The sequence below is a fragment of the Mesocricetus auratus genome, unplaced genomic scaffold (assembly GCF_017639785.1).
Source record: "Mesocricetus auratus isolate SY011 unplaced genomic scaffold, BCM_Maur_2.0 Super-Scaffold_100004, whole genome shotgun sequence".
NCBI lineage: Eukaryota > Metazoa > Chordata > Mammalia > Rodentia > Cricetidae > Mesocricetus > Mesocricetus auratus.
This window is the reverse complement of record NW_024429189.1, coordinates 4,787,469-5,069,189: the sequence shown is the minus strand read 5'-3', so window position 1 is coordinate 5,069,189 and position 281,721 is coordinate 4,787,469. Positions and strand designations below refer to the sequence as shown.

General features: G+C 47.4%; 13 protein-coding genes, 3 long non-coding RNA genes and 3 other non-coding genes across 31 annotated transcripts; 8 read left to right on the top strand and 11 right to left on the bottom strand.

Annotated features, from left to right (window-relative positions):
- Positions 1-15,082: 15,082 nt before the first annotated feature.
- LOC121140146 (lipocalin-1-like) lies at positions 15,083-18,902 on the bottom strand. The gene is made up of 6 exons (XM_040744852.1): positions 18,801-18,902; positions 18,367-18,500; positions 17,569-17,642; positions 17,376-17,483; positions 15,222-15,326; positions 15,083-15,111 (listed from the first exon to the last, which is right to left on the bottom strand). The coding sequence occupies exons 1-6, from the start codon at positions 18,900-18,902 to the stop codon at positions 15,083-15,085; spliced, it is 552 nt and encodes a 183-aa protein (XP_040600786.1).
- A 44,765-nt stretch (positions 18,903-63,667) lies between these two features.
- LOC121140160 lies at positions 63,668-65,815 on the bottom strand. Its single transcript, XR_005876969.1, has 2 exons — positions 63,965-65,815; positions 63,668-63,852 (listed from the first exon to the last, which is right to left on the bottom strand). It is a non-coding gene; the product is annotated as an uncharacterized LOC121140160 (long non-coding RNA).
- Positions 65,816-87,171: 21,356 nt separating this feature from the next.
- On the bottom strand, positions 87,172-89,036 carry LOC121140320. The gene is made up of 2 exons (XR_005877101.1): positions 88,957-89,036; positions 87,172-88,457 (listed from the first exon to the last, which is right to left on the bottom strand). It is a non-coding gene; the product is annotated as an uncharacterized LOC121140320 (long non-coding RNA).
- Positions 89,037-96,201: 7,165 nt separating this feature from the next.
- Positions 96,202-112,807, bottom strand: LOC110343791 (histo-blood group ABO system transferase 2). Of its 3 annotated transcripts, XM_040745177.1 has the most exons (6): positions 112,623-112,806; positions 102,965-103,034; positions 102,291-102,347; positions 99,984-100,019; positions 99,347-99,481; positions 96,202-97,301 (listed from the first exon to the last, which is right to left on the bottom strand). In XM_040745177.1, exons 1-6 carry the CDS (start codon positions 112,669-112,671, stop codon positions 96,614-96,616), a joined length of 1,035 nt encoding a protein of 344 aa, XP_040601111.1. In that variant the 5' UTR covers positions 112,672-112,806; the 3' UTR covers positions 96,202-96,613. The 3 variants fall into 3 exon arrangements, with proteins under 3 accessions (XP_040601111.1, XP_040601112.1, XP_040601113.1); XM_040745178.1 differs by lacking the exon at positions 99,984-100,019 and having other exon boundaries at positions 112,623-112,807; XM_040745179.1 differs by lacking the exon at positions 102,965-103,034 and having other exon boundaries at positions 112,623-112,805.
- A 37,958-nt stretch (positions 112,808-150,765) lies between these two features.
- Surf6 (surfeit 6) lies at positions 150,766-157,348 on the bottom strand. Its single transcript, XM_005085388.4, has 5 exons — positions 157,157-157,348; positions 153,367-153,570; positions 152,895-152,983; positions 151,563-151,763; positions 150,766-151,421 (listed from the first exon to the last, which is right to left on the bottom strand). The coding sequence occupies exons 1-5, from the start codon at positions 157,248-157,250 to the stop codon at positions 150,942-150,944; spliced, it is 1,068 nt and encodes a 355-aa protein (XP_005085445.1). The 5' UTR covers positions 157,251-157,348; the 3' UTR covers positions 150,766-150,941.
- Positions 157,349-158,840: 1,492 nt separating this feature from the next.
- Med22 (mediator complex subunit 22) lies at positions 158,841-164,229 on the bottom strand. Its single transcript, XM_005085392.4, has 4 exons — positions 163,925-164,229; positions 162,486-162,566; positions 161,615-161,823; positions 158,841-159,569 (listed from the first exon to the last, which is right to left on the bottom strand). Exons 1-4 carry the CDS (start codon positions 164,045-164,047, stop codon positions 159,380-159,382), a joined length of 603 nt encoding a protein of 200 aa, XP_005085449.1. The 5' UTR covers positions 164,048-164,229; the 3' UTR covers positions 158,841-159,379.
- Positions 164,230-164,321: 92 nt separating this feature from the next.
- On the top strand, positions 164,322-166,776 carry Rpl7a (ribosomal protein L7a). Its single transcript, XM_040745176.1, has 8 exons — positions 164,322-164,443; positions 164,632-164,752; positions 165,045-165,194; positions 165,461-165,601; positions 165,786-165,865; positions 166,087-166,217; positions 166,416-166,485; positions 166,624-166,776. The coding sequence occupies exons 1-8, from the start codon at positions 164,441-164,443 to the stop codon at positions 166,726-166,728; spliced, it is 801 nt and encodes a 266-aa protein (XP_040601110.1). The 5' UTR covers positions 164,322-164,440; the 3' UTR covers positions 166,729-166,776.
- On the top strand, positions 164,891-164,964 carry LOC121140586. The gene has a single exon (XR_005877510.1). It is a non-coding gene; the product is annotated as a small nucleolar RNA SNORD24 (small nucleolar RNA).
- LOC121140583 lies at positions 165,640-165,712 on the top strand. Its single transcript, XR_005877507.1, has one exon. It is a non-coding gene; the product is annotated as a small nucleolar RNA SNORD36 (small nucleolar RNA).
- LOC121140584 lies at positions 165,936-166,008 on the top strand. The gene has a single exon (XR_005877508.1). It is a non-coding gene; the product is annotated as a small nucleolar RNA SNORD36 (small nucleolar RNA).
- Positions 166,777-166,838: 62 nt separating the features above from the next.
- LOC101826223 (surfeit locus protein 1) lies at positions 166,839-169,455 on the bottom strand. Of its 2 annotated transcripts, none has more exons than XM_005085390.3 (9): positions 169,346-169,455; positions 169,054-169,105; positions 168,712-168,842; positions 168,550-168,632; positions 167,841-168,032; positions 167,547-167,619; positions 167,296-167,458; positions 167,038-167,119; positions 166,839-166,965 (listed from the first exon to the last, which is right to left on the bottom strand). In XM_005085390.3, the coding sequence occupies exons 1-9, from the start codon at positions 169,418-169,420 to the stop codon at positions 166,896-166,898; spliced, it is 921 nt and encodes a 306-aa protein (XP_005085447.1). In that variant the 5' UTR covers positions 169,421-169,455; the 3' UTR covers positions 166,839-166,895. The 2 variants fall into 2 exon arrangements, with proteins under 2 accessions (XP_005085447.1, XP_012980179.1); XM_013124725.3 differs by having other exon boundaries at positions 168,712-168,863; positions 169,346-169,435.
- Positions 169,456-169,468: 13 nt separating this feature from the next.
- Surf2 (surfeit 2) lies at positions 169,469-173,669 on the top strand. Of its 2 annotated transcripts, none has more exons than XM_013124726.3 (6): positions 169,469-169,588; positions 169,783-169,937; positions 170,496-170,599; positions 172,200-172,379; positions 172,681-172,844; positions 173,235-173,669. In XM_013124726.3, the coding sequence occupies exons 1-6, from the start codon at positions 169,511-169,513 to the stop codon at positions 173,319-173,321; spliced, it is 768 nt and encodes a 255-aa protein (XP_012980180.1). In that variant the 5' UTR covers positions 169,469-169,510; the 3' UTR covers positions 173,322-173,669. The 2 variants fall into 2 exon arrangements, with proteins under 2 accessions (XP_012980180.1, XP_005085446.1); XM_005085389.4 differs by having other exon boundaries at positions 173,232-173,669.
- On the bottom strand, positions 173,534-187,085 carry Surf4 (surfeit 4). Of its 2 annotated transcripts, none has more exons than XM_040745175.1 (6): positions 186,901-187,085; positions 180,366-180,552; positions 179,401-179,477; positions 178,414-178,457; positions 177,815-178,001; positions 173,534-175,648 (listed from the first exon to the last, which is right to left on the bottom strand). In XM_040745175.1, the coding sequence occupies exons 1-6, from the start codon at positions 186,946-186,948 to the stop codon at positions 175,382-175,384; spliced, it is 810 nt and encodes a 269-aa protein (XP_040601109.1). In that variant the 5' UTR covers positions 186,949-187,085; the 3' UTR covers positions 173,534-175,381. The 2 variants fall into 2 exon arrangements, with proteins under 2 accessions (XP_040601109.1, XP_040601108.1); XM_040745174.1 differs by lacking the exon at positions 186,901-187,085 and adding an exon at positions 184,252-184,351.
- A 405-nt stretch (positions 187,086-187,490) lies between these two features.
- Positions 187,491-207,509, top strand: Stkld1 (serine/threonine kinase like domain containing 1). Of its 2 annotated transcripts, XM_040745171.1 has the most exons (19): positions 187,491-187,710; positions 189,093-189,179; positions 190,994-191,038; positions 193,368-193,442; positions 194,464-194,568; positions 196,424-196,494; positions 198,050-198,165; positions 199,284-199,402; positions 199,592-199,755; positions 200,657-200,787; positions 201,226-201,309; positions 203,032-203,148; positions 203,948-204,088; positions 204,457-204,585; positions 205,398-205,526; positions 205,601-205,729; positions 206,661-206,801; positions 206,975-207,054; positions 207,270-207,509. In XM_040745171.1, the coding sequence occupies exons 1-19, from the start codon at positions 187,696-187,698 to the stop codon at positions 207,417-207,419; spliced, it is 2,028 nt and encodes a 675-aa protein (XP_040601105.1). In that variant the 5' UTR covers positions 187,491-187,695; the 3' UTR covers positions 207,420-207,509. The 2 variants fall into 2 exon arrangements, with proteins under 2 accessions (XP_040601105.1, XP_040601106.1); XM_040745172.1 differs by lacking the exons at positions 199,284-199,402; positions 199,592-199,755; positions 200,657-200,787.
- A 90-nt stretch (positions 207,510-207,599) lies between these two features.
- On the bottom strand, positions 207,600-218,997 carry Rexo4 (REX4 homolog, 3'-5' exonuclease). Its single transcript, XM_040745173.1, has 9 exons — positions 218,932-218,997; positions 217,898-218,119; positions 216,042-216,385; positions 214,161-214,301; positions 213,769-213,962; positions 212,195-212,283; positions 210,132-210,206; positions 209,447-209,521; positions 207,600-208,540 (listed from the first exon to the last, which is right to left on the bottom strand). Exons 2-9 carry the CDS (start codon positions 218,093-218,095, stop codon positions 208,418-208,420), a joined length of 1,239 nt encoding a protein of 412 aa, XP_040601107.1. The 5' UTR covers positions 218,096-218,119; positions 218,932-218,997; the 3' UTR covers positions 207,600-208,417.
- A 5,750-nt stretch (positions 218,998-224,747) lies between these two features.
- On the top strand, positions 224,748-256,584 carry Adamts13 (ADAM metallopeptidase with thrombospondin type 1 motif 13). 3 transcript variants are annotated; one of them, XM_040745169.1, is made up of 29 exons: positions 224,755-225,375; positions 225,656-225,725; positions 227,354-227,502; positions 229,569-229,652; positions 229,881-230,005; positions 230,129-230,275; positions 232,202-232,348; positions 233,195-233,357; positions 234,658-234,762; positions 235,472-235,623; positions 235,728-235,791; positions 238,343-238,469; positions 239,441-239,589; positions 239,957-240,077; positions 240,630-240,710; positions 241,497-241,678; positions 242,558-242,693; positions 242,774-242,903; positions 243,545-243,730; positions 245,264-245,450; positions 246,305-246,425; positions 247,411-247,540; positions 248,756-248,938; positions 250,337-250,541; positions 251,279-251,585; positions 252,318-252,464; positions 252,765-252,944; positions 255,436-255,620; positions 255,913-256,169. In XM_040745169.1, the coding sequence occupies exons 1-29, from the start codon at positions 225,259-225,261 to the stop codon at positions 256,039-256,041; spliced, it is 4,209 nt and encodes a 1,402-aa protein (XP_040601103.1). In that variant the 5' UTR covers positions 224,755-225,258; the 3' UTR covers positions 256,042-256,169. The 3 variants fall into 3 exon arrangements, with proteins under 3 accessions (XP_005085452.2, XP_040601103.1, XP_012980154.1); XM_013124700.3 differs by lacking the exon at positions 255,913-256,169 and adding an exon at positions 256,177-256,584 and having other exon boundaries at positions 224,758-225,375; XM_005085395.4 differs by lacking the exons at positions 248,756-248,938; positions 250,337-250,541; positions 251,279-251,585; ... (2 more) ...; positions 255,436-255,620; positions 255,913-256,169 and adding an exon at positions 247,620-247,803 and having other exon boundaries at positions 224,748-225,375.
- Positions 238,600-240,051, bottom strand: LOC121140318. The gene is made up of 2 exons (XR_005877098.1): positions 239,945-240,051; positions 238,600-238,700 (listed from the first exon to the last, which is right to left on the bottom strand). It is a non-coding gene; the product is annotated as an uncharacterized LOC121140318 (long non-coding RNA).
- Positions 256,585-256,883: 299 nt separating the features above from the next.
- On the top strand, positions 256,884-266,635 carry Cacfd1 (calcium channel flower domain containing 1). Of its 4 annotated transcripts, XM_021236126.2 has the most exons (6): positions 256,922-257,057; positions 257,686-257,848; positions 259,591-259,663; positions 261,003-261,128; positions 264,220-264,398; positions 264,756-266,635. In XM_021236126.2, exons 3-6 carry the CDS (start codon positions 259,659-259,661, stop codon positions 264,917-264,919), a joined length of 474 nt encoding a protein of 157 aa, XP_021091785.1. In that variant the 5' UTR covers positions 256,922-257,057; positions 257,686-257,848; positions 259,591-259,658; the 3' UTR covers positions 264,920-266,635. The 4 variants fall into 4 exon arrangements, with proteins under 4 accessions (XP_021091784.1, XP_005085453.1, XP_021091785.1 ...); XM_021236125.1 differs by lacking the exon at positions 257,686-257,848 and having other exon boundaries at positions 256,884-257,057; XM_005085396.4 differs by lacking the exon at positions 257,686-257,848 and having other exon boundaries at positions 256,889-257,057; positions 264,220-264,327.
- A 288-nt stretch (positions 266,636-266,923) lies between these two features.
- On the bottom strand, positions 266,924-273,567 carry Slc2a6 (solute carrier family 2 member 6). Of its 2 annotated transcripts, XM_005085397.4 has the most exons (10): positions 273,399-273,567; positions 272,730-272,892; positions 271,558-271,764; positions 270,864-270,963; positions 270,212-270,420; positions 269,788-269,940; positions 269,140-269,248; positions 268,638-268,823; positions 268,331-268,476; positions 266,924-267,648 (listed from the first exon to the last, which is right to left on the bottom strand). In XM_005085397.4, exons 1-10 carry the CDS (start codon positions 273,485-273,487, stop codon positions 267,493-267,495), a joined length of 1,518 nt encoding a protein of 505 aa, XP_005085454.1. In that variant the 5' UTR covers positions 273,488-273,567; the 3' UTR covers positions 266,924-267,492. The 2 variants fall into 2 exon arrangements, with proteins under 2 accessions (XP_005085454.1, XP_012980182.1); XM_013124728.3 differs by lacking the exon at positions 272,730-272,892 and having other exon boundaries at positions 273,399-273,549.
- Between the last annotated feature and the right edge of the window lie 8,154 nt (positions 273,568-281,721).

Here is a 281,721-nt window from a genome sequence, read left to right as displayed (position 1 = left end):
TCGAAGCAAAAGGTTCATTACCAAACTCTTTTTTATGAGGCTATAATTACCATGGTACCCAAACCACACAAAGACACAACTAAGAAAGAGAACCATAGACCAATAACCCTCAGAAACATTGATGAAAAATACTCAATAAAACACAGGCAAATTGAAACCAAGAACACATCAGAAAAAATCGTCCACCACAATCAAGTAGGCTTCATCCCAGAGATACAGGGATGGTTCAACATATGAAAACCCATCAATGTAACTCATCATGTAAGGAATCTGAAAAATAAAAAACACATGATCATCTCACTAGATGCTGAAAAAGCCTTTGACAAAATCCAACATCCCTTCATGACAAAGGTCTTGGAGAAATCAGGGATAACAGGAATGTACCTGAACATAATAAAGGCAGTATATAGCAAGCCAAAAGCCAACATCATACTAAAAGGAGAGAAACCCAATGTGATTCCTCTAAAATAAGGACCAAGACAAGGTTGTCCACTCCATATCTCTTCAATATTGTACTTGAAGTTCTAGCTAGAGCAGTGAGACAACAAAAGGAGATCAAGGGATACAATTTAGAAAGGAAGAAGTCAAATTTTCACTATATGTAGACAATGGGATACTCTACATAAGAGACACAAAGAATTCTACCAAGGAACTCCTACAGCTGATAAACACCTTCAGCAAAGTAACAGGATGCAAGATTAACTCAGAAAAATAGTATCTCTCCTAAATAAGAAGATAAATGGGCTTAGAGAGAAATCAGAGACCCCCCACCCCCTACCCCAACCCCGCCCCCGCCAAGGACTTCCAAGCAACCAGGAGCCTGCAATGAGTGCAGCTCCACTTTCACACAAACTCAGGGACACAGGGCAGAGGGCAAAGAGCAGAGGCCAGAGACAATTGGATTTGCTTGCACCCACCGAAAGGGAACCCTGGTCACCTATCTACCAGAAGATAAAGAGACTCTTTCTACACCCACTGGAAGAAGTGAAGGGGAAAAGGCTTTATGAGAACACACCCAGCAACAGAAAAACAATTATGACACCACCAGAGACTCGAGATTCTGCACGAGTAAGACCTGAACACAACAATGCAGATGAAGCAGAAGGGAATGACCTTCTTCATGAAAATGACAGAGGCCCTCGAAGAGGATGTGAGAAAATCCCTTAAAGAAATGGAAGAAAAAGCTTACCAAAACCTCCAAAAAATCGAAGAAAAGGAGGAAAACACGAAGCAAAAATTACAAGAAACAATTCAAACAATGAAAGGATTGAAAGTTGGCATGGAGACAATAAAACAACACAGTCTGAAGGAATGCTGGAAAAAGAAAAAACTGGAGAAATGGACAGGTACTACACATGCAAGCATAACCAACAGAATACAAGAGATGGAAGAGAGAATCTCATGTGTTGAAGACACACTAAGAGAAATAGATTCATCAATCAAAGAAAATCTGAAGTCCAACAAATCCCTAACAAAAATTATCCAAGAAATATGGGACACCCTGAAAAGACCAAACTTAAGAATAATAGGTATAGAAGAAGGTGAAGAAACCCAACTCAAAGGGACAGAAAACATATACAACAAAATCATAGAAGAAAACTTTCCCAACCTAAAGAAAGACATGATAATGAAGGTACAGGAAGTTTACAGAATATAGAGGGGATCACAAAAATAGTCCCCTCGACATATAATAATCAAGACCACAAGCATATAAAATAAAGAAAGAATACTTACAGCAGCTAAGGAAAAAGTCAAATAACATATAGAAAACCCTATAAGAATTACACCTTCTCCATGGAAACTCTGAAAGCCAGAAGGTCCTGGATAGATATTCTATCAACACTAAGAGACCATCGATGCCAGCCCAGAATACTATAACCAGCAAAGCTTTCAATCACTATAGATGGAGAAAAGAACATATTCCATGACGAAAGCAGATTTAAACAATATGTATCCACTAACCCAGCCCTACAGAAATTCTGGAAGGAAAACGCCAGTCCAAAGATGGTAACTTCAACCAGAAAAACATAGGAAATAGATAAGCCCACTTTACCAATGCCGAAAAGATAAAAGGGCTGGAAATCCACATACAATTCAACCAAGAACAACCATTCCAAAACAAACAAGAACCAGCAATCAAAGGTCACAAATATCCCTCAATATTAATGGTCTTAATTCGCCGATAAAAAGGCACAGGCTGACAGAATGGATTTGAAAACAGATCCCATCCTTCTGCTGCATACAAGAAATATACCTCAGCCTCAAAGACAGACATTACCTCAAAGCTAAGGGTTGGGAAAAGATTTTCCAATCAAATGGACCCAAGAAACAAGCAGGGGTAGCAATGCGAATATCTAACAAACTAGACTTTAAACTGAAATCAATCAAAAGAGATGAAGGAGGTCATTTCATATTCATCACAGGAACAATCCACCAAGATGAAGTCTCGATTCTGAGCATCTATGCCCCAAATACAAAGGCAGCCACATTCGTAAAAGAAACATTACTAAAACTCAAACCACACATAAAACCTCACACACTAATAGTGGGAGATTTCAACGCCCCACTGTCACCACTAGACAGGACTACAAGACAGAAACTTAACAATGAAACAAAGGAACTAAAAGAGGGTATGACCCAATTGGGTTTGACAGACATCTATAGAACATTCCATCCAAACACAAAAGAGTATACCTTCTTCTCAGCGCCAAATGGAACCTTCTCAAAAATTGACCACATAGTTGGCAACATAGCAAACCTCAGCAGGTACAAAAAAGTTGGAATAACTCCATGTATCATATCAGACCACCATGCCTTAAAGTTAGAGTACAACAACAACGCAAACTGCAGTAAACCTACAAACTCATGGAAATTGAGTAACGTGCTATTGCACCATGCCTGGGTCAAAGAAGAAATAAAAAAGAAATTAAAGACTTCCTAGAATTCAATGAGAATGGAGACACAACATACCCAAACTTATGGAACACTTTGAAAGCAGTGCTAAGAGGAAAGTTCCTAGCACTAAGTGCCCACAGGAAGAAACTGGAGAATAGTTATACTAGAGAACTAAAAGCACAGCTGGAAGCTCTAGAACACAAAGAAGCCAACTCACCCAGGAGGAGTAGAAGCCAGGAAATAATCAAATTGAGGGCTGAAATCAATAAAGCAGAAACTAGGAAAACAATACAAATAATCAATGTGACAAAGAGTTGGTTCTCTGAGAAAATCAACAAGATAGACAAACCTTTATCCAAACTCACTAAATGGCAGAATGTGAACATGCAAATTAACAAAATCAGAAATGAAAAGGTGGAGATAGCAACAGACACTGAGGAGATCAAGAGCATCATCAGGTCATACTTTGAAAACATGTACTCCACAAAATTTGAAAATCTAAAGGAAATGGAAGACTTCCTGGATAAATATCACCTGCCAAAATTAAAACAAGAGAAGATAAGCAATTTAAATAGACCTATAACACCTAAGGAAATAAGAGCAGACATCAAATTCTCCCACCCCAAAAAAAAAAAAAAAAAGCCTAGGGCCAGATGGCTTCAGTGAAGAATTCTACCAGAAATTCAAAGAACAGTTTATACCAATTCTCCTCAAAGTATTCCATGCAATAGAAGCAGAAGGGTCTTTGCCAAACTGTTTTTACGAGGCTTCAATAACATTGATACCCAAGCCACACAAAGACACAATTAAGAAAGAGAACTTCAGACCAAATTCCCTCATGATGCAAAAACACTCAATAAAATACCGGCAAATCGGGTCCAAGAACACATCAGAAACCTCACCCATGATCAAGTAGGCTTCATTCCAAGGATGCAGGGTTGGTTCAACATATGAAAATCCATCAATGTTATCCACCATATAAACAAGCTGAGGAACAAAAAGCACATGACCATCTCACTAGATGTAGAAAAAATCTTTGACAAAATCCAACACGCCTTCATGGTAAAATTCTTGGAGAGATCTGGGATAACAGGAACATACCTAAAAATGATAAAAGCTATATACAGTAAACCAACAGCCAACATTAAACTAAATATACACAAACTCAAGGAGATTTCACTGAAATCAGGAACAAGGCAAGGCTGTCCCCACTCTCCCCAAACCTCTTCAATATTGTACTCGAAGTTCTAGCTAGAGACATAAGATAACAAAAGGAGATCAAGGGGATACAAATTGGAAAGGAAGAGGTAAAACTTTCACTATTGGCAGATGATATGATAGTTTACATAAGTGACACAAAGAACTCTACCAGGGAACTCTTACAGTTGATTAACACCTTCAGCAAAGAGGCAGGATACAAGATCAAATCAAGAAAATCAGTAGCCCTATTATACAGAAGATAAGAGGTCTGAGAAAGAAATCAGAGAAACATCACCCTTAACAATTGCCACACACAAGATAAAATACCTTGGGGTAACACGAACTAAACAAGTGAAAGACCTGTATCATAAGAACTTTGAGTCTTTAAAGGAAGAAATTAAAGAAGACACCAGAAAATGGAAAGGTCTCCGATGCTCTTGGATAGGTAGGATCAACATAGCAAAAATGGCAATTCTGCCAAAAGCAATCTGCAGACTCAATGCAATCCCCATCAAAATCCCAGCACAATTCTTCACAGACCTTCAAAGAACAATTCTCAACTTTATATGGCAAAACAAATGACCCAGGTTAGCCAAGACAACCCTGCTCAATAAAGCAACATCTGGATGCATCATCAATCCTGACTTCAAGCTCTATTATATAGATCTGTAGTCCTGAAAACAGCTTGGTATTGGCACAAAAATAGACAGGTAGACCAATGGAATCGAATTGAACACTCTGAGATTAATCCACAAACCTATGAACAGCTGATTTTCGATTTAAAAACTCTAAACTTATACAATGGAAAAAAGATAGCATATTCAACAAATGGTGCTAGCATAACTGGATACTGGCATGTAGAAGACTGCAGATAGATCCATGTCTATTGCAACGCACAGAACTTAAGTCCAAATGGATCAAAGACCTCAACACAAATACAGTCACACTGAACCTGTTAGAAGAGAAAGTGAAAAGTACCCTTGAAAGAATTCGTACAGGAGACAACTTCCTGAACATAACACCAGTAGCACTAACACTGATATCAACAATTAATAAATGGGACCTCCTGAAACTGAGTAGCTTCTGTAAGGCAAAGGACACAGTCAGCAAGACAAAAAGGCAACCCACAGATTGGGAAAAGATATTTACTAACCACACATCAGACAGAGGGCTGATCTCCAAAATTTACAAAGAACTCAAGAAGCAAGTCTCCAAAACACTGAAGGGTCCAATCAAAAAGTGCGCTACAGAACTAAGTAGAGAATTCTCAACAGGGGAGTATAAAATGGCTGAGAGACAAATAAGAAAGTGCTCAACATCCTTAGCCATCAGAGAAATGAAAATCAAAACAACTTTGAGATACCATCTTACTCCGGTCAGAATGGCTAAAATCAAAAACACCTAAGACAATTTATGCTGGAGAGGATATGGAGAGAGGGGAACACTCCTCCACTGCTGGTTGGAGTGCCAACTCATACAGCCACTTTGGAAATCAGTATGGAGATTCCTCAGGAAAATGGGACTCAGTCTACCACATGACCCAGCAATTCCACTCTTAGGCATATGCCCAAAAGATGCCCATTCATACAACAAGGATGTCTGTTCCACTATGTTCATAGCAGCATTATTTGTGATAGCTAGACCCTGCAAGCAATCTAGATGCCCCACAACTGTAGAGTGGATAGAGAAAACGTGGTACATTTACACAATGGAGTACTACTCAGTGGAAAAACACAACGGATTGACAGCTGGGGAACCTCTATGAAACTGAACTTGGCCCCCTGAATGTGTCAGGTGGGGTCATAGGCAATCAGTGGGGCTGCTGGTAGTGGAACAGTTATTCATCCCTAGTGTATTAACTGACTTTTTGGTGTCTATTCCTTTTGGAGGAATACCTTGCTCAGTTTAGATATGGAGGACAGCCTCGGTCCTGGCCCAAATGATGTGACAGACTTTTATGATTCCACACAGAAGGCCTAAACATGCCTGAAGAGTACATGCAGGAGGAATGGGGAGATACTGGGGGAGCAATGGGGGGACAGGAGGGAGAGGCAACTGGGATTGGTATGTAAAATGAGGTGGTTTTTAATTGTAATTAAAAATTTAAAACTCTTGGCATCCAGGATGCAATGGACATACTTAAACATAATAAAAGCAATATACCCAAGGCCAACAGCCAACATCAAATTAAAAGAAGAGAGAAATTCAAAGCAATTTACTAAAATCAGGAGCAAGAAAAATTTTTGACTCTCACCGTACCTATGCAATATAGTATTTGAAATTCAAGCTAGAGCAATCAGACAACTAAAGGAAATAGAGGGAATACAAATCAAAAAGGAGGTAGCCAAGTACCATTACTTATAGGTGATATGATATTATGCATGAGCAACCAAAAAACTCTACCAGAGAACTGTGGTAGTTAAATACTGTTAGTCAAGTATCTGAATACATGATTAACTCAAAAAAATTAGTAGCCCTCCTATATACAAATAATAAACAGACTGAAAAGAAATCAAGGAGAAAGTATTATAGTTGGACATTCTTTTGGTACCTCCAGTCCTCAAATGATGATGCTGAAACTTATTGTTAATTATGAAGGCCTCTCATACAGCAAGGATGTCTGTTCCACCATGTTCATAGCAGCATTATTTGTAATGGCCAGAACCTGGAAGCAACCTAGATGACCCTCAACTGAAGAGTGGATAGAGAAAATGTGGTACATTTACACAATGGAGTACTAATCAGCGGGAAAAAAACAATGGAATCTTGAAATTTGCAGGCAAATGGAAGGCACTAGAATAAGCCATCCTGAGTGAGGTAACCCAGTCACAAAAAGAGAAACATTTATGAATTTTAGACATGAATCAGGGGAGTGCCAGCATACAATCGCACTGCCAGAGAGTCTAGGAAACAGAACCTTCATCCAGCGACTGATGAAAGCAAAGGCAGATACCCACAGACAAACACTGAACTGAACTCCTGGAATCCAGTGTCAGAAAGAGAGAACTGATGGGCAAAGCAGTTAAGACTGAGCTGGTTTAAACCACAGAAACAGTTGACCTGATCAAGGGGGAGCTCTTGGACTCCAGATTGATGGCTGTATGGAAAGCATGGGACTGACCCAGACCCCCTGAATGTGGGTGTCAGTGAAGAGGCCTAGGTAATCTATGGGATCTTGGGTAGTATTTAACCCTGGTGTACAAATAGAATTGAGTGCCCATGCCACAATATGGGAGGCTCTCTCAGCCAGGACTCTTGGGGGGAAGGCCTAGGCCCTGCCCTGGATGAAATGACAGTTACTGGAGATCCACCATGGAGTGCCTCACCCTCCTTGGGGATGGGACTGGAGATTGGGTTGGAGACTGGGACCTGATAGGGAGGGCGGGGGAGGAGGGAAGAGAAAGGGACCTGGGATTGACAGGTGAAACAAGATTGTTTCTAACCTAAATAAAAAAAAAGAAATTAAAGTTGATAATGAATTTTGGAATGAACAAACCATATCTAGGCCATCACACACCAATTGCTTATTATTTTATTGTTTTCCTTTTTGGTTTGGTTTGAAAGACAGACTTTCTCTGTGTAGCTTTGCAGACCAGCCTGGCCTCAAACTCACAGAGATCCACCTGCCTCTGTCTCCCGAGTGCTGGGATTAAAGGCGTGTGCCACCACCGCCCAGTTTACTTTACTGTTTTGTTCCTTCATTTGGTTTGTCCTTTCAACAGCTTACATTGAATCTTCCAATCGAACACTACGCTGCTTGCTCCCTCTTTCATTTATGTCCCCTCTCTTTGCCAGGCTAATCCGGACAGTCCATAATCCCAGGTCCCTGCCCTAAGCGTGGAGGGTCCTTTTCAAACACTCTTGCATATAGGGCCATCGCTAAGACAGGCAAAAGGGCTCCTCCTTGACTCCTGAGACATCCATCTCTTGAAACGTGATGAGACACAGCAAAGAGTTCACTCCAATGGAAAGCTCAGTTTCCAGCATTATCCTTCCAAAAGCAGCATCCGGTAGTATAAATAAAACACACAAGAATCGATGGCAAAACACTCAAAAAAATTACGAAGGCCTGGTGTTAGTTTGAACTTCTCTCACTAGCAGCTATAATTAAATCACCCTGATATTATTCATCTAAATTCTGACATGGTGCTTTTTATCTCTTCTTCATTCTGTATGTCTGTCTCCATCTATATCTCACTGGCATCTCCTCCATGCACCTTGATTCATCCCAAATTACTCTCTCTCTCCTGGTTGTCCTGCCTAGTCTCTTCTTGTTTAACTGTAGTCCAAATATCACTTTATTAAACCAATCAGAAGACACCTTAGCAAAGAAGCATCTTCACTCTGTACAAAAAAAAATTGCCCCATAATATGTCCTCCCTTTTCTCGAAATAGAAAGGAGATATCCTAACTCTAACACAGTAAAACTATATAAAATAAAGCAATTACCAGGTAATAATTACATCAACAATCTCACTAGATGCTGAATAAGCCATTGACAAAATCCAACACTCCTTCATGATAAAGGTCTTGGAGAGATCAGGAATAACAGGAACATACCTAAACAGACTTTGGGGATCCCCGTGGAGGGCCTCACCCTCCCTGGGGAGCAGAGGCGTAAAGGGGTGGGAGGTTGGGGCTTTGGGGTGACAAGGAGGGGAGGTAGATGGAGCTGGGATCGACATTTGAAGCAGGCTTGTATCTAATTTAAATAAAAATAAATTTTAAAAAAGAACGTAAACAATGTGGTTCTGATTTGTACCTTATTTAGGATTCTACTGACCTGGTAAAACACTGTGTACAAAAGCAACTTGAGGATTAAATGCTTTATTTCAGTTCATGCCAGAGAAGTCAGGGCAGAAACTCAAGGCAGGAACCTTGGAGTAGAAACTGATGCTAAGGCCACATAGAAGTACTTCTTATTGGCTTGCTCCTTATGGTTAGCTCAGCCTGAATCTTATAGCAGCAAGGAACATCGTCCCAGAGGTGGCATTACAAACAGTGAACATATATAAGCCACTAATTAAGAAAATACATCATTGCAGGCTTGTATACAGGACAGTCTTGTTGGGGGATTTTATCAGTTGAGGTTCCCTCTTTGCAAATGACCCCAGCTTGTGTTAAGTTGACATCAAATTAGCTAGAATAAGAAGCATCTTAAAACCGAGGGTAGTAGTCTGATTTTAATATCAATAATACCTAGAAGATCACCTGCGTTATGTTACTAGCGATTGTTTCTCTAAGCACAAGTATTTTAGTCTTTTTAGAGTCAAATATTTTATGTGCATAAGTGTTGGGAGATGTCTTTCTGTAAATATGTGTCTGATTGGTTTCAATAAAGCACTGTTGACTAGTAGGGAAGCAAGATAGGTGGGACTAGGAGTCAAGGAGGATTCTGGAAAAGAGAGGCAGAATCAGACACCATGTAGGCCGCCAGAGGAGTAAGAGGTCCGGACCCTTTTCTCTGGTAAGAGAAATACTTAGATTAACAATTATGGGTTAAATACTTAAGCCAGAGCTAGTCAGTAAGAAACCAAGCAAATGGCCAACAGCTTTATAATTAATATAGTTTCCTGTGTGTTATTTGGGAGTTCAGACAACACGGCAGGGCCCAGGCAACTGGCGGGGAAAACTATACTCTACATATAAGATCTTTCCTACATATATATATTAGCCTTGCATGATTGTAGGGTAGAGGAGTAAGTCAGAAAAAGGCATCAGATCACCCTGGAACTGGTGTTATAGTCAGTTCTGAGTTACCCTCTATGTACTAAGAATGGAGCCCAGGCCTTCTCCAATAGTTGGATGTGCTTTAAACGAATGAGTTGTCTCTCCAATCCCTCATTTATTATTTGAGAAGCTGTGTGTCTCTGAATGCTATATAACAAACTCAGTTTGAAGCATAGGTTGGTCAGTACCTCTTGATCCTCTTGCAGTTGGTGGAGACAGTACGTGGCACAGAGACCACAGCTTAAAATTCTGGTGCCTGGATTCCTCTATTTTGTTTCCAGCAACACTCTGATGGAGCCTAGATGTGCTGAGAATTATTACAGCTAATGAGGGCAGCTCTTTATTTTATAAAAAGGAGCCTAGTATGGTAGTACATAATCCCAACACTTGAAAGGCAAAGGCAGGAGGATCCGGAATTCAGTGCCTGTCTCAGATGAATACTGAGTTCTAGGCTAGCCTCAGCTATATTAGATTCTGTCTTTAAAATAAACAGGCCCCCTGAACATGGGTATCAGCTAGGAGCATTGGGAAGTCTGTGTGGCCTCTGGCATTGGAACCAGGATGTGTTCCTAGTACATGAATGGACTTCAGGAGCCCATTTCCCATGGAGGGATGCTCTCTTAGCCTAGATACTCAGGGGAGGGTCAAGGCCCTGTCCCAAATGACTTCACAGATTTTGATGATTCCCTCATAGAAGGTCTCACCCTCCCTGGAGAGTTGATTGGGGATGGGATACGGGGTTGGTGAGGGGAATGGGAGGATGGGAGGGAGATGGAACTTGGATTGATATGTAAAATAAGATTGTTTCTAATTTAAATAAAATTTATTTTAGAAAACAACCAATTTTACAATTGAAGTAGAAAAATTCTGAGTCAATGTCAATCAATCTGAGATGAAAAATTATTTGGCAAGATTCTGGGTAAGAATCTGTTGAAGAGTCTCTCCCTTATTTTGATGAAGAACTTCTATAAAATATCTGTAGCCTGTGTCATTCCTATTGTGCTATACAGCACCCTCTGGAGCCTGTGGGACAAGTCTACTCTCTCTGTGTACATGTAACACAACTCAGAATGTTCCAACTACACATTTAGGGTTAAAAAGGGAATAAAAAATATATAGATGTACAGGAAGAAATAAGGCCCTATAGGTAGATGTTGTGATTGTGTCTGTGGCAGGATCCAATGATTCTAAAACATAATCTGAGTGTCAAGTGTCTCAGTCAAGGTCCCTAGCTGTAACACCCTCCCCATCATGGTGCAACCAGCCACTTGGAAGGGATCCAAGCACAAGATGGTTTCCTCCACTGATATGCAACCCTCAGTTAGTGTCTCTAGATCTCCTTACACTTATGTTGTTAAGTGTTCATTGTATTCACCATCCATGCTCCATCCACTGTGTATTTCTGTCTCCTGATTACTTAATTATATATTATTACAAGTGTGGTACATGCCAGAAGGAAGACCCAAATAGAATGAGACTGACACCAACTATAGAGACAAGGGCTTTATAGGTTAAATGGAATTGACTGTGTCAGCTTCACAAAAGGACACTGAAATACATAACTGAAGGTAGAGAGTGGGATGAGCCATGAATGAGGAAGTGGATGAGGCCTCTGGGAGGAAGGGACATTCAGTGGGGCCTGGAACAGACTGAAGGGCGGGTAAGATGGAGCAAATGGCAGGGAAGGAGAGGAAGTTGGCCAGAGACCAGGTTAGAGGCTAACAGTGGGCCACTGTTGCATTTTTGCTTTTACTGTGAGTAAAATGGAGACATGGGAAGGTTGCTGTAGTGTAGACATAACTCATTGTCTTAAACAAAAAGTACAAACAAGTCAAAAATGCAACTGATGAAAAGGCAACCAGAGATAGAGAATATTCAAAAGACTGGAACTTCTACCTTATGGGTGTATCCAGCTTCCCCTTCAATTTTCAGCTTCTTCCGCTCCCTCTCTCGATATCTGGTATCTCCCCTTGTTAGGTAGGTGCTCTCTCTTTGTTAAACCCCTGTGGGTGGTATTTTCAACCCCTCGGATTTTCCATAGCTCTGTCATCTCTATGGCCATTCAAACTGCTATCCCAGTTGATGGGGAAGTCCTGTGTACGTCTCAATAAAGCATTGTTGGCCAATAGGGAAGCAAGATAGGTGGGACTAGGAGTCCAGGAGGACTCTGGGTAGGAGAAACTCAGGAAGTCAAGATGTAACTGCCATAGGGGTAAGCAGCCCTGAAACTTTTCTCTGGTAAGAAAAATACTTAGATTGGCAGTTTTGGGGTAAATACTTAAGCCAGAGAGAGCCAGTAAGAAACAAGCAAGGCTGCTGGGTGGTGGTGATGCACGCCTTTAATCCCAGCACTCGGGAGGCAGAGGCAGGTGGGTCTCTGTGAGTTCGAGGCCGGGCTGGACTGACAGACCCCAAAACAATACAGAGAAACTCTGTCTCGTAAAACCAAAAAAAAAAAAAAGAAAGAAAAGAAAAGAAACAAGCAAGGCCAACAGCTTCATAATTAATACAGCATCTTGTGTGTTATTTGGAGACTACAACACAGCAGAGCCCAGGCGACTGGTAGGGAAAAACCAAGCAGCTGGCAAAGAAAAGGCATCTCTCTACACCCGAAGTGGTCTCTAGCACTGCCCTGCATGTACTACAGACTTCCCCCTTGGACTTCAAAGTGTTTTAGCACCTTCCCAGTAAGGTTGCCTACCTGGGTTCTCAGCTATGGTTGGTAGCACCTAGAAACAGGCAAATAGAACTGAATAGACCCTCTGAACAGACTATTACACTATATGTTGTTACAGTCTCCCAAAGGAGGAGACTCTGGTGTCTCACATTGGTCAAGGTGCATTCTTTTTTATTGCTTTCAACACTTTCCAAAAAATACTTTTGATCCAGTTATTTACATATGAATCATACAGCATTAGCCAAAAGTTTCTGCTTCAAGAAAAGTTCTGTTCTTGAGGTATGAATGAATGGTGGAGTCAATGAAATAGAATTGTGTAAACATGACTGTTTGACACAGCTTTGAGGGGACAGTTGGAGGAGACCAATCACCCGCTTTGTACCTGAGAAGTTCTGAGTCCAACCCCAACCACAGCCACTGTTTGCTCTCACACTCTGGGGACAGACACACAGCTCTGATTGCGCCAGAATAAGAGACACTGTGACATGGAGCCCCATTATTTAGTCAATACACATGGAGCCTAATAAACCAACTACATACGCAGTGTCCCTTGGATCCAGCTCACCTCCACCCTGTCCCACAGACAAGCCACCCTGTGGCCCAGCCTTCTAACCTGTTGTATCATGTTTCCCTGAGGTCTCTGTGGCTACAAAAGTGCACTCTTCTTTATAACACATGCCTATCCAAGTAAGACCTGTAGTGAATTTGCACAGCAGAGATCTCAGCCTCTTAACCTGTCTGCTGGCTCCCAAGGGAAACTCTCTTCGACACACATGAATCCTGTGTCTGCACCCAGGCTGGATGAAACCCTTCTGAGGACAAAGCCTGCTTCCCTCTGTCAAGGGCTGTTTTGAACAGGGTGTACCCTGTCAATGTCACCATCCCATGGTCTATGTTCTCAATGGAGCAAAGCCAGCCTATCTTCACATTGTGCGCCATTATGCAGGGGTATCCAGGGTACCAATCAAAGTCCACATCCATGCTCCCAATGCCCAAGACCAAACCCAATTATTCTCACCCCAGACGTATGATGCAAGGGGCATTTGACTCTATGTAGCACAGGTCCCAATTGGATGAGCCTCTGGGAGACTCACAGTCCCTTGGTAGTTCGGTTATGACAAGAATCCAAGAAATGAGCTAAGCACCTGCTTCCTACATAGTAAAGGAGAGTGCAGAGCTCCTGGATGGGCCTGTGGTGGTGCACTATTCCCCAAGTATAACACCTACCACCAATTGTGAGTGGCAACTGTGATTCTCAAGAAACCATCAAGATCAAATATGTCCAGGGATCCTCACAAAAAAGGTAGTGGCATCATGACCACCTCACCTGAGTTTCCATTCACTCCCCAGGCTACACAAAGGCTACCCATTGTCTCTTCCTATCAACGGGTGCTTTAGAATATACAGAGTATTACAGGTTAACTGAAGGAGAAAATATCAATGCACCTGTGGAGAACTTTCTATCAAGCTATGGTGAGACATTTCAGAGATACAACTGGTTTGGGGTCACCCATATGCCTATAAGCAAGCACAGTATTCACAGGATCACCTGGTTGGACTTTGGTAGAATTCTACACCGGTCTGTCACTGAGACTGTAGGGACTGGACACCCAAGACCAAGTTCTTGGCACAAAGGATACTTATTTTCCTCAAAGGTGGAAAGATCAGGGAAAAAGAGACAAAGACAGGAGATAGAGGGCAAGGGAGAAGGGGAGAAAACAAGGAAGAAAAGGAAGAGGGATTCGTCCCTGGGGTGGTTGAGGCAGGGGGTAAAAGGACTGCCTCTGGATAGAGAGAGCTAGACATGGCCAATAGCTGAATGGCAGTTTATAAAATAAAGGGAGAAACCCCATGTTAGGGTTCAGCATTTAATTTTAATTTGGCATGTTCATTTAATGAGCCAAAGCATGCTTTTGATTGCTAGACATCAATGCATTGATAAAAGGACCTTGGCAATCAGCCTTAGGAAGAGGAAGTGGAAAATGAGGGATAGAAATTGGCAGATAGTTTTAAGAATGTACTATAACATTTTTAGCCAGCAGAGAGAACTGGGGAGGAGGGTAAAGCCTGCCAGAGCCCTGTTTGCCATGTCCCAGCTAGGTAGAGTCCCTTCAGTACTCAGGACAGTGCTAAGAACTTGGGTGCTTGCAGTGACCCATATTAGCCACATACACGTGCATCCCTGCAAAGCTACTCAGCCTCTTCTACTCTCACTGGTTAACATCCAGGCTCCTGCCCTTACCCTCATGCAAGTGTCCACTGCTGAGCTCAGTGATCCTGGTTGCCATGCCATGCCACTTGTACGAAGATGTGTAAATATGAAGTCCTTTCTTCCTGACAGACAAGGTCAGTTCTATGCATCAGACTGTACCTGATTACCAGTGTGCTGGAGTGCCCAAAGAATCATTCTTGACACAAAGAACCAGGAGCTATTTATCACATTTATTGAAAGCAGATGCCTGAAGAGGTATGGGTGTGTGGGAGAAGCACTATGTCTCTTGGAGTTCTGCCTGCTGCTGCATAGAGAAGAAGGTTCCAGCACCAGGTGCCCGTGTAGTCTCTACAGGGTTCCTCTGTGCACTAGGATTCTTTTCCCAGTTCACAGGAATCTATTTGTAAACACAAAAAGATATGAACTGGAACATGTTGACAGGGACACTGTCACACAAGGAAATCATAAATAGAAGGGAAGGAGAATCAGCAAAAGCTTTATCATTACCATCGAAAGGGGGGTTGATGATGCTTGTTTTGTTCAGTGAGAGTTGGCTCACAAGGGTTTCGAAATCCATCAGCATTGTTGGGTGTGCAGTATGATTACGGCGACCTGCAGGCCAGGTGAGGATGATGAGAAGTGTTGGGAAGGACACTCACTATAGACAAATTACACACAAGTCCTTTGGGAGATCTTCTGTGACACAGACAGATTCAAGCAACAGACAGGGTGTTTTCACACCAAACTCTCTGAAAAGGATGCCAACCACATGGGAGCAATTAGGAGGAAATCAAGAAGTTCACACCTTATTTGAGGCAAGTACCACCTGAGCACATAGTTCTGCTGAGATACTGGAGCACGCAGTGGGTACCTCTTCAATATCTTCTTTTGAAAGCCTCCATTCACCCAGCCATGGAGGGCAGAGGACAGATGCAGAACTACTCGCACAGGGACATCCTGAACTCAAGAACACCCAGACCCACTTCCCTCCATCCTCCTAGAGGCAAATGTTGATTTTGACACCTTGGGTAGCATGGAGTGAAAGGGAAGGAGTCCATCAGTGATGGACTACCCGTCTTACATTTTCTGTTCCCAGGTTCTATTAGTAGGACTCCACCACACAATAAGGCCCTCAGGAGTCCATCATCTTCATCCAAAATACATATTGAAGGAGAGCCAGCTGTGCACTTGGCTCCTCCTTTGCCCAGGGTGATATTTTATATGGCAAGGTAGGTGAGACGCTCACAGCACCAGCAGGGTCTGGACAGCAGCACCACCCTGGAGTCCTTGGTTGCAATGTGTAAGTGGGGACAGGGCCATCAGGGCTTCTTTCTGTTGTGGCCTCCATGTCTAGGCTGAGATACCTCACAGAACTCTGTTAGGATCTCGTGGGCATAAATCTTGGGATGTTGGGGGCAGCAGAAACAAAGGAGCATGCACAGGGATGCTGGAGAAGAACAGGAGGCCAACCAAGTGGGAGCACGTGAGGGGAAGGCTCCTGAGAACAGAGTGTCAGCAGATGCTGGCAGTGTTTGAAATGTGGTGAAATCTTCAGAGATCAGGAAGAAGACAAGATCTAAGATTTGTTGGTGGTGGTAAGTACAGTTCACAAGTCAAGCTGGCACTGGATACTTTGGAACAATGTACACTCCTGGGTACTGCAGTGTCTACAGTGTCTTCTCTGTGAGAACAGAGACAGCCTGGGACATTGGACCAGGAGAGCTGCCTTCACCAGGAAGTGACTGATATGTCCCTCAGATAAATCTATACATGTTTGATTTCTAGCTCCTCTTGGGAGGGGTGTGTGTGTGTGTGTGTGTGTGTGTGTGTGTGTGTGTGTACCAGGACATGCTCTTGAACTCTTCAGAGGATAATGGTAGGTCTCTCCACATTTCTGTCTTGAGAGAGAGTGTATAAATGAATGTGAAACTCCTGTTGTGGCTCTGTTGTCTGGGGTTAAGGGATATGTTTGGGTAACCGGGATGCTCAGTTGTGGCCACCATTGCGTGATGATGCTGGAATTTTCACAAAACCTACTTCTAGACCTAAAGTCAACACCCCATCCTTTCTAGTCCTTTCTATAAGCTGTAAACTTTCTGAATGAAAGACAGAGAAGTCACAAGTTTTGTTTTCCCCAGAAGTGAACAAAGCTATAAACTGAGTCTCTCTTATCTGTCCCTTCCTTTCATTTTAAATTGGTGGTGAGCTATGGGCCTTAGGACCTCAGAATATCCAGTCAAAGAGGAGCATCTTATGAACAACAGGGTCTTGAGCAGGGCTCTGACCACATGCCCCTGGATGCTGGGACACCAGTCCTACTGCCCTAATGAGATCACAGGGCTACAGGTGACAAGAAATGTGCCTAGTGACAAAGTATCCCATCTGCATCCCTGCTCACAGTAGGACTGCACCAAGGGCTGACTGAGAGGAAAGGATGTGAGGAATGGGTGAATGGGACTTGGATGTGGATCTGGGATATCACAAATTCTCCTCTGAAGGTGGAGAGAGATGACAAATCCCAATGTCAAAGTGCCACAAATCACAGCAATGACCCCTGGGCCAGGTCTAGACCTAGTGGAGAAGGAAGTGGAAAGCAACTCTGTACCCAGTGATCTTGGGAGCCACCGCAACACCCACAAACTCAGGCAGGGCAGTACATACCCATGAACATTGCCATCCTCTGATGTACTTTGTTGGTTTTGCCATTTAAATAGGCGAAACCAAAGTTCTTCCCTCCAATGAACACAATCCGAACATAGTGCCACATCCCTGCAGACAGACAACAAACTGTGTGGCTATCAACATTTTCCACAAAGAGTCTGTGAAATGGAACGGTGTAAATACAAGCACTTACAAAGGGTGAATAAGCAAGGCATGTCTTTGACTTCATTCATGGCCATCTTGAACTCAACACATCCAATGGGACTCCTGGAAACAGGGAAGAAGCATGGTTCTCTCCTTCACACCTGCCTGTTGGTTTTCTGCTCCCATGTTCAGTGCCCAACAGTGAGGAGAGCTCATCCTTTCCCCTCATCGCATGCAGCAACAGCCCCAGGCTTCCAATTCTCTGATCCATTCTGTGTGTTCCACATCACATGACTGTGGAAAACACAGATACAGATAGTGGCAGAGCCGATGGCCAGTCCATACTTGGAGTTCAGGACAATGTTACAAGCAACCTACCCTAGATCAGTTTTCATTAGGAGACCAGGCTATGCCTTTGGTCTCCAAATGTTTCTCTTAGGGCCTCTCCCAGATGACACAATCACGAATATGTCCATGATCACTCAGTCTCTTCATTGACCTCAGAACTCACTGAAACCCTGAACATCCAGATGCCCTCCCTCCACAGAAATGAGTGGTGACCACACTGCTTTCTCAGAGAACCAGCAGCACTGTGCTTGGAAGTTCCTGTCTTCCCCAGTGTGCAGCAGTACAAAATGCATCAGTTGGGACACTGAGTCTCCTGTGCTAAACTCTGTTCCTGGGAACACCTTTCCTGCAGTTACAGAAGTAACCTGACAGATTGCCCAGACAAGACAAGAGGATTCCATGTTTACAGCCTCTACTCAGCTGATGTTGAGAGCATGTGTGGAGTGAGGGTTAAAAGCAAATGAAGACAAGAGCTGACAGACATTTTGAGGGCACTCACGAGATGTTCATCCTGAGCTCCAAGTAGCCAATTCTGTTTTTGGACAATGTGAAGGGCGGCAAGGGGCTTCTCAGGTTTTCTTCTGGGAATGGAAGGTTTCCTGCCCAGCGAATTATGTACCAGTTTCCTAAAAGCTAGATGGGGGAAGTCACCACAGAGGAGGACAGAAGGGAGAGAGAGATCCAGGAAAAGGGGCTTCAGGCTATAGCCGAAGTGGTACTGACTGACAGAAGGAGGTATTGGTTCTCTGAGGGGCAGAATGGACCATGTTTCTGTCAGTACCACCCATGTGGCAGAAAATATGAAAACTCCATGTTGGAAGGCAAATCCTAGCTCATAATATAAGCTACCCACCAGAATCTATCAATAAACCCAGACTAGCATCATGATTCTGAAAATCTGGTTACCAACTTCAGACCTCCCAGAGACCTCACCTTATCTGTTGTGGCACATTCACCTCTATTGATGTAGCCAGCCTGCACCACAGAGAGCAGGGTCAGGCCTGTGGTCAGCAGGAACAGCTGCATCGCTGCCATGGCGCCTCTGTCTACCTGAACTCTGAAAAGCACATTTATCCTATACCAGGCGCCAGACACTCCCACCCTCATCTGACCTGCACAAAGGCTCCACCTGTGATGTGTGCTGATTGCACTGTTTTCTTTGGACCTGTTTGTGGCATAGAAGTGAGGATAGTGAGAGATGGGGACTCCTGGGGACTTAAGTCAGGTGCCTGAGTCCAAACCTCTCCCAAAGTCTGGGAAGAGGTAATAGCTCTGAGAGAGGTGATAATCTCTGAAGGAGACATATGGCTGTCTTCAATCATTCCTAGGAAGCCTGTCAGGGGAGGAGGGTGTTATCAAAGTCAAGTTCTGCCAGAGAATTCAGAGACAGAAAGAGAACCACTCTTTCTGTGTTCCCATCCTGCCATGGACAGGCCCCATTCCCAACAGAATGGAAGCATTCATACCTCCTCATCTAACTCAGAACTCCCAGATGCAAGCACAAACACCATTCCTTCTTCACGCAGCAATGCTGGACACATACCTGTGTCATACAGCCACAGCCCCTGAGAACTGAGCTGTGCCCAATCCCCCCAGGACCTTGGCTTCTGTGCCCTGTCTTCCTCTCTGAATTAGACTTAGGAGGAACCTATAAACTCTGTTGTGATTAAGAACATCACTGTTGATCCCCAGCCACCCAGCAGTTTGGCCCCAACAATGTCTCCAAATCCAATTCAGCTTTTGTTAGATCAGCTGCCTTTCCTGTCTCTCCACACTCCAAAAGAGAACGGTGGTCAGGTCATATGCTGAAGCCCCTCATGCATCCCCAATCTTCACTTCTCCCTTCTCTTTGTCCCCACAGAGAAAGCTCATTACCTGCTTTGTGGATATGTGTGCCAGTCTGTTAGTGTGTGATACCTATTCTTGGTTGTTGTCTAGAAAGTATCTGGAATGAACTACAATCCAGAAATACAGGGTATGCTTGTGATCCAGATCTTGAGTCTGGAAGACATGGGCTTTTGATCTGGATTGTGAGGCAGGATGACACATGCCTTTATCCAGAACTTGAGGCAGGAAATCATAATTTTAATCTGGGTCACATTTTTTGGTGAAAAATCTATGACAATGGAAGAAGGAAGGGTTGTTGGACTGCTTGCCCTTGCCTTGTCAGGACATCCTTTCCTTCACTGGCATTGGAGACCACTTCTTTGGGATTCCAGCATAAACAGAAGTCCAGCTGAGACACTCCACCTCATGGGACTAAGAAACTACTAGATTCATGAACTTTCCACCCATAGGTAGCCATTGTTGGTTGTACTGCAGCTTGTAAGTCATCATAATGAATTCACATGTATATAGTATGTATATAGATATATTAGATAGAGAGAATTCATAATTACTGTGACTCTAGAGAACCCTGAATAATGCAATATGTATGTTTGCATTTGCTATAGGTGGACAAGTGAGTAAGTATCTCTCCATGTCAGTGTCTGTATCAATGAGTGTATACAATGTGCCTAGTTGTGTCTGTTTCTATGTGTCAACAGATCACTTTGTGTGTGTGTTCATATCTGTACCAGCATCATGTCTGTGTGTGCCTGTGTATATGGGCTGTGTTACTGTGCATTCTGGGACATGTCTATGTACATGTGATTATGTGTGTACCTCTGTTTCTGTATATGCATATGTGTTTCGTTTTATTTGTTTGAGACAGTCTATGTGCAAATCTATGTGTATCTGTGCATAAGTTTCTATGTTTATGTCTGTGTATGTTTTCTCGATTTCTCCCAGAATTTATTTTATCTGAATACCTCAGCACTAGATGGCAGCACTTTTCTGGGAAACAAGTAAACCTTTTGAAGTGAAGCCTCAGGAGAAGATATGGCATTTTGATGGAATCCCCATCTGTGTCTTAAACGATACTTGATCCCTCGGGATGCAAACACCCCTGAGCCTATGTCGCCATGGTTCTGGTGTTTGAGGCATTATGCTTTCTGCCGCCATGATGGATGGTAGCTCCTGAACCCTGAGCCAGAGTAAATACTTCCTCCATTGTGTTGCTTCGGTTGTACATTTTGCCAAGTGGCAGAAAGAGGAAATAACACTAGAAATTGGTACCAAAAAAATTGAGGGTGTTGCTTGAGAACCCTGAGTAGGAGAGTCTAAGTTTTTAAAAATTACTAAGGATTTAGAGCTCTGGGCTAGAAGAGCAAAGGAATTTTGTCAGGGGATGGATGTGGAGTTAGTCAGTCTTCTTCAGAGGAGTTTGTGTAGCGTGATAAATTAATGACCCAGAGACGGATATTGGGCTCAAATTTCAAGCTGAAGATCAGAAAAGCAGAGCAGCCTGGCACTAGATGCCACTCTACCTCTGACTGAAATGGCTGATCCAAGAGCCCTCCCAAACCTCAGACTGTAGCTTCTCCTCAATGTGACTGCAGAATGAATCCCTGACACTGACTACTGAAGACCCTGCTCCTATCGTTTATACCCCTCTAGTGCTAGGATTAAAGGTGTGTGATCCCAGTGCTGAGATCATCTTTGTGTGCGCTGTTTCTCTTTAGGACTGGATCAATCTTGTGTAGATCTGGGTGGCCTTGGACTCACAGAGAACAGTCTAACTCTTAATCCTGAGTCCTAGAAATAAAAGTGTGTACCACCACCTCCTAGCTTCTGGCTGTTGGGATTAAAAATGTATGTCACCACTGCCTGATAGCTATAGCTTTAGGCTGGCTATGCTTTCTGAATCCTCAGGCAAGCTTTAATAAAGCATGAATAATATATCACTACAAATGCCCTTTTTGTCTAATAAAAATAGAAGGCTACAACTAACATAAGAAAAACTATATACAATAAATATGGGCAATATATACAGGCAACAGGTTCATCAACAATGTCTAGTCCATGTTTTGACAAATTCAGATAAAATATCTAGTTCATTTGTATTTGACAATTTCAGAGAAAATATGTAGTTCATTTTCATTTGACAAATTCATAAAAAATACTTCATTATTCTATCCTATCTTAGTGTGTACAAAGTCTTGTACATAATTTACTTTCTATTGTAATTTACTTTATCAAATTACATGTCTTTAATGAGTTTATTTTCTAAGTCTGATAAACAATAAAAACTGTAACTATACTATCTAATATTCAACTCCCTCAGAGATCACAATAGGAAATAGTATTAACTGAGTAAACAGAAAGTATGAGCAAGTGACTTCCAAAAATGTGAGAAATGATTTTAAAAAAAAGCAGCTGGCTGTCTGGACAGTCACCCAAGTTTTCTCTGCATCATTGGTGGCCTATAGACCTAGCATCTCGGACAGACTTTTCTGTGAGGCAGGATTTTCTGCAGGACTGTCCTGTCTTGTCTTAGCAAGGTTTTGCAGTCACTCTCTTTTGCGTCCTGTTTGTCTGTTATGTACAGCACACTGTCAGCAGTTGAGGCAAATGTACTTCTTTGCCCAGTGGCTTACTTTTTCACTAAGAAAGTAAACTCCATGTGGAGTATCCTTAATGCCCATCATCTCCTCTGAACCAGATTGGTGCTGCTAGGAGCAGATATGTCTTGTTGTCTTAAAAAAAAATACCTATGTTGAGTGAGGTAACCCAGTCACAGAAAGACAAACATGGTATGTACTCACTCATATATGGATTTTTGGCAATGATCAGAGGAGTACCAGCCTGCAATCCCACTGACAGAGAGTCTGAAAAACAGGAAGGACCCTAAGAAAGACATGCATGGTACCCCAGAGAAGGGGAATGAGCCAACATCTCCAGAGCAGATTGGGAGCATGAGGGAGGGGAGAGGGAAGGGAAGAAGAGGAGGGGAGAAGAGGACATGGGGGAGCAGGAAGATTAAGTCAGGGGAAGAACAGAGGAGGGCAGGATGAGAGATACCATAGTAGAGGGAACCATTACAGGTTTGAGGGGAGATCTGGCACTAGAGAAATGTCCAGAGATCTACAAGGATGACACCAACTGGCAAACTAAGCAATAGTAGAGAGACTACCTTAAATGCCCATCCCTGATAATGAGTTTGATGATTACCTTATATGCCATCCTAGAACCTTCATCCAGTGATCCAGTGACTGCTGGAAGCAGAGGCAGACACCCAAAGCTAAACATTGAACTTAATTCCTGGAACCCAGTAACAGAGAGGAAGGAATGATGAGCAAAGAGGTCAAGACCAGGCTGGTGAAACCCACAGAAACTGCTGACCTGAACAGGGGGGAGCTCTTGAATCCCCAACTGATGACTGAGAGGCCAGCATGGGACTGATCCAGACCCCCTGAACAGGTTGTCAGTGAGGAGGCCTGGACAATCTATGGTGCCTTGGGGAGTAGTTCAGTATTTATCCCTGGCGTACAAATGGACTTTGGATGCTCCTCCCACAAAGAGGGATGCTCTCTCAGCCTGGACTCTTAGGGGAGTGCCTGGACCCTACCAGGAGTGAAATGACAGACTCTAGATATCCCCTATGTGGAAGGAATTGGCAATAGGGTGGGAGGCTGTGGGGGAAGGGGAGTGTGGGAGGAGGGGAGGGAGAGGGTACTGGGATTGACATGTAAAACAAGCTATTTAAAATTAAAATAAAAAATGATAAAAGAAAAAAAAGTCTTCCAACCAAAAAAAGTCCAGGGCCAAATGGCTTCAGTGCAGAATTCTACCAAAAATTCAAGGAAGAGCTAACACCAATACTCTTCAAATCATTCCACACAATAGAAGCAGAAGGATCACTGTCAAACCACAAAAATACACAACCAAGATAGGGAATTACAGACCAATCTCCCTCATGAACATTGATGAAAAAATACTAAATAAAATCCTGGTAAATCGGGTCCAAAAACACATCAGAAAAATCATACACCATGATCAAGTAGGCTTCATCCCAGGGATGCAGGGATGGTTCAACATATGAAAATCCTTCAATGTAAATTCATATAAAGCACTTAGTGTACTGCCTGAGAAGAAATGCCTTAAATGAGTGATCATTTGTTGTAAAAACTTATGGATGAATTTGTTTTATTAAATTACTCTTAGCATAAAAAAAAAGAAAATCCTTCAATGTAAATTGCCTTATAAACAAACTTAAAAAGAAAAACAACAAGATCATCTCACTGGATGCTGAAAAAGTTTTGATGAAATCCAAAATCCCCTCATGAGAAAGGTCTTGGAGAGATCAGTGATAACAGGAACATACCTAAACATAATAAAAGCAATGGGCAGTAAACCGACAGCCAACATCAAACTAAATGGAGAGAATTCAAGGCAATTCCTCTAAAATCAGGAACAAGACAAGGCTGTCCACTCTCTCCTTATGTTTTCAATATTTTACTTAAAGTTCTTGCTAGAGGAAAAAAAAACAACAAAAGGAGATCAAGGGGACACAAATTGGAAAGGAAGAAGTCAAACTTTCACTACTTGCAAATGATATGATAGTCTATGTAAGCAACCCAAAAAACTCTACCAGGAAACTCCTAGATAACACCTTAAACAAAGTGGCAGGATACAAGATTAACTCAAAAAATCAGTAGCCCTACTATATACAGACAATAAATGTGCTCAGAAAGAACTCAGAGAAACATCACCCTTTACAATAGCCACAAACAACAAAAAATAACTTTGGGTAACTCTAACTAAACAGGTGAAAGACCTGTATCACAAGAACTTTGAGTCTTTAAAGAAAGAAATTAAGAAGACACCAGAAAATGGAAAGATCTCCCATGCTCTTGGATAGGTAGGATCAACATAGCAAAAATGGCAATCTTACCAAAAGCACTCTACAAGTTCAATGCAATCACTATCAAAATACCAGCACAATTTTTCACAGACCTCCAAAGGACAATCCTCAACTTTATGTAGAAAAACAATAGACCCAGGATAGACAAAACAACACTGTACAATAAAGGAACTTCAGGAGGCATCACCATCCCTGACTTCAAGCTCTATTATAGAGCTGTAGTCCTGAAAACAGCTTGGTATTGGCACAAAAACAGACAATGTAGACCAATGGAATTGAATCGAAGGCCCTGATATCAACTCACACACCTTTGAACACCTGATCTTTGACAAAGAAGCTAAAACTATACAATGGAAAAAAGAAAACATCTTCAACAAATGGTGCTGGAGTAACTGGATGCTGACATGCAAAACACAGCAGATGGATCCATATCTATTGCCATGCACAAAACTTAAGTTCAAATGGATCAAAGACATCAACATCAATCCAGTCACACCGAACCTCTTAGAAGAGAAAGTGGTAAGTACCCTTGAACGAATTGGTACATGAGACCACTTCCTGAACATAACACAGACACTGAGACCCACAATTAATAAATGGGACCTCCTGAAATTGAGAAGCTTCTGTAAGGCAAAGGATACAGTCAACAAAACAAAAGGGTGGTACATAGAATGGGAAAAGATATTCACTAACCCCACATCTGACAGAGGACTGATCTCCAAAATTTACAAAGAACTCAAGAAACAAGTCTCCAGAACAACAAAGGATCCAATTAAAAAATGGGGTACAGAACTAAATAGAGAATTCTCAATATAGGAGTCTAAAATGGCCAAGAGATACTTGAGAAAGTGCTCACCATCCTTAGCCAACAAGGAAATGCAAATCAAAACAACTCTGAGATACCATCTCATTCCAGTCAGAATGGCTAAAATCAAAAACACTAATGACAGTTTATGCTGGAGAAGATGTGAAGAAAGGGGAACACTCCTCCATTGCTGGTGGGCTTGCCAACTTGTGCAGTCACTGTGGAGATTGGTATGGAGATTCCTGAGGAAAATGGAAATCAGTCTACCACTCTTACACATATACCCAAAAGATGTACACTCATACAACAAGGACATCTGCTCAACTATGTTCAGAGGAGCTTTATTTGTAATAACCATAACCTGGAAGCAACCTAGATGCCCCTCAACTGAAGAGTGGATAGAGAAAATGCGGCACATTAACACAATGGAGTACTACTCAGCAGAAAATACATGGAATCTTGAAATTTGTAGGCAAATGGATGGCACTAGAAGAAACCATCCTGAGAAAGGTAATCCAGTCACAAAAAGACAAGCATGGTATGTACTCTCTCATATTTGAATTTTAGACATGGAGCAGGGGATTGCCAGCCTACAATCCCATAGCCAGAGAGTCTGGGAAGCAGGGAGGACCCTAAGACAGATATGCATGGTAACCAGGAAGGGTTATAGAACTAGATCTTCTAATTGGATTGGGAGGGGGGAGGGAGGAGGAGGGAGGCAGTGAGAGGAGAAGGAGATGGGAGAAAAAGAAGGGGGAAAGAGGAGGGGAGAGGAGGACACAGGGGAGCAGGAAGGTTGAGCCAGGGTAAGAATAGAGGAGAGAAGGATGAGAGATACCATGATAGAAGGAGCCATTATAAGTTGGAGGAGAGATCTGGCACTACTGAGATCTACACAGATCTACAAGAATGACACCAGCTGGCATTAAGGCGACCTTAAATCCCCTCCCCTGATAATGAGATGGATGACTACCTTGTATGTCATCCTAGAACCCTCATCCAGTGGCTGACAGAAGCAGAGGCAGATACCCACAGCTAAAAACTGAACTGAACTCCTGGAGCCCAGTTGCAAAGAGGAGTGATGAGCAAAGGAATCAAGACCAGCCAGGCGTTGGTGGCACACGCCTTTAATCCCAGCACTCGGGAGGCAGAGGCAGGCAGATCTCTGTGAGTTCGAGGCCAGCCTGGTCTACAAAGTGAGTTCCAGGACAGCCTCCAAAGCCACAGAGAAACCCTGTCTCGAAAAACCAAAAAAAAAAAAAAAAAAAAAAAAAAGAATCAAGACCAGGCTGGTGAAACCCACAGAGGCAGCTGGCCTAAACAAGGGGGAATGCATGAACCCCAGACTGATAACTAAGAGGCCAGCATAGGACTGATCCAGACAACCTCCCCACCCCTAACCACGGTGTCAGAGAAGAAGCCTTAGCAATCTATGGGACCTTGTAGAGTAGATCAGTATTTCTTCCTGGCATACAAATAAACTCTGGAAGCCCATTCCACATAGAAGGATTCTCTCTCAGCCTGGACACATAGGGGATGGCCTAGGCCCTGCCAGGAATGATATGACAGACTGAAAATCCCTCATGGAAGCCCTTACCCTCCCTGGGGTGCGGAGGGGGGATGGAATGGAGTAGGGGATTGGGAGGATTGGAGAGCCAGGGCAAGAAGGGAGGGAGAAGTAAATGAGAGTAACATGTGTAAAAAGTTAATTTTTTAAAATGAGATGAAGAAGGGCATTTTATATTCATCACAGTAAAAACCCATCAGGATGAAGCCTCAGTTCTGAACATCTGTGCCCCAAGTACGAAGATACCCACATTCGTAAAAAAAAATTATTAAAGCTCAAATCACACATAAAAACTTACAGTGAGAGACTTCAACACCCTGCTGTCACTACTAGACAGGACCACAGACAGAAAATTAACAAAGAAACCAAGGAACTAACAGAAGTTATGACTCAGTTGGGTTTGACAGTCAAACATATAGAAGAGTTGGTTCTTTGAGAAAATCAACAAGATAGACAAACCTTTATACAAACTAACCAAAAGGCAGAGACATATTAATTAACATGAAATGAAATGGAAGACATAACAACGAACACTGGGGAAATACAGAGAATCATCAGGTCATACTTTGAAATCCTGTACTTCACAAAATTCAAAAACCTAAAGGAAATGGACAATTTTCTGGATAGATAACACTTACCAAAATTAAATCAAGAACAGATAAGCAATTTAAGTAGATCTATAACCCCTAATGAAATAGAATCAGTCTTCAAATGTCTCCCAACCAAAGAAAGCTCAGGACCAGATGACTTCAGTACAGAATTCTCCCAGTAATTCAAAGAAGAGCTAATACCAGTACTCCTCAAAATGCTCCACACAATAGAAGCAAAAGGGACATGGCCAAACTCTTTTTACAAGGCTACAATTACCTTGGTAACCAAGCCACAAAAAGACACAACTAAGAAAGAGAACTACAGACCACTATACAAATACACAATAAAATACTGACAAATTGAATCCAAGAACACATCATAAAACTCATCCACCATGATCAAGTAGTCTTCATCCTAGGGATGCAGGGATGGTTTGACATAACAACATCCATCAATGCAATCCACCATATAAATGAGCTGAAAAAAAACACATAATCATCTCACTAGATGCTGAAAAAGCCTTTGACAATATCCAACAACCCTTCATGGTAAAGGTCTTGGATAGATCAGTAATAATAGGAACACAGCTAAAAATAATAAAAGCAATATGCAGCAAACCAACAGCCAACATCAAACTAAATGGAGAGAAATTCAACATGTTCCTCTAAAATCAGGATCAAGACAAGGCTGTCCACACTCTCCATATCTCTTCAATATTTTACCTGAAGTTCTAGCAAGAGCAATAAGACAACAAAAGGAGATTAAGGTGACACAAATTGGAAAGGAAGAAGTCAAACTTTCACTATTTGTAGATGATATGATAGTTTACCTAAGTGACTCCAAAACCTCTACCAGGGAACTCCTACAGCTGATAAACACCTTCAGCAAAGTGGCAGGATACAAGATTAACTCAAAAAAACCAGTAGCCCTACAATATACAGACAATAAATGTGCTCAGAAAGAAATCAGAGAAACATCACCCTTTACAAAAGCCACAAACAACATAAAATATCTTGGAATAACACAACCAAACAAGTGAATGAACTGTAAAAAAAGAACTTTGTGTCTTTAAAGAAAGAAATTAAAGAAGATACCAGAAAATGGAAAGATCTCCCATGCTCTTGGATAGGTAAGATCAACATAGTAAAAACAGCAGTCTTGTCAAAAGCAATCTACAGATATCAATAAAATCCCCATCAAAATCCCAGAGCAATTCTTCACAGACCTTGAAAGAACAATACTCACCTTTATATGGAAAAGCAAAAAACCCAGGATAGCCAAAACAACACTGTACAATAAAGGAATGTCTGGAGGCATTTCCGTCCTTGACTTCAATATCTACTCTAGAGCTATAGTAATGAAAATAGCTTGGTATTGGAACAAAAATAGACAGGTTGATCAATAGAATTGAATTGAAGACCCTGGTATTAATCTACACACCTATGAACAATTAATTATTTTACAAAGAAGCTAAAGTTATACAATGGAAGAAAGAAAGCATCTTCAACAAATGATGCTCGCATAACTGGATGCAGATATGTAGAAGATTTCAAATAGAAGCATATCTGTTGCCATGCACATAACTTAAGTTCAAATGGATCAAAGACCACAACATAAATCCAGCCACACTGAAACTCTTAGATTTGGGAGATACCCTTGAATGATTTGCTACAAGAGACCTCCTCTTGAACATAACTCCAGTAGCATTGACACTGAGAACCACAATTAATAAATGGGACCTCCTGAAACTGAGAAGCTTCTGTGAGGCAAAGGACACAGTCAACAACACAAAATGGCAGCCCACAGAATGGGAAAAGATTTTCACCATTTCCACATCTGACAGAGGGATGATTTCCAAAATATAAAATGAACTCAAGAAGCTAGCCACCAAAACACCAAGCAATCCAATTAAAAATTGGGGTACAAAACTAAATAGAGAATTCTCAATACAAGAATCTAAAATGGCTGAAAGACACTTAAGAAAGTGCTCAACATCCTTAACTATCAGGGAAATGCAAATCAAAACAACTTTGAGATGTTTTTTTGTCTGTTTGTTTGTTTTTCGAGACAGGGTTTCTCTGTATTGTTTTGGAGCCTGTCCTCAGTAGACCAGGCTTGTCTCAAACTCATAGAGATACACCTGCCTCTGCCTCCTGAGTGCTGGGATTAAGGGTGTGTGCCACCAACGCCCATCAAGATGCCATCTAATACTGACTAGAATTGATAAAATTAAAAACACCAATGACAGTCTATGCTGGAAAGGATGTGGAGAAAGAGGAACACTCCTCCATTGCTGGTAGGAGTGCAAACTTGTATGCCTACTTTGGAAATCAGTATGACGGTTTCTTTCTCAATCTACCTCAAGTGCAGCAATTCCACTCTTGGCATATACCCAAAGAATGCACATTCACACAACAAGGACATATGTTCAGCTATGTTCATAGTAGAGTTGTTTGTAATAGCCAGAACCTGGAAGCAACCTATATGCCCCTCAACTGAAGAGGGGATAGAGAAAATGTGGCACATGTACACAATGGAGTACTACTCAGCAGAAAATACATGGAATCTTGAAATTTGCAGACAAATGGATGGAACTATAAGAAACCATCCTGAGAGAGGTAACCCAGTCACAAAAAGACAAGCAGGGTATATACTCACTCATATATGGACATTAGACATAGAGTTTAAGACTACCAGCCTGCAATCCACACTGCCAGAGAAACTAGGAAAACAAGGAGGACTCCAAGAGAAGAGCACATGGTCCCCTGAAGAAAGGGATGGGGCCAAGAACCCCTGAGGAAATTTAGAGCTGGGGGGAGAGAGGAGGCAGTTGTGAAGGAGAGAGGATGAAAAGGGGAGGAGGGAGGAGAACAGGAGGGATCAGGAGGACTGAGTGAGACAAGGGAAGAATAGAGAGGGGCAAGAAAGGAGATGCCTTGATAGATGGAGCCAGTAGACATTTGGAGAGAGGTCTGCCACTGGAGAAATGTTTGTGGATCTACAGGGATGACCCCAACTAAGAATCTAGGCAGTAGTGGAGAGGCTGCCTTTGATGACCTTCCCTATGAGATTGATGACTACCTTGGTTGCCATTCTTAGAGCCTACATCCAGTAGCTGATCAAAGAAGAAACAGGCACCCACAGCTAAACACTGAGCCATACTCCTGGAATCCAGCTGTTGAGAGGGAGGAGGGAGAAGCAAAGGAGCCAAAACTATGCTAGAGAAACCTGCAGAAACAGTTGATCTGACCTAGTGAATGCACAGAGACCCTAGTCGTAAAACTGGGAAACCAGCATTAGACTGAACCAAGCCTTCTGAATGTGGGTGCCAGCTAGGAGACCTGGGCAGTCTATGGGACCTCTAATTGTGGAGCCAGTGTTTATCCCTAGTGCACAAATGAACTTTGGGGGCCCATTCCCTATGGGGGATACTATTGCAACCCAGATACAAGAAGGATGGCCTAGACCCTCCCCCAAATGATGTAACAGACTTTGATGGCCCCCAGTGAAGGAAAAAAACTACCCTTGGAGAGTGTGTAGGGGTTGGGTTGGGGGGGGTCACTGGGGGACATGGTAGGATTGGAGGGGGAGGAAATTGGGAGTATTGATATGTAAAACAAGATTGTTTCTAAAATCAAAAAATATAAATACAAAGTAAAAAAAAATTCTCCCAACCAAACAAACCCAGAGCCAGATGGTTTCAGTGCAGAATTCTACCAGAAATTGAAAGAAGAGCTAATACCAATACCCCTAGAAGTGTTCCACACAATAGAATCAGAAGGGACATTGTGAAAATCTTTTTACGAGGCTTTTTCATAGTGATTGAACTAATTTACATTCCTACCAGCAGCATCTGAGGGTTCCCTTTTCTCACATCCTTACTATCTATCATTACTTGTTTTCTTAAGGATTGACATTGTGGCTAGGCTAAGGTGGGATCTCAGTGTGCAGTTCATTGATTTTGAACAATGATGGATACTTTTATACATTATTACCAGTTTATGTTTCAGCTTTGATAATCCTTTTCATTTTGGTCCTCTATTTGTATATATTATTGCATGAATTGAAGGTTTGTATTTAGGTTTTTTTTTAGCTCTTTATGCATTGTCTTTATTAATCCTCTGACACAGGTAGTCCTATTCTGTTTTTTAAGCAAGTTTTTACTGATTTTGTTGCTTACTTTGGAAAAGATTTTCATCTCCATCCAATCTCATTCATCAATCCTTGGCTTTATGTACTGGGCTACTATGTTCCTTTTCAGACTTTCCAAACCATGTCCATCTGTTCAAGCATCTGTGCTTTAATTTCTCTAACTCTTTCAGAGTTTCAGGTCCTACATTAAAATCTTTGACCCCTTTTGCATTGATTTTTGGCAGGGTGAGGTTGAGACCCAGCTGCATTCTTGGACCTGACTGGGTCTCCATCAGTATCTGTTGAAGAAGCTTTCTTCATTCCAGTGTAGTTTTTTGAGATAATTGTTAAGAATTAGGTGGTCGCCGGGCGGTGGTGGCGCACACCTTTAATCCCAGCACTCAGGAGGCAGAGGCAGGTGGATCTCTGTGCGTTCGAGGCCAGGCTGGACCGATAGCCCCCGAAACAATACAGAGAAACCCTGTCTCGTAAAAACCAAAAAAAAAAAAAAAGAAAAGAATTAGGTGGTCCACTATGCACACCCCCATGGAGGGCCTCACCCTCCCTGGAGAAATAAGGGGATAACGGGGGGGGGGAGGGCACGGGAGGAAGGGAGGGAATGGGAGAGGGACCTGGAACTGACTTGTGAAGCAACCTTGTTTCTTATCTAAATTTAAACTGGAAAATAAAATTAAAAAAAAAAAGAATTAGGTGGTCATAAGGCATATGGCCATTCCTTGCCTTCTACTCTTTCTCTTTGGTCTATGTTTCTATTTGCTGTCAAAATCACAATGCTTTGGTTCTTGTACTGTAATTTGGAATCTAGAGTGATGTTACCTCTGATATCATTCCTTTAATTGGGTTTGCTTTGGATATTCGGTGTCTTCTGTGCTTCCATATAAATTTTAGGATTATTTTGTCTTTCTGTGAGGAAAGGTATTGGCATTTTGAGTGGATTGTGTTGAATTTGTGTAATGTGTTCAATAATATATAAAATTTCACAGTATTAATTCTGCTCATCTGTGAATATGGGAGGTGTTTCTGTCTTCCAGTGTCTCATTCAATTTAATTTTTGGGTAGGTTAATTATAAGACATTATATTCATTATTTTTTAACAGTTGAGAATGGGATTAATTTTCTGATGTTATTCATCTGTTTACTACTGTAAATACTGACCCAGGACATAGAAAATTAATTGTTTTTTAATAAATTTTATTTAAATTAGAAACAATCTTATTTTATATATCAATCCCAGTTCCTTCTCCCTCCCATCCTCCCATGTCTCCCATTGACCCACCCATCCACTCCCCAGGTAGGGTGAGGCCTTCCAGGGGGAATCATCAAAGTCTGCCACATCATTTGAGACGGGGCCTAGGCCCTCCACCAAGTATCTAGGCTGAAAGAGTATCCCTCCATTGGGAATGGGCCCCCAAAGTACATTCATGCACTAGGAATAAATGATGGTTCTACTGCTAGAGGCCTCATAGACTGCCCAGGCCTCCTAACTGTCACCCACATTCAGGGGGGCTGCTTCAGTCCTATGCTGGTTTCCCAGATATCCATCTGGGGTCCCTGAGCTCCCACTTGCTCAGGCCAGCATGGTCTTAACCCCTTTGCTCATCACTCCCCCTTTCTACAACTGGATTCCAGGAGTTCGACTCAGTGCTTAGATGTGGATTTCTGCTTCTGCTTCCATCAACTACAGGATAATGGCTCTAGGATTGCATTTAAGATAGTTATCAATCTCATTATAGGGGAAGGGCAATTAAGCCTCTCCACTATTGCTTGGATTCTTAGTTGTGGTTATCCCTGTGGATCTCTGGACATTTCTCTAGTGCCAGATTTCTCTTCAAACCTTTAATGGCTCCCTCTATTATAGTATCTCTTTCCTTGCTCTCCTCTATTCTTTCACCAAACTCAATCTTCCAATCCCTCATGTTCTCCTCTCCCCTCCTCTTCCCCCCTCCTCTTTCTCCTAATCACTCCACCCTCCCCTGTGCTCCCAATTTACTCAGGAGATCTTATTCCTTTCCTCTTCTTGGGGCAGGGTCCATGTATGTCTCTCTTAGGATCTTCCTTGTTTAACAGCTTCTCTGGAGTTGTGGATTGTAGGCTGGTAATCGTTTGCTCTATGTCAGTATTGACAGAAATTTAAGGTCAATTTTGTTACTACTTTTGTTTGCTACTCTTGGTTAAAGTATTTTGTTTATGTAGGCCATTTAAAATGTAATATAGAGTTAAGAAATACAAATTAACACACATCTAAAATAGTCAAACTTATACACATGCTAGTTAGGTTTTCCTGATATACAGAGATATATTTTAGATGGACAGGTACTCTTCAAACACTTCAAAGACCTATAGAATATGTCATTTTAAAAGTATTTAGACTTTTATTGACAGTGAGACATGTCTGCATCTGGCAGCACCAATTACTTCAAGAGGATGATGGACATCAAAAAAAAACTCATTACGGAGTTTGCTTTCAATGTGCAAGGCTAGCTATTTGGCAAGAAACTGTTCTTGCCTGGACTGCTTGACAGCATGCTATATAAACTTGGCATGCAGGACCCACAGGAAAAATAACTGCTGAACTTGCCAAAACAAATAGGACAGTCCTTTAGGGTTGCTGCTTCATAGAAGAGTCTGCCAGACATTCTACAGTACACATAGGAAAATAACTATCAAACTGCTAATATAGGCAAGACAGTTTCAAATTTCATGCTTCCATGAAAATTCTGCCAGATACTCTAGGACTGTAGGTTGAAGATGGATACCCCAACTTTATAAAAGAATTTTGGGTTACTGTCTAGGCACCTAGATATCCCTGTCATTTCTAGACTCTTGGAAGTTGCTTCAAATGCACTTACTGTTTACTCAAGTAATATTACATCATTTTAGGGTCTTTGATGGAGTTGAAGACAAGAGAGTTATAATTATAGTTTTCCTTTGTTATGCTAAAAGATAGATTAGATAAGAAACTTTGGACTCACAAAGATAGGCTAGATGATAGAATATTTTCTTTAATTTTCCCAAAATCTAATAGACTATTATAACTGTAATTCTTGCTTTATACCAGTTTTGTTATATGTAATTTTACAATGTTGAAGTTAAAACCTTCCTTTGTAACTAGACAGAAAAGGGGAAATTATGTGACCTGTCCTTCTGTATGCTGTGAATAGGGGATGTTTTTATTGGTTGATGAATAAAGCTGCTTTAGTCTATGGAAGGGCAAAATATAGTTAGGCAGGAAAGCAAACCAGAATACAGAAGAGAAAAAGGCAGGGTTGAGAGAGATGCCAGCAGTCCCCAGAGGAGTAAGATGCTAGAGCATTACTAGTAACCAAAGGCCATGTGGTGGTAAACAGATTAATAGAACTGGGCTAATTTAATAGCTGGCTAGTAACAAGTCTGAACCTTTGGTCAAACAATTATACTTAATATTAAGCCTCTGAGTGACAATTTTATAAGCAGGAGTGGGACCTGGCAGAACACAGTTACAGGGTCAGTGTTTAGGAGAGACAGTTTTTGAATGATTGTGTTCCAAGTGAAGGCTTGGCCATGAAAGTGTGCGTATCAGAGAAAAAATGGCTTGGATTTAGTTATGTCTTGAAATTGGGAGTGTAAGATTTGTTCAGTGTGTTTGATGCCTGAGGATGTCTAGACAGTTAATGAATTTAGGGAGTTGGCTGCAGTGGGTAATTCAGCAATCATTTGGCCAGAGCAAAACTGGAAGTGTGAGAACAGAGATGAGATTTATTTTGATTGGCAATGGTGGGCAGTGGGGAACAGGTGATCTTGAGGGAACAGAAACTGGAGGGTGGGTGAATATGCAAACGGGTCGTTAGTAGAGTATCCCGCATATAAGGAAAGTTAGGTACATTGTTAGGCAAGGGTTATGTTGTAGGGTAGGCTTGAGGAAAGCAGGATGAAAGGACAGCTTGGCAGGGAATACCCTTTGTTGAAGGAAGATTAGATATGTTGCTACCTGGGTCATGTAGTAAGGGAAAGGTGATAAATGTGGAGGGGTTGAGGGGAGACAGGTAAGAAATAAGAGTGATATGTTTCTGATAAAAAGAAGTTTGGAGGAATAGAATCTGAAATGGTAAAAGGTATTGGAGTCCTTTGTAAGTTAGGAGTTGAGGGAGACATTTGGAGCAAGATCCATTGTGAGGGGTAATTCCAAATTTTCCTTTAGATTTAGAGGTGAGCAGGGAGGCTGTGGTTACAAAGAAAGTTTACATAGACAAGAAGATCAGCCATGGATTGTATCATATAGAATTTTAGAGAGGTAAATTAGGGACAAAAGTAAGTTCTAGTCGTAAGTACTAGGAAGCGTTTATGTATTTTGAAGTGTAAAGATGGGAACATTTAAACAGATCTTGGAAGTGGAGGTCTGGAATAGAAAGGAGAAGATTGTAAGTTTAAGAAATTGTTTGTGGATTGGATGAAGGAGGCGGTTTAGAAGTGGCTTGGTATAGGGAACATAGCAAAAGTGAGTATTTAGGAACCCATGAAATTAACCATAAGGGCACAGAGAAGGAGCAGATGTAGACAAGGTGAGCTAAAGTGAGATGTCTATGGGTTGGTGACAAAGAAAGTTTAAGATAGGTGAATAGGGGAAAGGAGAGTTGAGTTGAAGGTGAGATCTGGTAGCTTCTGGGGCTGAGGGAATAGAGAAATGAGGCAGGGTTGAGAGAGTGCCATATTGGCTATCAGAGAGGGAAGGTCTACAAAGGAAAAGGTGATCTACATAGTGAAGCTGATGGGAGGAAGAAGGGGAAGGCAGGTCAAGTCAGGAGGAGTGCCTAGCCAAAAAGTTGGGGACTGTCTCTGAATGCCTGGGGAAGGACAGTACAGTTCAGTTGTTGAGATTACTGAGTATCAGGGTGAAGGTTAAAAGGTCTTCAGAAAGGATACCCAAGGGTACTGAGATGAAAATGTCTTTAATACATAGGAGAGAATCATGAGTAGTGTTGGCAGGGAAAATGGGTAGGATGATGTAAAGGTTAGAGACTACATGGTGTAGAGGAACAACAGCTGCATTGGAGTAAAATTCCTGGACTAGGTGGAACATTCCTTTGGTTTTGTGTCTGTTAATATGCGAGTTTTGTATGGTTAGGAGGTAAGACATAGAAACAAGGAGTTTGAGACCTGGGCAGAAGGGTCGTAAGTACTGGTGTCTAGAAATGTAGGAAAAGGGTCTTTGGGTATGATAGAGAGGGATTTATGACATGTAACAATGGAAGGAGAGGTGAAACCACACAAAATGGGGTTGACTAAAGAAGTGGGCAGAGGACAAGAGAGTCTGGGGGTTTTGGAGAGTGGAAGTGTACAAAAGGTGGAATATCCTGGGAACTGTTATCTGAGAGTAAAACCTATTTTAATTTGAAGAGGACATCCTTTCCTATTAAGGGAATAGGGAAAGAGAGAATGAGGGCATCAAAAGTACTGAGAGAAATTTTTAAACTTGTCTTGAATTATTTCTTGGATTTATATACCTTAAATTACTTTCTTGAACTCATAAATGACATCCTCTGCAAGTCCTGCCTTCCACATTCACAGAGTACCTACCCTCCCCATCCATGGCTTTCACACCAGTACACACATCCAACAGTGGGCATCAGAACATTAGGGGAGAGCTTAAACTCCAGGACCTTGTACTGACCTACACCTGCTCAACTACACCTGCTTCCCTGTGACCCTGCTCCACTTCCCCTTCCCTCATTAGCTGTCATGCATGCTCTTACCTTGTCCTTCTCTACAGCTGCCCCAGCTGCCAAAACTGAGCCTTGGACCCTGTGCCCCATGGTGTGTCAGTTATGAAGGGACTCATGAGTGCTGATGACCAAGGTCGGGCCTGTGACCGTGCTCAAACCTGACTAAAACAAAGTCAGGTGTCATTTGATCACACTTGACACATAGAGGACAGAAGGTCTGTCACCTTTACTGAAATCCGAGGCATTGGGGGATGTGGACATGGGGCATGTCTTCTCGTTGCAGCTGATGTTCTGTCCACAGAAGCATATGGTACATGTAATGGTCCTAGATCCCGCCCTGTGCAGATGCCGTTGTTCCTCGTCATAAACTAAACTTCTCTGAACTACTCACAGGATTCTGTTCATAAACAGAGAGAGAAGACTGTCTGTGGAGTGTGTTTGTATGGTCATTGTCTTACAGGGAATTGTGGGTGGCATGTAATTGAAAATAATCAAAGTCTCAGTCCTACCGTCACATCTGGGGTTGATGATATCTGTTTTGTTCAGCCCTAGGTCTTCTACAGTATCTTCAAAATCCAACAGCTGTGTTCGTTTTGGAGCCATGTTTCGACCTGCAGGTCACATGAGTAAGGAACAGGTGGTAGAAAAGACTTAATATAGACAGTTCACCCACAGATAATTCAGGGATTTTTCTGGAATCTGTGAGATTTGGGGCCATAGAAATAACAACTCCAGCTAAATATTCCTGAACAGGACGGGAGAAGGTGGAAGCCGTCCAGAGAGAATCATATTTGAGTCTTGTTTGGAACAAGAGTCTCCTGAGCACAAGGGTCTCCCATGAGGCTGGAGCCTCCATTACACTCAACAAAGGAGCTCAAAAAGGACTCTCACAGTCATCCATAGAGGGCAGAGTCATAGGCACACAATCCCACATTCACCCCCTGTATTCCCATTCAAATCACATCCTTGACCCATGGGCACCCAGCTTCTCAAAAACGCATCAAGAAACAGCACTACTTCGTTTTGGAGGTGGCCTCTCCAGGTCCTGGAGCCATATTTAAAGTAGGAGAATAATCTCCAGGAAGCCTGGAGATTTGGGGCAGCAACTTGACCACTATAGCCGATGTTCAAGAAGTGATGGTGTGGAAAGCGGATAGAAGTCAGTGCTTCCATTTCTAGTCTCCATGTCTAGGCTGAGAGACTGTTGAGAACTCATGAGAGCAAACACTGCTTGCTGAAGACTGTAGGTGGTCAAGCTGACCTAGAGGGGAACCGCAGCACAGTGCAACCCAAGGTTCGATCATCATCAGATCATGAGAGCAGATCAGCTGGAGAATACAAGCAGAGGCTGTAAATGTACTGTCAACATTGATGCTCTCAGTCCGTGGTGATGGTAGGACATAGAGGTTATGTCTCTAACCAGCACTGGTGATTTTGGACCAGTTACTCTCTAGGAGTGCCTCAATGTCCAGAATGCCCCTGTGAGAACAGACACAGCATGAAGCACTTGATAATAATACCTGTTTTCCCCAGGATGTGACTGAAAACCTGTCTCTCAGGAAATTCACATATGTTTAAGTCCTAATTTTACTCTACCCTGACTACATAGCATAAGTGTGTGTGTGTGTGTGTGTGTGTGTCTCACTCACTCACTCTGTGTGTGTGTGTGTGTGTGTGTGTGTGTGTGTGTGTGTGTGTGTTGAATGGTTGAGTCTGTTTGTACCTATGGTGACTACAGCAGAATGTCAATCATCTTTCTCTACAGATCTAAAGCTTTCTCTAAATTGTTCTCTACATGGTTGCCTTAAGAAATAGTCTATCATTGAACTAGAACTTCATCATTGTGTCTAGGTTGTCTTGGCAGCCAGCTCTAAGAATCCAGTGTGTCTTCCACAGTGATGATGTTACAGGCCCATGAGCCATGTCCAGTTATTTATGTGAGCTCCTGTTACATGAATTAAGGTTTACATGCTTCAAGATCAATAACTCTGAACTGAGTTTTCCCAAGCCTCATTCAATCTCGACACATTCTAAATTATCTGAAAGGAGAAAGAGCATTGACAAAATTTTCTCCACTGAGCACTGGCTAAAATTGTACATGAAACCTTCCTACACTGATTTGTCTCTCTTTTGATATGATGATGAATATGGCTTTCAGTACCACAGACAAAGGAAGGCAATTTATGTCCAACAGTTGTTGAGCAGGACTCTGTCCTCCACAGTACGGCAGACCAGGCCCTGCTACCATGACAATACCACATTTTCTACTATTGTTGCCCAGTGTCCCAAGTGGGAAAGAATTCCAAGGAGAATCCATCTTAGAACAGGACTAGGAGAAAGGCTGACTGAGAAGGAAAGGGAGGAGCAAAGGCTCAGTCGGTGGGGGGTGGTTCTGATCCTTGTGCTTCAGGAATGATCTGGAAAGGGCTGAGGGCAGACACACACAGAGTTTACAAACTCTCCCTTAAAGACCCAAGCATCTCAGGAAAGGCCCTGAGGAGGTGACTAGATCATGGGAGCAAGAGATAGTAACCCACTCTATACTCTCTTCCAGAAAAGCCCATGCCCAGCTCTCACAACCTAAGGCAGGAAGAGACATACCCATAAGCATCGTCATCATGTAGGTTAGGTTGCTAATGCTGCTGACATGGGAGGCGATAGCAAAGTCCTTCCCACTCAGGAACTCAATGATGATCCTATGCTTTGGCCCTGGGGAACAAAATGATGCATGTGGTCTCCAAATCTCTTGATCAAGGCTCCAGGAAAAGAACATGAGCCAGGGCACTCACAGATATAGAAATTACTAGGTTCATTTTTATCTTCATCCAGACATATCTTGAACTCAACACACCCAGTGAATTTTCTGTAAGACAGGACAAAAGCATGGCTCACTCCCTGATACCAGCCCTGCTGACATCCATAAGGCTGCACAGAGATTTGACCCAAGACCCTCCTTCTAATGCATGTAGAAACTAGCCAAGCATCAGCATGTGACTGCCACACCCCTGTGCCACCTCCTTGTGAGTTCTATTCCCGGCGGGTGAGAAGACCAGAAAGAGATGGTACATATCTGAAGATTGCCCATCTTCCCAGTTCTGGACAGGCTTTCTGACACCCAAGACATATTCCCGACAAGTCCAGGTCCAGCACTGAGTCTGTTACTGTGTCTCCCAAAGGACAGAGACCTAGACCTCTCCTCCTTACTCCTGAGTCCATCCATACAACTCAGAGAAATGCTGAGGGTGCTGAGGTTCTGGGCCTGTACACAAATAAGCTAAGATTCTTCACTGGCTCTTAGAAGCAAGCAGCAGAGGGAAAGAGTTTCATTCCTCTAGGGACTGTGGTAGGACAGCCTGTGGTGCACTGGGCTTGATGTTTGCAGCCAGTGTCCTGTGAACTTAAAGAAGTCACCTTTCACATTAACGCAGACAATATAAGAAGGATCCACGTTAGCATGGAGAGCATAGAATGCACCAGGAGCATTTTCAGAGTGAGGGTGGGGGGTCCACAGAGCCAAGAACAAAGAAGGTTGCCTGAGGCAGGGTACTCACGAGACATTCATCCTAAACTCCAACTTGCTGAGAATGTTTTTGACAAATGTGAAGGGTGGCAGTGGGCTGAGCTTCTTCTTTGCAGATATAGGCAGGTTTCCTGCCCAGCGAGTTATGTACCACTTTCCTAGAAGCTAGAGAGCAAATCCACCATTGAGGGGGAACGTATGGAAAGGGGAAGACAAACAAACGGGTTTCAGGCAACAGCTGAGATGGGAGCAGATGCAAAGGGGAACTGGGTAGAGTCCCTGTTCACCAGAGGAACATGATACTTTGAAGGATAACGACCATGGCTAGACTCTCTCTGTCATGAGCAAACAGATCCAGGCAGGCTAGGACAGGAACCTTGAGTGGGAGCTACCATTCCTGGGACAAGTTGATTCCAGGGTTCCTGCACAAGTCACACATAAACAGCAGAGAAAAGTCACCAAGAGTACCAGGCTAAGAGCATTATCAGCATCTGGCCAAGTCCTTTACTCTATAAGACTAAGAGGGAAAAAAAGGACTTGTGATCACTGTTGGAAGGCTGCTAGACAAGAATGAACTGGAGTTGTTATTAGAGGGAGACAGGGTACCCAGATACCAGCTTAATCCATGGGGCCTGATTGCTGCCACATCAACTGAGTTACCAGGAGGATGCCATGAAAGACCAGGAAGCCATAATGGGCATCTTTATCCATCAGTGCCTGGAAAGAAGGTTGACCATCTCCAGAGTCTCTCATCTTCTCAAAACACAACACCAATTTAAACATCAGAACATTGGGAAACAGAAACCCTGAACAGAGTCATTTCTGTGGAATTAATCAAACGTTATTGGATACTGATAGAAAAGGCACTGGAGTCTCTGTGGCAGATGAGACAGACACTTCCATAAACCATCCCTGGAGCTCTGGGTACCCCCAATGTGAGATACAAAAAAAATACCATGTTATAAAACAGACACTGAGTCATAATGTAGAGAATCTCATTGATGTTCATCTGCAGCTCTTACCAGCAGCCCTGAGACTCACATCCAAAACATGGAAATCCATTTCCACACTCAGTCTGCCCAGCACACTCACCTTGTCAGCAGTGGCAACATATCTAGGATTCCTATAGGATGACTGCTCCACAGAAGGCAGGGTCAGAACCACAGTCAGCAGAAGCAGGTGCATGGTCACCATCATGCCACCATGCTCCTGCCTCCCCAACCCCCAGCATGTATATCCTGCACTGGGTGACTCCCATCTTGCCTATCCAAATTATAGGTTCATTATACTGTTTGGCTTGGACCTCCTGAATACATGGTGGTAATTTGTATAATTAGCCACCTGCCTGTGGTTTCACTCATGCTCAGAAAGCCTTGTCAAGAGAGAAAATGTTATCAGAGAGGGAAGTGACACCTGAGAACCCAGAGAATGGAGGATAACAAGGGTTTCTGAGGTACCACACTACCCATGCATGGCTGTGTTCCCACCAAAAAAAAGTCACAACACTTTCTCTTCTCTGTCAGAACCTCCAGTTCTACAAGCAGCCACCAACACATCTCCATACAGCACAGCTGGGCACAAGAGTGTTTTCTGCAGCCACAACCCCTTTACAAGTGTGCTATGGTGCCACATTTCAAACCCTGACCCCTGTGTCCAGTCTTCCCTTTTCCTTCCCATCCTCATGAGAGTTCCATACACTTCCCTGACTGCCCACACCCTCACATCTGATCTTTACAGAGATAGCAGCTTAGCCCTACAGAGCACCTAAATCCCAGCCATCTTTTCATAGAGTAGCTGCCTTCACCCTTTCCAGGCTCCAAGAGTGGTTGGGAGTGAGGCTCCAGACCTAATTCCCTTGGGGTCCCTACTTCTCACATCTCTTCCATTCCGTGTCACACCATAGTGCAAATTAAATGACCTGCTTCTGTGTATTATGTAGCTGTGTATGCCTGTGTGTATTGAATGTGCATGTGTGTCTGGGTAGCTATGAGAGAATCCATGTGTTCATGTGTGCAAATGTGTGTGTGTGCTGATAGTCTCTGCCTATTTGTGTGAACTTGTACCTATTCATTTCTCTGTGTACATTTGTGTCATTGTGCTTTTCTGTGTGACTAGTGTCATTGTGATTATGGGCATGTCCGTGTGTATGGGACACTGTGTGTGCGCCTCTGTCTGCTTGTGCATTGTGTCCATGGCAGCATTCCTGTCAACGTGTGTGTGTGTGTGTGTGTGTGTGTGTGTGTGTGTGTGTGTGTGTGTGCTCTGTTTGCATTTATTTATGTGTTAGGTTTTTTTTTTTTGGATGTTATGGTGGGAATCTCAAATATTCCATTCAGGATCAGGGTTTTGAATGCTTGGTAATTTCTGGAAGCACTTGTCTTGAGGATTGTGGAACGTTTGACATTGTGGCCTCACTAGAATACATGAATATCAGTGGAATCCCCCTCTTTGTCTGCCCTGAGCACTCAGTTTCCTGATCCATCAATATGCAAATAAGTTCTGGGTCAAGTTCCCACAGCTACCAGTGTTAAGAAGAAATAGAATAAAAATTGGCGATTCCCCTCCGGCCCCTACCCTGTGCTTGAGTTGACAGGGGGCTCTGTTTAAGTCTTCCTGGGCCTACTCTGTGCCTAGAGTGGACCTGCCCCACCAGAAAGGACCACACTGACTCTGGCCACACCTCAGTCTTCAGTCCCTTCTGGTCCCTGCCCTGTGCTTGAGGTGAGTGGGGGCTGTGTTCTGGGCCTGCCTGCTCCCACCCCCCACTCAGGGCAGAGGGCAGAGGGCAAAGGGCAGAGGTGAGCTCCAGGCCCCCTTCCTGGTTCCCACTTCCTTCTGCTCTCCCTCTATGGGATCTCCTGGACTGGGAACTGCATCAAGCTTGACTCCCCCCAAAGGACCTAGGGACCAGAAGCCTGCTGAGAGAGCCTGCCTGTTCCAGCCCTCACTCAAGGGAGGGCAGAGCTCCCACCCACCGGGAGAGGGAGTGCCTGAGACCCATCTGCACCCACCGAGAGACCCCTCAGTGAATTGGACCTGCTTGCACCCACCGGAAGAGAACCTTGGACCTGCACTCACTAAAAGGAAGAGACCCCACCTGTACCCACTAAAAGAAGGGATGGAAAGACAACAATACAAGAACAAATTGAACTACAGAAAAAACAATATGATGCCACCAGAATCTAGGTACTCTATACCATCAACACCTGAACATCAGAACACAGATGAAATAGAAGAGAATGACCTTGAAAACAACTTCATGAAGATGATACAGACCCTAAAAGAAGAAAAGAGAAAATCTTTTAAAGAAATGGAAGAAAAGACAAACCAAAACTTACAAGAAACATTTATGGATTTTCTACATGAATCAGCATACAACCCCACTGCCAGAGAGTCTGGGAAACAGAACCTTCATCCAGAGACTGATGGAAGCAGAGGCAGACAACTACAGCTAAACACTGAACTGAACTCCTGGAATCCAGTGACAGAAAGGGAGCTGATGAGCAAAGGAGTTAAGACTAGGCTGGTTTAACCCACAGAAACAGTTGACCTGGACAAGAGGAAGCTATTGGACCCCAGATTGATGGCTGTGTGGAAAGCATGGGACTGACACAGATCCCCTGAATGTGGGTGCCAGTGAGGAGGCCTAGGTAATCTATGGGGACTTGGGTAGTATTTATCCCTGGCGTACAAATAGACTTTGAGTACCCATCCCACAATGAGGGCTGCTCTCTCAGACTGGACTCTTGAGGGAGGGCCTAGATCCTGCCCTGGATGAAATGACAGACTCTGGAGATCTACAATGGAGAGCCTCACGCTCCCTGGTGATCAGAATAGAGATTGGGTGGGGGCCTGGGGAACTGGTGGGGAGGGATGGGGAGGAGGAGAGGGAGATGGAATTGACATGTGAAACAAGCTTGTTTCTAACTTAAATTAAAAAAGAAAAAAATTTCCCAATCTGAAGAAGGAAGCTTACTGAACACAAAATAGACTGGACCAAAATACAAAAGTCCTCTCGCCACATAATAATCAAAACTCCAAACATACAGAATAAAGAAAGAATATTAAGAGCAGTGAAGGAAAAGGGTCAAGTAACATATAAAGGCAAACCTATCAGAATCACACCTGACTCCTCCATGGAAGCTCTGAAAGCCAGAAGGTCCTGGATGTTCTACAAACACTAAGAGACCACAGACTCCAGCCCAGACTACTACACCCAGCAAAACTCTCAATCACTATAGATGGAGAAAACAAGATATTCCATGACAAAACCAGATTTATACAATGCATATCCACAAATTCAGCCCTACAGAAAGTTCTGGAAGGAAAACTCCAACCTAAGGAAATTAGCTACACTCACAAAAACATAGGCAATAGATAATCTCACTTTATCAAAAGCCAGAAATAGGGGAAAAACTCACACACAAACAATAACACCACCAAAAACCAATCCAAAACAAACAAGAATCAACAATCAATGATCATTAATATCCCTCAATATCAATGGTCTCAACTTACCTATAAAAAGACACATGATGGGGGAAGTCCTGTGTATATGTCAATAAAGCACTGTTGGTCAATAGGGAAGCAAAATAGTGGGACTAGGAGTCCAGGAGGACTCTGGGTAAGAAAAATACAGGAAGTCAAGATGTAACCGCAATGGGGTAGGAAGCCCGGAAACTTCTCCGGTAAGAGAAATACTTAGATTAACAATTATGGGATAAATACTTAAGAAACAAGCAAGGCCAACAGCTTCATAATTAATATAGCCTCCTGTGTGTTTATTTGGAACTGATGCGGCTCTGAAACCAGGCTGGTGGGAAGGCTTCTCTTTACACTAACAGAATGGATATGAAGAAAAAAATTCATCCTTCTGTTGCATATAAGAAACACATCTCACCTTCAAAGTCAGGTATTAACTCAGAGTTAAGGACTTGGAAAACATTTTCCAATCAAATGGACCTAAGTAGCAAGCAGGTGTAGCTATCCTAGTATTTAACAAATTAGATTTCAAACCAAAGTTAATCAAAAGAGATGAAGAAGGACATTTCATATTCATCACAGGAAAAATCCATCAGGATGAAGTCTCGATTCTAAGCATCTATGCCCCAAATACAAAGACACCCACATTCATAAAAGAAACATTACTAAACTTCAAATCACACATTAAATACCACACACTTATAGTGGGAGATTTCAGCACTCCACTCTCACCACTGGATGGACAACCAGACAGAAACTTTACAAAGAAACAAAGGAGCCGGGCGGTGGTGGCGCACGCCTTTAATCCCAGCACTCAGGAGGCAGAGGCAGGTGGATCTCAGTGAGTTCGAGGCTGGGCTGGACCGACAGCCTCCAAAACAATACAGAAAAACCCTGTCTCATAAAACAAAAATAAAGAAAGAAACAAAGGAGCTAACAGAAGTTATGACCCAATTGGGTTTAACAGACATCTAAAGAACATTCCATCCAAACACAAAAGAATATATCTTCTTCTCAGTGTCACATGGAAGCTTCTCTAAAATCTACCACATACTTGGCAATAAAGCACACCTCAACAGATATTTAAAAAAATAGGAATAACCCCCCTGTGTCTTATCAGACCACCATGGCTTAAAATTAGAATTCAACATCAACACAAATTGCAGAATCCCCACAAACTCATGGAAATTGAACAATGCTCAATTGCATCACCCCTGTGTAAAGGATAAAATAAAGAAAGAAATCAAAGACTTCCTAGAATTCAATGAAAATGAAGTCTGACAGTTGGAGAACCAACTTAGGGCCAAACCAGGCCCCTGAATGTGGGTGTCAGTTGGGAGGCCTGAGAGGCAGTCCATGAGGCCTCTGACAATGGAACTAGTATTTATCCCTAGAGCACGAATGGGCTTTGAGAGCCCATTCCCTAACGAGAGATACTCTCTCAGCCTAGATACACAGGGAAGGGCCTAGGTCCTTCCCCAAATGATGTGTCATACTTTTATGATCCTTCATTGGAGGTTTCACCATCACTGGGAGTGGGATGGGTTTTTGTGGGGGGACAGAAGGAAGAAGGTACTGGGATTGGTATGTAAAATAAGATTTTTTTGTAGAGATTTTTTATTTTAATTTTAAATAGCTTGTTTTACATGTCAATCCCAGTTCCCTCTCCCTCCCCTCCTCCCGCACCCCCCCCACCATCCCCCCCATCCTCCCACCTTATTGCCAATTCCTTCCGCATAGGGGATATCTAGAGTCTATCATTTCACAAGATTGTTTTTAATTTTGATAAAAATTTATTTAAAGAGCAGAACACTTACTTCAAACTAGGCCTTAGACAGAAGTAATTAAAAAAAAAAAACTCTAGACAAAGCATAAGGATGGCAAAGTGACTCAGAAGGCTGAAAATGCAGCCTTAATGCCCCCTCTTAACAAAGTAGTTGACTCAGACAGATTAACGTAGGGAACTTACATTACAAAGGATGAAAAGAAGAAAGAATGAACACTGGACCTGCCCTAAGTCTTAGGGCAGGAAAGAATATACACAAGTCATTGCCCTACAGCAGGGACACAATGCCTGACCCAGACCCCATATGTTATCAAATAATAAGTGCAGGGCAGGTATTGGTTACCTCTTTTGAGTTACTGCTCAGTGGAGTCCCATAGAGCCCTGCAATACATTACAGGCAAACGTCATTGCTCTTATTCAGCCTCCAGATCTTGATAGTAAGACCCTCATTCTGAAGACACCACATGCTTGAGTCATAGGACACAGAAAATTCAAGTTTGTAACAATCTGGAAGCTCCATCAAAACACAGTTGCATATATCAAATTCTCAAACAAGAAAAAAATTATGAAAAAAGTACTTGGAATGTTCTAAAGGGAGACATATTAAGAGTCAGGAAGTAAGCAACTCAAAAGTCTCAAGAAATCCCCAAATTTTCCTGATTCACAAAGTCCCTCTCATTGGGTAATGGGGAATTGAGTCAGTCTGCATGGGTCAATATACCCTAGCCACATAAAAGGCTCCACCCAAGACTGACTGTGTTGTTCCACCTGCAGAAACGATATGCCTGGGTATCGAAAACAACCCACCCTGCTTTCAGTCAAAGCACAAAAGGCAGCTGTAACTTCCTGGCAGATAGCCAAGTCTGTGTGTATGCATATATATAACTGTACCCTTTTGAATGCACTCAATTCTTCCCTCTGATACTGTAAAGCCTCTGAACAAAAGTTCCTGAACAGAAGCTGTGTCTGGTTGTGAACAAAAACTTCCTGGAAGGAGTCTGTTTGCCAAGAATGATGGACCAATTGAATTCCATTACTGTAGAGAGACTAGAGTGTTGTTGGCTCACATGCTACTTGCTTTCTCTTGGGCTAGTTTTAGCCTCCTGGAACAGCCATTTCTTGCCCCACTCTATCTGAACTACCACCCCTTGATAATAAAGAAAAACAATGTAGAAGTATTACCTAAGCAGAACACTACTAGTTCCTCTCAATCCAAGAGTTAAAAATGTTATCAGATAGCAACATGGGCACGAATAAAAGCTTCCCCCATCTAACTGTATCTGCCTGTCTGGTGTGTACAGCAATGTGTTTTAAACTTGTCTGGATTCATGATTTTCTTTGCTCTGCAACACTGTAATATCCTCGTGAAACTGCTTTCACATTGGAACGCGGAATTTGGGGCAACATAAATCTGTGTTCCAGGGTAACATAAATGGTCATTCATAACAGCTCCTGAATAAAAGTATCTCTTCTTCACTTAAAGAGGAGAGCTGTGAATAGTAGTCTGGACAGGAATCTATGGTGTACAGGAAGTAATAAGACCCTATGTGGGGATGGTGCAATTGTCTCTAGGAAAGGATACAAGGAGTCTAAAACAAAACCAGAACTGACATGTTATTTGACCAAGGACCCCAGATATAACACCTTTCCCACCATGGTGAAAGCAGTCACAAGGAAGGCACGCACCACATAGAACATTCATCCCCTTATGTCCTGCAACCCTCAGGTAGTGTCTCCAGGTCTCCTTGCACTTGTGTGGTTAAGTGCTCATGGTGTTCACTATCCATGCTCAGTCTACTGTGTACTTCTGTCTCCTGATCACTTAATTATACACTGTTACTAAAGTGGCACGTGCCGTGGGGATGCCCAGATGGAACAAGGTGGACAGCAACTGTAGGGGAGGAGTTTGTGGATTGAATGGAATTGTCTGAGTCAGCTGCACAGAAGGGACATTTGAACACTGAAGCTAGTGAAGGGAACGAGCCATGAATGAGTGAAGTGGAATGGGACTCCAGGTGGGAGGAGCATTCAGAGGGGCCTGCATGTGACAGGAAGTGACTGGAAGGTGGAAAAGATGAACAGATGGCAGGGGACTGAGAGGAACAAGGCCAGAGACCAGGTTAGAGAGAGGACAGAGCACACAATGGTGATGTGTGGGCCACTGCAGGACTTTCACTTGAACTGTGAGTAAAATGCAAGGAAGAGGGGTATCATGGTGGAGAAAGACCTCAGTGTCTTACAAAAAAAAAAAAGTCCAATTGAATCCAAACTGCAGTAAATGAAAAGATATGAGAGATAGATACGATTGAGGGAGATCAGTCCTTCCAGACCCGAACATCTGGCGTCCCCGGCTTCAGGTGAGCTTGGGTCCCCCTGGGACAACCCTGCCACCGCCCATCACTCACTCCATCAATCTTCCTGGGCCACTCCTGGAATCCAGAGGACCCGCCCACACAGGAAAGGCATCTCTCCTTCCAGATCCCAACCTCCAGTGTCTCCAGCTTCAGAACCTACCCTCTAGCATCCCCAGCTTCAGATTCAGGAAAGAAGGAGACCAGTGGAGACAGAAAGACCCCACCTGCACCCACTGGAAGAAGAGATGGGAAGAAGACAGAATTAGAGCTCACTCAGCAATAGAAAGACCAACATGACTCCACCAGAATCTAGAGACCTAACACCAGCAAGTCCTGAAAAGGACCTACATAGACGAAGCAGAAGAGACAGACCTTAAAATTATTTTATGAAGATGATAGAGACCCTCAAAGAGGAAACAAGGAAGAAAAAACAAACAAAAAAATACATGAAATGGAGGAAAAGGCAAATCAAAAAATTCAAGAAATAAACAAATCTCTCAAAGAATCTAAAGAGTACCAAGAAAAAACAACTAAACAAATGAAGGAAACAACTCAAACAGTTGAAGGATTGAAAGCTGAAATAGAAACAATAAAGAAAACACAGAACGAGGGGATGCTGGAAATAGAAAAGTTGGGTAAATGATCAAGAACTACAGATGCAAGTATCACCAATAGAATACAAGAGATAGAAGAGAGAATCTAAGGTGCTAAAGACTCATTAGAGGATATACAGTCATCAACCAAAGAAAATCTCAAAACCAACAAATCCCCAATACAAAAATATCCAGGAAATATGGGACACCGTGAAGAAGCCAAACCTGAGAATAATAGGTATAGAAGGATGCGAAGAAAAATAGCTCAAAGGTACAGAAAACATATTCAACATATTCATAGAAGAAAACTTCCCTAACCTAAAGAAGTATATGCCTATGAAAATACCAGAATCTTACAGAACACCAAATAGGCTGGACCAGAAAAAGAAGACCCCTTGCCACATAATAATCAAAACATCAAACCTACAGAATAAAGAGAAAATATTAAGAGCAGCTAAAGAAAAAGGCCAAGTAACATACAAAGGCAGACCTATCCGAATTACACCTGACTTCTCAATGGAAACGATGAAAGCCAGAAGATCCTGGAAAGATGTCCTACAAACGCTAAGGGAACAAGGATGCCAGCCCAGACTGCTATATCCAGCAAAGCTCTCAATTACCATAGGTGGAGAAAACAAAATATTCCATGACAAAGCCAGATTTAAACAACACATATCCATGAATCCAGCTCTACAGAAAGTTCTGGAAGGAAAACCTAGAGACCCAACGAAGATAACTACACTCACAAAGACACAGGCAAGATATAATCCCACTCTACAAAACACCAAAAGAAAAAGGGAGGAGAACCTACATACAATAACTCTACTACCAATAAATCAAGCACAAACAAGAATCATCAATCAGTGGTCATTAATATTTCTCAATGTTAATGGTCTCAACTTGCCTATAAAAAGACACAGACTAGCAGAATAGATACAAAGACAGAACCCATTCTTCTGCTGCATACAAGAAACACATTTCAACGTCAAAGACAGATATTACCTCAAAGTAAAGGGTTGGGAAAAGATTTTCCTATCAAACCGACCCAAGAAACAAGCAGGTGTAGCAATACTAATATCTAACAAACTAGACTTCAAATTAAAATCAATCAAAAGAGATGAAGAAGGACATTTCATATTCATCAAAGGAAAAGTCCAACAAGATGAAGTCTCAATTTTGAACATCTATGCCCAAAATACAAAGGCAACCACATTCGTGAAAGAAACATTACTAAAGCTCAAATCCCATATAAAATCTCACACAGTAGTAGTAAGAGACTTCAACACTCCACTCTCACTGCTACACAGAACCTCCAGACAGAAACTTAACAAAAAAAAAAAAAAACAAAAGAACTAATAGAAGTTATGACCCAACTGGGTTTAACAGATATCTATAGAACATTCGACCCAAACACAAAGGGATATACCTTCTTCTCATCACAAAATGGAACCTTCTCTAAAATCAACCACATAATAGGAAACATAGCAAATCTCCACAGATACAAAAAAAATTGCAGTAACACCCTGTATCTTATCAGACCACCATGCATTAAAATTTTAATTCAACAATAACACAAATCACAGAAACCCTTCAAACTCATAGAAATTGAACAATGCACAATTGCACCATCCCTGGGTAAAGGAAGAAATAAAAAAAGAAATTAAAGTCTTCCTGGAATTCAACGAGAATGAAGACACAGCATACCCAAACATATGGGACACTCGGAAAGCAGTGCTGAGAGGAAAGTTCATAGCACTAAGTGCCCACATGAAAAAACTGGAGAACAGTCACACTAGAGAATTAATAGCACAGCTGAATGTTCTAGAACAAAAAGAAGCAAACTCACCCAGGAGGAGTAGACGCCAGGAAATAATCAAATTGAGGGCTGAAATCAATCAAGTGGAAATCAGGAAAAAAATTGCAAAGAATCAATGAAACAAAGAGTTGATTCTCTGAGAAAATCAACAGAATAGACAAACCTCTGTCTAAACTAACCAAAAGACAGAGAGAGAGCATGGTAATTAACAAAATCAGAAATGATAAGGAGCACATAACAACGGACACTGAGGAAATCTAGAGAATCATCAGGGCATACTTTGAAAATCTGTACTCCACAAAATTCAAAAATTTAAAAGAAATGGATACTTTCCTGGATAGATATCACTTACCAAAACTAAATCGAGAGCAGATAAACAATCTAAATAAACCTACAACCCCTATGGAAATAGAAGCAGTCATCAAAAGTCTCCCAAACAAAAAAAGCCCAGGCCCAGATGGCTTCAGTACAAAATTCTACCAGAAATTCAAAGAAGGGCTAATTCCAATACTCCTCAAAGTATTCCACACAATAGAAGCAGGAGGCTCACTGCCCAACTCTTTTAACGAGGCTACAATTACCTTGGTACACAAGCCACACAAAGACACAACTAAGAAGGAGAAAAATAGACCAATTTTCCTCATGAACATCAATGCAAAAATACTCAATAAAATACTAGCAAATTGGATTCAAGAACACATCAGAAAAATCATCCACCAATCAAGTAGGCTTCATCCCAGGAATGCAGGGATGATTCAACATAAGAAAATCTATCACTGGGTTCCTTGGGTTCAGTTCAGTGCTTAATTGTGGGTGTTTACCTCTGCTTCCATCAGTCACTGGATGAAGGCTCCCAGATGGTTATAGACATCAAGTTCATTGTAACCAATATAAACAAACTGAAAAAGAAAAAACACATGATCATCTCACTAGATGCTGAAAAAGCCTTTGACAAAATCCAGCACCCCTTCATGATAAAGGTCCTAGAGAGATCATGGATAACAGGAACATACCTGAACATAATAAAAGCAACATACAGTAAACCAACATAACATCAAACTAAATGGAGAGAAACTCAATGCAATTCTTCTGAAATCAGGAACGAGACAAGGCTGTCCACTCTTTACATATCTCATCAATATTGTACTTGAAGTTCTAGGTAGAGCAATAAGACAACAAAAGGAGATCAAGGGAATACAAACAGGAAAAGAAAAAAATCAAGCTTTCACTATTTGCAGATGATATGATAGTTTACATAAGTGACCTGAAAAACTCCGCAAGGGAACTCTTAGAGCTGATAAACACCTTCAGCAAAGTGGCAGGATACAAGGTTAACTCAAAAAAAAAAATCAGTGGCCCTATTATATACAGATGTTGAAGTGGCTGAGAAAGAAATCAGAGAAACATCACCCTTTACAATAGCCATAAAGAGCATCAAATATCTGGGGATAACGTTAACCAAAGAAGTAAAAGACCTGTATATCAAGAACTTTGAGTCTCTAAAGAAAGAAATCAAAGAAGATACCAGAAAATGGAAACATCTCCCATACTCTTGGACTGGTAGGATCAACAAAATAAAAATGGCAATCTTGCCAAAAGCAGTCTACAGATTCAATGCAATTCCTATAAAAATTCTGGCACAATTCTTCACAGACCTTGAAACAACAATAATCAACTTTATATGGAAAAACAAAAGACCCGGGATAGCCAAAACAACCCTATACAATAAAGGAACTTCAGGAGGCATCACCATACCTGATTTCAAGCTCTTTTACAGAGCTATAGTCCTGAAAACAGCTTGGTATTGGCACAAAAATAGACAGGTAGACCAATGGAACAGAATTGAAAACCCTGATTTTAACCCACACACCTATGAACACTTGATTTTAGGCAAAGAAGCTAAAATTATACAATGGAAAAAAGAAAGCATCTTCAACAAATGGTGCTGTCATAACTGTATATTGGCATGCAGAAGGCTGCAGATAGATCCATGTCTATTGCCTTGCACAAAAGAAATCCAAATGGATCAAAAATCTCAACATAAATCCAGCCACACTGAAACTTTTAGAAGAGAAAGTGGGAGATACTCTTCAACAAGTTGGTACAGAAGACTGCTTTCTAAACATAACACCAGTAGCACAGACACTGAGATCCACAATTAACAAATGGGACCTCCTGAAACTAAGACGCTTCTGTAAGGCAAAGGACACAGTCAAAAAGACAAAAAGGCAGTCCACAGAATGGGAAAAGATATTCACTAACCCCACATCTGACAGAGGGCTGATCTCCAAAATTTACAAAAAGAAGCAAGTCTCCAAAACACCAAAGGGTCCAATTAAAAAGTGGGGTACAGAACTAAATAAAGAATTCTCAACAGGGGAGTCTAAAATGGCTGAGATACACATAAGTGCTCAACATCCTTAGCCATCAGAGAAATGCATATCAAAGCAACCCTGAGATATCATCTTACTCCTGTCAGAATGGCTAGAATCAAAAACACCAAAGACAATTTATGCTGGAGAGGATATGGAGAGAGGGGAACACTCCTCCACTACTGGTTGGAGTGCCAACTCCTACACCCACTTTGGAAATCAGTATGGAGATTCTTCAGGAAAATGGTTATCAATCTACCACAAGACCCAGCAATTCCACTCTTAGGCATATATCCAAAAGAGGCAAATTCATACAAGGGCTTCTGCTCCACTATGTTCATAGCAGCATTATTTGTAATAGCCAGAACCTGGAAGCAACCTAGATGTCCCTCAACTGAAGAGTGGATAGAGAAAATGTGGTACATTTACACAATGGAGTATTACTCAGCAGAGAAAAACAATGGAATCTTGAAATTCGCAGGTAAATGGATGGCACTAGAAGAAACCATCCTGAGTGAGGTAACCCAGTCACAAAAAGACAAACATGGTATGTACTCTCTCATATATGGATTTTAGACATGGATCAGGATAGTGCCAGTCTGCACTTCCACTAACAAAGAGTCTGGGAAACAGGAAAGAACCTAAGAGATATGCATGATACCCCAGAGAAGAGGAATGAGGCAAGATCTCCTGAGCAGATTGGGAACATGGCAAGAGGTGGGGGAGAGTGGGAGCTGGGAAGAAGAGAGGGAGAGAAGAGGAAGAGAGAGTAGGTCATGGGGGAACAGGAAGGTTGAGTGAGGGGCAGAATAGGGGAAAAAACAGGATGAGAAATACCATAATAGAGGGAGTCATAGGTTAGAAGAGAGATCTGGCACCAGTGAAACCTCTAGTGATCTAACGGGATGACACCAACTGGCAAGCTAAGCAATAGTGGAGAGACCACCTTAAATGCCCATTCTTGATAATGAACTTGAGGTCTACCCTATATGCCATCCTAGAACCTTCATCCAGTGACTGACTGAAGCAGAGGCAAACACCCACAGTTAAACACGGAACTGAACCCATGGAACCCAGTAACAGAGAGAGAAGAGCGTTGAGCAAATTGGCAAAGAATGGGCTGGCGAAACCAGCAGAGACAGCTGATCTGAACTAGGGGAGAGCTCTTGGACCTGAGACTCACAGCTGGAAGGCCAGCATGGGACTGAGCCAGACCCACTGAGTGAGAGAGACAGTGAGGAGGCCTGGGCAACCTATGGGGCCCTGGGCAGTAGATCAGTGTTTATCCCTGGCATACAAACAGACTTCGTGTGTCCATAACACAAAGAGGGATGCTCTCTCAGCCTGGACTCTTAGGGGAGTGCCTGGACCCTGCCCTAAGTGAAATGACAGACTCTGGATATCCCCTATGTGGAAGGAAGTGGGGATAGGGTGGGAGGCTGGGGGGGAGGGTGGAGGGGTGCAAGAGGAGGGGAGGGAGAGGGAACTGGGATTGACATGTGAAACAAGCTATTTAAAATTAAAATAATAAAATAAAGTAAAAGAATTCACGTTACAAAAAATAAAATTAAAGTAATAAAAAAGTTTAAAAAGAAATGATTGAGGGCTGGAACGGTATGGGTGGCTTTATCCAGTTTGCTCTGCTGTTTTCAGGTTCTTCTTCCATTGTCCTCAAGATCTCAGTATTTCCCCATGTGAGGTGGACGCTGTCTCTGGGGTGAGCCACTGTGGGTGCTACCTTCTCCCATCCAGATAATTGCTCAGCTCACATGGCCACTCTCCAGTCTCTGAGGGAATCTTGGTGCTCTGTGGACAGAGTGTTTACACTAGATATTATAGTCTCCCACGGGAAGAGACTCAGGTATTCCATATCGGTCAAGATGCATTCTTTCTAGCCGGGCGTTGGTGGCACAGGCCTTTAAACCCAGCACTCGGGAGGCAGAGGCAGACGGATCTCTGTGAGTTCAAGGCCGGGCTGGACCGACAGCCTCCGAAACAATACAGAGAAACCCTGTCTTATAAAACCAAAAAAAAAAAAAGATGCATTCTTTCTTATTGCTTTCTACACTTCCAAGAAATTCCTTACTGATCTAGTTATATGCATGTAAATCACACATTTGCCAAAAGTTTCTACTTTGAGAGTTCTGTTCTCGAGGTATGAAGAGTGGAGCCAATGGAATAGAATTGTGTAAATATGACATGCTGGCCCAGTTTTGAGGCCACAGCCAGAGGAGGCAAGTCACTCCCCTGTGTCCCTATCTATTGAGTCCAACAACTCAACCACAGCCATTGTTAGCTCTCTCACTCTGAGGACACTACCTTCAATTAAGTGTTTAAATGTCCCTCTTATTGCACCAGAATAAGAGATACTGAGTTCTGGAACCCCACAACTTAGTCAACAAAAATAAAACCTAATAAACCAACTACATACCCAGAGACCCTTACATCCAGTTCACCTCCACCCTGTCCCACAGACAAGCCACCCTCTGACCAAGCCTCCCCAGTGCTCTACACTGGGATTGCAATTCACAAGAAGCCTCACAATCGAGATACCTTTCACACCTTGACATATGTTCAGTCTAGTACAGACAGCTGAGAGTCAGGACAATGTTTGCACAATCCCATCAGATTTCTCAGACTAAAGATCCCCCCCTCACTAAAGTTTACACTCTCAGTTTCCTGAACACAGACAGACTACAAAGGTGATCCCAGGGTAAGAATGGAAAGAAGGGCACATGTTGGCTAGGACATCTTACATCCAGAGTCAATGGCTGACCTGCCCTTTCTAATGACTCAGCCCAGTTCCCTCCCCTGCAGGAGCCTTGCCTCCTTCCTACCCCATATGCGATTCTTGGCCCTCATTCTCCTGTTTGGACACCCAACTGGCCCTGTATCTGGAAACACAACACTGTATTTGTGCTTCTGTGGACCCTGGTTGGACAGCTCCACCTATTTTCAAACAATAAGTACCCTGGTTAGACAGCTCAACATAGTTATAAACAATGTAGACACAAGTTGAACACCAATACATTATCTATAAAGCACATTAATGAGCACTGTCTACAATCCTTGGCTCTTGCTGAGATGCTCATATGACCTAGGCCTTGCCCCCACCTACAAGGAGCTGCTGAGCAGAAAGTCTGTCATCTCAAGGGCAGGAAAGGGTGGGGCCTGTGCTCTTTAGAAGTAAAGCATAAAGAGAAGGTTAGAGTCTGTGTTGCCAAAGATTTTTTATTGACTGTTGTCCTAAGTGAAATCAAATAGCTTATACTTTAGCATGTGATCATGGATGAAAGCATTTGTGACAATGAAAGCATTTGTGACAATGGTGGATATGACTCCATCCTTTAAAGAAAGCAATGGGAAACAATAGGCATGGGTGATTGACAAACCATGAATCTCAAGTGTAGTCAGATGTGAAGCCTCTTGCACTCCCGTCACCCACCTGTCATTCCCTGTGACCCCGTGAGCTGAGTTCTGCTCAGATACCCAAAAGTTAAAGCAATGAGGAAATCAATCCAGAGTAGGTAAGGTAGGGATGGCAGGCACTCCCTGGTGACTGAGACAGGACATCATGTGGAGTCCTCAGACAGTCAATGTCCTCAGGAGTCAAAAGGCAGGTGGCTGGTGTCAACCCAAGGGAGAGAGTGTGGAAAGATGGTAAGGTAAGAGACAGAGGGTTCCCTGTCCACAGTGTGCCATGGCACAGACATTTCTCTGAGCGACCCCATTTCATTCTGCTAGTGGTTCCTACAGGGTTCCACAACTCCACAGCCCCCAGTGTCACCACTTCTGGTCCACGTCCTTCACTGCCCTGAAAGGGAACCTCAGTGTGGGCACCTTTTAGATGCTGCTTAGTCCTAAGTGCCTCACTGCAGGGCCCAGTGTCTTGGTGTTGCACGGCATTCATACATAGGGAGGTCCTGATAGCTAACTGAAAACACCAGGTCATAATGGGGTGATGGGGACATTGAGGTGCATTGAAAAGAAAAGGGGAGCACTCCTGAGATGGATACCAGTAACTCTGTCTCTTTTTTAAGGAATAAAGAAAAAGTCTGTATTTTTGTGTACCTCCTTCACACCTCTCTCCTCTTTCTTTCTGTCTCTGTCTCTCTGAGTCTCTGACTCTCTCTCTCTCTGTGTATGTGTGTGTGTGTGTGTGTGTGTGTGTGTGTGTGTGTGTGTGACTCCTCCATTCTCCCTCTCTCTCTCAGATATTTTGAATACTAGGCCCCCAGGTTGTGGCTCTGTTTGGACAGTTGTAAGAGGCCTTACTGATGGAACTTTGTCACTTGTGGGGCAGGCTTTGTGATTTCAAATGCCTCAGGGCATTTTGAATTTGCTGTCTGTGCTTTCTAGTTGTGGTTTCAAATGTGAGCCCTCAGCTGTTCCTACCAACAGGGCAGCCACACCTCCCACCATGATGGTGATGGGCTCTTATCCCTCTGAAACTAAAAGCCCCAAAAAACGCCCTTTCTTTCATAAGTCCCTGTGGTATTGGTGGTTTATCACCAAAGGAGAAAGGAACTAAGACAAAACCGGGTGCCAGGAGCGGGAAATTGCTGTGACAGACCTGACCATGTGTCTTGCAGAGGAGTGTGGTGGCATTGGAACTTTGGGGTGGAAAAGCTGCTGAGTGGTAAGAGCTCAGTGGTTCCTCTGTGAGAGGAAGGAAAGAAAAGTGGGAGCAAGGCAGATGGTGGAGGACTTCCTTGGGAAGGCTCAGAGGGAAGCAAAGACTCCACCTGAGTCACTTTGGGATGTTTTGAATTAATAATCTATGGTGTCTGATCGGCAGGAGCAGAAGAATGGCTGTGATCAGCCAGAGATCTCCCACACACAAGTGAAACCACTGCTTCCCTCAATCTGTGCTGGTTAACGGGAGCTGAGGAATTAGCAGTGATTGAAAGGAGACCAGAATCACCGAGGTATAGACTTCCGTGAATGCTCCCTCAGGCTCAGCACACAGACGCTGAAGTCCAGAGGGAACTGAGGCTGCATCCCATGCGTTTATCTCAACTTAGTAATGTGTAAGAGCCACCCAATTGGTGCTAGATTTTATGTAAGTTTTATTAGATTTATTCCTGTTAAGGTGAGGGATTTGGCTGTGTGTATGTCTATGCACTGTGTGCTTGGTGCCCACAGAGATCAGAAGATGTCATCAGATCCCCTGGAAATGAAATTAGAGATAATATAGTTTTGAACTTCCATGGTACTGGGAGTCAATCCCTGATCCTTTGCAGGAGCACCAACTTCTCTTAACCACTGGACCATCTCTCTAGTCCCTAAGGCAGTGCTGGTTTTGAAGGTATGAAGAGATCTTGAATGACACCAACTGGCATTAAGGCTACCCTAAATGTCCTCCCATGATAATGAGAATGATGACTTCCTTATATGCCATCCTAGAACTCTCATCCAGTGGCTGATGGAGGCAGAGGCAGACGCCCACAGCTGTGAACTGAATTGAACTCCTGGAACCCAGATGTAAAGAGGAGTGATGACCAAAGGAATCAAGATCAGGCTGGCGAAATCCACAGAGGCAGCTGACCTAAACAAGGGGGAACGCATGGACCACAAACTGATCCAGACATCCCTCCTACCAAACCTGGGTGACAGAGAGGAGGCCTTGGCAATCTCTGGGACCTTAGAGAGTAGAGCAGTATTTATTAAACCTGGCATATAGATGGACTCTGGGAGCCCACTCCACATGGAGGGATATTCTCTCAGCCTAGGCACATGAGGAAGGACCTAGGACCTGCCCTGGATGAAACGACAGACTCTGGAATTCCCCCAAAGGAGGGCTTCACTCTCCCTGGGAAATGATGTGGGGATTGGGTGGGGGGCTGGAGGGGGCTGGTGGAGAGACATGGGAGGAGGAGTGGGAGAGGGAGCTGAGATTGACATGTGAAGCATGCATATTTCTAATTTAAATAAAAATTATATTGACAAAAAAAAGAGCATCAACTGCTCTTAACCACTGGACCATCTCTCTAGTCCCCAAGGCAGTGCTGGTTTTTGAAGGTATGAAGAGATCATGGAGAGAAGCTAAGGCTGGAGCAGGACTGGAGCCCTGAAGAAAGACCATGGATGTGGGTGTAGCCTCAATTGCAAAGGAGACCCCAGAACATTGGAGACACCAGTACCATGTGCAATCACTGCCAAAGACAGCTGCATATGTGAGTTGGGGCCTGATCTGAGACTATGACGTGAGCTATTTGTTCTGTAGAATGCAGAGGCCAGGAAGTGGAGCTCCCTGTACAGGTCCCTAAGTTCAAAGAATTATACATGGGTCCCAGACAGCAAGCACTATTTACACTGTTGAAGTTCATTTGTGGCTTGAGTTTGTTGTAATTGTGCCCTGGTTCCTCCTATGTGGAGAAGGAAGTGTTTTACAGGGTTTTTCTATTTCACAAGAGCCCACATTTGAGCATCTATGAACTTTGAAGGAGACATTGGGTTTTAAAAGCGACCATGATTTTTTAGTGTTGGAATTTTTTAAAACTGTGAGAACTTTAAAGTTCTTTGGGTTTTATGTTGTCATACTAATGTCAGCCTGGCAGCTGGGGAACAAATAGAAAGGAAAGGCTATGGTTTAATACTGGTGTGTCTGGGCATGGAGTTGATGAGTGGTTCTTTGTGCTGGATGGTTTTATGTCAGCTTAATAAAAACCTAGGCCTCTCTGGGAAGGAATCTCAGTTGAGGGATTTGCTCCATCAGACTGGCCTATAAGCAAGTCTGCGGGTCATGGTCCTGATTAGCTGGTGTGGGAGGACATGACGCATTGTGGGCAGTACCACCCGTGTGCAGTTGATCCTGGGAGGTATGAGAAGGTTGGCTGGGCACATAGGAGGAGCAAGCCAGGGAGCAGGTCTCCTCCCTCAGGGCTTCTGATTCTCTCTCTCCTTCCGTGCGCATGTCTGGAGATTGCTACTTGGCTTTCTCCTATGTAGGATGAAATAAGCCCTTTTCTCCCCCAACTTTAATTGGGTCAGTTTTTTTATCAAAGCAGCAGAAACCAAACAAAACCCAATTCTCATGATGAGCAAGGAACAGTGAAGTTATTTCAAATAGGATCAGTGAGGCTGTAAAAGAAAATCTAAGACACAAATTTATGAGAAACAAGAAGACCCTATGTGGGAATGGTGTGACTGTTTCTGTAGAAGGAGTCTAAAAACAAAACCAGAACTGAGAAATGACGTTGCCAAGACGCCACACTATAACACAATCTCCATCATGATGTGGCCAACCAAGTAGAAGGGACCCTAAAGCAAAATGGTTTCCTCCCCCTGATTTCCTGTAACCCCCTGTTAGTGTCTCCAGCTCTCCTGACGCTTGTGTTAAGTGTTCACTGTACCAGCTATCCCTGTTCAGTCTACTGTGTGCCCCACCTCCTGATCTCTTACTTACATATTATTACAAGAGTGACGCATGCCATGAGGAAGCCCAAATGGAACAAGGTGGAGAGCAACTAGGAGGACAAGGGGCTGGCAATTTCCATGGAATTGCCCAAGGCAGCTGCCCAAAGAGGACATTCAATCACACAATTGAAGGAAGGGAAGGGAATGAGACATGAGTGAGGAAGTAGAAGAGGACTCCAGGTGGGAGGTCCATTCAGTAGAGGCTGGAAGAGGTGACTGAGACACCAACAGACTGGGGGGGGGGGGGGGGGGGGGGGATGGCCAGAGGCCAGGGCAAAAGGAGGATAGAAGAGACAGTGATGAACAGTAGACCATGCAAGCGACTTTATGCTTACTGTGAGTAAAATGGGGAGAAGGGGAGTGTGTTGACACAGTGAGAGCATGACAATAACCTCTTTTTTTACATTTTTCACAAATTTAGACGTTTGCATACAGAATAATGAGTTTATCTATGGTATATTCATGTGCGTGTGGGTTGTTTTGTTCTAATGTGTAGTCTATTGACAAGATCCTTCTCTGTGATCACCCAGGAAGAAGTGAGGAAGTACATAAACCTGGAGCTGAGACTGCAGGCAGGCCCTTCCATGACTACTGACTGCTATGTGTACTTCTGCCCAGAAACCTATGGTCTCCTGGCTCCATGACATGATATAGAAAAAGGAGAATGGTTCTCCATGCTAGGGTGAGACTGCTCAGTGGTGGGTCAAATTTGGGATCACTCATAACCATTCAGAAACCTTTCCCCATGTCTCACAAGTAACCAAGACACAGGCATTTGTTGGCAAAGATAGTCAAGGATCTAAATGTACTTAAGGCTGTAACTGCATGTCTGTATAGAATGAGTAGAGAATGCTCATGTCTCCCAAGAAAACCTTACACAAGTCCCATTAAATGACATGAATATGTCAACCTGTCATACCAAAGAGACTCTGTGCAGGACAGATGGAGGGCACAACTACATATAAAAGGTCATATGTCATGTCAATGCACACCATGAGCAGGATGTTATCCTAGAGACCAACCCATGGACATTTCACCCTGGTCATGGGGGGTCCTCCATTCCTCATTCAGAGAGCACATCCACTGTGGCTGTCAAGCTATAGCTGGCCATGTATGGGGCCAGGGGAAGATGGACTGACCCTTCACAGCACACCTCTCAAGTCATGGTGGGCTGGCCTTCAAGAACCCTCTCTATAGTCCAACTCCAAGATGTCCTGAGTCAAGTCTTCAAAGCTTCCTCTTCCCTAGGAATTTGGGAAGGTGGTACAGGCAGGAGCTGGCTGTATTTTGTTTGTGAATAATGTACCCAGGTAAAGATACCTGGTGTGAAAAGCAGGACACTGTCTCTGGCAACATGAGTGGAGACAGGAGGAGGTCTTCGCATCCTTCTATCTGGTTTTGGTGTCACACTGTGTTTGTTCTTCTCATTCCTGCACATTGGGTTCTAGGCTTGGATCTCTCTGCCCCTACAGGGCTTCAAAACTGGGACAACTATTTCATAGATACACTGAATACTTCTCCAGATATTCTGCTCTCCTCACGTTAAGAGACAAAAATTATGACCTCAAACTGAACAACCATCACTCATCACCAGGATCAGAACACTAGACACAACTACTAGTAGAGATCCACATAGGCAACCTATGCCTGCCTCCCTGTGACACACTCAACCCTTTCTCTTGCTCTAGTTACCACAGAGGCAGAAGCCCTGTCCACACTGCACATGTCTGGGTGGCCTGCTGCTGTGCCTTGTGACCCTGCGTGTCCTGGGTTGCCCCCTGTGGGGAACTATGAGCATGAAAGCACATCTTTCCTTCTCTAAGATCATGCTCAGCTCTGATATTCTACCCTCACCCGATTAGCCCACAGCTGGGGCTCATTAGACTTGTACACATTTTCCCAGAGATAGGACCAGATTTATTAAAAGAAGACAAATGGTGCAGTCTGATCAATGGACTCTGTCCTCCAGTGACAACAGGAGTCCTGAATCCAGGTGAAGGGAGCAGGTGATCAGTTCCTGATAGTTGAGTCATCTCTACAGAGCTTGTTCCATGCACTAAGATTCTCAGATCACTCACAGGAATCTGTTTGTAGAAACAGAAAGACACAGAGGGCTCTAAAAAGTGCTTCTGCCATGATGTCTTACAGGAAAATACGGACACAAAGAAGGGAAATGAGGAAAAACCCAATGTCTACCGTCACAAGCAGGGCTGAAGATGTGTGTTCTGTTCAGGCCTGTATTCACCACAAACGATTCATACAACCTCACAGATTGTGGGTTTGCAACTAGAGAACGACCTGTAGGACAGAAAGGGTGATGGTCTGTTAGAATGAAAGGCCCCAATCCATACAGGATAGGAAACTGTGTTTGAGGAAATGAGATCACCATGCTTCCTGTTGGATCATACAGATCCTGAGAAGACTCAGGACAGGAATCGTGAGGCCCCAGTTCAAACCTCCTGTAAAAGAGGCCATCCAGGTGGGAGGCGTCAGGAGGGAATCGCATGAGGTTTGGGACAAGTGTCACCTGAGCAGACGGGTCTGATGCAGGGCTGGGTCACTCACACAGGCTTCTGAGCAGAGGTCTCCCACACCCACAGCTCTGGGGAGCAGAGGACAGGTGCTGAATTCAATGCACAAGCACAAGCTGGATACAGCCTATGCCCTCTCCTAAAGGAAAGTGCGGAGTTTCACAGCTGGGGCAGCATGAGGGGGTCAATGGAGGGTTCCACCAATGACTGTAGGCATCCATATATTCATTGTGCTCTAAACCTCTGGAGGCAAGCCAACATCTGCCAACATACCCTTGAGTAGCCCATCCCCTGCCACAAAGCCATATATGAAAGAGAGCACCTTTTGTTCTCGCATACTTCAGGCCAACAGTGATATTTGATGTAGAAGAGGAAGTCATAAAAAAACCTAGCAACACACAGATGATCTTGGCAGCACTGGGACTTGGAGTGTTGGTCATGATGTGTGGGTAGGGCAGGAAGTCATTTGGCCTAGGTCTGTACAGTCTGTGCTGTGACACGTCATGGACATTGTTAAAGTGACTTGGCTACAGAACCTGCATTGAGGGCAGGGGAGAGACAGGGGTGGTTGGGAAGGTTGCTGTGGGGTACAGGAAGGAAGCAGCACTGTGACACACAGTTGGGAGGAATCCTGGGAGCAGAGTGGCTGTAGAGAACCAAGAGAGGTGTGAAGTATAGTCAGAACTGCAGAGCCGATGACACACATGAGGCTCACAGTGCTTGGGGACTGTGGCAGGTGAAAGTCATGTCTCTTCCCATCACTGGTGAGCTCGGACTCAAGTACTCTCCATGTGTCCCTTAGTGTCCAGATAAATCCTGTGAGAATGAGGACAGAGACACTAGACCCTGACAAATGCTGTCCCCTGACATGTGACTGACAGCTCTCTCTTGAGAAATACACACTTGGCATGGGAGGATAGGAGAGCAAGAGAATGGGGGGAGGTGATATGTAAAAATAAAATTGTTTATAAAATAAACAAAAAAAGAAATACGCTCTTGAATATTTTTCAACCTGTTTGATAGTTTCAGTAAGTTTTAAGTTTTCTGAAGGGAAGGCAAAGAAAAACTGAGTTTTTCTCTCTCCCCCAGCACTGCCTAAATCTATAGATTGACTCTCCCTTCAGCTGTTGTCTCTCCTCTTTCTTTTAATCAGGCACTGGGCCCTGACTGCAGGGCATCTCAGCTGTCTGATCAGACAGGAGCAGGGTATGTGCCATAGGATGCTCAGGAGAACTTGGGATCCTCGTGCTTGGACCCCACAGCTGGCATAAGGACAACACCACAGTCTCAGAATGGAACCAGTGCTCCCAGTATCAAGGGATCCCACTAGAAGTCTCTTAAGAGAAAGATAACAGTAACAGGCTGAAAAGAGAAAGAAGGCATCAGAGCTGGGAGTGTAGAGACTAAAATTGGAGCGTGGGCCTCAGGACTGGTCATCTGATGATGAATGAGAAAAAGAAGGGACAAGAGCTTGTAAATAATTCTCCCACAGATCCCCAAAATTGCAGGAATTGTCCCAGTTGGAAACTAGAAAAATAGGGTAGGAAGAACCCACTCTGGACCCGTCAGCTCACAAGTTCATGGACAATGCTCACAAACTCACACACCCATGAGCATCGTCATTACGTAGGTGGGATGTTTAAAGTTATCCTTGTAGTAGGCCAGGGCGAAATCCTCTGTGATCAGGAAAAAGATGCCAATGTAGTGCTTTGACCCTGTGGACAAGAATGAGTCATATGCTCATGGGGTATCTTTAGAGGTACCTATGAAAAAAACAGAAATATGGTTGTGAGCACTTACAGGCTTGAAAGAAACCAGGGTATTCGGGGAAATCATCCATGTACTGCTTGAACAACACACATCCGATGGGTTTCCTGAAATACAAGATAAAATAATAACTCTAATTGGGGTATTTTCCTGCCATTCCCAGCACACATCATGGGCCCAGACAATTAGATCAGCATTCCATCTAAATACATGAGATTCAGACAGCAGCCTCAGAAATCAACTGGTGACAATCCTATACCCTCTCTGTGTGCTTCAAGTGGCTCTAGGAGAAGGCAGGTAACAGACACTGGTGCAAAAATGACGAGCAGCCCAGCATCCGTTCAGGACATTCTGGAACCTCAAGCACACCTGAACATTCCAAACACGGGCTGCACACACAACCTGAAGCACAAAATGGGTCTCCAAAAACATATCCTACATGACAGGGTCCTGGGCCAACATATGACCCACCTTGGTTTTTCAATAGCACAGAAACCAGGAGAGTCTTAAGGACTGATCCTTGAGCGAAAATGAACACAGCCCTTATGCAAATATGCTTAGCTCAGTGTCCCTGTGAGCATCATTCTTGTCATTACTGAAGATACCTGGTACATTGCACATACAAAACAAAAGAAATCCATGATGACATGGAGAGGTAACTAAGATCAGGAAGCATCTGTGATGGATAAGGGGAAGATGATTCAGTCAAGAGCAGAGACAGGAAGGACCCTAAGAGAGATATGCATGGTAACCCAGGGAAGGTGAAATGATCTCCTGAGCAGATTGGGAGCACAGCGAGGAGAGGAGAAGGAGCCAGGAAAAAGAGACGGGGAGAAGAGGAGGAGAGAGGAGGACATGGGGGAGCAGGAAGGTTGAGTTGGGGGAAGAATAGAGGAGAGCAGGATGAGAAATAACCATAATAGAGGGAGTCATTCTAGGTTTGAGGGGAGATCTGGCACTAGTAAGAACTCCAGAGATATACAAGGATGACACCAACTGGCAAACTAAGCAGTAGTGTAGAGACTACCTTAAATGCCCCTCCCTGATAATGATTTTGACGACTATCTTATATACCATCCTAGAACCTCCATCCAGTGACAGAGGGAAGCAGAGGCAGACACCCACAGCTAAACACTAAACTAAACTCCTGGAACCCAGTGACAGAGAGGGAAGAGCGATGGGCAAAGGGGTCAAGACCGGGCTGGTGAAACCCAGAGAAACACCTGACCTGAACAAGGGGGAAATCTTGAACCCCAGACTGATGGCTGAGAGGCCAGCAAGGGACTGATCCAGACCCCCTGAATGTGGGTGTCAGTGAGGAGACCTAGGTAATCTATGGGGCTTTGGGTAGTATTTATCCCTGGCATACAAATGGACTTTGGGTGCCCATCCCACAATGAGGGATGCTATCTCAATCTGGACATTTGGGGAGGGCTTGGGCATTCCCCCAGAACGAAATGACAGGCTATAGAGATTCCCCATGGAGGGCCTTACCCTCCCCAGGGAGCAGAGTGGGGATTGGGTGGGGGGCTGAGGGGACTGGTGGGTAGAAGCAGGCATGGAGAGGAGGGACAGGAAGCTGGGACTGACATGGAAAGCCAGCCTGTTTCTAGTTCAAATATATAATAAAAAAAAGTGTTTCAATAAACAAAAAGAGCAGAGACATCAGCCTGGATGCACACACTTACATGATCTTCATCCTGAACTCCAACTTCCCAATAGCATTAATGACAAAGGTGAAGGGTGGCAGTGGGCTGGACTTCTTCTTTGCAGGAATAGGCAGGTTTCCAGCCCAGTGAGTTATATACCACTTCCCTAGAAGCTAGAGGGGAAGGCATACCTGAGTCAGGCTTTGAGGTCAAGAGAAGCCAGGAAAAAAGGTTCCGATGTTGGAGATGAAGTGGGATCAGAGGCTAGGAGTGTCTTGGGGAGCATCGTAATGCAGACTGGAAGGATAGGAGGAAACCTAGACATTATTGGGTCTTCTCCACCATTTTCAGGCAGAGTCAGGCAAGCAGCAGTACGGGGTCTTCCGAGAGATAAATACCTGGAAGGGACTCTATCTTGTGTCCTTCACAAGGTCCTGCAAAAGGAGCTAAGAAAAGTCACCCAGAGGATGAGACATGCTATAGAGCAAACAGAGGTCAGAGTGAGTCAGTCATGGATGGAAGATTCCACCAAGCATGCAAAGACTATGGAATCAATTTTGGCCACAGTCTCCCCACTCACCTGTCAACTGAACATGGGTTCAGTACCTGTTACCCCCATGTACACAGTCAGGGAGAATCCTCCAAAGACCTGAGTCACCAATGTTTTCATACAACCAATTAGTACTACTGTCTCTGTCCCTACCTTGACACAATGGCCTCAAAGACCTTCCTTAGCATATGACTGTCACCTCAGCACCTGCCACCCCTTAGTCCTGACCCCTAGGACCCACACACCCTTGCCCTCCTTGTCTCCAATGCACAGGACCCAGGTGAGACTTGCGGTGGGAGGTTTTCCTGCATGTGAGCAGGACAGGCAGGATGAAAACCAGACACTTGGTGTGGAAAGGACAGACAGTGGAGCTAGGTCTCCAGACCTGGGTGGCAAAGAGCATGAGCTGCCGCCGGCCAGCTCCCTGATTGGAGAAAACACCTGGGGTCTCTGTGAGTAAGCTGTGTGACCATGGTGGATGACTCAATTAACTGGAGTTGTACCTAGAGGGAGACAAGGTGCCTAGACACCAGCCTTGGTCCTGGGACCCATTTGGCACAGATGTTCCTTGGCTTCCAGGACAAATATGTCAACGAACAGGAAAGGCACAACCAGGCGCCTCTGTTCATCAGTGACAGTGCAAAGGAGAATGGCTGACAACCTTAGGACCTTCACATCTTCTCATGAGGAGATCCCATAAGTTAATAAGCACACCTCTCGGGAAATCCATCCCTCCTGATCTTCCCTCCCAGCAGTGCTCAGCCCTAGCAAACAGCTGGGCTGCATCCGTGCACACCCTCCTGCGTGGACTTTCACTGAGAACAGAAATTCCGAAAAGACTCAATTCTTTGATCTGAAAAAAGGTTCTCCAGAGTCACAGGCTGACAGAAGAGGTGCTGCACACAGTGACAGAGTGGGGAGCCAGATAACTCTACAAGCCACACCTCTGCCTGTGGATGCCATTCCCTGTGGGGAGCTGAATGATGATACTGGAGGTCATAGCCCAGAATTAAGCCCAGGGACTGACACAGAAGTCCCCGTGGGCCCATCAATGACCTCAGACACTCACCCAGTTGAAGTTCATGACCCAGGAACCCCAGATTCCACCCTCAGGGTTCCCAGGGCTCCCACCTTCTCAACGGTGGCAGGAAATGTGTTAGCCCTGTAGGCAGCAGGAATCACTAAATCTTCTTTGTCTATTGCTGCCACTACAGAAAGCAGAGTCAGGCGCATAGACAGCAGGAACAGCTTCACAGTCGCCATAGTGCCTCTGTGCTCCTGGCCTCCCTGGGCCACGTATATCCTGCAAGGGTGACACCCGGCCTCATCTGCACAAAGGCCAATCCATGTGTGGACTGATTGCACTGTTTTGTTTGGATCTCGTGAACACATGGTGCAGGTTTCTGTAATTAACCACCTGCCCATGCTTTCACTCACTCTGAGGCAGACTTGTCAGGAGAGAAAATGTTATCAAAGCGGGAAGCACTGCCTCAGAATCCAGAGCAGGAGGTATACAAGAGCTCCTCAGTTCCCAAACTCTCTATGTCCGGGTTCTAGTCCCACCAAAACCAGTCGCAACACTTCCTCCTCTTCTCTCCCAGAACTACCAGCTCCAGACACAGTCACCAGCTCCTGGCCACATAAGCAGTGATGGATGCAAAGCCCTTCCCCCACCACCACAGCCCCCAGAGTGCTCAACTGTGGTCTCCCCACCACCACACCCTGGTGTCTGTCTTCTGTCTTCACCACGCACTCATGAGGACCCTGCACACACCCCTGACTCTGCGTGTCCTCTCATCCGACTCAGCATCAGGGTTTCTGGACAGCCTCCAAATTCTACCTCACCTCATGTGCTCTTCTCTCTCAGTTCAGACTCCAAGAGTTGGGACTCGCACCTGGCTGGACTCCCATTGGTCCTCTGTTCTATGCCACAGGACAGTGCCAATCCACCACCTTGCTTCTGTGCACATGTGGAGTGTGTGTGTGTGTGTGTGTGTGTGTGTGTGTGTGTTTGTGGGTACGTGCACGCAAGCACAAGTGCACACCTGTGTACAAGTGTAACTGTGCATATGTGTCTGTGTATGTATGTGAGAGAGCACATGTGTCTCAGAGTTTGTGTGCCTGTCTTTGAATCTTGACGTCTCTTCCTGTATATATGAATGTGTGTGTGTGTCTTCGTACCTGTGTGTGTGTGTCTGTCTTAGCATATACAAGGATACGTATATCACTGTGTTTGTGTATTTGTGTCTGTACTTATATGTGTCTGTGGGTGAACCTGTGCCACTGGGACACATATTTTGAATGACTGCTTGTGTACTTCTATTTCTATGTGTGCACCTGTATCTCTGTGTGTTCATGTGGCAGGGTCTGTGAGGATCCAGATCTGTGTCTGTATATGCCAGTCAGTGTGGATTTGTCAGTGCGTGGGATAGGTTCTTGGATTGTATTATAAGGATCTGAAACGACCCTCACAGTCAATATGCTTCAACTCTTGACCACTAGTTGGAGGCAGTTTGTTGCGAACCTATGGTACTGTGGCCTCACTCGAAAATGATGGATGCCAGTGGAATCCCCTGAGTCTGCCCCAAGCACTCTGCCTACTCATCCACTAGACTGTGTCGAGCTCCCATACCAGAGACAGAGCTAATTCACCTGCCTTGCCTTCCCACAGGATGGACAGTATCTCCTGAAGCATGAGTTGGATTCAGTCCTTACTCTACTGTGTTGTTTCTGTTGTGTATTTTGTCCAAGTAGAGAAACTAACAGAAGGAATAGGTACTGATAAGTGGTATCACTGCTGTAAGAAGCCTGAGAGTGTGGGTCTCCGGCCATGGAATGGTTATGTGAGAAATTAGGAAGGGATTGCTGCTAAAGGCTAAGAAGCCCTTCACACCCTACCTGATTGACACCACAGACTGAGTGAGTCATGACAGCCTGCCTTTGAAGAAGCAGAGAGGAAGGTGAAGGTACAGGAGAGGGCAATGGGATAATCTGGCTTGCCAGAAGGGGAATGTTTCATGTTCTACAGGACAAAGGCTCTAGTGCTGCCCTGGGCTGCTGTGGAGATGGAATTCACCTTGACATAAAAAGGAGTTTGTTTAGGTAAAGAATGACATGGAGCCCATTCCTATGGAAGGATACTCTCTCAGCCTAGATGCATGGGGTAGAGCTAAGGACCTGCCCCATACGGTGTGACAGATTTTGATGATCCCTCATGGGAGGCCTCACCCTCTCTGAGGAGTGAATGAAGGGTGGGATGGGTAGATGGTGGGGGGAATGGGAGAATGGGAGAATGGGAGGGAGAAGGAACTGGGATTGATATGTAAAATAAGATTATTTGTAATTTAAATAAAAATTAATAATAAAATGAAAAAAAAGGAGTTTGTTAACAGGAAGGAACCTATGGTGATTTGAAAGAATATGGCCCCCAAAGGAAATGGCACTATTAGGAGTTGTGAATTTGTTAGTGTAGGTGTAACCTTTTAGGAGACCACTTTCTGTTGCTTGCAGGATGTTGGGCTCTCAGCCACTTACTTCTCTAGCACTATATCTTCCTGCACACCACCATGTTGTACCATGATGATAATGGACTGAACCTCAGAAATGTAAATGGGCCACCACAGTTAAATGTTTTCCTTTATAAGAGTTGCCATGGTTGGAGAGATGGCTCAGATGTTAAGAACATTGGCTGTTCTTCCAGAGGTCCTGAGTTCAATTTCCCAGCAACCACATGGTGGCTCACACCCATCTATAATGAGATCTGATGCCCTCTTCTGGCATGCAGGCATGCATGAAAACAGAACACTGCATACATAATAAATAAATCTTTAAAGAGTTACCATGGTCATAGTATGACTTCACAGCGTAGAAACTAAGGCAAAAATTGGTACCAGGGCCTGCAGTATTGCTGTGATAAACCTGACCATGTTTGTTTGGAGAAATTTGTGCTTGATACTTTGGGTTAAAAAAGCAGTTGAATGCTTTAAGTGATACCTAATGGGCCATTCTAGTAGGAGCATGGAAGACAATAGTGTTGAGTGTGATCTGACAAACTGTATGGGGCTGGCCCAAGAGGTTTAGAGAAGAATTTTAGTGTGTTGCCTAGATATCATTCTTGGACTATTTTGGTGAAGAAAGGGGATGCTTTTTGCCTTGTTCAAAGAGTCTGCCTAAGGCTAAAGTACAGAGTTTTGAATTAATTACATTGGCAGAAGAAATCTCCAAACAGACTAGTATTGACTCTCTTGTGTAGTTATTAGTGTTAACTCTGAAGAAGATTTATAATGAAAAGGAGCATACTGAGCAAATAAAAATGCAAAATGTACAGACTGAGAAAAGGAAAACCAGGACGTGGAATAGACCTAAACCCTGTGTTCAAGGAGATAAATTGATTAAAAAATGAATTAAAGGAGTGGTGAACTAAGGGCAAGATCCCACACAGCTAAGTTTCCAGGTTGTAAAAAGGAAATAAAAACGCTTAGAGCCTGTAGTGGTGGTGCAAACCTTTAATGTCAGCACTGGGAAGGCAGAGGCTGGCGGATTTCCAAGTTTGAGGTAAGTCTGGTCTACAGAGCAAGTTCCAGGTCATGAAAACTATGGAAAACAGAAAGCTGGTGAAGATGAAATTCAATAAGGATGTTATGTTCCAGCCCCAGTAAGCAGCAGAAATTGGAAGCTTAAGACATCTGGTACTGGAGCTAAGGATAGAAGAAAGAAACTATGGAATTTGCCTCATACAACTAAAAAAAGCCACTGAGGCCAGGCATGTACCAGGGGTATTCCTGAACGGAGGCCCAGAGAGGTCATTGCATGAAGCTGTGAAGTTGAAACCTCTATTTCCTTGGAGACCCAAGACTATAGAGAAAACAGAGTTGCACGATACCTGCCAAGGGAAGCTTCTATCGTGGAGTGGAACCAGACCAACAGAAAGAAGTGTGCTGCATCAACAAAGCTGAGATCAGTTGGAGATCTGAAGAGCTTTTTGACATCAGACAAGGAGAGGCAGAGCTTGGAGTTTGCCCAGCTGGTTTTCAGTCTGTCTTTGGTTCAGTATTTCCTCACTGTGCTCCCTTCCCTGTGCATTTGAATGGTGATGTATGTCCTGTACCATTGTTTGATGGAAGCATGAGATCAGTTTTTTATTTTGATTATTATAGGGGATTACAATGAAGAGATTGCATGAATCTCAGAAGAGACTTGAACATTAGACTTTTAAACATTGTTGAGACTGTGATAAACTATGGGGACTTTTGAAATTGGACTGAATGTATTTTGGCATTATGATATGGCTATAAGCCTTTGGAGCAAGGTGGTGGAATGTGGTAGTTTGAAATAAAATAGCCCCCAAAGGGAGTTGCAGTATTAAGTGGTATGGCTCTGTTTGAGTAGGTGTGGTCTTGTTGGACTACTTCCTGTTGCCTACAAGATATAGGATTCTCAGCTACTTCTCCAGCAGCATGTCTGATGATAATAATGGACTGAACCTCTGAAATATAAGTGAGCCAACTCAATTAGATGTTTTCTTTTAAAAGAGTTGCAATGATCATGGTCTGTGCTCAAAGCAATAGAAACCCTAATTAAGACAGGAGTACAGCAGGAGCTGCAGTAGTATAGGAGATGCTGGCATGCCCACCAGATCATACAAGAAGAAAGCAGTCTATTCCCCATATTACTTACAGTTCTCCACATTGGAGTGAGAAGAAGTAACAACTGACTTTAGTTCATCAAGATAATCTGAAATCATATGTATAAGATACATCAGCAATAACTATTTCACAGACTCAACAGATACAAAAAAATAGGGATAACCTCCTGTATCTTATCAGATCTGCATGGCCTAAAGGTTGAATTCAACAGCAACAATTGCAGAAAACCTACAAAATCATTGAAATTGAACAACGAAAAATTGAATCACCCCTGTACTCCACAAAATTGGAAAATCTAAAAGAAATGGACAATTTTCTGGATAGGTATCACATATCAAGACCAGATAGATAAACTATTTAAATAGATCTATAACTCCCTTGGATATAGAAATAGTAATCAAAAGTCTCCCCGTTCAAAAAAAAGACAAGGACAGATGGTTTCACCACAGAATTCTACTAAAACTTCAAAGGAAAGCTAACACCTACATTCCTTGAATTGTTTCCACACTATAGCAACAGACAGAACATTGCCAAACTCTTTTTATGAGGCTACAGTTACCCTGATACCCAAATCACACAAAGACTCAACTAAGAAAGAGAATTACAGACTAAACTCCCTCATGAACATGATACAGAAATACTCAATAAAATACTGGCAAACCTAATCCAAGAGCATATCAAAAAATTCATCCACTATGATCAAGTAGGCTTCATCCCGGAGAGGGAGGGAAGGTTCAATATATGAAAGTCTGTCAATGTAATCCACCATATAAATAAATTAAAAGAAAAAAACCATATGATCATCTCATTAGATGCTGAAAAGGCCTTGTCCAAAATCCAACACCCCTTCATGATAAAGGTCTTGAAGAAATCACAGATGCAAGGAATATATCTAAACATAATAAAAGCAATATACAGCAAGGCAACATCCAACATCAAATTAAATGGAGAGACACTCAAAGTGATTCCACTAAAATCAGGAACAATACAAGGCTGTCCACTCTCTTCATATCTATTCATACAGTTGAACTCAAAGTTTTAGCTAGAGCAAAGGACTAAGACAAAAGGAGATCAAGGGGATATAAATTGGAAAGGAAGATATCTAACATTTTCTATTTGCAGATGATATAATAGTATACGTAAGTGATCCCAAAAATTCTACCAGGGAACTCCTACAGCTGATAAACACCTTCAGTAATGTGTCAGGAAACAAAATCAACTCAAAAAATCAGTAGCCTCCCTATATACAAATGATAAACAAGCCAAGAAAGAAATCAGAGAAACATCACCATTTACAATAGCTACAAATAAATTCTTGGGGTAACACTAATAAAGTAAGTGAAAGACCTGTATGACAAGAATGTTAAGACTTCGAAGAAAAAAATTGAAGAGGGTATCAGAAAATGGAAAGATCTCCCTTGCTCTTGGATGGCAATCCTACCAAGAGCAATCTTTAATGTAATTTCTATCAAAATCCCAATACAATTATTCCCAGACCTTGAAAGAACAATACACAACTTCATACAGAAAAAGAAAAACCCAGAATAGCCAAAACAATCCTACACAAGAAAGGAATTTCTGGAATCATCACCATCCTTGACTACAAGCTCTACTATAGAGTTATAGTAATAAAAACATCTTGGTATTAGCATAAAAACAGAAAACAGACAAGTGGACCAATGTAATTGAATAGAAGACCCTGATATTAATCCACACACCTGTGAACACCTGATTTTTGACAAATAAGCCAAAAACTGTAAAATGTAAAACAGAAAGCATCTTCAACAAATGGTGCTGGCATAACTGGATGCTGACATGTAGAAGATTGCAGATATCTATCACCATGCACAAAACTTAAGTCCAAGTGGATCAAAGACCTCAACATAAATCAAGCCACACTGAAACTCTTAGAAAAGAAAGTGGGAGGTACACTTGGAACAAATTGGTACAAGAGACCACTTCCTGAATATAATGTCAGTAGCACAGACACTGAGATCAACAATTAATAAATGGGAACTCCTGAAACTGAGAAACTTCTTTAAGGTGAAGGACACTGTCACTAAGACAAAATGGAAGCCTACAGAATAGGAAAAGATCTTCACCAACCCCATATCTGACAGAGAGCTGATCTCCAAAATATATAAAGAACTTAAGAAGCTGGAGAGATTGCTCAGTGGTTAAGAGCACTGGCTGCTCTTCCAGAAGACCAGGGTTCAATTCCCAGCACCTACATAACATCTCACAACAGTAACTCCAGTTCCAGGAATTCTGACACTTTCACACAGATATACATGCAGTCAAAACACCAATGCACATAAAATAAAAATTCGTCGGGAGGTGGTAGTGCACGCCTTTATTTCCAGCACTCGGGAGGCAGAGGCAGGTAGATCTCTGTGAGTTTGAGACTAGCATGGTCTACAAGAGTTAGTTCCAGGACAGCCTCCAAAGCCACAGAGAAACTCTTCCTCAAAAACCCCCACAAGAAAAGGAACTCAAGAAACTAGACATCAAAATACCAAATAATCCAATTTAGAAAATAGGGTACAGATCTAAACAGAGAAGTTTCAATCAAGAATCTCAAATAGCTGAAAGATATTTAAGGAATTGCTCGATATCCTTACTCATCAGGAAAATGCAACTCAAAGTGACTCTGAGATACCATCTTACACCAGTCAGAATGGCTAAAATCAAAATGATAGCTTATGCTGGAGAAGATGTAGAGTAAGGGGAACACTCCTCTATTGCTGGTGGGAGAGCAAACTTGTACAGCCACTTTGGAAATCATTAAAGCAGTTTCTCATAAAATTGGGAATCAATCTACCTCAAGACCCAGGAATACTACTCTTGGACATATACCTAAAGGATGCACACTCATACCACAATGACATTTGCTCAACTATGTTCATAGCAGCATTATTTGTAACAGACAGAACCCGGAAACAACCTAGATACCTAGACTGACTGAGAATGGATAAAGAAAATGTGGTACATTTACACAATGGTGTACTACTCAGCAGAAAAAAAAGAATGACATCTTGAAATTTACAGGCAAATGGATGGAACTAGAAAAAAAACAATCCTGAGTAAGGAAACCCAGACCCAGAAAGACAAAGATGGCATGTACTCGTTCATAAGTGGATATTAGACATAATGCAATAACCTGCCCCAGAGAACCTAGGCAACAAGGAGAACCCTAAGAGAGACATACATAGATCCCCTGGGAAGGGGAAATGGAAGATCTCCTGAGAAAATTGGGAGTGTGTGAGGGGAAGGGAGGATGGAAGGGGAGGGGAGAATGGGGGAACCACACGGAAGGAGACGGTCAGTATGGGAGAAGGATGGAGAGGAAGAGCAAGGAAAGAGATATCTTGATTGAGAAAGTCATTATGGGGCTGGTGAGAAACCTGGCACTAGGGAAATTCCCAGAATCCACAAGGATGACCCAGCTAAGACCCTAAGCATCAGTGGAGAGGGTATCTGAACTTGCCTTCCCCTGTAATCACAACTGATGAAGGCAGATGCAGAGATTGCGGATACCCACAGAAACAGCTGACCTGTGGAAGCTCACTGACTCTGGACTGACAGCTGGGGAACCTGCAATGGACCAAACTAGGCCCCCTGAATGTGGATGACAGTTGTGTGACTTGGGCAGTCTGTGAGGCCACTGGCAGTGGAACCAGGATTTAGCCCTAGTGCTTGACCTGGCTTTTTGGAGCCCATTCTCTTTGAAGGGATACCTCACTCAGACTAGATATGGGGGACGGGGCTTGGTCCTGCCTCAAAGTGATGTGCCAGAATTCATTGACTCCCCATGGGAATCCTTACCCTCTCTGAGGAGTGGATGGAGGACTGTGGGGGGTGAAGGAGAGGGAAGCAGGAGGAGGGGAGAGAGTGGGAACTGGGATTGGATGTAAAATGAGAAGAGATTGTTTTAAAATTTTATAAAGATAAATAAAATAGAAAAAAAATTAAATTTGAATTAAAAATATAATGCTAAAAAAGTAAGAAAGAGAGTTCACTTTGGTTCGTAACTGCAGAAGTCTAGAGTCCACACACCAGGGAAAGCTAGGGCATGCAGTATGCACATGGGGCTTGCTGACCACACTTTGTCTGTTCCCGGGAGCAGAGGGAGCATGGTGTGGGCAGAGACTATAAATGCTCAAATCCCACCCTCAGTGACATACTCCCTCAAGGCTGCAACTCCTCAAGGTTCCATAACCCCCTCAAAAGTGCCATCAACTGAGAAGCAAGGGGTCAAACAAATGATACTGCTGTTTCTCCATAAACTTGGCCACTAAACCTGAATGTAATGATATTTTAACTACCATCCGAGGCCCAGTGCCCCACCACTCAGGCCACAACTGAGCTGCACTGGCTCTGCTACTGCTGCCAAACATAGTTTTTAACTGAAGTTCTGTCATTTTATTTACTAATAAAGACTCAGGAGTCAAATGCTGGTATGAAAACTGCTAGCTTAGAAATGCTGAGAAGCAACCTTCCTTTTTGGCCAGAGACCCAGCAAGAAAGCCTCCCTCCTACCATCCCAAACCAAAATGATGGTAAAACTCCAGGTCCCTCCCTCTCCTTCTGTGCATCTCTTTCCATCTTCCTGGCTCTTCCATGCCCTCTATTGCTAATTCCTATCAACTACTTTCTGGCTCTGCCCCCTGACCCAAGGTTGATTTTATTAACACAACCTTGTGTTTCATGGCATCATCAAATATCCTGAAACATTTTCCCCTTTTTTTTGTCTAAATAAAAAGGAAACGTTTTCATTCTAACACAGAAATAAAAGTATACACAATAAGAACAATTATCAGGTAAGAATTACCCTAACAATGTCTAGTCCTTTCACATTGGCAAATTCAGCGAAAGTACTTTATTGTCTACCCTATCTTGGTAAGTCCAAAGTTTCTATCATAACTTGTATTAGCAGACTAAAAATATCCTATTAGATTTTAAAACATTTTCTTAGATAAACAACTTAAGCTTTTATGCCTCTCAGTATTTATAAACTTTACATCTCATTTGTGAGTTTCTTTTTTTAATTTGGTAACAAAGAAATGGTAAAACTATAGCTATCTAGTCTTTAACCCCATCAGAAACCTGAGGAGGATATAATATTACCTGAGTAAACAGGAAGTGCAGAGCAAGGGTCTTCCTAAGCTATAGAAATGACAGAGACAGCTGGCTACCACTCAAGGTTCCTCTGCAATGTTGCAGCATCCATCTTCAGCCTACAGGTCTAGAATATTTGACAGACTCTTCTGTGAAACAGGAACTTAGAACAGCTGGCCTACTTTGTCTTGGCAAAATCCAGCCATCGATGTCTTTTGTGCCCTGCTTGTCCCAATTTGTACAGCATACTCTCAGCTCTCAGGGCAAGGGCAGTTTGTTGCCCAGTGATTAACATTTCCACATTGAAAGCAAACTCCACATGAAGATTCTTCAATTCATATCATCTCCTTTGAAGTATATTGGTGCTGCCAAGAGCAGACTTATCTCACTGTCATAAAAGCCTTATGTTATTAAAATGTTTTAAATGTGTATTCTGTAGCTCTCTGAAGACTTCTTTGCTATCTAAAATATATCTGTTTAACCCTGAAAACATACCTACCATGACAAGAAGTGTTATTGTTATAGGTGACTAACTACTAACCTGCATTTCTTAATTATCCTAAACAGTTTGTAATGATAGCTTTCAAGGACTAGAACTTTACATTTTTAAATGTGCTGATTAGGTACAATACCTTAAATAAGATTAGAAATATATATATATATATATATATACCATATGTCATAACAAAAATAACTTTAAATTTGTATCAATATACAAAAGTCCATAACGATGTAAAATATCTGACATAGTAGTTGCTTTTTGGAAGGTTCAATCTACCCTTTTGTCCTATCATTTCTATAACCTCTTTCCTTTCTTTTCATTCTGTCTTCATATTTTCACACCATATAGCGCAGAAAGGGGGACAGAGGAAAGAAAACAAGGAAGGAAGGAAGGAAGGAAGGAAGGAAGGAAGGAAGGAAGGAAGGAAGGAAGGAAGGAAGGAAGGGAGGGAGGGAGGGAGGGAGGGAGCGAAGGAGGGAGGGGGGAAGGAGGGGGAGGGAGGGAGGAAGACAGACAGAAGAAAGAAAGAAAGAAAGAAAGAAAGAAAGAAAGAAAGAAAGAAAGAAAGAAAGAGGGAAGGGAGGGAGGGAGGAAGGAAGGAAGGAAGGAAGGAAGGAAGGAAGGAAGGAAGGAAGGAAGGAAGGAAGGAAAGTCCCTTAATCTAACCTCCTTTGTTTAGCTTCCTCCCTGACCATGATCAATAACAACTTGCAACTAATCCTCCTAAACAATGACAAGCATTCATAATCCACTGAAAGACCAAAAGCCACCCACCCCAGCTCTTTGGAATGTGGGCACTGTATACTTAAAATTACTTCCTGTTGTCTGGGGGTGACAGCACCTTTAGAGGACCCTGAAAAAACTGGGATAATGGTCAAGTCCTGAGAGAGCTAGTGATATCATTTGCTGACCAGTCTCTTTGTGATGGGAAAGGGCAGAGCTTAGCTGAAGTCCTGGATGGAGTAGTCTGTGAGGCTGGACCATCTATCTCATCTGGCAGCTCTGAAGTTGTCTTGAGAACTTTTCACATAAAACGGGTCTTTGGGTGGTGTTTGTCAATGTAATGGCATTACCACAGTCCAGGTGGATTTGTCATTGCAAGGCCCCACTATATTTGGAGACCTCAAAGGTCAAGATTAGGAATTGTCTCAGTTCACTGTAGAAAATGTAAACATTTTAAATGCCATATGTAGGGGATCTCCTAAAGGTTAGAAGACCATAGTCTATTAGGTACATCCAGGGTACAAAAACTTAGTTCCTAATTACCTGCTTCAAACTCAAACCCAAAAGCATGTGCATGAAGCTAGAAGAAGCGTACTTCTAGAAATAATAAGTACTCTGTATGACTAATATCTATAGAAATTTTCTACACTAGATAGATAGATAAAATGTTATGGATTTTGAGATAATATGTATATATTAAGAAAAGTTTTAAGGAATCAAAATAAAATCAAAGGGTTATGAAATTAGTGACAATAGAATAGTCATTTTATTTTGGTTTGTTTCTGTGCCATACCAGGTGGCTCTCTGACAAATTTTGGATTTTCCTTTAACAAGCATGCTTGGGTTTAGAGAAGGAGAGATCCATGCTCCAACAAAAAACCCAGATTTCATTTTTAATTGAATTGGGACAACAAAAAGACCATTTGCCTCTTTTGTTTGTAGAAAGCAGCAAAAACAAGAATTTGGGGAAATTTATGAAATTCAACCCTGTTGGAGGTAGGCCAATTTATTCTTTTTCTCGTGACATTTTCTCTTGATGATTCATCTTTTTTTCAGATGTCATTTCTCCAGTGGTCTCCAGATTCCATTATTTGGATGCTTTTATTCTCCAAAAAAGACTAAAACACTGCCCCAACCCTAACTTTAGTGAGACCTTTTTTTTTATACCTGATCAAATGAAAAGTTCTTGTTAGTCTTATAAGTTAGTTTGGTTTGGATGACAAGATGAGCTATTGCCTTTCCTTAATCTGGAAGTCTCTCCTGATTGAATCTTATCTTTATTCATCTTTATGGTATCCACAGCTTTTTCTCCTATGGAAACAAAAGCAAAACCTCTTCCCAACTTAACATACATCGTTTCCATTTTGAAGTCAACACGTCTTTAAAATATACAGACTGATTTATTTTAATTTCTTCTACTGACCAATGCCATTCTGCAGTTGTTGCTCCTTTGTCCATTAACATTTAAAAAAAATTTTTTTTGGTTTTTCAAGACAAGGTTTCTCTGTATTGTTTTGGAGGCTGTCCTGGAACTCATTCTGTAGACCAGGCTGGCCTCGAACTCAGAGATCTGCCTGCCTCTGCCTCTTGAGTGCTGTGATTAAAGGTTTGCGCCAACACCTGCCTTAGCATTTAAAATTTTAAAGTTAATAAATCACTGTGCAATATATCACTAGGGGTCCTCGTGACCCTTTTTTATTTATTAAGCATATCTTTTTATCTTTTGTCCTTTATTTTTATTTTAATTTTTTATTTATTTTACATACCAAGTATAATTTCCTCTCCCTTCTCTCCTCCCATTCCTTCAGCCCATCTCCTTTCTACTCCATCTACTCTTCAGAAAGGGACAGGCCTCCCATGGGGAGTCAACAAAGCCTGGCATATCAAAGTTGAGGCAGGACCATGCTCCTTCCACCCTGTATCAAGGCTGAGGAAAGCATCCCAACATATGGAATAAGTTCCAAAAAGTCATCTCATGCATCAGGGACATATCCCAGTCCTACTTCTAGGGACCCCACAAATAGATCAAGCTAAACAACTGTCACCCACATGGAGAGGGCTTAGGTTGGTCCCAAGCAAGCTCCCTAGTGTTGGTCTAGAGTTCATGAGTTCCCACGAGCTCAAGTCAGCTATCTCTATGGGTTTCCCCTTCATGATCTTGATCTCCCTTGCTCACATAGTCCCTCCACCTTCTCTTCAACTGGGACTCCAAGAGCTCAGCCCAGTTCTTGACTTTGGTTCTTTGCATCTGCTTCCATCAGTTACTAGTTAGAGGTTCTATGATTACAGTTAGGGTAGTCACCAATTTGATTATAGGAGAAGGCTAGTTCAGGAGTCTAGCTGAGGTCATCCCTATCATTTCCTGGGAGATTCCATGACATCAGGTTTCTCTCTAACCCCATAATGGCCCTCTCTATAAAGATATCTTCCATTGCTCTCCCTCTTCATCCCTACCCCAACTCAGTCATTCCTATACCTCATGTTCCCATACCACATACACTCCCCTCCCCCCCAACTCCAGTTTATCCAGGAGATCTCTTCTATTTCCCTCTCCCAGGGAGATCCCATGTATCTCTCTTCAGATCCTAGCTTCTCTGAGTCTGTGGATTGTAGCTTGGTTATCCTTTGCTTTGCATCTGATATCCACTTCTGAGTGAGTCCATACCTTGTTTGTCTTGCTGGGTCTGTGTTACCTCACTCAGGATGGTTTTCTCTAGTTCCATCCATTTGCCTGCAAATCTCATGGTATCATTGTTTTTTACTGCTGAGTAATACTCGATTGAGTAAATGTACCACATTTTCTTTATCCATTCTTTGGCTGAGGAGCATCTAGGTTGTTTCCAGGTTCTGGCTATTACAAAAAAATGGAGTTATGAACATATTTGAGTAAGTGTCCTTGTGATATGATTGAGCATCCATTGGTTTTACGCCCAAGAGTGGTATCGCTAGATCTTGAGGTAGATTGATTCCCAATTTTATGAGAAACCGTCATCCTAATTTCCAAAGTGGCTGTACAAGTTTGCACTCCACCAACAGTAGAGTGTTCCCCTTATTCCACATCCTCTTCAACATAAGCTGCCATCAGTGTTTTTTTTTATCTTAGCCATTCTGACATATATAAGATGGGATTTGAGTTGCATTTCCCTGATGACTAAAGATGTTGAGCAATTTTTAAGTGCCTTTCAGCTATTTGAGATTCTTCTGTTGAGAATTCTGTTTAAATCTGTGCCCCATTTATCTATTAGATTATTTGGTGTTTTGATGTCGAGTTTTTTGAGTTCTTTATATATTTTGGAGATCAGAGTATTACTCAGCAGTATAAAACAAGTATCTAGACTGAGAGAGTATCCCTCCACAGAGAATGGGCTCCCTAGTGCCAGATTTCTTGTTAATCCCATAATGGCTCCCTCTATTAAGATATCTCTTTCCTTGCTCTCCTTCTCTATTCTTCCCCCAACTCGACCAAGGCATGTAGCCCCTTCACATCCACCAAATCCCCAGAGACCTGGGGGCAGTCCAAACCATCCAGCATCTGCCACCATTGGGACCTTAGCACTGCACCCACCAGGAGTGGTGAGCACTGGGTCTTCTCCTTCCCCCATTTTCCCCTCACTGGAGGCCCTTGTCTGGGGCACATAGCTCTGTCCTGCCCACAGAACTGAAGTTGCCATTTTAGCTATGTTGATCCTACCTATCCCAGAGCACTGGAGATCTTTCCATTTGGGATATGTTCTTCAATGTCTTTGTTCAAAGACTTAAAGTTCTTGTTGTATGGGCCTTTCACTTGTTTAGTTACCCCAAGATATTTTATGTTATTTGTGGCTATTGTAAAGGGTGATGTTTCTCTGATTTCTTTCTCAGCCCACTTGTAATTTGTATTGCTTTGGAGGCTGTCCTAGAACTTACTGTGTAGATCAAGCTGACTTTGAACTCACAGAGATCTGCCTGCCTCTGCCTCCCAAGTGCTAGGAATAAAGGCGTGCACCACCAATGCCCAGATCCCATTTGTAATTTGTATATAGGAGGGCTACTGAATTTTTTTAGTTGACCTTGTATCCAGTCAGTTTTATCAGCTGTAAGAGTTCCCTGATAGAACTTTTGGGGTCACTTACATATGCTATCATATCATCTGTGAATAATGACACTTTGACTTCTTCTTTTCCAATTTGTATTCCCTTGATCTCCCTTTGTTGTCTTATTGCTCTAGCTAGAACTTCAAGTACTATATTGAATAGACATGGAGAGAGTGAACAGCTTTGCCTTGATCCTAATTTTAGTGGAATCACTTTGAGATTCTCTCCATTTAATTTCATGTTGTCTGGTGACTTGCTGTATATTGCTTTTGTTATGTAGAGGTATGTTCATTGGATCCCTGATCAAGATATCAAGACCCTTATCATGAAGTGGTGTTGGATTTCATCAAAGACTTTTTCAGCATCTAATGAGACGGTCATGTGTGTGTGGGTGTGTGTTTTCTTTCACATTGTTTATATGATGGATTATATTAATAAATTTTCATATTTTGAACCACCCCTACATCTTTGGGTTGAAGCCTACTTGATCATGGTAGATGACTTTTTTTAATGTGTGCTTGGGTTTAGTTTGAGTATTTTTGCATCAATATTCATGAGGGAAATTTGTAATTCTCTTTCTTTGTTGAATCGTTGTGTGATTTGGATGTCAGGGTAATGGTACCCTCATAAAAAGAGTTTGGCAATGTTCCTTCTGTTTCTATTGTGTGGAACAATTTGAAGGGTGTTGTTATTAGTTCTTCACTGAATTCACTGACCCCCAGCCCACCTCCTAACCATTCCCCCAAAAAGTCATCCAACAGGGAACAAACACAAAGCAGCCCAATGATTACTAGCTGTGGTACCTATCGTGCTAGGAAAGGTGATGATTAATTGTTTATACCCATTTCTGCTCTCAATCTCCTGATATAAAAAAAAACTTTTGATGAGTATATTTAAAGATTCAAAGTGGAGCTGATTGATTTTCATGTATAAAAGTTTAGGATTATGATTCCATTAAGATTCCTTATAAGATTAGCTTTCAAGATAAGTAATGAAGAGATAGGTTCTTTCTCTGTAACTGCAAAATGCAGGCTGCCCCTCCAAAGCCACAGAGAAACCTTGTCTCGAAAAACCAAAAGAAAAAAAAAATGCAGGCTGCCAGTAAGATAATACCTTGCTTGCCTACACTATTAATCTATAACAAATTGCTTGAGTATGAAAGCATGTGGGTTCTAGGGAAATGTCCCAGGATCCACAAGAATGACCCCAACTAAGGATCTAAGCAACAGTGGAGAGGCTACCTTAAATTCCCTTCCCCTGTGATAAGATTGATGACTACCTTAAATGCCATCATAGAGCCTTCATCCAGTAGCCAATGGAGGCAGAAGCAGAGATCACCAGCTAAGCACTGAGCCAGACTCAGTGTAGAGAGGGAGGAGTGATGAACAAAGGGGTCAAGAGCATGCTTGGGAAACCTACAGAAACAGCTGGCCTGAGCAAGTGGGAGCTCACAGACATCAGTCTGACATCTGGGGAGCAAGCACAAGACCAAACCCCTGAATGTGAGTATCAGTTGGGGGGCCTGGGCTGTCTATGGGGACTCTGTCAGTAGAACCATTATTTATCCCTAGCTCACTAATGAGCTTTGGGAGCCCATTCCCTATAAAGGAATACTCTCTCAGCCTAGGTACATGGGGCGGGTCTAGGTCCTACCTGAAATGATGTGACAGACTTTGATGATCCCTCATGGGAGGCCTCACCATCCCTGAGGAGTGGATGGGGTGGGATGGGGCTTGGTGGGGGGGTGGACACGAGGGAGGAAGAACTGGGATTGGTATGTAAAATAAGATTGTTTTTAAAATAAATAAAAATTTAGAACACTCTTACCCACCTCCTCTCCAACCCACCTATGTCACTCCAAGCTATGAACTCAAAGGGTAGATCCACAAGTAGACCTCTCACAAATGCTCCTGGCTGCCATCATCTCAGACCTGGGAGAATCAAAATGCCCTTCAGTAACGGAATCACCAGATTAAACACACTGTAACATCCAGGCATAGAATGTGTGTTAGCAACCAGAGCAACTTGACTGTTGTCAGAAACTGACACAGCAGCCAGGGAGTGGTATGCATGACTATAACCCCAGCACTTGGGAGGCAGAGGCAAGTGGATTTCTGTGAGTGTAAGGCCAGCCTGGTCTACAAAATGAGTCCCAGAATAGCCAGAGTGTTGGGCCCCAGCCCCATGGGGTCTCTGTGAGTTGCTGGTCAGCCTACAAGTGCAACTTGTTTTCCAGTCCAAGTGCTTTCTGTTTTCTAGTCCTGGCTTACTGCCCTGGCCTTGACCCTCTGACATCAACATCTAGTAGGAGGAAAACAACGATCTCTCCTACCTGGGGTTTTTCCACTGTGCTGTAAATATGTAGATAAAGCTCCTCCCTCCTAGAAGGGAGAGACCTCTTAGCACTTGCAATGAACACTCACATACACACTCTCCTGGCAATAAAGGCTACACATGCATTCTCTTAGGACAAACAAATGGACGTCTTGTCTCTCTTTTCCTGATACCCTGGACTTGCTTGTGCGCCACAATCAGAATAGCCAGAGCTGTTATACAGAGAAATCCTGTTAAAAAGAAAAAAAAACTGGCATAGCTAAAGATAGAAAATATGGTGGGATGGAGGCTCAGTTCAAATACCAGGTACCATATCTCCAGCTGTGTCTGCACAGCTGTGCTTGCAGGGTCTTGGGCAGGAAAGCAGTGCAGAACACACACGCTCCCCCAGCACAGCTTCCTGGGTCTGACATCATACTACAGTCAGGTAGGGGTGACCAATGAAGGAAGCTGGGGTAAGCTTGTGTGGCACCCCTCTCTATACCATGAGCTTAACTTCCTGAGACTGTTGTTCACTTTTATTTTTTATTCTAGTTTTTAATATTTTGAGACAAGTTCACATGCAGCTGAGAATGCCCTTAAACTTGATAAGAAACTAAGGGTGACTTTGAGCTACTGACCCCCTGCCTTCCACCCCCTCACCCTTGGGTTCTGTGATGACAGCTGTGTGCTCGTAGATTCACAATGACAACATTTTAAGATTGGGGGGTTGTTTGTTTTGTTTGTTTTGTTTTGTTTTCTGCTCTCTGGTGTGGGCCTATGAGCACAGCCTGAGGGAAGGAGTCAGGACACCACAAAAAGCCAGGAGTAATCTCAGAAAGAGGACAGTGTAGTTGATAAGGAACCAAAAGCATGCCCCCACTGATGGCATCCCTGTAGAGACAATTTGGTTCTTCTCAAAATGGAGCTGGGATCTTGTATGGAGTTTTCAGAAACAGGGAAGAGGGAGGCACCAGGAATCTCCCAACAGGAAGGAGCAGTGGACTGTCTCCATCTTAATATTCAGATCTGTACCTTACTATACCCGTTCCCTTGAAGACTCCCAACTCTCAGCTTCCAGCACCAAATATCCCAACCCTGAGTGGAAATGAAGACAGAGAGGTGTTGAAGAGGACACAGAGAAGCCCCTAGAGGCTGTGGGAGCCCTCTAAGTCTCCAGACTTGTCTGAAATCCCCCCATCCCTCTTTCTTAACTACCATAATGTCTGAGGTTAAATGACTCTTCTGGCTTCAAAGAGCTCTGTCTGCACCCTCTATTTTATCATTTTGAAGATTTGAGAAAGTGCCCAGAATTCAGGAAATTTAATAACAGAAGAGAAAGCAAGACACCATACTCTACTGTGAGTGTTGTTGGAGAATATTCTCAGTGTCTCACAAACACAGGAAGAATTGAAACCAGCCTATCAAAGCAGAGTGCTCCAGCACACACCCAATAGGAAGCACACCAGACAGGAAGTTCACTTATTTTGTGGTAACACAGACCATGACTGTCCCTTACCCCATTGGTGGGAGCTGGACGTCAGAATGTGGTGTGATTGACTAATTCATAATTGCTGAGAAAAAGAAGATTGTGATCAGAAGTCTCAGGAGTATCCAAGGGTTGGCAGATAGCACATACATGGGGTAGCAGGATGGGAGAGGTTTATGGAATATTGGTTATTGGTGGCGTATTACCTTTAATAGAGGGGGAAAAATGCTTGCCGGGTATGATGACAGGCAGAGGGAGATGGATCTCTGAGTTCCAGGCTATCTAGGTCTAGTAGCAAATTCCAGGCAAGCCAGGGATACATAAGGATCCTGTCCAGAAAAAAACAAGATCATTGAAGTGTGAGAAATGGAAAAACCAGCCAAGGACACAAGGACTTCAGGGCCCAGAAACCATTTTGGAACAAGGCAAATGAGGTTTTATGAAAATTAGGAACATCAGTACTAAGTGTGGTGGCATGCTTGTAATCCTGGCACTGCAGAGGTAGACGCATAAAATAAATAAAAAGAAAAAATGCAAAAAAAAATAACAATAGTTCCCACCATTACCAAAAATAAGTAAAATTTGATGGTGGGAACTGAGTTTGATCACAACACTGTAAAAGAAAAAATGTAGCAATCTCTTTATTTTAGAAATTTCAAATGAAGACTAGAGTATAAAAATAATGTAGTAAGCTTCCTGTGCCTGGGAACTGCCACTGTGGTTTCCGTCCTGGCAGGAGCCAATGCACCCTAGCATCCCAGTCCATTTCTCCGCCCATGGGACCAGGAAGAGGAGAAATACCAGAGTATCAGACTTGATTGCACCCACCTGAAGGGAAAACTGGTCCACCAGGAGAGGAAGAGGCACTTTCTGCACCCACTGGAAGAAGGGATGGGAAGGAGACAATATAAAAACACACTCAGCAACAGAAAAAGAAATATGACACCACCAGAGTCTAGAGACTCTACACTAGCAAGACTCAATCATTCCAATGCAAATGAAGTAAAAGAGAATGACCTAAAAAACAACTTCATGAAAATGATAGAGGTCCTCAAAGAGGATATGAGAGAATCCCTTAAAGAGATGGAAGAAAAAACAAACCAAAAAATGCAAGAAATGGAGGAAAAGACAAAGCAAAAATTGCAAGAAACAAATCAAACAGTACAAGGGTTGAAATCTGAAAAAGAGACAATTAAAAAAAGTACAGTCTAAAGGAATGCTCAAAATGAAAAGCTGGACTGTCAAGTACTACAGACACAAGCATAACCAACAGAATACAAGAGATGGAAGAGAGAACTCAGGTGTTGAAGATACACTAGGAGAAATAGATTCATCGACCAAAGAAAAATTTAAGTCCAACAAATCCCTAACACAAAATATCCAGGAAATATGGGACACTGTGAAAAGACAAAACCTAAGAATAATAGTAATAGGTATAGAAGAAGGTGAAGAAACCCACCTCAAAGGGGCAGAAAATATATTCAACAAACTCATAGAAGAAAACTTTCCCAACCTAAAGAAAGACATGCCAAAGAAGGTGAAAGAAGTTTACAAACACCAAACAGAGTGAAGCACAAAAAAAGTACCCTCACCACATAATAATCAAGACCCCAAACATACAGAATAAAGAAAGAATATTAAAAGCAGCTAAGGAAAAATGTCAAGTAACATATAAAGGCAAACCTATCAGAATTACACCTGACTTCTCCATGAAAATTCTGAAAGCCAGAAAGTCCTGGATAGATATTCTACCAATACTAAGAGACCACAGATGCCAGCTCAGACTACTATACCCAACAAAGCTTTCAATCACTATATATGGAGTAAGTTATTCCACAAAAAAAACCATATTTAAACAATACATATCCACTAACCCAACCCTACAGAAAGTTCTGGAAGGAAAACTCCACTCCAAGGAACTTAACTACAACCAGAAAAACACAGGCAATAGATAATCCCACTTTACCAACACCCAAAAGAAAAAAGGGGTGGAAATCCTCATACAATTCCACCAAGAACAACCATTCCAAAATAAACAAGAATGAGCAATGGTCATTAATATCCCTCAACATTAACGGTCTTAACTTGACCATAAAAAGACATGGGCTAACAGAATGGATTCCAGAACAGAATCCAACCTTCTGCTGCATATAAGAAACACACCTCAGCTTCAAAGACAGATGTTACCTCAGAGTTAAGGGTTGGGAAAAGATTTTCCAATCAAATGGACCCAAGAAACAAGCAGGGGAAGCAATCCTAATATCTAACAAATTAGACTTTAAACTAAAAGCAATCAAAAGATGAAGGAGGTCATTTCATACTTATCACAGGAGAAATCCACCAAGATAAAGTCTCAATTCTGAATATCTATGTCCCAAATACACAGGTACCCACATTGGGAAAAGAAACATTACTAAAACTCAAATCACATATAACACCTCACACACTTATAGTGGGAGACTTCAACACCCCACTCTCATCACTAGACAGGACTACCAGACAGAAACTTAATAATCTATGGGACCTTGGAGAGTAGACCAATATTTATTCTTAGCATACAAATGGACTCTGGGAGCCTATTCCATGTGGAGGAGGACCTAGGCCCTTCCCAGGATGATATGACTGACTCTGGAGCTCCTTCATGGAAGGCCTTAACCTCACTGGGGAGTGGAGGGGGGGATGGAGTGTCGTGGGGGGTTGGGGGTTGAGGGGCGAGGGGAAGAGGGTATGGAGAGGGAACTGGGAGTAACATGTGTACAAAGTAAATTTAAAATTTATTATTAAAGAAACAAAGGAGCTAATAGAAGTTATGACTCAATTGAGTTTAACAGTCATCTATAGAACATTCCATCCAAACACACAAGAATATACCTACTTCTCAGCACCACATGGATCCTTCTCAAAAATCAACCACATACTTGGCAACACAGCAAACATCAACAGGTACAAAAAACTTGGAATAACTCCATGTATCTTATCAGACCACCATGCTTTAAAGTTAGAATTCAACAACAATAAAAATTGCAGAAACCCTACAAACTCGTGGGAATTGAATAATGCGCAATTACACTATTCCTAGGTCAAAGAAGAAATAAAAAAAAAGAAATTGAAAACTTTCTAGAATTCATTGAGGATGAAGACACAACATACGCAAACTTATGGGAAACTTTAAAAGTAGTGCTAAGAGGAAAGATCATAGCACTAAAGTGCCCACATGAAGAAACTGGAGAATAGTCACACTAGAGAATTAACAGCACAACTGAAAGCTCTAGAACAAAAAGAAACAAACTCACCCAGGAGAAATAGGTGCCAGGAAATAATCAAATTGAGGGCTAAAATCAATAAAATAGAAACTAGGAAAACAATACAAAGAATCAATGTAACAAAGAGGAGATTCTTTGAGGAAATCAACAAGATAGATAAGCCTTTCTCCAAACTTACCAAAAGGCATTGTGTTAATATGCAAATTAGCAAAATCAGAAGTGAAAAGGTGGACATAACAATGGACACTGAGGAAATCCAGAGAATCATCAGGTCATACTTTGAAAATCTGTATTCCACAAAATTCAAAATTTTAAAGGAAATGGACAATTTTCTGGATAGACATCACTTTCCAAAATTAAATCAAGAACAGATAAGCAATTTAAATAGTCCTATAACACGTAAGGAAATAGAAGCAGTCATCAAAAGTCTCCCAATCAAAAAAAGCCTAGGTCCAGATGGCCTCAGTGCAGATTTCTACTAGAAATTCAAAGAAGACCTGATCCCAATATTCCTCAAAGTGTTCCACACAAAAGAACCAGAAAGGTCCTTGCCAAACTCTTTTTACAAGGCTTCAATAATCTTGATACACAAGCCATACAAAGACACAACTAAGAAAGAAAGCTTAAAACCAATATCCATCATGAACATTGATGCAAAAATACTCAACAAAATACTAGCAAATCGAATCTAAGAACACATCAGAAAAATCATCCACCATGATCAAGTAGGTTTCATCCCAGGGATGCAGGGATGGTTCAACATACAAATCCATCAATGGAATCCACCATATAAACAGGCTGAGAAACAAAAATCACATGATCATCTCACTAGATGCTGAAAAAGGCTTTGACAAAATCCAACACCCCTTCATGATAAAGGTCTTGGTGAGATCTGCAATAACAGGAACATACCTAAACATAATAAAAGCTATATACAGCAAATCAACAGCCAATATCAAACTAAATAGAGAAAAACTCAATGTGATTCCTCTAAATCAGGAACAAGACAAGGCTGTCTGCTCTCTCCGTACTTCTTCAATATTGTACTTGAAGTTCTTGCTAGAGCAATAAAACAACAAAAGGAGATCAAGGGGATACCAATTGGAAAGGAAGATGTCAAACTTCCACTATTTGCAGTTGATATAATAGTTTACTTAAGTAACCAAAAAAGCTCTACCAGGGAACTCCTACAGTGATAAACACCTTCAGCAAAGTGGCAGGATACAAGATCAGCTCAAAAAAATCAGTAACACTACTATATACAGACAATAAAAGGGCTGAGAAAGAACTCAGAGAAACATCACCCTTTGCAATTGCCACAAACAACATAAAATACCTTGGGGTAACATTAACCAAACAAGTGAAAGACCTGTATCACAAGGACTTTGAGTCTTTAAAGAAAGAAATTAAAGAAAACACCAGAAAATGGAAAGATCTCCCATGCTCATGGATGGGTAGGATCACCATAGTAAGAATGGCAATCTTGCCAAAAGCAATCTACAGATTCAATGCAATCCCCATCAAAATACCAGATCAATTCTTCACAGACCTTGAAAGAACAATTCTTAACGTTATATGGAAAAACAAAAGACCCAGGATAGCCAAAACAACCCTGTTCAACAAAGCAACGTCCTGTGGCATCACCATCCCTGACTTTGAGCTTTATTATAGAATTATGGTCCTGAAAACAGCTTGGTATTGGCACAAAAATAGACAGGTAGACAAATGGACTCTAATTGAGCACCCTGATATTAACCCATACGCACCTGATCTTTAACAAAGAAGCTAAAATTATACAATGGAAAAAAGCATCTTCAACAAATGGTGCTGGCATAACTGAATATTGGCATGTAGAAGACTGCAGATAGATCCATGTCTGTCTCCATACACAAAACTTAAGTCCAAATGGATCAAAGATCTCAACATAAATCCAGCCACACTGAACCTGTTAGAAGAGAAAGTGGGAGGTACTCTTGAACGAATTGGTACAGGAGACAGTGTCCTGAACATAACACCAGTAGCACAGACGCTGAGATCGACAATCAATAAATGGGACCTCCTGAAACTGAGAAACTTCTGTAAGACAAAGGACACAGTCAGCAAGACAAAAAGGCAGCCCACAGAATGGGAAAAGATATTCACTAACCCTACATCTAACAGAGGGCTGATCTCCAAAATTTATAAAGAACTCAAGAAGCAAATCTTCAAAAGACCAAAGGACCCAATTAAAAAGTAGGGTACAGAACTACATAGAGAATTCTCAATAGAGGAGGCTAAAATGGCCAAGAGACACTTAAGAGAGTGTTCAACATCCTTAGCCATTAGGGAAATGCAAATCAAAACAACTCTGAGATACCATCTTACTCCTATCAGACTAAAATCAAAAACACCAATGACAGTTTATGCTGGAGAGGACGTGGAGAAAGGGGAACACTCCTCCACTGCTGGTGGGAGTGCAAACTCACACAGTCACTTGGGAAATTAGTATAGAGATTCTTCAGGAAAATGAGAGTCTACCACAAGATTCAGCAATTCCACTCTTACGCATATATCCAAAAAATACGCATTCATACAAGGACATCTGTTCCACTGTGTTCATAGCAGCATTATTTGTAATAGCCAGAACCTGGAAGCAACCTAGATGTCCCTCAGCTGAAGAGTGGATAGAGAAAATGTGGTACATTTACACAATGGAGTACTACCCAGTGGGAAAAAAGCAATGGAATCTTGAACTTTGCAGGCAAATGGATGGCACTAGAAGAAACCATCCTGAGGGAGGTAACCCAGTCACAAAAAAACAAACATGGTATGTACTCACTCATATATGGATTTTAGACATGCATCAGGGGAGTGCCAGCCTACAATCCCACGGCCAGAGAGTCTGGGAAACAGGGAGGACCCTAAGAGAGATATACATGGTACACCCGAGAAGATGGAATGGGGCAAGATCTCCTGAGCGAATTGGGAGCATGGGGGGGGTGAGAGGGAGCAGGGAGAAAGTGTGGGAGAGAAGCAGAGGGGAGAGGAGGACATGAAGGAGCAGGAAGGTTGAATCAGGGGAAGAATAGAGGAGGGCAGGATGAGAGATACCATAATAGAGGGAGTCATTATAGGTTTGAGGAAAATCTGGCACTAGTGAGATTTCCAGAGATCTACAAAGATGACGCCAACTGGCAAACTAAGCAATAGTGGAGAGACTACCTTAAATGCCCTCCCCTGATAATGAGATTGATGACTACTTCATATGCCATCCTAGAACCTTCATCCAGTGGCTTTCGGAAGCAGAAGCAGGCACCTACAGCTAAACATTGAAATGAACTCCTGGAACCCAGTGGCAGAGAGGGAGGAGTGATGAGCAAAGGGGTCAAGACCAGGCTGGTGAAACCCACCTCTGACAGCTGACCTGAACAAGAGGGAGCTCTTGGACCCCAGATTGATGGCTGAGAGGCCAGCATGGGACTGATCCAGACCCCCTGAATGTGAGTGTCAGTGAGGAGGCCTCAGCAATCTATAGGGCCTTTGGTAGTAGATCAGTATTTATCCCTGGCATACAAATGAACTTTGGGTGCCCATCCCACATTGAGGGATGCTCTCTCAGCCTACACACTTGGGGGAGGGCCTAGGCCCTGCCCTGGATGAAATGACAGACTCTGGAGATGGTGAGTGGAGTGGGGATTGGTTGGGGGGCTGGGAGGCTGGTGGGGGTGCAGAGGAGGAGGGGAGGGAGAGAGAGCTGGGATTGACATGTGAAGCAAGCTTGTTTCTAATTTAAATTTTAAAAGATTTTAAAAAGAAAAGAAAATGTCTGTCTCGTGGTCTGCACTGTTAAAGTGCAGATTGCAGTAGATCTTTACAAAATGTCTCAACCACTTTTTTAAAGAAAGATTTGAACTTTTGAAACTGAGTTTTAATATGGAAAAAATTTGGAAAGAAATTTCAGAAAAATAAATCATGATTTACTTTTTAAAAAATATAATAATGTAGTGAATTACACTCAGCAAGTTGAGTCACGTGTCTCTAGGAGAGAGCCCAGACTTCAGTCCTGACTAGCATCCATGAAGCCCTGGGTTCAATCCTGACTACCTCAAAAAAGAAAAAGAGGACTGGAGAGAAGACTCAGTGGTTAAGAACACTGGATGCTCTTCCAGAGACCCTGAGTTCAATTCCCAGCAACCACATGGGGCCTCAGAACAATCTATAATGGGATCTGATGCCCTCTTCTGGCAAGTAGATATATATATATATATATATATATATATATATATATATATATATATAGACACAGCTCTCAGACCTAAATAAATAAATAAATAAACAAATAAATAAAATTGATAAAGAATTTTAAAAAAAAATTAGAAACTTCCTATATCACCTAGAAATACACTTATTCCCAGGATGGATAACTAGCTATTCACAAATCAAAAATAAGCAGAGGTGATGGTCACAGGATGCTGATCTGCCAGCTGGGCTGAACAGGCACTAAGCACCTCCGAGGCCTGCAGGCTGTGAGTCTCCCTTCCATCCTGCCCATTCCTAAGGGAACTGGCTGTTTAGGCAGAAGCCCTACCACCATCCATATATACCCAAAAAGGTTGGGATGTCAGGGATCTGCAGCTAGGGACCCCATTCAACACACTAGTCTCTCTCCTCCCATTCCAAACCCTACCCCTGAGAGAGCCTGCTAACAGTCAGCCCCTCCATGGGACCGCTCAAGACCATGCCTACAGGATATATAAGACCTGGTAGCCATATTTGCCATGTGATTCCTCACCTGCCTCCCCAAGGGTCACCCAGAAGTTGCTTTGCTCTGTTCATTAGACCTGGGTTTATTCATTTGATTTGGTTTGGCTTATTGCATCAGCGGTGGAGGAACCCAACAACCAGAAATCTAATACTTAATACTGGCCAGCTGTCAAGCCTCCTAGCAGAGGAAGGGACAAGTGGAGATAGGGTGCCCAGGCCCTCAGGTAAATGCAGGACAGAGTTTCTCCCATGTTCTGGAGGCTCCTGCTACCATCTCACTGAATAGGAGCACAGGGACACAGTGGGAGCTGAAGGTGGCTATCACTCCAGGGGCTCAGTGTGTGGTAAACCAAGTGGTTGGTACCAGGGCTGCTGGAGGCTGAGGTGGGGTAGAAGGTGACACTTCAGATCCTTCCAATCCCATACAGCCTGGAGTGCCCCTGGATATAGGTCTGGCCTTTCCTATAGGAACTCAGCTATCAGTTCCTGATTGCCTGATGGTTCTTGGGTACAGCCACGTATCTCAGCTTCTTCATGATGGAGGGCCAGCCCAGCAGCTGCTGGTCCCACATGTACTCTGGGGACAACACCTTTGTTGGCTTGTGGTGTAACAGGTACTTGTTCAGATGGCTCTCATCATGCCACACGGCCTCGATGCCATTGGCCATGTCCTGCACAATAGCCTGATGACAGGCCTTGGTGAGATGGTACACCTCCACCACTGAACCCCCAAAAAAGGCCCCCATGTAGTAAAAGTCACCCTCATCCCAGGGGATGTAGGCCTGGGATTCCGGCCGGCGCTCATAGGTAAAGGCCTCTCGGCTGCTACTGTAGAAGCCAGGATGCAGGGTACCGAAGAGTGCTGAGAGAATCTCCACTCCCACGTGGTCACTGAACTTCATGTCCACATCTGCACACACCAGGTAGTCCACCTCATGCAGAAAGCGCTGCTCAGAGAAGCGGCTGATCATTTCCATCCTGTGCATGGACACATCCTGCCAGCGGGTGTAGTTGCGCACAGTTAGCACCACCAGCTTCCGTCCTGCTCCCAGGGGCACCTGAGGCACATCGGCTGGACAGTCAGTAAAGACATAGTAGATGACCTTGTGTCCCACCATGAACTGCTGCTCTGCGGTCTCCAGGAACAGCTTCAGGAACACCACGTACCTGTGAGGGAGGTAAAATTGGTATGGAGAAATTTAACACAGCTAGGTCAAGACTATCAGGGCAGAGGCCTAGGACGCAGAAACATGGCTACCCAGAGGCTTGAATCAGCAGCATCCCCACTCTACAGCTGTCCTGACCAGTCTGCAGGCTGTACTCACCTCACCATCCTTTGCTGCAGAAGGGTGCAACATCAGCACCACATCTTAGCAAGGAATGTAGAGCCCTGGAAGCTTTCAGCCAGGCAGCAGGGATGACTCCAGACCTGGGGATCCAGGAAAATGCCCTGCAGGTATCTCTTGTCTTGACAGTCCCCTCAGCAGGCCACCTCTCCATGAATCTGTCACCCTCCCCAAAAAATGACAGCTCCATCCCAAGACAGTCTACACCCCACACCCTTGTATTGGCCTGAGCAGAGCCAGTGCTCACAGGGCCCCACATTCTAAGCCCTGGTGGAATAGGTGGGTTTTTAAGTGTCTGGTACCTGTATCCCTCCCTTGTGTCACTCTCCAGAGCCCTGTCTGAGGAAAGGAAGGGTTCTCTGTATCCCAGACCTTCCTCATCCGAGGCTTGAAGGCACTCAGTAACTCATGTATGTCCCCAAGTGTCATCCCACATTAACTCCAACAGTGGAAGAAACAGTCTCACAGAGTAGGCAAGGAAGGGGAGACGACACACCCTAGGAAACCGGACAAACTAAGCCAAACCCTCAGGTCCAAGGGCAAAAGGTGTCTAACCCAGGTTCTATGTCATCTCCCGGCCCAAGAAATTTTCACCCGATTCAGGGCTTCTTCTCCCTTGATGACCCCCAGGCCGTGTGCCACCACCATGGGAAACAGGGATCCCCATCACCTGGCCAGGGTTCCAAGCCTCCCCACTTCAATGTCAGAAACATGCAAGTGCCTGTGTTCCCTGTGCAAACAGGACCATGGGGTCCCAGCTGGTTCCCTCAGAGGCTTCTTCCCACCAAGCACCTACCACACCTGGCAGGGCTCTTGCTCATGCACCCGCAGCACCAGACAACGGAGTGTTTGTGTCTCATTATTGCCAAGTCCTTTGTCCCTAGGAGCTCCAGGTATTCTCAAGGTGCTGACCGAAAACCTCTCTCCAGTCTGATTGGTACAAAGGACTCAGAGCTACCCTTGGATCTCACCCAGCACTGCAGGGAAGGACAAGGCCCTCCCTTCTCACATGGAGGCAGCACAAATTGCTTCTCTCAGCCCCCGACAGCCTTACACACTATAATGCTGCCCTGTCCTGCTCGCCAAGGCTCCCACAAGCCTGACCTAGAGTTTCAGAGCTTCACAGGTCTGCTACTCAACACCCCCAGGGCTGAGGTTAAATGCTTTACCCAACCCTTGCAGTCCGATTAGTCCAGCATCTGAGGACACATCAGTGGCCACAGCTCTGGTGACATCCTGTCCCTTACTGCCAGCCCTGGGTGCCAGGACACCCACCTAAAGTGTGTGCTGAGAGACGTAAATGGCACCTAGCTAAGAGCACAGAGGGAGGGGCAGCTGACCTGGAGCTCTGGAAGGAGGCAGAGCTGGGTTCACTCACCTGTGAGCCCATCAGACCTCAGGAAGGTGTCAGAGTGAACCAGAAGCACCCCCACAGCATATTAAATACAAGAATGGAATTTGGTCTTCTTAATGTCCACCTTGACCATTGTATGTGTGTGTGTGTGTGTGTGTGTGTGTGTGTGTGTGTGTGTGTGTGTGTGTGTGTGTGTGCCCATTGTATATTTTCATGTTTACTGGCCTGTGTGCCTGTGTGGAGACCAGAAGTTGACTTTGGGTGTCTTCTTGTGTTATTCACTTTTTAGTCCTCTGGACAGGGTCCCTTCTCTGACTCTGAAGCTCACTGTTTGGCTGAGCTGTCAGAAACCTGCCTGGACCCACTTGTCTCTCCTCCACCCACAGTCCTGGGATTGCTGGCATGAGCCACCATGCCCAGCCTTTACATGGGGGTTAGGAACAAATCAGGTCCTCATGCCCCTGAAGAAGGCGCTTTACCCACTAGCCATCTCTGCAGCCCCCACTGCTTACTTTTTGATGGCAAACACGGTCAGTCCAACTGTGGTGTTCTGAAGCCTGAACTGCTCGTTCAGAATGTCAATGTTGAAGGTCCCTTCCCAGATGATGGGAGCCAGCCAAGGAGTCAAGACAAGAACGTCTTTCCTGCTACATGGGGAGAGAGCCACAGGCAACACGTGACCAAACATGCTGCAGGAACCTTCTCAGATTCCACACCCTCAGCTTCCCCCAGGGCCGCCCACCCTCCCAGAGTGGGGCCTGAGTCAGTCAGCATCAGCTCTCTCTGACTAAGCCCACCCCACTCCACCAAGCTCTGAAAGCAGCTGAGTTTAACACCACTGCGCCCAGCACGTCTCTGAAACTCCGGTGACAGAGACAGGAAACAAGGAGCAGAAGCCCAGATGGGAAGCAAGATGCTCTGGGCTCCAGATCTGAATCAGACAACCCTGAGACTCTGAAAGGGTTGGAGGAGTCAGGGCAGTGACAACCAGAATCAAGCTTTGGTTTTTTTCTGAGTTGTGTTTTTCCCAGTGCTGCAGACTGACCCAGGGCCTCGGGTGCCCTACTGAACTATTCCCCACCGTGAGCAAATCGTCCTTGAGTTCCTTATGACTCCTGCTCTACACATGCACTGACTAAATCTACTCACCTGGGTGTTAGCACCTTTGGCTGGGCATAGACCATCCTGCAAAAAGACAACACAGGCACTCAAGGGGACAGGAAGGTCAGGGGGAAGCATGTCACTGGCAGCCATGGCCCAGGCAAACAACCTGAATGAGTGGTGGCAACCAAGTCACTGTGTGTGTCCATGATCCTGGGAGCCAAGGATGGGCCAAAGCAGGAAGATCACAGTCTTACTTGACACATGGTAGGAAGAGGAAAGCATGATCCCACCACCGCCTCCACTTAAGTCTGGGAGAGCTAAATACTACTTTAATTCACAAGCCAGATGACACGGAACAAGTCCGTCCCAAATAGATACATTGGTCCTCTCTTGGCTGGTGGCACACAGAGTCCTGGGTCTCTCTGTCTCTGTCAGACCAGCCGGAACATTTGACCAGCCCAAACATCTGTGTAAAGTGCTTCCCACAAAAGACCTGGGCAGTGTGTGGCAGTGGGCTGTCCTCACAAAGGATGTGAAAGACCCCGGCCCAGCGCAGGCAGCTGAGGCTTATGGAAAACTCCTTTCCCCCCACAGCTCAGCCATTTTTTATCAGGAGGGAGCTCAGCTCAAGGTCTTCGCAGCTGAATAGTCACTACTATCTCTGTCCAGATAGGGGCACAGGTGTCTATGGTCTGCATAGCCAGCCCAGAAAGATTGGGCAGGCACAGAAACCTTTGTTCTTCAGATAGGGCCAAGGCCGAGAATTGAGTTCTGAGAGAAACCTTAATTGCCTCTCTGTCCAGATGAGAGAAACCTCGTTCTGAGCCCCAGCCTCATTTAAATTACCCAATCAGGGTCCCGTAACTAGGCTTCTCGCTTCTGTACTGCGCTTTTTGCTATAAAAGAACCCCTGAGTCCCCAGCTCGGGGCTCTCAGTTCCCGAGACTGAGATGCCCCGGGTACCCGTGTATTATCAATAAAGCCTCTTGCTGTTGCATCCAAGCTCGTGGCCTCGGTGTTCCTTGGGTTCGGGTCTCCCTCCCGTGAAAGTCCCCCGCCTGGGGTCTTTCAGATGTTGTAACTAACGTGTTATCTTCCCGACAGCCGCTTGGGCCACGCCACAGTTAGCGGCTTGGGTTCCGCTGCTGTGTCAGCCCTCAAATAACACACAGGACACTATAAGCTGTTGGCCATTTGCTTGGCTTCTTACTGGCTAGCTCTGGCTTAAGTATTTAACCCATAATTGCTAATCTGAGTATTTCCATATGGTCTGGGCATGTGACTTCTCCCGCATCCTACATCATGACTGACTGTGCCTCTCTTTCCCAGAATCCCCCTCAACTCCTAGTCCCATCTATCTTGCTTTCCCTATTGGCCAGCAGTGCTTTATTAACATATACACAGAAGGACTTCCACCATCATGATGTCAGTCCCCAAGGGTCAGGAGCCATCTCTGCTCATGAGCTGCATGCCCTATGACGGCTTGTAAAGCAGAGAGCAGGGCTGGAGAGATGCTCGGCAGTGAGAGCACTGACTGCGCTTGCAGAACAACCGGACTCCGTTCCCAGCACACATGGAGACCACACCCTTCCTGAACTCCAGTTCAGGGGGCCTGGGGCCATTCTCTGGCTTCTTGGGACGCAGGCATGAATGTGGGAAGCACAGCATTAGACGAAGACCAAGGCCAGCCCCGCTCAAGGGCAAGCATGGCTTGTGCAGGAATGTGGAGCTGCAGGCTGCTGGAGAGGGTCAGCAGGCAGGACCCAGTCTCAGGAAGCCTCCTACCTTCTGTGCTGAAGTATCATTAGCTACTGTAAGGAAAGCAGGGATGAGACAGACAGACAAGCTTGGGGCTCATGGAAGACCACAGGAGGCCCAGGAAAACAGGCAAAGCCAAGGGATGCCTTCCCCAAAGGCAGACTGACAGGATCTGGGACTGTGGGGATGGAGGGGCCTCTAACCTGGGTCTGGTTATAGAAGGCAAAAGCCCTTGCACTGAGCAGGCGGCTGGGGAGGCAGGTGGGGAATGGAAGCTGTTCTTGGGGGAGGATGCCTAGGCAGGTACAAAAGTGCGAATGACGAATGACGCTGAAGACAGAAAGACAACGGTGCTCCCTCCCCAATACAATTGCACTTTAGAGACAGCAGGGGGCAGCAGAGGCTGCTCTGGGCAGTCTAGAGAAGGACTAGACCCACTCATGTAGAGGGACAGGCAGAGGCCACAAGACAACATGCAGCAGAAATTTCATCCAGCCGGTAACCCATACATACACACACACACACACACACACACACACACACACACACACACACACACACACACACACACACACACACGACACATACACTCACCTCGTCACAGCTTCTGAGTCTCCCAATTCCTGGCTTCTGTGGCTCCCGAATCCATAGCTGTGGGAAGGACATGCACAGGGGCAGCTGTTCAGGACACAGACCTGCGTCTGGCTGTCTGTGCCTCCCTCCAGAATGTTCCCCTGTATCCAGCACAGTGAGCACAGAAGTTCCCAGTTGGATGCAGGCCCACGTGACAGGACTAAGCATGCCCACCCCACTGGAAGACGATGTGGCAGCAGGAAGGACCTGGGGACAAGGCCTGCATCTGGACACCTGTAGCAGTTGCAGGCAGCCCCTTCTCAATGCCAGTTACCTGCACCGCAACACCACACCAGGGAGTGTTTCCTGGCTGTGTCTACGGAAGCCCCAGCAGACATGGCAGTGTCTTTGCTCCGTGAGGGTCACGGACCATCTGCACCTAGAGAGGACTGCCTCCAATCCCTAGACCTGTCTCCCTCTCCTTCCCTAGACCACCACATTGCTAAGGCCAATCCCAAAACCCCTTTTGTGGACTCAAGAGAGGTTTACAAGTGAGGCTTTTCACTCTGGGGACAAGCAACAGCAGGACATGCCACTATGTGAGTGGCCAAGAGAGGTCATACTATGGTCGTGGGGATGCTCGTGGCTCAGGGTCACCATCTCATGAGCTGTTCCTCACCAGCCTGGATTCTTACCCAAAGAAGACCAAGGCAAACACTATAAGGGGAAGGATTCCAAGGTGAATCGTGCAGCGTTTTGGTCTCCCTGAAAAACAGCAGCACAGGACCCAGTTACTCACCCCCTTCCCAGACCAGACTCCCGTGCAGGCCTCTGGTGGGATTCAGAGGTCATCATCAGGACTGCAGCTGTGGCTCTGCCCTATCTCAGGCAGCCCCAACCCCTGAGGGAGCCCCAGCCCTGAGCAGCCAGAGGGAAAGAAAGTTGTTTACTTCCGGCTCATGACTCCTGCTGCTCCCTTAGACCCTCAAGGTCCCCAGGTCCCACATGTCCTCATGCCACTGAGCACCCCTTCCTGTGGTTAGCTGAAATGAACCAAAGTGAATGCTTTGGGGTCACCTCTGGCTCCATCAGAGAACAAGCCCCCCACCCCGGACCCCTGTATGCTCACATACACGGGGACAGCAATGGGTCTGTTTTAGTGACTTTTTTTCTGGTTGAAACTCACGGCTAATGTGTGTTAGTTAAGTGCAGCACCACTGGGCTATGCCCCAATCCCTCAGATGATTTTCATGTCTCTAGAAGGTATGTATTTTCATAATCAAGTTCAAATAGAAGTAAAAGACACATATCTAAATAGACTCATATGTGGGCTCCGAAGAAAGAGCTCAGCGGGTAAAGTTTTTGTCACAGCCCACATAAGCATAAGGACCTCAGTTCAGACCCCCAGAGCCTAGGTAAAAGCCAGGCATCTGGAATCCCAGCACTCCTGTGATGAGATGGGACAAGGAGACGGAGAATCCCTAGAAGCTTGCAGACCAGCTGCCCCGCATACAGTGAGAAACAACAAAGGAAACTCTGTGTCAAACGAGGAGAAAGGCAAGGATGACATGGTGGTCCTCTGACCTCACACGCACAGCCACACTCACATGGTGTGTTTTCCTAAGTTCCCATCTAAAAAGGCTTTCCTCTCCCTGTCTCAGCCGCTGCTCTCCCCTTTAAATCACCTGATCTTACACTTTGTTTCTTTTTTTCCGTTGTTTACTTAGTTGTATGTGTGAGCACCTGTGCATGCCACAGAGCACTAGTGGAGGTCAGAGGACATCTTCCAAACATTAGTTCTCTTCCCACAATGGGAGTTCCAGGGATTGAACTCAGGTCAGCACATTTGGATGTAAGCACCTTTATCCACTGAGTCATCTCATTTATCACCTTTTACGTTTCCTCCCCATCTCCAAATCCTCCCACAATGCAACAACTGATTTCTAAAACCTTCAGAAACTCCCCCTTTTGGGAGTTAGTAGTTTAGCTATAGGGAAATCTAACTGGAAGTAATATTTGCCCAATTTTGAAATAGTTGCTCCTTTTTAACTGTTGGGCAGAAGGCTCACCAGTTAAGAGTGCTGACTGATCTTCTAGAGGACCAGGGGTCAACACCTACATGTCAGCTCACAGCTGTCATTAACTCCAGTCCCAGGGTATCCAATGTTTTCTTCTGGCCTCCGTGGGCACTGAACACACATGGTTCACAGATATACATGCAGACAAAACACCTATACACATAAAACTAAAAGTTTAAAGAAAATTTTGTGTTTCTTGGGTTTCTGAGACAGGGTTTCACTGTGTAGCCCTGGCTGTCCTGGAAATCACTCTGTAGACCAGGCTGGCCTCAAACTCAGAGATCCATCTGCCTCTGCCTCCTGAGTGCTGGGATTAAAGGCGTGTGCAACCACCACCACTATCTCTAAAAAAATAAAACATGACTTCTGCCCACACTCAGGGCAGAGGGTAGAGGTGAGCACCAGGTCCCCATTTTAGACCCGAATTCCTCCAGCTCGCCCTCTCTCAAACCCCTGGCTTGGGGACTGCAGCCAGGTCGACTTGCTTCCCAGGACAACCAAACAACCAGGAGCCTAAGAGACTGCTCGTCAACTTCCGCTCACACTCAGGGCAGAGGGCAGAGGATAGAGAGCAGAGGCCAGAGAGTATTGGATTTGCTTGCACCCACTGAAAGGGAACCCTACCCACCAGGAGACTCTTTCTACACCCACTGGAAAAAGTGATGGGGAAGAGGCAATATAAGAACACACTCAGCAACAGAAAAACAAATATGACACCACCAGAGTCTAGAGATTCTACACCAGTAAGACCTGAATACCCCAGTGCAGATGAAGCAGAAGAGAAAGACCTTAAAAACACCTTCATGAAAATGATAGAAGCCCTCAAAGAGGATGTGAGAAAAAAAAATCCCTTAAAAATGGAAGAAAAAACAAGCCGGGCGGTGGTGGTGCACGCCTTTAATCCCAGCACTCGGGAGGCAGAGGCAGGCGGATCTCTGTGAGTTCGAGGCCAGGCTGGACCGATAGCCTCCAAAAAACAATACAGAGAAACCCTGTCTCGTAAAAACCAAAAAAAAAAAAAAAATGGAAGAAAAAACAAACCAAAAAATGCAAGAAATAGAAGAAAAACAACAAATCCAATAAATGCAACAAAGGGAAGAAAACACATAGCAAAAATTACAAGAAACAATTCAAACAGTACAAGGATTGAAAGCTGAAAAAGAGACGACAAAAAAAAAGCACAGTCTCAAGGAATGCTGGAAATAGAAAAACTGGGGAAACGGTCAGGTACTACAGATGCAAGCATAACTAACAGAATACAAGAAATGGAAGAGAGAATCTCAGGTGTTGAAGACACACTAGGAGAAATAGATTCATCAATCGAAGAAAATCTGAAGTCCAACAAATCTCTAACACAAAATATCCAGGAAATATGGGACACCAAGAAAAGACCAAACCTAAGAATAATAGGTATAGAAGAAGGTAAAGAAACCCAACTCAAAAAGCACAGAAAACATATTCAACAAACTCATAGAAGAAAACTTTCCCAACCTAAAGAAAGACATGCCAATGAAGGTACAAGAAGCTTACAGAACACCAAATAGAGTGGACCACAAAAAAAAAGTCCCTTCACCACATAATAATCAAGACCCCCAAGCATACAGAATAAAGAAAGAATACTTAGAGCAGCTAAGGAAAAAGGTCAAATAACATATAAAGGCAAACCTATAAGAATTACACCTTCTACATGGAAACTCTGAAAGCCAGAAGGTCATGGATAGATCTTCTATCAACACTAAGAGACCATGGATGCCAGCCCAGCAAAGCTTTCAATCACTACATATGGAGAAAACAAGATATTCCATGACAAAACCAGATTTAAACAATACATATCCACTAACCCAGCCCTACAGGAAATTCTGGAAGGAAAACTCTGGTCCAAGGAAGTTAAATATAATCAGAAAAACATAGGCAATAGATAATCACAGTTTAGCAACACCCAAAAGAGAAAAGGGGTGGAAATCCACATACAATTCCACCAAGAACAATCATTCCAAAAAAATGAGAACTAACAATCACAGGTCATTAATCCCTCAATAATCCCTCAATATTAATAGTCTTAACTCGCCCATAAAAAGGCACAGGCTAACAAAATGGATTCGAAGATAGAACCCATCCATCTGCTGCATACAAGAAACACACCTCAGCTTCAAAGACAGATGTTACCTCAGAGTTAAGGGTTGGGAAAAGATTTTCCAATCAAATGATCCCAAGAAACAAGCAGGGGTAGCAATCCTAATATCTAACAAACTAGACTTTAAACTAAAATCAATCAAAAGATATGAAGGAGGTCATTTCATATTCATCACAGGAAAAATCCACCAAGATGAAGTCTCGATTCTGAACATTTATGTCCCAAATACACAAGTATCCACATTGGGAAAAGAAACATTACTAAAACTCAAACCACACATAAAACCTTACACACTTATAGGGGGAGCCTTCAACACCCCACTGTCACCACTAGACAGGACTACCAGACAGAAACAAAGTTATGACCCAATTGGGTTTGACAGACATCTATAGAACATTCCATCCAAACACAAAAAAATATACCTTCTTCTCAGCGCCACATGGAACCTTCTCAAAAATGGATCACATACTTGGCAACATAGCAAACCTCAACAGGTACAAAAAAATCGTAATAACTCCATGTATCTTATCAGACCACCATGCTTTAAAGTTAGAGTTCAACAACAACACAAACTGCAAGAACCCTACAAACTCATGGGAATTGAATAATGCGCAATTTCACCACTCCTGGGTCAAAGAAGAAATTAAAGACTTCCTAGAATTCAATGAGAATGAAGACACAACATACCCAAACTTATGTGATACTTTGAAAGCAGTGCTAAGAGGAAAGATCATAGCACTAAGTGCCCACATGAAGAAACTGGAGAACAGTCACACTAAAGAATTAACAGCACAACTGAAAGCTCTAGAACACAAAGGAGCACACTCCCCCAGGAGGAGTAGATGCGAGGAAATAATCAAATTGAGGGCCAAAATCAAAGAAACTAGGAAAACAATACAAAGAATCAATGTAACAAAGAGTTGGTTCTTTGAGAAAATCAACAAGATAGACAAACTTTTATCCAACTCACCAAACAGCAGAATGTGAGCATGCACATTAACAAAATCAGAAATGAAAAGGGGGACTTAACAACAAACACTGAGGAAATCCAGAGAATCATCAGGTTATACTTTGAAAACCTGAACTCCACAAAATTCGAAAATTTAAAGGAAATGGACAACTTTCTGATGTCACCTGCCAAAATTAAATCAAGAACAGATAATCAATTTAAATAGACCTATAACAGCTATGGAAATAGAAGCAATCATCAAAAGTCTCCAACCAAAAAAATCTCATGGCCAGATGGCTTCAGTGTAGAATTTTACCAGAAATTCAAAGAACAGCTTATACCAATTCTCCTCAAAGTATTCCATGCAATAGAAGCAGAAGGGAGGGTCTTTGCCAAACTCTTTTTATGAGGCTTCATTAACATTGATACCCAAGCCACACAAAGACACAACTAAGAAAGAGAACTATAGACCAATTTCCCTCATGAACATCGATGTAAAAAATACTCTATAAAATACTGGTAAATCGAATCCAAGAACACATCAGAAAATTCATCCACCATGCAGGGATGGCTCAAAATCCACCATATAAACAAGCTGAGAAACAAAAATCACATGATCATCTCACTAGATGCTGAAAAAGGCTTTGACAAAATCCAACACCCATTCATGATAAAGGTCTTGGAGAGATCTAGGAAACAGGAACATACTTAAACATAATAAAAGCTATATACAGCAAACCAACAGCCAACATCAAACTGAATAGAGTGAAACTCAAGGCAATTCCTCTAAAATCAGGAACAAGACAAGGCTGTCCTCTCTCCCCATACCTCTTCAATATTGTACTCGAAGTTCTAGCTAGAGCAATAAGACAACAAAAGGAGATCAAGGTGATACAAATTGGAAAGGAAGATGTCAAACTTTCACTATTTGCAGATGATATAATAGTTTACGTAATTCACTCAAAAAACTCTACCAGGGAACTCCTACAGCTGATAAACACCTTCAGCAAAGTGGCAGGATACAAGATCAACTCAAAAAAATCAGTAACACTATTATATACAGACGATAAAGGGGCTGAGAAAGAATTCAGAGAAACATCGCCCTTTACAATTGCCACAAACAACATAAAATACCTTGGGGTAACACCAACCAAACAAGTGAAAGACCTGTATCACAAGGACTTTGAGTCTTTAAAGAAAGAAATTAAAGAAAACACCAGAAAATGGAAAGATCTCCCATGCTCTGGGATAGGTAGGATCACCATAGTAAAAATGGCAATCTTGCCAAAAGCAATCTACAGATTCAATGCAATCCCCATCAAAATACCAGCACAATTCTTCACAGACCTTGAAAGAACAATTCTTAACATTATATAGAAAAACAAAAAACCCAGGATTGCCAAGACAATCCTGCTCAACAACACAACCTCTGGAGGCATCACCATCTCTGACTTTGAGCTCTATTATAGAGCTATAGTCCTGAAAACAGCTTGGTATTGGCACAAAAATAGACAGGTAGACAAATGGAATCGAACTGAACAGTCTGAGATTAATCCACAAACCTATAAACAGCTGATTTTCAACAAAAAAGCTAAAATTATATAATGGAAAAAAGATAGCATCTTCAACAAATGGTGTTGGCATAACTGGATATTGGCATATAGAAGACTGCAGATAGATCCATGTCTATCGCCATGCACAAAACTTAAGTCCAAATGGATCAAAGACCTCAACATAAATCCAGCCACATTGAACCTGTTAGAAGAGAAAGTGGGAGGCACCCTTGAACTAATTGGTACAGGAGACTGCTTCCTGAATATAACAGCAGTAGCACAAACACTGATATCAACAATTAATAAATGGGACCTCCTGAAACTGAGTAGCTTCTGTAAGGCAAAAGTCACAGTCAGCAAGACAAAAGGGCAACCCACATATTGAGAAAAGATATTCACTAACCCCACATCTGACAGAGGGCTGATCTCCAAGATTTATAAAGAACTCAAGAAGCTACTCTCCAAAATAACAAAGGATCCAATTAAAAAGTAGGGTAAATAGAGAATTCTCAAAGGAGGAGTCTAAAATGGCTGAGAGACACTTAAGAAAGTGCTCTACATCCTTAGCCATTAAGAAAATGCAAATCAAAACAACCCTGAGATATCATCTTACTCCTGTCAGAATGGCTAAAATCAAAAACACCAATGACAGCTTATGCTGGAGAGGATGTGGAGAAAGGGGAACACTCATCCATTGCTGGTGGGAGTGCAAACTTGTACAGCCACTTTGGAAATCAGCATGGAGATTCCTCAGGAAAATGGGACTACCACAAGACCCATCAATTCCACTCTTAGGCATATATCCAAAAGACACCCATTCACACAACAAGGTTGTCTGTTCTGAAAGACCCCGGCCCAGTATACACAGGCAGCTGAGGCTTATGGAAAATTCCGTTCCCCCCCAGCTGCATAGTCATTGCCTATCAGAAGGGAGCTCAGCACAAGGACACAGGCTGGGTGCTCAGCCCAAGGACACAGAGATGTCTGCGAGCAACCAGATGGCCAGCTCAGCAAGATTGGGCAAGCACAGAGACCAGTTGTTCCTCAGATAGGGCCAAGGCCGAGACTTGAGTTCCAAGCAAAACCTCAATTGCCCTCGTTCTGAGCCCCAGCCTCATTTAAATTGCCCAAATCAGGGTCCTGTAACTAGGCTTCTCGCTTCTGTACTGCGCTTTTTGCTATAAAAGAACCCCTGAGTCCCCAGCTCGGGGCTCTCAGTTCCCGAGACTGAGATGCCCCGGGTACCCGTGTATTATCAATAAAGCCTCTTGCTGTTGCATCCAAGCTCGTGGTCTCGTTATTCCTTGGGTTCGGGTCTCCCTCCCGTGAAAGTCCCCCGCCTGGGGTCTTTCAGTTCCACTATGTTCAAAGCAGCATTATATGTAATAGCTAGATCTTGGAAGCAACCTAGATGCCCCACAACTGAAGAGTGGATAGAGAAAATGTGGTACATTTACACAATGCAGTACTACTCAGCTGGGGAGGGCGGGGGGAACCAATGGAATCTTGAAATTTGCAGTCAAATGGATGGCACTGGAGGAAACCATCCTGAGTGAGGTAACCCAGACACAAAAAAGACAAACATGGTATGTACTCACTCATATATGGATTTTAGATATGGATCAGGGGAGTCTCAGCCTATAATCCCAGTGACAGAGAGGAAGGAGTGATTAGCGAAGGGGTCAAGACCATGGTGGTGAAACCCACAAAGACAGCTGACTGGACAAGGGGGAGCTCTTGAACCCCAGACTGATGGCTGAGAGGCCAACAGGAGACTGATCCAGACTCCATGAATGTAGTGTCAGTGAGGAGGCCTCAGAAATCTCTGGGGCCTTGGGTTGTAGATCAGTGTTTACCATGGCATACGAATGAACTTTGGGAGTCCACTCTACATGGAGGGATGCTCTCTCAGCCTGGACACATGGGGAAGGGCCTAGGTCCTGTCCTGGATGAAATAACAGACTCTGGAGATCCCCCCAAGGAGGGCCTCACCCTTCCTGGGGAAAGATGTTGGGACTGAGCTGGGGGTGTGGGGGTGGAGGTGGGGGCTGGTGGAGGGACAAGGAGGGGGAGCTGGTATTGACATTTGAATCATGCATGTTTCTAATTTAAAGGAAAAAAAGAAATCTATCAGAAAAAAATAAAAATAAAACTTACTTTGAGGTGTAATTTATATCCAATAAAAATGTGCCCATTTTAGATACAGCTTGATAAATGAATAAGGAACACCCCCTTGCTGTCAATGCCGCCATATCCCCCTCCTTGTCTACACATCAGCCACGTGATCCATGTGTCCTCTGGTCTAGCTGCCAAGGGTCACCACGGGGGCCATGTGTGAATTCTTCACTTTTTTATTGCTTTTGTTAAATGCTCCAATAGTTGCAGCCATTTGGGAAAAAACGATACATTCTCCCTGTCTCATCATCCTAGCATTCATCAAAAATCGCACGGTGGGAGCAGGAGCAACTACTCAGGGGTGAAGCACACTCGCTGCACCATCACGAGACCTGAGTAGGTGTCCCAGGAAGCAAGGGACACAGCATACCCGGGTGGTTCTGACGGGCAGGCAATACGGAGAACCAAAGACTGAAAATATCCTCCTGGGTAGGAGGGAAATATAACCTGACTGCTAATGGGAAGAGGCATTTCTCTGGGGGGGCGGGGTAAGAAATGTTCTAAATTTGGCTGTGGTGATAATTGCGTAACGGCGAATGAAAACCGCTGAACCGTATACTTTAAATGTTTCCCTCACGTGGTCTGTGACTTATATCTCAATAAAACTGTCATACAGAACTATTAAAAAAAAAAGAGAGAGTTGCCCTTGCCGGGATCATGGTATCTCTCCACAGCAACAGAGCAGTGACTAAGACGGTAGCTGATACCAGGGAGCAGGGTATTGCTGTGGCTTGTTGGCAGAATGGGGACTCTGCAACCCTGGGCTACAAAAGTGGTTGAACTCTTTAGGCCGGGCTTATTGTGCATCTTAGTAACAGCATGGAACACAGCAGTGCTCAGAGTGATATAAATTATAAGGGTCCAGCTCAAGTTTCAGAGGGGAAGAATATTACTTAGTGACCTAAGGACCATTCTTGTGATATTTTGGCCAAGGACGTAGCTGTTTTCTGCCCTTGTCCCAAAAAAAAATATGCCCGAGGCTAAAGTGAAGAGTTTTGGATTAATGGTGTAGAAGCAGAGATTTAAAGACAACCTATTATTGACAGGACTAACAACATTTGGTTATTAGTAATCACTTACGCAGATCTATAATGAAAAGAAACAAGCTGGACAAAGAAAAATACAAAATGCCCAGTGTGAGGAGAAAAGGAGCACCGGAAGGTGTAATAGAGAGAGATAAGTCCAGTCAGTACTCAAGGAGGTAAAAAGTTTAAAGAAAAGTCTGATGCGCCTGGGGCAGGGGTGTGGCCTCACCCCAATTGCAGGGATTCCCCTGTATCCTTCTTCCTTCCTCTGTTCTAAGCTCCCATTTCCCTGCGAACTCAAGAAGCTTTTCCAGGAGGCTGCCTGAGACCGTGCTCCCACCCGGGTGACATTAGAAAAAGGAAGGAAGCGTGGAGAGAAGGCTTCCACGCGCGCGACACAGCCTGTGCTGCTTAAGGCGGTCCCGCTGAGGTCACTCACCCAGCCGCAGCTCCTCCGCACCTGCTCCAGCCATCCACCACCTTAGCATCTGAGCTCAACGCCTGCCTAAAAGATACTGGCAGGGAGGGACGCGCCCCTGAACACAGATCCTCCCACACCCCGAGCTTCCTAAAGACTTCCGTTTCGGAGACAGAGCCCGAGATCGCAGACCCAAAGGCGGTCAGAGCTGGTGCCGAGAAGCCCCGCCCCTCCCAGCCTGCATCTCCGCCCCTCCCAGACTATTATCATGGGGCACACGCTCAGTCTAGGGACGTGCACACACACAGGTGCCCCTCCCATTAATCCTACCCCAGAGCATCCTGAGCAGTTCCTGCCTAGGGACCCTCAGCTCCCTGCAAGGCCTTTAATACTAGCGGCCCTTTCCACCCACAGGACTCAGATGCACCCCTCTGCGTCTCCAGCCCCGTGGTCCTGTCCCAAGATCTAGGCTTTGTCCTCTGCCTGATAGGATTTCAGGGCACTGACACTGTGCCCTACAGGGAGGAGGGGTGGGCACACAAGGACTATGGCACCAGCAGCTCCTCTATTAAGGCTGGTGCTTCCAGGCCTCTTAGAGACATTTTCACACTTCTGTTGCTTCCAGTTCTGCTGATCCAGTTTTAGCAGCTGAGAACACAGAGGTGGCCTGGTCAAGCAGGATGGAGTCTGGTGACCCTATATCTTGATTAATTTTTAAATTCATGTTTGTTGCTCACTCCCCTGTCCTCTCTAATCCCTGTTGGCTAACTGCCTTCATCTCCCCACCCATGTTGGGCCTAGGCCCTAGGACTTCTGTGAGTCAGAAACCTGGGGCCTTAGGGCCACAGCATATCTCACCATTGACTTTCGCTTATCTCGTGGACACTCCTTCTCACATTGCCACCACCTGGCTGAGAGCTAGCTGGCCTGCTAAACAAGGAACTGGAAACCAGCTCCCAAGGCTCCACTCTTCCTCTTCCCATTTGGCTCATTGTCGCGGGGGGGGGGGCGGACGACAACGACTAAGACAGAGACAGACAGAGGGACACAGAGAGAGAGAGAGAGAGAATCAGAGAGAGAGAGAGAGAGAGAGAGAGAGAGAGAGAGAGAGAGAGAGAGAGAGAGAGAGAGAGAATAGTTATGTACCAGAAGACTCAAAGCTGTGGAGATACCTGCTCTCCCCATCCTGCTAAATGGAGTCAATACAGCACCATCAGAATCCCCATCTGTAAGTATCAAAAGGCTGATTGAGAGCTGGGAATTTGTCTCAGAAGGTAGGGTGGCTTTCTTATGCATACACAAAGTCAGAGGTGGAGGCAGGAGAATCAAGATTTCAAGGTCATCCTTGGCTACATAGTGAGTCCAACCTCTGTATCAAAGAAAAGGGGGGGGGAGACTGATTTTGCAATTTATGTGGGGAAGCAAAAGCCCCCACTAGAGCTGACACAGTGATGAGGGACAAAGTCAGAGGACTCGCACTACCTGAGGCAGCATGGTATTTGAGAGACTGGACATAGGTGAGTGGAGCAGAATAAAAAGCCCAGACATAGACCCACAGATGTCAATGCACAGATCTTCAGCAAAGGAGTAAGGTCAGTACAGTGGAGAAATGACAGTGCTGGATTGACTGAACACACAAACAACCAAGACACGGCCCAGCCTTCATAAAAGTTAATCCAGTGCAGCTCACAGACCTAAATGCAAACACAGTTTCCAGAGGATTGCTCAGGAGGAAATGGAGACCATAAGAGTTTCGGTGATGGCCGGGCGTTGGTGGCGCACGCCTTTAATCCCAGCACTTGGGAGGCAGAGGCAGGTGGATCTCTGTGAGTTCGAGACCAGCCTGGTCTACAAGAGCTAGTTCCAGGACAGCCTCCAAAGCCACAGAGAAACCCTGTCTCGAAAATCAAAAAAAAAAAAAAAAGAGTTTCGGTGATGACCTTTTAGATACAACACCAAAGGCAGAGTACATGAAAGAAATGATTAAAAGCTACCCTTCCTTAAAACTAAATATTGTGCTCTAACAAAGGAGCAAAGAAAATACAAGCCATAAACTGACTGCAAAAGGCATTGGTATTTGAAAGACTGGACATAGATAAGTGGAGCAGAATAAAAAGCTCAGAAATAGTCATCCAACATACATAAAGAATTCAAGCCGGGCACTGGTGGCACACGCCTTTAATCCCAGCACTTGGGAGGCAGAGGCAGGCGGATCTCTGTAAATTCGAGGCCAGCCTGGTCTACAAAGCGAGTTCCAGGACAGTCTCCAAGACAATACAGAGAAACCCTGACTCGAAAAAAAAAAATAAGAATTCATAAAATCCATCCTTATAAAACCAGCCAATCCTACTGTGTCACCTTGGTAAGATCTAGTGGCAGAAGCCATGCTGTCTCCCTTGGGAACAGAGCATAGGTGTGCTGCAAATGGAGCTCCTTAGAAGGCGAGGCCCTTTGAAGAATCCCATCTACTTCGCACAGACCTATGGATACAATACTGCAAACTCCTGCGCTGATCTTCGGGAGCTCATGGGCTTCAGGCTTCTCTAACTTTTGCTGTGCTTATTCTCATGGAAACTGTTAGTCATGATTATGCCTGAGTTTCCTGGGAACAAATGCCGTTACAGAAAAACCAAATTGCTCTGATCTGTTTCAAAAAACAGTTTCTTCAGTTGTCCCTGGCTGCCTTTGCGGTCATCCTGAAGAAGCAGGAGGAACTCACTAAGGCTAATGATCATTGCTTATTCAAAAACAAAAAGAGATAAATATATTCTCAAGGATGTAAGAACCAATAAAATGGTTTCTTAAAAGAGGACATTAAAAACCTATAAAAGACAGAAGGAAAAAGAGATAGGACACGAAAGGTCAGACATTTCTCTGGCACCAGGATAAGAACACTCAGATATTTTTCCAATATCAAAGTATCAATAAAGGAATCTGAAACTCCTAGTTCCTCTTGAAGAAGTACATTTAGAAATTGCCAGGAAGACATACAAATGGACTCTGGGAGCCCATTCCACATGGAGGGATGCTCTCTCAGCCTGGACACATGAGGGAGGACCTAGGCCCTGCCCAGGATTATGTGACAGTCTCTGAAAATCCCTCACTGAAGGCCTTACCCTCCCTGGGGATCCGAAGGGAGATGGAATGGGATGGGGAGGAATGGGGAGCCAGGGGAGGAGGGGAGGGAAAGGGAACTGAAAGTAATATGTGTAAAAATTTAAATAAATTATATATATATATATATGTAAAGAAATTGCCAGGAAGAATAAAGGAACTCAATAGTTAGAGTTAGGTATTAATCATTACTATTTTGAGAACTTTACTAGGATAACTACAATCCACATGATAACGTTGACATACAGGTTACTCAGAAGCTGATATACATCTAAAAATGATACTCTAGGCATCACAATATATTCAGCTGATCTCATATTGTTAAGAATTAATCACAGGGCTCAAATCTCTTACTTTGTAACTGCATGTTTGCTGCCGGCTAGGGCACAGTGTGAATAAGATGTACCTAGCTAAATATAAACATGTGGCTTGCTATATAATGATATAGGGTAAAGGCCAATGACGTCAATAGAGTGGGAAAGAAGAGAAACTAAAATGTTAATGATTCTTGGAAAATGATTAAGGAGAAATGCTTTGAAACTGCTCGTGCTAGAATGCAGTAGAGCCTGTATAAATAAAGGCGGCCTGAGGTAGTCGGGGCCATCAGTTTGAGGGACAGCTGGTGGTCAGATGCCTCCTTTTTCGCCAGCTTCAAACATCCTTCCTGAGGCACAAGAACCCCGCTGGGGCTGGACTCTCAGGCAGAGAATCGACTAAGACACATCTCTGGGAAGACATTTCCAGGAAGTATTAACTGCGTGGACAGCACCTTCCTGCAGTGGCGCAGATATAGAAGAGTCCAGGAAAGAGCTTTGCTGCCTCCCTTAGCTTCTTGCTGGCAAGTGTGTCACTCTCATGGCTGCCACTGTCACAGCCACTGCCTGTTGTCAACAGCCTCATCTGAGGGAAAGAATATACATTTCACTGACTGCAAAAACTGCCTGAAACCTACCCAGACCTTTTTCAAAATATCCCTGAGCCTTTCAGAATCTTTTGCTGCTTTCTTGGATGCCTTACAAAAGCAGTAAAGACACAGGTGGTTGCTCAGTAGACCAAAACGAAGTGTTTGTCCATTAGAGACAAGCACTGAGACTAGGTAGGCCTGTTTGCTTTCGATGTGGGAAACCAGAACACCTACAGAAGGACAATAGGAATGCCTCTGTGGCTCCCAGACAGGCTAATGTTAACTTTAACATGCAAATTCTGCACTTGTTGGGCTTTTCAATGGAGGACAAGTTTGATACAGATGGACATCCCCTTGTCTGTCTTCCTGTGACACCAGGAAATAAATACATCTATCAACTACTCAGAGGATATAGCTGTTACAGGGTAAAGACACAAAGATCACTCAGCACCACCAAAGTTTGGATTGAGATCTCCATTAAGCAGACTAGAGACTGCCTGGGGAGAAACTCTTCTTACAGAGAAGTTCAAATGCTCATTACATGCATATTGTTAAAATGTCTAGGTTCCTGGTCAGGGAACCAATGTTGTTAAAATGTTTCGGTCTATCCAGTAAGGAGACACAAACCGTGACTCAACGGTCCCACGTGGAGTTTATTGGTAGACAGGGAGGGAAAGGGGGGTGAGAGGTAACCAACCCGTGCAGAGCAGAGAGAGCGATAAGATGAGAGAGAGAGACAGAAAGAGAGAGACAAAGGAAAATGAGAGCAAGAGAGTGTAAACGGGCAGGGGGTCAGTCCTTTAAAGGGGTCCTTTGCACCTGCGTGGTTCTCACGGAAGTCTGGGCTGGCCAGAGTGTTGCCTGAGTGCATCCTGCCAGGTAACAGGGCAGGCCAGCATAATGCCTGAACCTTTCAATGCATATTACAGGGAGGGGGTTCTTATTTAAATTAAAAAACAATCTTATTTTATATACCAATCCCAGTTCCCTCCCCCTCCCACCCTTCCACTCCCCCCATTTCTCCCCATCCCCCCCAACATTCACTCCTCAGAGAGGGTGAGGCCTCCCATAGAGAATCATCAAAGTCTGTCATATAATTTGGGGTAGGACTGAGGCCCTCCCCCCTATATCTAGGCTGAGCAAGGTATCCCTCCACAGGGAACAGGCTCCAAAAAGTCAGTTCATGCACTAGGGATGAATACTGGTCCCGCTACCAGAGGCCCGGTAGACCGGCCAAGCCCCCCAACTGACACCCATGTTCAGTATTATGCTGGTTCCCCATCTGTCAGTCTGGAATCCATGAACTCCCACTTGCTCAGGTCAGCTGTTTCTGTGGGTTTCTCCAACATGGTCTTGACCCCTTTGCTCATCACTCCTCCCTCTCTACAACTGAACTCAGCTCAGTGCTTAGACGAGAATCTCTGCTTCTGCTTGTAGTCATCAATCTCATTATAGAGGAAGGGCATTTAAGGTAGCCTCTCCACCATTGCTTAGATTCTTAGTTGGGGTCATCCTTATGGATTCCTGGAGATTTCCCTAGTGCCAGATTTCTCTTGAATCCCATACTGGCTCCCTCTATAAGGTATCTCTTTCCTTGCTCTCCCTCTCTGTCCTTCCTCCAACTTGATCTTCCTGATCACTCAAGTTCTCCCCCCTCCCCTTCTCCCCTTCTCTTTCTCTTACCTCCCGTCCCCTCCCTCCACACTCCCAATTTACTCAGGAGATCTTGTTCCTTTTCCCTTCTTGGGGGTCCATGTATGTCTCTCAGGGTCCTCCTTGTTTCCTAGCTTTTCTGGGCTTGTGGATTGTAGGCTGGTAGTCCTTTGCTCTATGTCTAATATCCACTTATGAGTGAGTACACACCATGTTTTTCTTTCTGTGTCTGGGTTACCTCACTCAGGATAGTTTCTTCTAGGTCCATCCATTGGCCTGCAAATTTCAAGTTTTCATTTTTTTTTCTGCTGAGTAGTACTCCATTGTGTAAATGTACCACATTTTCTTTATCCATTCTTTGGTTGAGAGAATCTAGGTTGCTTCCAGGTTCTGGTTATTACAAATAATGCTGCTATGAACATAGTTGAACAGATGCCCTTGTGGTATGAGTGTGCATTCTTTGGGTATATGCCTAATAGTGGGATTTCTGGGTCTTGAGGTAGATCTATTCCCAATTTTCTGAGAAGACGCCATACTGACTTCAAATATGGGGAGTTTTTAAAGACAAAAAACACAGAAAAACTACATCCTCATTGACAGATGCATGGAGAAGCAAACAAGCAGTTAAACAAGAACCAAGAACATGCAGTTGGTGGACATTTCAACCCTAAGTTTCTAGAACAGGGTTGGGGGCTTTCCCATGAGACTTTTCAGGATAGGGTGGAAACCAAAGATGCCTTCAGCTGAGACAATATGAAGAAAGCTTTGTCCTGTTACAATACCCAGTAGGCAATGGAACGTTTCATCACTCTCAGCAGCAACTTCAGGGGGTGCAGAATTAGACCTGCCAGCAGCTGGAAATGTGCTCTTACAGTTGCAGTGGGCGTACAAGCAGTGCCTACAGTTTTGAGGGACCTATTCCCCAGGCACAGTGGGATCATGTTTGGGGGAAAGTAGTCTAAATTTAAAGGGAGTTACTGCTGTTCTTGCTGTAGCTGATGAAGGTGATAACTGGAGAAACTAAGGTACTTATGTCTTCAAGAGGAATGTTGTCTATTGACCATAGATGCTCTGTTCCTCGGTTGCTGTTACTATTTTATGTCCCATGAACCAAAGAAGTTTATAGTGAGGATACCAGGAGGTTAGAAGTATAGGAAAATGTCATATCATGTGGTCACAGCATATTCCCAGGGAACAACCCTCTTTTTTACTTAAATTATAAAACCTTTTCTGGTCTTATAAATACTGATATTGATGTCACTGTTATTGCTTCTACTTTTTGGCTACAAAAATAGCCTGTTTGGTTACCGTCCTCCTTTTTGATTGACCTTGGGTCCCCAACTGGGGTGCAAACAAGGAGTTCTGAGATACTAAAATAGAGAGGTCATAAAGGACAAATGGAATCTATACAGCTGTTTGTGACAGACATTCCTGTGAATATATGGAGATACTTGTTGTCTCATATGAAAGGTACTGTCTCTTCTAATAGAATTAATGTCATCCCTTGAGATCTTTGTTTGAAAATAGTCAATTTGATTTAGTATATCCAAATGTATAGAAATTGTTACTGGTAATGCACAAACCTAGATATATACTTTTCCTATCATCTGTTGACTGATTTTCCCAATTTGGATTAATCAGTAGCCAGTAGAAGGGGGAGATGGAATGTAGTATAGCTAAATAGTTAAAGTAGAGCAACAATTGGATGTGGGGCCTAGAGAGCCTTGGAGTCCTCCAATTTTCACCATACCGACAAGATCAGAAAAAATGACAGTTGCTGCAAGACTTACATACAGCCCATGCAACCAGGTTTTACTCACCCATAGTCATTTCTACAGATTAGCCTCATACTGTAAGAGATTCAAAACATTGCTCTTTTGCTATTCTTTCAGCCTATCAGGATAAGAAAAGTTTGCCTTTCTGTACCTGTACTTAGTAATAAGGAACCTGTACAGAGACAGCAGTGGAAATTTCCTCCTGAGGGAATGGTAAACAGCTCCAACACGTGTCAACGTTTTGTGGCTGAAGCCTTTGTTGTCCACCCAGCAAAGATATCTTAAAACTTATATAGTATATGAATGATATTCTTTTTACTCACAAAATTTCCACTGTTCAAAATTTTCCAGTATGCTATCAGTTGTCTTGAAAAGGCTAGTCTCAAAATCACATGAGAAAAAACGTGCACCTTTTCAATAGTTGAAATATATTGTAGATGTATACCCTAAAAGGGTACAGCTTCAAATGTCACTCATAAAAACATGAAATAATTTTCAAAAAATGATTGAATGATATTAACTATGTGAAGGACTGATACACATTTCCACAGCTGAATACCAACCTCTTCTTATGTTGCTAATGGAGATTCTAACCTAGCCTCTACGTGGATCCTCACTGCTAAGTCTCATGCCCTGTGTAACGAATGAAAAAGCTATTCAAAATATTCAACTGACAGGGCTGGAGAGGTGGCTCAGTGGTTAAGAGCACTGGCTGCTCTTCCTGAGGACCTAGCAGCTGTAACTCCAGTTCCAGGATCTGACACATAAGATAAAAATAAATGAATCTTAAAAAAAAAATATTCAGCCGGGCGTTGGTGGCGCACGCCTTTAATCCCAGCACTTGGGAGGCAGAGGCAGGCGGATCTCTGTGAGTTCGAGGCCAGCCTGGTCTACAGAATGAGTTCCAGGACAGCCTCCAAAGCCACAGAGAAACCTTGTCTCAAAAAAAAAACCAAAAAAAAAAAAAATTCAACTGACAAAACTTCATTGTGACTTAATTGTATACCTTTATATTTTGAATACATCTGTGCTTCCTACAGGCACGATGGCTCATGAAGCCCTGTCCTAAGCATCACAAAAGAGATAAATATGCCATCTCAATCCCAATGAAATATTACCAGCTTACATTAACTTTGCATTACATAGGAAAAGGATATAAATAATAAATTCAGCTATGGGAATGCTGGGAGCCTTTATCATTTATTATAGAAGTAGCAATTAATATTCTAGGTATTGACCCACCAGAATTAACTTCTGATGGAGAGGATATACTGGGTGCTTTATATTCTCAAAAAGGCCCCAAAGAAAGGAAATTCCTTCTCACTAGGATGTCAGCAGAGCACCCCCTTCTTGCCCTGAGGCTAGAGGCAGCAGCTTCCAGATCTCACACTATATAGCCTTAGTTTTTTGATATAGTGCTGAGAAGCCCCCTTTAATCAGTTAGCAGGTTTTACACGTCCCATCTCCCCCTCTGAAATATGAGGTGTCCTGCTTTTGTCAAGACCTTATCTTCCTTCCTGGCTCTGAGACATATGCACACCTGGTATCTTTGCTAATTGTATCTGTGGATCTGCAGACCTGAAACAGTGGCCACACCCCTTTGGGTGTGGCTTCAGCTGATGGAAGTGAAAAGAGAGGAGCTTGAGGCGTTTATTGTCCAATAAACAACCCATTTATCATTTATCTTGAGTCTAGTGATATAATTACTATCCTTGCCTTCAGGGATATAAACTTGAAACCTCATGGGAACTAAAAGAACTGTTAGGGAATTTTTAAGGAGAGAATTTTTAAAGGACGTCTAAAGAGAATTTTAGAGGGAAAAGTTTTAGAGAGAACTTTTAAGGAGAAATCTTTTTTTTCCTGGGTTTTTTTGTTTGTTTGTTTGTTTGTTTGTTTGTTTTTGGAGACAGGGTTTCTCTGTATTGTTTTGGAGCCTGTCCTAGAACTAGCTCTTGTAGACCACGCTGGCCTCGAACTCACAGAGATCCACCTGCCTCTGCCTCCCTAGTGCGGGGATTAAAGGCATGTGCCACTGACGCCCGGCTTAAGGAGAAATTTTAAAGAGAGCTTTTTGAGAGAGAACTTTTGGAGAGAAACTTTTGAAGAGAACTTTAGGGGAAGAACGTTTTAAAGAATAAAGAACCATAAGAAGAATGATACACATATGAACTGATTCTTTCCACTTTCAGATCTTATTAGTCAGCCCTACCTGCCTGCTGTAAGCCTCCTGCCTGAACCATTGTTATGGAAACCCAGGTTTTATTGTTCTTTTTGATGCCTCTGAAGTTACTTCTTCATATTCACTTGGTCTCCCATAACTAACACAATTACCCTCCTCTACAGGACGGATCTTACATCATTGCCCAGTGATAAGAGTCTACAGTTCTCGCCGGGCATTGGTGATGCACGCCTTTAATCCCAGCACTCGGGAGGCAGAGGCAGGCAGATCTCTGTGAGTTCGAGACCAGCCTGGACTACCAAGCGAGTTCCAGGACAGCCTCCAAAGCCACAGAGAAACCCTGTCTCGAAAAACCAAAAAAAAAAAAAAAAAAAAAAGAGTCCACAGTTCTCATAGCACACTTCTTTTGTTATGGTTCTTTTTGTCCTTGCTCTGTTTTGTACGTGTTTTAACAGTGTCCTAGGGTCACTCTAGGATGAATTTAGGCTTTAGCAAAAGCAGCAGGGTGAATCCACTTCTGGTGAACTGACTGCCAGTTGCTTAACCAAAATAAATAAATAAATAAAAAGCTTTTTTATTGTTACACAATTTACACCTTTAGCAAGCAATTTCCTGATAACAAAACCTCTTATCTGGAGTTGTTTGAAGGAACCATTTGCCTAAGCAATTATCAGTCATGAGACCTCCCAGGGATCTCTCTCAGCATCCTTCCTCTTACCCTTTGCCTGGTACCCACACACTTTCAATTTACCTAGGCCACAGCTCAGCCAATGCTGGATCACTGTATTGCTACATTTGCTGTTCTGGGGGGCTTCTCACATGATCAAAGCAGCCTATATATACTTCACAAGCGTTCCTAACTTTTGTTTCTATCCAGGTAGTCTGCGCAAAGCTGGCATTCCTTGGGATCCTGCAGGACAAGCTGTTGATGAGCTGGCTAAAAAATATATTAAAACTACAACCTCAAAAAAAGGAAGGGAGTAATCCCTCAAACCCATTAATTTCTTATCCCTAGCAGTAATAACACTTGACATCTTTCAATAGGTGACAATGCATATTCTTCTGTAAAGGCACTGTGCAGGATCTTCCTCTCATTCTGACCCTGACCTACAGGCTTTCCAGCAAGATCCACAGAGTGACAGGAAAGAAAGGCCCTCAAGACCTTCTTACTTTGGGTGTAAGTTATGCTTATTAAGTCATAAATATAATGGTCTTCATAGTTCAGGGGGAAAATGTCCAACCCTGGTCCAGAAGAGCCTCCCACAGAGGCTGTAAAATGCCTTTGGCTGAGTACTCTATCCCTGGACTGGGGAGCACAGAAAAGCAATATTTGTCTGATAAAGGGGTACAGGAATTAAGAGATCTAGGCCAGCCTTTTCCCCTGCACATCTGTTCATTGTGGGGTCTTCATCATCAGACCTTCAGTGGGTTCTGCTAATGGGCAGACTCACTGGGCATGTACTCCTCAGCACACTATCATTCATCCTGTCATTGGTTTGATGCCCCCCTCTATTATTTTAAGTAGTATTGCATACGTGCCTGAACCCTTACTTGCCACAATGGCCATTGTTGTTAAAATGTCTAGGTTTATCCAGTAACGAGACACAAACCATGACTCAACGATCCCATGTGGAGTTTTATTGGTGGACAGGGAAGGACAGGGGGGTGAGGGGTAACCAACCCATGCAGAGCTGAGAGAGAGAGAGAGAGAGAGAGAGAGAGAGAGAGGATGATGAGAGTAAGACAAGAGTAAAAGAGAGAGAGACGAGAGTAAAAGAGAAGATAAGATGGAGAGGAAGAGTAAAAACAGAGCGTGAGCAGGCAGGGGTCAGTCCTTTAAAGGGGTCCTTTGCACCTGCGTGGTTCTCACAGAACTCTGGGCTGGTCAGAATGCTGCCTGAGCACATCTTGCCAGGTAACAGAACAGGCCAGCATAATGCCTGAACCTTTCAGCCATGGATAAATTTCTTTACACTATTGGTTTCACTATGTGTTGCTGCTATTAAATCCTTTCGCTTTTACCTAGAAAGATTACAAACCTACTGACCTGTATACCCAGGAAAGATCTAAAGGCTATGCTGAAATTCATAACAGCTTGGGGATCTGAGCCCGGAATCCTTACCAATATCATTTATACTCCAAATAGACCTTCTTATCCTGATTGTAAGCAATGGGACCCGCTTTTAAGATGGTCTGAGTGTGCTACCAAACATCCTTATAATAAAACACAGCTAGAAGAGAGGTGACAGATTAGGGACCTCACAGAGAATTTGGGGAATGAAGAAAATTTGGTGTTCGACAGGAATTGAGAACGCAATTGAACCACTCTTATCACACAGTGAATCATTCCAATAACACTATGAAGTGGGCTACATGTAGGTTGCCCCCCCCCACTCTTAGGATAGGATTTGGACCTATTGCAGAACCATCTCTGGAGGTTGGAGGTGATAACAGTGTGGAGATTATCACTAAGTTACAACTCAAATGCCACCCATTTAAGCATAACAACAAATAAATGAGTCTGTATCAGCATGTGTACCTATGCTCAGGCTACCCCTACATGAGTTTGTACAAGCACAGGGAGAGCATTGCTTTGTAATGGTGCCCATTCTCCCTTTGCTGCGCTGGGCAGTAAGTCTTTCACTTTTATGTCTTGGCTAAGCTTATTTTGGCCACACCAAGATGCATAGAATAGGTGAGGTGCAGGCACTTATGTTCATAAAGGAATTAGGTAGTGGGGGGGGGGCAGAGCAACAAGAGACGCCAGAGCTGAGCGGGATATAAGGTAGGACAGGCAGCCATCTGAGCTCTGTGACAACAAATGGTGGCATTTCCTCCATGTCCATCCCAACCCATGTCTAGCCTTACCTTTGTAGAAAATCTTGAACATGTCCAGGTCAGGAGCCTCAGCCTTTCTCTCATCTGCTCATCATCCGCCCCCCCCGACCCGGACTCTAACTCAGATTCCCTGGAACCTGGGCAGTCCTGACCTAGAGCTTATGCCCCAACCATGGCTGACAAAGTGGAGGACAGACTGGCTCCCTTAGGCATCTAGGTCTTCCACTCCTGGCTTTGCTACCCGAGTCACGCCTTTGCATCCTCATTGCTCCCCTGCCCTCACAGGGCTCTCCTGGGTCACCACACACACACGCACACACACACACACACACACACACACACACACACACACACACACACACACACGCGCGCATGCATGCATGTATATATCACACACGGAAATCAATAGGAAAACTATTTTCTTTGTTATGGGGAAAAAATGGTTAGGTGGTAAATTTGTTATATGTATCTTACCACAGAGAGAAAAGAGGGAATATGTGAAACTAGTTTTCACATTCAAGGAGTAGGCCATCAAAGGACAACTCTCCATAACCTCCCCCATCTTGTAAAGCTCTGGTGTACATGCTTGTTGATTCTTACGTACCCTTATCTTTTGTGTTAACTAGAAATTAGCCAATGGCACCTAATTGTAAGATACTGCTCCCCTCAACGGGGTGAGACACAGTCACCAGTCACACTAGAACAAAAAAACTAAACATGCTTTATGTTCCCACGTCCTTGGTCACACATAGCACACCACTTTTACAAAATAAAATTCCCTTACTGAATTAATTTCTCTTTTTTTCATGTGTCTCTTTGTGCCACACCAAGAATATTCTTTTTTCTTTTTTCTTTTCTTTTTTTGGTTTTTCGAGATAGGGTTTCTCTGTGGCTTTGGAGGCTGTCCTGGAACTAGCTCTTGTAGACCAGGCTGGCCTCGAACTCACAGAGATCCGCTTGCCTCTGCCTCCCAAGTGCTGGGATTAAAGGCGTGTGCCACCAACGCCTGGCTAGCACACCACTTTTACAAAATAAAATTCCCTTACTGAATTAATTTCTCTTTTTTCATGTGTCTCTTTGTGCCACACCAAGACTATTCTTTTCTATCAAAATGATCGTGGCTTGCCCGGGTGTGGCCTGGGAGTCAGCCCCACCCTCTCTCCCATTGCACCTCCTCTCCAGCCTATCTCCAGCCCTGTAGGATCACTGGCCACTCAGCCATCTGGGGAGGCTCCTCTTCCTCGGTCTGCTTCCTTCCCTTCTTCCCACAGGCAGCCTGGACAACTCTGAGCTCCTGGAAGGCCAGCTTCATGGCCACTGACACCACCCCTGTCCTGGGAGGCCAGGGCAGGTGGAGGATGCCTCATAAAGATATAGACGGGTCACTTGCACTCAGTGCCCTTCCCCAGCAGCCTTGCCTGTTCAGATAGGGACGACCCAGACCTCTGCCCCCTGACCTCTCACCCACCTCTCACCAGTACACATGCACAAAATCACAGAACCGGGGACCATAAGTGTTTCCGACAGCCCAGCAGGTCTGGCCCTGCTGCCTCTGAGCCTCTGGTACAGCAGCAATGCAGCCCCTACCATATGGTGAGCGATCAATGGAGAGAACCTACAGCCCCTTCCTCACCCCTCAGCTCACTTCTGAGGTCCATGGCAGGACCCTGGGTGGTTCAGGTTCTGAGCAGCAAGTCGTCAGGCACAGATGAGACCTCAGGCACACAGCAGCACCAACCTCAGGGAGGAAACCCAGGCCTAACTACCTGTGGGTGGGAAGACTGCTGGCAGACTTCTGATTGGCCCAGGTGTGTCTACAGGAAACAGGCATCCTCAGCCAGGTATCCCCAGGACACAGGCAGTACCTCACCCACACCTCAGATCCCAAGGATTGCGGATGCCTCCCTCTGCTCTCACGCTCTAGTCTGCCTTCACCGTGGTCCCCCAAACCCACCCCCATCGTCTTCAGCATAGGTTCCTTCCTACTCTATCAACCCTCCCCAAGCCCTTCTCTCCTGACTTTTGTTTTAGGATATTCTAATCTTTCTCCCTCTCCCCTTCCTCTTCTCTCCTCTCTTTTCTCTTCCTTTCTCCCTTCCTCTCCCTCCTTTCCCTTTCTTAATTAATTTTATTTAAATTAAAAGCAATCTTATTTTACATACCAATCCCAGTTCCCTCTCCTTCCTGTCCTCTAACATCCCCCATCCCCCACTCCAACCCCCACCCACTCCCCAGGGAAGGTGAGGCCTCCCATGGAGTATCATCAAAGTCTGTCACATCATTTGGGGCAGGACTTCGGTCCTCCCCCCCGTGTGTCTAGATAGACAGAGTATCCCTCCATAGGGAATGGGCTCCCAAAACCCATTCGTGCACTAGGGATAAATACTGGTTCCCCTGCCAGATGCCCCATAGACTGCTCAAGCCCTCCAACCAACACCAACATTCAGGGAACCTGGTTCCATCCTATGCTGGTCCCCAGCTGTCAGACTGGGTTCCTGAGCTACCACTTGCTCAAGTCAGCTGCTTCTATGGGTTTCCCCAGCTCTCTCTCTTTTATTACTTATTTGTTTATTTTTTGAGACTGAGTTTCTCTGTGTAACAGCCCTGACTGTCCTGGGATTTGCTCTGTAGACCAGGCTGGCCTTGAACTCACGGAGATCCACCTTCCTCTGCCTCTCAAGTGCTGGGATAAAAGGCGTGCGCCACCACTGCCCAGCACCCTTATCTCTTAGCTCTGCATCCTCTCATCTCTCCTTCCTCTGCCTCCTCTAGTCTGTCTCCCTTTCCTCTTGCATCTCCACATCTCTTTTCCCTCATCTCTCAGCAGGGGTCCTGAATGGCAGACTGGCCTGAGCACACTCTGTTAGGATATCCTTCAGCCTCACCTGCTTCCAAATGCTGTGTGTGCCCATCACCGGAAACGGCCCCCATGTCCCCAGCCTCCCTTCTCCTGACTCCAGCAGGACACCATTCCCCCCCACGGGGCACCTTGAATGCTCATCCACTAAACAACCCACAGGTCCCTGATACTTTCCACACCTTACAATTAAGTTTACACGGAAAACTGCTGGTCCTAGGCACTTCCGACACACGGGGTTCTGAAGGTGTTGGCAAAGGGAGGCATCAAGACAGGCTGCTGTGACAGGTCTTCAGGAGAAAGAGCATGTCCCCTGAGCCCAGACGGTGCAGGCACTTGCAGCTGTGGCCTCCATTCACGAATGGGGCACTGTGCAACTCAGAGTGAGGCAGCCCCTCGCTGTCCCCCAATTTGTCCTCCCAATACAGGCTTCCACCTGATGGGAAAGGTAGAGGTTAAGAGGAGTCAGAAGCCCTGGCCACTCCTCTGTGCAGACTGCACACCAAGGCGGAGTCTCTCCAGTCTCCACTCCCACTCAGCCCAGCTCCACAAGGGGAAAAGTGCTATTGATCTGTGGGATGTTTATTTTTCTTTCTTTTTTAAGTGTTTTAACCTCCTTTTCATTTATTCTTGGTGTCTTTCACATCCTGCATCTCGATCCCATTCATCATCTCCCCTCCTTTTGTATCCATCTCTGCTGTTGCAACCTCCCCTCCCCCAATAAAGTAAAGTAAAATTTAGGAGGAAAACAGGAAAAAAAAAAAAAGGAAAAATCTCGTCATGGAAGCTGCAGTGTGACACAAGTCAGTCACACAGTAAACCCTTTTATCCATACATCTTTACTTGCAAGTGTTCACTGCAGAGTCATTGGTCTGGTCCAAGGCCTCTGGTTTCTGCTACACTATGGATGCTGGGCCCTCACTGGGACTCTGCTCTTGGATATCCTGTTGTTGCGGAATGCTGCAGCTGATGAGTGGCAGGGACTGCTCATCCACTCCCAAGACCCCAGAGCCAGCTCTCCCACCCACTACAGGTGTCTCGAGGGGGGGAGAGGAAATCTCTCCCCTTCCCACTCCACCACATGGAAGATAAGGGGCGGGACCAGATCTCCCATGCCATGTTCTCAGGGCTGCTTCGCCAGTATCCCTGTCAATAGGGTCAGCTCTGCCATGCTGCCCAGGCGAGGAGCAAGTCCTGCCTTCCCTAGTGCTATAATTGGGAAGGGAGAGGGTCAGCTCCCTTGTCTGTCGCAGGCAGTGCGTGGGCTGTATCATGGGTGGTGGGTTACTCAGTCCCTGCCCTGCCACTCTGGCATCCCATCAATGTCCCCAGCCCGTGTCTGTTGGGCAAAGTGGGATCTGCAGAGCAGAGACGATGCTCAGATGTCTCTGGTCAGGATTACGCTACAACATCAGAAGCCAAATGAAGAAATCTCTGTGTCACCCATGCCTAACCCCACACAAAACCTAACTGGGAATGATCAAAGGCCTAAACACTGAAGAGAAAATTTAGCATTCTTTCTGGTTTCCTTTGGTTGGTTTTGGTTTCTGCATGTTGGTATTGATCATTGTTGGTTGTTTTATTTGTTTTGAGACAGGGTCTCACTATGTAGCCCTGGCTGGACTGGACTTCTCTGTGTAGACCAGGCTGGCCTTGAACTCCCAGAGATCTTCCTGTCTTCACCTCCCAAGTGCTGGGCAATGTTGCCAATTTGACTTAGAAAAACCTAATGTGAATCAAAGTTCCCAAAAAAGCTAAACCTTCCAAGTACCTTCTTCAAGGCTGATGAACTGTTTATGAGAAGTTGGAATGTTGCTGACCCAGAGTCTAATTACAGTTTACCTTGGGCTATATTTACCATTACCTTCCTTAGTAGCCATTCCTTGCCCAGCCCTGTGTCTGACCTAACACCTTTGTGACTCACAAGAAAAAAGAAAAACAGTTTAAAATGTATTAACCTAACACACCACTCTTTCTCCCAAACAAGAGCTAAGTGTTGTGCCCACTCGGAGAGGACCCCAAGGCTTCAAGTACAACAAAGTCTATTTATTTCCAGAAAACCAGCTAGCTGGAGCTTAACTCTATCCCCGAGCTGCAAATGCAAGGCATTTTTAAAGAAAAAAGAAGGGAGGGAGAGTCCCGAGGCTGCAAGGCCCAGTCTGCAGGGTTCCCATGGTTTCAGAGATTACTTCACACCAAAGGTTATCCTGAGAGGAAAGGCCTTGAGAAGAGGGGAAGAGGAGTCCTGAGACTGAAAGTCTCAGTAGGGTTCCCATAGTTACAGAGATTACTTAGCACAGCAAGTCTTTGTACAAAGTAATCATAAGACAAAGGGCCTCGAGAAGACAATGACTGCATTTGGTTAGGCAGAATTAACTGGCACGTCTGTGGTCTGGGATTCCATCCACGGCCGGTGCACATCCTGCGATTGTGGGCTAAGGGAGTGCCTGCGATGCTGTTGCAGCTGCTTGTGGGTCTGAGCTTCTGATCACGTAACCCCCCTCACTCAGCTGGGGACTTTTATTCTCCTTTTTATGTTTCATCACTACATTCTTCCCCTAGTCTCTGGGTATTGTTTTCTCCATCCATTTTCCTCAGTGGCCCAGAAGACATCATTAAGGATGTCATCAGATAGTTCTATCAGAGGCTTGCAGCAGAGGTTTCCCCACTGTGCTTAAACTGAAAGACCCCAATAGGGATACTTTCACGGAAGGGAGACCCGTACCCAAGGAACAGCGAGACCACGAACTTGGATGCAACAGCAAGAGGCTTTATTGGTGACATTCGGGTACCCGGGCATCTCAGTCTCAGGGAACTGAGCGCGCCGAGCTGGGGACTCAGGGGTTCTTTTATAGCAAAAAGCGCAGTACAGAAGCGAGAAGCCTAGTAACAGGACCCTGATTGGGCAATTTAAATGAGGCTAGGGCTCAGAGCGCGGGCAATTGAGGTTTTTCTTGGAACTCAAGTCTTGGCCTTGGCCCTATCTGAGGAACAATTGGTCTCTGTGCTTGCTCAACCCTGCTGAGCTGGCCATCCGGCCACCTGCAGATACCCGACAGCCTGTGTCCTTGAGCTGAGCTCCCTTCTGATAGGCAATGACTATGCAGCTGTGGGGGAACGGAATTCTCCATAAGCCTCAGCTGCCTGTTTAAATTGGGCCAGGATCTTTCAAAACCACCCATCTGTTGTTTGAAAAGTGCTTTGATTGGTGGTTTTCTTTGTTCTGTTTCTGTAAAAACTTTAGCCACAATGGAACATGGAATCTGGGGTACCTCAAGTCTGTTTTCCATGATCACTCATGTTGGGATCCAGAATAAACTGTCTCTTTTTCCATTTTTGGGAGCGTCAGCCCAGGAGGGAAGACCTACCCTGGATATTGGCGGCACCTCTCCCTCCTGGGCTGAGAAATGAACACCAGCATTCCCTCTCTCTGCAGTGTGACCAGCCACCTCAGGCTTCTGCCACCATGTCTTCCCTGCCCATCTGTCACCAGCCTTGAAACTGCGCTGGAATTTTCCCTGGGATTTGCCCTTGGACTTGCCCTGGGGATTTTTTTCCCTCAACCCTCACAACATATCTGCACAGGTTTGGGGCTGTGGGTGCCCTAAACACACTTAGAAAAACAAGACCTTCTTTCCCCTCCTACCCCCACTCCTCCCATAGTAAAGCCTTGGAAACTGACTGAGGGAAATGGACTCTGAGTGTGTCCAGAACATGACAAACAGAACTTCTCTGGCTGCTTCAAGGAGAACGCAAGACCACAGTGGCCACCATGATCCCATTCGGCTATACCTGAAAGGCTACTCTCTGGCCATCTCTCAACCAGTCTCCCAGGTCCACCACATCTCCAAAGCTCTTGCATGACAGGTGCCTCCGCAGGTCCTCATTCCACCCACATCACCGTTTCATTGTTTAATCAAAGAAATGCGCACACATCACCTTAGAGACCAGAAACACTCTTCATGAACCTCGGCTCTTGCCCCAGCTCTGAGCCTCTCAGTCACACGCCCTAGAAATGGTCATTTTATTTTTTCCAGTTATCCTAACATTTGCATCCACATTTTAATAATTTGTATGAAGCTCTTTTCCTTTCCCTAGTTTCACACTTTTGAATAGGTGACCACAGTCAAACTGGAAACGGTGTGCACTAAAATATGTTGGCATTGCCCACACGCCATACCAGAGATCATCCAGTGGCTTCTTCTATCTGAGCACCAAGGCCTTTGCTCTCCTATCCCATCCCATACACTGGAGGGTATGCACATGCCCATCCACATGTCCGGAGAAGAATGGAGGAGAATGTCCTGTGTCCTGCTCTTCCCTTGAGACACGATCTCCCACTGAACTTGGATCTCGGCTGGCAGCCAGCAAGCCCCAGCAGTTCTCCTGTCTCTGCCCTCCACAGGCATGAGGATTTGAACTCCCTCGTGCAGGGCAACCAGAACTCTTGCCTATTGAACTGTATCCTGAGCCCTCAATATACATTCCAATTGAATATTACGTACTGAAAATGGAAGTACTTTTCACAGCTGAGACATAGAGAGCCTTTGCAACTTGTCTGTACACGTGTCATACATCTGTAAGACTAATCATGGGATTGGTAAATTTTCATATTCTTTCCTTACTTTTTTTTTTCTTTTGAGATAGGGTCTCACTGTGTAGCTCTGATTGTCCTGGAACTCACTTTGTAGACCAGAACTCAAAGAGATCCAACTGCTTCTGTCTCCAAAAGTGAATGCCACTGCACTCTGCTCATACGTAGTTTTCTGTGGATTTATTATGAACTCATCAGAAAACTCACTGCCAGAAGAGTAAATATCATCTAATTGAATTAAACTCATGAAATAAAAAAATGTCAGGAACTCCAGTATCTTCAAATTGTCCTTCTGAACCTTCTGTTTTCTTCTTTGGAAGGTCAAAACACTGAGGTGTTGCCTTCAGCCCTGCTGCCTTCCTCCTGAATGAAATCCTGTTTCCTGGACCGCAGACAGAATGGGATCCAGTCATCCCTCTGGCTGTCCTGCAGCCAATCCCTCCCTGTGCTTGGGGACTTTCTCCCCCCAATGAGCCACATGACTGTTGTTAAAATGTTTAGGTTTATCCAGTAAGAGACACAAACCGCTACTCAACGATCCCTCGTGGTGTTTATTGTGGACAGGGAGGGAAAGGGGGGTGAGAGGTAACCAACCCGTGCAGAGCAGAGAGAGATAAGAGAGAGACAAAGAGAGAGAGACAAAGTAAGATGAGAGTAAGAGAGCAAGAGCAAGAGAGCGAAAACGGGGCAGGGGTCAGTCCTTTAAAGGGGTCCTTTGCACCTGCATGGTTCTCACGGAACTCTGGGCTGGCCAGAGTGTTGCCTGAGTGCATCCTGCCAGGTAACAGGACAGGCCAGCGCAATGCCTGAACCTTTCAATGACCCTCAGCTGGAAAAGCTGCAAGTGTCAGGCCAAATTGTCACACTCCAGGAATGCATCTGCCCAGATCTGGTGTCACCTGACTATAGTTGGTTGGTTTTTTTGTGGTTGTTTTGTTTCTCTCTCTCTTTAGGGGCCTGAAATCCAGCTCCCAAATAAACTCGCCAAGACTTACCTTGTTTATGAATGCCCGGCCTTAGCGTGGCTTGTTTCTAGCCAGATTTTCTAACTTAAATTATTCCATTTCTGTAGGGGTGAGAAGAGGGATTCGTTTCTCTTTCACTTCCTTTTATCTCCACCTGTCCTAAATGTCCGTGTCCCCGCCCTTAGGGTGGATAGCTTTGTGGGGCTTACCCCTACACATTTCTCTTTAACTATGTTTTGCCTTTGGGCTTTTACCTTTCTTTATTCTATGCATCTTTCTTTCCTTTTACTCTGTGGCTGACTGGATGGCTGGGCGACTGGCCCCTGGAATCCTCCTCTCCTTCTCTTTTTCTTGATCCTGGCTCTTCTTTTCCCTAAATTTCTCCTCCTGTTTATTCTCTCTGCCTGACAGTCCTGCCTATTTCTCTCTCCTGCCTAGCTATTGGCCATTCAGCTCTTTATTAGACCAATCAGATGTTTTAGGCAGGCAAAGTAACACAGCTTCACAGAATTAAATAAATGCAACAAAAAAGAATGCAACACACTTTGCATGCATTAAACAAATATTCCACAGCATAAACAAATGTAACACATCTTAAACTAATATTCCATGACACCTAGTCCCTCCAGAACAAAGTTAATCACACTGACAGTCAACACCTTTGTCTCACTTTTGGCCTTAGTTCTTTGGGAATGCTTCTAGTGGCACGGCACATGCTTTGAAAGTGAGGTGGGCAGGTTTTCCTCAGAGTAGCTAAACCTAGACACAATCCCCTCCCCCTCCCTGCAACAAGAATATTGTGCTGTTAAAGTGCGTCCTCAGGTATTTTGTCACAGCAATGGGGAGAGAGACTGATACACTTGCCTTTTTGCAGTAAATGCAGGCGGGCACCATGATAGTTTCTCTTCACTGTCAACTTGCCTGGATTTAGAATCACCGTGGAAAGAAACCTCTGGATGTATCTGGAAGATGTTTCCACAGAGGCTTAATGGAGGAGACAAGACCCATTTTTTTATAATTATTAATTTATTCACTCATATATTACATCCATACTGCAGTTTCTCCTCCCTCCCCTCCTCCAAGTCCCCCCTTCTTCCCTCTCCATTTACTCCTCCATTTCCCTTCAGAAAAGAGCAGGCCTCCCAGGGACATCAACCATGGTTTGGTTGATGCAATAAGACTAGATACTTCCTATCATATTAAGGCTGGATGAAGCATCCCAGTAGGAGGAAGAGGGTCCCAAAAGCTAGCAAAGAGCATCAGAAGCAGCCCCTGCTCCCCCTGGTAGGAGTCTCACAAAAAACAGCAAGCTACACAACTAAAATACATATGCAGAGGGCATAGGTTAAACCCATGCAGGCTTCCTGGCTGTCAGTTCAGTATCAATGAGCCCCTATGAGTCCAGGTTTGTTGACCCTGTGGGCTTTCTTGTGGTGTCCTTGACCAGGCTGGCTCCTACTCTCTTTCCTCCCCTTCTTCCACAGGATTCACCAAGTTCCACCTGATGCTTGGCTGTGGGTTTCTGCATCTGTTTCCATCAGATGCTAGATGGAGCCTCTCTGATGGTGATTATGCCAGGCTCCTGTCTACAAGTATGCAAACTATCATTAGGAATCCTTTCACTTACTTTTTTAGGGTGTTTTTTGGTTCTATCCTAGGTCTCTGGGCCATCCAGCCTCTGGTTTCTGATCCTCCAGACAATGTCAGGGGTGGGCTCCCTCTCATGGCATGGGTCTCAAACTGGACCAGTCACTGGTTGGCCACTCCCACAGTTTCTGTGCCACCTTTACCACAGCACGTTGCTGGCAGGACAAATTTAAGTTGAAGGTTTTGTGGCTGGATTGGTGTCCCAATCCCGAGAGTGGAAGCGCTGCTTGGCTATAGGTGATGGCCCCTTCAGTCTCCGTGTGCCCCATTACTAGGAGTCTTAGCTAGGGCCACCTTCCTAGGCTCCTGAGAATTTCCATTGCACTAGGTTTCTATCTTGCCCCTGAATTGCCAGTTGTCTCTGCCGGTACTCTCTCCCTCCATCCTCCCCCAACCTGATCCCTCCTTCCCAACGGAGGATTCCACATGATCAGCCTCTTCCAGGCCATGATGGGCAGTACCCTCAAAACACAAGCCAAATAACCTGTTCATACTCAAGGTGATTTTGGGATGCTTTTGACCACAGCAACTAGAAAGTAACTAACACAGAAAATCTGTTCTGAGTGTTCGGGAGAAACTGAGACCAGAGTCATGAGAGCTCAGCACTGCAGCTATCTGGGGCAAGCTGTAGTGATCTCGGGCTACAACACTTCTCAAGGATTCGGGCTAGGGCCTGAGGATTGAAATGATGACAAAAGACAGTGGCTCATTCTTACAAGGAGAATGGCATTTATTGAAACAAGAGGGGAGCATTATATACCAGTCAGCAGGCACAGTGGAAAACTACTAAAGTCAGAAGCTCACATTCCCAGGGCCCTCCAGCAAAGGATAGGCGGTTAACAGGAACTTGAATTCAGACAAGGATGGGCAGAAAACAGGAACTTGCATACAGATCTAATTGGAAGGAGGGGAACAGGATATACTCGCTCCTAGTCACAAGCTGGTCAGCAGTCCCTATGGAGGAAGGGCCCAACAGCAAGCAAAATATTTCTTTACTCTCACAGACCTAGGTGTCAAGGTGCTAAGAAAATATTCACACAAGGTGCTAGAGTTTCTGTGGGAACTGAGCAGACAATGGAGAAGGTTTTTATGAAAGCCTAGGAACAAGTTACAGGAAGCACTTGTCTGACAGGTCCAAAAATGTTAATCAAACATAGTTTTCTGGTTTTATTCCTCACTTGACTCTTGCAAGTAGTCAGTTCAGCAAGCCGAAGGCAAGTCACTGCGTGTTCACTGTATCTCTCCATCTGGCTATAACTCAAAGACAACATGATGAGAGGCCTTGGGATCCACCTGATGTGGCTTGAAGGTCTCTGGAACTAATTTGAGGGAGAAGTGTGGAAGAGAGTAGAGATGTGGGCCAGAGAAACCCCAGAATATCGTAAACACAGTTCACTTCTGTCTTATATACTTCCCTAATGTTGGCATTAAAGGTGTCAGCTATAATTCTCTTTCAGACTGATTCACTCTTGTGTAGATCTTGGTGGCCTTGGACTCACGGAGATCTGTCTATTTCTTAATCCTGAATCTAAGGATTAAAGGTGTATACTGTAGGCATTTCGGGCGGATCAGAATGGGACAAGTATTCTGGCACTCGGGAGTCACAGACTACTGTGTTACACAGCTCAGACGGAAAGGTATCTTGGAGCTCGGGAGCCAAGGACTACCACAGGCCGCAGTAAGCTTAGCAGCTTACAGCCTTGCCTCAGGGAAAGGCTTCCCCAGTGTATCTGCTCTGCTCCTGCCGGAGAGGGTCTTCCAGCTGGGGATGTTTGCCCAGTGTAGCAGTTTTGCTCGGCAGGTTGTTTCTCCCGCAAAGTTGCTACAGTTCAGCTCTGCTCCCATAGAGTGGAGAGCAGAGAGCCAAGGGAAGGTTTCACCAGAAAAGTGTTCACCCTAAGAAAGCATCAGCAAACCCCAGAGGATATTACACTCTCTACAAGCCAGCAATGGGTAAAATCTAATTGACATTCTTCTGGTAATGTCTGCTTCTCTGTACTGGGTGATCACGGTGATGACTGGCCCCGCCTCCTGGGTTACCACAGAGATGCATGCCCTGACATCTTCTGGGATTATAGATTTTAATCCTTTTCTCCCAGAGGCATGAGAGACCAGAGTAGCTAATGCTTCTCTTCCCAGGTGACATGAGTCATGAAATCCCTTAATAACTTTCCATGGGTCGGCTTGAGGCAACAGAATCCTATGTTCCCCTTGAACCAATAGACATTTGTGATTAATCTGTATCCCTGTCAGGTGGCCCCTTCCTTCTCTGTGGCATCACAGACATCTGTGCTGGCCCCTGCAGTGCGCGCGCACGCGCGCGCGCGCACACACACACACACACACACACACACACACACTAGTGGAGTTGCTTCGCTAGTGCCCCTTCACAGGGAGGGGCTCAGTAAGGAAGTGGATAGGAGAACACAGGTATATGAAGGAGTAAAGGAGAAGGATGGAGAGAAGGTGGTTTGAGTGAGGAGATGGATGGGAGGGTGTGGCCTCATACAGCAGCTCAGCTGTGAAATTAAACTTTATTTTTTATAAATCTTTTTTATTTTTTTATTTTTTTTGGTTTTTCGAGACAGGGTTTCTCTGTGACTTTTGGAGGCTTTCCTGGAACTCGCTCAGTAGACCAGGCTGGTCTCGAACTCACAGATAAATCTTTTTTAAAACCTTTTATTCACTTTATGTTTATGGGTGTTTTGCTTGCAGGTGTATCTGTGCACAACACACATTCCTGGTGACAACAGAAATCAGAAGAGGTATCAGATTCCCCTAGAACCAGGATTACAGATGGTTGCAAGCTGCCGTGTGGGTGCTGGGAACTAAACCCTGGGTCTTCTGCAGGAATAGCAAGTGATCTTAGCTGCTGAGCTGTGTCTCCAGCCAGAGACCAAGCTTTAAAACCCGAATCCAAAGCACAACCCAGACATCCCTAAAAGCTATTAAATTACATTTTCATTTTAGAGGTTCATCACAGTAAGTTTTGTCCACTTCATACAAACCTAGACATACCTGAGAAAAGGGAACCCCAAATGAGGAAGCCTCTTCACTGATTGGTCTGTGTCTGAGGGGCATTTCTTGAATGCTGAGTGACGTGGGAGGAGCCAGCCTACTGCAGATGGTGTCATCCTTAGGCAGTTGAGCCTGGGCAAAATTAGAACGGTAACTGGGCCAACCAATGGAAACAAGCCAGTAAGCAGCATTCCTCTACAGTTAGTGCTTCTGCTCCTGTCTGGATTCCTTCTTTGACTTCTGTTGATAATACACTGCAATCTGCAAGTCCAATAAGTCAGTTCACCGGAGCCATGGAACCCATGTCAGGCCAAAGTAACAATTGCACCCAAGTCCAAAACTCATAAACCAATAGTTTTTAATTGGGGTTAGCAATAGGAGTGTGGCTGAGGGTTACACAAAGGAGCAGGGAAGACTCAAAAGCAGCTATATCACTGAAAAGTCACCCAACACAAGCAAAGACTGTAACTCTGCTGCCCTCTGCATAGCTTGAAGGCAGGTGACAGCTCCTTGAATCTCCTCCTGGCAGCTCATGATATTTTCTTCTGATGGTTAGGACAGGCATACTGGAAAGGAATGTCTCTCAGGCTACATTTCTATCCGCCTTTGTCAAAAATTTTTTATCCAACAGGATTTCACTCTGGCAGCAGAAGCAACATGCTGATGTATTCTTCATCACAATGCTTCCTGCCATACAGGAGTCTTGTTTAAGTTTCCAGAAACCAGGCTTTAATAGTCATCTATAATGACTCCCCAGGAAGTTCTAAATGTCATGTCTCCACCAAGTCCAGCGATATGACTCATGTCCCGTTCCTCTGAACAGTAATCACAACATGAGTTCCGTCTCTGGTCTTACAGGCTGTTGATTATGAGGGTGGGGTCCAGACCCTCTGTCCTCCAAGCCTGCTAATATCTAACTAACCACACAACAGTTCCCTTTCAACTCAGTGATTAGAAGCCTGTTTAAACAGGACTTTAACAAAGAGCCTTGAAAACAAGAGGGATAACGTGACAAGGAGTACCCAGGTGCAGGCTCCCCCAACAGGAAAACTCTGGACAGGTGTTAAGGCAGCTCTGGGATCCCTCCCAGTCATCAGCAGTAAAGACCAACATTCTAGGGTCACAAGAGAAGTAAAAAGACAATACTGGATCACCAATGCGCAGGACTACAACTTGGCCAGGACTGCTTAGTTGCCTATACCTTTTGCCTTCCATGTAAGCCTTGAGACCGGAAGAGGACATCGGATCTCTGGGAATTACAGGTGGCTGTGATGCACCCAACATGGGTGCTGTGAGCCCAACTCAGGTGGCCTCCAATAGCAGCAGGCACTTTAAACTGTTGAGCCATCTCCCCAGAGTCTTGCTTTTCCAACTACTCAGAGAAGCAGGAGAACCTTTTATTCATTTTCTCTTCCTTGTGTCTCGTTTTTTTTCTGAGCCTAAGCAGGCTTTCTCCAGGCTTTGGGCCTGCTCACGCTTTTGCTTGGGCTCGCTCACGCCTAGCCCCTTGGTTCATTCACCACAGGTAGTGCTTTCTCTCTTTCTCTTAGGCTTGGCATCCATTGCCTCTGTCCACTGAACCATCTTATCAGCCAAAGGTCATTCTTTAGACACGTGTACACAAGCAAAGGAAATGTCAGTGTTGTTGTTGTTTTTTTTTTTTTCTTGTCAGTTTGAAGCAGATAAAAGATAAAGCTATCTACAAACCTCTCCAAAACAGTCAGTCCTCGCCAGGACGGCGGCGCTACCCATAGCATGGCTGGTACGTGCATTACTTCTCCTTTAAACAGCTTCTGAAGCCAAGACTGAAGGGCGTGGCCGGCAGCTGGTGAGCTGGAGGCTGGCTCAGGGTGTCTGGAGGGAAGGAAGAGTACTCTGCTTTTATACTTCTCGGTGGGGGAGGGCAGTTCAGGCTTTTGATAAGACAAATAAACATTCGTTTCATTGTGGTTACAGGGGTGATTTGAACGAGAAATGCCCCCATAGGCTCAAGCAATTTGAAAACTTGGTCCCCGGTTGGTGGAGTTATTTGGGAGGTTCAGAAAGGGCAGCCTTGCAGGAGGAAGTGTGTCACAGTGGGTGGGCTTTGAGAGCATAGGGCCTCATCCTGCTTCTAGTTCAGTTGCTCCTGCTGTGAGGATACAGAAAAGATTGGTCTACAGATCGAGTTCCAGGACGGTTACACATAGAAAGAGAAATCCTGTCTCAAAAAAACAAAAAGAGAGGTGAGCTCTCAGCTTCCTGATCATGCTGCCATGCCTGGCACTTGCTGCTATGCTTTCCCGTCAAGATGGACTCATCTCTCTGGAACCAAATGCCAAAGCTAATACCTCCCTTAAGTTGCTTTTGGCCAGTGTTTTATCGCAGCAACACAAAAGTAATGGATATAGTTAGAAATACATTGTTGCTTATTAGCAGGGGAGTTGGGGAGTGTGGCAAGGCAACCATTGTCTCCTCCATCAAAAGTTAATTTAGCTGAGCCTGTCAATCACCTGGCCAAGAGACCACCCCAAAGAAAGACTGATTCACCCAAAGCCATTCTAAGGAGAGGGGAGGAGTAATTATCCTCTTAGTGAGAGAATCTACCGTTGGTACTATGATTATAGTGTTTCCAACATATGACATTGTGGAGTATGTGTGTATGTGTATGCACTTCCCCTATAATGAGTTTAATGACTACCTTAAATGTCATCTTAGAGCTTTCACTCAATAGCTCATGGAAGCAGAAGCAGAGATTCACAGCTAAGCACTGAGTCGAACTCCTGGAATCCAGTTGTAGAGAGGAAGGAGTGATGAACAAAGGGGTCAAGACCATGCTGGGGAAACTCACAGAAGCAGACAAACTGAGCAAGTTAGAGTTCACGGAACCCAGGCTAACAGCTAGGGAGCCAGCATAGTGCCGAACCAGGCCCCCTGAACGTAGGTGTCTGTTGGGGAGCTGGGCAGTCTGTGGGGCATCTGACAGTGGAACCAGTATTTATCCCTAGTGTACCAATGGGCTTTGGGAGCCCATTCCCTATGGAGGGTTACTCTCTCAGCCTAGATACACAGGGCAGGACCCTGCCCCAAATGATGTGACAGACTTTGATGATCCCCCACTGGAAGCCTCACTCTCCCAGGGGAGTGGATATGCGGTAGGATGGGGGTCAGTGGAGGGAAATGGGAGGATGGGAGGGAGAGGGAACTAGGATTGGTATGTAAAATAAGAGTGTTTTTAATTTAAATAAAAATTAATTTAAAAATCTCACTTTGCCAGACATCCATCTTGGTATCCACTAGCAGTTTGTCTGACTCCAGTCCCTGGAAGATAAGTTCCCAGTAACCCTGACTTGGTGACTCCCATAGCCATGACCAACTACTTGTTACACTACAACTAACTGCTTTTTTTACTTCTGTAACTTGCTTACATAGGTACCCAAAGATTATTTTGAGTTGCCCTAATCACTTAACTTGGCAGAACAGACCAATTGTTGCTTGCTTGTGTAGATACTGAAGGTCTTCTTGTGGTTTTCCCCCTTTAAAACCCTTTCCCCAGCCGGGCGGTGGTGGCGCACGCCTTTAATCCCAGCACTCGGGAGGCAGAGGCAGGAGGATCTCTGTGAGTTCGAGGCCGGGCTGGACTGACAGCCTCGAAAACAATACAGAGAAACCCTGTCTCGTAAAAACCAAAAAAAAAAAAAAAAAAAAAAAAAAACCTTTCCCCATGCCTCTCCTTCATGACATGCATGAGATTTGACTTTAAGACTGTTGTGCTGATAACAGCCAATCAACAGATATTTTAATTACAACTGGATTTAATCTATGCTCTTTTCTCAGGGGTTAGAAACTCCATAACATCAACACCCCTGTCAGGCAGCTCCTAACTGCCTGTGACTACAACGCCAGGGTATCCGATGCCCATTTCTGGCGTCTTTATATACGTGTGTAAAGATATACGTGAAACCCACACAAACAAAAGTTTTTGGTTTTGGTTTGGGGTTTTTTTTAATGGTTGTTACTGTTTTCTTGTTTTTTGTTTGTTTGTTTCTTTGTTTTTGAGACAGGGTTTTTCTATGTAGCCATGGCTGTCCTTGAACTTGCTCTGTGCCCCATGCTGGCTTTGAACTCAAAGATCCACCTGCCTCTGCCTCTGCCTCCCTAGTGCTGGGATTAAAGGGGTGTGAAACCACTGGCTGACATCCACCGGGGTTTTGTTGCTAATACAAAGGGGGTCCCCAGCCCCCTTCTAAGAAAACTAACATTTTGTTTTGGTTCGGTTTTGGTATTTTGAGACAGGGTTTTTCTGTGTAACAGCTCTTGCTGTCCCAGAACTCACTCTGTAGACCAGACTGGCCTCAAACTCACAAAGATTCACCTTTCATTAAAGGCATGTGCCACCACACCCTACAAAAACTTTCCTAGCTAAAAAGAAGATCTACAAGAGTTGATCATTAAGAATGGAGAAAATACTCAGTGGTTAGGAACACTTGGCTGTTCTTCCAGAGAATGGGGATTCAGCTTCCAGAACCTACATGGCAAATCACAACCAATCTAAGAGATCTAGCGCCCTCTTCTGGTCTCACAGGTACCAGGCACGCACACAGTGCACTTAAAATGCAGGCGAAACTTTCATACATAATAAAAGTAAATAAATCTTTGGGGAAATAAACAAGCAAAACTAGTAACACTGACAAGTTAAAATAATCCCTCATCACAGAAACATCTCCTTGCAAGAGACAGAGACCATAACAGAAAGCCACAACTGAGGAAATTGCAAAGAGCAAGATGTGGTGTCCTGCCCCAATTGCTGCATTGACAACACAACCCCTGTACCTAAGTTTCAGGGATCACTGCAGAAAATGGAAGGATTGTCCGAGTCAGAAGACCAGGAAGTTTGTAGTGAGATTTCATCTCCCTGAAGTGTTACAGGATTCCCACCTGGGTCCTGTCGCCCTTTAGACCCCAAATAACAAATAACACTGTATTATGAAGACATTATATTATGAAGCTGTTGGCTATTTGCTATGGTTTCTTAATGGCTATCTGACTTAATTATTAACCCATAATTACTAATATTTATTTTTATAAGGTTTTATCTTACGGAGGACGTAGCCTCGTGTGTCCTCTCTTCCCAGGGTCACATGGCGACTCTCTTTACTACATTTCCCAGAATTCTCCTTGTCTCCAAGTCCCACTTGTCTTGCTTCACTATTGGCCAACAGTGCTTTATTCAACAACCAATCAGATAAACATGTACAGAAGACTTCCTCCATCGCTGAAGTCTCATCACCATGGCTGTCTAAATAAGAACTGGACAAGATCAGCGATTGGTAGGCTTTTTGCAACTAGAGAATGCTATGAGTGGGAGATAGTTCTCCTCAGAGATGTTAACCCCACTGATTGAGAATAAGACCACTACCACAGTTTAAAGTCAAATTTGAAGCAAGCTTTAATTAAATACTGGCCAGGTGGATGGATTCTGGCCAGGTCCATACCCAGGTTCCTGGGAAATGGACCAGAATCACAGTGTATAGCAGCCTAAGAGGAAAAACCCATAATTTTTTTGCATTTCCGATCAGGTCCAATCCGGCAAGCATACATCCTGACGTACCTCCTGCCCGTGAACCTCTGCCCACATGTGACCAAGCACAAGCAGATGTATCAAACAAACTTGTTTAGGGGAGTGAGAAACACATGGCCTGTTATATCCCACAAAAAAACAGCCTCCAGCATTTCAGGAACAATCTGTCCTTGGGCAAAAGGCTTGCAGACCAGAGGCATTGTTGTTTCATGGATCTCTAAGGCATAGTCATTAAAACTTAAATAAGAACTTTGGCTCTCACAAAGAGTCCCCAAATTGGATATTCAATAGCAAGTAGTCAGCCATGAAATCACTTACATACAAGTAACATTATACAGACTGAGCAGGTTGTATTTATACACACACACACACACACACATACACACACACACACACACACACACACACACACACACACACATATATATATTTGCAGAGACTGAACTGGCAACCAGAAAGCCTGCATGAGGCTGACCTAGGCACTATGCATGTGTGTTACAGTTGTGTGGCTTGGTCCTCTTATGGGACTCCTAACAGCAGCGACAGGGGCTGTCTCTGACTCTCCTACTGGCTTTAAGTACCCTCCTTCTCACACTGGGTTGCCTCCCTCAGCCTTAACACACAGGGAGGCGCTTAGTCTTGCTGTAACTTGATAGGTCATGTTTTACTGATACTCACAGGAGACCTGCTCTTTCCTGGATGGAGACAGAGGAGGGGGTTGGAGAGTAGGAGGGGAAGGATGGGGGAGAGGGGCTGGGAGAGAAGGAAGTGGGGGGAAGCTGAATCCAAGATGTAAAATAAATAGATGAATTAAAAAAATAATTATAGCTGGGTGGTGGTGGCACTCAAGAGGCAGAGACAGTTGGATCTCTGTGAGTTCGAGGCCAGCCTGGTCTACAGAGTGAGTTCCAGGACAGCCTCCAAAGCCACAGAGAAACCCTGTCTCGAAAAACCAAAATAAATAAATAAATAAATAAATAAATAAAGAAAGAAAGAAAGAAAGAAAGAAAGAAAGGGAAGGGAAGAGGGGAATGTTGCTGAGTTTTCCTGTCCCTTATCAACCCTAAGCAAGCGCACAAAGAAAAAAAAAAAAAAAAAAAGAAAGGGAAGGGAAGAGGGGAATGTTGCTGAGTTTTCCTGTCCTTTATCAACCCCAAGTAAGCGCACAAAGACTTGTATTAATTATAAAACTGTTGGACGATAGCTAGTGCTTCTTCTTTTTAACTTTTTTATTTAATTTTAAATAGCTTGCTTCACATGTCAATCTCAGTTCCCTCTCCCTCCCCTCCTCCTGTATCCCCCCACCGTCCCCCCCCAGCCTCCCACCCTATCCCCATTTCCTTCCACATAGGGGATATCCAGAGTCTGTCATTTCGCTCAGAGCAGGGTTAGCTAGTGCTTCTTACTTGCTAGCTGGGTGTTAATTATTAACCCGTAACTACTAATCTATGCATTTCTACATGGTCTTGACTTACTGGAGAATACCCGGACCTGTTACTCCTTATGTCAGCAACATGGTGGTCCCAGAATTCTCACCTCTTAGCCACGCCTGTCTTCCTACCTCTACTGGCTATTGGCCAAAATGTGTTTTATTCATCAGTCAATAAGAGAAACATGTACAGAAGGACAACCCCATCATTAATTATACCTTAATTTCAAAAAACAAAAACCTAGAAGGATTTTTAATGAGTTAATCTTTAGGCCAAATCGGTGCATACCTTTAACTCAGGTACTTAGAAGGCAGAGGAAGATTGTCTCTTTGTTTGAGGTCAGTATAGATAGGCTTTTCTTTCCAGCCCAAATAACTGATGTGGAAACTTAATATTAATTGTAAATGCTCAGCCAATAACTCAGGCTTGTTACAAGATAACTCTTACATCTAAATCAACCCATATTTCTTATCTATCCTCTGCCATGTGACTCATGGCTGGTTACCCCATTTTCTATATGTGTCCTGCTTCCTCTGCTTCTGCTGGAGTCTCCAGACACTGTGTCCTTCTTCATCCCAGCATCCTTAGTTTGGCTGTCCTGGATATACTTCCTGCCTGCCTACCAGGCAGTCATCTTTTTATTAAGCCAATCCGAGTAACAAGTCCATACAGTGTACAAGAGGATTATTCCCCAGCATGTCAGCCTGGTCTACATAGTGAATTCTATGGGATTTAAGGCATGTGCCACCATGTCAGGCCCAAGAATATGCATTCTTATTCAGCTGCTGTTGTGTTTGGGGGTCATTGTAAAAAGCATCATTCAGATACTCTACTCCTCTCCCCTCACAGCTTCCTTGTCTCTGTTTCTTTTCCCTGGAAGCACTTCCTGCTTTTGTGGAATGGGTCGTGAAGCCCAGGTCCTGCTGTGCCCCTGAAGACTGCTGCTCTGCCCTTCTCACCAAGTATCCTCCCCCACCCAAACGTAAGATTCAGTGCCAGTGTGTCTGTGTCCGTGTGTGTGTGTCCGTGTCCAGTGTGTGTGTGTGTGTGTGTGTGTGTGTGTGTGTATACACATATGGTTTGTGAAGAAGTATGAGCCAAATCCTTAATCACAGTACTAGGGAACAAACAGAAGCAGGCAGATCTCTGTGAGTTCAAAGCCAGCCTAGTCTACGGAGTGAGTTCCAGTACAGCCAGGGCTAGAGAGACCCTAAACAAAACAAAAATGAAGCATGAGTCAGGCATGGTGGCATGCTCTTATAGTCCTGGAACCTGGGAAGTTGATTAAGTTCAAGATCAACCTAGGCAACATTTTAAAAACCCTGTTCAAACAAAACAAAATCTTCCACACTCCAAAAAGAGGGTCAGGAGAGTGTCTACCCTATTAGCAATAATAACTATATTAATTATCATAGGAGTGGGTTAGTTGTGAGCTATTTATTTACACGTATGGGTGCTTTGCCTGCTTGTATGTCTGTGCAGCATGTGTGTGCCTGGTCTCCTCAAAGGCCAGAAGATCGTGTCCAATACCTGGAACTGGAGTTAAAGACAGTTGTGAGCTGCCATATGGGTGCCGGCAACCACACCATAGGTCCTCTTCAAAAACAACAGGTGTTCTTAACTTCTGAGCCATTTCTCCAGCCCTAGTGAGCTCTTGATAGTTTTTTATTCTTGTTTTGCTAGACATGGTAGAGGATACCTGTAATCCCAGGAGACTGAGGCAGGAGGATTGCTGTTTAAGGTAACTGGTGGTCACAGCATGGCAAAATTCAGGAAGCAGAGAACAGGATAGAAGCAAGATAGGCCACAGCCCTCAAGGCCCATCTTCAGTGTCCCTTCTCTATCAGCCACGCTGTTAGAAAATAATTTCAGTGTTGCACAAAGGCACACACACAGTGAAGTAATTCAATTTTGTAAAAACAGGTGCACCGGAAGCCAAATGGGGCTGAGGTCGCAAGGACAAGCTGGCCTGTTCTTTATTCCAGGCTCAGGTGTTGAGTGGCTCAACTTTACAGTCTGATCGGCTAGTTACCACAAGGGGGACGCCCAGAGAATAAGGTCCTTGGCCCTAATGGGAACACTTGGTCCCAGTTAGCTGGAGCCTGGAGTAGGGCTTCAAGCGGACAGTTTGGTAGCAGCAACCCAGGTAATATCTGCCAACTCTGGGCTGAGCCAGGGCTCTTCAGGGAGCTGGAGCCTCCTTTTTCCATTCTGGCCAGCTTGGTTCTGCAGGGTATTTGTGTGTCATCTTGGGTGTGTGTGTGTGTGTGTGTGTGTGTGTGTGTGTGTGCCTGTGCTTTTGAACTTGGGCACATCAGGGCACCCCTCCATATTTCCGAATGTGGACATGGCCTCTGTGGCCAGGATTGTGCCACTGGAGGTGGGTATGCCTGTTTGCTATCCCGGAGTCAGAGTCAGTCAGTGTATCTCCTATGTGCCTCTCCTGCCCTCTTATGGGGCCCATGATTCTGAGCTCTGGCCAGACATCTCCTGAGGGATGAGAACCTTCTTCATGCCTGATCTTCCAGGGCTCTCTGGTTCCCATCTTGAAGCTCCCAGGCATCTGAGTCAGCCCCTTCCACTCAGCCTCAGAGGGCAAGTGGCTGGGAGCGCGGATGCAGGGGTGTGAACATGGCTCTGTGTCCCTGGATTCCAATATGGAGATGGACCCAGTCCTACCCATTCATTCTGTAAACAACCTGCAAATAGCCTTTAGCATTCCTCTTGTAACGAGATTAATCTTTATGAAATAAATTATATTTCCTAGTCCAATAAAAAAAACCAGAAAAAAAAAGAAAAGAAAAAAGAATAGGCCTTGTCAGGATAACCATCTTTGATAAGAAAACGCTTTCAACAAAGGGACCTTCCATAAAGCACCTGTACCACTAGGGGGCCAGCTACTCACAGTCTTTGAGGACATTATGAATTCAAACCATAACCATTGGTTTTCCTGGAATAATTAAAAAATTTTTCCACCCCTTCATAAACTTAGATCACTAGCCTAATATTCTGATATTTCCTGCCCAATATTCTGATCTTTTTTTCCATCATTCCCATGTATGATAGCCATGCCACAGCATAGGGTGATGCCAGTGCTCTCCTTCACTGAGGGCTCTAAAGATTGGGCTCAGGCCTTGAATCAGGAGTCGGCTTCACGCTGGATACTTTTGTCTTTTAAACAAGTAGAATGAGATTTCCTCAGTGGCATGGGAGTGCAGGTTACTTAGCACATCTAAAGAGGAAAAGAAGAAAATGGATCTTTTCTAAACGTTGCTTAATGGTTTTTTTTTTTTTTTTTTTTTTTTTTGGTTTTTCGAGACAGGGTTTCTCTGTGGCTTTGGAGGCTGTCCTGGAACTCGCTTGGTAGTCCAGGCTGGTCTCGAACTTACAGAGATCCGCCTGCCTCTGCCTCCCAAGTGCTGGGATTAAAGGCGTGCGCCACCAACGCCCGGCCCTCTTAATGGTTTTAACATACATCCTAGAAGAATCCTAAGTTCTAACTATAATACATAGCTCAAGATGAAAATTCAGCAAATAAAACACAACAAATTTATTAGGACTGTAACCCAGACATCCTTGATGCAGGCTATGTACTATTCTTTCCTACAAGGCTATAATGGTGCATTTTTGGGGGCTTTTTTTGTTTTGTTTTTTGAGACAGGATTTCTCTGTGTAGCCTTGACTATCCCGGAACTCATCCTGTAGACCAGGCAGGCCTCAAACTCAGAGATCCACCTGAGACTGCCTCTCAATGCTGAGGTCAAATGTGCTATTACTGCCCAGCAATGTTTTTTATTTTTACTTAATGTGCACTTGTGTTTTGCCTACATGTATGTCTGTATGAGGGTACAGGCTGTTGTGAGCCACCAAGTGGGTGCTGGGAATTAAACCCAGATCCACTACAAGAGGAGTAGTGCTCTTATCCACTGAGCCAGCTCTCCAGGCCCAGCACAATGGTTTTTTAAATGTCGTTCTGAACCAACACAACACAGAAAGGAACTGCTTATAGGTCCAAATGTTAGGATCCAACATAACAAGTTCAGAAACAATATTGATGGACTTAAAAGTTTGAGGAAGTGTGTGGAATGTCTTATTTAGTTATTGTATATATATGAATTGCTCATGCCACCTAGAGGACTTTCATTATATTGTTTGCTCTAAGTTCACATATACTGCTCTTGTCAACTTATTAAAACCATTGTTTTCTTTTTTTTTTTTTTTTTTTTGGTTTTTCGAGACAGGGTTTCTCTGTATTGTTTTGGAGGCTATCCTGGAACTAGCTCTGTAGACCAGGCTGGTCTCGAACTCACAGAGATCCGCCTGCCTCTGCCTCCCGAGTGCTGGGATTAAAGGCATGCGCCACCAATGCCCGGCTAAAACCATTGTTTTCAAAACAAAAAAAAAAAAAGTTGTGCTCAGGTCATCGGGCTCATACAGGAATTGCGCTACCCACTGAGCCACCTCGCCCAATGTTTTTGGTCTGTGTTTTTGCTGGGGTGGGGATATATATGTGCCTACGTACTTCCACAGGAGTTGGTTTCTGACTTCCATTTTGCAGGGTCTCTCCTCTTTTTGCTACTGTGTATTCCCTTAGGAGCTCCCAGGAAAATTCTGTCTCTACCGCCCATCTTTCAGTGAGTGCTGGGGTTATAGGTGCGCACCATTATCTGGATTTTAAAAAGGGTTCCAAAGATTAAAACTGGTTGTCTGGCTTGCACAGCTATTGCTTTACCAGCTGAGGCACCTGCAGTTTTCATTTCTTAGGACAGGGTCTCCCTCTGAAGCTCATGCCAGCTGCAACTCTTTCTGGAACCCAGGCTTACCATCTGGCTTTTGAGACAGGGTCTCTGTGTCCACCTGCCTTTGCCTCCTGAGTGCTGTGAACTAAAGGCTAAAGGTGTACGCCATCACACCAAACAATCATTCCTTAATTCTGCTCAGGATTTGGTAATCACAAAGGTACTCCAGCCCTACCAACGCACTCCTGCACCCAACCTCTCACCTGGGAGGGTGACTCTGCACCTAGTCTGTCCACTCCGCTAACTTAGTTAACATCAGTCCTATCTCCATTCACAACCTCACCCTGGCCAGCACCCCAAGAGCCATTCTGCCCAGACTTCCAAAAGCACACTGACACTCATCAAGTTTTCTATTGTTGTGATAAAACAAAACACAATGATCAAAGAACAACTTGGAGGAGGTTTATTTCATACTATCCCAAGCCTCAGACACCAACTGGCTCACAGATGGCCATGTGACCCAAAGCATATCCTGTGGACCCTGGAATGACTCTGGGTTTTGTAGCCCCGGAGACATACCTGACTGGATCAGATTCTCCCAAGAACTCTTTTGGGCTCTTTTCTGTAGCCGGGGACTTGGAACACAGAAACAGTAGTTAAGGCCTTTTGTTCTCATGGCCACTGGAAATTCAAATGGGCAGAAAGAGGTCAGTGGGGTGCCTCACCCCAACCTCTACTCCCCTGACTATGGCGCCTTCAGAAACATGAACACACACACACACACACACACACACACACCCTCACACTTGGGTACTTCAGAAACACACACACACACACACACACACACACACACACACACACACACACACACACACACACACACACACACACACACTCCCTCCCTCCCTCCCTCCCTCCCAGGGACTGGAAGACACTGTCCAACTTAAGGATGACACAAAAACATCCTGTAGGCACACAATCAGAGCCCTCACTGCGGCTCTGTGGTGCAAGAACAAGTCGGCCTCACACAGGAGACCCACAGCCCGTCACCGGCCGGCACAAGCTGCTCAGGAGAGGCCCGCGCGCTCCAGGTCCTGCGGCAGCACCCGGCCCTTCTTGCGGGCCTTCTGCAGCCGCCTCTCGGCCCGCGCAGCCTTCTTCTTGCGCAGGTTCTGGCGCCGCTTGTCCTGCCGCTGCTGCATCTTCTCCACCACGTGCTCTGAGCGCTTCTCCCACCGGCGCTGCCGCTGTGCCTTCCGCTTCTCCTTGCGCTTCAGGGCTTCCTGCAGCAGGTGCTCGTTGTCGCGGATCTTCACGCCCTCCGCCTTGTACAGCAAGTTGGTCCACTTCATCTTGGCCTCCAGCTCCTGGGCCTTGCCGGCGTCCTGCTCTCGAAGCTCCTCCAGGCGGTCCTGTCGCGCCTGCAGACGCTCCAGCAACTGCCTGTAGTTCCTGCCGGTCAGCGGGGTCAGGTTCCCTTTCACCTTCTGCCGCTTCTCCTTCCTGCGCTGGGCCTTGCTGGCTGGCTCCTCGTCGGTCACCTCCACCTGCAGGAAAGAGGTTCCTCAGTGAGACGGCACACAGGCTGACCGGTGACACGGCTTTTGTCCTGAGATGGGGGTCCCCAACATGCAGCTACACCAGGTGCAAAGCTAGGACATTGGGCTGCTCAGCCCGGACAGCCCTACCTTGTTAAAGATCAGTCCTGACTCCTGAGGCTCCTTGCAGGCCACTTCTGGGGGCGCCTCGGCTGGCTCCTCTTTTTTCTCAGTCTTTGCAGCCTTCTCCTTTGCTCGAAGTTCCTTCCGCTTCCTCTTCTTCCGTTCCCTCTCCTGCTTCCTCCGCTGTCGCTTCTCTAGTGTGGCAGCAGACAGCTCCTTGGTGCTGCCCTGAAAGTAAAAGATTAGAGGGAAAGGATGGGTCCTCTGTCTGGCACACGGCTGAGAGGAGAGGAAATTCTCATGCAGCTCACAAGTCCATGGTGGCCATGATCACCCAGAATATGACTGTTGCAACCCCGGTATGGTAAGGAAGCCCTAGTAAGAACCATGGCTCCAGTCCCCAGGCTCCCCGAATACCAGAGCACTCCATCTTTACATGGCCACCCGCCGTCCTAGAGTTCAGAATTAGGCTGGGTGTCTATGAGGGAGTGCCTGTTCTAACCACTGTATATTCTGCTCACGACAGACACAGACTGAGTGTCCCTTGTGCCATAGTCAGATAGCACCGTGTATCTGACCAACCCAGGCCTATGCTGCAGAACAGAAGGTCTTGAGCCTTGATCCCCTCTTAGGAGCTTGGAGATGGCAACTGGCATATATTGGGAGGGTGAGAAGAAAAGAGAATTAGAAGGAGGGGGCAGGGTAGCCAGTACCACGTAGCACTAAGTCAAGGCTAGTCAGGTCACCTCACTTATGGACACCGACAATTCAGGCTATACTCTACCCATGTGGCATCAGTGGAGGCAGCTCCCCAAAGGAAGCAGAACATGCTTCTGAGGGACACAGAACATCTCAGGAGGCAGATGCCTCTGGGGACTGAGGTACTCCAAGAAAGGAACTACACCTGCTAACTCAGCCAAGAGGTACACTGTTGTGAAATATTAGTTAAATGTGTGTCATATTCTTTTATGCTGCATTTGTTTAACTCTATAAAATTGTGTTACTTTGCCTGTCTAAAACACCTGATTGGTCTAATAAAGAGTTGAATGAAGCCGGGCATTGGTGGCGCATGCCTTTAATCCCAGCACTCAGGAGGCAGAGGCAGGTGAATCTCTGTGAGTTCTAGGCCATCCTGGTCTACAGAACAAGTTCCAGGACAGCCTCCAAAACAATACAGAGCAACCCTGTCTCAGAAAAAAAAAAAAAAAAAAAGGTAGAAACAAGCCAAGCTAAGGTTAGACATTCATAAGAAAGAATAAGTCTCTGAGTATTTATTAGAAAGCTGGGTAGTGAGCCCCCGAGAGAAATGGGGAGGAAAGCATTGTACTTCCAGGTGCTCAGGAAGACTCCCCCATTTACCTGGCCCCGGGCCAGCTGGATCTTCTCATGCAGCCGCTGTCTCAGGAAGTCCAGTGCAAACACAGAATCGGGTGCTGTGACTTGGCTATCTGCAGGGAAAAAAGGAGACTAGGATGAAAGGGGACTTCCCACCACCACTTCCCCCTTCCTCCCTTCCTTCCTCCCTCCCTCCCTCCCTCCGTGCTGCTTGTGGATTTACAGGCCACCCAGCTCCTTTAAGACAGGTAGCTAACAACTGCACCATAAGGCTGGTCACTACGACATTAGAGAAACAGTGTTCGTTGTCACCTTGCCATCTGGCTGCCATGCGGCACAGGCATCAGGAGCTCTTATGCCCTGTCTGCCATTCTGCTCCTGTGATCTCCCTTCACTGAAAAGTCTTGTAGCATTACCATAACCCTTTTGAGCAGTGGGGACATTTGCCCCTGGGCCCCATCCCAGCCCTGACCATGCATGTTTTGGAGCCTCTCACCTTTAGGGGACTCCAGGGAGCTGGAGTTCTTCTCTTGTTTAGATCCCATTGGTTTCTTGGCCGTGGAAGAGGTAGGAGCCGTCTTCCCGAGGGGCTTAGTCTTGTGCTCTGGAGCTTTCTGTTCCTGCTCCTGAGATTTCTTTTGTGCTTTCTTCCTCTTCTTTTTTGGGGGCCCGGCAGCTTCCAAGCGTTTTGTTTTGGCAGCTGAAATGCAAAAGAAGCTGAATCCCTTCTCTCTACCAGTTCAGCAAAGGCAACCAGTAATGCAAAGGACCAGGTGACTAAGCCAGTGCCACCTGTCCAGAGCTTAGCGCCACCAACCGCCTGGGCAGCAGGTGGCCACACATCTGTAATCCCAGCATTTGGAGGCCAAGGCACGAAGATTGCTGAGGCCAGGCTGGACTACACAGCAAGACCCTGTCTCAAAAAAACAAAACAAAACAAAAATTTTTTTAAGCAAACTACACTCACACACCAGACCCAGCAGAATGCACATGAGGAACAGAACACCAAGTCTGGTTTCAGGTTGGTCATCATCACATTATAAATATAAACACCCACTTCCAGGAACAAATGGTGGGGCTGCTACACTTTCTCCTCACTGCCCCAAACTGAACACTGGGCTCATGGATAGCCATTTCCTCCTAGATAAAATCTTCCACTTTGGAGGAAAGCTCCTTAAGCTCAGGAATTAAAGACCAAGGCTTCAGGAGGTCCTGGAACTGACCAGACTCACTAGCCCCTTTTTTCCCCCAGCATATACAAGAGGAAGGCCAAGTGACATTTAGTCAAGCAGGACCACATGGATAGACACTCTCCAACCTGTTGAGCTGCCTGCAAGTTGTGCAGTATACTCCAGGTTCCTCGTGTTTTGAGAGCCATCACCCGGGCTGGGGTGGGCTTTGGGTGATACAGTTATTTTTAAATCACGTCTGCTCTTGAATGTCACCACAAAGCTCACTGGCTAATCACACTGGCTTTCAGTAGTGTTCATACTCTGGGCTGTCACTGCTGTGTCTGCAGAGACTGGATTGCAGGGATGTGGAGAGGCTGGAATGTTGCAGGCCCAGAGGATCATTCTTATCTCAGGTTAGCGTCAATCCCATGGATAATCCGTTCCTTGCCCACCTTTATGTCTGTGACTGACAGATAAAAACCTTTTATAATCTATTGATTTAGCAGATCAACCTAAAAGTTAAGAATGTCATCAGCACCAGGCATGGTGGCACACACCTTTAATCCCAGCAATCTGAAGATGGAGGTAGAAGAAGGCAGATCTCTGAGTTGAGGACAGCCTGGTTCTCAACAGAGTGAGTTCCAGGTCAGCCAAAGATAAAGAGAAAACCCGTCTCAAAAAACAAAAATGGGCCGGGCGGTGGTGGCACACACCCTTAATCCCAGCACTCGGGAGGCAGAGGCAGGCAGATCTCTGTGAGTTTGAGGCCAGCCTGGTCTACAGAGCAAGTTCCAGGACAGCCTCCAAAACAATACAGAGAAACCCTGTCTCGAAAAACAAAACAAAAAACAACAACAAAAAAAGGGCTCAGAGGTTAAGAGCAGTAGCTGCTCTTCCAGAGGTCCTGAGTTCAATTCCCAGCAACCACATGGTGGCTCACAACCATCTGTAATGAGATCCGGTGTCTTCTTCTGGCCTGCAGGCATATGCGCAGGCAGACACTGTATACATAAGTAAATCTTTAAAACAAAATGTCACAAGCCGGGCGTTGGTGGCGCATGCCTTTAATCCCAGCACTTGGGAGGCAGAGGCAGGCGGATCTCTGTGAGTTTGAGGCCAGCCTGGTCTACAGTGCTAGTTCCAGGACAGCCTCCAAAGCCACAGAGAAACTCTGTCTCGGAAAAACCAAAAAACCCCCAAAAACCAAAAAACAAAATGTCACCAGCATCTGGGCCTAGAAAAGCTTCTCTCATCTTTGCTATAACCACCTGATGTGCACACCAATGTATTTTAAACTTGCCTTGACTTTCTTTGTTCTGTAAAACTGCTTCAAGAACATTTTGTGTTGGAAACTGGAATTTGGGGTTAACCCAAATCTGTGTTACAGTCATTCAAGTGGGCTCCAGAATAAACTATTCTATTTAAGGTGAAGGCTATAGGTTTCTGGGATTCACAGTTATCTATCCACCTTGCTTCTGTTTGCCAAGCCCTGGCATTAAAGGCATGTGGTCCACGATTGCCACTGCCCACCCCGCCCCCACCTCAAAAGACTCTGAAAGACCCCTACCCAGGGCCCCCCTAGGAAAAGAAAAGCAAGGCCAGGCCGTTGCCTAATGAAAGAAACCCAGACCAGGTGTCTCACCCTCAAAACAGGATGTCTGTGATCACTATAGCAGTCATGGGACCCGGATAATAATTGCTGAAGCGTGCTGGGAACTTTCATATGACAATACTAGAAAACCTAGTCCTTGGCAACTACCCTGGCCCCCAATTGTGTCTGATCACTATAGCAATCATGGGACCCGGATAATAATTGCTGAAGCGTGCTGGGAACTTTCATATGACAATACCAGGACACCTAGTCCTTGGCAACTACCCTTGCCCCCAGTTGTGTCTATGATCACCATAGTAGTCATGGGACCAGGATAATAATTGCTGAAGTATGCCTGGGTCTTTCATAAAGTAATACCAGGAAACTTAGTCCGTGGGAACTACCCCTGCCCCCAAGATGAGCCAATGAAATGCCTGTTACTTATGTAACCATTGAAACTCTATAAATATTGTACTCCCTAAAAGCCCGGTATGCTCTGCACCCGAGTTGCAGTAGCATCCGCAGGCGTCTGTGTACTCAATAAATCACCTCTTGCATTTGCAGCCAGTGGTCTGGCCCCGGTTCTTGGGCAGACGGTTCGGTTCAGTTCCCGGCGCTTTGATGCTGAGGTTTTTCAACTCATTTACTCTTTTTTTTTTTTTTTTGGTTTTTCGAGACAGGGTTTCTCTGTGGCTTTGAAGGCTATCCTGGAACTAGCTCTTGTAGACCAGGCTGGTCTCGAACTCACAGAGATCCGGCCTGCCTCTGCCTCCGGAGTGCTGGGATTAAAGGCGTGCGCCACCAACGCCCGGCCAAGACTCATTTACTTTTTTTTTCTTTCATTTACTCTTATTTTATGAGTGTTCTTAAGTATGTATGCCTGTGGATCATAACCGTGCCTGGTGCCATTGGAGGCCAGAAGAGGATGTAAGATTATTCCCCTGGAACTGGAGCTAGGGATTTAGGGACTGTTGTGTGCTGCCACATAGGTGCTGGGAACTTGTTATAAGAGTAACAACTTAACCGCTTAGCCATCTCTCCAGCCCCTCTTTTTCCTTCCTGAGAGGGTTTCTGAAGTTGCCCCGCAGAGGTGAACTTACCACGTAGGCCCCTGACAGGCCTGCTGGTTTCTCAGTCTCCCCACCAACCAGGCCCAGCAGCAATGAACTCTTTATGATGAGAGAGGTATTTCCTCTTCCAACGACGAGGAGGAAATGTTAGCATTTTTAAACCAAAAAAAAAGCCCAAAAATGGAGTGTACATTCTTCCAACGCATGGAGCACACATACAGACAAGACGCACAAGCCGGTAAGAAAACTCGGCGACCTCGTCACGCTTCATTAGCGAGCACGGTTTTTTTTTTTTTCCGTTCGAGTCTGGTAGTTCCCTAAGTACCTTCCCCTCCATCAGGGCCCGGTGCCCTCAGGACCCGTAGTTGTCCCCGCTAGTACCCGCTCACTCCTGTGTCACGCGTGGGGGGTCCCGACCCGACCGACGGCACCCACGCCCAAAGGCTGCCTTACCCCACTGGTTCCTCTGCCGCTCGGGGCCAGGCTGTGCGCAGATCTTCTTGGCCAAGCCCTGCAGGTAAGCATCCTTGGCTTGCAAAGAGGCCATGGCTGGACACCAGTGCGCTCAGCACACGGAGGTTCCCACAGCCCTGCGGGCCGCCGGGAGCACCATGTACGCAGGCGCGGATAGCCAAGCGCTCGATTGCCGAGCCTGACCGCGCCGGAAGTACCGCATGCGCAGGCGCCGTTTAGCTATTCGGTCTTGGAAGCCACAGTGTACGCAGCAGCCGCGACCCACCCGGAGCTCGATTAGCCAGGCCTGAGGGGTCGGCCAACCCTTAACGTGGAGGCGTGACTCGGAAAGATGCCACCGGACTTAGGCTGAACGCTCCGGGACTCCAGTCCGGCCCTCTCCGCCTGGCAGAACGGAAGCCACTCTAGCTCCCTCCCTACTGCCGGCCTTAAGTTCAGACGTGGCCTGGTGGTGGGGGGATGAGATGCCCAGCACCCCACTGCCACACAGACCAAAACAGACATAAAAAGACGTGTGGCGGGAGGGAGCAGCAACCGGAGACATGAGTATGGCGCGGATCCCAGATTACGTGCAGCAGCCATGCATCTCAGTTTTGATTTTATTGGACCTTGAGGCATGAAAAATGCCTTGCAGATGACGTTGAAGGCGGAGGAAATGGAGGGAAAAGCGAACCTCTAGTAGGATCTGTATGGGCCTTGCTATACACAGTTTTGCTTAGGTCAGTTAAAGCTCGTGAAAAAAGGTGACACAGAATTTACATCATTCACCGGTGACTCTGAGTGTCTAGAGAACTGGACCCCCGCCATCTCTCCGAGGAGCTCTGCCCCAGCCACACAAACTGGAGAAAGGTGGTGGTGCCCTTTAAATGAGAAGCTTCACTTTTAAATGTGGACAGCAGAATAAAACACAAGAATCTGTTCTTCATTAAGGTTTCTGGAAAACCTCCCGAACCCTTGCTTCTAGTGTTTTACCCCAACCCCTCCACCCCGTGGCTAAGCTTTCTCTGTGACAGAAGCCCTTCCAGCAATTAGCACACTGCAGACATCACTCTGATGATAAAGACCCTCACCGGAGCAGTGACTCCCACCTAGCTACCCACTTGTGGTGCTATCTTGTTTGGCTATGCAGGTGCTGGCCCACCTGGTGACCTGGCCATGTTCCTCATAAACCCGGAATGACTACTTTCATGAATGGAGCATGCTGATGATAGAAGAGTGACAAGCCGAAGACAGACAGACAGACAGACAGACAGACAGACAGACACACACACACACACACACACACACACACACACACACACACACACGTCCCAGTACCATAGTTTCTGTATGTCAGTGATGAGCCTGGTACTGAATGGGGTCTGAGTTCCCAGTTGTTTCTGCCACTGAATTTCTCATCCTGTGACTCTAGGTATGACACACCCTTCCAAGCTCATGCTTGGATTCCAAGATGCAGGCATGATAGTGCTAAGTTGGGGTGGCAGAAATAGGCGGCACCAAAGATACAGGGGTGCAGTCACATAACTTGCAGTAATGGCAGATTTTCATTCATTTACCAAATGCCAAGAACCTGCTAGACGCTGTTATACAAGGAGTGGGGGCTGTTGTTCAAGGAACCCAAGGGCAATCTTGGACTGCTGAGGAAAGAAGGATGAACAACACAAAAAGGTAATGTTTTATTCAACAGTTTCATCACAAAAGTAGCAGACTGGGAATCGTAGCAGACTCCAGGGAGACGCCCTGGCTAGCTGCCCCTCACAGTCTCGCTAGGACTGTCAGCTGTGGCACAGACAATTATGATCCAGGCACCGGAAAGTGGGCAGGGCTCTTTACGCAGGAGCCTGAGCCAAGGATGGGGGGCTGGATTTGGCTACGGTCCACTGAGCACCTTCCAATTCTAAACAGCAAACTGAGGCTGTCTTCCTATCACCAGCCACCCTCCCTACTCAAGGCCCTCAATGGGACGAGCTCCCATCTGGCAGTCACAGAGGTAGCCCCTATAGATGAAGGGCCACCTGCAGGTAAATAACTGAACAGCATTCCCCAGTTATCACAGGGAACTGGCCCTGGCCTGGCCAGGTTCCTGAGGCTGGCTACAGGGGCTCCTGATCATGAAGTCCCCAACTGGGAGCTAAGATGGTGGGCATCCACAGGACTTCCTTTCCGATAAAGTAGGGCCCTGGGGAAGGCACCCCAAGAGGCTCAGGTGTGTTCTATGGGACCAGGGCCACCACCATGGGAGTGGGCAGAGGCTGCAGACTGCAGGGGACCAGCACCAGTCTCCGGGGACGCCAGAAGAGGGGCTGAGAGGCCGTCAGCGGAATCTGTGTCGAGGTCCAGCCTCCAGTAAGCTTCACACAGAGGCAGGTCATTAGCTTCGCAGAGACTTGAGCTTTGCCACAAGAAACCCCCAGGAGTGACAGGAGCAGGCAGAGGAAAGCCAGGGAGGGGAAAGCAAGACAGATGCAAGAGTTAAGAAATGAACATCACCTGATTGCCTCCCCTTCCTCTCCTCTGGGCTGACCCCTCTGCTACCAGTTCTGGCCACACGCGCATCCAAAGAAAGACGGCGTCAACAGGCCATGGGACTTAGGCAACTCTCCCCACGGGCCACATGGCCTTCCTGACACTGAGGACTCCCCTAGTCCTTGTGGGTCTCCTTCCATCCTGACCACCCACCTCTTATAGTAGGGTAGGGAAAACACTTTACAAAGAGCTCATGGTGGCAGAAACCTGTGTCTGTCCCTATCAGGGACTTGCCTAACGCTGTTCCTTGTCAGGAACAGAGAGATCCGGGCATTTCGCTACACACCACTGCTCTAGCCCTATAGCACCAAGCCCCAAGTTTCAGGCACTCCACTTCCCCACGTTACACAGGGAAGAGGTGGGAAAAGGCAAGGATTAAGCCTTAATGATCATAGCGGTGGTTACCTGCAGCACATCTGTCTGCACAGCTGTCTAATATGCACGAGGCTCTGGCCCCACACCTGCCCCAGCAGTCCCTCTCAGAACTATTCAAAAGAGTAGCATCCCCAGGTGAGAGGAGGGGAGGCAAAGCCAGAATTAGCAAGCAGTGAGTGTATAGGCAGGAGTAGCTGTGCAGAGGGGAAGCTGGCAGCTGGCGGTGGCGCGGGCATGAGGCTGATCGGGGCAGATGAAACAAACGCACTGTGACCCCTGCACGGAAGAGCCCTGCCATTTAGGGTGGTTCATAGGTAGAGGGGCAGCTACTTTACCATAAGAAATATGGAAAAGGTGACTACCCAAAGGGGACACAAGTTGTCCCAGAAGCCCATGCAGGTGATGTAGAGGGACTAACCGAGGCTTTGGAAACCTGGCACTCTTGTCTTCCCAAAGCTGACCCACCCAGGGGTCCTTAAAGCAGTACCTGTCTAAAGGGTAGTGACAGCAGGAAGATGTGAAGGAATTCATTCTGGGTGAGTGTAAACCTCTGTCTTTTGGGGGGTAGAGGAGATAGTCCCATTTGTTTGCTAAGCTGATGAATAATGGGACCGAGGACAGCCCCAGAACTCTCTGGAAAACTTTAGAACTGTTCCAGCTGAGTCTATGATGGGACACCAAGCCCTTGACCACATACCACCTGGCTCTGGACACCTGTGGCTCCTTCTGCAGCTTCTGTGCAGCTGGAGAAGCAAATCTACCACCAGGGGAAAACAGGTTTGCCTGGGAGAGGGTGCTGCAGGACAGAACCTTAATTTCAAGCTAAAGAGATGTGAGCAAGGCCTCCATTCCCCAGCCTCAGTTTCCCACATGTTTCACATTGTATTGTTGATTTCTCAAGGCCTCTCTGACTCGGAAAGTATTAGGTTTCAGGTGGCCCTGTAGAGGGGCTAGGTGACAGATGCTACCTGCTGCTATCCTCTGGGGCTAGCTAGACACCAGGAGGCTGAGCTGCCTAGAAACAGGACATACAAGTATCCAGGCCCAGTTCTTAAAGCCACTTTGCTTGAGCTCCTTCCTGCCCTTCTCCCAGTGTCCCCTGCCTCTACACTGTGGAATTTGATGATACACAGGGAACCAACTCTCTGAGCAAGCAGTAGCAGTGGTGGCCTGGAGAGTGGACATAGTTACAGACCCAAAAGGCCACAGGGGGCCAATCCAGCCTTGGCTGAAATATCTAGACAGATTTAGAGCAGTGAGGTAGAGACTGCACTGCCCAGGAGGGCTTCCTCGCCCCCTGGGGAACGCCTTTCTCTGCCCTCAGCCGCTGACACCAAGTCCTGTGATTTTTCACCCCACTTCATTGAGGGGATGGCCTGGGCACCAGCTGGTGGCTGGTTCTGAATGTCCATCAACGCTCTAGTCAGGGGCTCTGCTGCCAAGGAGGACTTGGAAAAACACAAGGCCCTTGCAGGCCCTAGCTGGCTTGGGCAGGCAGCAGGTATCGCCTGTATGCAAGTCCAGCCCTATTTGTACCTGGACGAGTAGTACTCCTCCTCCAGCTCATAGAGGTCGATGGAGACCTCATCCCGCAGGGTGATGAGCTTCCGATCACACTCTTCCTGCAGGGCACGCAGCTGCTGGTTACGCTGGTCGATGGCTTCATTCACAGAAGGGAAGTCATTGAGGATCAGGAACTGCTTGAGATCAGATACCAGCTTCATCAGTGACTCGCCAGCTCGGACCTGCCAACATCATGGTCAGGGTAAATATGAGAGGAGGTGGAGACGGTGGCCCTGCCCTGTGTGACCGGTGCTAGGTCAACAGTGGGTTTTCTGGACATCTCAACTTCATGATCCACAAAGAAAAGTACCAGCCTACACAGAGCCATCTGTGAGGGCAGAGGAGCGAGCAGACGAGATCAGAATCCGCCTACAAGTGGAATAAGTTTGCCCACTTCAGGGAGCTTTCCCTCCCCAGCCGCTCAGACCATGTACACGTCCTGTGCACTCAACTCGAAGCCAACAGAAGTGTATGCCCTGGGTCTCCTCCTGACTCATTCTTTCCCAGACATGGTACAACTGCAGGTTGTCATCTGCTGGTACCCGCTGCACAGATACTGGTCTACAGGCTTTCCCTGTAACACCCAGAGGGGCTCATGTCTCACATGGGATCCACTCAGCCATTTGCCTTTCCATTCACAGCCAGCCTTGGGGAACCTTCATGTCAGCAAGAATGGCTGCCTTCCTCCTGACTACTATACAAGATGGACAAGGTCATCTATTTGCCCCCTGTCCCCACCCCATGCCCACTGGGGGCAATCTCCTAAAATGTGGTCTGCCCCACCCCACTGCTCCGAACTCCATCCATGACCCCGACAGGGGTGTTTTCCACCCCGGCCACTCACGATGTTGGCAGCTCGCACGTGCATCTCGTAATTGTCCTGTTCACCCTGAGTAGCCCGAGACACCTGCGTCTCATCCTCGATCTGGGGACAAATAAGAAAGCCTAGAATCAACATAGGCAGCCTGACTTAGCCTGGCTCACAGGAAGCCAACAGGTAACAGCCACCACCACCCTGAGTGCCACCACCACAGCCTGTCTGTCAGGTCTTCCCACACAGACAGCACACTGCTCTCTGACAGCTGGCAATGTCCACTCCAACCCCCTCTTGTTCTGTGGGCGACAACAGGTGACTTCCTCACATCAAAAGGACACTGCCAAGTCTTTCTGAAAAAGTTTACACCACATAAGATGTTCAATAAGTCAGGCAGTGGTGGCGCACGCCTTTAATCCCAGCACAGGAGAGGCAGAGGCAGGCGGATCTTTGTGAGTTCGAGGCTAAGCTGGACCGACAGCCTCCAAAACAATACAGAGAAACCCTGTCTCATAAAAAAAAAAAAAACCAAAAAAAAAAAGATGTTCAATAAAGGAGTAAAAAGACAATTTTTGATCTTTGTTTTTAAGGCAGAGTCTCATGTAACCCAGGCTGGCCTGAACTTCTGATCCTCCTGCCTCCACTTCCTAAGCTCTGACAACAGGTAGTTAATTCAGTGCTAAGGACTCAACACAGGGCTCCGTAGCTGCCAGGCAAGCCCTTTACAACCCCAACAACATTCCCAGCCAGAAAGTGCCTTTTCAAGTGACCCCTCCGGGGCAGGCACCAGCTAACTAAGCAGGGAGGGCTTCCTCAAAAAAGCCTAACTGGCCGGGCGTTGGTGGCGCACACCTTTAATCCCAGCACAGAGGCAGAGGCAGGCGGATCTCTGTAAGTTCGAGACCAGCCTAGACTACCAAGTGAGTTCCAGGGCAGCCTCCAAAGCCACAGAGAAACCCTGTCTCGGAAAAAAAAAAAAAAAAGCCTAACTGCTGTTCTCAACTTACAGATGGACCAGCTAGAGACTGACAGAGACAGTGGTCTTGTGGCATCTCGGAAATACAGAGCAGCAGTTCTCAGCGTTGCGATTCATAACAGCTGCATATGAAGCAGCAACTAAAATAATTTTATGGTTGAGGGTCACCACAATATGAGGAACTGTATTAAAGGATCAAACTCACCTGTCATCACAAGAATCTACGGCATGGGGGAAACTCAGCCCAGGTGGCCAGAGCCCAGTAACTGAAGTCGAGCCCTGGTCAATTCCTCTACAAGGCCCTACCTGCACTTGTCATTACTTACTGTTTACCTGATGTTTACTTTTGACGCCTCGTCGCTTCCACCCGCACCGGACAGACATTCCCTTTGCATCCCCACCCCTGCAGCTGAATCTAGACACCCAAGTACCCAGACGCCAGGGAAAGCCTGTCCCTGCCTTCTCCCATGGCTTCGGAACAGCGACCACGGACCTTGGCGGTCTTGATGATCTCCGTGAAGTTGTCCATGATGGACTTGATGTCGTCTTTGAGCCGCTTGTTGTAAGACTGCAGCAGCGTCTCCTTGCTCTGGGGCAGGGCTCTCTGCTGGGCCATGGCAGAACCAGGGTGAGAGCCAGAGTCTGGTCTGACCTGGGGAAGCGGGGGCTGACGCTACATCAGCTCCCTCCGCAAACACAAGCCTTGCAGCGGGCCGGGCGGACGCAGGCGCACAGCGCCCACTCCCACACGCGGGTTTTGTTCCCTACTCCAGCCGCCCGCCGTCACTAGAGCCTGCAGTACCTTTCCTGCTTCTGCCGCCCTCGGCGAACGCGCAGCCGCAGCTCTGCACGCCCCGGTTCAGGCCCCGCCCCCGCCGGCAGAGCGCGGTGTGGTCCTGCCGCTTTAAATTCGAAGTCTCGCGCAGGCGCCAGCTCTCGCGATCTCCGCGGTCTCTTACATATTACCCACAATCCCTTTTCCTTTCTCTCTCTTCACCAGCCGAGCAAGATGGTGAGTGATCGCGGCGCCCGGCGTCATCCGGCTCCATCCGCCGCCCGCCGCCGTCTCGCGGGGTCCGCGGCCGCCCCCGGGGCTTCGGGCCCCTTCGCTGGCAGGGAGCGGGAGCGAGCGACGTCGCCGTCCGGTGGGATGGGGACGGCGGGAGCCACCGGCTCACGGGGCTTCTCTCTCCTGTGCAGCCCAAGGGAAAGAAGGCCAAGGGGAAGAAGGTGGCCCCGGCCCCCGCCGTCGTCAAGAAACAGGAGGCCAAGAAGGTGGTGAACCCTCTGTTTGAGAAGCGGCCCAAGAACTTCGGCATCGGTGAGCAGCGGGCTCGGGCTCTGCCGGGGACGGGGCGGTGGTCGGGGCTGCGGCGCGCTCCGCCTGGGGAGCCGGGCGCGGTGAGCTGCGAGGCCGCCGCGGCGTTCGGGTCGCCCCCGCGGGCTCTGCGGCGTTGTGTGCAGATGATGTAAAAGAATATTTGCTATCCGAGACACGGTGATGACGTTCGAACCACCAAGATCGCTGATGCACCAGCGCCTCCCCGGGGGCCCGGGGCCCGGGCCGGCGCGGCGGGGACGCCTCAAACGCAGTGTCCCTCTTTGCTTCCCAGGGCAGGACATCCAGCCCAAGAGGGACCTCACACGCTTCGTCAAGTGGCCCCGTTACATCCGGCTGCAGCGGCAAAGGGCCATCCTCTACAAGCGGCTCAAAGTGCCCCCCGCCATTAACCAGTTCACCCAGGCCCTGGACCGGCAAACAGGTGAGGTTCTGGGCCACAGGGCCAGAGTCCAGGGAGTGGGAATGGTGCTGAGGCGCGCTTGCTGAGCGAGCATGAGGCCTGGGGTCTCCAAAATGTGTGCTGCTCAGAGGGCCGCCACACGGGCCTGTGATGCCTTTTAAGTGACAGGCGTTACAATTGGGTCAGAGCGAGAGATTGCTGGCCAAGCAGCCACAGCCCACAGGAAGCTGCGGAGCAGACCTAAAGAGCACATGAGTCTGGAGTCTAACTGAAGAATATTTTCCCAGCTACCCAGCTGCTTAAGCTCGCCCACAAGTACAGGCCAGAGACAAAGCAGGAGAAGAAGCAGAGGCTGCTGGCTCGTGCTGAGAAGAAGGCTGCTGGCAAAGGGGACGTCCCCACTAAGAGGCCACCTGTCCTGCGAGCGGGTAAGCCATCCCCTGGGACAAGAAAGCTGTAGCAGGCTGTGCGATGATGTGTGAATTTCTTCACCTGACATCACTGAAGAGTAAAATCGAGCTTTTTAACCCTGAGTCACAGCTTGGTGGAGGGGGCTGCTTTATTGTGGCTGTGGCAACCCAAGCACTCAGGCACAGTGGTTGTGTGTTCCAGGAGTCAACACAGTCACCACTTTGGTGGAGAACAAGAAGGCTCAGCTGGTGGTGATCGCCCACGATGTAGACCCCATTGAGGTAGGTCTGCTGCTTTTAAGCATCAAGCGGGGTGGGTTTTGCTGAATGGAGAAAGGGATCTGTGTGGCTTCTGCAGTGATGTGAATCTTTGACTGAAGTAGCCTTGATGTGCAATTTACATGAGCTTTTTAACCCTGAGCATTTGCCACAGAGTAGCACTGCGGTGCTGCTCCTGCCTGCTCCAAACCCTACCCACACGGTTCATGCGTGCTTGCTTCCAGCTGGTGGTCTTCCTGCCGGCCCTGTGTCGGAAGATGGGCGTCCCCTACTGCATCATCAAGGGGAAGGCCAGGCTGGGACGGCTGGTCCACAGGAAGACATGTACCACCGTTGCCTTCACACAGGTTAACTCGTGAGTATCCAGGCTTGTCCCTACGCTTCCCTTACCCTCCCAAGTTTGGGACCATTTGCCAATGATGGTTAAGAATTTCTTCACCTGAATCTGCTGTGTGGTCATGCTGTGTCTGAGGCCTAAAAAAACCTTATATTAGGAAAAATTATTCCTGCTTCCCCAAAGAGTTTAATAAGGCCTTCCTCCCTTCCTTGACAGGGAAGACAAAGGTGCTCTGGCTAAGCTGGTGGAAGCTATTAGGACCAATTACAACGACAGATACGATGAGGTAAGCGGCTCTATATATACAGTATGGGATTGTTTGGTGCTTTAAGCAATTGCTGGATCTGAGTACCTGCTTGGAACCTATGAATATAGGATGTTACCTGATATCAGGCCAAACTGACTGCTGTTTCTGTCATTTCAGATCCGCCGCCACTGGGGAGGCAATGTCCTGGGTCCTAAATCTGTGGCTCGAATTGCCAAGCTGGAAAAGGCAAAGGCCAAAGAACTCGCCACTAAACTGGGTTAAATGTACACTCACTAAGTTTTCTGTACATAAATACAAACTTATCTTCCATCTAATGGTCTTTGATTATTTGGGTTGGTGTGGTGTAAGTGTTCTAACAAGTTCAAGCCAGGTTTTTAAAAAATAACGTTTATTTTGTGCGATCTCTATTAGGATCAGGTTCATAAGCTTCATATACCTGGTATCCGCCTCACAAATTTTTGAAACCATAAGTATGATGTGGCTGCACACAGTCCATACCTGTAATTGAAAGAAGTTTAGTTGTCAGCCTGTGGGGGGAGGGGAACTCTGACAAGAGGCAGCAGTACTAACCAGGTCATGATGTACTGCATGTGCTCATTCCGAAGGGTGACTCTTGTTTGCCCACCAATGGGTCCCCCGGGGGCTGTGCTTTCTGTAGAGACAGTAGAGTTAACATCCATTCTCAGCACTGTCATTTCTGTGTGACAAAACCCTCAAGATGCTTCCTTCTGCCCCCATGCCACACGGCAGGGTAAACCTGCCAGGGAAAGGAATGGAGAGTTAATATCCAACAGAGCTTGCTCTCCAGGGCAAGCTGCCACAACATACCGAAGTCTGCATCAATGAAAATGGGGTCTGCGCCTGTCATCTTGGCCATAGCCTCCAGGTCCCGATAATGCCAGTGATTCTGTTGTGGACTGTTCTCAGGGACAAAGGGCTTCCTGGTTTCTGTCAGCCTCACTATGCCAACTAGGTCTACTTCTCCGAGAACCTGTGAAAGGAAAGGTGAGACTGCTTTTTAAAGGGATGGACACTAGATGACTTACTGCCATCTTCCAGGCTGAAGAGCCATCTCTTACCTGGCCTTTCTGTCTGGTCTCAGGATTCACTTTCTTCTTGGGAACAAACCCTCTGTTAACCAGGATGGTGACTCTGAAGCAATAATAAAAGTGTTCCTTTGGGTGAGGAAGGGTTCTGGTACAGATCATCACTAACGGTCCCTGCAGCATCTACAGACAGTTAACAGAAACTATGGATCCAGTTGCTTGATGTCAGGATTAGAGATCTTGGCCATCATCAGTGTGTAGTTGGGTCTCCTGGATTCCCCAAAGTCAAAGTGAGGGAAGTTGTCAGGCCTGCTATGGCCTACTCACCCCAAGTCAGAGCAGTGGAAAGGAGTAACTACATAGGCTCCACTTTCCATCGAGGAGGAGATTCTGCCAGCATCGCGGGCCTCTCGGGCAGGGTCCACCATGGTGCGAGGCATCATGTACAGCTCTTTAGAGTGGTCAAAGTGCCCCCTGACTTTCACTGGCCTGTACTCCAGATTCTTCAGTTCCATTAGGCTACAAGAAGAGAGGAAGGGCTGTGGGCAAGTTACCAAGACCTGAGGATCATACAAGGGTAATCAACACCAGCCTTTGATGCCACCAGAGTCCAGCTCTTCAAGGGAAGTGTGTTTCCACCTGGCTACTTAAATTAGCAAACTCCACCTGTTACCTATCCTGAGTTAACACTTGTTGCATAGCTCTTGAGACAACTTTCAAATTTGAGAGGGCAGTATACTTAATGTTGGTCACCTTCATATTGGAGACCTACATTATCACCCACCAGGGCTACAAGGAACTGCCACCACTATAGGGGATCCAGCAAGACCTGAAAAGGAAAACTTGGCATCAACAATACACCTTTCCTATTTTGTTCTATGCTCTTTGGCAGCTTCATAAAGGCAATCAGCCAGCCTAGTGGGAAATTTTGAGGATTCCTGCCCAAGGGCAAAGAAATTACTGAGAAGACACCAAACAAGTCAGGGACCCACTGCCGCTACTAAATAGGATGGAATGGGTGGGCAGCCACACTCACTCTGCAGGCAGAGGGATGGGCTCAGCCAGGACTCGAGATTCTAATTCTGCAATCAGTTTCAGCTTCCATTTCCGACGCTGGACCTACAGAAACATCGTGAGCTAAGCAAACGGCAGTGGGGTCCAAGGCTCAGAGCCACCCAAATTAGAGCCCAGTGTTCACCTGCCAAGTTCCCAAGCCAAAAGCAGTAGCAGGGATGAGAAGCAGGAACCACTGGAGAAAAGAGTCGTCCTCTGCTTTAGTGGCGGCTGCTTCAGCTGTAGAACTGCAGCACCTGCTTGGCCTCCACATCCCTGGAGGAAGTTTTTACAATACTGGCATGGGGTCAGAAGCCCTAGTTCCTGGACAAGACTTAGGGTGTGCCCACAGAGGATGTAGGAGGGACAATTAACAGCACCTGTGCCCAACCCGCTCCCAGTACAATACACCCAGCAGACCAACCACTGAGGGCTGAATGAAGGAAGGTAGGTGTCCCAACCGCACCCAGGTCTGAGCCCTTCTCACCTGAGCGGAATGAAAACCCGAGGACGCTCCCTCTGGCAACGCGGAGCGGGGCCTGCAGGAACCGAACGGGTCGCGGGGCTAAGAAAGCTCAGGGACCTCAAGGACGCCGAGCGCGAGCACCTGACACTGTCCAACCCAGCCCCGCTCAACCTTGGGCTAGGTCCGGAGCAGGGTCCACCCTGCTCCACCCCAGGCAAATTCTTTTGGGCAAGGTCCTCGACCCCATTCCATTCTGGGCTCGATTCTCCCGGCCCCTCGTTTTGGGCAGGGTCCTCCCGCATCCCGCGCTCACCAGCCCCGCGCAGGACCACTGGGGCCACCGCATCATCCGCTGCCGCAGCACAGCGAAAGCCATCACCGCGGCCATCTTTGAACACTTCCGGGACAGAGAAATCTGCTTCCGGGGCGGCGCTCTGCACCACGTGGGAGCAGCGGCGTCAGATGGGTATTTCACATCATGGACCAACTACCCACTGATGTGCAGGCTTTCCTGCGCCAGCACCCCAGCCTGACGCTTTTACCGAACACTCAAAAGGTCCGGGGAGAACCGTGCCGGGGAGGAGTAGGGACTGGAAGAAACGGAACTCGGGAGGAGACCCGGAAGGACCGTTTCGGGGAGGAGTAGGACCCGGGAGTTCTGTGCCTGGAAAGCAATGGGACCCCGGAGGACCGTGCAGGGGAGGGGCGGGGCTGGCAAGAACCACCTTCTGATAGACGGTCCATCCACAGGTTCGCTGCTCCCTAACTGGCCATGAGCTACCCTGCCGACTGCCGGAGCTTCAGGTCTACACCCGCGGCAAGAAGTACCAGCGACTGTCCAGAGCCTCCTCGGACTTCGATTACACAGCGTTAGAGCCACACATCGTGCCCAGCACAAAGAATCCGTACGTAGATGGCCAGCCAGGACCAGGGTGCAGAGCCTGTGCCCCAGTTCTGAGCACATAATGGTCTTCCACTGCCGCTTGCCCTTGCATATAGTCACGCGAGGCGCCACTTTCACCGTTTGGGGTCCCTATGGTTGTGTGGTTGATGTAGCCTCACATGGAACTCCCTGAGCCGTTTCCCCATACACGAGCCCTGGAGCAGTGTAAAACTGCAGTTTCTTTTTCTTGGGTGACAGCCTGGGTCCTTAACTCCAAATGCTGAGTGGAATTGTTTGTGAAGCTGTTTTTGAAAGTAAGCCTGTGTAGCTTGGTTGGCCGGGAATTTGTTGTGTAAACCAGGCTAACCTCAACTCAGAGATCATCCTACCTCTGTGCCTCCTGGATGCTGGGATTACAGGCCCTGCAGTTGGGGAGTTTTTCACAGTCCAGACACCGAGACTAAATGCAGAGCATCTCCAGCAGAACTTCAGGTGTTTGCAGCTTGCAGTCGTGATGGAGCCCATAGGTCTGTCTGGTCCTTGGTATACACGTTTCCCCATATCCATGTTTGCTCTGTAGGCACCAACTGTTCTGCAAGCTCACCCTGAGGCACATCAACAAGTTCCCAGAGCATGTGCTGAGGCACACCCAGGGCCGGAGGTACCAGAGAGCACTTCGTCAATGTAAGTCACCACCAGCGAGGCTCAGGCCTTAGGATGTATGTCCCCTGTCCCCAAAAGCCAGAAAGGTGCCTTGATCATCCTTCACTGGCCACTGTTGGTATACTTGGTTGGTTTTGCACATAAGGAGAGGGCCAGTGGCCCCTGACCTCACCACTGTAAAGCCACAGTGGGCTGGAAAGGAGTTGTGGTCAGTGGTGTGGAGACCTGCTGTTAGGGACAATCTCCGGGCAGCTCTCAGGCTGATGTTGCAGTGCCAAAACTCCAGAACAAGTTCAGAGTCATCTGATACTGCAGGAGAGCCTGGGGGACTGTTGGCAGGACCTGGAGGACAAACAGCCCTCTAGGCTGCAGACGAAAGGGGTGATGGCTTGAGCAGGGAAGGGGACTTGCTGACAGGCCTCAGGTGTTTGATGGATACAGCCAAGGGTAGGAAGGCATCAAGAGTGGTTGAGAGTGGGGACTCCTGTGGTATTTCAACTTCCAGGTGGGTTAGGGAAGATGGTGCCAGCCAGGAGTTGAGAGATGAGGTCAGCTTGAGCACGAGGGAGGTGAATGAAGGTCTCCCATGTCACCATAGGAAGATGAGGGTAAGAAAGTGACTGAGAGCCGGGCGTTGGTGGCGCACGCCTTTAATCCCAGCACTCGGGAGGTAGAGGCAGGCGGATCTCGAGTTCGAGGCCAGCCTGGTCTACAGAGCGAGAGCGAGTTCCAGGACAGCCTCCAAAGCCACAGAGAAACCCTGTCTCGAAAAACCAAAAAAAAAAAAAAAAGTGACTGAGATTAGGACTTGGGGGCTGCTGGGGTGGAGGAGTTAGGCAGAACCAGGCCTTGGCAAGGACGACTTGGGGGTGGGGTTGCAGAGGCTGGGGGTGAGAGAGAGGCTTCAGGGGTTGCACTACTGTCCAGTCCAATGGGCAAGAATTCAGAGGTTGGTAAGGAATGTGCAGGCTATATCCTTCGTAGCACAGCCAGATCCTCCCACACATCTTGGAGCTCCTGGAGCTGGCACCTGGGCTACACTCAAGTGGCAGCTAAGGCTTGGATATGCCTTTGATAGCTTTGTCATCTGCTGGGTTGTGGCAGGGAGGTGCTGGGCAGGGATCCCCAGGAGAATTATAAAGATGTACCAAAGAGCCAGAAGGCAGTGAGGTCACTTCAGGTTGGCCTGCTGGAGACAATGGGCAGAGACTTTGTGCCGGTACTCATGAGGAGGCCAAAGTGGTCCTGGGAGCAGAAGGCAGAAAGAGTGGAGAAAAGGCTTCAGAGATGCCATGTCCTGGTTAGACACTGTCACCCCAAGAGCCATAATGGCTAGAGCCTGCCCCCCCCCCCAGGAGATGGTGCTGGACCAAGTGGGAAGCCCAAGCTCAGACCCCTTAGGACCTGAGGACAGCAGCGGTGACCCTAGCATGGCCTTCCATGAAGTCTCGTCCCAGCTCCAAGTTTGAGAGACATGAGACAAGGCAGCTTCCCTGAGCTCCATAGCCCCCAGATTGTCCATTTCTGTCCGTAGGGTAAAGGAATAGAACCCTGCCACAATATAGCCCACATCTTAGCTCCGCACCAAGAGGGCACCAGTGTAAACTTGCTCATCTCTTAGATGAGGAGTGTCAGAAACAAGGTGTGGAGTATGTCCCTGCCTGCCTACTGCACAAGAAGAGAAAGAGGGAGGACCACATGGACGGAGATGGGCTGTCTGGCCAGAGAACAGCTTTCTGGGAGCCAGCTTCCAGTGATGAAGGATCCTTGAGCGATGACAGCATGACAGACCTATACCCACGTAAGCAGGCACTGCCCAACTCCTGTCTTCGTGTGAGTCTCCTAAGTATCTTGTGGTCCTGCCGGGCGGTGGTGGTGCACGCCTTTAATCCCAGCACTCGGGAGGCAGAGACAGGCGGATCTCTGTGAGTTCAAGGCCGGGCTAGACCGACAGCCTCCAAAACAATACAGAGAAACCCTGTCTCGTAAAACCAAAAAAAAAAAAAAAAGTATCTTGTGGTTCTGATTTGTTAACCATGTTTCCCAGGAAAGCAGTGCTTTTACCTGTGGCATAGCTCAGCCAGGATGTTTGTTCCTTCCAGCTGAGCTATTCACACAAAAAGATCTGGGCAAGCCTGAGAATGATACTCCTGAAGACTTTCTGACAGACCAAGAGGAAGAGAAGCCAAAGCAGTCAAGAGAGAAGGGCACTGGGGAGAGGAGAGAGACCAAAGTGGACCACATGAGGGACCGTAAACTCAGGAAGGTGAGTTGTGTGTTGCAAGGTGCTGAGGTCAGGAGGGCTACACGGCCCAGGCTGAGTGGACAGTTAGTTAGTGCATGGTTTTAGCAAATTCTGCAAGTAACAGCTTGTAAACCTGGAAGCCAAGGCCACTTCAGAAGGTGTCCAGGAACAGGTCCTGACCAAGGGTTTCTCAGTTCTGAGCTGGGTACCCTACAACACAGGACTCAGTCCCTATGTGGCAGGAGTGGGGATTCTGTCAGAGGAGCAGGATGGACAAAGTCTGTAATGAACCATGTGGCCCTCTGCCTGGCCCCATACTGTCAAGAGAGCAGACTCCTCTTCAGCCTTAGACACACAGCAGCTTCCCTGTGGACTTGCAAAGCCCTGGTCACTTTTCTACTTTCACAGAAGCAGTTCACCTCGTTGACCAAGAAGTTCAAGAGCCATCATCACCACAAGCCCAAGAACTTCAGTTCCTTTAAGCAGCTGGGGAAATGAAGCATGCAGAGAAACTTGGAACTGGTCACTGACATCCTGACATTGGCTGTTTGTGGACCTGGAGGTTGTGTTCAGAAGATGGCAACAGTAGAGACTTGAAGATTCCTCTCCGTGCATGGTCTTCTGTTCCCCTTGCTGATGGAGCTCACTAGAGCATCCTGAGCTTGGCCAGGTCCCCACCCTGGCTGATCACCACAAAGGCTCACACTATATACCACAAATGCCATTATTTATTTTGATGTTTCCAAAGATCAAAACATTTTTCAAACACAACTAAGATATAAAATACAGCATAAAAATGAGGTTTATACCTATTCCCACATAAAGCTAAAGCATTTTCAGAAACCATTTTGCCAAACGAATGTGTAGACCATTTTTTTTTCTCCCATCCCAGGCATAGCCCACAAAAGGTTGGTAGATGAGCCAGGGCACACTTGGGATGGGGGCCACTGCTGGGAGGCATGCACTTGCCTCCTAGGGTCTGCCCCATTCCACAAACTGGAATGTCATGGGGCTGTCACTGCAGGTAACAAAGCAGATGGGTATACTCTGAGACAGCTCTCCTTGTCAAAGGACTGGATGGTAAGGAAATGTCACGGCCTGAGCCAATGCTGGAACTCACATGGGGAGGAGTAGGCAGACCATGAGGCTGCAGAGCATGGACTGGGTGTTGAGAAGTGGATTTAGAGCCAGAGAGGCAAGGGGAAGAGGCAGGATTGACCCAAGGTGACTCAGGACACAGTCCTGCCTACCCCGCTGATGCCAGAAAGGAGGACCTCCAGGACTCTGCACCCAAGGGTGAGATGAGCTGCCAGCTCCCCTCCAGGGGTTCTAAGCCTGTCTACCTATTCCCTGGACCTGAGGGAGGTCCAGGAGGAGCCCAACTACCCTTGTGGCACTGCCATGAAGACGAGCAGGACCACAGAATTAGACATCCCCTCCCACCCCCCAAAAAGAGAAACACGGTGTAAGGCAATGTTAGAAAACTTTAAATACAGGACTAAGATCAAATTGGTAAGGCATCACAAATTGTAAAAAGTATCTTGGCTGCATCCAGCAGAGCAAGTTGACAAAAATCTGAGCAAGCAACAGCCTCAGGGAAATGGTGGCATCAGGGCTGTCGATGGGGTAAACTCAGCCTGAAACAGGAAGTTAAGCTGGGGGAAGCATGGCCTGTGGGGTCCAGGCCTTGCTCTGAGAAGGTCAAGTGTGAGGTAACTGGGTTGAGCCTGGGTGTCTTCAGTACTGGGCTCCTCATTCTGGGCCCCAAGGCATTACTGCTCCCCAAGCTGGTTCCTTGGTGGGCCATCCCATGAGCAGCTTGCTCTCCTGCCCTTCCCACCACCAAGCCTGAGAGGATCAAAGTACCCAAACCAGCAGCTTTCCAAGAACTTCCCGACCTTGACCTCATCCCATGGCTTAGAGCCATGAAAACTCTCAGGGTACCTTTCACCCAGTAAACAGCATTCAGCCAGCTGGCATCAAGTAATTGGGCCAGCAGTAGTAGCCACATCTCCAATACTGTACTGTTCTCTAGGCTTAAGGTTTCTCTAGCATCTTCACTGATTCTATAAAATACAGAGGCAGAAGCAATACTGGGGCCACTGGTAGGATTCTGAACTGGAGGTTTTAACTGTTTGGTGTTTGGCTGGACCATCCTAAGTCATTTAGAAGTTTGTAGTTTGAGCTGAGGGTGTAAACTTAAAACTAAAGGGGAAATTGCTTTGAATGATAAAGTACAGCTCAGTACAACTTGAAGACCCTCACCCCCCAAAAGAAGCTCAAAGACAGGGCTGAGGCCATAGCCCACCACACTGTCTACTCGAAGCCTTGGCTAAGGAATGACCATCCAGCTGGCCAGACCAGGACAGTCAGACTCCAGACTGTTTCCAAAGCAGATTTTACCTTCAATTTTCAGGTGTCTGCAAATAAAGTTCTCAAAACATCTGTGCCTTTACCAAGGGAAGGGAGGGGAAGAGGACACATAAACTCTGGCAGTTTGTTGACTCTACCCTGAACCAGTCCTTGTGCCTCAGTCAGGGAGGGGAGGGATCTGTCTGTTACCACTCTTTCTTCTTCTCATCCATGGAGACACCCCCTGGGCCAAGAGCCACCACCAGGAGCAGGCCTCCAATCACGGACATGGTCTGGAAGAAGTCATATTTCAGGAAGTCATGCATGGGTTTATAGACCGGGATTGTCCAGAAGGCGTTGAAATACACGTTGATGGCAAACAACCAGACGACAAGAGTCAAAGCTGCCAACTTGGTTTTAAAACCAATGGCTACTAGGATCATCAGAGCTGTGCCCACAATGTTCTGGATGATCTGCACAGATTCAAAGAAAAAAACATTCAGACTAAAGGTCAGAGGTCAGGAAGAAAGCTGGACTACTTTATCTGAGCCCAGCTCATAACTCTCACTAGGACATGATGAGAACTGAAAATGATAGGCAGAAGAGGGAGCACACAAACATCTGAGGGAGGTGTTAATCAATACTAAATACTGAACTTCTAAGAAGAATTCCACATTACAGAAGCTATGGCTTTACATGTACTCCCCAAATACCATGTGTTGGAAAATCCCCCAAATCCTATCTGGTGTTTGCCAGTTAGGACTTTGGAGTAATTAGGCTGTGAATGAATGATTGTTCCTCGGTTTCATCATAAGATACCCTGTATTCCTCGGTACTCTACAGAGTCCTTGCCACAAGAACCTCACAAGACTCTTCACCTTGGTCTTCCAAAGTCATAAGCTGAATAAAATATATTCTCTAAGTTGCCCATTCTGTAGTATTCGTTACAGCAACAGAAAATGAACTAAGAAAACTGGTGTCAAGAAATAAGGCTGTTGCTGAGGTAGCACCTGACTATGGAACAGGCTAATGGTCAGAAGTTGGAAAACATTTAGAGACAATATGCATTGTCATGAATGGAGCCGCGACAGCTACTCTAGGAAGAGCTGGAAAGACAAAGGAAAGACTGGGACTTCTGGAAGTAGTAGTATTCAATGCCTTGGCCAGCATCTGTTGTGGTGTGAACAGTAAACATGAAACAAGGGTTTGTTATAAAACTGCAATAAAGATTGAGTACTGTGGTACATGCCTTTAATCCCCACACTCAGGAGGCAGGAGTAGATGGATGTCTGAATTCTAGGCCAGCCTGGTCTTTAGAGTAAGTTCCAGGCCAGAGTTACACAGAGAAAATTTGTCTTGAAAAACCAAAATAATAATAATGATAATAAAAGAAGCTGCAGTGGTAATCAGCTACATTGGGCCTATGCCAAGGACCTTACAGAAAACCTATCAGCAGCAAAGGTGGAATATGGCTACTTTTGATTGTTTACAGTAAACAAGTGTGCAAAGACTGAATCTATAACAAGGAAAATGTGGGAACATGTGAAAACTTCTCTGGCCATGTGATTGGGAATGAAAGATGATTTTTTTTCAGGGTCTCTCTATGTAACCCTGACTAGCCTTGAACTTAAAATCCTCTTGCCTCTACATCCCAGGCACTAGGATTTCAGGTCTGTGCCACATCTGATTAATATGGGGCTGGAGAGATGGCTCATCGGTTAAGAGCTCTGACTGCTCTTCCAGAGGTCCTGAGTTCAATTCCCAGCAACCACATGGTGGCTCACAACCATCTACAATTCAATCTGGTAACCTCTTCTGATATGTATATGTAATAAATAGATCTTTTAAAAAAAGAATATGAAAGAAGAAAGAAGGATGAAGAATGAAGACAGAGGAGAAGGAAGGGAGGGAAGAGGGAGGGGGAGGGAGGGAGGGAGGGAGGGAGGGAGGGAGGGAGGGAGGGAGGGATCTGTATCTGTTTGAGTAAATGTGTATGTGTGGGAGGTGGAGACCAGAAGAGGGTGTTGGATATCTTCTGTCACTCTCTGCTATTCCTTTTTGAAGAAGGGTCTCTCTCTCTCAACCTAGGACACATCTCAGCTAGGGTAGAAACAGCAATCCAAACAACCTGCCTCTGCCCTCCTCAAAGGCCAGATGGCAGGCATTTGCTGGATGCCTGACCAGTTACTCTCATGCTAGGATTTGGACTCTGGTGGTCTTAATCTGTCACAGAGAAATCACTCTTAGCCAACGAGCCATCTCTCAGCCCCCAAGCACCATATTTCAGTGTAAAATACTTGGGGAAGATGAGTAACACCTGAAGTGCTACCCTGGTCCCTATATATCATAACTCCGAGAGCTCAGTTCATCTACACCTACCTAGACAACCATGCTGGAAAACACTCCTGCCCCTCCTCTACCCTTCTGCCAACTTTCTAACGTGTGACATATAAAAATGAGAACGTATTGACCAGCAATGTGAACTGAACTCTAAAGTAGAGAAGTCAGGAGTCTACAGAGAGGGCACTGGCCTCTCCCTAGCAAAGCTGGGCAGGCTCATTTATAAGCATGGGCTGGTCTCCTCAGGCTGTGCTCAGGCACAGCTGTGCCAACAGTAGCACATGGCTCAGGGTACTCACAGAAAAGAAGCTGGCATCAAAGTGAAGGAGGGTCATGAACATCAGGACCAGTAGAACCCTTCCTCCAAGTTGCATGTACTGCTTGGGGGAACTCTCACGCATGGTTGGAACACCAGCAAACATGCTCTTCCCTTCTGAGCGGGACTCTGCCAAGAGCAGCAGCAAACCTCCTCCCAAAGCCAGGTTCCTGAGGAACAGAAATGTCACCAACATTTACCAGGTGTCTGTCCACCAAGCCAGAGCACACCAAAGACCACCCCCCCCTTCTCTAAAACAAACCACCACTCAATGGGACCAGGTTAGGCTGAGTGCAAAGGATCAGTCTCAAGTTGAACCAACAAGTTGAACTGGATGTACATGGAACCGAACTCTGGTCTCTAGCTACATCTACTCAGACCCTCAGTCTACACACCCATGCAATATGGGGCTAGGAGACAGGACCCTTCACTATTAAGCCGGAATTCCAGCTATGGGGCAAAGCCTGGCTGTGCCCACTGAAACCCTGCTTCTCAGAGGGAACTACAGAAGGCGGTACTAACCTACAGGTGCTCAGGCCAAAGGGTCAAGGACTCTACTCTTACCACCCAAAATGTACCTACCTCATCAGAAACTTCAAGTCCCACAAAATGCTGTAGGCAATTGTCTGAAAGAACAGAGAAAACTGAATTAGCATTTTCCATAGATGTCATAAAAGTATGAGGCAGGATCATCCAATGGGATAAAAACGTAAGACATACAAACTAAGACACGGAGGCAAATCACTGGGACAACTTGACTCAGTATTTCTTTTGCTTGTTTTTTTAAGATTTAATTATTATGTATGCAGTGTTCTGCCTGCATGTATCCCTGCAGGCCAGAAGAGGGCACCAGATCTCATTACAGATGGTTGTGAGCCACCTATGGTTGCTGGGAATTGAACTCAGGACCTCTGGAAGAACAGCCAGTGCTCTTAACTACTAAGCCATCTCTCCAGCTCCTGACTCAGAATTTCTTTTTTTTCGAGACAGGGTTTCTCTGTATTGTTTTGGAGGCTGTCGGACCAGCCGGGCCTCGAACTCACAGAGATCCGCCTGCCTCTGCCTCCCGAGTGCTGGGATTAAAGGTGTGTGCCACCAACGCAGGCCCTGACTCAGTATTTCTAACAGAGCACAATGTGGTCTATGGACCCATTTAACTATAAAAATTGTGCTACGATGTCCTAGACCAAGACCACAAGTACAGGCTGAACTATCCTGCTTAAGCATACCATTCTGGGTAATGAGGCATTCTTACTTGTTAAATGCAGTGACTCCCACTTCACGTACAACTGCAGCCAATCTGTGGCCTGTCTTTGTTACAGAAATTCAGGAAAAAGGAGAAGATGGCCCCAAAAAGGTATAGGTACTGAGTCATCTTCTCCTAAACCCTAGCTAGGAGGGAAGACTTCTCCAAAAGGAAACGTAGCCCTAGACAGTCAGATACATAGAAGGGAGAAGACGAAGTAGGAAGACACTGGACACAATACATAGCTCCACCAAAGCAAAGCAAAGTGACACCTACCCCACGCCCCATGTACCCAAAGTGAGAACCACTAGGTGTGTGTGTACCTGCAGTGCGATGATTCCAAACAGCCCAAAGCAGGCATACTGCACGAAGTTCCTGCTCAGCACCAAAACACAGCCAGCTAGAAAGAGGACAGAGTTAGGAGCTGCGGTGTGTCCAGGGCAACAAGACACCTCCGTTCCAGTGCTGCTGAGCTACAGCACACCAAGCAAAGCACCTACCCAGAGCCTTAATGGCAGGCAAGGCCCATTCCTTGGAGCCTGTCCAGCTTCTAAAGAATACTAGTCCAGACCATATTTTGCTGTGGAAAGCCATAACTCCTTGTGCCAAGGGCCACCAGTGCAGGACTGACTGCTCCACTATGGAGCACATCCAACAATGCTGAAAAGTACACATCCTCACCTCTAACATGCAAAGGCAAGAAAGCTGCCACCAGGAGATGGGCTGTCAGAAAATCAATGTGAGTTCAAATGCCTAGTTCTCTGCTAAAACCTTTTGTCCTTTCTGGACACCTCCTTCTTTGATTGTCTTAACTGCCCAGGCTCTAACATCTCCTCATGCATTTATAAAGCAGGGACTGCGTACACCATCTTTTATTTATAGACAAAGTGTCACTATATAGACCCAGCTGCCCGGAACCTGTTTTATTACATAGGCCACGTTAGCCTTGAACTCAAAAGAGGCATCCCCTACCCACCTCTGCCTCCCAAATGCTGGCATTAAAGGTGTGAGTCATCACACCAGGCTTGTGCCCAACCTCTGTAACAAAAGAAATGAGCACAAGACTGGGTAAGGACCATCCATCCAAATGCTCACAGAAATAAACCATGGCTTTCATGCTTCAAAGCACCTGAGTATTGGTCACCATCAGCCTTCATCCTGAGAAGGGGGTACCCAGGCCTCAAGTTCACACACGGCTTCTCAATGGTCAACAACCACAAGCTTGGAAGTGTCATTCAAGGGAACAAGACGTCCCAGAAGTATACTAGAAAGGCTCAGAGCCACTTACTCAACTGTCCCAGGAGGTTGAGGAACACAAAGGATGAGGCCAACAGGTAGCCACAGCTCCAGGTCGTGTCAATATAGTCACGTTGCTCGCTCCACTGGAACCACATTCGGATGCCATCCTCCAAGAAGGTGCTAATCAGGCAGAGGCGTGCCACATGAGGCAGGTACTGCTTGGTGACTCGCAGGAACTGCAGAACAACAGAACACATTGGTGAGGTGGCTATGCCTGATTATGTGGGCAACAGGGCAGGAGAGACTAGCCAGCTCCCTGCAAGGCAGAGGTCTTCAGCAGTTCCAGTATCTTTCCAGGACAGACATAGGACTCAGCGCCTGTTGTAGGTGTTCCCCTTGTAAGTCTAAGCACGTGATGATTCAGCACTCAGTCCCAGAGACAAAGACATCATCACTGCATCTGGCACAGAAACATAACCAGCACTGCTCCACCTCTAGAGCCACCAAGGGAGCAATGTCACAAGACACAGTTTCCATGCCAGTGAGGACATTAAAAGGGGGGAGGCACAGACACTATCTGAAAGTCTCTCAGATCTTCCTGCCCAGGAATTCTCACACCTCAGCCCTCTCACATCCAGAGCTATCCCCAGTACTGAAGAATACAGATCAGCAGTGAACCCAACCCCACCCACAAGATGTCACAAGCAGCATTCCCAACTGTGGCACCAAAATAATTGCCTCTATTGTTGCCACCATTTTCCACCCCAACAAAATCCCTCCAGAAAGTTCAATATCTTATGGGGTAACTGCGGTAGAGATGAACACTTGTGCTACTGGCTAGAAAGCCCTGGGATGTTCTTGAAGCCTGTATGACCCAAAGCAAGGTTAAAACTGCCAAATATGAGACTGACAAATGACTGAAACTCCGAGTGTGCAAATCACCTGCAAAGGGCAGTTCTGAAATGCACACTCATGGCTCCCTTCATCCCTGTGAAGATGGCATCTGATGGCTTGATTAGGAGGCCAGCATACCCTACTGTAGCTAGGTACAAATGCCATGTAGGTGAACTCCATATTATTCTCATACTTTTCATCAGAGCTGAGCCAAAAGTGAAAGAAATCCAAGGATATCATGGAGGCCCAGGAGAAAGATCAAGGAGCCACCCATGGAACTGACGTGTCAAGAAGAGTCTAAAGGGCCGTCTGACCAGGTCAGGGCAGTGGAGTGAACATGGGCTGTGCAGGCTCCCAGGGCTGACTAACCAGCTGCTGGAATAGATGAGGATGGATGTAAAGATTATCTCTGAATTCTCAGTACTTTAAAAAGTTGTTTCAAAGCCCAAGACAGTGCTCAGGCTGCCATCTCAGTTGCAGATCACCCAGGTGGTCAGATGAGCCTTCAGCCCACAAGGGGGTTGCCTAGGCCTGGCTTGGTCAGCAATGCAGACAAGCTCCACCTGGGGCAAGGACCAGCAAAGTCACAACACTAATGCCCACATCCTTCAGACACAGCCTGTGCCCGTGGTGTGTATCTGCATGTGCTTACTGAAGAAATGGCAGACACCACACTAATAGAGTCACAGAGACCAGCCAGCAGCTCTGGGAGTCAGAGTACAGGTACTCAGACCACTGTTTTCACCCTATACAACTGACCTTGTCTGACCCTGGCCAACAATGTGCTCCAGGCACAGTCAACAGTTACTTTGGGCAATTGGGGTGAGGGGGGTGGGTACCCTTCAACAAGTAGGGACCACACAATTACTGCTGCTAAGATTCCTTCCCAACTTGCAGAGCCGAAAAATCTGTAAGAATAAAAAAGAGAAGTCATGTTTTAAAACAGAAAGAATAGCCAGGCAGGAGGATACAAAAATGCCTGTGACATCAACTTCTAGGGAGGCTGAGGCAGGAGGATCACTTAACTTGAGCCTAGTATTTCAAGACCATGTTTGGCAACACAGAGACCCAATCTCACAATAAATACAAAAAGAAAAGAAGTCCTAAATGTGCTTGAGTTTCAGGGCCCTGGTAGAGAGCATGCATACTACATCCTGTTAGGTGAGGGGACAAGTGACATCACTCATCCTCCCAGTTTCTGCCTCAGGGAACTTGTGTTCTAGAAACAGCCAGTAGTGATGCAATCACCAATATTCTATGAAAGAGGTAAAGAATACCACCACAGATCTCAGAGCAGTCCTGAGAAATGACCCTCATATTGTGAGGTAACTAACGGAAGCTGTGCAGACCACAGGAGGGTGTAGACTCTCAGGCAGCCACAGACACTGGAGGTGTTCTGACTTGCTTCCAAATGAGAACTGTTTCCAGACACAATTACAATGGGGTGGCACCCACTGGGTGAACAAACCAGCTCAGCCCTAGTGCAGTCTGCTCCTCCCTCACGAGCCTCACCACATATGCTCAATTGCTACAAACACTATCCAGCACAATCCATTAGATGTAGTTAAACCGTCCCGAAGAGTCTGCGCCCCTTAATTGGAGTGTCTGGGTCAAGAGGATTAAAGAGTAGAAGACAGTAATGGAGGGAGCGACAAGTCACACCTCCCTTCCACGCCAGCATGGCTGGCAGAAGGATGCAGTGATTTGCTTCTGGGGAAAGTGCAGAACTGCAGGTAATATGTGCTGAATTAAGCACATCTGCTGGGCTCTGCTCTCCAGAGATAAGTCTGTCAGGTGGGCACAGGGCACCAGGCACCAGCCCTCCTCTGACGTGCATCTGAACGCAGGGGAAAAGCCAAGTGTAACAACAAAGACAGCCGGGCATGCTGTTCACAGTTCCTAGCTCACATCACGCTGCTGAGAAGTGTCCCCACAGCCACTTTCTCTCTGTGCTTGCAGGCCACCGCCAGTGTCCCAGCTCACACTGGCCATGAACACCAAGGGCAAAGAAACTCCATAACCACAGTTCTCATTGCAAAGCCTGGAGAAGCCAGTGGGCTGCGACGGGAAAACTTGTGGGAAGACAGGCAGTCAAATCAACCCACCTTGTCAAACAGGCTTCTCATGAGCTTTGCAAACAAGCAGGATGTGCTCACAGGCAGTGAAGCAACCCAGTAGCATAAGGAATGAGAAGAGGGGCTGGAGAAATGGCTTGAAATGAGAAGAGGACCCAAGTTTGGTTCCAGCACCCACATGGTGGCTTACAGCCATCTGTGACTCCAGTTCCCCGGGATGCAATGCCGCCGTCTGATGGACTCTTTGGGCATCAGGCACACAAGCGGTACACATACATACAATACACTTGGGCAAAAACAAAAATTTAAAAAAAAATGAGGAGCCGGGCGTTGGTTAAAAGCACATGCCTTTAATCCCAGCACTCAGGAAGCAGAGGCAGGCGGATCTCTGTGAGTTCAAGGCCAGCCTGGTCTACAGAGCAAGTTCCAGGACAGCCTCCAAAACAATATAGAGAAACCCTGTCTCGAAAAACAAAAACAAAAACAAAACAAAACAAACAAACAAAAAAAAGGTTACATCTGTCTCAGAGGTATCTTGTGAGGGGAATGAGGGAACTTAGGACATAGTCCTATCTGTCCTGAGATAGGACACAGGAAACGGGTCAGATCACACAGAGAGTGTGCTGCCAACAAGAAGAGCAGAAACACCAACCTCCTCATGTTCAGGGCTGCTGCCCTCAGTCTGGGAGAACTTTAAGGAAACATCAGGTTAAATTCCTGCCTGGGTGGACCCTGTTCAAAAGACCCACAAGTTCAGTTGAGAGCAGCAACAGGCAGGCAAGACCACCAGCTCAACAGTTTGGTGGCTCCCCTGGACTCTTGAACCCCCAGAAGATATCCCCCAAGCACCAAGTATAGGTGTCCAATGCACCATGGACACAGTTGCTGCAAGACCTTCCTTTTCTACAAACTACAGCAGTAAAAAGAGGGCCAAAGACGATGAGAACCAATCTCCCATGTCTCTACCTCACTTCCCCAGAAGGGGGCACTGTTCAACCTCCAGTCAAGAGCAGCAAGCAGAGCCATGAGTCAGCTCCCCCAATCCTTAAGGTCTGAAGTACAATAAGACAAAGCACTGGAAAAAGAAAGGCTCAGCCCCCCCCCCCCACCAAGGCCATATGGTGTGAATCACAAGCCAATGAGCACTTGAGGTGTAAGGAACCTACCTCATCAGGCCCACTATGATGGCACTACTTCAACAAAGGCCCACACCAGCTACTTGGTCTAGTTACGCCACTCTTACACACCAAAGTCCAGAGAAGGTAAGGCCCCTGTAGCCTTCCTGTCACCCTGGTAACAGCCATCAGGCAGAACCCATTAAGCACTATGTTCCTGATGTGAATTCACTTGGAAATGACTCTACAATCTGTCTAGCTTGAATCAAGCACCAGCCATAGGACACAGGTCTGATTTCTAGGCAGTCCTGACTATTTCCCACCTGGTTTCTGATGACTTCCAGGGCGTACCTCCTGGATCTCAGTACTTTCTTCAGGGTCTGGCTTCCATGGCCACCAAGGGCAAGGAGCTTGATGCCAGGGCAGAGATGTAGCTCACAGGAGCCTGCCAGCAAGGCCAACAGTACACATCCCAAGGGACCAGCCTCCACCACACTAAAAGACTGAGTTCTGCCAACACAGGGGGGTTGCTGATCTCTGGGTAACAAGTGCAGGACTGTGCAGATCATGAAAAATTCCTGTGGCCTGGGAAGATGGAGCCTTGATGGCCAGCCTCCCAGGAAAGTAGGGATGCCCAGTTAATGGCTCTATCTTATCATCCCTGTCAAAAACACTTTTACAGGTCTCAGACGAGAAGCCTGATTTTCTGGGCAAATCTGTTTTTGGAAAGTCAGTTCTACTTTTGTTTTCTAAAGACAAGGCTAGACAACAAGGATGTGTGACACTGTCTAACTACACCTTAGAGGTAACCACCGATTCCTAACCATCAGATCTTTTCATTTAGAAAGCCGGGCTATCAGCACCATCCTCAATATTACAGATGAATATTCAACACAGGACTGGTCACACTGAGGCCACAGGAAGGCTGGCTCCGTTGCCTGCTCACTGGTGACACAGGTCCTGACACTGGTTCAGAAAAGCAGGAGTCCCATCTCCCAGCAGCCTCACAGACGCTCCTATGGTGGTATCCTCTGCTATCTTCCATGTGGACTCTGAGGCTAATCCCTGCCAGCAGAAACCTTTCGTGGGAATTCCAGTTTTAAGCAACAGGCTGTCTGCAGCACTGGCATCTTCACACAGATGTGTAGCTTAAATGTAACTCCAGGCCTGGGATGCAAGCTGCCCTGGACACCAGGCTTGCAGCAGGAGACCCAGAGTTTCTTCCAGGGCGGTGGCAGTGAGTCTAAACCAAACACTTGGTGGAGGCGGACACTGTGTTCCCCACAAAAGCATGACCAGTCCCAAATTTTGGCTTCTTTCGCTTAAATCAAAACAAAATGCATATAGAGGGCTTCATAACAGATGAACTTTTCCTCCAGTTGAAATCTATCATTCGATAGTTGGCAGTTGCTTGGAGATATTTTATCTGGGTCAGGTTGTGAAATCCACTTGCAAAATGGAAGGTTTTCCAGCTGAAGATTGTGAGGTGAGCGGCTCACAAACTTCCCCTGGCTATAGAGCCATCTTCTTAGGGAGCTGCTACTCGGGGAGATAAAAATGGGTCACTGACAATTATGTCAATGAAACGAGGCACATGAGGAAGACCTTGGTCCTTGAGAACTTTCATGTGTCTGTGATGAATACAATCTTAAGGTTATGACTTTAATGCAAAATCACGATCTTAAAAAAAACTTTCAAAGGGGGGTGAAAATGACTTAAAAAAAAATAACCAGCTCACAGAAACGTAGTTCAACAGAACCGGACGAGAACATGAGAAATGACTCCCCTCAAAAAGGGGGGTAGAGAAGCTTATTTGACACACAGCTCACTAAAAGAAGAACACACACACCCAAGCCTTCCAGTAGTCTAGGCCACAAAATGCTTCCTCGTATCACCGACAGCCACGAATACACTAAGTGAACCAGAACAGGCTGGCGGGAGGGCCCGGCACCACTCAGGCCACAGTGCTAGTTTAGGCTCCATTATTACTTCGCAGACCTAACGGAGCAATTTCAGAAGTCAAAGGCTCACACCTACACAACTCCCACCCCATTCCTGTGGAACTTAATTCTTAAAAGTGGTTGCCACCTGCGCCTCTTTCAGGTTCTAATCCTGCCCGGTTAGTCGCTCGGGCCCAGGCTCGCCCCAGGCCTTCCCTGTGGCTCACTCGCCACCTGTACTCGAGGGAAGGAAAGCCGAGGGACAGGCTCCTCTCCTCCGGCGTCGTGGACCCTGGCCGGACAGCCAGAGTCCGCGAAGAGGGAGGGGCAGCACGGTCCCGGACGGAGGGCAGCGGGACGCACACAGGGTATCCCCATCCCCAGAAGCCCCCAAGGGGCTACCGCGGTGCAGAGGGCAGAAGGCAGCACGCGGGCCCTGGGAGCCTTCCTGGCCGACCCCCACCCAGACGCCCGCGGATCCCTCCACGGAGCTAGGCGAGACGGCGAGGGCGAGCGTCCGTCGGGCCGTGAGGGCCGGAGGGCTGTGGGACGGGCCGCACCTGGTCGGCGAAGTCCTCGGCCGTGCCCATCAGGTCGTTCTGGCCCATGGCGGCGGCGGCGGGCTCAGCTGGCTGGTCCTCGGCGCTCCCGCCTGCTGCGGCCTCCACAGGAAGTGCCCGGCGGCCGGCCTTGCTGCGCCGCGGCGGCTCTAGCGGCTGCCACGTAGGCCAAGCCTTAAAGGGGCCGCGCCGCCCGCCGCGCCCCGCCCCGCCTGCCGCGCGCCCTCACGCTCCAGACCCCGCCCGCCACGCTCCAGGGGCCGCCCGCCGACGCTCCGCCCCTCGCGAGAATGCCCCGCCCCCTACGCACGCCCTGCCCGCACACGTCCCACCCCTTCGGCTTCAGGCCCCGCCCCTTCTGGCTTTTCCGGGCCACTCCCAGCCCTATCTCCTCTAGAATCCAAAGCCCTGCCCACCTTACATCCTCACCGTACAGGAGGCCCCACCCACAGCGCTAAACTTCCTGCCACCCACGCTCCCGCCCGCCCGTGGAGTTTGAGGCCCCTCCTACCGTTGTCATCACAGTGCATGCCCCGCCCTCCACCAGTCAGTGGCGTCCTGTTCTCTGCGGCTTCTTTAAGGGGCGGAGTAAGAGGCCACCGTGTTCCAAAGGGCTAGGCGGACTCACCCTGGGTCGTCGAAGTTAGATTGTGGGGCTGAGGGGGTTGGGTCGGCGCACAGGTAGTCACTACTGAGCATGCTCAGTTGAGGGTCCGACTACCGGCTTGGCTCGAGGGATTGTTTTCCCCGTACCCAGCGGAGGGAAAGTGAGGCAGAGTGTCTCCTCGAGATACCATGGAAAAGTATCAGGTGCTGTCCAGGGTTCGTGGGCAGCGGGGTCAAGTCCGAGAGTCACAAAATCAGGGCCAACCTCCATCACAGTCTGACCCCATAATCCCGCAAGTGCCTTTCTCGAAGCCCTTCGCTTCCCAGGGCCTCGGTTTCCCTCTCTAAAATGACAAACCCAATGTGACATCCCCCAATCTCACATCTGGCTGGAGAATGATGCGAGCCCTTCCCTCTTGGTGTCTGTATGCTGGGATCTAGGGACAGCACTGGGAACAAAAAAACATGAATGAATGTTTTGGTTTTTCCCCTTCCTGTAGCTTTTTTTTAAACCGTTATCCATATCAACTTGTAATCATCATGCTAAACAAAGCCAAACATCCATAATCCATTTGGGGGGAATGTGGGCGTAGTTTTTAGGCTACTTCCCACTTATTGGGGCGTTGGTAATCTTATGGGGACGAATGGGTGGGCTTTTTTTTAACTACTTTTTTTCTGACATATCAGCCTCATTAAATGTTAGACTCGCCTAATAAAAGCTTCACTTTCGTGGGTTAGATTTTCCTCACTTTTGCAGGATTCTCTGAGAAGGCTTACAGGCATAGCCAAGCAGATGCACTTTCAGTGGTCAGACACTTTTTAAAAAATTAAATAATAATAATAATATCGTTTCGATGTTGTGGTCTGACCTGCTGCGCTCCAGCAGGCCTGAATAGACTCGCTCCTGAGTTGTTCTCCAAGGACTCCAGGATTCTCTCTATATCCTTCCTGTACTGACTCTAGGTATCTTGTCCCATTCCCCAACCCTGATAACTGTCCCAGCACTCAGAGATCTCAGCCACCCTCAGGCCAACTCTGAGGGTGTGGCTTCCATCACGAGCTCTGGCTCAGACCTCAAAGAGCTATACTTAGGCAAGGACCTTGCTCCCTAGGCTTCAGTGTCTCTCATGTAGATTGTGGGTAGCCAGCACTAGCTCAGGTCTCAGAGCGTGGCTGTGCAGTACTTCCTGCAGTGCTGGGCCCTAAAGGGGGCTGTGACAGCATCAGCTTCACCACTTACGGGGTCTTGCTGGGATGCTCTCTTTGGAGAAGGATGCTGAAAGGTGGTGTCATTGTGGTTTAGAGCCACTAAACCCCTTGTCTCAGGGCAGCTTGCTCTTACTGTCGGGCTGCCCCTCAAGCCCGGAGGACGTTCATGAGGCTGTAAAATAAGCACTCCAGAATGGGTTTTGAAGGAGATTGTATTGGCTCCACCGTGGGGGGCTTCTCAGTCACCTGAGGCCATTTCCCCCACAGCAGAATTGAGAAAAGATGCTTGCTTTGTGGGGCGCAATGTGCTGTCAGCACACACGGGAAATACAGAGCAGTGTGCACTTCCTCAAAGTCTCTCTCTTCCTCGAGGGTAGATTCTGCAAGTGCTCAGTCCTGGGGCCTTAGGAGTAAACCTGGTGGTGCAGGAAATGGAAACTGACACCAAGTATGTGTTAAAGCAGGTAAGGAACAGAGTGAGCCATGGGGTATACAGTTCTGTAGCAGTGGCCCTTCCAGTTCCAGCCCTACCTTGTTAGCTCTCCCAGACTCCCAGCAGGCCCCCAGACAGGCCTGGTTGGGGCAGGCTGTACCATGAAGCTTCCTGGAGTTCTCTGTCTCCCCTCCCCACCCCACCCCCAACACTTTGGTGAAGAGAAATACTAGGTTTTACTCCATTAAGCACAATATTTGTCGGCATGCTCATCTCACCGGACCCATCGACCCTGCCAACCCACAACTACCGCCATTCCATAGCCAGAGACAGTGAGACTCTGGAGTCCCATTCTCGCCCGGGTTGCAGTTTCTGAGGGTTTGAACTTGATAAGTGGTAGCACAGTGCTACTGATTACCGGGGGAGGGGGGGGCAGGATCACGGGGACAGAGCAAAGGGCACATAGCTAGCAAAGGGAGGGGGTGGGGTGAAGGCCCACAGGAGCACCCTAGGGAGGAATGGCTGCTGTGCACACCTTCCTCTGGGGTGGTGGTGACAGGGACCTTGTCGACTGGGGCCTTACCATATCCTGCCAGGCCTCCTGGCGGCCCCAGCCCAACGGGGCTAGGGCTAGAGCGTTTATAACTACTGCTAGTTAGCTGTGGGGTCAGGTGCCTTGTCTCACAGGCCAGTGGCCAAAGTGGCTGCTTTTTTTTTTTTTTTAATCTAGCCACACCGGGCATGTTGGCACACTGCTATCTTCCCTGCGTTTAGGAGGAAGACTAGTAGAGCTTGAGAGTTCAAGGCCAGCTTGGGTTATGTAGTATGACAAGCAAAACGAGCCGCCTGGATCTCTGTGAGTTCGAGGCCAGCCTGGTCTACAGAGCGAGTTCCAGGACAGCCTCCAAAGCCACAGAGAAACCCTGTCTCGAAAAACCAAAAAAAAAAAAAAAAAACGAGCCACCTGGCTTTTCTAAATAGAAATCAGGTGAAGGGTTATAGACAGGAGTCTGCACACCTTTCCAGTCGCATGTGTTTGTAAGAACGGTACTGAAGTGGGTAGCATCTCGAGTACTGACAGTCTCGTGCGTCACCACCACTTCCTCCTCTCCAATCTGATGGCTGTGTCTCCCCGAAACTGGTGTTGCTTCAGGTGCTATGGCTGACCCCGCCTGTCCTCACACATGGCTCCCCAGTATAAACAACTTCTTTATAGTCTTCCCCTCCTGAGCATATAGGACTTCCTTAGAGAAAAAAAATTCACAGAGTAGGACTTCAGAAAATAGTGAAAGATTTTCCTGGTTCAAAAAAATTTTTTGAGGACCTCTCTATGTAGCCCTGGCTGTCCTGGAACTGACTATGTAGACCAGGCTGGCTTCAAATTCACAGAGATCCATCTGTCTGCTTCTTCCTCCGGAGTCCTGGGATTAAAAGCACACAGCACTACGTCACCGAGCTAAATCCTGTCCCCAGCATCACTGGTCCCATTTATTCTTTACATGATTTTAGAGCAAGTGTTTCGTTTTTTGTTTTGGTTTGGTTTTGAGGCAGGATTGGACTAGGTTTTTGTTTTACAAGCTCACAGAGGTCTGCCCCTGCTTCCTAAGCACTGGGATTTTAAGTGCATGCCTAGTGAAGCATGTTACTGTTTGACTAACTTTCCTATAAATGGCGGTGGTGGCAATGATGACACCGGTGTTGGAGGTGGCAGTTGACGTGGCGGTGGTGGCATTGGAGGTGAGGGGGTGGAAAGTGACGACTGAGGGAGTGATCAGGACGGCAGTGATGGTAGCAGCCATTGCTGGCTACACACTGACTAACCGAGCTTGTCTCTCTGCCCTACAGGTGGAGTGTATTGATGAGCATCATGCCAATGAGGCCCTGGAGGAGGTAATAACCAGTGGTTCCCGAGAGGACCAGCACTCAGCAAATACGGGAACTGTGTTTTGTGCCCACTTGCTGAGTGACAGGGTGAAGGGAAGTCTGAAGTGTTCATAAAGGGTCCATGCTTAGGATATCCACTTTTTAATTATCGCTTGGGACATCTGACCCCTAATGGCTACTCTACCACTGACCATGTTTTTTAATTTTATTTATTATTAATGTTGAAGAGGGACAAAAAACAATAGCACAGCTGTATGTAGTGGTCAGAAGACAACGCTGTAGAATCGTTCTCTCCATCTTTATGTGAGTTCTGGGGGTTGAGCTCTGACTATCATGTTTTCTTTTTTTGTTGTTGTTTTGTTTTTTGTTTTTGAGACAGCTCTGGCTGTCCAAGAACTCACCACGTAGACCAGGCTGGCCTTGAACTCAGAGATCCATCTGGGATTAAAAGAGTGTGCCACCATGCCTAGCTTGATTGTCAAGTTTTCAAAGGAAGCACTTATTTACCTGCTGAGCCACTTGCAGACCCCCAATAACCATATTTTTTTTTTTAAAGTTCTTGCTGGATGGTGGTGGCACACACCTTTAATCTCAGCACTCAGGAGGCATGGACAAGCTGATTTCTGAGTTTGATCCCACAGGTGGAGGCCAGCCTGTTCTACAGAGCTAGTTCCAGGACAGCCAAGGCTACACAGAGAAACCCTGTCTGGAAAAAAATTGTCCTTGTTTTCGTTACATTTGTTTTTTTTTTTTTGTTTTTTTGTTTTTGTTTTTTTTTGTTTTTTTCGAGACAGGGTTAGACAGGGTTTCTCTGTGGCTTTGGAGGCTGTCCTGGAACTCGCTTGGTAGTCCAGCCTGGTCTCGAACTCACAGAGATCCACCTGCCTCTGCCTCCCGAGTGCTGGGATTAAAGGCGTGCGCCACCAACGCCCGGCTTTCGTTACATTTGTTTAGTGTGCCTGTGCACATGCGTGACTCGAGGCACACTTGAGGATCTGTTTAGTGTGCGTGTGCACATGCGTGACTCGAGGCGCTCTTGAGGAGTTCAGAAGACAGCTTTGGGGAGCCGGCCGGCTCTCTCCTTGTACCTTTACTCACTGAGCCATCTCATGGTTTCTGGAGATGTTTTTCTTCAGGGTTGGGGCTGCAATTCAGTGGTGGGGTATGCGTCTCAATTGCTCAGAGCCCTGGGTTCTATCCCCAGCACTGGACATTTTTTCCTTCTAGTTATAAAAGAATAGTACAAAGCTTGGGAGACACACAGAGAATATGTCTACAAGGAAAATGTAAACTAGTCAATGAGTTGAGTGTGCTCGTGCACACCCACAGTCCTAGCATCGACCTTGAGTTTGAGGGCAGCCTGGGCTGCATTGTAAGGTTCCGACTCCAGGGCTGAGATGCGACTCCGTGGACAAGCACCAGGCTCAAATACGCAAGGCCTTGGATTTCATTCTCAGCATAGAAGACCAGAAGGCAAGAAGTAGGAGAAGGGAGTAAGGAAGAAAGGCAGAGAGGAAAGTCAGGGAAGGGTAGGACGACAATGGACTGTAAACTGCCCTCACGGAGCCACAAGTGACAGCAGTTACCAGATTTACAGACAGGGGCTATGATGAGCAGCTTCTTTGGGCCTTTCGCACAATCTCCCCTGAGGTGAGAGGTGTCTCCTCCTCCACGGTAGCCACTTGCAGGTTCATTTCCTTCTGGAGTGGCCTGCCCTTGCGCTTTCCCAGCCCACATCTCTTGTTTCATGCACAGTAGCACGGGGCAGAGAAAGACCTAGTCTTAGTTTGACTTGTGGAAAAAGCATGGGAGGTCCCACCATCACGCTGCCTTGTCCGTTCCCATTCCCATCCGCCAGGCCGGGTGCTTTCCCACCCAGCTTCCAGGCAAAGCAGTTGTCTGTCTGGCCATAGTGTCCAGGAGGCCATTTCTGCTGCCTGATGGGGTTGGTTTCCTAAGTACTTTCCCCACAGCACCTTCTCCAGCCCTGCTGGCTCCTCCCCTGGCACCCTCTGGGTCTGCACCTGCTCATTGGTGCTTGGAGGTTGTACTCTGGGCATGCTAGGGAAGGGCTCTATCCCTGAACTTACACCCCAGCCCCGCACCATTTTCATGCATACTTATGAGGCTCAGAAAGGGTGAAGAACAAGTCGTGGTCACACAGCACGATCACCCCGTTCTGGAGACCCACACCAGCCTCCTGGCCTCTCTCCAGCAGGCTGCACAGCCTCCTTGCACCCACATCATGCCACACGCAGAACTGGGGCTCATCTCTTGGTTGGAACTCGTAGCAGAGCAGTACTGGCTGAGACTCTCTGTTCCCTCTTTTGGACAGCTGATGCCCCTGCTGAAGCTCCAGCACCCCAGCATCTCTCTGTACCACGAGATGTTCGTCATGTGGAACAATGAGGTGGGTCGGAGCGCCTACAGCCTGGCGGCTCACAGCATGGAGCACTCTAAGAGGCAGACATTGCCTGGGGCCTGTGCACCATCTCAAGTGATCTCCCAACACCCTCACCACAGGAGGCCGATCAGCCCATTTGACAGAACAGGAAGCTAAGGCTAAGAGTAACCCTCTGGGTGCTTCAGCTAGGAGACAGCTGAAGCAGGAGGTCAGGCCATAGGCTCCAGACTGCATCTTTAATGGTGGGGTTTTGGTTTCTGGGGAAGGGGCTGATACTAGGAGGCTGCCCTTCTGCCCCTCCCCCTATTGTCCCAAAGCTGTGGACTCTACTCCCATGGCTCCAGAACAGTTACTCAATAGGATAGCAGGGTGGGAACATGATTCTCAGTTCACCATGGGGCCTGAGACCCAAGTGCCTCACAGTTAGTGGATCCTGAGTGGCGCTTCCCAGATGTGTGCCGTATTGGCAACAGAACTTCTTGTCTTGGCGCTGAATAGGCCTTTCCTAAAGCACACCTCCGAAGGGGTCAGAGGGGACTGAGGGGCCTCCACTGTGTCCCATCTCTGCATCAGTTTCCCTGCTGGACTGACAACTCAGGGCTGGGGGGCGCTCACTACATGTACCCTCAGAAGTTTCCCAAGCACCCTGATGCTTTCAAAGAGGACATTTCATTGGAGGAAACAGAGCTGGCCACTAGCCACATACTGGGCCCTGAGCAGGGTGGGATCCTCAGAGTAGCTCCCAGTCTTGAGGACAGTTCCACAAAGGGCTCTGTGTGTGCAGAGACCAGGAACAACTGCAACTTTCAGGAACGGCCAAATAACAAGGCCTAGTATGGTATGGCATAGGAATGGGGACAAGAGAATGCGGGATCCCCACTGGGCAGGGCGACCATTGCTACCACACTGGGCAGGGCAACCATTGCTACCACACAATGGCCGTTGGAAGGTGACCTGGAGCAAGTGGCCCTACACAGTCCCCAGGCCCAGGCTTTGCACATGGTTAAGGGGCTTTGTGTTCTGACAGATCTCCTCTCTGTTCCTCTGCCTGGTGATGGACTATACCACCCAAGGAACCTTCCAGAATGTAATAGAGAATAAGAGGAAGATAAAAGAGAGTATTGACTCCCAGGTAAGAGACACTCTGGGCCACCAGGTCTTAGAGCCACCTAAAGTCATACCCCTGAAGGCCCCTGCAGTAGGAGACAGAAGAACTGAAGGTCTGGCCTTAGTTTTCCCTTACATGTGTGGAGACATTATACCACTATATGCACATATCTCAGTTGCATATCTTGACGCACTGCAAGTGTGCACATACCACTAGCAGCCCCAGCCACCACCCTATCCTAAGGGTTAGGCATCCTTGGGACTCAAAAGGTTCCAAGGCAAAAGCAACTGCTGGGGTTCCACCTCCAGAGACTAGAATGCACTTCCTAAAATTCATCCAGATGAATTCTGTGTGTGGCTCAAATCTGGACACACGTTGTCCACTCAGCCCCAAACCTCTGAGGTCTAGCCATGCCCTGATTATTCTTTGTTCATGGCAAGGCAGTGCTCAGTGGGTCTACCTCTCCTGCACTGAGGAACCTTCGGTCATTCCCAGTTGAGGACTGCAGCATAAGGCTGCCAGGAGCATTCTGGAAGGGCTAGTGTTTCTTGCCTAATCGTCTAGGACTGGGTTGCTGGGTTGGAGAGCAGGGGATGTGGCTTCAGTAGGCATTCTATAAGAAGCTGGTTGGTCAGGGTTTACTTTCTCCAGAAACAAAGGGCTCCCTTTCCATATAGCCCTCTGGCCAGTTATCACTGGCCTCTTTTTCCCTGTGAAGAGTTCAGGGGGTAGTGACTTTTTGTTGTGATTTCAATTTGCACCTCCCTATTGGTAGACCTGGCAAGCACATCTTTTTTTTTTTTTTTTTTTTTTTTTTTTTTGGTTTTACGAGACAGGGTTTCTCTGTATTGTTTTCGAGGCTGTCGGTCCAGCCCAACCTGGAACTCACAGCGATCCGCCTGCCTCTGCCTCCTGAGTGCTGGGATTAAAGGCCTCCAAAACCACATCCAGCAACATTTGGGCCATTCAGAGTTCTTCTGTGCCCATTCAAATTGGTTCTTTTTTTTCTTGTTGATTTGTAGACATTCTTTACATAAGGTACACATCAGTGTCCATATATCTCTACCCAGTCTGAGGATTACCAGTTAATTTGTTTGATACCACCTTGTGGTAGGCAATTCTTGGTGTAATGGAGGCCAGTTGATGGATGTCCTCCCTGTAGTCAGGGTCTTTTGGTCTTGGCTTAGGCCGCCTTCCCTATCCCAGGTCACAAGTTCAGTTTTCTTCTAGAATTTTGTAACATTCTCTTTTGCCTTTGGGCCTAGTGCCCTTCCAAGATGATCTGAACATACTTTCCTCTGAGAATTTCTGTGCTTCCTCAGGCCAGACACCATCTCCCTAAGAGGCTCAGAGAGGGTGTGTGGCTCATTCCATTGCCTGCACCTCAGGGGCAAGCTCTGGAATGAGCTTGAATCTCTGTCACTGGTAGAAATCTGGGAAGACAGAGATATTCACAGAACCATTAAGTGAGTTCCTCTATCAGGATAGGGGCCACAGAGGGAGGATGCAGGCTTCCTGCTGCCCAGCCAGTCTCGGGCATTTCAGATGTGGGCTCCAGGAGTCCTAGGCACACTGTTTGAAAATGGTAGCCCTGAGCACTAGGTGTATTTTGTTACTCCCATGGTGTTCACAGGCTCTTTTTACTCTGACAGCAGAAAGTACAAGCTCTGACAGGCACTGCAGGCTTAAGCATCTGTAGTGTCCACAGTGACCACCTTCCACGAGCAGCATGGTCCACAGAGTGGCCACTAGGGACCCCAGGGCACCCAGCATGTCACTGTCTCACTGACTGCTTGTATGATCATACACAGCCCTGCAGAGACCTCCTTAGGGAGTTCCCAGGACCCTTCTAATGCTACAACCCTTACTTCTTCCTCAGTGGACGTATACCATGCTGAACCAGGTGTTGGATGCCATCCAGTACCTACACCAACTGAACATCATTCACAGGTGATGCAGCCTCTTCTAGAGACTGGCCAAAACTCCCTTGGCATCTGTGCCAAGGCCCTGAGACCAGATCTGGGCAGGTGGGGCATCTTCTGTGAACTCCCCTTCCTCTTATCTGAGAGAGCAGGGCACCTGCCCATGAAGCCTCTGGGCACCTGACTCACCCCAAAGGCACAGGGCTATGGGAGTGTGGGGGCTGGGCGGGGTGGTTCTAAAGGGCAAGGGAGCAGAGATAAGATGCCAAGGAAGAGAGGTGAGACTCATATAGCGGCACAGTCCCTGGACAGGTCAGTATGAGCTGCTGCAATCCAGGCCTAGCCTTTGACCCCTGCACCCAGCTTCAGGCCCATGATCTACAGTGGAAAGATATGGGGAATAGCTTCCAGCAATGTGGGCCATATGTGTAAAGAGAATGGGTGCCCATGTTAATTGCCACCACATAACAAGTACAGAATAATGGATACCTTCTCTAGTGAGGGACCTAGGTGTTTGGGTGTTTATACTTAACAGTGGCGGGGGGGGAGGGTCCGCTTTCCCTAATGTACAGCAACTGAGAAGTCATGGTTGTTTTTTTGTTTTATTTATTTAACCTGCCAACCATAGTTTCCCCTCCCTCGCCTCTCCTGTCCCCTCCCCCCACCTCCTTTTTTTTTTTTTTTTTTTTTTTTTTGGTTTTTCGAGACAGGGTTTCTCTGTAGCTTTGGAGGCTGTCCTGGAACTCACTTTGTAGACCAGGCTGGCCTCGGGTAAGGTCTCCCATAGGGAGTCAACAAAGCCTGGCATACCAAGTTGAGGCAGGACCAAGTTTGTCCCCCCTGCATCAAGGTTGAGGAATGCATCCCCCTATAGGGAATAGGTTCCAAAAAGCCAGATCATGCACCAGGGACAGATCCTGGTCCCACTGATAGGGGTCCCACAAACAGACCAAGCTAAACAACTGCTACCCACATGCAGAGGGCCTAGACTGGTCCTATACAGGCCCCCTTGCTATCTGCCTAGCTGTCAGCTCTGGCTGGCTGTCTCCGTGAGTTTCCCCATCACCCACCCCACCGCCCTGTTGCTCATGTCCCTCCTCCCCCTCTTTGACTGGACTTCTGGAACTCAGCCCAGTGCTTGGCTGTGGATCTCCGCTTCTGCTTCCATCAGTTACTGGATGAAGGCTCTATGATGACAATTAGGGTAGTCACCAATCTGATTACAGGATAAAGCCCGTTAGGCACCCTCTCCATTATTGCTAGGAGTCTTAGCTGGGGTCATCTTTGCAGATTCCTGGTTGGCATCAGGTTTCTCCCTAATCACGTAAGGGCCCTCTCTATCAAGATATCTCTTTCATGCTCTCCGTCTTTGTCTCTCCCAACTCAACTATCCCGATCCCTCATGCTAGAAGTCATGTTTTTATTAAGAAACAATTATTATTTATCAAGTGGGCCAAGCAGGGCATTTTCTTGTAGAATGAAAAGGGCTGGAACTGGGTTGGAGAGCAGGCTTAAGACTTAGGCATGTGTTAGCCCTACCCAGGCAGCTGCATGGCACCAGAGGTCTCTGCTTTTGGTTGCAGGAACCTGAAGCCCTCCAACATTGCTCTTATCAATGACAACTACTGTAAACTGCAGGACCTGAGCTGCGAGGCACTGATGACCCATGAAGCCAAGTGGAATGTCCGAGCAGAAGAAGGTAGTTGGGGGGAGGAGGGGTTGGAATGAGTGGCAAGGGAGGTGGTGGCTCTTGGCATCAAGAGGGCAATGGCTGCTCTTTGGGCTGGGTTCTTTGGCTCAGAAGGTCCAGAGACCTCCTACCTAGGGCATAACACAGTAGACATGTCGCTGTGGGTAAGGTGCAGGGTTCAGAGGACGCTCATGTGAAAGAGAGCCCTGGGAACAAAGCGATGGCTGTGGTTCCCTAAAGATTCTTGTGGGGAAGACAGCACCCAAAAAGGACAGAAGCTACATTTTGGGGGTACAGAAGTCTGCTGGGATGTAAGCACTGACAATGCATGTTACACAGAGGCCTGAAATAGCACAGGAAACGAAAGATAAAGAGTGGAGTATCAAGCCTGTGACAGCTGTCCCAGATAGAGAAACTTGGGAAGAGAATTCAGAATCCTGTGGGGGCAGTGGGTTCTCCTTGGCACACAGCATGGGTGGGTGAGTGGATGAATGGGCAGATTGATGGATGGGTGGGCTGGTGATTAGGTGGGCACATGGAAGGGTTGTGTGGAGGTGTCAATGGTTGTGTGTATTGGAGTTTGGCCCTTTGCTGGGAAATAGAGGAGACTACCTGGGTCCTGGCACACTCATAGAACAGGAAAAGGTCCCTATACGTCCACGTCTTTCTACAGGGCTTAGGTTTAGGAACATGACAGGGCAGCCAGAACTTTGCCACGAGGTCCTGACATTTAGAGGGGATAAGCTTTTCAAAGAGTCACTCTTTATCTTTTCTGGAATACGTCTCTCCCATATCCTGCCTGCTGCCATAGATAGGCAGACATTAAAGCCAGCCTGGCAGACACCTGCCCAGATGAACAAGCCTCTCTGGTAAAGTTAAGGTCTGTTAGAACAGTCACCTCACTGCCTACAGCTTGCAATTCTCATCTCACCCAAGGAGGGTGCCTGAAGGGCTCCTGACTGCAGCCCTTGCAAAGGAATACTAAAATGGGGACAATGCAGCTGAGTGTGGTGGAGCAAGCCTTAAGTCTCAGCACTGGGAGGCGGAGGGAGAAAGATCGGGAGCGGCAGTGCTTCAACAGGTTTGCATAGGACTCAGTGAGTCTCCTACTTTAATCCTGTCCACAGACCCCTGCCAGAAGTCCTGGATGGCTCCTGAAGCTCTCAAATTCACTTTCACCTGCAAATCTGACATCTGGTCCCTGGGCTGCATCATCCTAGACATAGCCACTTGCTCCTTCCTGAACGTGAGCTTCCTGTGGGGAAGCCACCTGTTCCCATCCCATTTACCAGGCCATCCTGACCTTCTCTACAGTATGCTCACTTTCCTCAGGCCCCTGCCTCAGCGCTTGCTCAGTCTGGTGAGGGAGCATTGACAGCAGCAATCATCTTCCTGGCTAAGAATAGCCCAGGTCAGATGCCCTCTTTCCTCAAAGGACACAGAAGCCATGTGCCTTCGGAAGACCATCCGCCATCACCCAGGCAGCTTGAAGCCCATCCTGAAGACCATGGAGGAGAAGCAGGTCCCCGGTGTAGAGATCTTCTGTTTGCTTCTGCCCTTCATGTTGCATATGAACCCCTCACATCGACTAGCCATCAAGTGAGCTCAAGGCTGGGTCCTCTTTTAACCCGTCATACGCAGAGCTCTCCTGACCTGTGCACACACATTCCTCAGCTACCTGGCAGTCACTAATCCTGAATACATGCTTGGTTTTTCTGTTTTTTAGATTGGGTCTCGCTCTGTGGGCCAGGCTGGCAGTGAATCCATAGTTATCCTCCTGCCTCAGCTTCCTGACTGCTGGAATTTTGTCTCTGAAGAAGAGATGCAAGCAGCCCTACTTTCCCATTGGGTGCAGGAGAACAACTTCAAGGACACGTTATTTCATGAGCCCAGGAAAAGTTTCTACTCTAACAATGTCAATCAGAAAGCCTGTTCATGTTTTTGTTGTTGTTATTTTTAAGATTTTATTATGTATACAGTGCTCTGCCTACATGTTTGCCTACAGACCAGCAGAGGGCACCACATCTCATTACAGATGGTTTTGAGCCACCATGTGGTTGCTGGGAATTGAATTCAGGACTTCTGGAAGAGCAGCCAATGCTCTTAGCCTCTGAGCCATTTCTTTAGTCCTGTTTTTGGGGTTTAGAGATAAGAGTTTCTCTGTGTAACAGCCCTAGCTGTTCTGGAACTCACTTTGTAGACCAGGCTCACCTCAAACTCAAGAGATCCACCTGCCTCTGTCTCCTAAGTACTGGAATTAAAGGAATACACCACCACTGCCCAATGTTCGTATTTTTAAGGAAGAAGGGGGCATGAAGGCAAAAGTGGCCTTCCACAGAGGGAGTCCTGTGACTTCACAGAGTAGATAGATCCCTAGAAGTGGAACTACAAAGTTGTTTACTAGGTACACATGACACAGAGAGCCCCTACCCACCAGGAAGGCTGGTGTTCAGTATCTGTCACTATGGGAAGCCATCTGTACTCTCTGCCCCTCTGCCAGGGATGTGGTCCAGATCACCTTCATGAGCACCTCCTTCAGAAACTCCTGCGCTGCTCTGAAAATGTACCGGCAGGAGGTTCCCATTTTCATCATTGATGTGCTACTAGAAGGAAACATTTCCAACATTCTAGGTGACAGTGGGGACACAGGACAGTGGAGACACAGTGGGAGCTACTGTGGCCTTGCCATTACTTTTAGAGGTTTGGTGTCTTTGTGCCCCACCCCCACCCCACTCACTGGACAAATCCCCTATATAGTTAAGACCTGGCATTACCCATATTCTCCAGAGTCCTATGCCCTCTGGCTTCATGCCCTAGACACCCAGCGACTTCCTCACTTAGGCTGTGTGCTTCCTATGTGCCAGAGTGTATGGCAGCTGACACTATGGCTCAGGGGTAGGATCCCAGAGGCTTGGATTTGATTTTAGGTGAGTCCCCAGGTCTGAGCAACCCTCCTCTGAAAAGTGAGGCTAGGAGTGCTGCCTTGTAGCCTGACTGATACAAGGTTAGGGATTGCACCCCCATGACTTGGCCCTCAGTAGGGTTTCCTATATCCTCTTATTCCTGCAGATGTCATGCAGAACTTCTCCACCCAACCAGAGATCCAGCTCAGGATCCTTAACAAGCTTCTGACAATGGCAGACGAAGAGCTAGGTAAAGGTTCTACAATTTTCCCAGAAGCTCCTGGGAAAGGCTGGGAGGTGGAAATGGAGCAGTATAGATGGAAATGGGAACTGACAGCCTTTCAGTATAGGCTCTTCTGGCAGTGCTGCTAACTAGAATTCTTCCTGATCCCATGCTTACTAGCAGAGGACAGTAGAAGAGAGCCTGACTTCACTGCATTATTTCAGCAGGTCAACAGGAAACTCATCTAGCATTAGGGAGGCTGAGGCAAGGGGATTGATACCTGGACAGCTTGATCTATAGGGAGACAAGGCCTTGTTTAAAAAAAAAAAAGGATGGATCATTTTTAGGGGGTTGTAGTGATACCAGAGATTGACTGAGACTTATACAATGTTAGTTAACTGCTTCATTGCTGAACTACCTCCCCAGCTCTTTGGGATTTTTTATTGTTGTTGTTATTGTTTTCAAAGTTTAAGAAAGGGTCTTATTAAGTTGCCCATGCTGGTCTCGCACTCACTGTACAGTCCAGAAAGTCCTTGAACTTGTGATCCTTCTGCCGCTAGAGTCCTACAATTACAAGTGTGCACCATCACACCTGTTGAAGAGACTCATCCATCTGTCCCACCATCTCTCTATAGTTGGTATCTGAGTTGCGTATTTTTCACTTTTATAAACAGCACCATGATTGATCATCTGGCATACTGGCCACCTGAAATGTGCCCATATGTGCACATATGTTAGATAAACCTCTGGTATCAGAATGTAAGTGCTACATTCCATCCTCCCTAAGCACACCAACTTGCCTTCCTACCAGCTCTTTCCCAGCATTACCTCTGATGGGAGTTTAAATGTCTCTCCTGCTCAAATATCATACTGTATGCTATCCATACCCCTCCCTCCAACCAGTTCATCCTCCCTCCCTTCCTCCATCCTTTCCTTTCTGCAATCTTCCATCTGTTCATCCACCCATCTTATCCATCCGTCTACCCACCTGTCTACCTGTCTAGTCACAAAACACATCCAAAGGACACTAAAGATCTATCCTGGTGGTCAGGACAGTGGAGGTCACATGGAGGCTGAGGTGTGACTCCTAATGAGTTAACAGACCCCTCATATTGGCCATTACTCTCCCAAAGTCCCTTTTATAGATAAACTGTGACCAAGATAAAGCCCAGGACAAGATAGATCTTGCCCAACAGTGGGCCCCACCAACCACCCTGGAGCTGCCTCTTCCTCAGCCTTGTCAGAGAGGACTTCCTGTAGCTAGTGTTCCTGAATCTGATGTCCCTATCACAAGCCAAGTCGCAAGACAGTCACAGCCACAGGCCCAGGGTCAGACAGCTGGGTTTACATAGCCATTTAATGCTGAATACTCATCACTGACTCTCCGCTTCGTCATCTGAAAGTGAGGGCTGAGAAGAAAGACCTGCTTCATGAAGCTGCTCAAAGTATATGCCTTGGCAGAGCTGGGCATGGAGTCATTGTGCCTGTGGTCTTTTATTCAGGAGGCTGAGGCAGGAGAACCACTAGAGCCCAGGAACTCCAAGTTAGCCTGGACAACACAGAATGTGACCCTTGGCAGATGGTCTGCTCCATGAACTCTGAACTCATGGGCTGATCATCCTTCTCTGCCCTTGCATCCACCCACCTGGATCCTCTGTATTCACTAGTGGGCTCCCAGCAGCCTCTGGGCATCAGGTCTGGGTCACAGCCCAGCCGCTCCTGTGCCTCACTTGCCCTGTGTATCTACAGGCCTGCCATGGCCCACTGCGATGCTGGAGGAGTTGCTCGCCGTCATGAAGCAACACGAGAGGATGTTGGACATTGTGCTCAGTACCTGCTCCCTGCTGCTGCGTGTTCTCGGCCAAGGTAGGCTCCAGAATGGGCAGAGAAGCCCTACCCTGAGTCCTCTGCCTCACCAGCTCCTCCAACTTCCCACCCATCCCTGGAATCTGTCTTTCCAATCTACTGTCCCCTTCTGTGCCTATGTGACTCCATCACAGAGTGATAGAGGGCATAATTAATGTCTGCCTACACCAGGTCTACATGGGGCTTGACCCAGCCAGCTGGAACCCTTGATAAGCTTGCCTCGCTCAGCTATTCACCAGCTACGTTATAAGAGCTGGACAGGATGGTCTAGGGGGCTTTCCTGCACAGGAGAGGCTTGGAGGGTGTGGCTGCCAGGAAGGGACAGCACTGCACTCAAGTCCTCAGTAGAAAGAAGCCTCTGCCGCTGAGCTCCCCCAGCTCTCAGGACAGGAAGAAAACTAGCTACATTTTTAAGCCTGAAGCATCTAGTTACCCCTTACTCTTCTAGTCTTAATACTGAGGGCTTAACCACCACACAGACTGTATCTTTTCTCAGGGGTGGGGAGTAATCAAATCCAGGCTTTCTTGCATACTAGATAAGCACTCTACCACTGGGCAAGAGCCCATAAATTTATACTAAATGTTCATGCCCCATCATTGGCAAGGACCAGCAAGATCTTGGAGGTCAGAACTGGAAACCCCCCATATTTACAAAGACTTGCCCGGTACCTAGAGAATAGGCAGATCTGTTTCTTTTAATCTGTAGAGGGATGCTGTCCCTGCTAGGGAGGGAGGAAACTCGTCTACCTCAGAGCCCCAACTGTAGGTTTAACCCATGTTCTTCCTCTGGTCCAATCAGCACTGGCACAAGACTCAGAAGCTGAGATCCCAAGGGGCAGTTCTATCATCTCCTTCCTGATGAATGCCTTGAGGAGCCACTCTGACTCTGAGAGGCTCATCACCATGGTCTACAACCTGTTCACCATCATCTCCAGCCAAGGTGAGTGTGCCCTTCCTTTCTGTTCTAAATATCCAGGGACAGAACAGAGGCCTTGGCAGGAGAGGGACTCATTCCTAAGATGGATAGACATACTATTCTTTGCTCTCAATGGCAGACATGGGCACTGCTTGGAAGCTGAGGGCAGTGGCCAAGAATCAGATGGCTGGCCAGTAAGGCTAGGCACTGGGTGATTCCAGGTCTTTGACCTCTCACGCACACTAAGCCCACTTGGGTGAGAGAGGTATTAAAGGCAGGCATAAAGTAGACCCGACAGACAGACTAGGTATTGTATCTGCCCACTGGGAAAAGGCAGTGCTGGGGAAGGCTTCTTGGATACCTTTCTTTCAAATGCTTGTGGCTGTCCACAGGGTTGCTCTCTGAAGAGCTGGAGGAACAGGGGTTGTTTCAGCTTGCCCACGAGCACCTAGACCACTTCCAGGAGGACAGGGACATCTGCCTCGCCATCCTGAGCCTGCTCTGGTCCCTCCTGATAGATGGTGAGGCCCTCCCTCCACAAGACCCACTGCATGAGACCCACTAAAGCAGTGGCTCTCAACCTGTGAATGGCAACCCCTTGGGGGTCGAATAACCCTTTCACAGAGGTCACCTAAGACCACCAGAAAACAGATACTACATTATGATTTGTAACAGTAGCAAAATTAGTTGTGATATAGCAACACAATTTTATGGTTGTGAATAACTACAACACAAGGAACTGTATCAAAAGGTCACAACATTAGGAAGGTTGAGAACCACTGTGCCAGAGCCTCTGTATCGCAGTTCTGTTGCAACCTCCAAGTTAAGAACTGCTGCTCTATCCCTTAAGCATAGGAGGGCAAGCCCAGCCCCTGTGGAGCTCTCCTAAGAGCCCAGCACATGGGCACAGTGAGACAGACCCAAGAGAGGTAAAAAAGGAAGGCCTTCAGGATGCTGAGTAGGCAGCCCCTGGCTTTAGAGGCCAGCCAGAACTTGATGCTCTATCTTGGTTTTTGGTTTAGGATGGGTTTCCGAGGCCTGTCCTCCCCCTCTTCTAGATACTGTCTTGCCCTAGGAAAGAGGGTCCAAGACAGGGCAACCCCAGAGAACTGCAGAGACCCTGCTGACACAAGTGCACAAAGTCCTCGTCTCCCCTGATGACTACTGCAGACTCTGGCATTGGAGAGCCCCAGTTCCCATCTCTGAGAACATCTGTTCCCTTGGTTCTCCTGTTGTTCTTGGTGGAAGGGGAGCAGTATGAAGGGGAACATATACAGCAGGTTACTTCTGTTCACACCTGGCCTGGGGTCTCCCATCTTTGTCCTGGTTCTAGCTGCCAATGTGGACAAAGAGCCTTTGAAGAAGCTCTCAGCCATGGTCATTTGGGTGCTAGCCATGTACCCTGAAGACGTGGAAATAGCTGAAGCTGGCTGTGCTGTGCTCTGGCTGCTGTCCTTGTTGGGTGAGCAGCCTGAGGTCTTGGTAAAGGGGAGGGTGACCCTGGACACATAAGGCAACAAGGCTTGTGTTCTGCAGGCTGCATAAAGGAGAGTCAGTTTGAGAAGGTGGTAGAGCTGTTTCTGAGAAGCATCCAGCTATGCCCTGGCAGAGTATTGCTGGTGAACAATGCTTGCCGTGGCCTGGCCAGCCTTGCAAAGGTGTCCGGTAAGTCTGGGACAAGACAGGCTGCCAACATGGAGGTGGAACAAAAGCTAGCTACTTCCAGTGATGTCTACCAGGTGACCATAAACTAGAACAGGAAAAACCAGCCTTCAGGAAACACCACTGGGAAGTCTCTGTTGGTGTTTTGGGACCACCTCCCGCCTATACACACATCTCACAGCTGCATAGATTTCCTACATATAGGTCTGTCTCCAAGTCCAGGCTTATGCCAGGTCTCACACTAAGCATTGGCACAATTGTCCTTTGTAGAGAACCCTGGGCCCAGGAATAAACCATGGTCACCAGCAGTGAATGGTAGGGATGCTCCCACCCTGGGCCTATTACGGTCTATCTTCTTTGCTCCAAGAGCTGCCTCCTTGTTTTCACTCCTGGGTTCTACTCATGCCATTCTACGGCTACCCAAGCTGGTGGGTCCTCCTGGAAGTAGTTGGGAATCTTAGCTCCCCCTGACTTATCCCTGACACTTTGTATAAAGCACCCTGTGGGGAGGGTTCAGTACCCTTGAACCCTGTTAATTGCTGCAGGGCAGCAGGGTCACCTACACAGGAGACCCCTCTCCACAGTGACATACCACAGCCTCAATTTCTCTGAAGGGAAGAGGAACCCAAGTGCTGTATTTCTCTTGGGCATGAGGCTTACTGCCAGCAGGTGCAAAGCTATGCTGTGGAGAGGTAAAATGGTACAATCACCTCTTCTAACATTTTACACAGAGCAGGGGTCAGCCCTGACTTCAGGAGCTTCCTTCATAGAAGACTGGGTAGGATTCATGGCCAAAGAGAGCTCTCCCAGCCACCCTACGGCCATAGTGCTACTTCCCAGGGACACTGGGCACAGGGGGCTGAGAAGGGCAGCTGCAAAGGGGGCTATTCTAGATTATGCTAAAAAACCAAACTCCCTTGCCCCCCTCTCCCAGAACTGGTGGCCTTCCGAGTGGCAGTACTGGAAGAGGGCAACAGTGGCCTTTACCTCCTCCAAGACATCTACCAGCTCTACAAGGATGACCCTGAGGTGGTTGAAAACCTCTGCATGCTGTTGGCCCACCTGGCTTCCTACAGTGAGGATCCTTTCCTTGTCCTCTCCCTGGCAGGAAGGGAAGGAGCCCCAGAGCCTGTTCTCAAACCCCCGTGACTTCCCATTCACTCACTCCAAGCAAAAGTGGCACCTGAGGACCTTATCTGGCTGGTGGGCGGGGATTCTGAGCCTCACACCTTCTCTGCTCCACTGCAGAGGAGATCCTGCCAGAGCTGGAGTCTGGAGGCATCAAGGACCTAGTCCGTGTGATCCGGGGGCGCTTTACTTCTAGCCTGGTAAGTCATGGCGACACCTCTATCTATCAAGCCAGAACACTTGAGTGGACTGACACAGAGCTCCATGTGGTGCTTTTCTACTACTCTCTTCCTGTGGCCGGGCTGAATCCAATCCCAAGGTGGAAGGGCGGTTAGACTATCCAGTTGGTGTTACATCATCAAAGTAATCGCTTCTGGACCCTGAAGCCACTGTAACAAATGGTTCCTCCTTCCAGGAGCTGATTTCTTATGCTGACACGGTACTTCAGGCACTGGAGGCAGCTGCACACCCCAAGCCCCAGGAGAAGCAGCTCAAACCTGCTTCAGAGCCGGAAGCCCCCAAGGATTCCTCCCCACATCAGGAAGATCCTTTCTTCCAGCCCTGAGATGCTGCCCTTCTGGTCCTGGAAAATATCACCAGGACCAGTGTTGTGTTTTGCACTCCACAGTGACTAATAAAGAAGCCCTAAGTTGTTCATGGCGTGCCTGGCCATGGCGTCAGTGGTCCTGCACTGCAGAGTTTCGGGAAATTCTAGATGATGGGAAGACGCTAAACTTCCACAAACTCCATTTATCCATCCATTTATTTTTGACAGTGCTGGGAATGGGACCCAGGGTCTTACACATAGTGGACGAGTGCTGAGTCACACCCAGCTCCATAAGAGTTGTCCATGAAGTTAACTGGTCACTCCGCACTTGTTGCTAGCAGACAGCAGGCAGACTGCCTTTCTGTTCGCAGTGCCCAGGCAATAGGATCTTACACCTCCAGGTGTATCTGTGTCCCAAGTCTCACTCCAAGGACTGTGTGGAGAACACTGTACTGGATGTTTAGCATTTTAGATGACTCTGGGCCAACCAAGGGTCATAGGAGTGAGGAAGTAGCCCTAGTGCGGCAGCTTTAAGAAAGTCCTCATTGGCAGCTGCTGTACTGGACAGACTGGCTTGCAGCAGACATAAGGCCCTTAGCCTGGACCCTTAGGTGCAGCAGTGCTTATCCCTTACCCACAATGAGTTCGCTGGCTGAATCCAGCTATGTTCATTGTTCATTGTTAAGTACAGGAAGTCAGCAAACAGACACTGCAGCACACTCATTCATTCCAATGCTCTCCTTCCTCTGAAGCTGCATCACACCCCTGACTTCTGTCCTGGTATCTGACTAGTCTATCTCGACACACAGCTGCAGGACCAGGTCCTGGGAGCAGAGTTCATGAGGAAGAAGTTCCAGCAGCTCACATGACACACCCTTGCAGCCATGGTTCTGAAAATGCTCAGCAGAGTTGAGTCCCTGCTGTGCAGAGACCTGATGGGCCTCTGTGTCGCCGTCCCAACTGCCGCTGGAGTGAGGAGTCACTGAAGGATGGTGGGGTGGTGACAGCAGTTGAAGCTAAGCGTACTCGCTGCAGCGGTTTGGGGTGGTGGCGGCTTGGGGGCGCCGGTCTGCAGTAATGCTCTCCCACTCCCGCTTTGCCATGATGTAAAGCCTCATCGCCGCCTGGGCATCCTGGACCTGGGTGACACACAGCAATGTTGACTATCCAGCTGGTGAGAACACATGGCCACAGGCCACAGAAGCCACCCTATGACTACTGAGTCTTCAGGATAGCCACAACACCGAGGCTGCAAGGCCAAGAGAGGCGCACACCTCCTAGGGTGACGACGGTAAGCAGTAAAGGAGAAAACCATGCAAACTGGCCGGGCCATCGGAGCACAAGCGAACTCCTGTGCTTCAGACTAAGCCACTGTTTACAGCGGCAGAAGGGGAAACTGCAGCAGCAGGAAGCTGGGTCTCTACAGCAGGCACAGCTGAGACAGGCACAGGGGCTCTAAGAGCGCCTGCACTCCAGGGGAACCTGCTCTCCAGAAAAGACTTCCTGGCCGGAGGGTGGGGTGGGGGAGCAGTTGGTACTGAGAGCCTAGAGCCATGAAGTCCTAAAGCACCCGTTAGGGTTTGGAAAGGCTCTATTGCCCATGGCTCAAGTGATGGAGCTAGGAGTCTTCAGCAAGGCATTATAGGGTTAATGGGACCTTTCAGGGTTGGGGCCTAATGGGGAGGGTATCCAAGGGAGCTGGAAACACATGAGGTAATTTTTGGGGCACCAGACCAGTCAGTTCTGCCAAGAGTGAACTGTTGCTCCTCCCTCCTTGGCATCTCTAATCAGCTAAGCCTCATTACCATGAAGTCCCCAGCCTCAGGTATTTAGTTAAAAAAAAGTAAGTATACTAATAGATTTGGAACCAAATTCTTTCAGTACAGTATATTATTCTTGGTACTGAGTTCAAGTTAATGTAAATATTTAAGATATAATCAACATTTTGTAAGCCTGATCTGCCTAGAATCCTCTCTTCTGTGTCTACTGTCAAGTGATACATGCCTAAGTATTACAGTCAGGGGCTGTTACCCAATGATACTTACCGAACAATGCTCTGCCTGCTGGACCTTGATCCCCAGAATTTTCTCAGAAAGTTGTTTCAGAGATGGCCTTCCACTCTGTAGAGAGAAGGTGCACACCACTGAATGTGCTGCTTTCACAGGCTCTGCCAAGGAGGACACAGCTGGCTACTGAGCACACCTAAGTTACCGTCAGTTTCCCTTTCACCAGGAGTATCTGTGGCACTTAGGGCTGCAACAATTAGCCTGCTATGGCTTATGACATTGCTTATCAGTCAATAAAGGAGGAGTTGGGGGCTGGAGATCCACCAAGTGGTGGAGTGCTTTTAATTTTTAAATTTTTATTAGTGACACATAGTTATGTCTATCTGCATATGGGTATGTGCAGAAAAGGCTAAGGGTGTCTGTCCTCTGGAACTGGAGTTATAGATGACTGTTAATCACTGACATGATCATTGGGAATTTAACCCATGTTCTCTGCAAGAGCAGCAAGTGCCCTTAACCACTGAGCCATGTCTGAGGAAACCTTGTGGAGTTGGTTCTCTCCTGCCTTCATGTGGGTTTCAGGGATCAAACTCAGGTTTCGAGACTTAATGCAACAAGCACTTAAAGGTTAAGATGAGAAACCAAAACAAACTTAACCCCTCTACACACAGGGTCAGGACCAGACCAGGGACCAGCCACAGTTCAAGACTCATTCATTACATACCCTTACTTGACTCCTGAAAGGTTTGAATTTCTGGGTGTCTCTGATTTTCTTCTTTGGATGATCAAGGAACAGAACCTAGAAGAAAATGATGACAAGTATATTCATTTCAGTCTACAGTAGTGGAGCCCCCTTTTCCATCTCACAGCACATCAGAGGATGTAACACTCAGAAAAAGGCAGAGCTTCTCAAATTAATCACTCACTTAAAGTGATGCCCAATATTAATAAAAATAAACCCTCGGCCAGATGTGGTACATACTTTTAATCCTAGCACTCTGGAGGTATATCAAAAAATGGATAGGATAAGATAGGATAGGAGACAAGACAGGATAGGATAAGAATAGGAGTAATAATAGCAATATGATAGGATAGAATCTTGACATCAAGATGCTGAGAAAAAGTTAATTAACCTGCAATCACCCTCTCTACCTGAGCCAATTCTGTTCATGGGGAAGCAAGAAATGAAAGTTAGCAGCTTATCCTGCAACTTGCCAGACTTCTAGACTCACACAGCCCAAAAAAAGTAACCTACTAGAGGAAGCATATGTGGCCCTGGGGACAGGTAACTTCAGTTAATTTTTTTTTTTTTTGGTCAGTCAGTCAGTCTCTCGCTTTATTGCCGTCCCATCAGGCCTTGACCGCAAACTTGCGAAGCGGGTACAGCCTCTCCTTCCTCTGCTGCTTGGTGACTTCAGTTAATTTTTAATTGTTAACATTTTTTTAATCTTTTTGGTGGTGGGATGAGACCCAGGGCCTTATACACACAAAGCGCGCATTCTGTCACCAAGCTACATCCCTGTCCCACACATTAGAATGGGAATTAAACTCCCACCTAGAGATTCCTGAAACACATGAATAAAGTGACACCACAGTTCATACCCAGGAAGGACAATGTCCACTGTTTAATCAGCAGGCATCTAAAAGAGCAGAAGCTAGAGGTCAGATGTCCTAGTGTTGGGTGGAGTTCTCTGAGCTCAATCACCTAACTAGCTGATATTTGGCCAGCCTTCAAAGGAGGTGACCAGCTGGAATGATGCCTTCAGGAAACACATACCCATCCAGTTCCTCACCCCCAGGGACAGCTGAAGTAGCAGCAGCAACAGTCAGCTCTGCCAACTTGGTGTGCTGAGGAGCAGTGGGGGAGGTATCTGAGGGCATACCCACTACTCTCCTGGAGCCTTCTCCCAACACCCTAAAACTCAGCTCTACCACCTACAAGCCTAATCCCCGTCTTCAAAGAATTAAGCAAGATCTGTTTAGACTGTGTAATTGCTGGTGGCACCCAGTAAGGCACTGATGCCTGGCCTTAGAAGTCCATCACACCAGATGGCAGCAGAGGTATCCCTTATGCCAAGTAGGTTATGCTCCCATTTTCCTGCTAACACACTCAAGTGGACCAGAGAGCAGTTTACTTGTGAACTTAAAGTGACCTACGTAATAAGTCCTGGCTAGGTCTTCCTCAGATGCCAGGGGAGAACAGGAGGCTGGGCTTCAAGCATCACAGCAACGCCTACATATAAAATGGACATACAACAGAATCCCAGGGCTTTGGCAGTGTAGAGAAATTTGTCTCTGGTCAAAGGGCACACAGCTAGACATCAGGCCATCTGCCAGATCAGACAGGTGACACTCACTCAAAGCCCCCTACATAGAGTTGTCAGCACTTTGGCACTGGAACCAGAGTATAGTCAGGACTCTAAAAACAAGTACCTAATGTCGTCTCTTGAACACAGCCAAACCTCAGGTACTTGATACTATTCCTAAAGAATTTCCAAGTCAAGATAAAAATTCAAAATGAAAAATGCCCCAGTGTTGCTTCTAAAGACAGGCATTTGAAGCTGTGTGTAGCTCACATGAAAGAGCTATGACCCCAAGCCCAGCACCTTTATTATTTATTCATTTTTTTTTCCCCCCTGAGACAGGGTTTCCCTGTGTAGCTTTGGAGGCTGTCCTGGAACTAGCTCTTGTAGACCAAGCTGGTCTTGAACTCACAGATCCGCCTGCCTCCACCTCCCAAGTGCTGGGATTAAAGGCATGCGCCCCCACCACCAGGCTGCCCAGCACCTTTAAATCATTGTGCAGCGCATGTCCAACCAGGATTCTGCCCTTCAACATTTCTGCCACTTCCTTCTTCACCACTTCAAATTCTTCTCCTGAAAACCAAACAACATATAACACACCAAGATTCTAAGGGAAGCTCCTCCCATTGCCTGGCCAGACTGATGATAACAGGCCAGGCCCTTAATGATACACAAGCTTTGAAGGGAGGTAGACCCCTAGCAGTGTCTCACTGGACTCCAGGGAAGTGCAAAGGCTAGGAGGGACCCACTGTGCCTTGTGCTCTGTGGACAGTTAAACAAAAAACAAAACAAAACAAAAAAGACAAGCTCTACTCAAAACCAATCACAGTGGTGGACTGGCACAAGAATTTTGAAGACTTCTCAGGAACACCTGACAATTTGCTTTCCACTCAGTACAACTCATACTTATGACTTCCCACGTGGATTCAGCCTGGATCTCGCCCACAGATGTATAAGGAGGGCTGCATGGACCCTAGAGTCTGCTCTACTGCTCTTTCCCAGCAGATATCCTTTGGGGATCACCCTGCCCCCACCCCTACCAAATCCAATTCACTGTCCAACTCTGTTCAGAGCTAATAGGACCAGCCTCCCTTCTGAGATAGAAAGCAAGAGCTGCTGGTCAGCCGTGGTTCAAGGAGCAACAGAGCCACCTTGCTGACTATGGATACCAAGAGAAGCCAACGGGCAGTGTGCGGGGAGGAGTGGGGAGAGATCACAAGGCTGCATCTCTAGGTCTCCAGGTCTCTCTAGGAGGCAGGCTCAGAACATCCTAGATGTCTTCTACTACAAATCAGACCCAGTTTCTGCTACGTCTTCCGGCAACCTCCCTATTCAACCCCTGCCTCAGTGTGGTAATATCTGGCTTGTTCAAGGGTCAGAGAATGGAGCTTGCCACTGGCTAACTATAGAAGCCTGGCGGTCTCTACAGACAGACAGACAGTGAGGTAGCTGGGCAGAAACAGGATATAAGCAGGGAGAAACAGGAAACCACTCTCTTGTCTGCTGAGATGGTAAGGGGGTAAGGCCTTCCATGGTTTGTTCCTTCTCTCTGATCTCTCAGCATTTCCCTCGATCTGACTCTGGCTTTTTATTATCTAGACCAATCAAGAACTCCATTTACACCTCAGAATCAGTCTTCTGACCTCCAACCCTATTCTCAATGTCATGACCAAAGGATCCTGCTGGACACCTCACTGCTAACATTGCAATAGTTTTCCACCCTGTGATCTGTCCCCCAGCTCCCACCATGTGGCCTACTCACCCTTCATGGCTTCCCTCCTGGTCCCTAACACACTCCATTTTAGCCCCCACTGCCATAAAACAGAAAGCAATCCAAAGAGCACTGTCCTGGGTAGGAGGCAAAGAAACATAGGACACAAACAGCACAACAGTCAGGAAAGGCACCTTTTGAATCTGCAAAGTACGCTATTCTGGGGAAGAGGTAAGAAAGCCAGGACCCCTGTCATACCTTATTCCAGAACACAGAAGGGAAAGTAGGAGAGAAATGAGTCCTGCTATCATCTCCATCACTGCACTCAAATGCTACAGGCATCATACCCTGCTTCAGGTTCTCAGGCCGTATCCCACTGACTGCTGTCCTGTAGTCTGTCACCGGCTCAGTTGGCTTGACGTACTTGTCATAAACACATTTCCCATACTGGTTCACGATGGACACACGGGCTGCGATGCTGTCTTCCCCATTGGGACCCACGCCTACCATCTCACAATCCAGGGCCAAGGCTTTTGTCAGGCTGAGGGGAACCAAATGCCCCAGTGTAATAAATATCACAGGCTGGGATTCTAGGCCAGTGAGCCAAGCCCACTCATCACCATTTTGTACCCCTAAGACCTGCTGCACAGTCATGGCTCAGTGCTCACTCCTCCTCCCGAGAGATTCCAGCCCCAGAAGGCAGAGCATTCCCAGCAGTCATGGCCCGAGCACAGCTTACCCGCTAAAGGCCTGTTCCTTCTCCAGGGAGAGGGCTCTCTTGCTCTTCTGTCCCAGCCGCTTCCGTACCAGCATGGCTGCCTCTGGGCCTATGGCAGCCTCAATATCATCTGGATCCACATCATCAAACCAGATGTCCTCCCTGTGAGGCAAAGGTGTGAAAAGACACGAGGCACTGGATGCCTATTCTAAGACTCTCTCTGCCCAGTTGGTAGGCACTGGATGCCTATTCTAAGACTCTCTCTGCCCAGTTGGTAGGCACTGGATGCCTATTCTAAAACTCTCTCTGCCCAGTTGGTAGGCACTGGATGCCTATTCTGAGACTCTCCCTGCCCAGTTGGTAGGCTGTGAGGAACAGGAAGGCTGGCAGTGAGCGGGTAGGCAGCACCAGGAGGGGCTGGCAGGACTGTCCCCTCACACTGAGTCCAGCTGAACCTGCTGCTGCGCTTCCCTTTCACTGCTGTCCTTTCTCCCTGGACAATTTTTTGGACGGGTGCTTTCCCTGCAAGTATTACTTGCATACCTGGTGCCTGTGATGACCAGAAAAGGGCATGCATGGGATCCCCTGGAACCGGAGTTACAGAAGGTTGTGTGCTTCCGTGTGGGAATCCAGGCATGACACAGCAGCTAACGCTCTTAACCACTGAGCCATCTTTTCAGCCCTCACCGCTGTTATTTTAAATTTGCAAATGTATCTATTATCCAAGACTTAGGAACAACAGATAAAAACAACGAATGTAGAACAGAAACATGTGACCCGCTTCAGTAGAATGATCACTAACATTTGCTAATTAAACAATAGACGTGTTATCGATCAGGATACACACAGGTAGGAGGACTGCATGACAGATAGAGATATATGCCTTGCACATTTTGGAAGAGTGAGAAAGACAGAATTGATGGTGGATGCTCCAAGGCTTTCTGGTGAACTCCAGCTTTTTAGCCTAATTTCAATATCATTACTCAAAAGTGCTCAACTGACAAGCCTCTTGTTTTGTGTTCTTTGCTTTCTTCACTAGGCTACCCTGACCACCCCCCACCCCTGCCCCCCCACCTCCCACCCCCTCACCCCCGTACAAATGCTAAAGTAATCATTCATGTGCCTCCCCTGCTTATATCAGCCTTAGGAAAGAGGGATCTGGTTGCCCATCTTAAGTCAGCCTATATGACTCAGAAGAGGCAGCCAAACCCACATCCCTTTATCCTTCAGTACTACGTCCTGTAGTCTGTCAGGGGCTGTTAGCTTGACTTGACAAAGCTGACATAAACCCATTTCCTATACTGGTTCCCAAGGAGATGCTCTCCTTCCCAACAATTCAGAGCCAAGATTTTCTTTAGGCTAAAGGGAAGGGAAGGCTCTGATAGTAGGAGCCAGCCTGCCTTATAAGCATATCCATTCCCGGAGAAGTGTCACCACAGTGCTCATTAAGTAGCCAAAAGACACTAAGCAACACATGCTGCACCTCAGTCCCCCTAATTATACAGAAGGCCACACTGAGAAAAGACACAGAAACCTGACCAAAGTCACCAACTGGCAAGAGGCAGGACTGGGTCTCACACTTCTCCTGGTTCCAGCACACATTATGCCAAAGTTTTTGTTGGCATTTACCTTGTGCCAAGCTCTATGTTGGGGTCCAAAGACACAGCACTAACTGTACAATAGGGTCTGCCTTCAGCAACCCACACTCTAGCGGAAACAAGTAACAAGAAAACAACAAAACAAACACCATAGGGTCAGGTGATGAAGACTGCACCAGGGCCAAATGGTCATTTCTTCTTAGCGGTGAAGACAGTGGAGGCTAGATGCACATTAAGGACCATCTGTATCTGTGGCCCCAGCAGCAAAGGACATACCGGTCCCCAAAGCAGAGCTGATACTCACTCAGTAGGTGAGGACTGATTCAAGACGACAGCTGCCTCCTTAGCTTTCCACTTAGGCTTGATGTCCCCCTGATGAGAAGAGATGTCACTGTGTGTCCTCTTCTTGGCACCTTTCTTCTGTTCTGTTCCAGAGGAATTTGTGGGAGGTCCAGGTCTCTTCTTGTCCTTCTTAGGTGGAGCCGTAACAGAACCCCTGATGGTCTGGTCTTTTTCTGTCCTCTTCCCATCTTCCTTTGATTTATCTGAGGTCTCTTTTTTGTTCTGCTGGATTATCTGGGGATGCATGTTGTCATCCATCTGAGAGACAAGTGGTTTTTCTGGGGCTTGTGACTTCTGTTTCAGCAGCTAATGGGATCAGAATTAAAAATATGCCATATTTAAATTTTGAACAGACATACCAAATTTTTTTAAAAAAAGAAAACTTGTATGTAAATGTATTTGCAAACATGTGTCCACCTATACACTTCCCGTCACCATCCCCAGCAGAAAATTACTTGGAAAAGCATTTTTAACATCTATTTTTATATGCATGGGTATTTTCTTGCATGTGTCTGTGCACCAGATGCATGCCTGGGGCCCACAGAGGACAGAAAAGTGCATTGGATCCCCTACAATTAGAGTCACAGACAGTTGTAAAGCCACCACATGGGTGCCAGAAATGCGACCAGGGTCCTCTGGAAGAGTATCCACATTCTTGATTACTGAGCCGTCTCTCCAGCCCCTGGAAAAGCCTTGTTTATGCTCTGAAGTCACTGGCACTGCGATTCCTTTCCTTTGCCTAGGGCAGCGCATAGCCTGGTGATGTTTCTTCACTCTGCATTCCGAACTCTATACCATGTGCGCCCGAGTGACTGAACATCCCAGAGCACTTCACTAAGGGGGGGGGGGCGGGGGAAGCATCATTTTCACCTCTTCCATGTGGAGCTGCATTTAGAGCGACTCCACAGTCAACACTCTAGGGCACGGTGAACACCTCCTTTACACTATCTCTGGAGGTTGGCTACAGCTCAGGGTCTGGGGAAGACCCAAGGGAAGGGAGTTCAAAGGAAAGAAAAAAAATCCTGTTAAACCAGAGATGATCTGATGGGGGGGGGATGTCCTTCAGTACATGTGTTTCTCTTATTGGTTGATGAATGAAACACGGGCCGATAGAGGCAGGAAGACAGGTGGGACGAGGAGACAAGGAGAATTCTGGGAAAGGTAGGCAGAGAAGCGCTGGGATGGGTCGCCGTGTAGCAGAGGAAGGAGTAACGGGTCTGGACCCTTCTCCAGTAAGACCATGTGGAAATACTTACCTTAATAGAAATGGGTTAATAATTAAGACAGACCTAGCCAATAAGAAGCCTTAGCCATCATCGGCCAACAGTTCCATGTGTCTCGATTTTCTCATCTAAGAAACGGGGAAAGCACCTCACTGAACATAAAAATGTGTGAGTGAGGGTGGATATAGGGGTTCACACCAGTAATCCCAGCATCTGGGAGGCTACCTAACATAGGAGGACTACCTCTAGAGCAGGGAAACCCTGAGCTACACGGGTTTCAGAGTAGTCTGGGCCAGAGTTCTGGTACATAGTTTAAGATGTTGGCAGGGTAGCAACTGAGATATGGGAATTATTTGATTGAAGCAAAGAGCAACCTCTATAGTATATAGAAGCACTGGCCACTACTAAAATTGTCAAAAGGCCAGGCAGCCAAAATTGCACGACCGCCGTGCCTACAGGCCGCCGTTCCTTGTGAAGGGGTCCGTGCAATGCGGAGTGGCCCTTCCAAGTTTTGGAACCACCCGTAGTTCTCCTTCGCGGTCTGTGGCTACCCGACCAATAGTCCGGGATGAAGGCGGCCTGTCGCCAGTCTCACCTCTTGGAGCGCCTTCCAGTTTTGAGAAAAGTTCTCTGGGGCCTTTGGCGGTCGGCCTGCGACAGCGGCCGGGAGGCTTCCCGGGGCCACGCTTCCTCCCTGCGCTTTGCTCTTCTTGAACCTCTTCCTGGCTTTCTTCCGAGCGAGCTTCTTGGCAGGCTCAGGTTGGGACACCGGCGCGGTGGCCTTCGCCTTCATCCCGTCGCTCTCAGCAGCCCGACCCTGAAGGGAAGAGACTGGAACTCAGTGGCGACCGCGGAAGCACGCCCCCAAAAGCAAGCGTACCTCCGCAGCGCTTGAGGAAGCCCGGGTAGCGCTTCTCTTTCGCGACCTGCTGGAAACCGAGTCTGCACCTCTAGTTCCGCACGAATGCGAAGTCGGCAGGCGGACCGCTAGTTAACACCATACAGGCCGCCCGTCCTGGTGAGCGGCGCCACGGCTGAGGACCTGGAGTTTGACAGGAAGGACTCCAGGCCATCACCAAAATTAGGAGTCATGAGAGGGCGGGAAATGAAGAGCATCAGGGACACCGGAAAAGGCTTGGGGGGACCCTTCTTGGTGTGGCACCACCGGGGAGACTGGAAAGAGCTCGGGCTGGGCTTGTGAGGGTTACCCGGTGCCCAGCCAGACACTCCGGAAACAGCCTTACTAGTCGGATTTACCAAATTATGTGGCTGTAAAGGCGAGCCAGTGATACTAATTGTAGGGGAAAAGGAACAGCCAAAGAAACACACGTTGGCCCTGCAACCAGAACCAAAGAAATGCACCCTGATCCTGAAACCAGTGCCAAAGAAACACACTTTGGAATCAGAGCCAGTGAAAGAAATTGCACCCTGGCCCTAAAAATAGAGCCAAAAAGGCTAAAAAGGACCAGAGAAAGAAACAAATCTGACCCTAACCCTGAGCAGGATATTAAAATCTGGCCAATCCCCACCCTGGAAGCCCTATATAAACCCTGTGTCTGTTCAGCTTGTGGCTGTTCTCCTGGATTCTTCCCTCCCAATAAACCCCTTGGATGAGCTTTGGGTGAAGACCTTCTTTTGCGGCGGAGCAGAGACGACCCTGGGCAGAGCAGAGCCTGCAGGGCTGTAACACTTTTGCAGGGGAAACCTTCCTGGGAGCAGAGCTGAACTGCAGCAACTTCGTCAGGAAAGCTTCTTGCCGGAGTAAAACTGCTACACTTGGTAAACATCCCCAGCTGGAAGACCTTCTCCTGCCAGAGCAGAGCCAATACACTGGGGAAGTCTTTCCTAGAGACCCAGCTGTAAGCTGCTATGCTTACTGTGGTCTGTGGTAGTCCTTGGCTCCTGAGCTCCAGAATACCTTTCCATCTGAGCTGTGTAACACTCAGTATTCTGTGACTTCTGAGTGCCAGAATACCTGTCCCATATGACCTGTCGAAATGCTTACAGTAATGATAAACCAAGATTTTTTTGTTTTGTTTTGTGTTTTTTTTTTTTTTTTTCCGAGACAGGGTTTCTCTGTATTGTTTTGGAGGCTGTCCTGGAACTAGCTCTTGTAGACTAGGCTGGCTCGAACTCACAGAGATCCGCCTGCCTCTGCCTCCCCAGTGCTGGGATTAAAGGTGTGCACCACCAACACCCGCAATAAACCAAGATTTTAATTGTGAAAATATACATGTATTTTTCTTAACTGCTGCGTTAATAAATGACCATGCTTGACCCTTCGTTTGCACAGATGAGGCCTCCATCATTGTATAGTTAGCTTTTCAATGCTTAGAGACTCACAGCACTCTTAGGGAGGTCAGGGAGCCATGTGGTGGTGGTGGTGGTGGTGGTGGTGGTGGTGGTGGTGGTGGTGGTGGTGGTGGTGGTGGTAAGGACCCATGTGCCAAACATGTTTGACATCCCTCTCCCACTTAAGTTAAAGACCAAAGGAATCCAGATGAGTACAGATGACTAGGAGAGAAATGAACTTTTGTAAATTGCAAATTTAGCACTTGCATAGTTATCCATGTAGTTTGAGATCTAGAATCAAAGCGGGTATTCCCCCCCCCCTCAAGATACTATATACCTAGAACACAATCACATTTCATGATTACTCATTTCTTATTACAGAATGTCCTCTGGGTATGACTACTTGGTAGTAACCAAACCTTTCATTTATTGAACATTTACTACGTGACAACTGCTTTTTCATACTTTGATTTATGTAACAATACATAAAGTGATGCTTTTTTGGGGAGGGGGGACAGGTTCTTTTTTTTTTTTTTTTTTTTTTTTTTTGGTTTTACGAGACAGGGTTTCTCTGTTTTGGAGGCTGTCGGTCCAGCCTGGCCTCGAACTCACAGAGATCCGCCTGCCTCTGCCTCCCGAGTGCTGGGATTAAAGGCGTGCGCCACCAATGCCCGGCAGGACAGGTTCTTATTATGTAGTTTGACTGGGCTGGAACTTGCTGTGTAGGTCGGGTTAGCATCAAACTCAATAGATCTGCCTGTCTTTATTTCCCAAGTGCTGGAATTAAAGGTGTGTGCCACCACACCCTGCAAAAAATGGCTGGTTTTTTTGTTTGTTTGTTTGTTTCTTTTATTTTTTTCCGAGACAGGGTTTCTCTGTGGCTTTGGAGGCTGTCCTGGAACTAGCTCTTGTAGACTAGGCTGTTCTCAAACTCACAGAGATCCACCTGCCTCTGCCTCCCGAGTGCTGGGATTAAAGGTGTGTGCCACCAATGCCCTGCTAAAGTTAGTATTAAAACAGCCCACAGAAAACCCCATGGAGTCTGTTTTATGTGACCAACTGCTCCTGGACATTGAGCCTGTCCTGGAGTATGGTTAATATACCCAACAACATTCCACTGGAGAGAACTTATTTTACCTTCCCCAGCAGGTTAACAATTGCAAATGACTTTGTGTCTACTTCCTCTTTCTCAGTGCTGGGATTTTGTCTGGCTTGAACCTGTGCAGGCCCTAAGCATGCTGTCACAGTCTCTGTGAGTCTGTATGGTTACGAGTCCTGTTGTAATCTGAAAGACACTGTTTCCTCGGACTCATTCACTGGCTCTCTTATAATCTTCCCACCTCATCTTCCAAATAGCTTTCTGAGCCTAGAGGGGAAGATTTTGACATCCCATTTAGGGCGGGGCTAAGTGCTCTGAAGTCTCTCACTGTCTACACATTGTTCAATTGTTCTCTATGTTAGTTCACACCTACAGCAAGAAGTGACTCTGATGGGGGCTGAGAGATGCAGTGATTTATGGGCACAGTAATATGTCATTAGGAGTCATTTTATTGCTAGGCTCCTTTAGCAGAATAATAGCAGTAGTTTTCCCCCTAGCCCTAGGACGTATTTGGTCTCAGGTACTTGGCCACTTTAGCAGTGTCCTGTATGGGTCCCATCTCATGGAACAGGCCTTAAATCCAATCAGAAGGTGGTTGCTTACTCTCATAACTAGGGGTTATAGACAGTTTAGTTTATTTGATCTTTATTTAACTTTGGTAGGTCATATGTTTCAAAAAACTCATCAATTTCTTTTAGGTTTTCCAGTTTGGTGGAATATGTCTTTAGGATTCTCTGAATTTCTTTGCTGTCTGTTGTATTATCTGTCTTTTCATCTCTAATTTTATTAATTTGGCTCTTCCATCTTTTGGTTCATTTGGCTAAAAGTTTGTTGGTTTTCTTAAAGAATCAACTCTTTGTTTTATGATTCTTTTGTTTCTATTTTGTTGATTTCAACCTGAGTTTGATTATTTCTTCCTATCTATTTTTTATTTTGGTTATTATTTCTTCCTCTTCCTCTTCTTTTTCCTTTTTTTTTTTTTTTTGAGACACGCTTTTTCTGTATAGCCCTGGCTGTCTTGGAACTCACTCTGTAAACCTGGCTGATCTCAAACTCAGAGATGCACCTGCCTCTGCCTCCTGAGTGCTGGGATTAAAGGCGTGTGTCACTATTGCTGGCAATGATTTCTCCTTGGTTTTTGTTTATTTAGAGTTTTCAGCGGTGTCATTAAGTATTAATATGAGATACATCCAGTTTTTTACGTAGGCACTTAGCACTATGAACTTGCCTCTCAGAACCACCTTCATTGTGTCTCACAGGTTTGGGTATGTTGTGTTTTCATTTTTATTCAATTCAGTTCTAAAAAGTTTTAAAGTTTCCTTGATTTCTGAAATGAAAATTGAGCCAATTTTCATTCTGTAGTGAGCCTGTCAGCTTCACTGAGTTTGTATACTATCTGCCGTTTCTTTTGTTGTTGACATATAGCTTTAATTTTAATGGTCAGATAGAATGCAAGGCACTATTTAAGGTCTTTTATGTATCTATATGGTGTATGTATCTGGTCAGTTTGCCGTTGATTGTCTTTCCCAAGTAGCCATAGTCGTTCTCTGATTGGCCCATAGCTGCTTTTCTGGAGTCTCCTGCCGTGCCTTTATTTTTTACCCATTGGAAGAGCTCAGATAAATGTGTGCCATATGAATGAACGAGTGGGTGGATCCAGTGGAGGGGCAGAGGCGCAACGCAAGGGACAAGAGGAGTGCTGAGAGAACCAGTCACCAGAGAGAGGGACTGAAACGTGGTTCCTCAGCTTCCAGAGCTTCCTGCCCTGCACTCACATGTGCAACCCCACCAGTGATAACACATATACGCATGATTCGAAGATAAGAATTTAGAACCTAGGAGCTGAAGAGGTGATTCAGTGGCCAAAAGCTCTTGCTGCCCCTGTATAGGGCTAGCATTTGGTTCCCAGCACCCACACTGGGGATTCAATGCCCTGTTTGGGCCTCTGTGGACACCTGCACTCACACGGTGGTGCACACTCAAACAAGCGGGCACACGTGCACATGGTGGTGCACACTCAAACAAGTAGGCACACATGCACATGGTGGTGCACACACAAATAAATAAAAATAACTAATTTTTTTTCATTAAAAATATACCTCAAGGAAGCAAGAGGGTAGGAAAGGTCCCTGAGCCAGTCTGGCCCAGCAAGGTGGGTGCCTATCCTCCCTGTACATGGGCTAAGAGAGCCTGCAGGTTTAACTGGGGAGCCAAAGTAAGAGGTAATAGTCAATTTCCTATCACTGTGACAAAATATCTGAGGTAATCAACTGTATAAGGAAGAAAGGTTAATTTTAGCTTATGGTTTCAGTCATGGTTGCTTAGGACCTGTAGCGAAGCAGAGTACCCTGGCGGAAGGATTTGGCAGAGAAAAGCTGCCTACCTCATGACCATCAGAAGTCCATGAGCTTAGACTGGAAAGAACCAGTCACCCAATATCTTTAAAGGCCACAGTCTCAATGACTTAACTTCTTCCCACTAGGTCCCATCTCTGAAAGGTTTCACCAGCCTCTACAGGCTGGCGGTCAAGCCATCAATTAATGTACCTTCAAGGAACACTTGAGATCTCTATGGTTAGGGCTCTCTAGAGGAAGAGAATGTGTAGCATGACTATATATCACAAAGGACATTTAGTAGATTGGCTTACATGATATGGGCTAGTGTATTAGTCAGGGATCTCTAGAGGAACAGAACTGATGGAATGAATCTATCTATCTGCTATCTATCTATCTATCTATCTATCTATCTATCTATCTATCTATCTATCTATCTATAGGGATTTTCTTAGAATGGCTTACAGGCTATGGTCCAGCCAGTTTAACAATGGCTGTCTCCCAATGGAAAATTCAAGAAGTTTTCAGTCACAAGGCTGGATGTCTCAGCCAGTCTTGGTCTTCAGTATATACCCTCAGAATCTAAAGAACAGAGACTAGGAACACACAGGCAAAGAACAAAAGCTTCTTTCTTCCTTGTCCTTTATATAGGCTGCCATGAGAAGGTATGGCCCAGATTTAGGGTCTTCCTGACTCAAATTATCCAATTAACCAAAACCCCCCACAGGTGTGCCCAGCAACTTGGGTTTTTAGTTAATCCCGGATGTAGTCAAGTTGACAAGCAAGAACAGCCACCTCAGCTAGGAGGTTCCGCAATGGTCGTCTGTGTACTCAGGAGGCAGAGAACCTGGTAGCAGTTCCAGGTGGCACTGAGTCTGGAGGATTCCAGGAGAGCAGCTGATCTTCATCCTGTGTTCAGAGGTCAAAGAAACTGGATTCTGACGTCATCGAAGGATGGGGGTGACAGTGTCAGTAGCAACAGGGTGTGTGTACTCATGAGCTAGGAGTGAAAGCAGGAAGGCAGGGGGAAAAAAAAAACAGCTCTGCTTTTTCCTCGACCTCTTTGTGCCGGGGCTGCTGCCAGGAAGCGCTGCCCACTCTGGAGGAGGGTCTTCTCTCCGTCAATCTTCCCAGAAAGCACCCTCAGATCCATCCAGAGGTATGTCTCTCAGTCTGCTCCAGATCCAATTTTTTTTTTTGCTGTTTTTTTTTAAAATTTTATTTTCCAGTTTAAATTTAGATAAGACACACGGTTGCTTCACAAGTCAGTTCCAGGTCCCTCTCCCATTCCCTCCTCTCCTCCCGTGCCCTCCCCCCACCCCCCCCGTTATCCCCTCATTTCCTCAGGGAGGGTGAGGCCCTCCATGGGGGTGTGCATAGTCTGTCATTTCATATAGGGCAGGGCCCAGACCCTTCCCCAAGAGTTCAGGGTGAGAGTGCACCTCACATTGTTCTATGGGAGTCCAAAGTCCGTGTGTATACTTGGGATGGGTACTCAGATCCAATCTTGTTGACAACTAAGATTAAGTCACCCAAAGACCCAAACTGTGATTGGGGACTGGCAGGGTGAAGGGTGTGCAAGAGTGTTTTGGAGCAAGTGAATGAGAAACTCCCAGGAGGTGCAGCGGGATGCCAGGCAGTTAGCGACAGTATTTGCAGAGATGCGGGGCCACTCGCCCGCTCCATGACTTTCCCACCAGGCGCAGGTGCAGCCCAGGTGGACAGTGTCAGAATGGTAGGGATGAGGGCAAGGGAATGAGGTAAGGGCAAAGGGACAGGAGATACAGAGAGAGCCAGGGAAAAGGCAGGCCGAGGGACCAGAACTGCTGTGTCCTCAGTGCACCCTCTCACTGGTCAGTCAGAGACTCCAGCTGTTCAGGGCCTGTCATTTCACATAAACCCACATCCTGAGGTCCTATCCAGAGCTTGCTCCTGTCCAGACTGAACTGCTAGATCAGACCCCCCACCCCCACCCCAGGAGGATAGGTGTGCACAGCAGGAGGACTCTCCTGGTGCAAGACATAGTTGGGGTGCTCCTCCCTGGGAACCATCCCTGGCAAGTTCCTAGCAGAAGAAAACTGCCCGCCCCATAGCCTGCCCTGGGAGGAAGATCCCAAGAGTAAACACTGCCTAATGTCCCGCCCAGCCAGCAAATGAAATCTGTCACATTCCACACTAACCAGACTCCCAGTCACCAGGGCTCCTGTGCAGCCATCGGCTGCCTTTTCTAAGATGAGCGAGCTTTGCCTACGGGTGACATGCCAGCCTTTCCATGCTGCCAGTATCAGAGGAGTCATCACCGGTGCCTTCTTCATTCTGAGCTGCTGGGGGTTCTCTGATTCCCAGAAGGTGAGATTACATAAGATCTGGTGTTGGGTATTGGCATCACTTGGGAGGGGGGGGGCTGCCAAAGCTCTTGGGTGGAGTGGGTGTGATCTTTCTGCTGGCAGAAAAGGAAATTCCTTTACTGTGGTGAAGATGACAGACTTCACTTTGTTGCAGACCCGTGTGGACTGCTCTCCTCTGCTCCCTGACTAGGCGAGGCCCCTGGTTCTGTCTCCACATCTCCCGTCATCCCCTCTTCCTTGGCATTGTCTCCTTCCTCCTTCTCCTCTGTGTCTTTTTGCAGAGATTTCTTCAAGATCTGGAACCCAAGAAGGCAACCTCCTACTTTGGCCACAATGCTGCTGTACTCACAGGTAACTGTCCTGATGTTCTCTGAGCCAGGGGAATTTCTTGAGTCCTGAGTGGGGTACTGAGGGAGTTCCCACTGAGTCAGTGCCATGAGGGTTCTGGTGGCTATGGAAGGAGGAGGTCAGAGAAGCTTTGTGTCTTTCTGTTAATTAGCTTCTTCCTGCCAACTTGATAAAAGCTGTTCTGGGTGTTCTGGCTGCACTGGAGTCCTGTTTAGTATCACGAGGGAGGGGGCGTTCATTGGCTGGCCTCTTTAGCCTATGGATGGCCTTCAAAGGGCTGGCTGATTTTCAAGAACTTGTCACTTCTGGCCATAGTTGTAAATATTTATTCCTTCTATGGGAACAAGGTAGGTGCCAGGCCAAGCAGCTCTGACTCCTGTCCTGTAGATCTCCTCCTGGTGAAGGCTTTCCCATGACCTATGGATGTCTCTCAGGATGACATCCCTTTTCCTAGAAGAGCAGTTCGTGATTTCGATTAAAACCATGGTTGGAGGAATGACTGTGGAGCTAGGTTAGTTGGTAAAGTGCTTCCGTGGAAACATGAGGACCCGAGTTCTAGTCCCAGCATCCATGTAAAAAAAAGCTGGGCATGGTAGCATATATTTCTAATTCCAGTGCTGAGTAGAGACAGAACCCAGTGTGTATCCTTCCAAGACCATGGAAAATCTGGTCACAAATGGTCTATCTCCTAATCCTTTCTATCCTGACCACTAGTCAGGAAAAACCCTGGAGCTTGCTGGCCAGCCAACCTAGCCTAATTGATGAGCTTTGGGTCTCGGTGAGAAATCTTATCTTAAAACACAAGGTGGATGGCTCTGAAGTTGACTTCTGGCCTCCACACATATATCAAATAGACGCTGGCAAGGTCCAGAGACAGATGGTGCTAGCAGTCAGGGTACAGAGGGCTAGGGGATGTTCTTCCACTTGCAACCAGTTTTTCTGTGGCCTGGGTGGGATACACATTGTATGGATCACTGGTCCTCCTGCCTCTGGGCTCCAGAAGGGCTAGGACACTGTTACCTGGGCTCTTAGCCCTGTGCTGCAGAAGACAGTGAGCTATGAGCTGGACTCCTGTGGTCTGGGGGCCAGAGGCGGTCTCCTTCCTGCTTGCTTGTTTATGGAACGCCCATTTCTAGGCTGAGGCTCTTTGCCAAGAGCTGATCCAGCCCTCAGGCAAGGTCCCACAGTAAGCAACTTGCAGTCCCCGCTCACTCTGGAGCCTGAAAAAGCAGGGCTCTAATACAGAACCCTGTCTCCAGGCCTGGATTCCTCTCCTCTTTCACCAAGGAACGAATCCTGGACTCCTCTTCCTTAGCTAGAGGGTCCCAGATGGGAGGAACAAGGAAAAGGGGGGGTGGAGCCTGTCTCCTACAGTGCCTCAATTAACTGAGGCCCTGCCCCCCTTTGTGAGACAGGCTTGGGGTCCTAAGAGAACACTTCATCTTCTCTTTCCAGCCTAAGCTAGACCTCTTGCCCACTCCCTCACCACCTCCCTCAGGCTGAGAGCTGGGCTCTGGGAGTGGACATGAAATCAGGTTTTTGACTTCCAGGACTGACCACCCCCTCTCTGTTAGCTCCCCAACACCTTTTTTTTTGTAACCTTTGTTCCCAACCTTCTCCTTCCCATCTAGGCCATCCTTCCTCTCACCTCCAGAGACTGAGATGGAGAAGGACTCCGGGGGACATTCTGCACCTGGAACTGCTGGTGGCCGTGGGTCCTGACGTCTACCAGGTTCACCAGGAGGACACGGAACGCTACGTGCTCACCAACCTCAATATTGTGAGTGGTGGGCTGGCAACAGCTTGGGCAAGGAGGTGGGCTCAGGTCCTCTGGTGGGTCTGTGGCCTCTCAGAGTCTCTGGAAACAGTGTCCTACGCTCGGGGCTTATGATCAGAAGTCAGTACTTTTGAACTCAGTTTGTTGGGCTGAGCCACCGAACATGGAGACATGAGCTTTGCTAGAGCTCGTGGCCCTGAAGAGAAAGTGAGGTCACTACTATCTTCCTCTTCCCCCTTCTCCACTGAGCAAAGGTGGAGCAAGCCATGGGATCCCTCTCAATACCAGAACCCTCCCCATAGCCTCTCAGTTCTGCTCCAGTGTTCTTTTGGCCAACAGATCTCTTGCCCCTTAGGGAGGCACGGGGCAGATGAGCACTCTAGGTGTGAACATACGGTATTCTGGCTGAAGATGTGAGTCTCCCTTTCTTACGGCACCTCCTCCCTGTGATCTAATGGTTGGGAGAGCAGAGGCACCTCACACCATTGACCCTTATGTCAGAATGGCCATGTGTCAGCTGGGACACAAGTAACATCAAGTTTCTCTTGGAGAGGACACGGAACGCCTGTACCGACATCTGTGCAGTACTCACAGGACGTATGTGAGATGTGACTGTTCTGGGCCTTCAGGAATGTCGACCTGAATTTAATCCTAGAACTCACAAGCTGGGAGGCGACAGCCAGTTCCTGCAATCTGTCCTTTTACCTGCATATGTGTGCACATACACTAAAAAAAACGTAAACCAAGATTTAAAAGTCTGATGGACGGAGTCTAGGAACGCGTTCCAGCCAGTGACTGACAGCTCCGGCATTCTCCTCTTTTCCCAGGTCTGCTGCAGAGATGAGGAGGTGGAGTCACAAAGAGATCCTGGTGTGGCTCTGGGGCAGCACTAGGTCCCAGGCACTATCACTTTCTCTAGAATGGCTCCAGTCTCAGCCTGGTCACCTTTTTCAGGAGAAAGGGAAAGTCCTCTTTGCCTCCACCTCACCAGGCTCAGGGCCAAGGTCCCCTGCCACCATGCTGTTTACCCCAGGCCTGCCCTCCCATTTACAGGTGTGGTCTAAATCCACACAACCCCTGCAGGCTTTTTGTCCACAAGTCTGTCTCAGTGAAAATGACTCCTTCTGTCAATTGGAAACAATTGTCTTTAAATCTGGGGGTCCCTCCCTCCAATTTTAAGTTGCCAAAACCCAGGCTCTCTTGAGTTGTCCATGCCATTAGGACAGTGGTTCCCAACCTGTGGGTTGTGCCCCCTCTGGGTAGGGGATCAAATGACCCTTTCACAGGGATGCCTTAAGACCATAGGAAAACACAGACATTTACATTATGATTAATAACAGTAGCAAAATTACAGTTACACAATGAAAATGATTCTGTGGTTGGACATTACCACAACATGAAGAACTGCATTGAAGGGTCGCAGCATGAGGAAGGTTGAGAACCTCTGGTTTAGGAAAGCTGGTCAGACGGTACCTGAACCAGAATATCTAGTTTTATTCTCCGAGTCTGCTCATCAGGGAAGGCTTGATCTCCACCTTAAAAACAGAAAGTCTAGGCAGACGTTGGTGGTGTACACCTTTAATCCTAGCACTCAGGAGGCGGAGGCAGGGGGATCTCTGTGAGTTCAAGGCCAGCCTGGTGTACAGAGTGAGTTCCAGGACTGCTAAGACTATTACACAGAGAAACTCTGTTTCAAAAGATCAAACCAAACCAAACCAAATAAACAAACAAACAAACAAAAACCCAGAAAGTCTATAAGGAAACTTAGGCTTAGTGATTATAGTGACTAGTAACCTGATCCCACAGCTAGAAAGAGGCAGAGCTTAGATTCAAACTCAGGCCAGCAGTCAACTCTTTTTGTTAGTTGGTCTTCCCAAGACATGAGCTAGAGAGAGAGGCCCAGAGGCTTATCTGACAGTCTGCAGTTGGCTCCCAGCACACAGACAAGATTTCACTTCCACTCCACCCCCACCTCCATGGGGCACCCTCTTCACCACCAGCCCTGCCACTGGGGCTCCTGGACCCACTCTGAACACGTGTGTTGCCCCCTTCCCTGTTGTCTTCTGCAGGGGTCAAGATTGTTGAGGGACCCGACCCTGGGGGCTCAGTTCCAGGTGCACCTGGTGAAGCTGGTCATTCTGTCTGACTCCGAGGTGGGTGCAGACCTATCCTCTCCATCCTTTCCTGTACAGCTAACGGGTAGGGGGTGGCAACTGTGGGGCAGATGGCTCTCCTGAAGCTTTTCAGAGCCTCAGTTTCTCCATCTGTAATGGGGGGTAGCAATGGGATTGTTATAATATGAACCAACTGAGAAGCGTGCTGGCAACAGCACCATAATTGGTACCACTTCCCTAGAAACAGGCTCTTTGGTTGTTCCTTAGAATACTCCAAATATCACAACCAACATCACCTCATCCCTGATGAGTGTCTGTGAGTGGAGCCACACAATCAATCCCCACGATGACAGGGATCCAAGTCATGCTGACCTGATTCTTTATATAACCAGGTACCTGAGGTCCCCACTGGGGTGCCGCTTGCTTTAAAGGGCTGCACTATGACCTTCCCTGCCTTCTGCACTAGCAACATGACTGGTGGAGTCATCCATGCGATCCTTTTCTCTCTCATCAAGGTTTGACCTGGAGTTGCCTGATGGTAACAAGCAGGTTCGGGGGGTCACCCAGCTGGGAGGTGCCTGCTCCCCGTCCTGGAGCTGCCTCATCACTGAGGACACTGGATTCGACCTAGGAGTCACCATTGCTCATGAGATTGGACACAGGTATGTGGCCTCACTAGCTGTCCCCAGACTGGTCAGACAGCTGGTGTGAGCCCTAGGCAGGCAGCAAACCTCTGCAGCACCTGTCAAGAAGCCTATACCCCAAGTCCAAGTGTCTTAGCAGGAAAGCTTGAGGCAGGGGAAAGTTGATTACTGTTAATATCACTGAGTGATTAACATAAGCTCTTTTTTTCTAAATAAACAAACTGCAATTAATTTTAAAGTTTTAAAAAATGTGTGTGTGTGTGTGTGTGTGTGTGTGTGTGTGTGTGAGATGTGGGGAGAGGATCACGCCACAGCATGCATGTATAAGTCAGAGGACAACTTTGTGGAATTGGTTCTCACTTTTACATAGATTCTGGGGACTGAACTCAGGTCATTAGACTTGTGCAGCTAGTGCCTTTACCCACTGACCCAGTCAGAAAATAAGTCTTGTAGGAAATTCCAGTAAAGACAAAAACAAACGGAAGGTTATCCTAAGTCCTGCCATGTCTTGGTTACTATTCTCCTGCTGTGAAGAGACATCATGACCAAGGGAACTCTTACAAAAGAAAACATTTACTTGCAGAGTTGCCCACAGTCTCAGAGGGTTAGTCCATGATCATTAGTTAGTCCAGGGAGCATGGCAGCCCACAGGCAGGCACGGTACGGGAGCAATAGCTGAGAGCTTTATATCCCGATCCACAGGCAAGACAGAGAAGGAGACACTGGGCCTGGTATGGACTTTTGGAGCCTCAAAGTCCACCTCCAGACACACACACTTCCTCCAAGGACACACCTACTCTAAAAAGGCCACACTTCCTAATCTTCACAAACGGTTCATCAGCTGGGACCTGAACATGCAAATATATGGGGGTGTTTTCTCGTTTAAACTACCACACCCCACTTATGGAAATGCCTCCTCAGATTTATATTTAATTTTGCCACACCAGACTTGTGGCATACATTATTATTCTGATTCTATTGTGATTTTTAAGACAGGGTGTCACATGGTTGCTTAGCCATCTGTCAAATGCTGGGTAGGATTACAGGTTGGTGTCATCAGCCCACATAACTCTTGTCTTTTAATATAACTATATATCTCAAACATTTCTCAGCTCACAGATCTCTTACAGTTTGTTTCATTTTGCTTTTTCTGAGTCCTTGCTGCTGTGTGAATTGTATATTCTTGTGGGCAAGTCTTTATTCCTGTGTATTATAATCATTTTATCTAGAATGACCTGTCTCTTTCCTTTTTGATTTTTAGAACTTTTTAAGTTAGGCAAATATAATCCAGTTGTTGTAAAAAATATCAAATGATATGGAAATTTGTAAAGAAGTGAGTTTCCCTCCTGACAGCCCGCCAACCCTCTGAAATGGTATGGGCTCCCAGGGGTCGAAGCCAGGCTCTCCCAGAGGTCCTGACCCCAACAGCTTCTGCACTGCCCTGCCCCCAGTCTCCTAGACTCCTAGGGTCTGCTCTGCTTGAAGTGTGGGGATATTCAGGTCTTGCCTGAAAGAAACCACTACCTAGAAACAGAAAGGAAAACTGCCACAGCTCTTGGGTCTCTCAGCTACCAGACAGCTACAGCATGGATAGAGTTCCCAAAGCTGAACACAGCCAGGCCTTCTGCTACAGAAGAACAACCTGCTGGCCCCTAGGCATCTACCTGGATCCCAATCCCCACTTCTACACCCCGACTCGTAACCATGGGTTTGGACAGTTTGTCTATCTTCAAAGGGTTTTTTTTTATTAGCCAAAGGAGATTAGAGCCACCCTGCTGAATCAGCTCTCCTCCCCTCCTCCTATAGATGGGAAACTGAGGCAGGGCCTCCAGGACTCCTTCTGTTGGGTTGGCTTAGCTAGTAGCAGAGTCCAGGTCCAGGGGACACAAAGGTGGCCCAACCCCAGGCCCAGCTGACTACTGTCAGAGTTTCTTCTCCCTACAGCTTCGGCCTGGACCATGATGGTGCTCTAGGCCGAGGCAGCACCTGTGAGGCCAGTGGCCACGTGATGGCATCTGACGGCGCAGTGCCTACAGGAGGGGCACTGGAGTGGTCCACCTGCAGCCAAAGGCAGCTGCAGCACCTGCTCAGGTACAGCCTCTACCCGGACAAGGTTGGCCATTACTCTCGTCTTGCCTAGCAGCCTTTATCCTGTCCCACTCTGCTGCCAGAGTCCCGTCTGAGAGCTCACATCCGTCCCTCCATCCCCTCCCGTCCCTCCATCCCCTCCTGTCCCTCCATCCCCTCCTGTCTCTCCATCCCCTCCCATTTCTCCATCCCCTCCCGTCCCTCCATCCCCTCCCATCCCTCCATCCCCTCCCATTTCTCCATCCCCTCCCGTCCCTCCATCCCCTCCCGTCCCTCCATCCCCTCCCATCCCTCCATCCCCTCCCGTCCCTCCATCCCCTCCCGTCCCTCCATCCCCTCCTGTCCATCTATCCCCTCCCATCCCTCCATCCCCTCCCGTCCCTCCCTCCATCCCCATCCCCTCCCGTCTCTCCATCCCCTCCCATTTCTCCATCCCCTCCCATCCCTCCATCCCCTCACGTTTCTCCATCCCCTCCTGTCCCTCCATCCCCTCCCGTCCCTCCATCCCCTCCCGTCCCTCCATCCCCTCCCGTCTCTCCATCCCCTCCTGTCCCTCCTCCGTCATTCTTTCCCACTTCACTGAACTCGCTCCTCTATTCCGCCCCCTCCCTCAGTTGCCCCTTGCTCTCTGCCCCCGTCACCTCCTGCTTCCACCCATGCATGCCAGCTATCTCCTGTCCATCGGTCCATGGCCCTCTCCATCCCTCTCTGAGCCCTCCACCTGCTCCCTTGGACACCCATCTCTGTTGGGCCCCTACCCAGCTAACAGTCCCCAGCCCCACATCTCCTCCTTCACCCTGATCCCACTGGTGCCCACCCAGCTCTTGAGCCCTGTCTGATCTGTCACAGCACAGGGCAAATGCATTGCTTCTGGGACCCACCTGGGCTGCAGTCAGCACCTTCAAGGCACCAGCTGGTGGCTCAGCCTGGCCTCTACTACAGTGCAGATGACCAGTGTCGTGTGGCTTTCGGCCCTGGGGCTGTTGCCTGCACCTTCTCCAGGGAGGGCCTGGTGAGTCCACCCCGCACTAACACCCAGTCTCATGCCACTCTACTCATTTCCCCGTGGGCGTCAGGCACAGCTGAGGACCACGCCAAGGCTTGATTCTGTCTAATGCTTGTGTTTAGTTTATTGTTAAAGAAGAAGTGTGTGCACACGCCTGTGTGTGAGTGTGTCCCAGTTCACTAGTGAAGAGGGGAGGACAACTGTGCGGTGTGGACTCTTTCACCGTTGGTCCTGAGGATTAAACTCAGGTCATTAGGTTTTCATTACAATCATTTCCACCCATTTCCCCCACCCTCCCCTTGGAAGTATTAAACATTTTTTAACTAAAGTCCCCACAGTTTTGTTTGACTTAACCTTATAGATTCAGATTATGCAGTCGTTCCTGGAACAAAGGCATCTAACCTACCGGGGTGGGCTCAGCATAAAGGGCTTCCAGAGGGCAGAGGCCTCCAGACTCCACACAGAGTAGGAATGTGGCTTGCAAGAGGTGATAAACGGAGAGGCCAGAGTCCCCTAAGTTAGATTTCCTCCCTAGGAGATGTAGGGCCTTCCCCCTTTGCCCAGGTTAGCCCCATTCCTCCCCCCCTCTACAAAAGCATTAAGAATTGATGTTTAGAGGCTGGGGACACAGCTTAGTAGGTAAAGTGCTTGCTCTGCTGGCATATTCAAAACCCCAAATTTGGTTTTGGACCACACAAACTGGGTGTGGTAGCATATACCTGCAATCCCAGAACTCTGGAGGTAGAAGCAAGAGAATCAGAAGTTAAGGCCATCCTTGGTTACATGGGGAGTTCAAGGCTAGTGTGGGCTACATACCTTATATTTAAAAAGCTATGTTTAGTATTTTTATAGAATGCAAACATCTCTGAATTATTATGTTTATTGATCTATGTTAGAGTGCTTATTTTTCTTTTCTTTTGTAAATGATTTATTTATTTTTATTTCATGTGCTATGGTGTTTTGCATGCATGTGTGTCTGTAGTAGTCTATCAGATCCCCTGGAACTGGAGTTACAGACAACTGTGAATAACCATGTGGGTGCTGAGAATTGAACCAGGATCCCCTGGAATAGCAGCCAAGGCTCTTAACCACTGAGCCATCTTTCCAATTTTAAATATTAAGGTATTTTCATGCCCCCTAGAGGCATGATGACAGGTCCTGGCCAGGCCCATCCTTGCTTCTGATGGGCAAGTCAGTCGGCTGTGTTCTGTTCCCCCAGGCTACTCCCCGGAGCAGGATGTTTACTGGTCTAGAAGGGACACTAAGCAGGCAGCCTCTCAGAGCACCATCTGTCCATCTCTTTTAGGATGTATGCCAGGCCCTGTCCTGCCACGCAGACCCCCTGGACCAAAGCAGCTGCAGCCGCCTCCTTGTTCCCCTCCTGGATGGGACAGAATGTGGTGTGGAAAAGGTTAGAGCGGTGAAGGATGAGGCTAGAGAAGGGAGGGCTCTGAGTCAGGGGGCAGCGATGAGAGGTTGAGGGGGAGAGTGGGGCGAGAACACCCAGGTCCTCTGCTCTGCACTCCCCGTGCTCCCCTGAGGAGGGTCTTAGTGAGCTCTCCCTCTAGGGCACTGTACCACCCTCGACCGTTCCATCCTCCAGCCCTCTCTTACACACAGAGGAGTTTGTTGAGTGACAGCAAGGTCCAAGCATCCCCACTGAGACTGCTTGCCTTCATTTCCTTGTACCATCTCCCTAGGGTTAATTTTCCCTTTTCACTGGGTACCCAGACCCTTCCTCTGTTGGCAACCTGATGTCTTCCCTTTAGCCTTTGCTCCCAGACAGAATGAGGTGTGTGATTGTACCCAATGTTGGAGGTCCTTCTGTGGAGGGTACCTGTTTATGAGGTCTCTGTATGGTTTGGGAGGTCTCTATGACTATTGGGAGACCCTGTATGTGACCCTTATGTACTGGGGAGGTCTCTATGTTGGGGTGCTTCTTGTCAGCGAGATCCATGTGTGTGTTAGAGATTCTAATGAGGGATATGGTCCCTGTGTTGGAAGTCGCTATGTGTGACTTTGGGTTCTGGAGGGTCCCTCAGGTGTTAGTGTCCCTGCGTATGCTAGCCAAATCGCATGTGTGCCGGGTCCCTGTGGAAGAGGACTGTCCTGCTTTGCAGTGGTGCTACAAGGCTCGCTGCCAATCCCTAGCTGAGCTAAGCCCTGTGGCAGCAGTACATGGACACTGGTCTAGCTGGGGCCCCAATAGTCCTTGCTCCCGATCCTGTGGAGGAGGTGTGGTCACCAGGAGACGGTGGTGCAACAATCCCAGGTACCTACAGAAGGCTTTCCTGAAGGGAGGTTGGTTGCCCTCCCCCATTCTCTGGCTGCAGTAGTGGTCATCTTTCACCCCTTTTGTTTTGTGGGTGTTTCCAGGCCTGCCTTTGGGGGACGTACATGTTTGGGTGAGGACCTCCAGGCTAAGATGTGCAACACACAGGTAGGCTGGTCTCCTAGATGGGAGGGTGGATAGGAGTTTGCCACCAGAATGGCTGACCTGTGGGCTCATGCCTCCCTTTTGAAGGAAATTGGTGATTAGCAAACCCCCTCCCAGAGTTTCCTTTTTCCTTCCTTTCCTTCTTTCCTTCCTTCCTTCCTTCCTTCCTTCCTTCCTTCCTTCCTTTCCTTCTTTCCTTCCTTCCTTCCTTTCCTTCTTTCCTTCCTTCTTTCTTTCTTTTTCTTTTTGGTTTTTCAACACAAGGCTTCTCTGTGTAGCTTTGGAACCTGTCCTGGCACTTGCTCTGTAGACCAGGCTAGCCTCGAACTCACAGAGATCACCTGCCTCTGCCTCCCAAGTGCTGGGATTAAAGGTGTGCGTCACCATCACCCAGCTCTCCAAGAGTTTCTACTTATCTTTGAGATGACATCTCTGTGATGAGGACTGACTGGGAATGGGGCTCTGGGAGCACTCAGAAGTGCCTCATTCAGACACTGATGTGAAACGCATCTTGCATAGACAACCATTTCAAAGGTCACAGTGCAGAGACAGCGCACCGGGAGTGCCGTGTAACCACTGCCGTCATCTGGTTCCAAGCTTCACCCCAGAGGAACCTTACACCAGTAAGCGGTCTCCTCTCCTCGTCCCAGCAGCTCCAAGCTGTTTTCTGTCTTATGCAGAACATAAGCAAGCATCTATGAACATATGTAAGCACCATCATGCAAAGAGCCAGCTCTTTTGATAGAGTATAATGTTTTCCTGCACTTGTCCATGTTGTACCATGAGTCAGCACCCTTCCTTTTGGGGGCTGAAAAACAGTCTGTGATATGACCAGAATACTTCTGTTTTTCTGTCATCATTTCTTTTTTAAAAATTTACTTTATATGCATTTATTATGCCTGGCTATGTGTCTGTGTGAGGGTGTCAGGTCCCCTGGAACAGGAGTTACAGACAGTGGTGAGCTGCCATGTGGGTGCTGGGAATTGAACCCAGGTCCTCTGGAAGAGAGGCAAGTGCTCTTAACCACTAAGTCATCTCTCCAGCCCCTACTTTTTGGCTATAGCGAACCCAGCTGCTGTCAGTGAGTTAGCTTTAGTTGGCTTGAGTTTTCTGTGACAAAACACCACAGGCAGAGTAACTTATCAAGAACAGAAATTGATTTCTTATGATTCTGAAGTCTGAAAGTCCAAGATAGGGTCCTGGCAGATTTGGTGTCCACTTCCCAGAAGGTCCCTGTTGCCCTGTCCTCCAGAGGCACAGAATACATGGTCTTCCAATGGTAGAGGGGACAGAAGTGACAAAAGTCCTACAACAGAGCCCTCTAGCCCTTTCAGAAGAGTCCAGTCCTAACTATTCAGGCAGACTCCTTGAACCCTCATCGCCTCACAAGACCACACCTCTTGGTCCTGCCTCATGGGGGCAATGAGTGTGGCCAAGAATTTTAGAAAACCACAGCACTGCCTAAAAATGGAATTGCTGCTTGTATAGAAATTCTAGGCTTGACTTTTACTTTGTCCTCTTTTTAAAAAGCCATGTTTAACTTTTCAAGTGTATGTACGTATGCATGCATGACTCTGTGTGTATACTCACTCATGTGTGTGTGGTACCTTTGAAGGCCATAACAGGGTATGGGATCATCGGGAGTTACAGGTAAATCACCTGATATAGGTACTGGCTGGAAACCTAACTTGAGTCCTCTACAAGAGCAGCAAGTGTGTCTAATGGCTGAGCCATCTCTTCAGGCCCCTCCCCACTTTTTTGAGACTGGAACTAACTATGTAGCCTGGCTATTCTGGAACTCACTGTAGATCAGGCTGGACTTGAACTAACAGAGACCCTCCTGCCTCAGCACCCCAAGTGCTGAGATTAAAAGCGTGCACACCACACCTGTCTTTAAGCTTAACAATCTGTTTCTCTTTACACTGGGGGCCATTTTGTCATTTTGTATTCCTACCAACAGCATGTGAGGGTTCCAGTGTTTCCATGTCCTCTCCTGCACGAGAGTTTTCAGTTGTCCTAGCTGCCATGAGGTGGTAGAATGATTTTTTCCCGTTTATTTAGAACCTATTCTCTGCTTCAAATGGCTGTTGGCTGCTGGAGCATTCAACACGTGGTGACACACCCCTGTCCTACTGCTTGCCTTCATTTGCTAAACGCCCAAGGCCTCCTCAGACCTTGAGAAGAGGGAGCTGTGGTTGCTATTTCTCCCCGTTTGGTCCAGTCCTTTTCTTCACAGCACAGTAAGGCAGCGCAGCATTTCTGGGTCACGGCTTCTCACTTCCTGCCTGCATGCACCTATGAACAGAATATACAGCTCAACCACAATCTCTCAGGTGCAGGACTTGGAACAAGGCCCCAAGTGCCACATTACTGCCTGGTTCTTTCTTCCTGCTGCCGCCGTGTCCTTTACAGATTATCTGGAGTTTTCCCATGGGCAGAAAGAGGCAGATCTGGTCGCCCACAGACCACTGAGCGAAGATAAGGCATAGCCCAGGGCTGAGCTGTCCCCATCTCTTGACCCTGCATGTACCTGTCCTCTGCCTCCTCTGGCCAGGCTTGTGAGAAGACTCAGCTGGAGTTCATGACCGAGCAGTGTGCCCAGACTGACAGCCAGCCACTGCGCCTTCCCCAAGGCGGTGCCTCCTTCTACCACTGGGATGCCGCTGTACAGTACAGTCAAGGTGAGCTGCGGGACCTGAGGGAGCAAGGCCATGGAGCCCTCTGCCAGACAGAGCTCTTGGGATTGGCCAGTGTCCCAGTTATTTGTCTTGCTGCTGAGATAATAGATAAAATATCCCAACAAAAGCAACCTCCAGAAGGAAGGTTTATTCTGACTCACAGTTCCAGGGTACAGTCCATCATGGCAGGGAAGTTGGAGGAGGAGGAGATTGAGGTAGCTGGACAAACTGTACCTGAAACCAGGAAGCAGAGAGAGAGAAAGAGAGAGAGAGAGAGAGAGAGAGAGAGAGAGAGAGAGAGAGAGAGAGAGAGAGAGAGAGAGAGAGGGAGAGAGAGAGAAGAGAGAGAGATCTGTATTCAGCATGCTTTCTCCTTATTTAGTAGTTTAAGACCTCAGCCCATAAAATGCTGCTGCCCATTTTTAGGATGGGTCTTCCCTTAATTAATCCATGAGACCCCCTCATAGTAGGACCAGAAGCTAATCTAATCCAGATCATCTCTTATGATATGTCTAGAAGCTTGTCTTCTAGATCATGTCAAGTCAAAATCAATACTAACCATCGCAGCCTCCATCACTCCAGTGCTGGTTGGGCAGGACTTGACTCCCGCTCTGGCATCCCACAGGCCATGTGTTGCTCTCTGGCTTGATCTGCTTATAATAATAAGCACTGAGATTCTATCTCAGAAGTGTCTTCTTCTGATTTGCTAGAGGGATCCAGGGAGATACTTCAGGGGAAACAATAGAGTGATCCTTGGCTCATAATCCAGGAGCCATGGCTATGAGACCAGAATATAATACGGCCCTGGTCACAGATGTGAGGCATAGTTATCTGGGGCTGGTAGGAAGACAGTAGCTTGGACCCTATCTGGCAGAGCTACCATATAGCAGGTCCCAGAGGAACTTTCTACCTAGCTCATTAACCTCTTTCTTCACCTTTGAACACCAGACTTCCATGTCACTCTGCCCTCCCAGGGGACACTCTGTGCAGACACATGTGCTGGGCTGTTGGAGAGAGCTTCATTGTGAGCCGTGGGGACAGTTTCCTAGATGGGACCCGCTGTGTGCCAACTGGTCCTCGGGAAGATGGGACCCTGAGCCTGTGTGTGTTGGGCAGCTGCAGGGTAGGTGTGAGGACAACACAAGTTTCCCTCTATCCTTCTGGACTCAAGGCTTTCCTGTCCCAGGAGAAGGATCCAGAGCAAGGGGAAAGGGGAGGTGGTCTATGGGGCTAGCTCAGTGGAGCTGCCCTGTGTCCAGTGCTAAGGAGTATTGTTGGGAACAGGCTAGAACTTGGAGTCAGCCTGTATTACAGGCCAAACTGTGAGTCATCGTGGGAGCCCCTAGGTGCAGTTGCTATGTAGATACCAGGAGCTGTAGGGAAGCTACAGAGAGTTATGTCAATCTCAGGATCTCACAGCCAGCAGGACTGCGGTACTAGGGGAAACAGCACCCAATACCATGGGGCTTACAACACACCTCTTTGCACAGACCTTCGGCTGTGATGGCAGGATGGACTCCCAGAAGGTTTGGGATGCATGCCAGGTGTGCGGAGGAGACAACAGCACATGCAGTTCACGGAACGGCTCTTTCACGGGTGGGAGAGCCAGAGGTAGGCCTGCCCTGCATGGAGGGCGGGTTTCCCAGAAGTCTGCAGGGCCCAGCATCCAAAATGTCCATCTGGGCTACTCAGGCCACAGCACTCACATGCTGGCTCAGCTCCAGGTGCCTTCCTGTGTGTTTCAGTTCATCCTTCCTTCTCCGATGTCTTCTCATGGCAGGCTCAGACTCCAGCACGGCCTCTACAACCATACCTGTGTAAACTCCCTCACTGTAGCTAGGAAGAGAGAGAAAAGAGAGAATAGCAGAGTCTGAATAATTGTCAGGTTACTTCTTCCTTCCCACTCAGGAGTCCCAGCAGGGAGGATACAGTGGACAACAGGGATATAAACTTGATTTTGGGTCTGGTCTGTGCTCCTGGCCTTGGCAATGTTCCTGCAGGCAGTCCTCCACCTGGTTTTGAGCTCTCGCCGTGATGAGCATTCCTTGTGCCACTGAAACCAGCCCTATGACACAGTTCACGTCTCTGTCCAGCTAGGATTCTTTGGCAGTGGTGTAGGTGACCATGAAGCCCCAGCAGCCCTCTTGCTCTCCTTATCCCTAGAATATGTCACATTCCTGACAGTTACTCCCAACATGACCAGCGTGCACATCGTGAACCGCAGGCCTCTCTTCACACACCTGGGTAAGACGATTGAAGGACCCTTCCCGTCACGGAGATGCCTTCACTCCTGACACCACTACAAGGCGGAAGGGACCCCCACCTACTCAGACCCCTTTGAGAGCTGCTGCACTGCACTCACAGCTGAGTTTATCCCGGGGGGGGGGGTGCAGGTTAAAATTGCCTGAAAAGGAATACGGAAGCTAAGCATGGAGGAGACCAGGCTTGACCGCTCCAGCTCCCAAGAACTGGTGCTTTCCAGCACCTGGGCATGACATAATCCCAGAAGATGACCATCCCAGGAATCTGGCCTTTTAAGACTCAGATCCTGGTCTATGAGACTGCTGCTTTGTCTCAGAGGCTAGCTTCTGACCTTAGACCCCGTGGAAGGGAGTTTGGCCCTGGGTCCTGGAGCCTGTAGCCTTATGTGAGCATATTCAGTAGAGGCAGAGGTCACAACCCTCACCAGCCTCCAGAAAAAGACATGGAGCCACCACTGTGGGAAAGTCTCCAGGGTGGGCTGTATGTGGCAGAGGTGTGCATTCCTAAGGAGGGGGTTGGTTAGTGAAGATGCCATCTGACTGAAACCCTAGAAGGGCCAGTTCCTTAGGGGCAGGTGTGGAACCTTGGGAGGAGCTAAGGCCACGGTTTGGGGATTAGACCCTGTTAGCAGAGACCCTCCTGCCCCTTGTCTTGTTGCCAACTTTAACCCTATCCTTTCAAGAGTGATCCTATCCCACTAAATAGACTGCTGGGCCTGTGAGGAGGGATGGTGACTACTCCATAGTCCTGATGGCCCTGTTCTCACAGCGGTGAGGGTCCAGGGACACTACATTGTGGCAGGGAAGACCAGCATCTCACCCAGCACCATGTACCCTTCCCTCCTGGAGGACTGCCGTGTGGAGTACAGAGTGACCCTCACTGAGGACCGGCTGCCCCACTTAGAGGACATTCACATCAGAGGACCTGTCCGGGAAGACATGGAGATCCAGGTCACCAATCAGCCAAGCTGAGGGGTGCAGGGTGGGAAGTCAGCAGGCCTCCAATGGTGGCTCTGAGTATCTGCCTGTGTGTCTGTAATTCATTCATTCTTTAATCCTTGCAGTAGAATTTGGGGACCTACTACAAGTAGAGCTCTGTGTAAGATTAAGTGCAGCAGGAGCCACTCACAGGATTAGAGCATTGCAAATCAGTGTAGAAATGTGCCTGTGTCCAGGGCACGTAGGAGACCTCCAAGGTCTGCGAGTGAGAGGGATTCCAGAGCGCTGGAGTCAGGGATTGCCCACCAACCAGGAAAGCATGGCTGAAGGACTGGCCGTGCGTGAGCAGTCCTCTGAGATGAGAAGTAGATCAAGTGAGGAGTCCCTGTTCCAGCTGGCATGTGGGTCCCTTCTTGGGACGGAGGGTATCTATTACATCTTCTTTGGGGGCAGAGGCACATGAGGCCCTGAAAGTTTTCATGTAGGGGTGTCCTCAAAGAAGTGCCTCATCTGTGTGCTCCCCCACCCCCATGTGCTCTGCTAAGGAAGGAATGTAAGAGTGGGCCAAAGCTAAAATGGCCTGAGCCTTCTTCACCTTCCATCCTGGCCTGGACCACTTCTGCTGGACCGCTGACACTATTCCTGACCTCCTTTTCTATAGGCTGCTCCCAGCCTCACCAACATTCCCACAGCATCCCACCCCAAAGCTACCACCTCCTTGGTACATACCTGTTCTGCTCTACGTTACTCAGAGTCCTTGACACTCAAGGTCTATCTGCCTCCTGGAGTCTAGAGAAATGGAGTCCTGGAAGGCTTTGGGGACAGGATGAGGCAGCAGAGACCCCAGGGTGTGCCAGTTCAGGGCCTGAGCTCTCACCTGTCCTGATGTAGGTGTACAGACGATACAGAGCAGAATATGGGGATCTTACACACCCAGACATCACCTTTACCTACTTTCAACCGAAGCAGCAGGCTGCTTGGGTATGGACTGCTATGCGTGGGCCCTGCTCAGTGAGCTGTGGGCCAGGTGAGGCCCGGGGCAAGGATTGCCTAAAGCTCTGCTGGACCTCATGTGGCGGTGGCTGAGTCTTTGCTCTGTCCTTCCAGGGCTGCGCTGGGTGACCTACAGCTGCCAGGATCAAGCTCAAAACAAGGAGGTGGACAGTACCCTGTGCCAAGGGAGCACACAGCCACTTGCACGGCAAGAGCCTTGTATCCCTGCCCCCTGTCCTCCATAGTAAGTACTAAGCTGGTCATCCACCTGGCTTATGGTGACTCTTGTGGCCTGGACAGACTGAAAAGGGATGTGTGTGTGTGTGTGTGTGTGTGTGTGTGTGTGTGTGTGTGTGTGTGTATGGTTTTTCAACTTTAGCTGCAACTCTGTGGGATGGACTCTGTGAGTGTCCACATTCTGAAAGTGAGGGCACCAAGACTTGAGCACACACAGTCACAGAGACAGTCTTGTGTGTGGTCACATCTGCTGCCACCTTGTCTGGGTGTCCTGAGGCCTCTCTGAGCTCAGGATCTCATTGCAAGGTGGTGGTGACCACCCTACCAGGGAGGGAAGGGCCAGCACATGGCCTCTACTGGCTTCTGCAACTGGTAACAGAATCGTGTTAGGGCAAGGCTATCTTTCTGGGCGTGGGACTAGGGAGGCCCCCAGTCGTCGCTATAAAATGCATGGCCTCAGGTTCAGAAGTATGTTAGGGGCCGTCTCTAAGACTGATCTTGGAACAGGAGCTTAGAAACACTGGACCAAAACAGTAGAAGTGTGTCACCAGGATCAGCAAGACAGACCTGCTTGCCTTCCATCCCATGCCACTGAGCCAATTGGGGCCCCTGGTCCCAGGCCTAATGTTCCATCCCTTTCCTCCTCAGCTGGACAGCTGGAGACTTCAGCCCTTGTAGTGTGTCCTGTGGTGGGGGTCTTCGGGAGCGACTAGTGCTCTGTGTGGAGGCCCAAGATGGTTTCTTAAGGACACTGCCGCCGAGCCGGTGCAAAGCAGTAGCCCAGCAGCCAGCAGCAGAGGTGGAAAATTGCAACTCCCAGCCCTGTCCCACCAGGTGAACATATTGAGGGGTGGTACAGCGGGGGTCCTTGCCAGGGTTTGTCCCTTCACTGAGACCCACCCTTGTAGAGGGTCCTGTCTTCCTGAGGGTGTGAATAGTTCCATCCTGGTGACAGATGGTGGTGCCTGACCTGTGAATATCAGCTTCCTCACTATTCAAGAGGTGCTGGGCTGCTCATCTCCGTCTTTGAATTTCTAACACCTGGATGAGGGCTGTGATGATGGCTTGACACTGTGAATGTAAAGCTCATACCATCAGTCATCATCATCGCCTCCCCTGCAATGACCACGTGGCTGTCTTATATCCTCCATGTCCAAACTGATCCTGGCTTATTGGTCTGCCTATCACCAACAGACTGGATGGCCAGCATGAGTCCCCTCCTTTTTTTGGCCTCAGCCTTGCTATCTGTCCAATGGGAGAGCCTAGATTATTGGTGGCCTACCCACAGCCCTGGCTCCTTCCTCTTCTCTCACACATGGCCAGCATTGCACTCCTACACTTACTTACTATCTTAGGATTTTCATGCTGTGAAGAGACACTGTGACCACATCAACTCTTATAAAGGAAAAATATTTAATAGGGACTGACTTACAGTTTCAGAGGTTTAGTCTGTTGTCATCACGGCGGGAAGCACGGCAGCGTGCAGGCAGACATGGTGCTGGAGAAGGAGCTGAGAGTCCTACATCTTCATCCACAGGCAACAGGAAGTGAACTGTGACACTGGGTGTAGCTTGAGCATAGGAGACCTCAAAGCCCACCTCCACAGTGACACACTTCCTCCAACAAGGCCACACCTCCTAATAGTGCCACTCCCTTTAGGCCAAGCATTCAAACACATGAGTCTATGGGGACCATTCCTATTCAAACCACCACTACAGAGGTATGATCCAGCCTTAGCATCCTTGGCATCATGTGCTCTAGGCAGCCTCCGTGCATGCAGCGGTGGCATACAGTGAACCATTAGTCACCCCTGGTGCTGAGAATGCACAGGACACCTGTTTGTTTCTCATCCTCTGCAACCAGGCACGAAGCGTGTTGTTGTTGGGTTGCGGGGAGGATACCATTGCTTCTGCCTTCCCACCCCATAGCCACAGGTGGAGTGTGTAGCTGGCATGCATAAAGTTATTTTCTAATCTTTAAACTGCAGCTGTGCGTGTGTGCGTGTGTGTGCATGTGTACGTGCACATGTGTGAGTGAGTCATGGTTCAAGAGGACCATGGTCAGAGGACAACTAGCAGCCAGTTTTCTCCTTCCACCTTACGGGACCCTGGGGTCAGCCTGTCTGGGCGGAGGCAGATGTCTTTGCCCGATGAGCTATCTCACTGTCCCAACACACAGAGTTCTTGTTGAGGAAAACATGAGGTGTGATGAGCCAGTGTTTCAGATACAGCTCCTGATCTTTGCTTCTTAATGGGGGTCTATGTATTGGGATCCTAGATACACCCTCCACCCACCCTTGGGAGTTAGGTTGCACCTCCCCCTAGGCAGCAGAGGCACGGCCTGATGACAGCCATGTGTTATCTTTAGACCAGAGGTATCAGACCCTAGCCCTTGCGTGACTGCCTGTGAAGATCTGGCCTCAAGAAATGTGACGTGTGTGCCCACGGTGGGTGACCTGGAGGACCCAGCAACTGCTGGTCCTTGTCTCACAGATGAGATGCCACCCACGCTGGAGCCCTGTTTCAGGACTACATGCTCTCCAGGCTGGGGTCAGGTGAGTGGATCCAGAAGGAGGGTGGCCAGGACTTCTGGGTCCTTTCTTAGCTGGAGAATAAAAAATACAGGTTGTCATCTTCCTGCAGGCCAGACTCTTTCCTTTTCGGGGTGCTGTTTGAGGGACACCCCATCAGAGGACACACTTAGAGTGCCTCTGAAAGGGGCAAGTCAGGCTGAGAGAAAATAGAGCCTGTTAGAAACAGCTGAGTGGAAACTGTTCTGTTGTTGCTGAGTGCTGTGAACCTAAACCACGGCCAAGAGCATGCTAGGAAAACGCTCTATCACTGAGCTGTAGCCTTGGTCCTTTTCTTCATATATTTTAAATTTTGAGACTGTGTCTCACAAAATTGATCATGTTGGCCTTGAACTCTGTCTACAGCCCCCCATAGTCACTGAACCTTTCAATCCTCCTGCCTAGGCCTCCCAAGTTGTTGGGATCACAGGCATGTGTCACTAAGCACAGCAAGGGAAGAGTTCCTCCAGTGGCTATGGGAGTAATTCTTCCATCTCTTCTCCACCACTCAGGACCTTCAGGCTGAGATGTTGCTCTCAGACTGGAAGGCCCTGGGCCCTTATGAGCTAGGTACTGCAGGACCAAGCATGCTTGCAAATCCACTCCTGCTCCTTAGTCTCCAGCCCCGTCCAACAGAGAATGCTTGGAACGATAAGGAGCCTGCACAGGCCGAAGAGAAGGCTTCACCAGGGGCAGGACACAGGCCTCCCTAGAGAACAGGAGGGAGGGAGCCCTGGTGTGTTTGGACTATTCCCTCTTCCCTCCTAAAAAAAAAAAGGGAGAGGAACTCAGAGACGGACATGAGAATGCCAGACTCACCCGCTCACTGCTCTCGTTAGCCGGACACCACGTCTCTGGGAAAGGAGGCTCCAAGGCCTGTGGGCAGTGACCAGCCAAGGGTTCAGGCTGCACACGTGTGGACTCCTGTGACGGGCCTGTGCTCCACCTCTTGTGGGCGAGGTGAGACCCTGAGGACATTCGTGAAACCTTCTCTTTTACTTCCTATCTACCCCGCCTAGACCAGTGCTGAAGGAGGGGGCTGCCAAGAAAGCCAAACTATGTGAGTATGGCACTCAGTAGTCCTCTAAACGGGTTTCATGCCTGACTGACATATAAAGATAAATCCTACAAAGACTGGTGCCCAAGAGTCCCTAAGTCCCACAGAGCTGTGTGCGAATCGGCCACCAAAGCTGAAAATAGTCAGATTAAAGGTACATTTTCTAAAAATAAGGTGTTGCTCTTAAACTAAATTTCAATCTTACAATTTTACCGATAAAGACTCGGGAGTCTGATGCTAGCTTGAAAACCTGCTATCTCAGAGAGGCCAACATCCCAGAAAAGAGAGCTCTTCTACTGCCCCAAGCCATAAAGGCCGTCAAACTCAAAAGTCCCTCCCTACTACTATTTTCTCCACAGTAAGTCCCCCTCCTACTTTTATACCTTTTTGCTTTTGTTTGTTTGTGGCCACTGCATTTTTTTTTTGTTTGCTTTTTGGGACAAGTTTTCTCTGTGTAACAGCTCTGGCTGTCCTTACTTTGTAGACCAGGCTGACCTTGAACTCAACAGATCTGACTGCATCTGCCTCCCAAGTGCTGGGATTAAAGGCATGTGCCACCACTGCCTGGCTGTGGCCACTGAATTTAAGTGGGATTGCTTACATGAAACACAGCAATTTCCACTATGCTTCGCCACAATAACAACAGCAGCTTCAGGCACCAAGTACCTCACACCTTTCATTATTCAGTCTCTATCAATGATTCTGCTAGGTAGATACTATTATATGTAAACCAGAGGATCAGAGAGGTTAAGTCATTTGTCCGAGTGCACATAGCTGATAAGTAGCAGCTGGACCTTGGCTTTAGAGCTGAGCAGGGAACAAACGCTGTGGTCCTTGCCAAGCTGCCCTAGTGACTGGGTCAACGACATCCCTGCTTCTTCCGGGCAGGTCGGATGGAGCTGCATTTCCTGTGCATGGATTCTGTCCTCAAGATGCCTGTCCAGGAAGAGCTATGTGACTTGGCCAGCAAGCCCTCGAGCCGGTGGGAGATCTGCCGGGCTGGCCCATGCCCTGCTCGGTGAGTTGGAGGAAGAGTGCAGGGAAAGGAGTCTGACCCCAGAGTTGGTCTCCTATGAAGCCTTGGCCTTCTCCATCAGGTGGGACACTCAAGTCTTGGCACCGTGCCCGGTGACCTGTGGAGGGGGAACTGTGCCACTGGCTGTTCACTGCGTGCAAATGGGCCATGGCCGACCTGTGTTTCTACCTCACTCCAATTGCTGGCCAATGCCTAGGCCATTCCCCTTCCAGGACTGCAACCCTGAGCCCTGTCCTGCAAGGTGAGCCCTTGCCTGGGCGACAGGCAGCCCTGCATTTGCATTCAGCTCTGCTGCCACCGTCAGAGGTGGGGTCTGGGATGGTGATGATGCAGGCACATTTTTTAGATCTATTTATTTAATTTTTATGAGACAGAATCTCACTATGTGGCTCTGGCTGGCCCAGAGTTTGCTATGTAGATCAGGCTGGCCTGGAACTCACGGAGTGTGTGCCATCACTCCTGGCCCCCCTTTTTTGTTTTTGTTTTTAAATACTGGGTCTTTGTACATCTAGGCAAGCCTCTGTCACTGAGCTTTATTCACAGGCTCCCTTCTACCTTTATGCCAAGACAGGGTCTCGCTAAGCTGCTTGCTAACTTCGTTATGTATTCCTAGTAGACCTTTAACTTGTGACCCTTCTGCTTCAGCTTCCCAAGACTTGCATTAGCTGGCCCAGTCAGACGCATATGCTTATGGACCATTTATTCACTGCCCATTCTTTACTGAACACCTGCTGTGCCCAGGTGCTACCTGCAGCCAAAGGACACAACAATGACTAAGTTGAAAGATGTCTTGGCCCTCCCGGATCTGACATTGGGGGCGATGGACAATGAATAAGACAGTGTAATGAGCAGTGTCTGGGGCAACAGAGCTAACCACGTTGGGTAGGAAAGTTGGCAGGGCTGGCAGCAGGCTCTAGGGTGAGGCCGGTGCTAGGATTTCCATTACAGGCACACACCTTTGCAGGTTCCTTATGATTCCATGACTTTACCCTTCCTGTCTTTTGGAGCCAGCTTCGGTTTACCCTCGGCTTCCCCTTCTGAGAAGTGGGTTGGTTTCAATGTTCCGTCCACTGTACTGAGCCTCCTGGTGGGGCAGAAGCTCTCCATGCCCTTCCTAGCCTATTTCTTCCCATTGGAGAAATGAGGGGAAGGTGTGTTGCCCTTTGGGCCCCGCTGACTTCAGTTTTTTTTCCCCAGGTGGCGCTATAAGCTGGCAGCCTGCAGTGTGAGCTGTGGGGGTGGGCTTGCACGGAGAATCCTGTACTGTGCCCGGGCTCACGGGGAGGATAATGACGAGGAGATCCTGCCTGACATCCGGTGCCAGGGGTTGCCTCGCCCTGAGTCCCATGAGGCCTGCAGCCCAGAGCCCTGTCCTCCCAGGTGAGGGGGTGGGGTGGTGGAAGTGCATGCCTGGTGCACAGACTCCAGACGGGACCCCTGGAGAGTTCAAGGACAAGCAGTAGTTCAGAGACACTGTAGAAAAACAGGGCTGCTTGGCAGGCCATGCTGGATGTGGGAGTTGGGGTTTAAGTATAATGACGGGTGGGTTGTCAGTCTACAGGCACACTGTGGGGAGGCCTGCAGGGATGTGTATGGGAAGGCAGGGATGCCATTCCCAGCAGAAATGGAAGAGCTACCACCGCAGCCCATCAGACTTCCTAGGTTGTTTGACTTTTCCTTCTGTATATGTAATGATTTAAAATTTTGTAGCTTAGAATCTACTTGATACACACAGAACATGTGCCTTGTCCTCTTTGCTTTAGCTGAAGTTTTCAGTCTGTGTGCCTGTTTTTTTTTTCTGCATGTCATGTTTATAAATGATCTAGGGTTTTGTTTTGTTTTTTTTTTGGGACAGGGTTTCTCTGTGGCTTTGGAGGCTGTCCTGGAACTAGCTCTGTAGACCAGGCTGGCCTTGAACTCACAGAAATTCGCCTGCCTCTGCCTCCCAAGTGCTGGGATTAAAGGCATGTGCCACCAACGCCCGGCTTGTTTTGTTTTTTATACAGTGTCTTATGTAGTCCAGGCTAGCATCATACTCTTTATGTAGTTGAAGATAGCCTTGAGTTCTTGAACCTCAGGCCTTTACTCCCAAGTGTTGGGATTGTAGGCATGTGCCACCACACCCAACTAAATCAATCTTTCTTTCTTCCTTTCTTTCTCTCTTTATTTCCTTCCTCCTTTCTTTCTTCTTTGTCTTTTTAATGGGATCAGCATGCACACATGAGTTCTGGTTACTACTGGCGTGTTATGTGGCCGCCCTATACTCAGCACTGGTCTGTCTATGGTCTCTCTTCTTTCTAGAGCCCTAGTTTCTCAGCCAGGCATGACTCTATTTCAAAAAGCACATAGGCAACTTTGGTTTGATGGTCACAATTAGGGACATTTGCTATTGGCTCCTAGTAGGCAGAGTCATGCCTGTCTGGCAGTGCACAAGCAGTCTCCCCGCCAGGACAAAGGGCCATTCAGGATCAGATGCCAGTGGTGGCAAGGTGTAGGTCACACACCTCTGAGGTGGCATTTTGGTCTGGCCCATACCACCGCCCTGGGTCCCAGGGTTCCAGAGCAGCACTGGGCCAACCAATGACAAGGACACGAGAGGCAACACTGCAGCTCCTGAGATCTGTAAAAAGTAAAAACTGTGGCCAGATAGGCATTTCAGTGGCCAGGGAATGTGCACAGACCATTGTTGAAGGAGCTGAGGGTCCCTCAAGAGTCCCCCACAAGTGACCTGGCCTTTGCAAAGGTCTGGCTGTCATTGGCATTTTTCTCTTCCTGCAGATGGAAAATCCTGTCCCTCAGCCCATGCTCAGCCAGCTGCGGCCTTGGCACTGCCACACGAATGGTGGCCTGCATGCAGCTTGACCGAGGCAATGACACCGAAGTGGACGGAACTTTCTGTAAGGCTCTGGCACGGCCCCAGGCCACTGTCCCCTGCCTCATCACCGACTGTGCCTACCGGTGGCACATCAGCACATGGACAGAGGTAAGGGCAGTCAGATACCAGGGGTTCTGGATGGGGGCTAAGGAAAGCATCTGCAAGAGGTGTTTGTGCATGAGGGGGCCTGTGGTCCTGATTCACTATGACCCTTGGAAGGAGGGGAGAGTCTGCCGTGGTGTCCACTCAGAGCCAGGGACACAGCATGAACACCCTGACAGTTGAACTGCAAGAAGCCTGGGATCTGCAGATACTAGAAACCTCACTACGGTAGAGATCAGTGTCATCTTGTGACAACCACCTAGCAAATCACTGGAGAGACCAAGGGGGTGGAGCTCAGTTCCTGGGGGAGGAGCTCACTCATGGTGGTAGACAGCACAGAGACAGAACAGATAGGACAGTCCTCGGGGGCCTGCTCCCCACTCACCTAACCTCGGTCGGAAGGAATATGGATATCAGATGAAGACAGAACCTGCAGGAGAGCAGGACAGACACTGTTCCGCAGGGTCGAATACAGAAGGTCACTCTGGTTCCCTTCTTTAAAGCTCTGAGGGACAAAGAGGCCGATACAGCCATGGGTGGACACCGAGACCAGAATCTCAGGGCTTGTACCGTGAGCCCCCACAAAGGCACCCCTTTAGCTGCAGTCTCCTCACCTGTAAAGCAGAGATACCTGCCACCCTCCAGTATGTGAAGGGATGACATCATATCGCATCGTCCTGTGGTCAGTCTGTCTTGCCCCTCTTTGAGAGGGTCACCATGATATTCCACTTCTTTCTTGACAGTGCTCTGTTTCCTGTGGGGATGGCATCCAGCGCCGGCATGACACCTGCCTTGGACCCCAGGCCCAAGTGCCTGTGCCGGCCAGCTTCTGCCAGCACCTACCCAAGCCAGTGACAGTGAGGGGCTGCTGGGCTGGACCCTGTGCGGGACAGGAGATCCCCAGCTCACTGGCCCGGAAGGAAGCTACTCTTCCCAGCCAGACCCAGGCTGCTGTTACTGTTGCTTCTCTGGAGTGGTCCCAGCCTCAAGCCCACACCCTCTTCCCAGCCTCCCTGTCTCCGGGGATCCAGGAAAGCCTGGAGGAATCTGGTTAGGTTTCTTCCTGCTTCCTGTTGGGGAGGTTGGCATCTCGACCTGGGCCTGCCTGGGCAAGCACTCAGGCACTAGACCACATGCCTTTGGGCTCAGGGCCTCCTTCCCATCTGGCAAAAGGAAGCCACACTTTTCATGTGTGTGTGTGTGTGTGTGTGTGTGTGTGTGTGTGTGTGTGTATGTGTGTGTGTATGTGTGTGTGTATGTGTGTGTGTGTGTGTGTATAGACCAGAGGACAATTTTGGGTGTCATTCCTCAGGATCTGTCTATATTTTTTTAGACAGGGTCTCTCATCGGCTTGGAGCTTGCCCAAATAAGTTAGGCTGGCTGGCTGAGCCCCAGGGATCTACCTGTCTCTGCCTCCCCAGAGCTGGGACTAAAGGCACCTTCATACCCGCCTTTTAAAATGTAGGTTCTGGGGACTGAACTCAGGTCCCTATGCTTTCAAGAAAACACTTTACTGACTGGGCCATCTTTCCAGTTCAGAAGCCACACTTTTACTTCTGTCCCCTTCAAGTAACCTGAAGGTTGTAAGGTCAGGAGTTGAGGTCCATGGAGTCCCATGCCCACACACCACACCGCCTCCCTTTCCTTGAAGCACAGAGAAGTGACCTAGCGCCTTGGATGGTGACTAATGCTCTGACTTACAGCCACCTGCTCACCTTTGCCAGCCTTACCTGTCAGCCCTGCTCTGCTCTGCTCACCTCACGCCTCCTGCGCCCCCTGTAGGTGCCTGCGGAAGGCAGTACCTGGAGCCCACAGGAACAATTGACATGCGAGGGCGAGGGCAGGAAGACTGCGTGGTGGCCATTGGGCGGCCTCTAGGTGAAGTGGTGACCCTCCAAGTCCTCCAGAGCACCCTCGAGTGTAGCGCAGGTACATCCCGAGACAGGTGGGCAGCTGCTGAGCTTCGGGGCCTGGGGCACCTCCAGTGTATCCCCATTTCTGACAGGATGCCCCTACTTGGCATTTTAAAGGCTGTTTCATGACTGGAGTGTGGTGATCTCCATTTATACAATAGGAACCTGGGGGGATGAGAGCTTTGGTGACATGCCCCCTGCTTAGTCACATTATCCAGTGAGAGGGAGAGTGGTTAGTTGAACTCAGCCCTGAGCCACTGCTGCTGACCAGGAGTGGGGGTACTGGCTCCTCACTGCCCTGCCCTGCCCTTTCTAGGGGAGCTGTTGCTGCTTTGGGGTAGATTCACATGGAGGAAGACATGCTGGAAGATGTCTGGCATGACATTCGTCACCAAAACCAACACGGTGGTGGTGCGGCAGCGTCGTGTGCTGCCGGGCAGAAGAGGGGTGTTGCTACAGTACTGGAGTCAGCCTGCCCCAGGGACTGTCTACAGAGGTACGGCCAGGGCCTGGGCCTCCCCACCTTCTCACTGGGTGCTTATGCCTGTGTCTCTGTGGACAGGGCATTTTCAACAGGAGAGAGCTGGCCAGGATGGGGTCCCTGGGTGGGTGCAGATGTGTCCCTGTCCCATCCTTCACAGCACTGCCCCATTCCCTTGACCTTGGTTCTCAGGTCTTTGCAGGTCCTCTCAGGTCTGTGAACCACTTTCCCCCAGCCTGCTTCTGGTGGCTTGTATGCGTACGCTAGCATTCACAAATAAGGTGCCCGCACTCCATACTCTTCAGACAGAGGGCATCTCATGGACTACTGCTTTACCCAGAGCCCAGACAGTTCTCTAAGAGCCTCCTTCACCTCATGGGTTTGATGGAGAAGTCTTTTACCTTGCTGATTCCAGACGATTCTGCATGGCCCAGGCTTCCTGTGAAAGTGGTGCGACAGGGGCAGTAACTCTGCAAAGGAGGTTGTCTGTCTGTCTGTTTGTTTTTCTTCAGTTTTTCAAGACAGGGTTTCTCTGTAGCTCTGGAGGCTGTCCTGAAAATCACTCTGTAGACCAGGCTGGCCTCGAACTCACAGAGATCCTCCTGTCCCTGCCTCCCGAGCGCTGGGATTAAAGGCATGCACCACCACAGCCCAGCCTCTGCAGAGGTTTAATGTGTCACCCTTTTCCACAGCTGCTGTGCTGGTGGCTAAGTGCGCAGGTGCTGCGGGGTCCTGCTGGGAAGGCCACCGGCTTCACTCACATCGCTTCTCACTTCTCACATGAAGACAGTGTGCCTTAAAGGGGGGGGGCTTCCTTTGGAACACTGATGATAGCAGCGGACAGCAAAACTGAAACCCAGCTTTTCTGCCAGTTTTGTATTTTAAGTAATTTGTAGCACAAGTTCATTGAATTCTCTTTTTTTGTTTTTTTGAGACGGGGTTTCTCTGTGGCTTTGGAGGATGTCCTGGAACTAGCTCTTATAGACCAGGCTGGTCTTGAACTAACAGAGATCCACCTGCCTCCGCCTCCTGAGTGCTGGGATTAAAGGCGTGTGCCACCACCGCTGGGCCCTCTCTCTCTCTCTTTCTCTCTCTCTAAGATATTATGTATAGTGTTCTTTTTGCATGTACGTCTGCAGGCCAGAGAGGGCATCAGATCTCATTACAGATGGTTGTGAGCCACCCTGTGGAACTCAGGACCTCTGGAAGAGCAGTCAATGCTCTTAACCTCTGAGCCATCTCTCCGAACCCCACTGAATCCTCTTCTAAAATCCCCTGCCCAAAGCATGCCACTGCTCCCTTCCCACAGCAGAGGAAACCAAACCTTGGAGCCTTTCAGTTCCCTTAAAAAGTATTTTCTTTATTGTGACTGTGTGTGTATGATGTGTGTGTGGGCCTGTGCATGGTGTGGGTGTGGAAGACGGGGAGACTCCATGGAGTCAGTTTTCTCCTTGCTTTATGTGGGTTCCTGTGGTTCAACAGGGTGTCAGGGTTGTGCAGAAAGAACCAAATTTTTACCCACTGAGCCAACTCATCAGCCCTCCTTTCCCTTAAAAAATTAGAGTGTGTGTGTGTGTGTTTGTATGTGTGTGTGTATGTGTGTGTGAGTGTGTGTATATGTGTGTATGCGTGAGTGTGTATGTGTGTGTCTATGTGTGTGTGTCTGTGTGTGAGTGTATGTGTCTGTGTATGTATGTGTATGTGAGTGTGTGTGTGTCTGTGTATGTATGTGTATGTGAGTGTGTGTGTCTGTGTATGTATGTGTATGTGAGTGTGTGTGTATGTGTGTGAGTGTGTGTCTGTGTATGTATGTGTATGTGTGTGTGAGTGTGTGTGTATGTGTATGTGAGTGTGTGTCTGTGTATGTAGGTGTATGTGAGTGTGAGTGTGTGTATATATGTGTATGTGTATGTGAGTGTGTGTGTATGTATGTGTATGTGAGTGAGTCTGTGTATGTATGTGTGTGAGTGTGTGTGTCTGTGTATGTATGTGTATGTGAGTGTGTGTGTCTGTGTGTGAGTGTGTGTCTGTGTATGTATGTGTATGTGAGTGTGTGTCTGTGTATGTGCGTGTATGTGAGTGTGCGTGTATGTATGCGTATGTGAGTGTGTGTCTGTGTATGTGTGTGTATGTGAGTGTGTGCGTGTATGTATATGTATGTGAGTGTGTGTCTGTGTATGTGTGTATGTGAGTGTGTGCGTGTATGTATGTGTATGTGAGTGTGTGTGTGTGTGTGTGTGTGTTGTGGGGCAGGGGGCAGTGTCAGAAGTTCTGTTCCACCGTGTGTGTCCCCGCAATCACACTCACGTTGTCGGGACTGCACAAAGCCCTTCACCTGCCGATCCATCCTCACCTGCCCCTCTAGGATCACCGCCTGGAACCAATCTATTAGAAGTGGTCAGAGTGAAGGCTCAGCAGCGGGGACAGTCTGCCAGGGACCATCCTGGTATCAGTAGTGTCCCCGAGGTGGCCCACAGCCAGTCAATCCTCTTGTTCTTGCCTGCAGAATGTGACAGGCAGCTCTTTGGACCTCGGGGTGAAATTGTGAGTCCCCCACGGAGCCCAGATGGGAGGAGTGCGAGGAGCTGCCGGGTGTTCATCAGCGTGGCTCCGCAGGCCCGCATTGCCATCCGTGCCCTGGCCAGTGACGTGGGCACCGCCTGTAAGGGGACCAATACCAACTATGTCTCGGTGAGGTCACCAGGACGGGGTAGAGATGGGGTGGCTTTTCATGTTTCTGGAGGGCTGTCTCTAGGAAGGGGAATGGGGTGCTGGGTTTAGGGAACCCTTTCGGTTTATTTCTCACCCAAACTTCAAAATTGTTTGCAAGAGTAGGAAGGAGGGTTTCTGCCACTAACTCACCAGCAAGTGCTTGTTGCTCTGCCTGCAAGAAGAGGGAAACCCTTTTCTGGGGGTAGATTGCCTATTGACCCAGAGTGGAAGCATCGTGTTCATGTCTGGTTTGTTTGTTTGCTTGTTTCAGAAGAGCATAGGGAGAGTTGAGGGTTTGTATGCTCCACAAGACATCAGATCACCCCAGAATCAGGAATCAGCAGCATTCCAGCTCTGGCACCTGGCTGTGTGTCCTGGGGAAGGGGCCCAAAGTCTCTGAGCTTCAGTTTCTTGGAGAGAACTTTGTCCCTCATGGGAGCTCCCGTGAGAATCAGACATGATTCTAAGCAGCCAGGAGTCTGTAAATTCTACACAAGGATCACTCATGGCCTGGTCTGGCTACTTGCTTCTCCAGATCAGGGATATCCACAGTCTGAGGACCACAACATTTCGGGGGCAGCAGATGCTCTACTGGGAGTCGGAAGGCAGCGAGGCGGAACTGGAGTTTAGCCCTGGTTTCCTGGAGGCGCATGCTAGCCTCCAGGGTCAGTACTGGACCATCCCACTGAGGACACCAGAACAGGACAACAGCCTGGTTCTGTCCTAAATTTCTCTTCAACTGCCCGAAAGGAAGGCAACCCTACACTTAAGTGGCCAGCCCTGGAGGGTGCAACACTAGCCTCTTGGGAGGTTCTGACGCCTGCCAGTCTTAGGGAACCTCTTTTAGGGACCTTTTCCAGGTGCAGAAGGGCTGGGGTTGGGAGGTAAAGATGGGAAAAGCAGTCCCAGCTTCAGTTGCTAATAAAGGATACAGTAAACCTAACTGGCGTTTTCCTCCCATAACCTGCCCTAACTGGGCTTGAAAGCTCATTCTACTGCAAGGCGAGGTTTCCTGGACGTCTAAGGAGGGCCTTCGCCAATTCTAGACGAAGTGTTTCAACCTTGTTAAGAAAAAAGGCCAGTCCGAACCAGGCGCACCTGCTGGAAAGCTTAACGAATTGTAAACACGCCCCTTATGCTAATTTACACCAGTCCCGGGCCCACCCTCCCGCACCCCGCTACTGGCCTGTGGGTCCGCCCCTATGCTAATCACCGCCTCTCCCACAAGGCCGCGCGCGCGGGTGGACACGTCCCTTTGTGCGCGCCTGGGGCTGTGCGCAGCTTAGTGTCCCAGCAGCATGAGCGGCTTGGGCGCAGCCGGTGCGGCCGCCGGCCCTGCCCCGCCGGCACAGGAGGAGGGCATGACATGGTGGTACCGCTGGCTGTGCCGTCTGGCCGGCGTGCTGGGGGCCGTGTGTGAGTACCGCGGCTGGGGAGCGGGCGTCCCCGGGGTTGCCATGGCTCCTGGCCTCGGGCCTGCGTTCTGCCACTCGGAGTGCGGTGGTCGGAGGCCGAGCCGACCTGGCCGTGTCCAGGGGAGCCGAGACTCGGGGGAAGGGGGAGAAGACTCGCGTCTTTCTCTTCCTGATCCTCCTCGGCCTGGCGATGCTCTCCTGGGCTGGGGTGGGACTATCGAATTCCCAGCCTTTGGGCAAAGCTTGTTCATACGTGGGGGCGGGGGCAGGTCGCCACAGGCTGGGAAGTTTGCTTGAGAGTCAGAAGGTGCCAGGGGGTAGATGGGTCCCTCAGGATGGCTGGGCAGGGAGTGGGGGACAGGCAGCTTCTCTTCGGTTTCTCACTGTCTATTTAGACTCCGGTTCTTTAGCGTCCACACTCTTCCTGATGCTTCTTACTGGCCCGGTGTCTTCCACACCAGTCCCTGGTTCACACCCCCTGAGCTTAGGACCCAGAGAGCTCCAAAAGGATAAAAGAGAAAGGCAGGTCCGCTTCTTATGTGCAGCTGTGTTGCTGGCCTTCCAAACCAGACCTTTGAACCGAATGTGTTTCCTAAATCCTGTCTGTCCCTTTCATTGTGAATTCCTAGAAGCCCAGGGGGAATGCTGGTCTCAGGAAAGGAAGGTCCGAGGATCCCATTGCCTACCTGGTGCAGGAGCAGAAACTGTGTGGGTAGGGCAGACCCATCTGCTCTCCTGCCTGAAGGAGTACCTTGAAGCTCATCTGTGCAGAGGATCCAGCTGGAAGTTCAGGTGGATAGGGTGGGGTTAGGTATGGGCTGCCCTGGTAAGGCAGCTCCGAAGGGAATTTGCTGAGGTCGAGTTCAAATCCTCTTCAGTGCAGTTAGCTATTTCAAGGTGGTATTAAGGGGTTCAAGAGCGAGGAAGATCCTGACCATGACCTGCATGCCTTCACCCTCCCTCCTTCTTGGTGATCCCAGGTGGCTTCTAGATTGACTTTGTATAACGACATCTCCCTTTTATGGAGGACATAGCAGTAGCACTCCAAGTGGTTGGATTTGAGCCCTTGGTTGTCAGAGGACTTCTGTTTATCTGGGTTGTGACCTGGTCCTCCCCAAGGCTGGCTGTGTAGGGAAGCCTGGGTGGAGTGGAGCCGTAGATGGGATGCTAATGGCAGCAGTGCAGGCCCCTCAGGTGAGGCCAGGCCCAGCTGCACACAGGCAGGAGGTAGGTAGTTCCTCACTCCTGTGGCCCTGGACGCCTTGCTGCCAGAGCTCCACGTGGATGAGTGCTGTTTTGAGTTCTGTGTGAGAGGAGGAGGCTTTATGGCTTAGGAGCTGTGCCATCCAGAGTCGGTCATTTGGTCCATTCTCCTGCATCAGCTTCCATTTGCATAGTGTAACACAGGAAAGAGGCGTTCCACTGGAATTCCAGGCCCAGTGGAAGGATCAGGTGCCATGGGCTTGCTGCAAGTTTAATGAGTTGGTTGCTAATTGCAGCCTCAGAGGGCCAACCCTCTGCCCCTCCCTGGCAACAACCTGGGCTTGTGTCCGGCCTGGTTGGGCAGCTCCCAGGAATGTCCTTAGAGGCTCCCAGAGTTCCTGGTGAGGGACTTCCTGGTGAAGCCAGCTGCCGGCTCTGAGTGGGTGTGGCAGACTGCGTCCCTGAGGTGCAGTCATAGGAGAGGAGCCTCAGGCTCCACACTGGAGTGGAGTTATGGGAAAAAGAGGACACTGTCCCCTCATGGTGTTGTGCTATTCTGTCGGGACACAACATGCCCATGTGTAGGAGAGAAAATGAGTTTAGAAGGCTACGTGCCCAGGGTCACTTGGCTGGTGTTTTAGATGCGGGACCAACATTTGGATCTTACCTGGTGCCCATCAGTGTATTATGAGAGGCATCCCTGTCCTGACCCAAATTCAAGCTGTAGCCAGACACAGTGGCATATATCTGTAATCCCAGCCCCCAGGAGACTGAGGAAGCAGGATAGTGTTTGAGGTCAGCTTGGGCTACAGAGTAGGAATCTGTCTCAAAGGAAAAACAGCAGCAGCAGCAGCAGCAACAACAAAACCCAAAAAAAGTCTCTGTCCCTAAGGGGGATAAAAAGCACCCAAAACCCTAACCAAGCAAGCATAAGCAGCAACAAGCAGCTCAGGTCTGAGACGGCTTCCTGAGTAGCCTGCTTTGTGGATGACGGTAGAAACCTTGCTAAGGTTCTTGTTGAAGGCAGAGCAGGCCTGACCTCTTGAGGAAATTTTGATGATAGCTGGGAACCAAGGGCTGACCCACCAGAGCCTTAGGTTTGAGAAGGGTGTTGCTTTACCATCCCCTAAGTGTGAAAGTAGCTAGGTTTGAGGTTCAGAAACAGGCTTATTGAGTCTCTCAGCTGTCTCAGGTGATGGCGGGTTGCTGAGGGAAGCCCCAGTGCTAGGCATCTGAAGGGAGCCCCGTGAGTTCTCAGCGTCTGCCCAGACAGCCTTCTGCAAGCTGTGCCCCATACCCCACTAACCCTGCCCGTGTCTTTTGCTTTGAAGCCTGCGCCATCTCTGGACTCTTCAACTGTGTCACCATCCACCCTCTGAATATCGCAGCTGGTGTGTGGATGATGTGAGTAGCCGTGAACAGCCTGCCCTGGTGGGGTTTGAGGTCTGTGATGCAGGGCTCATCCCCCTTCCTGCTCCCACCACATTTAGGTTTCCTCATAATGGGCCAGTGGGCCAGCCGGCTGAGCCTTTATGGGGTACAAGGTCACAGAGTTGCTGAGCGTCTACCTAGCTAGACATTGTAGACTCCTTGTGGACTACAATGGGCCGTTGCCTCTGGGAGCTCCAGAGCCATGCTGTGTAAGGTCAGAGTTGAGGGTCTACGAGGAGAGAAGAGGGTGGTCATCTGGGAGGCGGTGAGCAGGGCTAGTTAGGGGGGCAGATGCAGATGGAACTAGTGGCTGTAGCATCCATAGGCGAGCTCCTTATCACCCTCTTCCTGGCAGCTGGATCCCAGGGAAAGGGGCGCCAGAGTAAGGGCTGCTCAAGGCATATGGGAAAGCTCTGTGCATTAGCATTTGTCAGTGCCTACAAGGGGCTACACAGTCATTTGGGGCAAGGCACAGGCCCTGTCTTAGGCCTCAGGCCAGGATGATTTGGTCTTGTGGTGATGTGTGCAGAGGCCTGCGCTAGTCCACGGTGGCAAGGATGGGGACTGTAGAGGTTGTGTACAGACTGGTGGGACAGTGAGCTGGTTTTGGAAGACTGGTGGCCGTGGTAGGTGGGGAGGTAGGCAGTGGTCTAGAGTTACAAGAGCTGTATCTGTGACGCAGACTGTCATAGGCACTTCCCTTCCAAATGTGTGGCCTGGCAAAGGCCCAGTTGTCTGGTCATGACCATTACCCACCTATTCGAGCAAAGACTTTCAGCTTAGCTGCTCCCAGCAGCTGGGCAAGGATTGAAGGCTCCTGAGTGGAAGCTCCAGGCATGGGCTGCCCACTATCGTGCATCTTATCTGCCTGGCCCACATGGTTTCAGGCCTTAGGTCATGAGTGGTCCTTAGCAACTGGGTGCAGCCAGCCCTTGCACTTCTGCTGGGGGCATCCTGCCCTCAATGGCAGTGTTGGGACTATGATGATACTACTAACAATTGGCATTGTGACTAAGTTCTGTGGGTGAACATGCTGTTAGCTCAAGATACCATCGAGGTGCAAGGGTCTTAGCTCTTCATTTCAGAGTTGGCGGGATCTTCCTCCTGGATGCTTGGGCAGTTAGAGATGCTGCGGGATGGGGCGGGGCAGGGTGTTGAGCTGCTTGGCAGAAACTGGTACCTTGTGCTATCTAGGTGCTTATAGAAGCCAGAGGGCCTGTGGGAGGGTGGTGTTCCTTGAGCCACTAGCAAAAAGGCTTTTGCAGCCCCAGGTTGTCAACTGTCATTGTCCTTTCTGCCTTTGCCCCTGTAGCATGAACGCCTTCATCCTCCTGTTGTGCGAGGCGCCCTTCTGCTGCCAGTTCGTGGAGTTTGCAAATACAGTAGCTGAGAAGGTGGACCGGCTGCGCTCCTGGCAGAAAGCTGTTTTCTACTGCGGGTGAGGGCTGCTGGGCTGGCCCTATGGCGTGGTTCTTCAAACTCTTACTGGTTAAAGCAGGTATTGGTAGGGTGGGTGGGGTAGAGGCCTTTCTTTCCCGCAGAAGTTTTTGTTTGATAGCTGTGGACACAGCCACTGGCCCATCCAATATCAGCTGCTGAAGAATGGGACCCAGTATCTGCCTTCTGGAACTCAGATGGCAGCTATGGTCACACAAGCTCTGTAGCAGTACGTGTGTAGGAGAACAGGAAAGCAGCTGTTGTAGTCAGGTTGTAGTCAGAGTTGTCAGACAGGTTGTAGTACATCTGTGTGAGCATTGTGCAGCCTTGAAAGGAGTGTGGCCAACCTAGATGTCCAGACATGAGCTTGTAGAACAGAAAACACAAATTTCCTCTAAATACGCTTTTTCTCCTGGTTCTGACAAGTGCAGTGTGTCATAAGACTGCACCACTTCCGAGATAAATTGAATACACAGAAGCCTCTAGGTAGTGATATTTATCACAATTTATCTTTGAGATCAGGTTATATCAAAGCTTGGTAGAGGCTCAGTGGCTTCAGCAGTGAAAATATACAAGAGTGTGTCGTGTGCCCGCTGGCAGTTTTCTGATGTGTCTGACTCCAAAGGGAACACAGGATCACAAAGTTCTAATCAGTGTAGCATGGTTTGTGTGTATGCACGCACACATTCGTGAGCATGCATACCTGTATGTGGGTGCACATGAATGTGGAAGCCAGATTTGGACATAAGGTATTTTCCTCAGTTACTTTCCATTTGTCTTTATAGACAGGGTCTTTCACTGAACCTGGAGCTCATAAATTTGGCTAGACTGCCTGGCCAGTGAGCTCTAGGAATCCACCTGTCTCTACCTCACCAGCCCTGATGTACTTGGGTTTTTATGGGGATCCAAACACGTGCAGTAGGTACCTTACCATCTAAGCATGTCCTCATCCCTTCCTTTTTCCCCCTTTTGTATTTGAAATGGTCTCACTATGTAGACCTGACTGGCCTTGAACTCACAAAGATTCATCTGTCTCTGCCGCCTGAGTGCTGGGATTTAAGGCATGAGTCACCATACCTGGCTTTCTTTGAGTTTTTAAGATGTGTTGTCATGATGCTCACAGTAAAGTCATTTGTAAAGTAGAAAATGATCACTCCACACCTCACTACCTGTTAATTTTTTTGGCATGTGTCTCTCCAGTCTGAATCCAGACACTTTTGAAGCTCATCTTATCGATGCAGGCCAGAAGAGGGCACCAGATCTCACACTACAGATGGTTGTGTGAGCCACCATGTGGTTGCTGGGAATTGAACTTAGGACCTCTGGAAGAGCAGACAGTGCTCTTAACCACTGAGCCATCTCTCCAGCCCTGAAGCTCATCTTTAACATGCTTATAACTGCTGAACCTGTTTTTTTTGACTTGCTGTGGTAGCAACATTTTCAGTATTATCAAAAAGACTATGACATTCCTCTTAATTTTTTTTTAAAGAAAGAGTCTTTTTCTTTAATTTTTTTTAAGATTTATTTATTTATTTATTATGTATACAGTGTTCCTCCTGCATATATGATTGCAGGCCAGAAGAGGGCACTGGTTCTCATTACAGATGGTTGTGAGCCGTCATGTGGTTGCTGGGAATTGAACTTAGGACCACTGGAAGAGCAGCCAGTAATCTTAAGCACTGAGCCATTTCTCCAGTCCCATTCCTTTTAATGCTAAACACATTTATTCAGCTGGACATAACTGCCTTTGTCTTAATTTGTCAGCTCATGTCAATCAAGTCTGGTGAACATCTGTCTGCTAAAACTACCACGATGCCATTGCTAGGAGATGTTTCCAGGCGTGGAATTACCAGATCAAAGGTTAGGTCACTCAGAAGATCCTAACATACTTGGCTCAGTTTCCTTTCGGAGAGACCGTCTGGGTGTCATCCCGTCCCCACCCAGCGCCTCGTGATACTTTCACATGTATACCCATTGTCTGAGAAGTAAGACGCCCTCCTGAATATTCACATTCATTTTCTTTCTCAAAAGGTCTCTGGTTCTTGATCTGCTCTTTTGAGAGCTTTAATGTTTGACTTTGCAGGCTGTATGTTTTCACTATTAAAGAGCTCACATTCCTCTGCTGTTTCCCATTCTGTTTTTTCCAGCCTATTTGCCTTTAATGTTAATGATTTTCCTGCTGTGGTCTTTTCCCTCAAGATTTCTATTATTTTATTATAGAGAATCCTCAACGTAAGATGGGTTCCCATCTAGATAAAGCAGATACCCCATTGAGAACACAATAGCACACCTCCCCTACCAAACACAGCTATCGCCACCTTCACCAGGCTTAAATCCCCAATGCTGGGCCTGCAGAGCTTGGGACTCAGAACTCTCTAGTCAATGTCTGCAGAGTGCCACAACACAACCATTTAAGTCAAGGACCCTCCGCACTTTTGCTATAATGAAATCTACACCGGAAATCCAAGGAGTGCAGTTGGCTCTGAGTGTCGTCTTCCTGCTCTGGGCGCCTCCTCTCCAGAAGTGACTGAACTGAGAGCTGGGCTGCAGGCTCCAGAATCTTCCTAGTCAGCCTGTCTGGAAAGCCCACCTCTCAAGACCGAACTGCAGAGGGTCTTAGGTGGGAGGGCCACCACCAGGTGGCGCCAGCCTGCTACTGAAGCCCCAGCTCGAGCTGCACTGGCTTCAGTGTTGCCTTGGGTGTGATCTGGGTAGGGGTTGCTGTGCTGATGAGAGAGTTCATTCAGTGCTTGTGATGTGGGTGTGGGGTAAGTGGCCAGCAGTCCTCACCTTGGCATCAGGGTCTCAGGTTTGACCCCACTTCATAGTGGAGATGGAGCCTTGAGAGGCTAACTTGGTCACATGACTATATAGGTGGACTATACCCCCATCCTCTGGGCCCAGCCTCTCTGTTTTAATGACTAGTGGGGTCACATACCCAGCTCTTTGCTGTTTAACCCTTTGTGGGCCACAGATCTTGCCACAGAGACCTGACAATGGTTTTGAAATGTGTCTCCAGAAGGGATGTTTGAGGACCACACAGGGCCAGCACATGTGATGGGAGTGCACCCTTGACCTCTGTTCTCTCCTAGGATGGCCATCGTCCCCATCGTCATGAGCCTGACCCTGACCACACTGCTGGGCAACGCCATCGCCTTTGCCACTGGGGTGCTGTACGGACTATCTGCCCTGGGCAAAAAGTGCGTCTGCAGCCCAGCCCCAGGCTGGGGCCTCCTTTGCCGCCCCTGCTACCCCGTCTCAAGTGGGAAAGGTCTGAGTGGGACCCTTTGTCCAGTTATGCACAGTGGTCACAAGTGGCTTACCTGTGCTCTCAGAAACAGAGGCAAGAACTCGGGACAGCTTAGGTGGCCCCTCTTGGCTGGCTTGATACCATGAGGTATGCATCAAGGCATTGTAGCCAGCTGCCACCTTTCCCCTTCAGCTCAGTCAAGTTCAGTGCCAGGCAACATGTGCCCCGGTCAGAGTAACAAGGCCTCTGTCCCTTTGACAGTGGCCTCTGGGGAGCACAGTCCTGGAGGAATATTCCTGCAGGTCACATCTGGGTTGCAAACTGGGAGTTGGCGGTGGGGGGGCCGTGCCTATGGAACACCTACTTTTCTCTTCCTAGGGGTGATGCCATTTCTTACGCTCGGATCCAGCAGCAGAGGCAACAGGCAGACGAAGAGAAGCTGGCTGAGACTCTGGAGGGGGAGCTGTGAGGTGAGGCAGGGCGGCCTACCCTCATTGGATTCTACTGCCATTGGGTTCTGTGTGAAGTCTGGAGAAGGCTGAGCGTCAATTCTGCTAAATGGCCTGGAGAGGAGTCCCTGCAAGTCACCATGCCTCAAGTCTTCCTGTGTCCATCCTGTTCTCTGAACTACTGAGCTTGGAGCTCCTGCCCTACTGATACTGAAGACCTGGGCCATAGGCTATGGATGGGATCAACTCACTCCTGCTAGCCTGTGGAGCAGACTCCTGCGCTAGTTACCCGTCCCAGACCTAAGAGCAGCCACTCCTGAGCACACTGGTCCTCAACTGGTTAACAGGCTGATCACCCAGGCTCCGGCCACTTCAGGCTTCATCCTTTTTAGGTCCGAGCTTGCTGGCGGTTGAGGCTTCAGCTCTGCCCCACGCACCTGTACCCAGAGCAGAGGACGGGTACAGCGGTGTCCTGAGGCCAGCTGTCACTGCCAGGAGCAGGACAGATAGCTGGGCTTTGAGAATATATAGCACTCCCAGGATGCAGCTTCCTGGCCAGAAGAGCAGCCTTGGACAAGCTATTTCAGGACACCTTGCTGTTCCGTTTCCCATGGGTTCTGCCCCTCCGCCAGTTCAGGCTTCGGTGCTAGGAAGTGTGTGTGTGTGTGTGTGTGTGTGTATGGTGTGTGTTGGGAGTGTGTACTGCAGTGAGAACCTCTTTGTCAGTGACAGCAGGCTCACTATTAGTAGGGATTGACCTCAGGTATTTCTCCCAACTTGCCCCTGGCATTCTGTAGCCTTTGAAGAGCTGGGCAGAGACCAGAGCCACCTCTCACACAGAGCTGGCCCTGTCTCAGGTACCAGATCACGACAAGTAAGCTGCATGGCTAGGGTGTGGAGACCTCCTACCCTGGAACTGGCCCTCCTGGACATACCCTGGCTATCCCCCATCCTTCCTCTGTACTACTGTCTTTTCCTACTGTCCTGTGATATTGGCACTAGTGGCTGATTAGATGGGACCTTAGCCATTAGGCACGTGTTTGGTGGCCTGGCTAAGGATGATGTGGAAAATGCTAAGTCTTGCCTCCCTCCAGGTGCAAGACCTTCAGCTGGGCCTGCTCCATGGAAGCCAGCCCCAGAGTTGTTGAACTTCTAGGGGATCGTTAGCTCTGTAGTGTTTGGGGCCAGAAGTAGTGGGTATTCTATTGGGATAGAGGCTCTTTGATCTTTGGACTCTGGGGAAAGCAGATGTCACAGTGTAGCTGGTTTGGTGGGACATGTCTTCAGGGTTCACCTGAGGCTCTTTTTCTTAAGCCAGGAATGGGCTTCAAGGGCTTTGCATATGTATGAGTGTCCCAGGGCCTGTGTTCCCAGGAAGACCTGTCTACCTCCCAGGAGGAGCAAAGGCCCTACCTGCCCCTCTGGTTACATATAGAGGTATAAGATTCAGGTCTCTTCTGCCCAGGCCTTCTGCCCCCTAGCAGTGGAACTCACTGGCTGTATCTATAGTAAGATTGTACCCACTAGGGAAATCCATTTTGTACTGGACAGGCATGGGATGGGGTGTAAAGGTATAGGCCCTCAGACATAGACCACAGTGCGGCAGTCACTTACGTCCTGAGGTTCTTGGAAGCACAGCGGGTCTGGAGCCCATTGCCTTGCCTCTGAGCACGGGCACTGTGTAGCCCACACTAGGCCCCATTCTTGCCTGTGTCTGGCTGTTTCCTGTGGCTCCCTCTGCCACTCACCCCCTGGTCTGTTTGTTGCTTAGCTTACAGTGGAGTAAAGCAAGGCTGTAGTTGGAATGAATGCACAGTCTACCTGTCACCTTCTGTCTTCAGTGCCTGTGACTGGCAAGGAGACCCTGTCTGTGCCAGCTGGGCCCAGCCTGGCCTGGGCCTGCTCACAGGGTCTCAAAGAAAGTCGCCTATTCATAGAGGGTGAGCTGGCATTCAGCCCCATGGTGGTTGCTGCTTTCTCTGCACTATGATAACGTCCAGAGTGCCTGGCAGTCTGGGCTGAGTTGGAGGGTAACCTGGCTGCTGGGGAAGGAGCTTCTCCCTGGAATAGAGCCCACTCCCCTTTCCTCCCTGAGGCTGCAGGCCCAATTCCTTTATTTTGAAAAAACAGTGAACAGTTTGCAAACTAGAGGTAGCCCAAGATTGGAGTGGGTCCTATACTCTGGCCTTTGAAAGTCCAGTGTTCCCCAAGGTACCCAGGCCCTTGTGGGTACAGGACCTTGTCCTTCCCATGGCCAATTGATCAGAAGGGCATGATGTGATGGTGTCCCTGTACAGAGCCACTTTGCCACCTCCACCCCTGTTTTCTGTCTTCAGTATGGCCCTGTATGAGACGTGTCCCTTGTAGGAGTGAGGAACTAAGCCCCAGGTCCCCTGGCAGCCTTGTTCTTGGGCACAGCCTTTGCTCAGTCTGGGGCTGGGATGCCTGCTCCCCTGCAGGTCTCAGCTGAGGTATTACAGCACTGCAGGCTGCCTGAGCTGGGGCCTACCAGCCCACAGTTGGTGTACTGGTAGAAGTGTGTTCTGGCTTGTCCTGCATTCTGGCTGATGGCAGGGTTGTTGCTGCTCCTGGTTGCAGGTGCGAATCTGTGGGCCAGTGCATAGGCCTGACCTGGGTGGTCTGGCGCCTTACAGGCAAGCCCCTGACTAGGGCCGGAAGGACATCCTGCGGGTGTGGAAGAAGGCCTCGATCTGCTCCAGCGAGCGGCCCCTGGTCTCAGGCACACAGCAGCCTGTGAAGAGCAGACTGAGCAGGCAGATGGCCGAGAAGAAGAAGAAAGGCACCTGGAGGCCGAAGGCATTCTGCAGTGGGGAGTTGGGGAGGGCGTCACTGGACAGACTCAGCCCCCAGCCGGAATTCCATGGGCTCAGTCGGTCCTGGCAGCCTGTGGGGCATTCACCTGGCCACTGCTCTGCTCTGCAACCTCCCAGCTTTGTCTACTATTCATTCCCAAGCTGCCCCCCAGCCATCCTGCACGGAGACTCCACTCTCTTAGCTACCACACCCAAGCTCCAGGCTGCCTACAGGGCCTGGTGCACAGCATGTTCTGTCAACCCTCCTCCTAACCTCAATCGCCGAGTGCAGAGGGCAGGTTCTGGCTTGAGCTAACCCAGCTGGATTCCCCTGGTAGAGTCCGGAGCTGGCCAGCACTCAGGTGTTTTAAGGGCCTGCTGCCTTGCAGAGCTAGGAGCTAGGTATGTTTAGGAAGGACCTCACAGCATGCTATAGTCAGGTAGCAGAGTTACACTAGAGAAGCCTAGCATCCAGTAGGTCAAGAGACAGTGCAACTGGTCTGGGTTGTATCCTTGGGTTGGGAGGTAACCTGACTCCCCCAAGCAGCCCCCAGTGTTTCTCATAATGGCCTTGGCTGTGCTATCTTGGCCGTTCTTAGCCTGTAAAGGGCCTGTGCTCCTCTCTAGGAGTTGCAGAAGGGAGACTGCTAACGGAGAAACCCAGCCTTGAGTCCTAGGGCCGAACACTCACCACTACCAGCAGGAAGTACTTTGTGAGAATGAAGGCTGTAAGCCAGCTGACCAGCACGCAGAGCCCTGAGGCAGCACCGCGGGCACGCAGGGGCAGAACTTCAGACATGAGGAGCCAGGTGATGGGCCCCCAGCCCATGGCGTAGCCTGCCCAGAAAAGGGGAACAGCTGGGCTCAGGCCTGTGTCTCCTGGGTTGTAAGGAGGTCCTGTCCTCCAGCTCCCCGACCCCTTAGGCAAACCAGGACAGTGGTTCAGAACCCTTGCATCCCCCAGCAGCCCATGCCAGGTGTCCCCAGGGTGCTCCTACCCATAATGAAGAGCATGGTGGCCAGCAGGGGTATCAGAGTGAGGTAATCGAAGGACGTAGTTGAGGGCTGCTCTGTGTTCCCTGGGGTCATGAGCTCCAGTCCCACAGTGCTGTTGGGGGTCAGAGGCCTTGGGCCAAACTGGACGTACAGCCCCAGCGTCAGGTTGGCAACAAACATGACGGATGCTGTGAACACATGGGCGCCTCAGGACCAAGACACTTCCAGCTTGAGACCCTTTCCAAGCCCCACAACACCCCTTGCTGGCCTGTGAGAGGGACAACCTTCCCACCCCCAACACAGGATGGCAAGCTCAGGGTCTTGCCATACCCCTGAGCTAGGTGGGTGGGCTCCTTTGCTCTTGGAGCCCTAGCAGACCTGTCTGAGCAGCTGCCATTTGTCAGGTCCTGGACCATGTGCCAGGGAAGCTTGGGTGTGGCCCAAAGACTGCAGTCCACACAGTGGTTGTAAGTAAGATGCACCCATCAGAGTGGGGACACTCACCTGACACATAGAGCAGGACTTTACGGCCAGCCAGGTCCATGGTGACAGCAGCAATCAGCACAGACACCAGCCTCACAGCGCCCACTATGGCTGCATCCTGCTGAGAGGGCTGTGGGGCAGGGCATTGGGCTGAGAGTCCCGGCCCGGTGTTCCGTGTCCTACCCTGACCCTAATGCATTTTAGGGAACTCAGACCCAAGTCCAGGCTCACTGTCTTTCCACGAGCCATCACATGCACCTACAGAGCCCTAGGTACTTCCTCTGCACCCAGCCCTTACTGGGGGGTTTCCCAGCACAGGCACATCTGCCGTGTCTACTACCAATCATAGTGGGCACAGTGGGTAGCCTGAGTCAGCCTCATCTTTAAACCTCATTGCTGGGAGAACCTGGGGGTGGAGCTGGGCTCTTAAGGACCTCATGGGCCCCGCCTGGGATCTGAGCCTGGGGCCATGGTTCCCAATATTAAATTATTGTGTTATTCTGCATATTTTGAAACACTTAAGCCTCACTCGAGGAAAATGTAATTGAGGCAGGGTGCGACTCAGGAGTCCGGGTCTCAGCAACCTAACTCCCTGGCTGCTCTGCTTGTGTTCTCCCCAGCCATCTTGGGGGTGTCTTTCCGGGCGGTGCTGGCCGGGCGGGTTCTCACCAGCACCACGGACGTGCTGTCGAAGATGGTCTGCAGGTACACGAGGATGGGGGTGATGCCTGTCAGCTGCTGCAGGAAGCGCATCAGCACTGCGATGAGAACAGGCCGGTACACACGGGGGTCCCGGGCCTCCGCCCATGACACTCGGCTACTCTGCAACACAAAGCTTCCGCTGAGAGGCTATGCCAGGCTCTCCAGCCCTGGTCACCCTGTCTTGGCACCTGTGGGTCTAAGGGAGATCTCCTTCTCCCCCTCTTCCAAGAGAGAACCAGCCACCAGAGCCTGCCTGGGCTCTGCACGCTAGTCAGAACCATTCTTGTCTGAGGAAAGGCAGACAAGGCCCAGGGAGGCCCTAGTGAATGTCCAGGGCCACACAGAGCCTTGTGTGTTGGGACCTGAGCAGCCGGTCCCGCCCATGCTGCACCTGTCTCCGAACGTTGTCCTGGATCTGCTCAAACTCCCAGTGGACCTCAGAGTCAGCTCGAAGCCAGGTCAGCGCCTGCAGTGCCTCCTCATCCCGGCCCTTTGAGAGCAGGAAGCGAGGCGAGTTGGGCATGAAGCTAAGCAGCAGGACCATGATGAAGACAGGCCCCTCCCCAGCCACAGCAAGCCATCTCCAAGGCAGCAAAAGACCTGGCGAGAGAGGCTTTGGTGAAGGGCTGGGGCCTCTGAGTAACCACACCACCCTCCCAGCCCAGCCTCCCCTAGTTGCCCATGTTTCTCCAGTAGAGGCAATGAGGGCCTGCAGGGATTGCCTGGACCCTGGCACAAGAGTGAGATCCTTAAATACAATGGGAGAGAGTAGGGTAGGCTGGGCATAGGGCTCTCACCCCGTCATCCAGGCAGGCAAGCTCCTGTGTGGGCTTTCCCCACTAACTGACAGGATACTAGGCAACCTCAGTGCTGCGGGAAGGTGGTCTGAGGCTCCTGCTGCAGGGTAGGCCTCACTGCTCAGAGAAGTGGTACCCATGGGGCCTAGGAAGCCAGGTGTCCTTATCAGTTCTGGGCTCCTTCAGGGAGAGTGCCATTCCCCCCATTTTCGGAACCTTCACGCTGGATTACAGGATGGTACTTGCCAAGGGCATAGAGAGACAGGGATCCAAACACGGCCATGAGCTGCGGTGTGGCCCCCAGGGCCCCCCGAACACCAGGGGGTGCAATCTCAGACACATACACCTGCAAGACACATGCCCCCACTTGGGACTTTAGTGGGAATGCATGTTTCTGGGCCCACCTGGGTGAGAGAGGGGCCTGGGAGCTTGGAAAAGTTGGCAGACCATAGCTCTGACCTTCCCTAACAGAAAAGTATACAGAAGCACTCAGCTCTGATGGGTATGGGGTGGGATGGGCAGGGATACATACAGATGGACTATGATGCTGGGACCCAACCAAGCCCAGGGTATCCAGACCAGGTGCCCGTATTTCTCCTAGTGACCCCTTTTCCCTCTGGGTTTGGCCAGAGGACAAGTATTTGTATAGAGTAATGCATGAGGTAAGCAGTTGGGGCTGGGGCGGGGCTGGGCGGGGTGGGGGCAGGAACTTCCCTTCACATCCCTTGCTCAATACAGATTTTCTCCAGTTGAGCAACGCATCTAACTGAGGTTAAAACACCGGATAGGAAGCTTTTGGTGACAATGATGTCAGCTTCTTTGGTGGAGGGAGCTGAGGTTCCCTGGGCAATGTAGGGGATCTCTCCTGCTCTCACTGAGCAGAGCCTGAGGCAGGGGTGGCCCACAGCAGCCCTGAGGCGGTGGAGACACTTGGCCTTACCGGGATGCAGGCAGCAGTGAGTCCCCCAGCAAAGCCTGTCAGCATCCTCCCCAGCAGGAGCATCCAGAGACCACGGGCGCCCGCCATGAGTGCATAGCCGATGACTGAGGGGACAGCTGAGAACATGATGCTGAGCTTCCGGCCCAGGAGGTCATTGAGAACCATAGCACTGAGGCCCCCAGCGGCGGCACCCAAGGTGAACACGGACTGTAGGGGCGCAAGAAGATGCAGTGGCCTTAAGCGTCTCACCCCCATCAAGAGTCAAGAGACAGGTCCCCAGAGCTGACCCTGAAGCCAGGCACTCATTGGTAGGGAGGCCCCCGTCTGTAGAAGTACACAGCAGCCTGTGGATGATATGTGAGGGCACTCTGCTCTACAGGTGCAGCGGACCACCCGTCTGCAGTGGCTCTGTCCCGGGAGAACCCAATAATTTTTTTTTGAGCCCAAGCACAACTCAAAAACATGACCATCCTGCCTCGGCCTCCCAAGTGCTGAGATTAAAGGCATTCCCCGTGGCTCCCATTCTACCCAAGAGACTTGAAGACCCAGGGCCTTAAGATTTGGGGGTCGCTGGAGTTGCTGTAGAATGAGGGATTTTCCTGGACTCTTGTAACTAATGAGCAGTGGGGACCTGGACACACGGCTTGACTTGTCTAAGCCTCGGTTTCTTAGCTACGTAAATGCGGGGAGAGCACAGGCTGACCCCAGGAGTGGAAGTGTCTCACAAACTATCCACCACGTGCTGTGTGTGCCCTGCCCACCATATTTGTAAATCCCCAGCTCGGAGGGTCTAACGGTACTCTAATGCTACAGTCTTGGGATCCTGGGCTCTCCTGTATTTAACCACACTCTATCCTCCAGACGACACCTCTCATCCTTCTGGCCTCATATTCCTGCCTCCAGATGCCCAGCAGGATGTCGGCTCTGCTGTGGCAGCCTGGCTTTGGGTATGCAGTTGGGAAATCTTCCCATCAGCCCCTCCCCACATCTCAGCAGGACGTCACTTCCTCATGGGTCTTGCCATCATACTAGCAGACGGGAGTGTGTGAGGGAGGGGTACTGGGGCTCTACGGGAGGTGCCAAGGCTGGGTGATTTTAGTTCTCTGTGGTAAACAGGCCACGTGGGTCCATGCTCCCCTACTACCCCATCTGGCTTAGAGAACAGGCCTCACCCCAAACCAGGATGCCTGGATTTTGTTCAGGTGCAGTGCTGGGTCAGAAGAGAGCTTCAGCGCAGGGATGACTGGGGACGTGTAGACCAGGGCATACCCAAAGCTGAAATTGCCCAGCACAGCAGCAAAGGTGGCCAGGAACACCCTTCTGTTTTGCAAGACCCTGGTGGGGGATGGGGTGGAACCAAAGTACTGGGGTCAAGTCCTCTAATTGGATCCTGGGTTCCCAGAGACTTCTGCCTTCCCTGAGCCCAGCGGCCATTCAGTTCAGCAGATAGCAGGGAGAAGCCTGGGTCCAGGGACAGTCAAGTTGGTCCGTCCTTGAGGTCTGAGCAGCTTCTGGAAAATCCCCAGAGTGTCGACTGGGGATGGGGCCCCTTTTCGTCTTCCTGCTGTGCTGCCCAAAGCTTGATCTGTTATCTTAGACCTCTCATCCTCTCCCTATCTGTGACAGGCGGAGACCCCACCCAGTATTTCTTTAGAGGATCTCTTCCCTATGATGGACCAGTTCTTCAAATAGGACTTGCGAGCATGCATCAAGAAAGAGCCGGATGACTCTTGGTGGCCACTCACCAGAAGTCAGTGGCTGCCCAAGATGTGTGACAGTCTGCTGGAGATAAGGCCATCCCAACCTCCCCCAACCCCCCGCCCTTGCCCTGTGACTCTCACCCGGCCCGCGCCCTCTCTCTCGGCGACGCGGGCTCCTCGGGGAAGGTGTCATAGTCCAGACCCTCGGCACTTAGCAGTGGCTCCTGCATGGTCAGCGCAGTCGTTCGAGTGCAAAGTGGACTCCGCAGCAGCGTTAAAGCATCCGCCGGAGCCCCCAGCGCGCGGCAGGCAAAGCTCCGCCCTACAGTCGCGATTGGCTGCAGGGGGGCCCTGCAGGGCCGTGCTGTCCAATGGGATGGCCGCACGCCTCGGATGCAGGATGCAGTCGGGCTCTGGGGCGCGTCCATCCGCGTGCGCTTTGAGCTCCCCCCTTCCTCCCCCACCCCGTTCTGTCGGGGAAACCCGCTCCAAGGGCAGATCGCAGAGCGGGCAGGCACAAACGGACACCTGTCCGGGTGGTTTGGGACCAGAGACCAAGGCCGCTGAGCCCCACTCCCCCAGGCTTGTGTCAAGGGCGTGGACCGTTCCGTGGCTGGGATCAGCTTTAAGGAAGAAACAAGCCCTCTCCTGTCCTATATCTGCCACCCCACTGCTTCCTTCTTGACCCTAGTTAAACCTGGACAGCTTTGGGTGGGTACAGTGAGGGGGGGAGGAGACCTGCGTAGAGACAATTAGGGGTAGCTCCAGCAGGTGTTCTGGGGTGTATCACCCCATAGCTGGGGCAGAACCCAGAGCCTCTCTTCTGGGTAAGCATTTTGAGCTACATTCCTAGCCTCTGTGATTTCCTGATTGTCGAAATAGCTTGGGACTGTACAAAACCATTCCAGTAATGGCATAAAAATAAAGAAAAATCGAAACAGAAACCTCTCTGGATGCCCATTCTAGGGTGTGGGAAAAAACCACAGTCATGATGCCTATTTCTCCTGTGGACTTTTTCGGGCATGGGCGTGGATTCACTTCCTGTTCACATTTATAAGCTGATCCTTTGTGATCAGGTTATTAAAAAACAGTAAAGGGCATTGTAGAAGTCTCAGTTCCCTTTTACTACAATAGAAATACAGGGGACAGGACACTAGGGGCCAGGAAACCACCCATCTCCCACAGCCCACCCCCGGCCAGACCTCTTCGTTCCTTCCTGTATCTTCCTTTAGGGTTTGTTACTTAACAGGGGAGTGTGAATTTTCAGTGGTATTCCACTTCATATGCGATCTCACAATATGTTTGTTTGAATTTTATTTTAGGGGTTGGAGAGATAGATTAGTGGTTGGGATCACTAGCTGTTCTTTTGTTTTGTTTTGAGTCAGTGATGTTCTGTCTTTAAGAAAAATTGTGCCGGGTGGTGGTGGCACACGCCTTTAATCCCAGCACTCGGGAGGCAGAGGCAGGCGGATCTCTGTGAGTTCGAGGCCGGGCTGGACCGACAGCCTCCAAAACAATACAGAGAACCCTGTCTTGTAAAACCAAAAAAAAAAAAAAAAAAAAAAAAAAAAAAGAAACTTGCTTAACATTGGTGTGAAGGTGTCAGATCCCCTGGAACTGGAGTTACAGACATTTGTGAGCTGTCATGTGGGTGCTGGGAGTTGAACCCAGTGCTCTGGAAGAACAGCCAGTGCTCTTAACCACTGAGCCATCTCTCCAGCCCCTGAGCTGGCTGTTCTTGGAGAGGACTCAAGTTGGTCCCCAGCACCACATGCTGGTGCCCAACCCTCCTCTGTACCTCCATCCCAGGGTCCATCGATGCCTTCTCCTGGCTTCAGTTCTGTGATGCAGACATACATGGAGACAGAGCACTCACACACATAAGAATCTAAGGCGTGCGCATCTATTTTTATTTTACGTTGGGTATGTGTTCCTGAGGCTAGAAGTGTTGGACTTCTAGGCAGGCGTGAGTCACCTAACGGTGATGGGAGCCAAACTTGGGTCCTGTGGAAAAGCAGCCTGTTCTTCTAACCACTGAGCCATCTGTTCAGCCCCTACCTCTCTTTTTGAGATAGGGTCTTACTATTCCAGGCCAGCATCACATTTACTAGTTAGCCAACCACTTTAATTTTATCCCCCTGCAGGCCTGGTGTCAGTCTGTGCCAGAGATTAGGCTCAGGCAAGCACTTTACCACCTGGGACACTTCCCAGCCCCTATCTTACTAAGTTATCCAGGCTGGCCTCAGACCACCAAGTGCCTGGGATTGCTAAGTAGGTAGTCAGGCATTAGAAAGCTTGGTGATCTTTGAGGACATCCCTCACACAGTCAGCTTTGGGCCCCATTTCCTGCATCCTGGTGAAGAGGTTTTTACAGAAAGTATCGTGTTGCCCCTTAAAAAAATTATGCCAGGCTATCGCAGCACACACCTTTGATCCCAGCACTTGGGAGGCAGAGGCAGGTGGATCTCTGTGAGTTAATGGCCAGCCTAGTTTACAGAGTGAGTTCCAGGACAGCCAGGGCTACACAGAGAAACCCTGTGTTGAAAAACAAACAAATAAAATGAGACAAGATCTCTTTAGCTATGGCTGGCCTGGAGTTCACTACATAGACAAGTCTGGGTTGAACTCACAGAAATGTGTCACCTCTGCCTCCTCAATGCTGGATTAAAGGTGTGCGCCATCACACCTAGTTTAGTCATCTCTTTTTAAGACTGAAAATATTGAGGGACCCCCCCGATTATTTAAGGGCTTTCTTTTAAAATATTTTTTACTTACATTTTGTTTCTCTCTCTCTCTCTCTCTCTCTCTCTCTCTCTCTCTCTCTGTCTCTCTCTCCTCAAAGAACAACTTGGGGGTAGTTGGCTCTCTTCTTCCACCATGTGGGTCCCAAGGCTTGAACTCAGGTTGTCTGACTTAGCAGAAAGCATCTTTACCCATTGAGCCATCTCACCAGCCCAGGACAAGGCAGGTTCCTATTATTCTACTGGAAAGACAAGCTCTCTTATTATTTTTCTTTCCCATGCTCCTTCGCCGTCAGAGGCTGCGCAGTGTGACGCGGGTGGGCAGGGAAGCAGTTAGCTTCCTTCCCTCCCCCTTCCTGGTTCCTTGAGATGCCTTCTTCTTCCTTTCACCCAACATTCCCACGACTTTGAATGATCCTGGCTCAAATGTGGGGAAGGAGAGGGAGAAAAGAGCGATGTAGGTTGGGCACTGAGACCCATGACAAAAATGGAGGTGCCTTGACCTGTGTGCTGGTGTGCGACTCCATACCTCAGGACAGTTGAGTTGCTTTTAAATAAAAAAAAAAAAAAACTACATTTGGGGTGTGTGTGTGTGTGTGTGTGTGTGTGTGTGTGTGTGCTGGTGCATATGTGAAGGTCAGTGGACAAGAGTTGGCTCTACCTTTTTACCGCATGGGTCCCAGGGATTAAACTCAGACCCTCACGCTGACCAGCAAGTGCCTTTACCCACTGAGTCACCTCATGGCCCCAGTCGCCTTTCTTTTCTTCCTTTCTTTTTTTTTTTTTGAGACAGGGTTTCTCTGTGGCTTTGGAGGCTGTCCTGGAACTCGCTCTTGTAGACCAGGCTGGCTTCGAACTCCGGAGTGCTGGGATTAAAGGCGTGTACCACCACACCCGGCCCCCAGTTGCTTTTCTAATTGAGCACATTTCGAATGTAAGGCAGCTGACACTTTAAGCCATGGTTAAGTGTTTTTTTGTTTTTTAATTGTTTTGGTTTTTGAGACAGGCTTTCTCTGTATAGCCTTGGCTACCCTGGAACTTACGCGGTAGACCAGGCTGACCTCAAAATCGCAGGGATCTGCCTGCCTCTGTATCCCAAGTGCCTGGAAGCAGTTAAGTATTTTTTGTTACTGTATTTATTCGTGCTTGACTGCCTTACCAACACGAAGAGTGACATCTCTGCACACTTTTTCTCAGTCTCTTCATGTATTCCCACAACAAGGGCGAAGTCACAAACGGGCACACTCCCGCCTTCTTTCCCTGTTTTTCTGCGGGCTCCTGCCCCATTGGTGGTTTGTAAAACTAAGGATTGGAGCTAAGGCAAAGCCTAACCAAGTAACTGGTGACATTTTTGGTCTGCTGTGACCAGATCTCCTTCTCCGTCATGAGCTCCTTTCCCTCGAGGCCATGGAGTCCCCTGCTGGTTTCTGCTTTACCACTTCCCTCGCCTCTGCAGTCTTGGCTGGCTCTGGGATCTCCCTTGCTTTCCTGTTTCCAGGAGGACTCACCTCCAGTCACTTCCTCTTGTTCCCAGTGTCCTCCATTCTAGTCTGACTCAGGTACTTTTCCAAAAGGGGTGTGGCTGCACCCCACGATATTATATGGTCGTTCCTGCGGCCATGACACAAGGTCAACACGTTTCCTTTCTTCCTTCGGTGTGTATTCCAGGCTAGCTGACCCATGGGCTTTATATATATATATATATTTATATGAATATATGTAAATTATACATGCATGTATATCCAAAGGTAAAGCTAGTGTGTCCACACACATAAAGCAAATAAACAAATTCTGTTTCCCGCCCCCTCGAGGTCTAGAGAAGGAACAGAGGCGACAAGAGGAAGCTAAAATCTATGGGAGAAGATGGAGTGAGAACAGGCAACAGAAGACAGCCCCTGGCCCCTCTCGAGGAGATGAGCGGACACACAGGTCCCTGGGAGAGACACTACCTGATATACAGTACCTCCCTAAGGTACTTTCTACTCCCTGGGAGAGACACTACCTGATATACAGTACCTCCCTAAGGTACTTTCTACTCCCTGGGAGAGACACTACCTGATATACAGTACCTCCCTAAGGTACTTTCTACTCCCTGAGAGAGACACTACCTGATATACAGTACCTCCCTAAGGTACTTTCTACTCCCTGGGAGAGACACTACCTGATATACAGTACCTCCCTAAGGTACTTTCTACTCCCCAAGTCAAAGGATCCTTAGACAGAGCCCACACGTCACCTCTGCCCTGACCTCCAGTTGGCCCCTAATGGAGCTTTTATTTTTCCTTCCTTCCTTCCTTCCTTCCTTCCTTCCTTCCTTCCTTCCTTCCTTCCTCCCTCCTTTTCTCGCTCTTTCTCTCTCTCTTTCCTTTCTTTATTTCCCTCTCTTGTTGTTGTGTGTGTGTGTGTGTGTGTGTGTGTGTGTGTGTGTGTGTTTTGGCAGCCTCCTGTTGTTCAGGCTAGGTTCAAAGTTACTAAATTGTCAAGGTCAATCAAGCATGGCCAGTCATCACTTCTCCCTACCTGTGCTGGCTGGTTTTATGTCAGCTTGTCACACGCTAGAGTCATCATCGAGGAGAGGGCCTCAACTGAGAAAATGCCTCCAAAAGATCAGGCTGTACACAAGCTTTCAGCGTATTTTCTTAGTTAGTGGTTGATGGGGCAGGGCCCAGTCCTTTGTGGGTGGTGCCATGCTTGGGCTGCAGGACCTGGATTCTGTATGAAGGCACATCCTATTCAAGCACTAGACCTTGAGTCTCACAGATGGCCATCAGTGACACTCAGTGACAGACATTCTGACACCTTCCTGTCAACAGGCCTCCCTAACAAATCCTGACTATGGGCTACTACCATGGTAGGTGGGCTGACCAAAGCCACTCAAGCTGTCAGCAGATCTAAGGGCTCAAATGTATCTCTCTGGTCTGGACTCTGAGTAGTATATTACTTCCAGATCAGTAAATTCCTCTCTTATGGGCTTTTAGCTGGTACTCATCTTGCAACACCCCAAAAGCTGGCCATTAAAATCACCCCTGGCCTTGATCTCCTGAGATCTCATCAAAGCAGTGATGGCTCTCTGTTTCAGCCTATAGACAAATCTGTGGGAATTAGATACCATCTTCATCGCTCTGGAAGACCCCAGTTCTCTGGAAAGTTCGAAACAGGTTCTATCTGTTGTAATATGGCACCAGTCCTATTTGCCATTGGAGCTGTGTAATTAATTGCCACTTTATCTCATGTTTAGAGTTGATCTCTCGGTGGTTCTATGAGAACCTAAGTCTCTCTGTCTGGGACCCCTGATCTTCCGCCAAGGCCTGAAGTTCAGCAAAACTGAAGACCTAAACCCTTCTACCCTGTTTCAGCCTGAAGCAGCCAGATCAACCCACTGGGTGATTTTAGTGTCTACCTCTTGAGGGGGACTGTTAGGCAACTATTAAAAGTCAAACATTAGCAGGCTTGGTCTTTGAGGCTTGGACTCTACTTCCTGTTACCCTGTCAACACACTGATATTTTTGTTTTGTTTTGTTTTTAGAGGCAGGGTTTCTCTGTATTGTTTTTTTAGAGGCTGTCCTGGAACTCGATCTGTAGACCAGGCTGGCCTCGAACTCACAGAGATCCACCTGCCTCTGCCTCCCGAGTGCTGGGATTAAAGGTGTGCGCCACTACCTCCCGGCAACACACTGATTTTTAAGGATGGAGGAGTATTTGATTGTGTTCTTTAAGAGTGAAAATGCTGTTTGAAAAGGAAGTGGGCTAAGGAAGCAGGGTTCCGTTTCCCCACTTCAAGAGATCTATTTATTATTGCCCGTATTTGGTATGTGTGTGTACAAGCGCGTAATGTGACAGTAAGCATGTATGGTGACAGTAAGCACGTATGGTGACAGTAAGCACGTATGGTGACAGTAAGCACGTATGGTGACAGTAAGCATGTATGGTGACAGTAAGCATGCATGGCGACAGTAAGCATGTATGGCGACAGTAAGCATGCATGGCGACAGTAAGCATGTATGGCGACAGTAAGCATGCATGGCGACAGTAAGCATGTATGGCGACAGTAAGCATGCATGGCGACAGTAAGCATGTATGGCGACAGTAAGCATGTATGGTGACTGTAAGCACGTATGGTGACTGTAAGCACGTATGGTGACAGTAAGCATGTATGGCGACAGTAAGCATGTATGGCGACAGTAAGCATGTATGGTGACTGTAAGCACGTATGGTGACTGTAAGCACGTATGGTGACTGTAAGCACGTATGGTGACAGTAAGTGGAGGGCCGAGGACAACTTGTGGGTCAGTTCCCTTTTTCCATTACGTGGGTCCTAGGGACTGAACTCAAGTCACCAGCCTTGGCAGCAGGTGTCCTAACCCACTGTGCTATCTCATTGTTCTTAGGTTTCTTCCTTCCCCACTCCCCTTCCTACCTCCTCTCCTCTCCTCTCCTCTCCTCTCCTCTCCTCTCCTCTCCTCTCCTCTCCTCTCCTCTCCTCTCCTCTCCTCTCCTCCCCTCCCCTCCCCTCCCCTCTCCTCCCCTCCCCTCCCCTCTCCTCCCTTCCCCTCCCCTCCCCTCCCTTCTCCTCTCCTATCCTTTCTGTCTACTTGGTTACATGGTTTGACTTATTTTGTTGTTGTTGTTTTGGTCAAAAGAATGGATCTAGAGGAAGGAAGGAAGGAAGGAAGGAAGGAAGGAAGGAAGGAAGGAAGGAAGGAAGGAAGGAAGGAAGGAATAGGAATGGGCTCTGATCTGTGTCAGGCTCTGGGTAGAGAAATAATATTCTAAACCACCTAAAATATAAGGTCGGGTCAGGCATGGTGGCGCATGCCTTTAATCTCAGCACTTGGGAGGCAGAAGCAGTGGATCTCTCAGGTTTGGGGCTAGCCTGATCTACATAGAGAGTTCTAGGCTAGCCAAGGCTACATAGTAAGATAAGACCCTGTCTGAAACCAAACCATGCTAATCCTAACTCAAGCCCCCAACCTTATTAAGTTGTAATTTATAGACAACAAAAAGAGCTCATGTTTGGTTCTACCCATGGAGTTTTGGCAACTTGGAGAAACTTCCAGCTGAGACACGCATTACTACTGCCTCGGAGGATTCTTTGGTGGCTGCACCCCCCCTCCCCACCACCCCTCCCCTAGATTGTGTGCTGTGATTCAGTTTAGGCAAACTTCAGAGGCTTGCAAACTGCGTCCAGTGCCCTTCGACTCAGGCTTCTTGGGGGTGGGGTGGGGGAAGGGGAAAGCACACTTCTTCGTTGTGGTTTTGAGGCTTATCCCGTTTGCTTGTTGCATAGTGGTGCCTTTAGGGGGACAGGTGTTTCTGGTTTGGGACGAACAGGATTCTGGTAAACTGGTGAGGGGCCCCAGGCTGTGCCCGTCTCTGCTGAGTAATGAAGCCTGATTTGCTAACTGTCTTCTGGTGTGAGCATTTGTGTAGCTTCAGCAGTTCATTAAAAAAACCCATAATTTCTATTGATTCTTTGGAGATGCCACACCATGAACCCCAATCCTGCTCATTTCCCAGTCATATCCTTGCCTCACCCCTGTAAGATCCCCCCAAAAGAACATTTTAAAAAAGGCAATTTCAAAACAAAACAAAAACCCATTTCACTCCTCCATCTGTCCTGCCTCTCCAACGCCTCTTCATTGTCTTAGTGGCACTGGGAACTGCGGTGTGTCATGTAATATACACTTTCCTCCACTCAGCTTTAACTGCAAATGAGTTTATTG

Coding starts and splice junctions, on each gene's coding strand:
- LOC121140146 (XM_040744852.1), bottom strand. CDS start 18,902: ATGGCAGCGATGCAGCTGTTCCTGCTGACCACAGGCCTGACCCTGCTC. Junction 17,643..18,366: donor GAGCTCAGGATGAACATCTC/GTGAGTGCCCTC, acceptor CCCTGTTTCCAG/GAGTCCCATTGGATGTGTTG. Junction 15,112..15,221: donor CATCAACCCCCCTTTCGATG/GTAATGATAAAG, acceptor GTTTACAAATAG/ATTCCTGTGAACTGGGAAAA.
- LOC110343791 (XM_040745177.1), bottom strand. CDS start 112,671: ATGCTAAGGTGGTGGATGGCTGGAGCAGGTGCGGAGGAGCTGCGGCTG. Junction 99,482..99,983: donor CCAAAGGTGCTAACACCCAG/GTGAGTAGATTT, acceptor CTCCCCATGTAG/CAGGAAAGACGTTCTTGTCT. Junction 97,302..99,346: donor ACCGTGTTTGCCATCAAAAA/GTAAGCAGTGGG, acceptor CCTCCCTCACAG/GTACGTGGTGTTCCTGAAGC.
- Surf6 (XM_005085388.4), bottom strand. CDS start 157,250: ATGGCCTCTTTGCAAGCCAAGGATGCTTACCTGCAGGGCTTGGCCAAG. Junction 153,571..157,156: donor GCGGCAGAGGAACCAGTGGG/GTAAGGCAGCCT, acceptor TTTGCATTTCAG/CTGCCAAAACAAAACGCTTG. Junction 152,984..153,366: donor CTCCCTGGAGTCCCCTAAAG/GTGAGAGGCTCC, acceptor TTTTCCCTGCAG/ATAGCCAAGTCACAGCACCC.
- Med22 (XM_005085392.4), bottom strand. CDS start 164,047: ATGGCCCAGCAGAGAGCCCTGCCCCAGAGCAAGGAGACGCTGCTGCAG. Junction 162,567..163,924: donor AGATCATCAAGACCGCCAAG/GTCCGTGGTCGC, acceptor ATTTGTCCCCAG/ATCGAGGATGAGACGCAGGT. Junction 159,570..161,614: donor GAGGAGTACTACTCGTCCAG/GTACAAATAGGG, acceptor CTTGTGGCAAAG/CTCAAGTCTCTGCGAAGCTA.
- Rpl7a (XM_040745176.1), top strand. Junction 164,753..165,044: donor GCCCAAGAACTTCGGCATCG/GTGAGCAGCGGG, acceptor TTTGCTTCCCAG/GGCAGGACATCCAGCCCAAG. Junction 165,195..165,460: donor GGCCCTGGACCGGCAAACAG/GTGAGGTTCTGG, acceptor ATATTTTCCCAG/CTACCCAGCTGCTTAAGCTC.
- LOC101826223 (XM_005085390.3), bottom strand. CDS start 169,420: ATGGCCGCGGTGATGGCTTTCGCTGTGCTGCGGCAGCGGATGATGCGG. Junction 168,843..169,053: donor CGGGTTTTCATTCCGCTCAG/GTGAGAAGGGCT, acceptor AACTTCCTCCAG/GGATGTGGAGGCCAAGCAGG. Junction 168,033..168,549: donor CCCATCCCTCTGCCTGCAGA/GTGAGTGTGGCT, acceptor CTCTTCTTGTAG/CCTAATGGAACTGAAGAATC.
- Surf2 (XM_005085389.4), top strand. CDS start 169,511: ATGGACCAACTACCCACTGATGTGCAGGCTTTCCTGCGCCAGCACCCC. Junction 172,380..172,680: donor CATGACAGACCTATACCCAC/GTAAGCAGGCAC, acceptor TGTTCCTTCCAG/CTGAGCTATTCACACAAAAA. Junction 172,845..173,231: donor GGGACCGTAAACTCAGGAAG/GTGAGTTGTGTG, acceptor CTACTTTCACAG/AAGCAGTTCACCTCGTTGAC.
- Surf4 (XM_040745174.1), bottom strand. CDS start 184,311: ATGGCTCTGCTTGCTGCTCTTGACTGGAGGTTGAACAGTGCCCCCTTC. Junction 180,553..184,251: donor CCCCCTTCTGGGGAAGTGAG/GTAGAGACATGG, acceptor GTTGTTCTGCAG/TTCCTGCGAGTCACCAAGCA. Junction 179,478..180,365: donor CAACCTCCTGGGACAGTTGA/GTAAGTGGCTCT, acceptor TCCTCTTTCTAG/CTGGCTGTGTTTTGGTGCTG.
- Stkld1 (XM_040745171.1), top strand. Junction 193,443..194,463: donor TCGTCATGTGGAACAATGAG/GTGGGTCGGAGC, acceptor GTGTTCTGACAG/ATCTCCTCTCTGTTCCTCTG. Junction 203,149..203,947: donor GCTGCGTGTTCTCGGCCAAG/GTAGGCTCCAGA, acceptor TGGTCCAATCAG/CACTGGCACAAGACTCAGAA.
- Rexo4 (XM_040745173.1), bottom strand. CDS start 218,095: ATGAAGGCGAAGGCCACCGCGCCGGTGTCCCAACCTGAGCCTGCCAAG. Junction 212,284..213,768: donor GCCTGAGAACCTGAAGCAGG/GTATGATGCCTG, acceptor TTTGGTTTTCAG/GAGAAGAATTTGAAGTGGTG. Junction 210,207..212,194: donor CGCTGCACAATGATTTAAAG/GTGCTGGGCAGC, acceptor ATTTTCTTCTAG/GTTCTGTTCCTTGATCATCC.
- Adamts13 (XM_013124700.3), top strand. CDS start 225,259: ATGAGCGAGCTTTGCCTACGGGTGACATGCCAGCCTTTCCATGCTGCC. Junction 235,624..235,727: donor CGGTGGTGCAACAATCCCAG/GTACCTACAGAA, acceptor GGGTGTTTCCAG/GCCTGCCTTTGGGGGACGTA. Junction 240,078..240,629: donor CACGGGTGGGAGAGCCAGAG/GTAGGCCTGCCC, acceptor CCTTATCCCTAG/AATATGTCACATTCCTGACA.
- Cacfd1 (XM_021236125.1), top strand. CDS start 256,940: ATGAGCGGCTTGGGCGCAGCCGGTGCGGCCGCCGGCCCTGCCCCGCCG. Junction 259,664..261,002: donor GCAGCTGGTGTGTGGATGAT/GTGAGTAGCCGT, acceptor TTGCCCCTGTAG/CATGAACGCCTTCATCCTCC. Junction 261,129..264,219: donor AAAGCTGTTTTCTACTGCGG/GTGAGGGCTGCT, acceptor GTTCTCTCCTAG/GATGGCCATCGTCCCCATCG.
- Slc2a6 (XM_005085397.4), bottom strand. CDS start 273,487: ATGCAGGAGCCACTGCTAAGTGCCGAGGGTCTGGACTATGACACCTTC. Junction 269,941..270,211: donor AGGACAACGTTCGGAGACAG/GTGCAGCATGGG, acceptor TTTGTGTTGCAG/AGTAGCCGAGTGTCATGGGC. Junction 268,477..268,637: donor CACCATGCTCTTCATTATGG/GTAGGAGCACCC, acceptor TTTTCTGGGCAG/GCTACGCCATGGGCTGGGGG.